Source organism: Anolis carolinensis, chromosome 1 (assembly GCF_035594765.1).
Source record: "Anolis carolinensis isolate JA03-04 chromosome 1, rAnoCar3.1.pri, whole genome shotgun sequence".
In the NCBI taxonomy this organism is placed as follows: Eukaryota; Metazoa; Chordata; class Lepidosauria; order Squamata; family Dactyloidae; genus Anolis; species Anolis carolinensis.
Window position 1 is genome coordinate 225,715,873 of NC_085841.1, and position 234,665 is coordinate 225,950,537.

Consider the following 234,665-nt stretch of genomic DNA (forward strand, 5'->3'; position numbering starts at 1 on the left):
TTCCTATCAGGTTTTTTGTAGGCTACCCATCCGAAGCTCAGTCCCCAGCCTCCCAACTTCCTTTACAAGACTGTACTGTTCGAAGTTGTCTAGGAGATGCCAGAAATCTCCCCAGTTGAAACCATTTGCAAAAGATGGCCCCAAACCTGGCAGTATTTTGAAGAGAATATTTAAATATACAATCCACTCCAGGAATAGCAAGTTCTAATTTCCATTGGGGAAATAATATATAATTATGGATTATTGTTTGACAAATAATGAAAAGGGGCATCAATTAAACTGTTGTGTTTTTAAAGGAAGGGGAATAGCAACTGAACTCTCCCCTGCCATTTCCGTGTTGTTAATTTTACTTTTATCTGCAACTTTTTAAAAAGTCTAAATATCCCATAGCTTCTGCATACACTTATTAAAAAGTCAATCCTTTGCTATAATTATGCTGTTAAAAGCAAAGCTAGAATAACTGTAATAAAATTATACAAATATTTTACCTCTGAATTATTCCTTCCAAAGTAGGGGAAAGAAAGCATCCAGCTCCCTTCACAGTCCATTCCACCCTTCATATCTACGGATTCTGCATTCCTGGCTTCAACCGCCCACTGCTTGAACATACATAATTGTTAAATCCTAAAAACTAATTTTGATTTTGGCATTTTATAAAAGGCACACCATTTTACTACCCAAGTAGTATACAATGGAACTTAAGCATCCAGATTTTGGTATTCATTGAGATCTAAGCTCCAGTGGATACCAAGAGCTCAATGTAATTCCTCAAGCAGCATTTCTAAAACAGAGGAGTATTCAGCTATGAGTACACATTAGATCCGGGACCTATCTCCTGCCTTTTTCTTCTTGAAGTAGAATGATGTGTGAGAGAACTGGAACATTATCTAGAAACCACTTTTTTAGTTTTGTAGGTGCAAATGCTTACTGATCAGAGATGTTTCTACTGCATCATATACTGTTGTTGCCTTGGCACCATCTTGGCCCAGCTTACCTGTCCGAACGTATCTCCCTCTACGAACCATCGCAGAGTTTAAGATCACCCGGGGAGGCCCTGCTCTCAGTCCTGCCACCGAAAAAACACTTCTAAAGCTCTGTTGTTTTTATGCACTGGCAAATCTCTGTTTTCCTAACAGATCAGAGATAACAGGTTATTTAGTCTAACAACTGAAACCATTGCCTTGCATAATTATATCTGTATGTATACCACAAGAGAAGATTCTACTCTAAAGGGTATTTTGGCTCTTTTCTGAAAGGTCATGCTTTCTTAAAGGTTATGATCTCCAAAAGGTGTTTTTCCAAAAGGTTATAAATGCCATTTTCCAAAAAGTCAAGCCTGATGGGAGTTACAATTTAACATTATAGTCTGGAAACATCTGGAGAGCTACACATTGGACATTTATTAAAAAAAACGGTCCTATTCTATCCTCTTTCCCTTCCCTAAAATGTTTGAAAAGGAGTTCAGTATAGAACTCATAGAACTCTACTCCACAGGATGACTTTTATATATTTCTTATATTCCATCCATTATAAATGTCCCATACTCTGGGTTAACTGCAAACCAGTGCACTCCCCAATCTTCAGTTGAAAGGTAATATTATAACAGGATGTGGTTAACAGCAGGAAACAACATTACCAACAAGGCTTATAGCAGGAAACCAAAGTGTTCTTAGAGGACAGCTCCTCCCTGCTGAGGGACTGTTTCTGGTTGACTGAAAAATTCTTTTTTTAAAAAGTGGACAGATTGCACATCAGAGATAATATATTAATAGGTCGATTACCACAGATCTGCATGCAATCATTGGTTAGATCAGTTGACCATAACATTCTGCTAAATGATGCAAGAGAACTGTACTTCTCCCTATTTTTTTCTGGAAAAATACTGATTTAAACACTAAATCAGGAGGCAGAATTACCTCTACTTAAAACACGATAAATTTTACTTATATAAATTAAGTGCTGATCTGGTCTTTCATCTGCTAGAGGTCTCTCAAAACTTCTTCCTTTCAAACAAACACTCACAAAATATGCCATTGGTGATCATTTCAAATTTCAATTTAGTCCATTCACTGTAAAGCCTTGTTTAATTCTTCCCTGCCATGCATTCTAGTTCTTCAATAGAAGAGGTTCTGCTTATTGTCACTACCCCCTCAAATAAAACTACTTTGGGTTAACTATGGTTCTGTATGCCCACCAGATAAACATAGTCATATGTGTTGTTGAAACCTTTCATGGCCAGGATCACTGGATTGCTGTGAGTTTTCCAAGCTTTATGGCCATGTTCCAGAAGCATTCTCTCCTGATGTTTCACCCACATCTATGGCAAGCATCTTCAGAGGTTGTGAGGTCTGTTGGAAATTAGGCAAGTGAGACTTATACATCTCTAGAATGTCCAGGGTGGGAGAAAGAACTATTGTCTGTTTGAGGAAAGTGTGAATGTTGCAATTGACCACTTTAATTAGCACTGGATAACCTTGCAGCTTCAAAGCTTCTCTGCTTCCTGCCTGGGGGAATCCTTTGTTGGGAGGAGCAGTTGAAAGAGCTGAGCGTGTTTAGCCTTCAGAAGAGAAGACTGAGAGGAGACATGATAGCCATGCATAAATATGTGAGGGTCATAGGGAGGAGGGAGCAAGCTTGTTTTCTGCTACTCAGCAGACTAGGATGTGGAACAATGGTTTCAAACTACAGGAAAGGGGATTCCACCTGACATTAAGAAGAACTTCCTCACTGTGCGAGCTGTTTGGCACTGGAACTCTCTGCCTCAGAGTGTGGTGGAGGCTCCATCTTTGGAGGTTTTTAAGCAGAAGCTGGATGGCCATCTGTCGGGGGTGCTCTGAATGCGATTTCCTTCTTCTTGGCAGGGGGTTGGACTGCGTGGTCCATGAGGTCTTTTCCATCTCTATGATTCTATGACTCTGATTCTATGACATGTCAGCTGGCCCTGATTGTTTCCTGTCTGCAATTCCCCTGTTTTCAGAGTGTTGTTCTTTATTTACTGACCTGATTTTAGAGTTTTTTAATACTTGTAGTTAGATTTTGTTCATTTTCATGGTTTTGATGACCGTCACCCCGGCTCTCAAATTAATTTGAACCCGCAGCGGAGAGTTCCGCAGATCCATCACCAAAGGAACGGAGCGGGACCGCAGCAGACTATTATTAAAAGATCTTTTTTTCTTCACTTTCCCCTTCCCTGAACTATGTAACAAATCCCCCAATAAAAGTAGCATTTATTTTAACAGTAACACTCTCTATCTGGTTATTTTGTGTCTTTCTCTGACTCCTTCCTTTGCATGCAATCTCTCTCTCTCTCTCCCTCTCACTAACCCGTCTGATCTTTAAACCCTGGCGGAGGCTTCTCCGCCATAGATTAATACGGCGGACGGTACAAATTGGCTCATATCTTTATCAAAATTACCCCTAGCACACTCATCTTTTAGTCCTAACCCTTTCTAAGGCCCCTGACTCAAGGACCACCAGCGGAACCGAAATCGGTCCGGTTCTCGGCACCTCAACAGCTGACTGTCAAACGGGACCGACTGCTCTTTTCAAGCCGGACTGCTCTCCTCCAGCCTTATCCCGGACTTTCCTCTCCCCGTGACCCGCGGAATGGTTCTAGGAGATCCCTAGCCCCTTTCTGTGAACTGGGGATGGGGGGATCGCTCTCCCGCTGGGGAGACATAGTTCTCCAAGGACCCTCACCCTCCCTACAGCTGCCAGGAGGGTGCCTGGACGGGCGCACTCCACGTTTCATTCATACCTTCATAATTTTATGAAGGAGAAGAACACTCTTCCCCAGACCTATCCCTGAACTTATGAAATCTTATACTTCCAAAGACTGCAACCCACATGTGCCTCTTCCCCATGCCATCTCTACGAATTCTTTCCACCAACAGATGAACTCTTTTCCTCATGTATGTACCTGGACACCCTCATGACCCACTGTTGTATGAATTTCTAATCGTTGGGCTAACTTCATGAATTGTGAAATCATGCTGCTAGAACTCCACTTCTATGACTTTCCATATTGGGTTCCCCAGATGTTGAAAACCTCGTTCTTATCAAATGTTTTCAATTGTTTATATCATCCATGATTCCCCTTTATGCAATGTAACCCACCTCTATGGATTCTCCCTTACTTCCTTGAAATCTATCTATCTGCCTATATGTATTTGTACTCTCTGGGATCCCCGGAAAATATGTGTTTTTCCCAGCTGGGTTTACGCTCCAACTTTATTTTATTTTTCATTTTATTTCATATAATTGTCAAATCATGAAATCAAATGGGAAATATTTTGACCCCAACATGAACCCCAGCTCCTATGACCCAGGTTTACCTTCCCCAAAACAAAAGGTTAATCCGCTGCCGCATAACCTAATCAGAATCAGATTGCATGGACAATATAGGGCTTGAGTCGCCGAATAAAAGGTGATTCGCCCTCAAGGCAAACATTGTCATATCTCCTCCAAAGGGAAAACCAGGACGTCTCAGGAAGACGCCCTGCTGAGCCCATTGCCACCCATCCTTACTTCCCCCCCCTGACACTTCAAGGCATATCTGAAATCAGTGTACATGACAGGAACCCCTGATGGCTGTCATTAATCCCTTTAGAAATCGGCCGGGCAGGAATTAATCCGATCTTTCTTGCTCTGTCACTTCATTGTTTCAATAACTCCCGCCTTCTCCTCTCTGATTGGCCCGAGTGGGGACAAAAAGCAGCTCCCTATTGGGCCAGCAGAGCAAGGCGGGAAACGAAAGCCCGCCTCGTTCAACACTCTAGCCTATCCGCGATCAGATGGGCGGGGGAGCGGGGCGGGAAATTCAAGGGGCTGTCAGACCGAAACATTGTATAAATATGGCTTTATTTTGAATATATGATACGCTAGTAGACTGAATGATCGCTACTAGTGTCCTTTTCAGCTGAATCGCTCAATAAAGACTCCTTGGCGGATTTTCCTTCAACTTTGGCGGACCTTCTTCATTTCGGCTCCAGGTTGTATTGCGGCTCATATTCTCCTATTGGCTCCGCCAAGGTCCGTTCTCTCAGGACCGGATCGGCTCTCTCCTTAAGGGGCCCGATCCCCTAAAAACGCGGTCGACAACAGTTTCCTCCTTTCTACTAAAATTGTCCACATGCTTGTAGATTTCAGTGGCTTTTCTGTGTAGTCTGACATGATGGTTGTTAGAGTAGTCCAGCATTTCTGTGTTCTCCAGTAATATACTGTGACCAGGTTGGTTCATCAAGTGCTCTGCTATGGCTGACTTCTCTGGTTGAGTCAATCCGCAGTACCCTTGATTCGTGTTTGGTCAATGCTGTGTTTGGTGGCCCCTTTGTAGACTTAATGAAAGTGTCATCCACATATCTGAACCATATAGTGTGCTTTTTTGTTGCAAAAAAACAAAACAAAACAACAACAACCCCATCACCCAAGTCAAAAAAGAAACACAATCAAAGCCCTGGCACACTGTGCAAAAAGGATCTGCAAATCCCACCTCCTCCAAGGGGAACTGAGCCACCTAAACTGGGCTCTATAAGCCAATTGAGACATCAGAAGAGCTGCAAGGCCAAGAACAAGCCATAAGAGGAAAGACAAAGATCAACCCAGAGGAAATATGTTTTTATCATACATCAAGGGAACCACTGACCACATTGGGAAGCTGATGAAAAAACAACCTACAATCTACAGACTGACTAAGAAAATCCAAAAAATGCTACATTCAGCAAAGAACAAGAGGTGTCCTCTCACCTCTGCAGGAGACTACCGTATACCATGCAGCTAAGGACAAGTCTACATAGGGACCAGACACAAATCAAGGAACATGAAAGGCACTGCAGACTAACTCAACCAGAGAAGTCAGCCATAGCAGAGCACTTAAGGAACCAACCTGGACACAATAATATTTGAAGCTGCAAGGCTATTCAATGCTAATTAAGGTGGTCAAGTGCAACATTCACACTTCCCTCAACAGACAATAGTTCTTTCTCCCACCCTGGATATTCCACAGATACATAAACCCCACTTGTCTAGTTTCCAACAGACCTCACAACCTCTGAAGATGCCTGTTCTAGATGTGGGTGAAACGTCAGGAGATAATGCTTCTGGAACATGGCCATACAGCCCAGAAAACTCACAGCAACCCAAACATAGTCATAGTTGAGCAGAAATTTGAACTCTGTCTTCAGAGCAGTAGTCCAGCATTCAAACCACTATGCCATGGTACCAGAATAAGAAGGATATTGCAATATTCTATTTCTGTAGGAATTATAATGATACACTATTATTGTTTCCAATCTTGGCTAAAAACCAAACATAAAAGTTTGCGCAAAAACAAACTGATGAAACTAACATCACAAATGCTCAGAAAAGAAGCAAGTGTAAAAATCAAAGTTTTGTGCAGGACAAGGTTGCTCTAGTTTCAACAGTCTGATTACATTTTCTGGAACTTTTAAACAGACACCTCTTAAAATGGGAAGTTCATGCCTTGATGACAGTTCGAGATGCCCTTCAGATGTGAAGTCCATGGGTTGGATCTAGCCTTCATTTCCCCCTGCAGTGTTTTGGTTGGAAAACACTTCAGAAATAATATTTTTCAGCAGAAATTTACATTTCCGTTCTTCCTGTGCTAAAATCAAAAAGCAAAGGTTGATCAAGATTAGGTCTATTTGTCTCCTCTAATAGGTCTTGTGCCCCTGGTGGTGCAGTGGAGCAAACCGTTAAGCTAATGAACTTGTTGACCAAAAGGTCAGCGGTTCGAATCCGGGGAGCGGGGTGAGCTCACGCTGTTAGCCAACCTAGCAGTTCAAAAACATGCAAGTGTGAGTAAATCAATAGGTACCACTCCGGCAGGAAGGTAACAGTGATCCATGTGGTTATGCCGGCAATATGACCTTGGAGGTGCCTACGGATGTCGGCTCTAGACGTAATGTCAAGGAGAAACTTTTACCTTTACTATCTTGGGATAATACATACTTTTGCAAGCTCATATCCAAATTTGCATGCACTTTTTCTATCAAAATATTGTAAACATTTAAGTTCAGCATTAAAGTAATCATTAAGGCTACATATAGAATGGGGTATGGATTGCGTGGCTCCTCCATATATTATTACTACTATTATTATTATTATTATTATTATTATTATTATTATTATTATTATTAAACTTTATTTGTACCCCACTAGCATCTCCCGAAGGACTCGATGCGGCTTACAAAGGCCAAGGCCTCAACACACAATATAACAATACAAACAAAGGCAAATTAAAAGAATTAAAACAGTATAAACCACAAGCAATAACAATACGCTAAAACACAATAGAGCTGGGCCGGGCCAGAGTAATGAGTACAAGATTAAAAGTGCTGATGTGACAGGTGATATATAAGGCTTATAGGGCAAGTGCAGAGCACCAACCCCCAGAGTCAGACACGACTAGACTTAACATCAGGGGAAACCTTTACCTTTACCTACTATATTAGCTAGAGCTACTAGTAGCTGCAATGCAACAGCTCATGCAAAGCTACACAGTTCTCATTGCTGATTTATTTGTGACAATGCCTTTTAATTCAATAATTCGAATACACACAAAATATGTCCACCCCCCCTTCCTGGTCAACAAAGAGACCAGTCTCATATAACATAGAGTAATGGTTTTCTGTGGTTACTTTGGAGGGTTCATTATCTCAGAATGGTTATGATCTTAGGCCAAACAAGGTTAATAACTTTTAGGGTCACCTGGTTAATAGGAAACCCTTCTCCTCAAAGTTAATTCCTCAACATTAAAGATTTATAACTTGAACAGCATAATAGCAGAAGTGATCATGTCGCAGACACTCTCTATTGTTGAGGCAATTTATAATATTTCCCATCCAGAAAAGTCTGAAAGATTCTAAAAGTCAAAGCCCTCGTCAAAAACCTCCCTTATTAAGATTATTTATAGAAGGAGCCTGAGGAGCCATTCACACAATTTTGTGCAGCTCGTAAAAGTGGCAACTATAATTATGCAATACTCCAAATGAGGTAATTGTCACACTAGTTTTGGGTCATTCCATTTGAAAATGGAACTCAGGAATGTAGCAGAATGGCAGCAATGATTGACACATGCATTTGGAATTGCACAATTACTATACTCATGCATAAGTTTAGAAATTTCAGTACACACATCAACCCAAAGATTCTGGGTTGACTCATGCATAGGTCAATGTAATCTAGCTAAAGAAAATGTAATGTCTGTTTGTGGGGACCTCATATTTCCCAAACTACTTCCCTGATTCCTACAAAATTTGGACACAACATAACACTGGCAAGTGTTTTAACTTATTCACATACCTACTATCACAAACCTGACACACCTGAGACAGGGGAAACCATGCCCCTTGTGATGTCTCATGGGCCTTGTAGTCCCGTTCCTAGTGCTATTGTGGCAGACGAGGAGGAAAACGTGGGATTTCCACCGGTTCAGCTTGAATCGGAGCCTCGCCACCTGGAAGATGTTTGTCCTCAGGAAGTTGACCAAACAAGCCTTGGGCAGAATTCTCCCCCGTTTTCCCGAAAGGACAATTATAATAGAGATAGAGGAGTCAGGGAGGCTAATCGCCGGAGCCTCAGAATCGCTGCCAGACAATTAGCTGATTAGGTCTGCTTCCCTTGGGAAATTCTAAGGAGTCATGCATCTGGACACAGTTTGGGTTTCACTTCTTGTTCTCCAGGGAAAGTGTTCTATTGGCGGGAAAACAAGACCCTATATAGGGGTTTTGCCGCAAGGGGAACCTTGCGGAGTCAATTGTTCAGCTTGAGGAGAGAGATCGTGTGTGGACTTCGTACCCCAGTTCCTTGTTTCCCGGATCAAGTTTCCAGCCTTGCCTCGTTTCACGAACCAAGTTTCCAGTCTTGCCTTGTCTCACGTTTGCCACGGACCTTGTTTCATGCTTCAAGTTGTCACGTTTCCAGTCTTGATCCAGCCAAGATTCTAGCTTAAGATCCAGCCTTGTTGTCAAGCTTCAATGGACTAAAGACCTTGTCATCTCCCCACACTATTGCTTGGCAAAGTGTGTGTTTCGGTTAATGGATTATAACTTTGAACTCTAATATCTTATATTGGACATTACTTTCCTGGACTATATTTGGCCTTTCCTGAAAGGTCTGCTTCTGAACTTTATTCTTCACTTGTTTTTATTGACTTTATATATTTATTTAATAAAGATATTAGATAGGTTCTGGTCTCTGCGCATGGTTATTGGTGCTCTGCAGCCTGGGTCCTGACACCCCTTAACTATGGCCAATCAGTCACCTCCTCCCTTAGCAACGGCTAAGCAGTCCCCTCCTCCCTTAGCAAAGGGGAGATAGCTTCTCCATTTATCAATGCTGCTAGCAACGGCTAAGCAGTCTCCTCCCTTTAGCAACCAGTGTGGGTGGGGCCACAAGGGACAGCTAGGCCTGCCTCCTCGCCACTCAGTTCAGCTTTGCAAGTTACGCAAAGCCAAGGCTCTGTGGCCTAGCCATGGAAAGGAGGGATACTGAGAGTGAAAATCCTTATCGTGGGCCCCAGCGAAGTGAACGAGAGATACCACTACTTACTATAGTATTATAATTATATTACATTATTATATTCTATTATTATATTTATAATATTATTATATCATAATATCATGTTATAACTGTATCATAGTATAATTATATAAAATAATTATATAAATATATCTGTGGAAGGTCCAGGGTGGGTGAAAGAACTCTTTTCTGCTTGAGGCAAGTGTGAATGTTGCAATTGGCCAGCTTGATTAGCATTGTATAACCTTGCAGCTTCAAAGCCGAACTTCTTCCTGCCTAGTGGAATCCTTTGTTGGGAGGTGATAGCCGGCCCTGATTGTTTCATATCTGGAATTCCTCTGTTTTCTGAATGGTGTTCTTCATTTGCTGTCTTGATTTTAGAGTTGTTTTTTTTAATACTGGCAGCCAGATTTTCAATAATAGGGAGGAGGAGGCACTGGGGTTGCTCCCTGGGAGGGGCCTACGGCCTCTCCCAGGAGAAAAATAACACGGTTCTCTATACCATGTGTCAGACTAGGCCACAGCAACACATGGCTGGGTACAGCTAGTTCTTATATAAAAAAGGAACCAACCTTTTCTTTGAGTAAAGTGGCAAAAAGCAAGAGCTTAGTCCACACTGGAAGAACCTTAAAGAAGCACAGATCCGCACTCTCTCTGCTGTTTCCAGTCTTTTAAAATGCCTGAGTGGGAAAATGGCAGCAGTGGCTGACCACCTGAGGCAGTGGTAGTGCTTCTGCCTCTCTAAAGAATGGAAGCACATTTCTTCAGCTCATGCATGCCTAGTTGCCTCCTTCACATATTGTACACCGACTATTTACTGCAACTCCCTCCTCATCCATCCAGTTTTTAGGGTGAACACGAACAGTTATGGCTGTTAAGTTCTTTGGCATAGTTTTCCTTTGCTTTGCCCTTGACATCCGTTATTTCATGTCCCTACGTTTTACCCTAGACCAGTAGTTCTCAACCTTCTTAATGCCACAACCCCTAAATACAGTTCCTTGTGTTGTGGTGACCCTCAACCAAAGGATTCTCCCAAACAGAAAGAAACCAGGCCTTGAGGCCATAGGGCCATCAAATGCTAATCAAGGTGATTAATTACAACATCCACACTTGCCTCCAACAGACAAGAGCTCTTTCTCTCACACTGGACCTTACACAGATATATAAACCACACTTGCCTAGTTTTCCAACATATCTCACAACCTCTGAGGATGCCTGCCATAGATTGGGTGAAACGTCAGGAGAGAAAGCTTCTAGAACATGGCCAGACGGTCTGAAAGACTCACAGCAACCCAGTGATTCCAGCCATGAAAGCCTTTGACAACAGTTTCTGAAATAAATAGGGATATTAAAGTATTGAAGACAAACACTTCAATATTTTTATGGAGACTGAATGCATTAACGATTATCACAGTTGTGTTTTTTTTTTCATATCTATTATCCTACAAAGGATTCAGCAGGATTGTTTAACTATTGAGGCTCATCATGACCCCAATAAACAATGAAATAATTTTTATCATAAGCCAACATATGTGTGCTTTAGCATACACCCATGAAACATGATGCAAATTTCCTCTTTTTGAATATAACATTTCCAACATTTTAACATAATCACATGGTCATTCAATTTCTGAAGGGCAGGATGCCATCTGTACAATGATTTATACCAGATTCTCCCATATATTAATAAAAACCAAGCACTGGCATAATTTCTCCATGAATGTTTCTTTATATTCCTGAATTGAAATATTGCAGCACGAATCTCCAGACCACAAAATAGTTGTTTCCTGCCTTGTTTTAACAAACAAAATCATTTAGTTCACTTGGGAAAGAAGTCCTGTACTCAGTTTTTTTTTACAGGGAGTCAGTCCCTTTATATTAGCTACCACAATATGCCTCATTTCCATCATGGACCATACAGTATTTTTGCAGTATTAGTGGCATAATCCTTTCTCTGGAAATAAAATGTGCTTCCTACGTATAGTCTCTATCTTTGTGGGAAAACATTTCCTGTGTTTCTGGTAAGAGTGAATGGCTTCTGTAATATAAGGATGTATCGATATCGCACTGTGATTCCACTTTAATTGTCATTATGCCTACCAACAAAATTCTGGAATTTGTAGTTTGGTAAGATACTTGGAATTCTATAGTCTATTCTCCTAACGCTTTCTAGCTGAAGATAATTTAAGTTACTCATTAAACTACAAATTCCAAGATCCTATTGCACAGTGCTATGACAGTTAGTGCATTATTGTTGTACCTGTGGAAGTTAAAATTGGATCACTATGCTATAAGTTTTTTTCTGTGACAGGAGCGACTTGAGAAACTGCAAGTCGCTTCTGGAGTGAAAGAATTGGCCATCTGCAAGGATGTTGCCAGTGGATGCCTGGATGTTTAATGTTTTACCATCCTTGTGGGAGGCTTCTCTCATGTCCCTGCATAGGGAGCTGGAGCTGACAGAGGGAGCTCACCCGCTCTCCCCAGATTCGAACTGCCAACCTGTTGGTCAGCAGTCCTGCCAGCATAAGGGTTTAACCCACTGCACCGCCAGGGGTTTTTATAGCATGGTTATAACAGAAGGCTAGCAATGAAATATTTGGATTTCAAGATAGCGTTTAAAACACTGATATTGCTATTCTCTTTCCTCTGAATATTCTCTTAATATAACTTTTAAAAGTTTCTGTAGGGGTGTTGATATCAAAACCTAGTCCAATTGATATTACACAGCAATTTTGTGTTCTATTAACAATAATTTAATATATTACAGTAGAGTCTCACTTATCCAACATTTGCTTATCCAACGTTCTGGATTATCCAACGCATTTTTGTAGTCAATGTTTTCAATACATCGTGATATTTTGGTGCTAAATTAGTAAATACAGTAGTTACTACATAGCATTACTGCGTATTGAACTACTTTTTCTGTCAAATTTGTTGTATAACATGATGTTTTGGTGCTTAACTTGTAAAATCATAACTTAATTTGATGTTTAATAGGCTTTTCCTTAATCCCTCCTTATTATCCAACATATTCGGTTATCCAACATTCTGCCGGCCCGTTTATGCTGGATAAGTGAGACTCTACTGTAAATCAGAATAATTTAATGCATTTATTCTGAATTGTGTAACAGTAGGGCAACAGCAAGGAACGTCTACCCCATAATCTAACTTCAACGCTTCTTAAACTGTAGGTTGCGACCCCATTTAGGGTCCCCTAATGCAGTGGTTCTCACCCTATGGGTCCCCAGGTGTTTTGGCCCACAACTCCCAGAAATCCCAGCCAGTTTACTAGCTGTTAGGATTTCTGGGAATTGAAGGCCAAAACATCTGAGGACCCACAGATTGAGAACCACTGGGCTAAACTAAAACTGGTTTAGTGTCTCCAAGGTAAATCTGAGCATGTATCCCCTGCGGAAATTGAGGTCATATTGTATATTTCAAAAATATATGCCAAGGTACGAAGGTGTAGTAGTTGTCCATGTTTTTTTTAGGGTTCTTCTCCCTCTCAGTGGAAGCTTTCACCTGACAGAAGTCCTTCTCAGAAGTCTGTAGAACTGAAGACAAAAAGATACGTAGATGCTGAAGGCTGTCCATTGTATATTTCTCATTCTTCTCTTCAGCTCCTCTCTCTCGGAAACAAATAAAATCCATTTCAACAAAATAAAACAGGTAAATGACAATTATCCAGAGGTATGAAAGTCACTACAGAAGAAATGTGTGCTGTATTTCTTGCATTTTACTTCCCTCTAATCCAGTGGTTCTCAACCTGTAGGTCCCCAGATGTTTTGGCCTTCAACTCCCAGAAATCCTAACAGCTGGTAAATTGGCTGGGATTTCTGGGAGTTGTGGGCCAAAACATTTGGGGACCCACAAGTTGAGATCCACTGCTCCAATCTCTTTACTTTTCTCTCACATCAAAACTTTAAAAAATGCTTTATAAATTCTGGACCGTTGTGTGACTTTCTAGTGCTGCTTTTGTGCTTTGTGTTATGGAGACATGCTTTTAAATATTATGTTCTGCATTTGCCGTGACCTACCTAGAACTTTTTGCAGAAAAGGCAGGATACAGAATTGTAAAATAAATAATAGTAAAATATGGGGTTGTTGTATGTCTTTCGGGCTGTGTGGCCAATAGTAAAATATGTTTTCTTTTTTCCCCCCTCCGGCTTTCTCTTGCTATGTTTATGCCACACATCTGATGAAATACAGTCCACAAAAGCTTACCCCATAAAATTTTTTGTTTGTCTTTAAGGTGTTGCAAAAGACTGTTTCTTGGTTTTGCTGTAGCAGATAGACATCACTAGGCTTTTAAAAAATACAAAGAAAAATGGTTTCTCCCTCATACTCACTGATGGACAGGAAGCCAGCAAAAGCGGGAAGAAAAGTGGCAGACTTTTGGAAAGTGCTTTAAATTGGTAGGGTTGACAAGGGTTGCATTGCCAGGATTTTATGCAATGTTGCTATGGTGACTGTGCTTGTGGAAAGCCGAGTGGCACTATTTTCCTTGTGCTTCCAAATACAGAAACCAATTGGTGCAAATTCTGCTACACCAAATCTACCAGCTGCAGCAGCAGTCCACTTGCTTTATGGCAGAACCCTGTTTTTAGGGCTCTGGATTGCAGTTAGTGTCCAGAGATCACCAAGTTCTAGTGCATGGATTGCTATCTCCCATTTAATTTTCTAATGAACCAAGTTGCCCTCTCAGCAGTTTGCACAAGCATAATGGTTTGTAGCAGAGCTTTCCAACCTATGTGTCACAACACATTCGTGTGTCGCAAACATAATTGGAAACCTCTGAGTCTGTGTGAAGTAAGCAATTAATATCTATTTAAAAATATAAATGAATTTTTTTCATAAGATATGTTGTGTCCCTGTACATTTCGTTATTACAATTTATGTGTGTGTGTGTATCTCTTCTAAGAGGCTGGTTTGACCTCCGCTTTGCTAGTAAAATTGAATTACTGTGTCATGAAATGATGCATATCCAAAAGAGTGTCACATGACATTTTTGGAAAGTCTGGTATATGGGATTGAATCCAAAGGATGTCAAGAACTGACAAAATATTGAGGCATTACTCATACAGTGACTAGACATGTTAACTGCCCTAAGCCTTCTTCCATTATCAAATGACAAATAGCTGAGATATGCAGCCTTCATGGTCTTACATGAGATGTGCCAGTCCCAATCCAAAATGAAACCTGCCTTGAAGTTTGATTTCCAAGTGAAACATACTTTAAAGTATTACTGAACCTAAACTGGAATTGCAGTAGGTTGTTCTATCAATCTACCTGTTCTGGGATCTTTTGAGAACTGTTCTGTCCTCCGATCCTCACAAGATCTTCCCAGTGGCTGCTCCCAGGCTGAGAAATTCCCTTCCTAGGGAGGCTTTCACTGATATCCTCTGTTCTATCTTTTTGCAAGCAGATTATTTTTGTTCTTCCAGATCTTTAAGAATGGAAGCACATGTATTTGTTGTTGGTATTTTAATTTAATTACGCTCCATGCAGTCATGCCGGCCACATAACTCTAGAGGTGTTTACAGATAACATCGGCCACGTGACCTTGCAGACGTCTATGGATAACGCTGGCTCTTTGGCTTAGGAACGGAGAAGAGCACCAACCCCCAGAGTCAGACACAATTAGACTTAATGCCAGGGGAAAACCTTTATCTTTGCCTATTTTAATTTGGTCTCATATTTACGATACCATAGTTTAATTGCGTTTTTACTTTTGTATACCATTATGTTTTAATTAGATCTGTTTTAGCTGTTGTGAGCTGCTGTGAATCTCAAACTGGGGTAAAGGCAGGATAAAAATAAAAATAATTCCAAGAGCTGCCAGAAATGATATTCTTATAAAATTGTGCAAATCAGCAGTAGTTTACATCAGATTGGGCTAGAATCTGGCAGAACTGATTTAAAAAACCTATGGAATCAAATGGTTTCTTTATCCTCCTTAGGGTTGAAAAACAAGCACTTAAGAGTTATTTTATATGGGTGGACACAGCAAGCAGCTGCCTGCATAGTACCACACCCTTTCCTTCTTTCTCCTTATAAACTTGCCTTCTGATCTCCAGCACCCTTTGAAACTGTATCTGTCCCTTCCTATTGAGTTGGGTAATATCCTGTAATCTCGGCTTATTGCAGTCACACTATAAGCTTTAATAGTTTTTACTATATTAAATTCAATATCTCTTAACTTACAGCAACATAATAGACAAAGTTATCTATGGAAAATAAACAAGACAAAAACTTTGGATCCAGAATCCGAGCCACATGAATAGTTCCAGGAGGGCAAAATTGCCAGATAAATTTGAAAACAGCCAATGGTGAGGAATGCTGACAGAATCTAATAACACCTAGAAGTCCACATATCCCCTACCCATATTATTTAATGTCAGATCTTATTGTAACTCACTGGATCTAATGGGAATTAGGATCCACAAGATCCTTGTCACTGGCCTACAATATAAATTCCTTTATATTATCTGAAAAACAAATTTGCAGGATTGCAGTAGGCAGACAATAAGCCTGTTTCATTGACTTTCCCTGTTTAATCTACTTTGCCCTTAGAGAACACTTTCTGTGTTGGCGGTTTGATGCCGCCCAAGGGCTATGCATTTAAACGGGTGAGCTGTTTATTCTTAAAAATTTCACACTGAGTCTAGACTGGGAGTGCTCACAAACTGGAAAGAGGATAATTCTAAAATTCAGAATCAGTTGCTGCTAACAGAAATATATAAATTAGAGGTAATGTACTTGCAACTATAAAATACTGCATATTGTACCGCTTTACAACCTCATGCTCATTCATTAATACCTTCAGATCTAAAGACTAGGAAATCTGCAGGTACTCTTAACAGGAGTTATCTGCAAATATTAGTATGCTTTAAATCAATTCACTGTAGAATAGTGGTTCTTTGTTAGAATCACTGTAAAATCTACTGAAATATGTACAGTGCGGTTTGCCAATGTATTGATAAAATAAAGCTCTGGCTACATTATACTATTAAGACTTTGTTGTATATTCGTTCAGTCGCTTCTGGCTCTTTGTGATCTCATGGACCAGCCCACGGCAGAGCTCCCTGTCGGCTGTTGCCACCCAAGCTCCTTCAAGGTCAAGCCAGTCTCTTCAAGGATACCATCCGTCCATCTTGCCCTTGGTCGGCCCCTCTTCATTTTTCCTTCCATTTTGCCCAGCATCATTGTCTTCTCCAAGCTTTCCTGTCTTCTCATTATGTGGACAAAGTACTTCATCTTTGCCTCCAATATCCTTCCCTCCAGTGAGCAGCCGGGCATTATTTCCTGGAGTATGGATTGGTTTGATCTTCTTGCGGTCAAAGGCACTCTCAGAATTTTCCTTCGACACCATAGTTCAAAAGTGTCTATCTCCCTTTGCTCAGCCTTCCTTAGTCTTAGCTAGCTATTAAGACTAGCAGTCCTATAATAGCAACGCAACCCAACACCTAACCCAACTATCTGAAGCACAGTATTTTGGCAAATTATGAGCTGATCCTGCCGTGATGAAAAGCATAGTACTTGGACCTAAGCCTGATAATATGAGAGAGTTCTGTTTTGGAGGGCCAAGGATCCCTGCTGAGGGATTCAAATCAAACTAGGTCAGTAGAATCTCATGCTAAGTTAGTGGACGTGCTGTATTCAATGGACAACAGCATGGCTGTATTAATTTGGTCAGTACATACTGAATGTCTTCCCAACAACCCTGCTATATGCTTGTGAAATGTAGACGGTCTAGAGACATCACATTCAACTTCTGGAATGATTCCATCAGTGTTGCCTTCGAAAAATCCTCCAAATCTCTTGGGAAGACAGGTGGACAAATGTCAGCATGCTAGAAAGAAGCAAAGACCACCAGCATTAAAGCAATGCTCCTTCGCCATCAACTCCACTGGACTGGCCACATTGTTCGAATGCCCAATCACCATCTCACAAAGCAGTTATACTCCCTACTCAAGAACGGAAAACGGAATGTTGGTGGACAGGAAAAGAGATTTAAAGATGGGATTAAAGCTAACCTTAAAAACTGTGGTATAGACACTGAGAACTGGGAAGCCCTGGCCCTTGAGCGCTCTAACTGGAGGTCAGCTGTGACCAGCAGTGCAGTGGAAATCAAAGAGGCACAAATGGAGGGCGAAAGGGAGAAAAGTGCCAAGAGGAAGGCGTATCAAGCCAACCCTGACCGGGACCACCTCCCATCTGGAATCTGATGTCTTCACTGTGGAAGAACATGTGGGTCAAGAGTAGGACTCCACAGTCACCTATGTACCCACTGCCAAGACACCACACATGGAGGACAATCTTATTCTGATGAGGGATCGCCTAAGTAAGTAACAACAGCAACAGAAACAGTCAAGCATTTGTATACATCTGTTCCTGAGGTGGAAGATGATCTGAGATCTTGGCAACTCGAAAGGCTTAGTCAAGTAGAGTGAGAAAATTGGCCATTTTCAATAAGAATAACAGCTTTCTAGACAAATTACACTTAAGGATGCTGTAATCTACCTGCTGTTTTTGATATTCAACGGTGTTATGCAGCATCAAGATGACCCTGTGAAATATTGTAATAAAGAGACATATCCTCTGTATTTCTGATTCACTCTGATTATAGTATGTTCATACTCAATTTTAATACAAAAAATGAATGCAGTTGTTCCAAAAGTTCTGCAGTTCTTATGATTCTGGATTCTTTTCCAGGAAAACATTCAACCTGGTTTGGATATTTGCGGGAAGTGTATGTGTCATGCACTAGACTCTTCTAAAAATGTGGCTTTCTTAACTCACTTAGTGGTTGGGACAGCTCCAAATTTACATAATGAGACATCCACAACGTTAACATGAATAAGGCATATTATTCTTACTTTGTGGAGGAAACGTGCAGACTTGGAACCTCTGAATTAGGGGCAATCCAATTATTACTATTCCTTAATTTTTAGAATCTCAGTGCCTATTAATGGCTAAATGGTATGATCCTTGAGAGGAATCTTTGGAAATGTTATGCACACCTTGCTGTTCTTTAACTAGTATTTTATCTATTACATCCATCATTAATAGGTTCCTCTTCCCATAAAGGGTAGAAGTACATTAAATTCTCAGGAGTCAAATAAAACTCATTTGATAAAGTATGTCTTTGCTCACAATGATTTAAATCCATTTCATTTTAGAAGAACAATGTAGCTGGACTTCATTCTACTATGTCATCCACTTCCTCAAAGCAATGCCACACATGGTAACAGCAATTTAAAAATGTTTTTGTTTTGTCACTGATAGTCATATTTTTCTGTGGAGTTAATGACAAGTGTAGCATAAGTCATGCTAGCAGTCTGGGGAAAGGATATTGCAAGTATTATGGAGGCAACAGGATGGCAGTTTCTGGTAACTCATTATTTCTGGGGTAATTAACAGAATGGGAAAGGATGGTTGTAGGCTGTAGTTCAGTCATCCCTTTTCAAGACTAAGGTATCTTCAAGTAATGTCCTCCAATTCCAGAAAGTATCTTCCTCTGTGGACAACCCCACTGTTGCAGCAGCTTCACTGACTGCCAGTCTGTTTCTGGACACAATTTTGTTTCTGGACAAAGTGCTGGTTATTACCTTTATAGCTCTAGGTGGCTCAGGTCCAGGCTATTTGGCTGACTGCACCCTCTTGCACGAACCTGTCTGGGCCCTGAGATCTTCAGGAAAGGTTCTTCTCTCAGTCCCATCTCCATCTCAAGTTCTGTTGGTGGGAATGAGAGAGTGGGCCTTCCTTCTCAGTTCCTGCCTCGTGACTCTGGAATTCCCTTCTTCCCAAGGAAGCCAGAATGGCCCCCTCCCTTCTGTCCTTTCATCAGCAGGTTAAGACCTTTGTATTCAGGTAGGCTTTTAAAGATGAAGGTGTTTAAGATCTAGTCAGGGGTGCTGTGGTTTTATATGCTTTTATGATTTTAACTTGAATTGTTTTATTAATTATGTTTAATACTGTTTTAATATTTGTATATTTGAAGTTGTATTGTAATTCTTTTAATTGTGAGCTGCTTTGAGTCTCCGCATGGAGAGAAAAAGTGTGATATAAATAAATGTAATAAGGATCTCAAAATCGAACTGCAAAGACTCTGGCATAAACCAGTACAGGTGGTCTTGGTGGTAATCGGCACAATGGATGCTGTGCCAAAAGATCTCAGCCGGCATTTGGAAACAATAAACATTGACAAAATTATGATCTGTCAACTGCAAAAGGTCACCTTATTGGGATATGAATGCATCATCCTAAATAATAACAGAATGTTGAAACAGTAGAGCATGGGTATTATCCAACAAAATGTAACTGAAGCAAATTACTTCTTTAAGTAATGAATACTTCTTCACCCAAAGATGCTACATCAATCACTAGATTTAAAAAAGGTGGAAACTTTTGTGGAAATGTTTGTCAATGAGAGTTATTGACAATAATAAGGAATAAACCCCTTAAGATCCGTATGCCCCCATTTATAAGATGGTTGGGGACAAATGGGGATGTCTCCAAAGTTTTGAGACTTTTGAGCTTTTCATGGGTATCCTTTTGTTCTCTATTCGATAGGTGCGCCTTTAATCAGGCATGACTTCTTGCGTTACTTGGACACTCCCTCTGTTAACATTACTAGTGCCAATTTCTTAAAGATTTCATGAAGATATGTGGGATGCAATTGATTGAATACACTATTTCATTAATTTCAAATGCTTATTATCTAGACATTTATGATCTTCACAGATGCATGACCCACACAAAACATTAACAATTTGAGGTGTAATTCCCTAATGTGAACTGAGCAGAACATACAATCTATCACGCAAACTGATTTCTAAATGGATGTACTGGATACAGAATTTCATAAGCTGAAAGTAGTATTAAAATTTGGAAAACAGTATGTAAATTGAAGACTGTGTCAATAATTTTCTATCATAACCAAACTCTCCGGTTAATATAGTGAAATCAGTATTAATTTTATGGATATTTAATAGTACCGTATATATTTCACTTTGAGCCTGGGACAAATGACCCCTCCCAGCCTGGTGTTGTGCAAACATGGCCCACTTCCGGAAGAGAACATCACAGTGAGTTTTTTTGTGTGGTTTAATCATAATATTGACAATTTTTATCAAATTTTTACAAAACTGATATTTTTAAAAAATCTAACTCTTAGTAAGACTAGAATGGGGTTCTTTTAAAATAGAAAAGCATTATTATGCTGCTGCTCTTCTGGAATATTCATATTAAAAAACCCTATGTAGCAAAATACAAACTGTAGCTAATAAAAGGTAATTCAGTCCACCATGATACGTTATACCATTAAATTCAGGGAATCCACATAATATTGCATTATTCGCAAGTCGTCTGCACAATGGCACTGGTAAATTTAAATATAAAAACTATAAAACAAATTCCAGACCTAGGCTGTGGTCATAGCTGATATGGGACATTAAATGTTTTCAATCCTTTGGATATGATCTTCAGAGTTAGTGCCAGTAATAATTTTCACTCTAAGTAATTTGTTATAGGAATTAAAACTTTTTCATAAATAGAAATGGTATTCATAAAGCTTCATTATAGAAAGAAGAATAATTCTTTGAATTTTTATATTACTTTATCACAACCTGCCAGGAATAAATAAATAAATAGACACATGAGGATAGTTAGCACTTTATATCCTCAAAACACCACACAAACATCCACTAATTGATCTATGAGAAATTAATGAGAGGCTAATTCATCTTAAGGGGCCCAACTTCATTGTCCCACTTGCAATCTCTGTAATTGTGCCAAGTCTCAGGATTCATCTTATTCCACTTTCCAAAATGTGGGTATTTTCTCACCTTCTAAATATAGGAGTTTTTCATCATAAGATAGAAAGCGGGCAAAAAATATTAAGTGTTAAAATCTTCTGTTAGAAAAATATAGATTTGTTAAACAAAAAAAATCATAGAAAGAAAGATTGAGCCTTTTGTTAAAAGTAATTTATGCACTAATGCAAAGAGAAAGAAATGGCTCTATGGGCAAAATTCAAGTATGAGTGACCAGGTTTTTAATTGTAAAGTAGGTGCAACATTTTTAAAAATGTTACAACACTGCATGACCTGTAATGCTCACAATATTTACATAAACTGCTTACATAAAACCATAAAAACTCTAAAGAGAAGGAAAAAAATCTGTATGGACTGAAACAATCTACTCCTAGCACCCACATCAATGCCAATATTAACCAATGAAATCAAGTGCACAAAAATACTTTACATAGTCTACTAATGTAAAGTATACATCGGTGAGAAAAATACAAACCTAATTAGTTAAAAATGTCAAAAGAAGGGTGGGTCAATACAAATTCCATTTTAGGGAAGAAAAAAAAGGCAAACTTAAAAAAGAACTAAATAGAAGCACACATCCATTCACACACAGACACACACACTCACATGAGTATTCATGAATAGAAACATCTGTTTAGACAAGCGCAGAAAGCAGGCTGGTACGAAAAAAAATGGACAACATTAACTCTTTAAACGTAACAAACACATCAACTTGTAACAAAAAAAGAGAGAGTGCTAACTAAACTACATAAAAGATCATTTCACATGGGTTTTCATGTAGGATTGTGGCAGGCTACGCTGCCAGTACACAAATGACAAAATGAACCTACCCAGCAGAAGGAAGGGTTCCTGTCTCCAGGCCACTGTAGCGTAGTGTAGTGAATTGCATTCCATCAGGTTGGGCTTGGAAAAAGAGAATGAGAGCTGTCCGCATGGGATAAGAGCAGCCCCCGTAGCCCAGGGGTAGTGCTATGTGCATTGGCATGGAAGAACTGGCCGGGGGAATGGACTTCCCCCAGATCTCTTGTCCTCTGGGACTAGTGTTGCTGCTCGTATCCCATGGAAAGTGGAGCTTGGGCCCTGAGAAGGTGAACTGGGCAGGGAATGAGTACTCCTCGTTGAAACATTAGATTTTGGTTATCAATATACTGGTACCGTTATCAGCTGTAGGTGATGGTGGTTACCAGCACTCTTTGCTAGAAGTAGTAACTAGGCCACTAGAAGGAATGACGCTTCGGGATATAACAAAAGGCTGGCTCCCAGATGAAGAGGTAGTAGGTGGCCCTAAAGACTCCATCTTGGGCCCAGGCATGATGAATGGGGGATACGTTGTGCAATGCCTGGAAAAAAGGGGGAGGCCATTGCCACCATATGCAGCACCGACACTGAAAATGACCACTGCACGACCACTTTTTTAAAAGATCTCGGGACTCTGAGAATGGCTCACAGCTTTAGCTTTGTGAATCTGTAGTGTACGATCACCTTTCTAACAAACATGTTTCACATTTCTTTCCAACTCAACAGAACATAAATAATCTGGTTAACAGACTCAACCTGAACATTTCTGCCACATTGATATATATATATATATTCATATATTTATATTTATATATAAGAATCTGTTAATGGCATAAATAATTCTTATTAAATAAAATAAATCTGATATGTTACATAATACTGACAAAATCACTGGCTGGAATCCAAAGAGCTACATTAGATACATCCAAAGATTTTGGTGTGCCCTATAAGTTTTTTAAAAAACAAAAACTTCCTCTCTTGTTATTAAAAAGAACCCCATTCCTGATAAAAAAAATGTTTTTGGAAGTTCTCTCTGGTTCAAAATTGGTTTATCAAACTGAAATAGAGGGAGCCTTCGATGCAAGGAGCACACACAAAACACTAGTTGTGTAGTTCTTGGGATCCTGGCCAGTGCTCCTAATAGTTTAGTAAGCTACCTTTTTCCTCTAGTATATTAAAATGGGCAATGAGATTAATATCAGCAGGTGAGACAATTCAGTGTCCTTTTAGTGCTGATATAGCCCCGGTGAAGTAAATAAAAATATCTGATCATAAAAGGAATAGCCGAAATCTCTTTCTCAGTTCAAAGACTCCTGTTATGCTATGCAGTTGTCCCTCACCTTTGTGGGTTTGACATTTGCTGGACTGATTATTAATGGATTTGTTCTAAGAATCTCTAAATCTTCCACAATGTGATTCTATCACTAGCTTCCTCCAGACCTAGAGATTTCGAGAGATAACACCCCTTGAGGAAGCTCTGGGTCCTCCAGTGCAATTCTATGGCCAGCTTCTAACCAAAGTCAACCACAGAGTTATGATGGCAGACCTAGATATTAGTGAGATATTCCTCAGATAAAAAATAGCAATTTCTTTGTTCATGCTTCCTCTTCACTTTCACAGGGGTCCCCTGCCCCTAATCCCAGCAAATGTGAAGGACAGATTGCACTGCAATCTCTTAGAGCAATGGTTCTCAACCTGTGTGTCCCCAGATGTTTTGGCCTTCAACTCCAAGAAATCCTAACAGCTGGTAAACTGGCTGGGATTTCTGGGAGTTGTAGGCCAAAACATCTGGGAACCCACAGGTTGAGAACCACTGTCTTAGAGCAATGGTGTGCAACTTGTGGCTTTCCAGGTGTTTGGGACTCCCAACTCCTAGACGCCATAGCTAGCTTGTCCAATGGTCAGGTGTTTTGGTAGCTAAAGTCCAAAACATCAAGAAGGCCACAGATTGGACACCACTGTCTTAGAGTTATCAATTAATAGGAACAGTTCTTGAAATGGGCTTATTGCTTTTATGCAATACGTCATTTTGCACCAAGAGATTAAGTCAGTAGCCAATACAGGCTCTGAAGGGTTTCAAAATGAATGACTCTGACTTTAAAGCAGGTGGCTATGAAATTCTGTTTAAAGCAATAGCTGACTAAAATATTCTATCTAAATATTTTTAATTAAAAAAATCTATAGTACTCTACTTTAAAACTCAGGAAAACTTTTAAAAAAATGCAACGAGTAGTTGCAAGTTTTGATTTCCTAATTTGATCTGTGTGATCCCACATCCCTTTAGGAATCTGCAAGGTTGCACTCTCCCTACAGGGACCTGAAATGGAGTACAGTACTTCCAGGCAAGGTTCATTCCAAACAGACACTATAAATGAACACTCAATCGCGAGAAGTGTTATGTCATAATTAAGGTATTACATAATCATGCCTTTTCCACTGCTGTTAAATACAAAAACAGCATCTTTTACATTATTATATAAAAGCATTTAGGCTGTATTTTTATTTATCACTTTACACTGGCAAGTCTCTTGTATGTGTACTCAATAGAAACCAAAGAATTTTGTACACTATTTTTTTTTGTACAATAAAAGATAAAGTGTGCATTAGGTACGCTTGTACATGACAATATTGTACATTATTTACATTCCAGATATCGTCATGAAATTCTGTTTTATCTATATACACAATGAAAACTTTGCAGAAACATTTGGACTCTAATTTTATAATCACAATTTTAGTATTATAGGAAAAAAAAAGAGTTTTATAGACACACTGCAACCTTTTGAAGATCTGGATTGACATTGCCTTCTTTATCAATAAGAATACTGTACCACTGTTTTGTTTAGCACCCTGTGGTGATGAACTCTATCCATCCTGATATTATCAATATATAATATCATATATTTATGTGCATGTTTTATATATATATATATATATGTACTAGGCCAGTAACAAAGACATTCAATGTTATCTAGAGATCTTCCTTCTCTTGGGTTTTGGAGGCTTCAGCTGTCTGTCTCCCTGTGGAATTTGGTGCACCTGAAAAACAATGGGAATTGAATCAGAAGGGATTGAAAAACAATAAAATACTTGATATATTCATATAGCAATTTCTTTACTTATGAAAATCAACTAATATATAATGAACACATGTATCTTAGTCATCTTCACAAACCTTCCACATGAAGCAAAAGAGTACTTTTTGGTAGGATGCAACTAAGGGACTCTATGGAGTTCATCTCATGGAATGAGGTTTTCCTTGAATCTTCCCTCAGGTCCTGGTAAAGGTGTCCCAAAGGCCCAGAGAACTTCCAAAATAATGTCCATAACAACGTGACTTGGACAAAGTTGATAGGAAGTATGTATGTATGTATGTGGAGTGCAATTAGATGCAAGTATCACCCCCATATTAGAGGCTGGGCAACTGAACTTGCTCAAACCTAATTAAGTTAGCTGAAGCATGGTTTGAAAGAGTGACTCATATTCTTAATGATAGCGAAAACCTGAACTCTCCTTGGTCAATGTTTCTTAGATAATCAAAAAGTTTCTATAAAGAGCAGTCTCACATTGAAGTAATGAGAGATCATTAGCTTCAGGGGTCAACAATGTTTGGGTTGTCTTGCTAGCTATGCCAAAACCTGTAACCATGAGACTCAACCACTTCATTTCACTTTCGGTAATTCTCCTCCAGTCTGCAATGAGGAAATGTCATCTTGGGATACTCCTAAAGGTGGCTCTACACAACAATGTTCAAAGTAACTATCTGGGTTTTTCCTCATGGAAAAGCTAGTCCTGGATGGGGTACAACTGGTGGAAGGAACACAAACATGTGTTTGCCTCACTTCTTCTCAACATGGAGTTGGAGAAAGCTCCACCCTGCAACTGATAGCATGCTCTTTACCTAGATGTGCAGCTTCAAAGATGGGCAGATGGTTGCCTACTACTCATGTTTGCCAGTGTGCGCAACTATAGATGTCATGTGAGTAGAACTGTTCAGTTTGGTTCCTTTTGGTTCTGTAGTACAACTGACCTTAAAAGAAGGCCATTGTCTTCTCCGCCAGTGTATGGATACATGTAATGATATTTCATTTTGTGGAAGTAAATTAAAGAGAATGAGATTCTCTTAGCAGCAGAGGATTCATAAGACTTTTGAAATGAATGGATTGTTCTTTGTGCAAAGAGCAATCTCAAGCCTGCTCTAAATAAATGGTCCAGAGGTAATTTTCCTTTAGAACAAACTCAGGATTCTTGTTAGGAGAGCAATAAGCCAATGATTTCAGTTTGAATATAATGCTAAGCAATTTTGTTTAAAAAAATTGTCCCCAAATGCTACTGAATGCAAAACCATCAAGAGCAGTCATAGGGGACTTATGGTAGGAGTCTCAATATGATGATTAGACCCAACTCTTCTTTCTGTTACATCTGTGAATGTGCAAGTTCTGGATCAGTGCCTGAAGTGTTGTAAGGGAGTGGCTCTCAGGTCCAGAATAAGCATTTCCTTCCTTCATTTCTTCCTTCCCAACATGAAAACCCATTCATTTATAAATCTTTCTTCCACAGCCTGCATTCTGAAATCTCAGGATGGTATACAATCAAAACAATACAAACAATTTAAAACAATTCTTGATAAAAAGGGAGTTAGTGTGTGACAACTCTTCTGTTACATTGTTGACCTGCTTCTCCTATTCTTACTTTCTGATGTATGTTAGAAACATATTTATTTAAACATAGCTACTCGGATTACCTCACATCTTTTTTCATAGTTAATCATTGTATTTGTGTCAGATTTGTATTGTTGATGTAAACCTCTTTGAAAGTTTTGGATCAAAGTAGCATATAAACATTTGTACACCCCCCCCCCCCCCCCGGGCAAACAAATAAACCATAGATAAGCCTTCTTGGTTTCTTCCTGTTGGCAGAAGTGATAATTTCCACCAATAGATTTTCTTGATCAGGGTGAGCAATTCTGGCTTGTTTATCCACACTGGATGTCATTCCAGATGATTTCTTGACATCCAGGCAAGGGTTTTTTTTTTCGCGTCAGGAGCAACCTGAGTTGCTCCTGAGGTTTTGTTTTTTTGAGATGGTAACCAGAAGAAGAAATTTGAGAGCTTCAAAAGGTCCACAGAGGTGGTTTCTCACCCCCCTCTCCTTCCCTCTCTCTGTGTATTTATGTGTCTGTCTGTCTGTCTGTAATAATTCTTAGGTAACTGCTCTAATTCTTGGATTTTATTTAAAATTAAATACTGACCATAGTTGTTCTTTGCTTTCAAGTAGTTTCTGATTTAAGGCGACCCTTAAGGCAAAGCTATCACAGGGATTGGTACAGAAGCAGTGTGCCTTTGCCTTCCTCTAAAGCTGAGATTGCACGATTGGCACAAAGATTTAATGGGCCAGAGGGGATTTGAACCCTGGTCTCCACAGTTGTAGTGTAACACTCAAACTCCGATACTATACTGGCCTATTGACGAAAGTTTTGTTGAATAAAATATTAAAAATGCTTTCCAGGCTCTACATTAGATACTTACATTCCCAGACATTTTGTCGAGTTCACTCATGGCCTCATGTATAGCAGCTTCTAAATGGTTAGTTAGCTTCCCACCTCTAAGACAAAAATAGGGAACAAGTGTTACAACAACACCCACAACTGTAGTAAAATACACTATTCAAAGCATACGCTGCAAAGTGAATTCATATTCCACTCCATTAACGTTTTAAACAGGAGTAATACACCATTTGTTATGTATACAAATAAAGCAGACTTTAAGTGGAATTCTGGCCACTGGGACCTGTCCATAAAAAAAAACTCCCAGAAAACAACCAAAAGGGAAACCAAAGTGCAATCCAAAGGCATGAGCCTATTGACGGAACTGTTCCTGTTGGCAGAACTGAAAAGGTGCCACCTCTGCATTACATCAAAATGTGCCCTAGAGACCTGGGAGCATTTTTTGAGCTTGGATGATGTAAATATTTGTAAGGTTGAGAGAAGAGGGGTAATGTAGGAAAGGTCCGATCATGCTAGCAGTAAATATTGCAATGCTAACAATAAGCCTACCACCATAGCAAATTCTAATAAAGACTCCACACCAATGTGAATCCAAATATAAATCATAAACAATAAAAACAGCAGGTTGATGTGACTTTTTCAGGCTGTATAGTGATGCTCCAGTAGCATTCTCTCCTGACATTTCACCTGCATTTATGGCAGGCATCCTCAGAGGTTGTGAAGTCTGTTGGAAATGAGGCAGTGGGGTTTATATAGCTGTGGAATGGGCTCTATAGGCCACTGAATACTCCACCACATACATCAGAAGAGCTGCAAGACCAAGAACAAGCCACGGGAGTAAAGACAAAGATCCACCTAGAGGAAAAGTATTCTTATCATACATCAAGGGAACCACTGACCACATAGGGAAACTAGTGAAGAAACATAACCTACAAACAATCCACAGACCAATCAGGAAAATTCAACAAATGCTGTGTTCAGCAAAGGATAAGAGAGATCCTCTCACTACTGCAGGGCAGTATATACTGTATATCACGCAGCTGTGGACAAGTCTACATAGGGACCACCAAATGCAGCATTGCCCAAACACGAATCAAAGAACATGAAAAGCACTGCAGACTAATTCAACCAGAGTAGTCAGCTATAGCAAAGCACCTGATGACCTACTCTGGACACAGAATATTATTTGAGAACACAGAAATGCTGGACCACTCTGACAACTATCATGTCAGACTACACAGAAAAGCCACTGAAATCCACAGGCATGTGGACAATTTTAACAGAAAGGAAGAAATCATGAAAATGAACAAAACCTGGTTACTAGTACAGTAGAGTCTCACTTATCCACTTAAGGAAAAGCCTATTAAACATCAAATTAGGTCATGATTTTACAAATTAAGAACCAAAACATCATGTTATACAACAAATTTGACAGAAAAAGTAGTTCAATACACAGTAATGCTATGTAGTAATTACTGTATTTACGAATTTAGCACCAAAATATCATGATGTATTGAAAACATTGACTACAAAAATGCGTTGGATAATCCAGAACGTTGGATAAGTGAGACTCTACTGTATTAAAAAACAAATCAAGAGAGCAAATACAGAACACCACTGAAAAATAGGGGAATTCCAGAGTGCCATCAATCAAGTGCCAGTTAACACCTCCCAAATAATGGATCCCCTCAGGCAGCAACAGCCAGGCTTTGAAGCTGCATGGCTTTTCAGTGCTAATCAAGCTGGCCAATTACAACATTCACACTTGCCTCAAACAGACAAGAGTTCTTTCTCTCACCCTGGACTTTCCACAGATATATAAGCCCCACTGCCTCATTTCCAACAGACCTCACAACCTCTGGGGATGCCTGCCATAATGCAGGCGAAACGTCAAGAAAGACTGCTACTGGAACATGGCCATACAGCCCAAAAAACTCACAGCAACCCAGTGATTCTGGCTATGAAAGCCTTTGACAACACAATAAAAACATCTCTCCATTTGATGTTTAAACTGCAAGTTAAGTTCAATGTTCAGTCGGTATTTTAGTCCTATTAATATTCCTACTGAAAAAAATATTACTTTTAACAATGAACTGCACCTACGGGAATAAACTGATCAAAATCAAAGCATGGATAATCACATTTTTTGAATTAAAAGGCTGAGACATATGATTGAAGAAAGCACTGGTTTTCACTGTGGAGAAGAATGAGAAATAGAGACAGATAAGAAAGCATCAGATATTTAGAGGATTATGTACCTTTCCCTTCAATTTAGCTTTGTGCGGCTATGTGCCAAAATATCAGGGCTGGTGAAGAGCATAATAATGGGCTTGGTTTACCTGTGCCTTGCATTGAACAGCACTGCATTTATTATGTTGCTGGAGAATTCAATATGAATAGTTTTGTGTAGCGTGACTACCACCTTCAGTACAATTACAGAATATACACAATCTCTTCAAGCTTTCATGGGGCTTAAGGTATCAGATGATTAACTCCTTTACCGTTGCTTACAAAAGACACGTCTGTTATATGTATATAATTTCTACATTATATATTACATTTACACTGCCAGGTGTGAGAAATATGCATGCATGGAGCAAAATGAACAACAGAAAGCTGTTTAAGTAACTTCCAGAAATCCCAGCCTGTTTAACAGCTGTCAGGATTTCTGGGAGTTCAAGGCCAAAACATCTGGGGACCCATAGGTTGAGAACCACTGGGCTAAACTAAACTAGTAATAAATAATCTATATGTATATCCATATCTATTGCTATATATCAGATAAAATCTTATTGTTTCTGACCTATGGTGACCTTAAGGCAAACCTATCATGGTTTGTTTTTGTTGGCAAGATTTGTTCTGTCAGCGGTTGCCTTTGTCTTCCTGCCAAGCCTAAGGATTTCAATGGCCACATGGGGATTCAAAACAGGGACTCCCAGTATCCTATTTCTTCAAACCGCTATACTGTATATACTCATTATATATATAAATACACACACATTCAAAACCAGTAAAGGCAAATCTGCAAAAATCAAGATTCTCTACTACCACATGATCCAGGTAAAGACACCTGTTTTCAAGTGAGAAAAAAAACAATCCAATTATTAGATTTGAAATAATCTTGGGAGACTTTCACTTTTTGTCTGAAAAAGATAGGATATTCTATTTGAATTCTAGGTAAAGACACCTGTTTTCAAGTGAGATTCTTTCACTGGGACATTTTTTTCTACAGGATCCAATTTTATATATTTATATATTTTGCCAATAACAACAACAATAATCATCAAAATAATCATGAATGTTGATTCTGGTCACCTTTTTTTGGGCAATGCAAAATAGAATGATGATCACCCAGAGTTTGTGCAATTTTCTATTCAGAAGTTATACTTAGAGCAGTGGTTCTCAACCTGTGGTTCCGCAGATGTTTTGGCCTTCAACTCCCAGAAATTCTAACAGCTGGTAAACTGGCTGGGTTTTTTGGGAGATGTAGGCCAAAACACCTGGGGACCCACAGGTTGAGAACCACTGACTTAGAGATACATTGTGATGCCTTTCATTAGTTCAAGAAACAAAACATTTCTTTTTTTTAAGTATAAGAACGTTAAGTATACAGAAATAAAGAATTATTTTAGTTTTAAGTACTTGCTTAATTGAAAGTGCTTTAGTACAATATTTTTGTTTTAAGGGAATCATGCTATGTATGAACTTTCAAGACAGAGCAGCATTTATTGACAACCACAGGGGATTTATTCCGGTATCCATCTCCCAATATGTACACCGAACGCAGAAAATGTTTAATCTGTTATACCTATGACTTTTTATTCATGAGTACACAGCAAATAATCTAAAATGTGAAAAGGACTCTTCAAACAAACAGTGAGAAGTAGTAATATGACTGAATATTAACAGGAACAAAATGTTCTGATTTTGAAATGCAAAAGTGATTTTAAGTGTTGTCTTAAAAAAGATAAGGTGAGTGCTCCTGGTAACAATTTTTTGCTTGATTCCTAAAGGGATGAGTTATAGAAACAGCTCAGGAGCAACATTTATGGACGAATAGTGTTTTTCTTAGCACCTTATAGAACGTAGAGGAGAGATACCCTAAGTGGCAAAACTCAGCGTTTAATTGCATACTTCTACAGCTCCGGTGCAATTAATAAATGTATGTAAATAAGTAATTATTGAATGCCTCATCCACCCCTCCCCCCCACCCTTAGTGATAATCTTGCAAGGTGCCTAGCTGATAATTTTCATCCATCTCCTTTGTCCTCTCTGCAGGTTCCTCACTTAATTGTTCACCTACTCATTGCATTTTAATCTGTGAAGGTGTATCATTGTCCCTTTCTACAAGCCACGTGTTGACTTGAAAGGAGTGGTCTACTTTGTAGTGTGGTAATTACAAATAGGCTACACTAATTGGCTTGTTAGGGCGCATGGTAATTTCATGTCCTCTGACAAATTCTAGCACAGGCTCGTCTTACTTTCAGGCCTTGGCTAATTGCCATATTTGGGATTACAAAGGAATTTCATGAGGAGAGATTAGCTCGTGATGCCGGCAGGTGAATGGGAGAGAAATGGAAAGAAGGAATGGATTTGTTCTATCTTCTAAGCCAATTTCATTGCAGTGTACACACATAAGAGAGAATGAAAGAGGGGAAGGGAAAGAGAAAGAGAAAGAGAAAGAGAGACAGACACAGACACAGACACAGACAGACAAATGTTACATTATCCCTCCCAAATCTGCAGATGCTTTCAGGAGAGACAATTTGCAAGGCATTGATGTCATCAGTGGTTAGGATATTGGAAGTATGGACTTCTTAAGTTGAGAATGTTATTTTATCATGCACACCTACACATGCGTGAGTGGCTGGTATTTATTCCATATCAGGAAAGACTAAAGGCATTCTTTCAAGGAGTCCACTGGGATAGATCCTAAATCTACTTCACATTGTTTTACCTGTCTACATGTGATTCAGATTGTTATGTGTTCATGCTATCCTACACATAAATCTGAACATGAGAGAATGTACTGTAGTGATTAAATATCTATAGCAGTGGTTCTCAACCTGTGGGTCCCCAGATGTTTTGGCCTTCAACTCCCAGAAATCCTAACAGCTGGTAAACGGCTGGGATTTCTGGGAGCTGTAGGCCAAAACACTGACTTATAGGTATAACCTACTATACCAACTAAATGCATTACAGCTGGGTATAAATACCATGAATCATGAAATATTGGTGCCTAGGTTTTCCTGATTTGTTTCACTCTCGCTCTCCTGTTATTCTGAGTCATGTTTTTAAGACTGTAATCCAGATAAAGCCAGGCCTTGTCTTGCTTTCACACTTGGAGAATTCCTGGCTAAATAGTGAGACATAAATGATTTTGCATGAAATGTTTACTGCCTCTCTAAACAGCTCTTAACCAAGCCCTCAATGTATCTGATTAACATTTGATTCAACATCTGTTGTAGAAGAGCCCTATGAACTTACTAAAAGAACGAGCAAGTCTTAAATACTGATGGTATGGATGCCCTGATCTCCCTGGAGCAGAAAAAAAATCTAGAAATGTCGAAGTCACAGAAAAACCGTTTTTTTTTTCATTTTTCTAGAATTTTCAGAAGCATTGAAAAAATATGATAAACACCAATTACTAATTAAAATTCACTTTGCAACATAAATTGTATTATAAATAATCTTGTCATAAAATGTTAATGTTTAGTATATGAAAGGACCTGTTTATCCAGGTAAACACTGCAAATTATATTTTCTTTAATTTTTTTCTTGAATTAACTCAATGCTGATCAGAATATGCCTTACCAACATTTCCAGGAATTATTGTAGATAAAATAAAAAGTGTACTTCTCCAAGGCAGCTCATCCATTGGTTTTATTGTTCTTTTGATTTTGCTTAATGTAGTGTATATTATCTTTTATTGTATTGTTTAATGTGTTATGATTTGTTGTTCTATTTATATTCTGTGATATTGTATTGTTCTGGGCATGGCCCCATTTAAGCTGCCCCGAGTCCCCGTTGGGGAGATGGTGGCGGGGTATAAATAAAGATGATGATGATGATGATGATGATGATTATATCTATGTATGTTTTTGAACAGAGCATGAAAAAGAAGTTGGAGATGTTCATCCTTCTCAAAAGCTGCCAGAAAGAAGTATAAACAGGAGTAGAAATTTACTGTTTTTTGCTCAAATTGTATGCAGTGATTAGTTTTACTATGAAAATTTGTAAGAATTTTCACATTCCACTGGCAAACACACAAAACAGTAAATCTCCTGTTTATACTATGCTATACATATGCTAGCTTTTCTGTTTTACTTCCAACTTAAAAGTCCCAGGCTTTTAAGGAGACTATCCATTTTGGTGAGAGCATGTCATCATGAAACAAACAAACAAACATTATTGTTTATTAAACAAACATTATTAATAAACAAATCTGCATATTGCAGATTTTGCATACTGCTGATTATGCATACTGCTTGGAACATGTGTAAAACCTTGTCATGATTTATACATTCCACACGTTTCTTGGGAGACTATGCATATGAATAAAAACATACAAAACATAGCTAAGATATGCACACCCCTTGAGGCCCGCTGAACCATATGAATATTGAGTGAGAAATGGGCACTATTCCCTTTTAATGGACAGAGATTGCATAATACCTACAAGACACTTAAGAGTATACCAAAAGTTGACTTGTACCAAATGACCCAAAATGGAGAGGTTCACAGGATTGCAGTGGAATTGTAGAGCTAAAAGGAAGTGTGTATACAAGCCTCAGCTACTGGGCATTGTAAGGATAAACATTTTGCCTCCCTCCTGATGCCCCGTGCACTGGAGAATTAATAGAGGGAAGAATGGGTTTTATTTATTTATTGCACTTACATACAGCTTTTTTCACCCCTAGGGGGGGTCAAAGCAGTTCTCAACATAATCAATGGCAAAATTCAATGCTCTATGTCTATAACACAACACACATCAAAACAACAATGACAATAGATTAAAACCATTAAAATTATAAAACTATAAAACAATAGTCACACACATTAAATTAAACATTTAGGCCTTGCAGAATCCTATGATATTTTAACTACTTCCATATTTCCATGTTTCTGTCATTCACCGAATGTCTTCTTAAATAACTAAGTCTTAAGTTGTTTCCTAAAAGCTAGGAGGGAGGGGGTCAATCTAATCTCTCTGGGGAGGGAGTTCCACAGTCGAGGGGCCACCACCGAGAAGCTCCTGTCCCTCATCCCTGTCAATCGCATCTGCGAAGGCTGAAGGACTGAGAGCAGGGCCTCACTGGTAGATCTTAGTGATCTAGCTGGCTCATAGAGGGAGATGTGTTCAGACAGGTAAGCTGGATCGGAGCCGTTTAGGGATTTATAGGGTAAAGCCAGCACTTTGAATTCTGCTCAGTAGCAGACTGGCAGCCAGTGGAGCTGATCCAACAGGGGGGTTATATGCTCCCTGTACGTCGCTCCAGTGAGCAACCTGGCTGCTACCTGTTGGACTACTTGAAGCTTCCAAACAGTCTTCAAAAGCAACCCCATGTAGAGTGCATTGCAGTAGTCTAAACAAGATGTGATGAGAGCATGGACCACTGTGGCCAAGTCTTGCCACTCTTAGAGGCAGTTCAGATTTTAGAAAGGTCATGAGGCCACAAAGCCTAACCCAATATAGGTAGTGGACACCAATTTCTATAGTCACTTCCAATTTCTATACTTTTTTATTTTACTTTCCGGCTCCTGTGAGCAAGGGAGCACAGCTCTTATCAAAGCTGCCAACCCCTTGGAAGTAGCCATAATTGTCTTATATTTCAATTTGTGTATTGTACTTTGAAATTTGCTCAAAAAAGGTCTTGTTTTATCTTAAAGACTAAAATTTTTATTTGTCATAAGATGTTGAGACTGCTGACTACTTCACTGGATGTAGTAATAAGAAACAAAAAAGAATAAATATAGAAGATTGCAAGGATAAAATTTGTGAATCTTTGAGATGCCACAAGAGTGGTTTTTAGAAAAATAATCACTCTCTCAATCCTAAGTATTAATATACCCACAAATTATTTGGATTATGATTAATAATAACTAATATTATTTACAATAAAAATGGGATGGATTCAGAAACATTATTGTTTTTTATGTGTGCCTTCAGGTTTCTGACTAATGGAGACCCTAAGACAATCCTATCACAGGGCTTTCTTGGCAGAATTTATTCAGAGGGAGTCTGCCCTAAACTTCCACAAGAAAATGCTGTTTTTTCAATTGACTACTTCTTCCTCAGCAATGCCTATGCCCTGAAAAATTTGTTCTGGAGCTTTGATGAACCCTCTAGAGCAGTGTACCAGCTGACCTTTGAGGATGCAATGAGAAGAACAATTTGGTGATAACAGAACAAACTAGTGATTGCAGAGATTCAGCGGAGAAGACCATACTATCAAGGAATGTCAAATCTGAGTCCAAAACAATAATGATACTAGTATTTTAGACTCCTCCATTTTATTATGACATTTGTCACAATTCAACAGAGTTTAGTGTTTTCACAGACCTTGCAGATTTCAATCAGACACAACTGAACATGGCAGATCTGGTCTGACGCTTAATTAATGTGTTATTATTCTTTGAAAGCCTGCCGTTATGTATTCACTCAAAGAATTATAGGAAGTTTTGCTAAATATACTTTTTCTGCCAAAAACAGAGTCACACATAAAAATGTTCTGAATATGCATTGCCAATTATACATGTATTTATTATTAGTTATTATAGAAACAAAAGAACACCCTTGCCAGGTAGCCATGAATCATGTACACTGCAGTGGTTTAGTAATATTCAAAACTTTTGTTTTCTTTCTTTCCACTGATTCATATGAGCTGCAACAGATACTCAACACTTTATTTATAAAACTCATTAACAGAAGTTCAAGGTACAGGGGAACAGTTGCATTTTGCTAGTAATGCAACAGGGAAAAAAGACACGAGTGACACGTATTTGACAGCTCTCCAAAGGCAACTCTGGTATCTCAAATTGGAAAGATCCTCTGCCTTTTATGCTAGAGACTAACATCTCTTCCCTAAGTTTGCACTCACACATATATTTTGCAATACTGTTACTTCCTGTTAAGTAAGGTCTTTGAAACAATGCCAAATCAGTAAAATGTGTTAGTAGAATAAAAATATGGTGAGTCTGCACACCAAAAGTAACAACCCTCCTTTCAAACAAAGTAATTTTTTCTGCAAACATTCATCATTCCTCTTAAGTCTGATGCTTGCCCAAGAATAAAGACACCTTACTTTCTATTCCTCTTTTGGACATGGTTGTAGGCTTCCAGACCTTCTGTTAGTGTCTTCAACTTGTCAGGTTCCACCTGAATGAAGGCATGAATAAGAAATCACATTATCCAGACATTCAATACTACTACAAGTAGCGGTTGTTATTGTTATTTAACAGAGAGGCATGCAATCTTCTTTCCTATGGTGCTTAACAGGCATTGCATCTATCAACATCTCTCTACTTTTTCTGCTCAGTTAATGCAAGAGATTCTGAGTCACTGTGACAGAATATACTCACACTTGAGAGTAAAAAAAAATAACTATGTGAAAGACTTAACTCTCTTCTGTGTTTCTTGAAAGTAATATAATCACAGTTAAAATATGCATTACTCAGTTGCCATATATAACACATCACAATTGGCACATATATAAAATGTATAATCACAAATTTTGGAATTTATACATTTATACACTATGCAAACATTTTGTATATTAACACTGAAATATAAAGTTTGCTGATAACATATTAACATTTCAAATCCAGACATCTGTAAACCTTGGTAAATATGCCACTTTTTACATCTGGGTTCTACACATCACAATATCCGCTGATTGGTTCATGTACAAGGGGACATTTTCTTCCTTGCTCTCATAATAGACCCCATATTAAGACAGAATGGAGACTGCACTCAAGAAATCAGGAGAAGACTAGGGATTGGAAGGGCAACTATGAAGGAACTAGACAAGACCCTGATTTGTAGAGATATATCACTGAATACTAAAGCTATGATTGTCCAGTTCATCATAATCCTAATTTCTATGTATGGTTGTGAAATCTGGACAGTGAAGAAAGCTGATAGGAAGAAAATGAAATTCTTTGAACTATGGTACTGGAGAAGTGTACTATGGATGCTGTAGACTACTAAAAAGACTAAAGAAATGGGTCCTAGGGCAAATCAAGCTTGAACTACTCCTAGCAGAAAGGTCATCAACGGGATGTTTAAAAAAAGGATTGAACAAATTCATAGAGGACTGGAGTATTTGTGGTTTAAAGCCACAATGGATATATATGTTGCCATGATTACCAGAGACAAGTGAAGATTATGAACAGGACACATGCCCTTCTTATCAGTTTCTCATAGGCAATTGATTTGCAACTATGCAAAGAGAAGGCTGGACTAGAAAGGTCTTTGGTCTCAATCTCAACTTGTCTTTTCTTATATTCTCAAACCCTAAAATATGGAGTGAATGAAGCATGTTGTCAGACAATATTACGTCATTTTGATACTGTTAATTATTAAAGCAGTGAATAAACAGAAATTTTGTTTTGGCACCAATATCGTAGTATACAATTTAGTCCACTGTAATTAACAACAAAACTACAAATTGGGCAAAACCAGAAACTTCAGTTGCACTGACATAAGCAATAAAAATTATAGATTGCAATACCAGATGGTTCAACTCAATTCTCTTCCTAATTGAACTTTGTGAAAGCACGAATTTTTGCTTTGTGTATAACCAAATGTACATACGACATTGCAATCATTATGTACAGATAACTTTACTTTTCAAATGAGATTAAAGAACTTCACACTTCATTTACCAAAGAATATTAAAATTAACATTTTCAATGTGAAATATACCATTATTTCATCTTTATTATCATCACATCTTATATTGCTTTTGTTACTTTAAATCTTCACAGAGATAAACAACAGATTTTGTTCCAATAATAGCTAATTTGTATATCAAATGACTGCATTAGTCAACTGAAACATTACAAATATTTCTGCTGTGAACTTCACTGAAGGCACCAGTGTGCTGCATGTTAGATGCGTTATTACTTGTAATATTATAGTGGTAGAGCTTTTGGTATTCTGCATATTTAGTAATTGATCTTTGGAAAAATTAACTACAAAAACAATACATGAAGAAATTAGTTATGTCATACCGTAACTATTGCTACTATGCCATACTTTCCTTTTTCAAAAAATATCTTTTTATGATTCTGGGTCTGACCAAAGTATAACCCCCCCCCCCTTTCAGTTGAAATTTAACAGTAGATGTGATCGCTTTTAGATAATTTATTCATTGATACTCAACCTCTCAATCAGTATGATAGTTCAATCAGACAACTAGAAATTAGGATATTCATTTATTTATACTGGCAACGTTTGTGAATACAATCAATCGGTCTTCTACATTTGTGTGTTCAACTTTTGTGGACTGTTCACAGATTTGATTAATATGTTTTCACTAGGAATCTCTACAGTCCCCAGTATGACTCTATGATCAACTTGGGCTGCAAATTGACAGTGCAGTTGCTCTGGGGGATCTAAAGACTCCTAGAGGGAACACTAGTCTAAGCATTTGCAGGTCTTACACTGCAATTCTCTGGTCAACTTCAGGTGGAAGTTGACTACTGAGTCATGCTGGAAGCCCTAAAGATTCTGAGAGGTTTTCCCTCAGGTTAAAAAATTGTTAATTTGCGATTTTTCCACTTTGGTGGGGGTCTTACATCCCCAAGCACATTGAAAGTAAAGGACGTATTTTTGAGCCCCTGCAAACTGGTTCTGCCAGTCATAGTACTTATGTTTTACAAAAGGAAACACAATTCCTTTTTACAGGTTCAGGAAGTACAAGGAATGTGAAACTTTCATTTATTCAAAGTGTAATTGGTCCTCTGTATTGGATACCAGTTTACTAATCATCAACTACAGGGTTAGAAGATAATTTCTATCATGAGAACCTGCATCATATTAAAATTCTGAATTACTCCCTTGAGGATTCACAGTGGGAGCAAATTGGAAGTGGACACATTAATTGACAAGAGGAAAGCAACGAAGATAGAGGAACCTCGTTTATAAACAGCAGAGTGACTGACACACAGAAAAAGGCATTGGGTGTAAAGCGGCAAGTACTCATGGTGCAGAAAAGGCTCTGTAGGGAAAATGGTAATACAGATTGTTATCAATTAAAAGTTTTGTTTCCAATAACGTTGGGCTCAATATTCTAATTATGAACAACATATGAGAACCAACTCACAAATAAATCATTTGGAATCCTAGTTAACAAGTGAATAAATTTGTCTGAATACAACACACGTGTGTGAATTATTCTAGAGTCCCTGGCTATAAAATTCATTTTACTATGTTTGCTTAAAATTTTGGTAATTTTTTTGTTATTTACTGAATTTCTGTTCAAAAGTCTCTCAAAAGCCAATGGGATTTTGGCCTGCATAAATAGGGGTATAGTGTCTAGATCCAGGGAAGACAAGCTACCCCTCTATTCTGCCTTGGTCAGACCACACCTGGAATACTGTGTCCAATTCTGGGCATCGCAATTGAAGCGAGATGTTGACAAGCTGGAAAGCGTCCAGAGGAGGGCGACTAAAATGATTAAGGGTCTGGAGAACAAGCCCTATGAAGAGCTGGGCATGTTTAGCCTGCAGAAGAGAAGGCTGAGAGGAGACATGATAGCCATGTATAAATATGTGAGGGGAAGTCATAGGGAGGGAGCAAGCTTGTTTGCTGCTGCCCTGCAGACTAGGACATGGAATAACGGCTTCAAACTACAGGAAAGGAGATTCCACTTGAACATTAGGAAGAACTTCATCTGTGAGAGCTGTTCGGCAGTGGAACTCTCTCCCCTGGAATGTGGTGGAGGCTCCTTCTTTGGAGGCTTTTAAGCAGAGGCTGGATGGCCATCTGTCGGGAGTGCTTTGAATGAGATTTTCCTGCTTCTTGCAGGGGGTTGGACTGGATGGCCCGTGAGGTCTCTTCCAGCTCTATGATTCTATGAAAACATTTGATAGATCTGATAGATTGTTTTCAACCCCAAGTAACTGGAAATACAGCAAGTGCATATGTTGTCCCTGAAATTATAAATTAATATGCACACAAATTTGTTGCTGTTGAACCCTGGTCCCCATAGTCATAGATCAATGCTCAAACCACTACACTACTCTGGCTCTCTTACACAAATTTAACAGTTAAAAAAACACACATTTCCCATCTGTTTTGATGTGAATATCCAGGACTTTCCAACTTTCAAAGAAAGCTCTTAAATGCATTTGTTTAATGGTTATATTTAAGAGGATCACTACACTGAGCAGAGTGCTATTCAGAAACTTCTAAGAAGATTCAAAATGTTACCTGTGCAGTTAATTATTCACAGCCACAAGTAGATGGACAGGTTGCTCACCTGTAACCATGTTTCTTCGAGTGTACTCTGTGAATTCACACTAATGGAGAAGCTGCGCCTGCGCAGGTTCCGACGGAAACTCTTCCAAGCTGAAGTTCAAATTTTGGCGGTAACCACGCCCCCCTTCCCAAGGGGCATATAAGGCAGCCCCAGGCGCCCGCTCTCCAGTTCCTGCGCCGCCAAGGCAACGAGAAAGGGAGAGGTTTGCCAGAGGGGAAGGAAGGGCGGGTTTGTGTGAATTCACAGAGTACACTCGAAGAAACATGGTTACAGGTGAGCAACCTGTCCTTTTTCTTCGTGTACTCTGTGAATGCACACTAATGGAGACTAACACGCTAAGGTCCCGGATGGTGGGACAAGGCAAACTCGACAATCAGTGAATGTCCAAACACATGTTTATTAGGACATAGAAAAAACAACCGTCCCAAGGGACCAGTGCAATAAATTGTCCGAAAGGACCAGTGCAATGCAACATGAGCATCATAGAAGAAGAACATAACATGGAAGGAATTTTTCAATAAACATGATAGAGAAAAATACACAATTGCGTAGTGCATATAAACGCTCTCCCAGGGGGAGAGGGACAAACACATCTTGGTCTTTGGCATATCCGCCAGGGCCAACGAGGCGGTACAAAGCAACAGAGCAACTGCTCAATACAATCATGGGAAAAAACACATATCCCTAGAGGCAGGTATGGGGAAAAAACCCCGTCCAACTTGAAGGAGAGGTATAGAGAGTCACCTGTGGGTGAATATGAAGAGAAAAAACGTCTGAGAGTCAGGAGAGGCAAGATGAGAGTACTGATCTTGCAAAGGCCGAGTCTTTAAGGGCTTTACTGTCCAGCCTGTAGTGAGAGACAAACGTGAGAGGGTTTGACCAGATAGCCGCTTTACATATGGAGTCAAGCGGAATACCCCTAAGGAAGGCGGTCGACGCCGAGAGGCCCCTAGTCGACCTCGGGCGGATGGAAGGAGGGGGAGGTCGCTTGGCTAGTTCATAGGCCAACTCAATGGCCTGAGCGATCCAGTGGGACAGTCTTTGGGAAGAAATGGGATTACCCAACTTGTCCTGGGCATAGGCGACAAAGAGTCTTTGTGACTTACGAATGTCCTTAGTACGATCCCTGTAGAAAAGAAGTGCTCTCCGAACGTCGAGAAGGTGCAGTTTTTGCTCGAGAGGAGAGGAGGGGTTAGAGAAGAAAGCTGGTAAGACAATGTCCTGGTTGAGGTGGAAGGCTGACACCACCTTAGGAAGAAAGGTAATGTCCGGGCGAAGAACAGCGCGGTCATGGTGGAAACGGAGATAAGGCTCGTCGACTCTGAGGGCAGCGAGCTCGGATGGCCGTCGTGCCGACGTGATCGCCACCAGAAAGGCCAACTTCCAGGAGAGCAGGCGTAGATCGGTCGAGGCAAGCGGTTCGAAGGGAGCAGAAGACAGCTGAGAAAGTACAAGTTCGAGGCTCCAGCCCGGCGTAGGTGGTAGCGACGGCGGGCAGATGTTATTGTAGCCCCGGAGAAAGGTTTTGATCAGGTGGTGAGAAAAAAGAGATGGCTGGCCGTGGCGCTGAAAGGACCAGGAAAGAGCTGCGAGATAAGCTTTTATAGAGGCAAGAGAAAGTTTCTTCTCGACGAGAGTCATGAGGAAGTCGAGGACCACCGATACCGAGGTCGGGAAGGTGTCGACGTTACGGGATCGAAGGAAGGCATGAAAGCGAGAGAGTTTGTAGGAATAAGCCTTGGTAGTAGACGGCTTATGGGCTGCCCGCAGGACGTCTCGCAGATTCTGCGGAAGAGAGGCTAGGTAAGAATCTTCCATGCAGTGAGATGAAGGGAAGAAAGGTCCGGGTGAAGAATTTTGCCGTCCTCCCGTGAGAGAAGGTGCGGCGAGAGAGGCAGAGGGTGAAACGAACCTCTGGAGAGGCGAAGAAGGGCTGGATACCACGGTTGGCGGGGCCAGGCCGGAGCTATGAGAATCGCCGTGACCGAGATCGAGAGAAGTTTTTCGAGAACTTTCGGTATGAGGGGAATCGGTGGAAAAAGATAAAGCATCTCCGCCGACCAGTCCAGAAGAAAGGCATCCCCTAGGCAGCCGGGGAAAGAGTTCGGGGGGAGCCTCGCTCCGTAGCGGGGTAGTTGGGCGTTGTGGGGAGACGCGAAGAGATCCAGAGTAGGGCGCCCCCAGAGGCGGAACAGACCGTCGAGGACCTCGGGATCGAGCTTCCATTCGTGAGAGGAAGAAGTCATCCTGCTGAGGGCATCCGCTAAGCCGTTTTGGGCGCCCGGTAGGTGGATTGCAGAGATCTGTACGCCGTGGGCTATGCACCAAATCCAGAGACGAGAGGAGAGGAGCATTAGTTTCCTCGAACCCGTACCACCCTGTTTGTTGATGTAGAATACTGCTACTAGATTGTCCGATTGAATGAGGATGGACTTGTGGCGGATGAGGGGGGAGAATGCTTTTAGGGCTTTGAGAATGGCAAGAAGTTCGAGGAAGTTTATGTGGTTGGCCCTCTCTGACGGGGACCAAAGATTTTGAACCGTTAGACCGTTCATGTGGGCTCCCCAAGCGTAGGTGGAGGAGTCTGTGGTTATGGTTAGCGATGGCGGGGCTGGATGGAAAGGAAGGCCCTTGCACACGTTTTGGTGAGACATCCACCATGAGAGAGACTGGCGGACGGACGACGGTACCGACAGGTATCTGGAGTTGTGGTGGTGGAACGGTTTGAAAGTGTCTATAAACCACCTTTGCAGGGTCCGAAGGCGCAGCCTGGCAAACGGGGTCGTGAGAACCGTGGAGGCCATGTGGCCTAGAAGGACCTGAATGACACGGGCTCTGACCCTCCGGGCAGATCGACAAAGGGCGATATGGTGGCGGAGAGCCAGGAATCTGTCGAACGGAAGTGACACAGTCTCTGCGACGGAGTCGAAGAGGGCCCCGATGAACCGGATTCGGGTTGACGGGGAGAGATTTGACTTCTCGGAATTGAGTTGGAGGCCGAGAGATTTTAGAAGACGCAGCGTGAAAGAGACGTGATTTTGGAGAAGAACCGGGTCGGGTCCGACGAGAAGCCAGTCGTCCAGATAAGGAAAGACCGTGATGCCATGTAGCCTGAGGTGAGCCGCTACGGCGGCGACAACCTTGGTGAAGACCCTCGGGGCCGTGACGAGACCGAAGGGCAAAACGGTAAACTGGTAGGTTTGGTCGAGAACTTTGAAGCATAGGAACCGTCTGTGCGCCTCTCGTATCGCCACGTGGAAGTAGGCGTCTCGTAAGTCTATGGAGGCAAAGTAGTCTCCCCGCTGCAGCATCGGGAGGATAGAGGCAATAGAGACCATCCTGAATTTGGAGGGGCGAATGAATATATTGAGTGCCCTTAAGTCCAGAATCGGGCGTAGCCCGCCTCCTCTTTTCGGGACTGTAAAGTATCTGGAGAAGAAACTTAGAGGGTCCAGTTCGGGAGGGGAGGGACGGATAGCGCCTTTGGCCAGTAGCGCTTCGACTTCGGCCAGTATCTCTGGGGAAGGGTTTGAGTGGAGAACGTGACCTGTAGGAGGGAGGTCCATGAACTCTAAGGCGTAGCCGTCTTGGACAATGCGGAGAACCCACGCATCTGAAGTAATAGAGTCCCATTGATTGTAGAAAGGGGCTAGTCGGTCTGCAAAGATACCGAAGGGACGAGGCAGCGTGGGCTCTACAACGGTAGCGGGCGAGGAGCTTTGGCAGGAGTTGGCGTCAGGTACGCCGATTAGGCTGCGGAGGAGCAGGGGTGGATCGACCGCGTTGCTTTTGCGGATGAGGTCCCCGGCGAGGTTGGTGATGGGCTTGATTGTTCGAGCCCGAAGGCCGCCTGAAAGAATGGTGTCTGAAAGATTGCGGCGGGAAACGGCGGGAACGGTGCGGGAACCAGCGAGTGCGCTGAGGTTGAGGTTGGTCGCCACATTTAGACGCAAGAATTTTAAAGTCATGATTAGACTTGAGTTTGTCATCGGTACCGGCGTGAAACAGTCCGAGCGCATCAAAGGGAAGGTCCTCAATGACCTGTCTGGAAGATGAGGAGAGACCCGAAGACCTCAGCCAGGCGTGGCGGCGAATGGAAATCGCGTGGGCAATCATTTTACCCGCAGTATCACCTGTATGCTTCGCCATTTGTATTTGGTGGTGAGCGAGCGAGTCTGCCTCCTGTTGGAGGGTAGTGAGGACGGAGCGGTCTTCGTCCGACATCTTAGCGAAGAAGGGCTGCGCCTTCTCCCAGATAATTTGTTGGTAGGCACCCATGCAGGCTCCATAATTCGCCATGCGGCAAAGCAAAAGGGCTCCGGAATAAAGTTTTCGACCCACGGCGTCGAAGCGCTTCCCTTCTCTGTCGGCCGGAGTATTCGACTGACGACCTGAGGATTGAGAGGCCTTAACGACCAGGGAGTTAGGGTCGGGATGGTGTTTGAGCCACTCCAGGGTATCATCGTCGGTACGGTACCAAGTCTCGATCCTCTTCGAGGTCGGAGGAATGGAGGAAGGGTTTTTCCAGGAGGCCTGGATAACGTCCAACAGATAAGGCAGAAAGGGGAGTAGCGTGGCCGGCGGAGCTTGGGCCTGCACCCTCTTGAAGACTGGGTCAGACACTGCTTTGGAGGTTTGCTTGATCTCCAAACCCAGGGCGTCGGCCATCCTGACCATTTGCTCAGCGAAAGCACGAACATTGTCAGTAGGAGAAGGCGGGTCCGCCTCATACGCGTCGTGGGGAGGAGAGAGGTCGAGACCGAGAGAGACCACCGAGGCCGAGAGGACAGAGTCTGGACGGTCGACATCAACATCTTCCTCCTCAGCCCCTTGGGGGGACTGAGGGGGAGAAGACAGCACAGTCTCGGGAGGAGGCAAGGCCTCGCGGGAAGAGAGGGCCGGAGGCCGAATGTCCTTAGAGGCTGAGGCCTGGGCTGCCCGAGCCAGGCGAGCCGTTTGTCTGCCACGCTCCGGTGTCGAGGTGGGAGGGAAGAGCTGTTGGCGCGACGAGCGAGGCGGCGCAAGGGGCTCCGGCACCGGCACCCTAACCACCGTTTGGGTAGAGTGGTGGGGTGAGTCCTGCAGCTCCGCATCAGACAGGGGGTGCAATGGAGACTGAGAAACATCTCTAGGCCTCTGGGCTGGTACAATAGGAGAAGACCTTCTCGAGGAAGTTGTCGAGGAAGATGGCGGGTCTTTCTTTGAGGAGGCCGAGGAGGAGGAGCGCTGAGTTAGCCGTTTCTTCGCCGGCGGCTGCTTGGATGCAACCCTCAAGGACTTGCCAGGTGTGGGAGGAACCACAGCTGAGTCGGATTGCGCTCGACGAGACTCCTCGTGAGCCCTTTTAAAGGCTATTTTGATAGCAGAGGAGGACGGAGGGGAACCGATACGAGAGCGGATCGAGGTCACCGAAGCCAGAGAGCTCGACGTCGAGGAAGGTCCCACCTTTCCGGAGCGGGTCGACACGGTCGCCGTCGTCACAGTACACGGTGGTTTGACCGGTTTAGCGACCCTGGAGGTCTTGGACGCTCTGGACGAGACCGAGGAAGCCTTGGCTGCCGGAGGCTTAGTTGGTGGTGCCGACATAGCTCTCAAAGCTGAGGACGCCGACGTACCCGACGTCGACGGAGTCGGTTCTGGCGCGAGAGATTTTTCGTAGAGCGCCGCTCTAAGCCTAGCGGCTCTGTTCTTTCTGGCCTGAGCCGTGAGAGCTAGGCAAAAACGGCAGGTACTGACCACATGAGCCTCGCCAAGACAGAAGAGGCACTTGGCGTGGCCGTCCGAGTCAGGAATTTTAGCAGCACACTGCGTGCAACGCTTGAAACGAGTAGTAGACATGCGAAGAGTCCGAAGTGAACCTTGCGGCGGAAAAAAAGGAACTGGAGAGCGGGCGCCTGGGGCTGCCTTATATGCCCCTTGGGAAGGGGGGCGTGGTTACCGCCAAAATTTGAACTTCAGCTTGGAAGAGTTTCCGTCGGAACCTGCGCAGGCGCAGCTTCTCCATTAGTGTGAATTCACAGAGTACACGAAGAAAAATAGTGGTTATAATGCTCCACATTTAAAGTGTCAATTGAAAATTTGGACAAGGGAAACTAGTGAGTGGAGTTGGGAAACTTTTAGTGCTATGGACCGGATTTCTTTACTATGAACATGAAATGGGATTTTGTGTAAATTTGGTGAAAGATCGGGTTGGATGTGTTTGTAGGAAATCTGTAGAAGTGAAATGGCGCGAGCAGGTAGGACTTAATTCTGGAAAAAGTAGTAGTAGAAACAGTAGTAGTAGTAGTAGTAGTAGTCATCACAATGAAAGAAGATTGATTATGGATATGAGCGTGTCCTCACCACTGAATAATCACAGCCAGAACCCACTTGTTGAATGAAGGGTTCTCTAGTTGAAGGCTATAATTTCTCATTAGACTAAAGCCCTTACATATTGGATGAAGGTAAAAGGGGTGGCAAAGCAACAGAGATAGTGTATTATTGAGAACTTTATTTCCCTTCTCACTCTCATTCTTATGTTATTCTTAACTCCTTCCCAATAATCTGACTTTTAGGACTGTTGAAATATTGTTAAATTACAGAAAAACAATCTTACAATAAATAATTGAATTCTACATATGTATAGTCACCGCAGGAATACCCACATACTTATGACTGTCCACACAGCAACATGAGTTGACATTGTATTCGCAGAGAATACCTGCAGACATTAGAGCCAACATAATGCTGTATTTTGATGTGTCTCTTTAGTGTCAATGAAATCTGTCCAAGCCGTTAGCTTCCCTCTATTCAAGGGGACAGGTAAATTTCCATTGATCTTCCAATACTAAAATTCTGCCTGGCAACATCAATGCTAAAGTTTTATTTAAATATTAAGTATTTTGCTTTAGACAGGTTCATTCATTTGGCATGGATCTAGAAGTACACAGATATGATTGAATTTCTCTGCCCCCATCCTTCTATCCCCGAAAGCTTCAGGGGACTCTGTAGAATGGTGAGCAAAGGGGGAAGGGTTGTATAGTTGGGGTTGTACCTTTGTGGATAGGGAAGCAGCAAGTCCCACAGACATAGTAAAGTGTTTTCTGTTCACATAGGGGCTCTTTGCGTACTGGTCAAAAATCGTCCTCATATACAATAATAAAGTTAGTATTTTAAGTAACCATCCACTCTAACAGAATTAAAGAAATTCTGTAAATACATTATTAAGTAAACATTCTTGCCTTGCTTTGCCACTTGTGAGCCTTCAATCTAAAATAATTAATACAATAGATGTTCCTCTTCATTTTCTAGGATGAAAGCACCTTATGCTTTTTTGTTCCATTCAAATATGTATTTGTGTATATATTCAGCATTTTCTGGAATTATACTCATATGAATGATAGTTCAATAATCACATAGAAAACTATAACCAACAATATTTTTTCTTTTTTTTTAAATGGACACAAATATTCTTCACTCAGACATACCTTTGTTAATATATAAATATATAACATATGTATGTATATAGATAAATATACCTTCCCATCCGCAGTGCTTTGTTGACATGAGTTGTGAACATCATCTTCTCTTACTAATTTACCAGGCCATGAAGTCAGTCCTTTTATTTGGCCCCAGACCAAGTCCCCAACATTAAACGTCCTTGGCCTATAATGTATCAACTCATGTGAAGAGGGAGAATCGGGATTCCTTAGGTCATCTTCACTACTAATGCTTTTAGCGTCTGAAGGACTAGGCACACACCCATTAATGCTTTTGGCATTAAAGTCTCCATTATAATGGATGTAGTCTTTAACTAGAGAACTTTCAAAGCTATTGGAGGAACTTGGAGACTGCTCTTCCATTGCCAGGTCTTGCTTAGAAACATTCAGCAACTCTCCAAACCCTCTGCTGTGTTGAGGCCTGTTTCCATTTATGTGTGCACATCGTTCCACAGTGTTCTCTAGTCTCTCCTTAAAACTCATCATAGTTCTTTTGTAATTGCTATACCTGAAGTTCTCCTCCAACATCTTATCGTTGTGACAGTTTCGCTGGGGTAACAGGATGGGAAGTTGCTTGCCTTGGGCTAGCGGCAGTGCGGAGACATGGTTGGGCCTTTCATGGCAAGGGCTGCTGTGGATATGGGATGAATGGTCTAAAAACTCCTCACATTTCCATCTGTTCATTTCCCCTCCAGGACTTTGCTCCCCTTCCCACTGTTTTTTGGGTGTGTTACAACCTGTTGGTTTATAATATTCCAAGCCATCCCCCTCACTGGAATTTTTAAGATGTTCTGAATTCTTCAGTATCCGTGCCCCTCTAGTATTCCTTGCCCTGCCATCATGATCAGAAATGCCAATGTTTCTTCCATGGATTACTGCGCTGACAGCACTGGAAAGATTTAATGGGTCACCAATTGAGGCTGTGAAGGCACTCATGGCACTCAGAGCTGGAATGGGGCTCATTTGGGTTGTATTGTTAACTGCAGTGGTGATAACAACTTGCATCCCCTTGCTGGCAGCATCTACCACGGCTTTGTAGATGGCATCGACTGAACCCTCACTCTGGGCTGCTGGGCCGAGGTTGTCCTTTGCCTGCTGCTGCCCTACAGATGTTTCTGTCCTTTGTTGCAAGTTGCACGCTGTATCTTGAAAAGGAGGAAGCGGGGCATTGGAAGTTTCAGGAATTGGTGGCATTCCCATTTGAGATATCATTCTCTTGTTCAGAAAAGCAGCTTCTTCCTGCATTCTCACCTTTAAAATCATAAAGGGAAAATAAAATTGAGTTTTGTTTTTGAAAGCTATTTAAGATAATGTATGTTTCAGTCCTAAAAAAAAATCCCAGCTGTAAAAGGGCACAGAGGTCATCATCATCAACAAACATATTGGCACACAGGTCATTTGTCAAATATACTGACACAATATCATAACCATCACCACCATCAACACCACCTTTAATTATGTTTCCAATCTCAAAGTGACATAACAGTAAACAGTTAAGAGCATTAGCTTTTCATACTGTCACTTCCTTGGGCTATGCTGCATATATTTAATAACCGAACATGCATCAGTCATTAGTCAAAAATTAATTTTATAATGAGCCTAAATCACTTTTATATTTTTCTTGATGATTTCCTTTAATTATTCCCCTGCCTATATAATCTTACTGTCTTTTAGAAAGGAATTTGTACCCAGGGATCAAGACAGAATATAGTCAATAATCCTGAATAGTCCTGTCTGGGGACATGGTTTTTCATAAATGGGTACAGAGTAAATAGTGCTCAAAAACCTGCACACAATATATTGGTGCCACTCCACAGGAACAATCTCTGTTTTTCTTCCTGTCCTTTGGCTATGATTCACTGAACATGAGAACATTTCACTGGAAGCCGGCCTTGAGGACTGCTATGGAATTGGTTCTGGAAATACAGATTACCTGTTCCTGCTGAACCATCCCACACTTTGAGATATTCCTATTCAGTGTTCCCGCTTGCTGTTAACAGTACCTGTATATCCATTGCGACAGGACCTCTTGAGGGTAGCAATAGGAGCATGAAACTCTTCTCATGTGGAAATTCATTCTCACTCAATATTTAGGTGTCTTCCCAAAGATATCTCAGAACCTTAATTCATATTCTGTGTTTTGATGGCCGCAGTCCTTCCCCATTTCATAATAAGTAAAATATTAGTGTTATGGTTGAGCCTTATGGCTCCGATACTGGGAGACGTGGTCGTAAGACTCCTCGGGAGTCAGATACTCTTGAGGAGCGAGAAAGGAAGCGGCTGCGGGACTTATTTGCAGAACCATCTGACGAGGATTCCTTTGAGGGTTTTACTGAGAGAATGGAGGAAGAGATGGTTAGCTCAGAGGAGGATGACATGGAATGGACTCGTGTGAGGGAGGATTTGGGTGCCACTGGCAATGATAGTATGGAAGGCAATTGGGGACCTTCAGGATTAGACCCGTGGACAAGCTGGAGGGATGGGACGGGATCCACAGCTGGGGATGCTGTGGGGCGTAGTCAAAGGTGTTTCAGTTCTGATGAGGAAAGTGATGAGGAAACGCCTGGAATTAGGGTAACAGCTGATAGTGATGAGGAGCTGTAAACTGGCATAAAATGGGGTTTGGAAGCAATGGCTAATTGCGTTGGGCAAGGTAATCTGGACGAACGCTTGGGCTCTGTGTGGGAAATTCCTGAAGACGGGCGTGATTCGTTTGCTGACTACGTAAGTTACCAAGGACACTGGGCATAGACGGCGGGAGGAACTGTGTGAGCTTCTGTTGTGCAACCTGTGCTTAATCTTAATAGCTTGGACCTCCGTCGTCTTCTTGACGGACACCATCTGTTTATTCTGGACTGACTGACTGACTGACTACGGCCTCGGACTCTCCTTCCTGTGATTATCGTTGGACCTGGTGAACTACAAACGTCTGTACCTGCCTTACGACCTTCGGACCGGATTGGAACTTCGCTGACCGCTTCTGCCCTTGAATGCTGCGTTTGTATCTGGAAATTGCTTGCTGTGTGGAGGAGTAACCTCTTAGTTACTCAAACATAGCTTTTGGCAGCAGAGAAGCATCTGCTGCCAGTTTTTTGTATTCCTTTGAACCTTTTGTTCACCAGCTTTTGTTTGTTTTAGTCCCAGGCTGAAGTAAGCTTTTTTGGTTTAACCCGGATTAAACTCCGGTTTAATCCGGTTTATCTTTTGAACGTTTTCCTTGTGTCTTTTTACTTTTAAGGCCAATGTTTGCCTAGCCCTTGTCTTTTACGGGCATTTTTGGTTCTGTAACTCCAATAAACTTTGCTATATCTTATCTTGTGGCGTTCTGTCCTTGACAGATTGCCCAACGCCCATAAAAAAGTTTTTTCTTAGTAGTTAATTGCGTCAAGAAGACAATGGAGGAGCTCAAAGCTCGCTTTGATCAGTTGCAGGCTGCTTTTTACGCTGCACAAGCAGCACAGCCAGCCAAAGGACATGTTATGACTCCCGAACGTTTCGACGGGTCTCGGAACAAACTGCCTACCTTTTTGGCACAAATTGAACTCTATTTTTCCCAGATTAGTGTACAAGCTTTTCCTACGGACACTAGCAAGGTGGCATTTATTTTGAGTTTATTGACTGGTCCCGCAGGACAATGGGCCACTAATTTGATTTTGGGAAATGACCCAGTCAAGGACAATTTAAGTGATTTCAAAAAATTATTAACTGACACTTTTGGGGATCCCCTCCGTACGGAGAATGCTAGCTGGGCTCTTTATCGGTTGAAACAGGGAAAGGGGACTGTTTTGGATTATTTAAATAAGTTTAACTCGTATCGACATCAATTAGACTGGGGGGAGAATGCATTTATGCTTTTGTTTATTGCGGGTTTAAATGACTACCTCCAGGATGAATTGGCACGTTTAGAGCCGGCAGAAAGTTGGGATGCCTTAATAGCTAAAGTGTTGCGTTTGGACGCCCGGTTCGAATCCCGTAAACAGTCTAGAGCTATGTCTGCGCCACCTGTGTTTGAGCCTAAGGCACTTGTGACAAAGGGGGACGAACCTATGGAACTCGGGGTGTTTAAAAAACTATCTATAGCAGAAAAAAACCGTAGGAGACAACTGGGGTTGTGTTTGTATTGTGGGAATGCTGGGCATTTTGCCAGAACTTGTAATGTAAAACCTTCCCAGCTTTCGGGAAAAGGCCAGCCCTAGTGCGACGTGAGTCCAACGCATTAGGGCTTTTAAAGCAGTCAACTGAGGGGAAGAAACATGTCTTTGTACCCATTTCTTTATCTGTTGGGGGAAAAGAACTTGCTTCTACTTTGGCACTGCTGGACTCAGGGGCTACAGTCTCATATGTGGATGTTGGGTTTGCAAGGAAGCATGGACTTCCTGTAGTGCGTAAAGCATGCGATGTATGGGTGGAAGGGGCAGATGGGAGATTATTGGAGACTGGGGTGGTTAATCATGAGACCTCAGAGATAACGTGGGAGGTACAAGGAGTAACGGGAAAGTTTGTTTGGGATATTACACGATTACCAAGGTATGACGTGATCCTGGGAATGGATTGGTTAACCTTAGTAAATCCTCAAGTGGACTGGGTAACGCGTACTATAGCTTTTAAGAGACAGGAATGTTTTGCTCTAAACCCTTCTCAGGTTGATATGGAGGGAATGCCTGGTGGATATGGGGAATTTCAAGACGTATTTTGTAAGAAAGAAGCAGATAAGTTACCGCCTCATAGACCATACGATTGTGCCATTAGACTAGTGGACGGTGCAAAATTGCCAGCAAGAAGGTTGTACGCCTTAACAGTACCAGAAAGGCAAGCCTTGAGAGAATTCCTTGACGAAAACCTAGCTAAGGGGTTTATTCGCCCATCTAGCTCTCCAACTGCTGCACCTGTGTTCTTTGTAGCTAAAAAGACAGGAGAACTCAGGTTGGTTTGTGATTACCGGGTTCTTAACAAGCACACCATTAGAGATAGGTACCCACTACCTCTGATTTCGGAATTACTATCGAGGGTGCAAGGGGCTAAGATCTTTACCAAGCTTGACCTGCGGGGGGCGTATAACTTGATTAGAATACGGGAAGGTGATGAATGGAAGACGGCATTTAACACGTGTTTCGGATGCCACGAGTTCCGTGTAATGCCTTTCGGACTTTGCAATGCGCCTGCGGTCTTCCAAAAGTTCATAAACTATGTATTTAGAGACTTAATTGATCGATTTGTGGTGGTTTATTTGGACGATATATTAATTTTCTCTAAGGATGAAAAAGAACACCGACAGCATGTTAAGCAGGTACTACACCGCCTATGGGCTAATGGGCTTTTCGCTAAGGCTTCTAAATGTGTTTTTCATGTACCTGAAGTTGAGTTCCTGGGACATGTAGTTTCCGGAAAGGAACTCAAAATGGATCCGCATAAAGTTGACGCAATCAACTCATGGCAAGAACTTAAGACTAAGAAAGATGTGCAGCGGTTCTTAGGCTTCGCTAACTACTACCGGGAGTTTATCCCAAACTTTGCCAAACTCACGGTACCTTTAACGCAACTCTTGCGTAAGAAACAACCGTTTGTGTGGGGACGGGAGGCTCACGATGCGTTCTTACAGTTAAAGTCTAGCTTCCAGGCAGACAATATACTAATACATCCGGATGTGGACAAGCCGTTCATAGTAGAAGCAGACGCTTCTAGCTATGCATTGGGGGCTGTATTATCTCAAAGGGATTCATCAGGGACTTTGCGTCCCTGTGGATTTTACTCTCGGCAACTAACACCGTTTGAACAAAATTATACCATATGGGAGAAGGAATTACTGGCTATCAAGGTGGCGTTTGAGGTGTGGCGGCACTGGTTAGAAGGCGCACGGCATCAAATTGTGGTCAGATCTGACCACAAGAATTTGGAACATTTACAAACGGCCAAGAAATTAAATCAACGCCAGATTCGATGGAGTTTGTTTTTCTCTAGGTTTAATTTTAAAGTTCAGTTTGTGGAAGGGAAGGCAAATTTGCGGGCAGATGCATTGTCTCGCAAACCCGAGTTTAAGACCAGTGAGCAGGTAGTGTGCCAGACAATTTTGCCTACTGCCTCTTTATGTGTAGTGGAAAATGAGATGGGATTACATGCTCAAATCCTAGAGGCTCAGAAGGAAGATAACTGGACTCAAGAGCAACTCATGCTATTGTCAGTAGGGAATCGTACAATGTTGCCTCATTTACAAGATCAGGATGGCGTACTGGTACGCAATGGACAGGTTTATGTACCAGTGGGGGCACTCAGGTTGGAGGTCATTAGAGCACATCATGACGAATCCATGGCTGGGCATTTTGGCAGATTTAAGACCGTACAGCTCATTACCAGAAACTACTGGTGGCCAAAGATGCGACAAGACATTCTTCGCTTCTGTGATAGCTGCGCCGTTTGCCAGCAGAGTAAGATGCCTGTTGGGCACCCTAGAGGTTTACTATCTTCCTTGCCTGTCCCTGAGAGACCATGGCAAATTATTTCCATGGATTTCATTTCTGATTTGCCTAAGTCTGGGGGTTATACATGTATTTGGGTGGTGGTGGATTTATTTTCTAAAATGGCTCATTTTATTATGGTTGAGCCTTATGGCTCCGATACTGGGAGACGTGGTCGTAAGACTCCTCGGGAGTCAGATACTCTTGAGGAGCGAGAAAGGAAGCGGCTGCGGGACTTATTTGCAGAACCATCTGACGAGGATTCCTTTGAGGGTTTTACTGAGAGAATGGAGGAAGAGATGGTTAGCTCAGAGGAGGATGACATGGAATGGACTCGTGTGAGGGAGGATTTGGGTGCCACTGGCAATGATAGTATGGAAGGCGATTGGGGACCTTCAGGATTAGACCCGTGGACAAGCTGGAGGGATGGGACGGGATCCACAGCTGGGGATGCTGTGGGGCGTAGTCAAAGGTGTTTCAGTTCTGATGAGGAAAGTGATGAGGAAACGCCTGGAATTAGGGTAACAGCTGATAGTGATGAGGAGCTGTAAACTGGCATAAAATGGGGTTTGGAAGCAATGGCTAATTGCGTTGGGCAAGGTAATCTGGACGAACGCTTGGGCTCTGTGTGGGAAATTCCTGAAGACGGGCGTGATTCGTTTGCTGACTACGTAAGTTACCAAGGACACTGGGCATAGACGGCGGGAGGAACTGTGTGAGCTTTTGTTGTGCAACCTGTGCTTAATCTTAATAGCTTGGACCTCCGTCGTCTTCTTGACGGACGCCATCTGTTTATTCTGGACTGACTGACTGACTGACTACGGCCTCGGACTCTCCCTCCTGTGATTATCGTTGGACCTGGTGAACTACAAACGTCTGTACCTGCCTTACGACCTTCGGACCGGATTGGAACTTCGCTGACCGCTTCTGCCCTTGAATGCTGCGTTTGTATCTGGAAATTGCTTGCTGTGTGGAGGAGTAACCTCTTAGTTACTCAAACATAGCTTTTGGCAGCAGAGAAGCATCTGCTGCCAGTTTTTTGTATTCCTTTGAACCTTTTGTTCACCAGCTTTTGTTTGTTTTAGTCCCAGGCTGAAGTAAGCTTTTTTGGTTTAACCCGGATTAAACTCCGGTTTAATCCGGTTTATCTTTTGAACGTTTTCCTTGTGTCTTTTTACTTTTAAGGCCAATGTTTGCCTAGCCCTTGTCTTTTACGGGCATTTTTGGTTCTGTAACTCCAATAAACTTTGCTATATCTTATCTTGTGGTGTTCTGTCCTTGACAATTAGTTTGTACATCTGTTTTAATAGTACTCTCTCTCTCTCTGTGTCCTTTTAATGTACACCTGAAGTCGCCTTTTTTAGTTCAAAAGATGAGATGATGATGATGCCAATGTTTAGGCTACCAACCATACTGCTCCTGGTTTTGCTGCTAAAATCATTTTAGGTTAGTGAGGCTTAAGCAGCAAAATGGTATACAGGACTGTGACTTCATCACATTTTTGGAACTCCTCTGTCCATGTACTACTAATTCCCATCTACATTCATTTACTGGTAGTTTTTTATCTAAAGAGATCTACTGTCTCATTCACCTAACTGTGGGGTGGTGCTAGTGGAATTTACTTTGATGATCTTTTTAACCTTAATGCCCTGAGCAGCATTCCAATGCATACAGATGAAGTCAAGCATGTATAACCTGTACAGAGTGGCAACCTTTACTCTTATGCTCTTAAACATTTATTTATTCATGCATTTTACTTATTATATATACGTTGCTTTTCAGGACAAGACCATTCTTGTTGTTGCATAGTTCACAAAGAAGAGCCAGCTCACATAACAAACAGTTTAAGAGAGTGGGAAAAAATGAAAAGATAAAAATCATCAAACATCTGACATAAAGGAAAAGTTTTTAGAGTCCACTTAAAATAAGATTCTAAATAAAATTATAGGGGTGTTGGTGGGGAGGTGTTCCAAAGATGTTGGACCACTACTGAAAAACCACCTCAAATTGCCTGCCAACTTAATTGTTTTTAATGTCCACACCAGGGAGCCTGACTTCTGAGGCCATGTTTAGCATCATGATGACTTAGATGATATTTCACACAATCTGGTCCCAAACTGTTAAGGGATTTAAAGGTGAAAAATATGGGCGTGCCATTATAAGCCTTTTCAATGTATTTAGATTATACTTCAGTTCCCTCACCATTAGATATGCAAAAAACATGGAGATGCCCACTCCTTTGCTAAAGCAATGTCTCTGAATTGTGTACTGGGTTGAAATGAAAAAGCAGGTTGATACTCACATCCAATTTGGGGAAAGAAGGTATAAACAAGGCTCTGGCCCCTGGCTTGAGGCAAATAGCAACTGTTGGGAGTCTTCCATGTGTGGAAATTTACCCTCAATACCAGGGGTGGGCAGACTTCTGCCCTCCAGGTGTTTTGGAGTTCAACTCCCACAATTCTAACAGCCGGTAAGCTGGCTGGGATTCCTGGGAGCTGAAGTCCAAAGCACCTGGAGGGCTAAAGTTTGTCTATGCCTGCTCTATATCAATTCCTGGCAGGTGGGGAGCATTAAGGTACAAGAGCACAGCAAAAACCTAGTGGGCTTCATGTTGCTCATGGCCCTGACTCAATGTGCTTTGGCCATAACCTTATCCAATTCAGCACTATTCCTAGCCAATACAGCACAACTCAATAAAATATTTTCCTTGATCCATTCTAAAACATCTGCATCACCAGTAGGCAATACTAAGCGTTATCTATAGTCTATAGTTTATATCTATAGCATAAATCCGTTCTCATTTTACTTTATTGCATATCAAGTTCTTCACAGAAAGCCGATCCAGCAATATTCACTGTGGCTACATTAAAGTCACCATTATTAAATACATGCATAATTCATGTCTAACAAAGCAAATACGAAAAACAAAGCTAAACAGTTCAATATGAAGAGGATAAAAGGCAGGTTGAAAACTGTTTTTGTAAGCATAGGGAAATATTTAATTCACTAACAAAATCATTTATTTTTCTTTATTTTCTCAAATACCCCCTGCACTTGTCTTCCTTTAGCACAGTTTTTTCTTAGCGTAACTTTTGTTCTCAGATCCTTGATCAACATGAGAAGGATAAGGAGGGAGAAATTTTCAGAGATGGTTTTATATGAGAGACTTCAAAACTGAAAACAAATGAACAGATAAAGGATACAACATCTGGTGCCAGACACTGCTCATATTTCTCCTCCATATCCCTTCCAGACAATAATACAGCCACTTTTATTTTTATTGGTTGGCATACAAAAAGTTCACCATGAAATGTTTCAGAGATATTAGTGGATGCAGGATGCGGTTAAGGATGATAAAATGCCATCCAAAATTGTGTGTGTAAAAATCCCTAAGAAAATATTAAAACTGCATAGCCATTTCTTATTAGGCATGGAACACTGAACAATAAATAAATTTCTACCTGAAAATTCTGGAAGAGACAAGCCATAGGGTTTGGGTTGTTAGGTGGTCCAGGAATGGGAGGCTGTCCTTGAAAACCCTGAAGATTCTGGTAGCCTTGGAGAAGTTGCTGTTGCTGCTGCTGATTTGATGGAAACATTTGATTGTTGTTGAACAGGGACTGCAGGTGAGTGAGCTGATGGTTATTAAGCGTAGTGTTTATTGAAGACATGTCACCTGCAATTCCAAACACATTGAGATTAGTCAGCAATTTCCTCAGTTTTCCTTCTTGCACCATGTTTTACCCTCTAGTGACAAAGAATAAAACTACTTTTTACCTATTCTATATGGAACTGGTCCTCCGAGATTTATACCACAAAGGATGGATTACTTTTGCAACTACAGTATTACATTTACTAAAACTTGGTCTTAAAACTGTGGAAGCCATCTCCCAAGGAATTATATATATTATAATATGGCTAATGCTATCTAGTTCTTTGAAATTCATTCTGAAACTTGTTCCTCAAGCTATCAATTGCTTTCACATTTCTTAAAGAAGTGGTATATTCCATTTTACCTTTTAAGAGCTATTAATATACTGTTTGTTAATCATCAGTTTTTGTTCAGTACTATCTTTAAATACTACTGTTATCAAAAAGCAACCATACTAAGAAATCAAATTATACATTTTAAAGAGTAATCACAACAATATTTCTGCTAGGTATTTGTGAATTAACTGAATTTTCCACATGAAACAGTCTATTAAGTTACAGTAGAAGTCGCCATTTCAGACATTCTTAGTTGATACAAACCAAGTTATTTTTGTAACTGGAATTTAAAGAGCCTCGTCCTTCTTTTGTATTTGTACTGGGGACTGTGTAGTTTCATGTTCCGTATGCAATAGTTTGTGCTACACAAATTTGGGCTATATAACAGAAAAAAGCTTTGACAATACTGTATTTGACAACAGAATTACCCCGGAGGACCTACAAATACCTAGGGATCTCCAGGTCCTCCAGCACACCTCTTGACCACAGGAGGATCTAAAGCAGTGGTTCTCAACCTGTGGGTCCCCAGGTGTTTTGGCCTATAACTCCCAGAAATCCCAGCCAGTTTACCAGCTATTAAGATTTCTAGGAGTTGAAGGCCAAAACATCTGGTGACCCACAGGTTGAGAATCACTGATCTAAAGAATCCTAGAGATAATCACAAATTGTGAAGAGAGATTAGGTAAAGAAGGAGAACATCAAGGATACATCCGAAGAAGAGATTGGAAGTCAACAAATACCCTTGTTTGTGTGATTCCTCATGTTTTCTCTATTTTTCTTTTTTTGTCTTCCCTTCCCCCCTTCCCCCTTTTTCTTTTCTTTATGCTTTTATTCCTATTATCCTGAAATCGAATTTTTCCACCAATTTCGATGTAAAAGAAAAACCAGCACATTAATAAGTGCTGGTTTTCCTTTTATTAATATTAATATTTTTGTGTCTTCTTTTCTTCCTTTCTTTTATTTTATTCCCAATAAAAATGACTAAAAAAAGAATCCTAGAGAGAATATATTAATCAAATCAGCAAATAATCAAATCTGCAAAAGTGAAACCCACAAATGTGGAGGGTCACCTGTATTTTTAATCAATGTTTTATTAAGAGCAATTCACTAAGTTCAACACAGACGCAGGTACTTTGTCAAATTCACATAGCAAACACTAGGATATGGCAATCTTGGGCCCATTTTACAACTTAAAACTACTATAGTACATTCATGTTCCCTAACGACAGAATTTCCGATAAGTGTGACAATCGAAGTTCTGGACAAGGACAATGCTACCGTATAGAAATCTTGCACATGCTCTCACTGCAGTTATGGTCCATTGAGTTCAAAGGTGTCTACTGTGAAATACGTGCATACATTTTTGCAATATCTGTAAGTAAATGTTTTTAAAGTTGCTGAGAAACTGGAAATCTACAAGCAAGCAACCCAAGAAGTATGAGGAACATCTATGTAAAGTAGCCGAAATTACCTTCAATCTGTGCTTGAACTCCTTTATGCACTGCTTTATTACAACCTCAGGGAAGGATACACCAGCATATTTTTGATTCTGATGGACTTGGAAGCTTTTCATCTATTGCACAGCTACTCATACTAACCCTGTGATGCCTTGGATATTTTATATAAACTGAGGCATTTCGAAGATGCATCTGTGCATGAGATTTGAAAATTGTAAAAGCCATTCCAAAAGACTGAGTCAATTTAGATGCCCTCAGATGTCCTAAACAATAGGGTTTAAATGTAAATATTCTACCCCCTCAATTTTATTTGTAATCGTTCACTGGAATGGTTAAACAAGTTAGCATAGCATAAACCTTTTAGAAAAAAGTGAAATGAAAACTGAGTTTTTTTTAAATTTTAAAAAAGGTAGAAAATAGAAGTTCCCATCCCACCACCATTTCTTTTTTGTTTTGTTTTAAAATCTGTGAAAAGATTTAACTTACCAAGTAGACCTGTCCCCAGTAGAGGGTTAAGTAGCTGTGGCACCACAGAGTTATTGTTGAGTTTAGCTGGACCAGATGTGCTCCCAGCACTATTAGATATGCTCAGCAATGTTTCTGCCATTGACATCACTGCTGTCCCACCAAGTGTTGAGACAGACAGTGCTGCCACTGTGGATGATGTAGTGGCTGTGGTAGTGGTAGCCTGGGAGGAGGTTGCTACTGAAACCTCTGGATGGTTAGCAGTGCTGCCCGATGTAGAGTTCAAAACACCTCCCAACAGCTGGGGATTCAAGGCCATTAGTCCTGAGGCCCCAGGGATAGCTGGGAGGAACAGGGGGTTTGAAGCCGTGTCTGTGCCTGAAAAGTTTGGGAAAGGGTTTCCCAGGGGGTTGGTTAACAGGGTCTCAGCTCTGTTGGTATCGGACTGACTGCTAAGCAAGTGATCGGATGGTGGGGCGGTCATCTGTGACCCTGTGGGCACAGGGTTGTTTTGCGGTTGCGGTAACAGATCTGAGATGGACAGATTGAAAGGTGCTAAGGGGAACATGGCTGCTGTTTGGGCTTGGTTCTGGAGAAGAGCTGCTAGCAGCTGAACATGAACAGGTTGCAGCACCTGCCCATCCACATCACCGGAGAGCAAAGCTAAAGCAGCATTTACATTTGGGTTGAGAGAACCTAAAGGATTGAGGTTGACCTCAGACTTGCCTTCTCCTGTTGAAGGCTGCAGTATATTTAATAGATTCTGGTTTAGGATGTGCTGCTGATTCACTGGCAAAGAGATAGGTAGCGAACTAAAGAGGTTTGGATTCAAAGAGTGCTGAAGATTGTTGTTTGAAGTGCTGTTCTGTGGAAAATGTAGGGCATGTTCATGACCAACGAAAGAAAAGTCATTCCCAAGAGGGAGCTGACTATGTAGTGGGTTTCCAGCTGCAGTTGTGACTATGACTCCATCTTGCAGAAGAGACGTTGTCTTGGTGATGGCAGGCTGACTGGTGCCAGCTATAGCAGTGGATGATGGTGGTCCTGCCCTTCCTGCAAATAAAAATAGCTGTGTCAATAAGAGTAATACACACTGAACATGCTGTTCATACCATTGGGAAGAAGCCTGATAGAAGAGGCATTACTTGAAAACATATGTTGCCTTTTAAATTACTGTATAGCAATATTACTTACCTTAGAGAAAAGCTACTCAAATCAGTGGTCATCTCCAGGAAAAATTAACAATTGTTTCCAGCAGCCACAAATTTAGTCTGAGAAGTACTTTCCTAGAATGCCCCAAAATGCATGTAGAAACAGAAAATCCATCAAACTCAAACACAATCTTCTTCAAAAGATAACCACTGAATGGGCATTCTGCTTTGCTGTCAAGGGGGCTGATATTTAAGCTACTTATTAATTGCTATAAGAGCAGGAATTGATAATGATTTCAAAGGGAATGATGAGAAATATGAGAAAAGGCGTATAGTTAATATTTTATATCATGACATTATTTAAGAAAGCAACTCCAACAAGTCATTGTATTTCTTCTTGGGCATACAGTATATACAGCGATGGGATATGTGGAATGTGTAAATAGTATGGAAAGATAAGAGAGATTATAAGAGTAAATAAATTCTTTTCTCAAGACTGCCACCAAGTGGCTTGATTTACATGGAAAGTAATGAATTATCAGAGGGCAGAACATGAATGAGTGTGTGAGATTCCATCTTTATCTTCACCTTTTTTGGGAAGGCACACATTACTTCTTTTGCTTAAGGATATCCAGAGGGCTTCACGGATGACCTCAAGCTTGGCTACATTTAAATCAAGCTAGAAATCACCTATGCAAAATTACTCTGCTTCATACACACAGATTTCTGCTGGCAGATAGACACTACTTACATAGTCACTTCTTTCACTTCCTTGACACCTAAAGAATGTTCCTAAACATTTTCTTTTTCAATGTTTTCATATTTGATTTATAAGCCCTGAAGTCTGAAAATATGTGTTTTTCTACATCTCCTTGATTGATAGGTACTTTCATTTGAGGTAATGTAAATAGCATGCAAACTAAGTGTTGTTTGTTGAGCCAGGGGATGCTGCTCCTAAAACAGAGAGCTTTGAAGAGCATTTCTGTGTGTTAACGTAGCAGAACAGGGCAATTTCCGTAGATAAAAATGTAAATATAGAAAGTGGAGGTTAATTTGATGTCAGCAATGCATTATTTTATTTTTCTAATAAGAGCTGGCAAACTGCTGAGCAAAGAAAGCATCAATCACAGTTTTGTGCTTCTTCACAATCAGTGCGAAACTGCACTGGGTAGATGAAGCTGAAGTACACACTAAATTCAGTCCTCTCTATTATTACAACAACTCCAAATCGAACCTAATGCAAAGATGCTTCATCTTCAATTAAGCCTAATATGAGAAATCTGTAAGGTTGATGTAATCCAATGGACAGCTTAGAAACACAGGGCACATACATACATTTTGAGTTGGCATAGGAAAATGTGGGTAGAATACACAGAAGCCTTATATTCATTCTATACCACTCTATTTCTATCCCCTCTTTCTCTTAAAATTAAAACTTAAAGCAGCTAACAGTATCAAAGAGCCACTAAAGTTAAGAGGAAAATGCATAAACTAATTGGATCTTGCTGGCTCAAGTCTACTAGTTGATATTTCTTTAGCCTTTATAAATACCAGAAGAAAGCCACTTTTAGCATCGGACTTTCCTTCTCAACCAAAGCTCAGTGGCCAAGATGTACCTAAGTTATTTATCTCTCCTCTGAAAGCGTGGAAGAAGTTATTGTGCTCAGGTCAAACTAAAATGGAAACGATATTTGGGAAATCTGACTCAAAACACGATAACACAGAACTAAACTCAGTTCTAAGTCTGAATGAACATCACAAAAAGTAAAACATACCTACAAAATTAAACATTCCAGACTGATTGTCTAATTACTGCTTTCCAAAGCAAACAAGACAAAAGATTTGATCAGATGGCAGTGGCAGCAACTACTTACTGAAAGAAGAACGATGTAAATCAAGCTCAATAATATCAGTGACATCAAGCCATTCAACCATTAATATTTATTGATTGGAAATATTTCTATCATGAATATTTTATTCCTACATCCTCAAAGGGACTTATCACAGATTATGACAATTTAATCATACAAGGAAATGTATCGTATGTTGATGGCAAGATGTCCAAAAGATATGTTGGAAAAGATACGTTAGTCGTATTATACATAAGAAAAACATCCAAAGTCCATATTAAGCAACTAAAATGTGTGTAAGCTTTCAGTATCTTAAGATCTTTATCAGGCAAAGTGTTGCAAAAGCAGATGGGGAAAGAAAACAAATCTGTTTCGATGTTGAAGTTTTGCTTGTCTGCATGCCTGAGATGGAATGAGACAGGAGAGGTTTGGAAGAGAATGGGTTTCCAGCAAGTGGTGTGATGGTATTAGGTTTCAGCTATAGTAATCCTTAGGAATGCTGGATAAGGTGTGATATCAATGCTTTATATCAGTTCACTTGCCAATACTCCTGATTTTATAGTGTACACAGGACACAGAATTCCCTGAGGAAATATGCTACACCGCCGTAACTTGATTTCTCATATGATGGTGCAACGTGGCTCCTGGATAGCAGGACACCTTGGACGGCTGGAGAAAACACAATATTAATGTTTGTAGCTACCCTCTTGCATGAATAAGGTTTTCCTCTGTCTTTGCGGCATTCCTACTGGTATCAGTTCTCCTTATTCAGGACATTCTGATTTGGGGGAACAGGCAAGCAAGCTCTAAAATGCTTTTATATAGCTCAGATGAAAAAAAAATGTTTTTCATAAACTTTACACTTGGCTTATTGGTAATTTAAACACTAATATTAGGGTGATGCTATTATTAAGGCAGTGACAAAAAGCTTGGCTAAGAAGGCTAGGAAAATGGTTATGGTCTTTTTAAATGAAGTGCAAAGATATTTACTGAAGAACATTCTTCTGAATCCCACTGTACTTAATAATTTCAAGTTTCAATGGTCTATTTCTGGGAAAGGTGCTTGGATACATGGTGGTGAGTCAGCAGAGATTCTTGGACAGATATAGCTTTTAATAAACCTGGTAGACTATATATCTGTTACTAGTTAGGAACAGATATAAATTGGTTTTGTGGGCCATATCAGTGGCATCTTGGTCATCCCTTGAGACTATCAGGAAACAATAGTTCCCAGAGTTCCTTAGGAAAAAAGAAATATCTGTTAAGCCAATTTAAACATTTCTTTATAAGGGACTCTTTTTACTCTGTTTTTGTGAGGGGCTAGGGATCTTCAACACTATTCTCTTAACCTTCAGCAGATTTGAGTCCATAGGAGACTAAGGAGAAAGTATGACAGTGTGTGTGATATTAATACAGACACTTAAAATTAGTATGTTTATAAAGTTTGCAGAATGTTCCTGTTTCACTAATTTCATCATGGAAACGTAACGTCAGTGTATGACTAGAAGCTAACTAAAGTACTACTTGTCCAATTAGATTGCTATCCTGATTAGTGTCCTGCCAATGGATATACTAAATAACAAAACAAGTCTAAGAGCCCTTCCACACAGCTGTATAATCCAGAATATCAAGGCAGACAATCCACAATATCTGCTTTGAATTGAATTAGAGTTCACACTGTCATCATCCAGTTCAATGTGGATTTTATACAGCTGTGTGGAAGGGGCCTCTGAGTTAATTGGAATACAACAAAGGAAGGGAAACTCTTGGGTTTTACAGGAAAAAACATTGAGCTACTGTCCATCCAAGTTGCTCTCATATCTCATCAAAATGTTGGGAGCAAGGAGCAGCCAGAAGTTTCAGAATCCATGGTTGGAATTAGGCTTGCTTTTCTTAATTCTGGACCTAAAATACGAATAACTACTACAGCTGCACTAATTTGTTTAGAAATTCTACTCTTTAAAGTCCATTAAACAACAAAGAAGAATGAAGAGTTGGCATGTCTGTCCTATCCAGATCAGAAAAGACAACAGCTGGTTCATCACCATAAGCATAAGATAAGATGGGATTCTCAAATAATTTCTTATGGTGCTTGGTCAAACTTGGACTTGAAAGAGCATTTGTGCCAAGGCACACTTGAACCCTGAAGGGCTCTCTTGGGAAAAGGAAGAACATTTTATTGATTAGCCCTTAGGCCGTATCAAAGTCTTGGGGAAAGGATTGTAAGTATCTGATCGTACACTCTTAAGATAGGCCAACAAGGAAGGGATTAGATCTACTAACAGTACTGACATCTTGAAGAAAAATTTAGGAATTTTCCTACCAACAAGAATTGTCCAATCTACCCTTTTCAGGAGAAGTTCACACATACTCACCAAAAATTAGGCATTACTGTGGTAGGAAACAGATTTAGGGAAGTTTCAAACTGTCCCTAAGATTTGTCAAGGGGAGAATAGGACTCTAAATCCAATCTGATCTTGTCAGCGGACTACTACTGCAACAAAATTGTCTTTGTTTTCTCTCTGTTCCACCACAATGCAACTGGAAGGTTTACCAGTCTTCTGGGATAAACTTTTATGGGGCTATACCCTCCAAATTCTGCGGATAGACAATTGCATTATAGGAAACACCTTTTGGGATCATGGCCCTATTATTCAAGCTAGTTCTGACATTCTCTTGCTTTGCTATTCTGGTTAATTTAAATAGCTGAAAAGAACAAGAAGTTTTGTTCAGCAAAAGTCAGTTTTTGATTGGTAATCTTGGAAGAAAATGCTTTTACAGAGTAAATTAAAAATAAAAATCTCATTGAGGCATATTAACGATTATCACCTTCCCTAATAATGTTTTTAAAAGATATTCATAGGAAAGGTAACTTTGTTCATATACAGATATTCTGTACTCATATGTCAAACATATTATGTTTTTGTTGTTGTTGTTGTTGTGTGACTTTAAGTCATTTCTGGCTTAAGGCGGCCCTAAGTGGGTTTTCTTAGTAATATTTGTTGGGAGGTTTGCTACTGCCTTCTTCTGAGGCTGGAAGACTATGACTTGCATAAGGTCACACAATTGGTTTCCATGGCCAAGTGAAAATTCAAGAAATTACATCATGCTGGCTTCCATATTACTATGACTTTTCGAGTGTTTCTATTAAAATGTTAATAGCCGAGTATACTGAATACATGCTGTGGAAAGTTTTGTGATTCTTATAAGTCCATAAATAAAATTATCAGCAAGATAAAAAATAAGTAGTCTAGTTGCAGTGAAATAAATATTTTATGAGTTACTAGCTGTGCCCAGCCACACGTTGCTGTGGTGAAGTATGGTGGTATGGGAAATAAAGTATTGAGGAATTGGTGGTAGTTAAGATAAAGGGTAAAGGTTTTCCCCTGACATTAAGTCCAGTCGTGTCTGACTCTGGGGGTTGGTGCTCATCTCCATTTCTAAGCCGAGGAGCTGGCGTTGTCCGTAGACTCCTCCAAGGTCATGTGGCTGGCATGACTGCATAGAGCACTGTTACCTTCCCGCCGGAGCAGTACTTATTCATCTACTCTCATTTGCATGTTTTTGAACTTTAGGGTTGGCAGAAGCTGGGGCTAACAGTGAGGGCTCTCTCTGCTCCCCCAATTCAAACCTGCGACCTTTCGGTCCAGAAGTTCAGCAGCTCAGCGCTTTAACACACTGCGCCACCAGGGGATATTATTTCGTAAAGGTTGTGAATATACAATATTTCTGCTTGGTTTTTTTTGTTTGTTGGAGGCAAGTATGAATGCTGCAATTAGGCAAAATGAGTAGCATGTAATGGTCTTGTAGCTTTAAAGCCTGGCTGCTTCCTCCCTGAGTGAATTTTTTTGTTGGGAGGTGTTAGCTGGTCCTGATTGTTTCCTGTCTGGAAATCCCTTGTTTTGAGAGTGGTGTTCTTTGTGATATTTTATGTGCTTGTACTGTCTGTGGCCTTCAGAAAACAGAGGATTTGCCAAACTTTGGTGATGGGAATACTTTGTTGGGAGGTGTTAGCGGGCCTTAATTGTTTCTTGTGTGGAACTGCCCTGTTTTCAGAGTGTTGTTCTTTATTTAGTGTTGTGATTTTAGAGATTGTATTGTTCTGTTTATTTTTATATATTCTGATTTTAGTGTTTTTGAATAGTTGGAGCCAGATTGTATTCATTTTCACGGTTCACAGCAACACAATAACAACAACAACAACAACAACAACAACTTTGGTAATACACGCTGCATTGCTCCCTTCTCAGCTTCCTTTCTGGAAGAATCCTTTCTTGGGAGGTGTTAGCTGGCCCTGACTGTTTCCTTTCCGGAATTCCCAATTTCCCTGGTTTCAGAGTGTTGCTCTTTATTTACTGTCCTGGTTTTAGAGATTATATTGTTCTGTATTATTCTACCACAGTAATTATTTGATATTACAGTAGAATCTCACTTATCCAACATTCGCTTATCCAGTGTTCTGGATTATCCAACGCAGTCTGCCTTTAAGTAGTCAATGTTTTTGTAGTCAGTGTTTTAAATTCACTGTGATACTTTGGTGGTAAATTTGTAAATACAGTAATTACTACATAGCATTACTGCGCATGGAACTACTTTTTCTGTCAAATTTGTTGTATAACATGATATTTTGGTGCTTAATTTGTATAATGATTACCTAATTTGATGTTTAATCGGCTTTTCCTGAATCCCTTCTTATTATCCAACATATTCACTTATCCAATGTTCTGCCGGCCTGTTTATGTTGGATAAGTGAGACTACTGTATATTGATAATCTTATATTATCTGCTTAGAACTGGATTATATGAGGCATCTTCTATACAGCTGTATAAAATGCACACTGAAGTGGATTATATGGCAGTGTGGACTCAAGATAATCCAGTTCAAAGCAGATAATATAAGATTATAAATGGGTTATATAGCTGTGTGGAAGGGCCTTGAGTCTACACTGCCATATAATCCAGTTAAAATCAGATAATCTGTATTTTATAGGCAGTGGGGAAGAGTCCTAAGTGAGGCCTAACTCTGCCTGTCCCCTGGGCTGAGTGGGTTGCTAGGAGACCAAGTGGGTAGAGCTTAGCCTTCTAACTGGCAACAATAGGATAAAAACAATTATTCCTCTCCCTCTAATTAGGATTTTATTTTTATTTTATTTTTGTTGTATGAACGTAGAGGTGTGGATGAGGGGTTGTGTTGTCAATTTTCGAGGTGTAGTGTTGTTTTGTCCTAGGCCGAAATTTCATTATCCTTTTATATATATAGATTGCCAATTTAATACAAGTTATTTTCCTATATGTCAAAAAAAAAAAAAAACGTGAATGCTAATATATGAATATGAATTTCCCCATAATATAAAAGTTCATCTACATTTTAAAAGCAATGCTGTAATGTTCAGCATCTTTGGTGCCTTGTATCTTAAAAGTCCTGCCCAAAAGCACTTTCGCATTATTAGAATGCAGCAATCATACTTGCTTCTGTTTGTTCCTATTCCATATTTTCAGTTTCCTATGCTGATGATGGTGAACCTTTCAAGATTTTCTGCGGTATATTACAGATATAATGTATAAATGTGTACACAAATATTTGGTAGGTGCTTCAGAACTGATAATGACTCTAAAAACAATTAGTCTCTGATGCCTTTAAGAAAGCTAAATTTAAGAAAGCTACAGAAGACTTTGTTTGAAGACTAGTGGATACAACACTATGGGATATTTTCAGTATATTTTCCATTATTGTTCATATACATTATTTTGCTACCATCACAGTTCTCAGATCTCCAACTTCCAATCTCTGAATCCTTTCTCTCCTTGACCATTTACCACATAACAGTTCGTTGAGCTCCTACTTCCAAATTTGTTTATAGCAATTATGATAAAATCACCAACGCACTTCCAATTCTACTGTAAGTTTGCTATTTCTAATTGGTTCTCAGTTGTATCAGTCTATCCTCACTAATAAAATATATATAAGGAAAATGATATCGGGGCTTTCTATTGAAAATGCACTGAGAACATACTGCAATTGATATTTTGAATTCTTAGTAAAGCACTTATCTTCTTTTTCAGCATTCTAAAATTACTCGATACAATTCTTTTTCAAATTCATGTTGGTTTGGCCTCTCATATGACAAATGACCCCTTTCTTTATACATCACTTTTCAAGATCAAATAAAATGTCTGTTATCTTCAGAATTCTCTATTTGCTATCAATGGCTTGAGCTCCCTCTTCCCTCCTCTGTCCATCTAGAAATCATGAGATCATTTCGCTATATTGCTTGGGCAAAAAAAGATGCACAAATGGTGTTACCAGAAAGAAAGAGATGGTCCCTAGCTTCTTTTTCTTTGCTTCATGTCCCCAGCCTCTTGTCATTAACTTTTTTCTAGCTTAAATATTTGGATTTCAGAAGAAGAAGAAAAAGAAGACACTCAACTCGGCTTTATTTGTTTTCTCCCAAATTGAACTTTATCCTCAATCTGACAGCTATCCGGCTTTCTTTAATCCTTTTGAAACATTATGGATGTTCCTTTACAATACTGTTTCAAGGGCAAATATGAAATTATTCACACATATTCTGAAAGAACATTCTGTGCATATGGCTGGAAGTAGAAATATCTGATTCGTTACAATGACCACATGGTGTCACATAGATGCTCATAACATTTCAGATTTCTTCTTCTATAATGTAGCATGTAAGTTATCATGCTGCTTTGCGAACTGTACACACATATATTATTACATTATGAGCCCTTATATTATACTGTGACCATATTGAACAGTAGCCATAGCCAAAAACACACACAGCTATTCAGATTACACCACCTCTACTAGGAGCAAAGAAAAATGTTGGATAAAAGAAAAATATTTATCTACAGAAACATATGACCCTGTTGAAGTCAACATTGACAACATCCTTACTTTCAAACAATTCACTGCAGCTGTATTTTATTTTAGCTTTACTTTATTGAAAACAACAGGTTACACCCAATGTTATCTGAACAGACACTTGCTTCCTCCTCTCTCTATTTCATACCCCAATGTCCCCAAATCTGCCCTGGGGAGCTCCTCAATCCTCTGGAGGATATTTGAGGAGCACACAAGATTAAAAGGGATATGTTTCATCAAGAGAGTCCATTCTATGAGTAGACATACCTCCGTGGATATAACACAGTGTGATTTTATGGTGTTAATATTCTCATGGAGCAATTAAAATTAACTCCTACCAGAAGCAAAAACTATTATGAAAGCAAATGGTCATCAGCTAGTGCTGATTCACAAATGACAGCTGATAGTTTTCTTCAATCATGAGTCACTTATATAAGTTCCACAATGAGTGAAATGAGAACCCAGGCTCCATCTATGGTTCATTTTGGAACCTTTAAAACACAACCTCCAGTTTGTAAAAGTGACAAGGTTATAGAATCAGAGTTGGAAGAGACCACAAGAGCCATCCAGAGTCTGCTTAAAGGCCTCCAGAGAAGGAGACTCCACCACATTCCCAGGCAACCTATTCCACTGCTGAACAACTCTTACCATTAGGAAGGTCTTCCTAATGTTGAGGTGGAATTTCTTTTCTGGTCTATGGAGGATGGGTTCAATGAAATACTTTTGATCTACTACCTAGTACAACACTACTTTTTTTACTGGGCAGTGTTTCAATGCCAAAATATAAAAATAGCATTTGTGTTTTATAGCTTGGTGATTTTAGGACTTTATACTGCTGCCTCACAAACCCAAACAGGCCAAAAGCAAACAAAATATATGTAGCATATACAGTATTAGGAAAAGCTTTCTTTTCCTGGACAATGTGATTTTTGTCCCCAGCTATATATCTGAAAGGCAGTAAAATGCATACCCACATCTTTCCGAAGATTAGTCCAGACACAGTTGTCAGAAGCATCTGGCTCAAAAATCCTATTACAAAATCAAAAATAGTATGCAAAGAGGCTAAAAAAAGTGTGTTTACTTATAGATAAGGAAGAGAAGTGCAACCTGCTGTTTTCTCCAAAAACAGAAAATGCATAATTTCTCATAATTGCTTCTCATAATACTCTGCTTCACTGGGCTTTGTTTGGGCACCGGTAAACATTTAAACTTTTCAGAATTTTCAAGGGGAGAATGAAGTTACTGCCTTCCAAATGACAATTTTGCCACCCAATTTCCCTCAAGTCCCCAAATTTCTAGCACTAAAATCATTCACATCTAGAACTTCTGCATTTGCTGTATTTGCATTCCCCAGGTCAATTTGCCGGCTCCTTTTCTTTGGATGTCTAAATTGTATTTCTATAAGCTCAACAGAATTTTTGTTTTTGCAATGCTAGAAATATGGGAAGCAAAGGAAAATTTGTGTTCAATTTAAGATGTTTTAAGCATTTGTTTTGCTATGTTTTAATCTTGTAATTTGTATTGTGCTTGAATTGTACATCAAATTGTACATTATTATAATAAAATTTCACGAGGAGACAAATTCTTATTTAGTGGGAAATATCCTCATTGAGTCCTCCCCTTGTAGCTTTAACACTGAGAATTTTTGAAGACATCATTGAAAAAAACCCATTAAAAATGGTTACGGTTAACTGTACTATTTTGTGAAGAAACATAAATTGAATGATTATATCTATGCCCAGTGTTCTAAATGAAACAGCTCCATCTTGAAGGAATTACATATATATGCTGTCAAGTGGCAAACAGAAAACTTGAAAGTGTAGACTTGAAACAAAATATTCAGTACACCAACCATCTTCAAGCAGAACCCCTATAGTCCTGCCTGGGATTTAGAGAAGGACTGGAGTGAGAGGTTTCAGGAGGCAAAAACATAAATTATATGTCCCTGTCCCCAGAAGCACATCAGTTGGATTTTTAAAAATGGACTGCTTCATGTCTCCTGTCCAGACATGTCCTAACCAAGAAACCTGTTAGGCAACTTGAACAATCACCTCTGTTCCCTCTCCAACTTTTCATCCTCCTGTTTCCATTTAACGCTCAAATGTTCTTTTTCATCACTGAGAAGACTTTGTCTTATCTGATTATCAGAAGTGCTCTATCCCCTTTCTTTTCCTTTTTATGTACCTCGTGAGTCACAGGTATGCAGAAATCACTCTTCTGTTGCCACTGCCTTCACTTCACTGCCAAACTGATAGGCAGAGGGCAATTACATTCAATATTACAAGGAAGGACAATGCAAATGCTGAAAATGATCATTCCAAAATGATGGAAAACTGAAATCAAAATTAATACATTTGTCTTAGAAATTGGATGTAGAACTTTAACAACAGAGGAGAAATAGATGTTTATTTGCATCTGAATAAGGCCAAAAATGAAAACACCTACAAATTGTTTTCTCCACTAATTGTTCCCTTTAACAATTATTAATCCTCCTAGTGTTCCATATTTGACACATGGAAGTAGTGAAATGATTTTTTTTTGTTTTAAACCACAGTGCCCTACTCAAATTCAGGTAGGTAGGGGGGGTGATCATTTTCCATCCTTTGAGTATGTGATTATGAGTAGTGATTCCATGTCAGAAAAAGGCAAGTACAGAATAAGGATTGTAGTTATTAATGAATATTACTGGTTGGACATAGGGTAGGACAGAAATATTTTAAATAAAATAAACTAATAGAAGGAATAAAGATGAAAATTTCTATGTTACTTTCTTACACAGGCAAAAGGAAGTATTTTAATGTTACTACAATCTGGCAACTCATTCTGTAGAACATATCTAGCTCTTCCTTGTTTTAAAACTGTGTATTTGGTGATGCTATCAGATTGCCAAAAACAACATATTCATGTTTCCAAAGAAATATATAGAGAAACACCAGGCATATTATGATTCATATTTTTCAGGGACTAACGTCAGAAAAAATACTTACCTGTTTCAGGACTAGTCTGATTGCAACTGCTCACAATGCTGTTTGGTATCACTGGTGTAGTGGGTGCTTGGATCCGCGACTGGGTGGGGTTCGGATGTAATGAATTTCCTAAAGCCATTCCAGATTGATTGAGTACCCCACAATTTCCACTAGCCTGCATCTGATTTATTAAACCTGCAAGATGGTTGTTTGGGCCAGGGCTAGAACCATGGCCAAAGTTAGTGTTTGAATTCTGGCAGTGCATATTTTCCCCTCGTAAAGGTAAATCATGTGCCAATGGGTTCTGAAGAGAGCCAGTGTTCATGTTAGTTTCTGTAAAATGCAGCTGGTTAGCAGAGCAAGGCAAAACAGTATTTGAGCTCACACAACCAGAAGTACTATTGCTGCTCATATGAGAACTTTGATAGCTCATGGACTGAAGTAACTGGGACATGGATGTAATGGGAAATGAACCTTGGTTCTGCTTTCTTATCAAATCCGGTCCCGATTTAGGCGCTCCAGAACTATCCAACTGAGTATGCCTAAGCAAACTCAACACTGTAGTGGTTGGTGGTTTTCTTTTCCTCAAAGGGTCTTTCTGTTGAGACATCAGTTTATCTCGTAGTGCTGCTCGACCACTTTGCCCTTCACTTGATGGCAAAAGCATGTTGGCAGTAGGAGGAAACATGGTGTTTAAAGTGCTGTGTCCATCATTGCTGCCACTACTAGCAACAGTTCCAGAATTGCTACTGCTGTTGCTATTGTTACCAGCAAGTTTATTTTGATTTGCTAGCTGTGCTTTGGCTGCTGCTGAGAGTAAACTACTAGCTGGAAAGGAGGCAGCATTGTGCTGGTTCAAGATCTGATTTAAAGGCATTCCCAGCAAGCCAGGTTGACTTTTCATGGGCCCACTTCCAGCAGATGCAGATGGGAAAACTGCATTGCTTGGAGGATTTAATACATTACTGATTCCAGCAATCAATGTGTTAGGGATGTCCTTGTATTGATGGAGGCCATCAGTCTTTGTAGATGGACTTGATGGCATAGATGGTCTTGGAGACCCTATTGTTGACCTTGGTGATCGAGGAGGAACTTTAATATTACTACAAGATGACTGTGGTCCTATTGGCGGCATCATGAAATTTCCATGATCAGATGATGTGGAAGATGAGCGTGATCTTTGGGGAGAAGCCTCAATCCTTCCAATTCCAGATGCCATCATATGAACTGGAGATGTTACTGGTGAGGGGGAGAGAGAGGTGGAAGTAGAGTGCTGAACTCTTTGCAGATGACCCCCATGGTTTGTGTGACCAGGTTTTACAGTTGGCAAAGGGAGATTACTTGGTAGAGGAACAACAGCTGGAGGCATGCTTACATTCATCACAGGTACCTGAGAGTGGATATTTGAATGATAAGTACTTGGATTAATGATAACAGGATTCTGGTTCACTGGTTTGCTAGGAATGGGGTCAAGAATGCCAAGTGGATCCTTTTCTGATGTTAATGGCTTTTTCTGAAGAGCACATGATGGAGGTGGCGGTGGAGGGCCTTGAGGTGGTTTGTGGTGAAACATTGCTCGTGGAATTTCCATACTAGTTGAAAAATTACACATGGGCTTTTTCATTACAGGACTTTTTGTGGTCAGGGTTGGGGAAAGAGGTATATTAGTCCTTCCAGCCATTGCACAAGATGACTGCACAGGAGAACCATGTAGCATTACTGAAGGTGGGGACAGAGGGGTTCTGTTCATGTGAACAGGACTAGAGTTGGGTGCTCCATGAAAACTGGAATTACTCCTTGTGAAAATATCTGGACTTCCAAGTGGGTCTGTCCTAGGAGAGATTGAGCCATCTCCATATATTTGTGATCCTGATGAAGCTGGACTAGGCATTCCTCCATGGCTGCCACGATATGGAGATTTCTGTCCAAGTTCATTACTGCCCAATCTCTGCCTTGGATAGACAGAATGAAGTTCTTGTTGCTGGCTTGCAGTCATCTCTTGCACATATAGCCGGCCCATGGCATTCGAGGCCCCCATCATCAACTTGAATGGAGTTTTACATTCTGGCATCACAGAGTTAGTAATTCCTTCATGTGATTTATTCCTTATTGATCTTGGAGTTGCTGCTCGTGAAGGTACTAATGGAGTTGCACCTGAAGTAGAGTAAATGAGAGTTAGTATGTCTTGCAACTAAATGAAACATCAGAATTACATTTTTTTTAGACAAAACTGCACCCAGGTATTATATGTGCATGTGACATACACAATTCTAAAAAGTTTCCAGGTAGAGGAGCTTATATATACTGTACTCACTATGCTGTTGTGGCTAGTGACTAGAACCAATGCACAAATTATATTTTTATCTTAAGAACATGACTTTCTAAGATGAAGGATCTTTAAAAAGGAGCCAAGATGGGTGGGCAAAAATGAACAGGATTTACAATATCAGGACTCATTTTGAATGTAACACAATTAATTTTCAACATTTTAGAAAGTATGGTATGTTTGCACAAAAATAGAGCAGTATACTGTATTAATATCTTTTATAGTTACACACATATGCCCAATCTGAATCTTTAACATAAGAAGCATATTTTGATTTTCTAATTACAGTAGATCTCGCTTATCCAACATAAGCGGGCCGGCAGAACATTGGATACTCAAAAATGTTGGATAATAAGGAGGGATTAAGGAAAGGCCTATTAAATGTCAGATTACATTAAGATTTTACAAATTAAACACCAAAACATCATGTTTTACAACAAATTGATAGAAAAAGCAGTTCAATACACAGTAACATTATGTAGTAATTACTGTATTTCTGAATTTAGCACCAAAATATCACACTCTATTGAAAATATTGACTACAAAAACATGAATTACTAAAAGGCAAACTGTGTTGGATAATACAGAACGTTGGATAAGCGAAGGTTGGATAAGTGAGACTCTACTGTAATAGAACTGCTTTGGTTATTATTAAATGTCAAGGTAGTTAAGGAGGATTAACATACAGTGTTAGGTATTCCAGATTCTGTCCAAATGGGGATTGAAAATACTATACAGTAGTCCCAGTTTAAAAATCACATATGAATGTAGTCATCTACATAATTATTACTATCAGTTATTTTAGTAAACAGAGATGGATATAAAATTTCTGCTTAAGCTAGCATATGACTAGATGATTTTGACTTATACGATTAAAGAAAAGAAATATATGGATTCAAATAGGAAAAAACCCAATTGGCTTAACTATCTTCTTTCAGATCACGTTGCTGCTGTTCTATTAAACATCAAAGAGGTGGAGGGTCCACTATAATTAATTCTTGAGTTAAATAAACGGCTATTCTCCTACGACTAGGAAACAGCTGTAAGCCTTATGAGGGGGGAAGTGAAACACCAGCTAATGAATTGCAATACTTGCTGCAACCCATGGATTATCCTAAAATTTATGTTGCTTTTTCTTTCTCCACTAGGTTTAAAACAGTAATAAGTGGAGAAAGCAAATTCATGGATAGGCTTTTAACCTTCATTCTGGCAAGATTTCTAAATACAGTAGAGTCTCACTAATCCAAGCCTCGCTTATCCAAGCCTCTGGATAATCCAAGCCATTTTTGTAGTCAATGTTTTCAATATATCGTGATATTTTGGTGTTAAATTCGTAAATACAGTAATTACAACATAACATTACTGCTTATTGAACTACTTTTTCTGTCAAATTTGTTGTATAACATGAAGTTTTGGTGCTTAATTTGTAAAATCATAACCTAATTTGATGTTTAATAGGCTTTTCCTTAATCCCTCCTTATTATCCAAGATATTCGCTTATCCAAGCTTCTGCCGGCCCGTTTAGCTTGGATAAGTGAGACTCTACTGTATAACAAAGATAGCCAGTGTGGTATAGCACTTTGTGTGTTGGGCGAAAATTTTGGAAATAAGGGTTTAGATTCCCAGTCGGTTATAGAAACCCACTGGGCAAGTCAGCCTCAAATGGTAACCCCCGTCTGAACACATAGGGTCTGCACAGAAATTACTTCAAGCTATATAACAACAATGTGAGATGCATTTAAATTTCAGTTTAGAATGAACAAATTTGAAATAAGTGTCATCTTTACAATGCAATTATAATTATCATAAGGTGTTTTTAAAAAGGAATTCTAGTACCTTTTCACTAATCATCCTATTTCTGGTTGTGACCACTTCAAAGTGCGGAAATTGCAGGCCCAGTCTCTGCTGCACTACTGTTCTGCCCATGCAGACGACTGCACCTTTTAGCCCTGTGGGGCTTGTCTAATGCTGGCTGCCAGCAGGGTCTATCTACTCCTCAGGCTGATCCATTTGTTGCTCATGTGCAAGCCGAAATTCTCAGACTGGTTCCTGCTTGATTCCTTAATGAACTGCCAGCCTCCAGACCAGCACTAACAAATTCTCTCTTCTGTACATGCTGAATTTTTCATCATTAATCCTCAGAAGTGCAAATTCTTTTTGGCAAGGCAATGTCTTTGGACACAAAATGTGACTCTCTAAGACATGCCTGAATTTACCTTCAAAACAATTGCCAGGAAGAAAGAAATAAGGAGGATAAGCCATGTAGGATGAATTTCACAATGTTAGAACTAGAATACTGATTCTACAGAAGGTTTCAAAATGTTTTAAGCCATAAAATCCTGAAATATTTTGAGTCTGCCCAGTCTAGTGGATATATAATATTTATTTATGAAGGGTTGGAAGGCATGATCATCAAGTTTGCAGATGACAGCAAATTGGGAGGGATAGCTAATATTCCAGAAGAAAAGAGCAGAATTCAAAACAATCTTAATGGATTAGAGAGATGGACCAAAATTAACAAAATGAACTTCAACAGGGACAAATGCAAGATACTCCTCTTAGGCTGAAAAAAATGAAATGCAAAGATACAGAATGGTGGACTCCTGGCTCAACAGCAGAATGTGTGAAAAAGATCTTGGAGTCCTCATGGACAACAAGTTAAGCATGAGCCAATAATGTGATGCAGCGGCTAAAAAAGCCAATGGGATTTTGGCTTGTATAACTAGGAGTATAGTGTCTAGATCCAGAGAAGTCATGTTACCCCTCTATTCTGCCTTGGTCAGACCACACCTGGAATCACATTGTGTCCAATTCTGGACACCGCAATTTAAGGGAGATGTTGACAAGCTGGAATGTGTCCAGAGTAGGGCAACTAAAATGATCAGGTTCTAGAGAACAAACCCTATGAGGAGCGGCTTAAAAAGCTGGGCATGTTTAGCCTGCAGAAGAGAAGGCTGAGAGGAAACATGATGGCCATGTATAAATATGTGAGGGGAAGTCATAGGGAGGAGGGAGCAGGCTTGTTTTCTGCTGCCCTGGAGACTAGGACGCAGAATAATGGCTTCAAATTACAGGAAAGGAGATTCCACCTGAACATCAGGAAGCACTTCCTGAATGTGAGAGCTGTTTGGCAGTGGAACTCCCTCCCCCGGACTGTGGTGGAGGCTCCTTCTTTGGAGGTTTTAAACAGAGGCCGGATGGCCATCTGTCGGGGGTGCTTTGAATGCAAATTTTCTGCTTCTTGGCAGGGGGTTGGACTGGATGGCCCATAAGGTCTCTTCCAACTCTATGATTCTATGATTTGCTTACTGTCTTTTCCCCAGTGTGTGACCAACATATCATACAACATATTGTTTCACAACTGATGACTGCTCTTGACTTCGAGGACTGTTCCAAGCCAAACGTGGACAGATGAAAGTAGTAAGACCATGAATCCTCCAAAGTCCTGAACAAATCAGGACAGAGACCACTTCTCCCATCTCTCTGACACCACCTCTCCTTACACTGACAGTGAACATGCTCTGTCTATAGGAGTGTAAACAGATACTCTGGAGCCCTCCCCCCAAACTACCTGTTCCAGAAGGTTAAAATGATTATTAGGCCATCAGTGGATTCTTATTCAGTGCTGGAATGCACAATTATAGCATTTTCCCAACAGACCTAATACGTGCAATGATCCATCAGTCTAGACAACTTAAAATGCATGGATAAATTTCTCTTACATTCACAATCAGTTACATATCCAAAACAACTATGCAACTGCAAAAGTTAGAGATTAAAGCTGGTTTCTTCTGCATGGAAAGCAAGTGCCCCCCATGGTCAAGCTATGATACAGTCCTTGAAACTTTCCCCTTAAGACCCCAAGAACCCCAGTCCTTCCATAGTTTTAACTGAAGAAAGATGGCTTAGAACAATCAAACTTTGCTTCTGGACAGTAGGGCTCAAATCCCTGCTCATCTGTGGAAATTCACTGGGTGGCCTTGGGCAAATCATACTCTTAGGCTCAGAGGAAGGCAAAGGTAACCACCTCCTCAACAAATCTTGCTAAGAAAGAAATCCTGTGAAACCTTAGAGTTGTCATAAGTCAGAGATGACTTGAAAACACAAACCAAGAAATGCCACCCAGTGTGGCAGCTTCCCTTTTAAAATCCCACAAGCCCCCAAACAGCTAAAAATAAGCCAAATGCTGCCCCCATATATACAAACTGAAAGTAGATTCCAGACCCTTGCTCCCATCCTTCTGCAACTGCCTATTCTGCACTAGGTTAGGTGATTCTTTTCCCAAGAGTTTAGGGTAGGGAGGCGGATTTACAATTGGTGGGATGATTCTACAAGATCTATCGTATAAAGGCATTAAAACCTCCCTGTGCGATTCAATTGTTCATTGTCACTTTTTTGTTTATTTGGCTGTATCTCCTCCATATATTGATACTGTATTTAGCAATATATTTGGACATTAAGTCTATTTCCTTATTACTTCCAAAATGATGCACTTCAACACTGAATTTCCCATAGAGAGCAAAGAAAAGCCCAACTTACTTGTTCCACCACCAGGACTTGTTAGAACCAGTGATGGGTGGGGCACTTCCATACTTTTATGAAGTGTAGCCACAGCAATAATTTTCCGTTTATGAATGCATAGCTTAGTAACATCTTCATCCGCTTTGACATCTTCAGCTGTTCTTTGTGTCACAGCAACTCCAGGATCAAAATTAAACACCTTAAAAATAATGTCAGTGCCACAGTGTTAGGAGCATTTTCATTGTGGTTTTAACACAAAACAGTAGCAATCCTCAGTGGCCCCTTCTCAGGTTGCTCAAATGGACACAAACCCTTCACCATGACACTGTTGTTTTAATATTTTTCTCCCCATTCTATAAGGCTGAAATGCTCTTTTAAGCCATTTTTATAACAAGAAGTAACTAAAAGTCAGTTACAGTTCTGACAAAAGATCTCCCAGGGTGTAGTAGCAGTTTGTGGTGGGTGGGCATGCAACCCTGAGTTGCACTCTCCCTACTCTGGTCGTAGGGGATTATCATGGTTGGTTGAACAGTTCTCCAGAACGATATAGTGCTTCAAATGGTACTTTGCATTTCCTACTACACAACAGAATCCTTCTGGGCCATCACTACATCACTCCTTTATCTACTCTGAATTTATTAAGCATTTCAACAGACATTACTGTTTATTGAAAAGAGGAGAATGTGGGGGGGGGGGGCATCCTAGTAAAACAAAACAGTGAGGCAGCTCCCAAAGTCTTTTGCCATACATTGCATCTTCCAGACCTCCAATTATTGGGGACATCTTTTCCCTAAAAATCACCCAACGTGCACTATATGGCTGCAATTAGTTAAGCTCTCTACACACTTTCCCAATACCACCAACACCTTCAAAATTATCTATAAACTAACCAAAATTACATCAGGAGTGGCATGATGTCACTTCCACAGAGCTGATCATTCATTGGTTTAGACTGTAGACCATGTAGTGGGGGTGGATCTTGCCCACTATACAGTTGTCATTGTAGAATTTTTGCAGTAAAAAACAACCACAAGATTTTAAAAAAGAAATTCCATGAAAAGTACACCTATTTGAAATCCCAGCCAGCCTGCTATGCTTCCTTCTCTTTTTAGGATAACTCATCCTCATCTCCCCAACTTGATCATTTCTCTACATGGAACCATTCACCTTTTCATACCCACAGAACACATTCAGTCCTCATTAAAGTTTTTATTTGTTTCTTTTAGTTTTAGAGATAGTATCACAAAACTGGGTGCTCTTTCAAGCTTATTAATACAGTAATTCCCTATTCTGCACAGATGGTAACATTTTGGCTGCATGAGAACCCATACTTGGGGAATGAGTTCACTAATAGTATATCAGATTTGGAAAAGTTGATGGAAAGTGTTGCCCCCACAGCTGAGACAGAGGGGAGAACAGCTACAGTTCTCTTCCAGTGCAATCCCTGTAAATGAAATTACCATTATTAAAATGAATAAGATGCCAGATGAATATAAGGCTCTGAATTTTTCCCCTATTTTGGCAAAAAAACACTTTTATATGAGTACATATGTCTGCACAGCAATTGCCTTGACTCATTTTTCTCTCTTAAATATAACTGTGTAGAGCTACCAGTTAATGTGAAGCTCTGCTTTGATGCTCAAAAAGACAGAAGAACAGATCGTTTTTCCCTTTAAGTGCCACCACAGAATGTGGAAATAAGCTGTGTCTTGAAATCAAAGAGATAAACTCAGTCTTCATGACCTATTAAACATGCAGTCTTCGTTTTGTTTCAAAAGAATGTCTTTTAAAATTGAATCCACTAAACAAGAGATTAAATTTTTCAAATGTTCTAATCTATGTCATCAGTTTTCAAGAACACATATGTACACATTTTCCAACATCTCATTTTACCTTAGGAAGGATGAGGGGACATTCCAAACCACACTTGCATGTGCCATCAGTCAGCAGGTAAGTTTTAACCTGTTCCAAGCAGGACAATAAAGACCCACTAGGACTGAAAAAAAGGGAAGTAAACGCAAATACATTAATCAGTATTGCTTGAAAACAGTTTCTATGCACAATATACAAGTAGCAATTTATAAAAATAAGATGTTCTTCACCCTGCAGCAGTGCTTATAAAAAGTAAGAAAAATTCAATTTCTGTTTAAAACAATATTTTAGCAGTTTTTCATCTACCCTACATTTTACCATAAGAATTCAAAGCTCAATATTTCAAAGTTGTTATATTGTTCTCTTGGGCATTGCAGGATACCAGCTTTTCTATTAATGTATAATGCACTACATAATTTAAAATGCATGGAAGAAGTGCAGAACTACTATATAGTCAACCAGTGATACATTTCTTATTGTATGGAAAAGCCTACCTATAGCTTGAAAGTAACTAGCCAGAATTTCTTTCTTCAGCAATAAAGCTACATTATGTAATAATATAAATGACAACAAAAAGGAGTGAAATTATCCCTTAATATATTACTGTAATGCAGCCAGAGATAATTTCACTTTTTTTTTGCAAACACAAGTATAACTGCTTTTACTTGCTTTGATAATCCTCAGAGTACAGTTATGTCTAACCTATAGCCCTGTAGATGTTCTGGGTTTTAGGTCCCAGAATTGGACAAGCTGCTCAGGGCTTTTGGGAGTTGGGAGTCCTAAGCACCTGGACACCACTGATGTACCACAGTCCGAAAGAGTCCGAAAAGAAATATATATATAGAACAGTTATATTAAAAAAAGAAAGAAAAAAGATAAAAGGATACAAATTAAAATGTTTCCTTTTGTGAACTTCCAATCCACATCCTTGCCATCCATGATGAAAATAAGTTCTGTTTCTATTGGTATGTTGTACTTTATTGTGAATCTGCTTCCCTATGTGCCTAAAATACTTATTTTATCCCTTCTTTATGTTATTATTGATTTCTTCTCTTTCTTAATATAATCCAAGAAAGGTTGCCAATCTTTGCTTTTCTTCAGTAGCCCTTGTTGTTTTGTTACTAAACGCCACTTTTAAACCACTATGGGTTACAGCATTTTAAAAAGAACTAATGAAAAAAATCCACTCCACTTCTGAACAAGAGGAAAGTCAAGTTAATATTTAAATATTTAAACTATAAGGGAATGTACAACTGATCTTGTTAGGGACTGTGCAACTGAAATGGGAATTTATTAGTTTTGAAAGGTAAAGTTCAAATCTTTGCCTCTATCTCTGATTTCAAGTTGTGATTTTCTTTTTCTTTAAAAAGGAGACAAATTTAAGCTTTTATTCCTGCATGGCAGGGTTTGAACTGGTCTCTTCCAACTCTCTGATCTAGATTATGCTTACTTATGTAAATTCTTATGTGCAACGATACTGTGCTGGTTAGATAGCCTATATAATGTTCTGTGTCCTTACGTAGGAAACATCTAGTAAATAAATTTTGCATTGGGCGAATATGAAGCAGGAGAGTGCTTCTGTCATGCTTTATTTGCTCTCCTCAATCTCTTCAAATATTGGTAGTTTTGATGGGTTTATGAGAAGAACAAGTCCAAAGAAGAGCTGGGAACAGAACAAAGGAAAATTGTGTGTCCTGTACAATGGTCCACCCACTTTGATCTCGGCAGCCTGTGAAAATGTGCAGTTGTCACGACTCATGGATAGAACAGGGTCCTGTTTTTGACAACGCTAAAAATTTAGAACCACAACAATACAACATGTCAGAACAATTCTTCATATCCTTCCCCAAATTCAGTGCCAGGGGCTGGGAAATAGCTCACTTCCTTGTTCTATGTGTAAGAACTAAATAGTTAAAAGACTGTTATACCACTTTTAACTTCCACAACTCTGTTCTATGAAATCCCAGGACATGCAGTTTAGGGGGAGGTACTTAGAATTCCTAGCCAGAGAGTTCCTCTAGTACCTTTGACTAAACTACAACTTCCACAGAATACAAGCACAGCAGTTAAAGCAGAATCATAGCACAGTAAATATGTGGAATGAAAGGGAACTTAGTGGACACTAAACAGAATCTCTGCTCAATAGCACTATTAAAAACACCCTGGTATAATACACACATTACTTGTACATGATATAAACTGACCAAAACTACAGAATTAACGATTCAGTATTTTCAATTAAGTAATCAGTATTTTTAATCATTTTATATGTTATTATTTAGGAATAGGGTGCACATGTCACTTCTCAATAAAAATCCATTTTTTAAAACTTTTATGAGCTTGGTCTTTTTGAGGGTTTTTAAAATTAGAATCTTATAAATCGTAAATATAAATTATTTTCATGAAAAGCAACATTAACATTCTAGTGGCGCAAGCTGTGGTGAGCTGGTGAGCAGCCAGCTGCAGCCAGCTGAGACCAATCACTCTGACCAAGAGGTCATGAGTTCGAGGCCAGCTCGGAGCCTGCGTTTGTCTTTGTCTTTGTTCTATGTCAGGGGTCCCCAAACTAAAGCCCGGGGGCCGGATGCGGCCCTCCAAGGTCCTTTACCTGGCCCCCACCCTCAGTTCTATTTATTTATTTATTTATTTATTTATTTCCAACATTTATATCCCGCCCTTCTCACCCGAAGGGACTCAGGGCGGCATACACAATTGGCAACAATTCGATGCCTACACATAATGAAAACATAGCAATGAAAATACAATTAAAACAATATAAAAATATAAATATAAGTTTTATAATATATTTTATATCAGTTTTAATAATATAATATATTGTATATGCATATAATATTGATAAAAATATTAAAATGTTATACAATATAATACTAATAATACCATATAATAATATTAATTATATGTTATATATTACATATAATGCTAATATTGTGCTTTGCTAATAATATAATATATTGTATGTACATACAGCTGCTCTGAGTCCCCTTCGGGGTGAGAAATGTGGGATATAAATGTAGTAAATAAATTTAGTAAATAAATAAATAATTTTAGACTTAGGCTCGCCCAAAGTCTGAAATGACTTGAAGGAACACAACAACTACAATCCTAATTAACTTGACTATCTCATTGGCCAGTAACAGGCCCACACCTTCCATTGAAATCCTGATAGGTTTATGTTGGTTAGAATTGTTTTCATTTTTAAATATTGCATTGTTCTTTCACTGTTGTTGTTTTCCACTACAAATAAGACATATGCAGTGTGCATAGGAATTTGTTCGTATTTTTTTCAAATGATAATTCGGCCCCTCAACAGTCTAAAGCAGGGGTCCTCAAACTTTTAAAGCAGAGGGCCGGTCCACAATCCTTCAGACTGTTGAGGGGCTGAATGATCATTTGGGGGAAAAAACCAAACAAAATCCTATGCACACTGCACATATCTTATTTGTAGTGCAAAACAACAATAACAATGAAAGAACAATACAATATTTTAAAATGAAAATAATTTTAACCAACATAAACCTATCAGGATTTCAATAAGAAGTGTGGGCCTGCTTCTGGCCAATGAGATAGTCAGGTTAATTAGGATTGTTGTTGTTGTTTTGTGTCTTCAAGTGATTTCAGACTTTGGGCGAGCCTAAGTCCAAAATTATTTATTTATTCATTTACTACATTTATTTACTACATTTATATCCCACCCTTCTCACCCTGAAGGGAACTCAAAGCAGCTGTATGTACATACAATATATTACATTATTAGCATAGCACAATATTAGCATTATACTATATTGAACTATACCACTATACTGTAATATTATATGCAATATATAACATATAATTAATATTATTATATGGTATTATTGTTAGTATTATATTGTATAAAATGATAATGTTCTTATCAATATTATATGTATATACAATATATTATATTATTAAAACGGATATCAAAATATTATATTATAAATGAGGACGAGGGCCAGGTAAATTACCTTGGAGGGCCGCATCCGGCCTCCGGGCCTTAGTTTGGGGACCCCTGGTCTAAAGGATTGTGGACCGGCCCTCTGCTTTAAAAGTTTGAGGACCCCTGTTCTATGTCAAGGCATTGAATGTTTGCCTTATATGTGTAATGTGATCCGCTCTGAGTCCCCTTCGGGGTGAGAAGGGCGGAATATAAATACTGTAAATAAGTACAGTAGAGTCTCACTTATCCAACATAAACGGGCCGGCAGAATGTTGGATAAGCGAATATGTTGGATAATAAGGAGGCATTAAGGAAAAGCCTATTAAACATCAAATTAGGTTATGATTTTACAAATGAAGCACCAAAACATCATGTTAGACAACAAATTTGGCAGAAAAAGTAGTTCAATACACAGTAATGCTATGTAGTAATTACTGTATTTACGAATTTAGCACCAAAATATCACGATGTATTGAAAACATTGACTCCAAAAATGCGTTGGATAATCCAGAACATTGGATAAGCGAGTGTTGGATAAGTGAGACTCTACTGTAAATAAATAAATAGAAGTGTGCAAGTCTAGAGTTTGAAAAAAAACCCTCAGTTTTCCCATGCCACCACTGCCTGAGGTTGCCTCTATTCAAAATTTTACATGATTTTTCTGTACTTCTCTGCAACATACAGCGTGATATTGAATGGTAGCAAGTAATGCATTCAATGGAATTGCAGGAATTTATTTCCACAAGTGCTTAAACAATGGGAGGATCACAGTCACTCTCTTATTAATTCAAGTAAGGGCCATTTTTTGCTACCAAATGGGTAAAACCTGTAAAAAATATAAGCTATATACTGCCCAAATACCCACTCACCTCCAAGTACATTGGCAGTTGTGAATTAACAGGAAACAGCTATTAAAGGTCAAACTACATATTATACCAGGCGGCAGATGAAATGTCACACGTTTGAATGTACTTCATCCTAAACAGACACACACACTTTATTTATTTATTTACTGTACTTATACCCCACCTTTCTCACCCCCAGACATAAACATACTCCTCTCCATTAGTGAAAAGCCAGCATGTCAGGAATCTAGTCTATACATCTTTACTGATGTACGAGCTTTCTTGAAGAAATAATTCTGTTTATAGGAAAAGCATTCAAATCTATAACTTTTCATCTGAGGCTGGAATGCCTCAAAACATAGGGTAGCCTAAACCCAATCTAATGTAAGGCACAATTAATCTAAATGCTGCTGCACAGAACCAAAAGGTGAAGGATCTCAGAGGAAACCATAAACAAGGCAGTCATCAAATGTTTTGTATAATAGATCACTGAGTAGAATGAATGCCTTCTAGGGCTAAACAGGACTTTTAGCTATCAAGTAAACTCACAGAATTACTTATTCTGCATTTAAAAATACTCTAACACATATAATAATAATTTTTTTACCTAATATAGAGAACTCCATGTTGATCCACCCTCCGTTGCCAGCCAACCGGGACCTGTACTGTCGGTAGCCCTCCATCTTTGTCCCCAACGTCACATTCCTTGCTTCCATTCATTTTTAAAATTCTGCTTGTGACTCCTCAAAGATATCAACAATGAGATGATATCATTTTATATGTCTTCATGGCCTTCTGAAGATGGCCATACAGTACAGTAATTCCCAGCGTGTACAAAGTGCATTGGGAAATTTCTGGCTCACTCCATGAAATCTCCCATTTTGCTGACAAGTCAGTTGCCCATACTGATTAATATCAAGTATGAAATGCTTTATTCCTTATATAGTCATACGGACAGCCTAGTTGGGTAAAAATGAATGTTTCCAGCTTGGGAAAATCATAATTCATCAATGCTCTGTTACTGGCCAGGAAGAGAGATTTTTTCTTAGTTCAACAGCATGACTCCAAATTGATCATTGTCTAGGTGAATTTGCATTTTGAGAAAATAAGTATCATTTTTCCAGGTGAAGCACAACCAAGATCTGCAAATATTAAATCCTTTTTAAATGCCACAATCTTTTTGTTTTCTTGTCCTCTTCCATTCGTTGTCCAAGATACTCCTGGACATTCCTTGTGATTCTCTCATGATGATACAGCTTCAATGTTCAAACCTAAAAGGAAGAAAATATAAACTATTAAAATGTTAAACTGATACTATCAGTATCAAAACAATGACACGTCAGTAAGTACTATCAAAATATATGACTTATCTATTATGACTGGTGCACTCAAGAAGTTGGATAACACTAAAATTACACTTCTGCTACATTTTTCAGCTTTCTCCGATGCAAAGTCTAAATGTTTGAATGATTAAGTTTAAACTGTACTTACTACAGGGATTGGCCTAACAAGTTTTGTTGGACAGCTCTAATTAGCCTTGAAAAGCGTGAAACATGATGTCAGTATATCTTGTAAGAACATAATAAGAGCCCAGAGCATATCTAGACCAACATTTTGTTTGGAGGCTGCCTCAATGGGTGCAACTATATCCCTCTTGTTTTCTACAGTAATTGTATGTACCCCCCCCCCCCCAAATGTATACACCCTCAACAGGATTAAAGATTCTAATAGTAGTGTCACATATTTACAAGACAAACATGATGTGAGGTTTGCAACTCTGTGCTTTAACAATACAAGCAGTGAATTGTAGGGATGACAATCTGAACATCTTACATAAAATTGCAATTAAAGATCCAATTTGTAACTCTGATTTAATATTGATAATATTATGTATTCACCATATGTACTATTAACTGTTTTTAAAGTATATACAATTTTATGAAAATCACTATAGCTACAGTTTTTTAAAATAGTATTTTTTTCAATCACCTTTCTCACAGAACCACCAGTGGCTTATCATAGAACTCAAGGATTCTAGAGAATCTTGATTGAAAAATCCTATCCTAGAGGAATGTAAGCAGGTTGCAATGTAATGCAGTTTAACATACCTAGTCCATGTAATGGATCTTTGACTCCATGCACTTGAAAAATGAGACCCATAACTTGATGCAAAACAAAGGTAAAGGTAAAGATTTTCCCCTGACACTAAGTCTAGTTGTTTCCGACTCTGGGGGTCAGTGCTCATCTCCATTTCTAAGCCAAAGAGCCGGTATTGTCCGTAGACACCTCCAAGGACATGTGGCCAGCATGACTGCATGGAGCGCCATTACCTTCCTGCCAGAGCAGTACCTATTGATCTACTTACATTTGCATGTTTTTGAACTGCTAGGTTGGCAGAAGCTGGGGCTAATAGTGGGAGCTCACCCTGCTCCCAGGATTCAAACTACTGACCTTTCGGTCAGCAAGCGGTTTAACTTGCTACGCCACTAGGGGGCTCCATGCAAAACAAATTAAGGGGTAAATCCCTGATGAAATACTGCTCCAGGCAATATATTAGGAAGGAACATAAATCAATCTGCCTAAAACAGGGAACTGCACACTGTCCATAAGGATGACTTCTCATCCCCTCTGAGTGGACACTCTTACTCACTATCAACATATTCCCTCTGTAATGAGTCAGATAAGAAGTAAGTGCCAACCACAAGGGTTAGAAACAGGTGGAAGAAAACATGGTGATGCATTTTCTACTGCTCCCAACCAAAATATTGTGAAAGAATATAGAACATTAGAAAAATGCAGCTCTGAGTCTCCTTGTTTGCTTATGCAAAACTCTGTACAGTCATTTCCTTTTACTATCTTTCACCACCACACCACAAAGCAAGCGGTTCACACACTCTGCCTAGAAAGTCCCAAACTGGGCTGTCTCCACATTTAAACATTTGATTTACGAACTTCACTGACTTTTAATTAAAAGGCTAGGGGTTGGAATTATCTTGCTAATTAATTAGCTAAGTTATTAATTTACTACATTTTCCTAGCAATTTCCCTAAAGTGAGTTCCTAATTAGCATTGGAAAAAATATTTTAGTTACTGCTTTAGTAAAGCACTGGAAAGTTATGCTAGAACAGCCAGTGTGGTATAATGGCTCAAATGTTCAACTGCGACCCAGGAGAACAGGGTTTAAATCCCTGCTTGGTCATAAAAATCTGTGATGTGGCCTGGGGTAAGTCACTCTCTCTCAGCCTCAGAGGAAGGCAAAGGCATAAAACCTCTGAGCAACTCTAGCTAGGAACTTCGTAATAGGTTTGCCTTACAGTTGCCGTAAGTCAGAAATGACTTAAAGGCACACAAAAAAGCAACATCAATTATACCAGTAACCATGCTGTTTTGGGAGTTCTAGGAATGTTGATCTAAATTGTAACTTGTTCAAGCTCAGGTCCTAATGTTACAGGAAGTGGAGAGTAACCAATGACTGAGGAATGGCTGCAGTTTCAGCACAAGTTTTAAATGTGCAAAGGCACTCCTGGCTACTGCAGAAACCTGGGTCTCACTGAGCCTTGTATCTTCAGGGGGAGTGTAACCCCATCCAGCACAGGCTGGATCTGTATTTAATGATCTGCCTTCTGACTGACCAGGAGCACCTCTGGATTACATTACAATTTGTTTGCCATCATTCAGTCAATTACTGATGACAAATACTGGTTTAGGGTCAGGACAGTTTCCTTGGATTCAGGTGGAAAGGAGTAGTAGATGTCGGTGACATCTGCATATAGATGGCACCACACTCCAAAACTCTGGATGACCTCTTTCCCAGTGGTTTTATATAGATGTTAAAAAGCATGTGAGGGACATAAAAGAGAGCTGTGACGTCAGCAGCCAGGGGTTCGAACAGGAGTTCCCCAGCACCACCCTTTGGGTTGACTCCTCCAGAAAGGAATTGATTTACTATAAAACAGATCCTCCAAGTCCCATAATATAGGAGAATGTATCACTTACTTGAAAATTGACTTTCAGGGGAGTGGTATATTGCTCTGTTGTAGCAGAAACAACAAAGACTCTTGTCAAATTTTACCAACTTTTTATTTACACGGACTACAACCCATTTTTTCAGATGTGTGGGGTAGAAAATTAATGTGTGCTTTTTTTAATACTGCTTCAGAACTTTAAAAAAGTACATTTCAAAGAAATAAATATTAACCATAAATTCCACATTACAAAGATCAAACATGTACAAAAGCCAAATCGCCATATTCTTATCATGCTAAGAAACTGTGAGGCTGTGCAGATAAGGCTGGGTCAGTTCTCAGTTGTTCTTATTTAGGCTTACAGGGCAAAGGAGTTTGAAATATGAAATATTACTAAAAAAATGAAAACCCTTCCACAAACCATAGGCACTAGAGTAACTAGGAAAAGATCTGGCACCCGTTGTCATTCAGTGGTAAAATACTGATAATTCATTGGACTGAGTAGAGTGCACAAACTCGCACATCACCATTTCAGAAGTTTTTACTAATGTCTGTCCTCAGTATTTAATAATATTGAGTAGAGACAACATTCAAGATCTTCCTATTATGGTATCTGTGACTTGTGAAGTATGATAAACAGCAGAAGTAATGCCCATAATTGTCTGTGGGGAATGTGCTTATATATGTGCTTATATACATATTTTGCCAGTACCGTAAGTTGGCACAAAATGCTGACTTCTTCAGCTAAGACTGTCATCTTTAGACCAAGTCTATTTTTTGTCAAGCCTTTTAACCTTGAGAAGCGTTTGAAGTTGGACTGCAGACAGCACCAGGGTTTTAGCAATGTAAAAATAGGAACATGTGTGTGCTTTTAAGCATAAGCCACTTAGCATTAAAATTTCAATTTCCCCCTTCCTACCTTCAGGAATAAATGCTGCAAAGAACACAGGAAGACCCACAAAATACACATACTGAATAATGCCAGCAATGGTATCATAGAAAGTATTCATAGTGCTCCCACAACCTTCCAAATGGTAGTTTTCTGTTCAAGGATGACAATACTACCCTTTACACACACACACACACACACACACACACACACACACACACACACAGTCTATTTTCAGTGGGTGCTGAGGAGGAGTGGGGGAAAGACAGCTTATTACTTTAATGTAATTACTTTAATATAATATAATGCAGTGTAATTGGGTAGGGTGCATTATGGCATATGAACAGAAATCACGAAGGCTTTCCAACAGAGCTTTCTTGCCTATACCATTTTCAGTGTATATATAATTCAAATAATCATGCATTTCCCAATTAAGTTGTTCTTTCATAGCAAGTAGGGCTGGCCTGTATTTATTTTCCACAAATCTTCTTAAGATAGAAAGATAGACCAGAAAATTATTATTTTTTCCATTTTTCTTCGGGGCCTAATGACTGATTCTTTCATAGCAAGTAGGGCTGGCCTGTATTTATTTTCCACAAATCTTCTTAAGATAGAAAGATAGACCAGAAAATTATTATTCTTTCATGTTTCTTCGGGGCCTATTGACTGATTCTTTGAAAGTAGATGATATATTTCCAAGCTTTATGCCACATTGTTGCCAGCAACCAGTGACCAGCTAGTACCCCCCCCCCCTTCAAGGGTTTTTTAAACTGTATTTTATTAAATACACAGGTAATATATCTTAGCCGATGTACCATGATATTAACCATGCTATTAGGTAAAGGTAAGATATGGCCTTTTTATTAAGGCACTCACTTTTTAAAATGTAACTTGGTCTCATCAAAATCATTGAGGATTTCTTGCTATCCAAAACAAACAGCTTGTTCTGTTCCAAAGGTTCAAATAATATTAAATGGTAGCTATGTGCTGGGTACATAGCTTCTGTCTCTATTGTTTGAGAAAGATTTATGGAATTAAGCTCCCATCCGTGAAGATTCCCTTCTGAGTATGGAAAAGAAAATATTCTCCATCTGACTGGTGTTTATTTAAAGCTGCAAAAGCCTATTTTGTTTGCATGCGCACACACGCACTTGCAAGCATACAAACACAGTATGAGCGAATGCCTAATGTAAAACCATGCAACTGCAAGAATAGAAACCTGAAAAGAATAGGATCTGAAAAGAAAGACTCCTATCCTATAAATTTAGCTAATAAAACAAGGTCTCAACCGCCACCAGGTTAAATGGTTCTCTCTTGTTAATTTAGGTTAGTTCAACTGACTCAGCAAAATATTGGAGAATGAAGTAATGAAAATCGTAGATATATTGAGGCCATGTTTTGATTATAAATATATACTGAATTCATCTGCAATTTAAAAAGCAAGTCTGAAATGCAATCTAATAACTTGAAGGCATTGCTAGGCATATAAAGGTTTACTTGAAAATACATACACTTTTGTGGCAAAGCTATTCACAGAACATACATATAGTAAATTCAGTTGCTAGGAGTGAGTATAACCACATGAAAGATAGATGTGTCTAAGACTGCAAATTTAAATAGATGTATTAGGTCATGAAGTCTAAGTAAGCATGCTGAGGACCAGGTTATCCTTCTGTTCCTAGATAGATAAATTGTAGATTTCAAAACTGTTCAAAAAACATAAGCTTCTTATGTGGAAATTTTCTTCATGTATGGTGATTCTTAGTATTCACTCTGAGATTAAGTCAATATATTCTGCAGAGGCTCAGAAATAGGAAGTCCTTTTTGAAGATTTTAGGCTGAACCTGGCTTTCAGGCCCAGGGCGAGAGCCCTAATGCCAATTAAGCACTGCATAAAAGGATCTGTTTACAACAAATTTTGATGTATTTCACAACAAATAATAGTTATGTGTTAACAAGAATCATGAGAAATTACTATATTACTGGTGTAGCAAGGGCAAAAGACACAACCAAATAGTCACAGAATAGTGCAATAAAGTATCAGCCACATATTAACAAAATCTATCACATTCTATATTTTTATAGAAGTTTGGGTTAGAGTATTTTTAAGGCAGAAAAAGAGGTTAAATAAATAGTAATAACTATATATTCTCAAATAGAGTTGAGGGCAGGGTTTGGGGCCAAAATTATGAATTTTGAGATGACCCACGGTTTACTTGTGGGTGACTTTGTGTAGACAGGAATGCCCAATGCTGCCCCAGGGGGTCAGTCCTGGCATTCAAAAAGTCCAGAGGTTGTGTCACAGTTGAGAAAGTAAATGGGATTGATACTTCTTTGGGGTATTCCCAGAATGGACTACGCTCTTGCTTTTTGCCACACTAGGTGGAGAAGGGGGTGGTGACTTTTTCATTATTTTTTAAAGAATTAAGTACAGTACTACCTTAACCCGTGGATAAGTCACCTAAGGTTTTGGGATTGACTTATTGACTAAATTTTTAAACTTGTACACCAGTATATACGGTACATCAATTTTAGTTATTATCGCACTTTAATATACTGTTTTCTTTACAGGTCATTAAACTAAATATGTAGATTCCTGTCTCATTGAAGTACTCAACCCAGTATAGAGCTAGAATACAAAGAAACTCATTTTGTCTACATACCTAACAAAATCAACTGTCAGTTTGATCCAAAAACCACTGAATCAGATCTGCTATTGGAACATCAATGCTTTTTTTCTTACAATATTCATGACCATTTTCCAGTTTTCAACTATATAATATAAAAACCAATTTGAAAAAAAATGCAGTCATGCAGAAAGAACACAAAGAATTAAAGAGTATAAAATTATATCAAATTGCCTTGCTTTGCACAAGGAGCACTAATAGTGCAGGGAAATAATAAGTCATTCAGATCGAGCCACTGTGCAAGAATACGATATATCAAAAAAATATAGAGGGATAGTAAATTAAACTTGTAAATTATGCTTTTGTGCTAAAGTACTAGGGCATGTGACCAAGCTATATTTAGAAACATAGGATATTTTCCTGGAGTGCTGTTCTTAAAGTTGTTTACTGAAACATTCAGGAAATAATCAACAATTTCATGAAAATTCTGCCATTAAAGAGTACTCTTTGCATAATTGGTAACCTATTAATGCAAAATTAACTATTGAGAACCTTCTTGAAACTCTGTATTAGTGTAAATGAGTTCATTTTATCTAACTATCATGAAGTTGTTTACAAAAAGATTCCAGTGGAGCTTTACCTATTGAATGCCTAATGCTGCAGTCATACAACTTATCCCTCAGAAGCTCCCAATGAATTAGACTGAAAAAAATAAGCAAAGTCCAAAACTCTTCCCTGTACCAATAAGCAGTGCAGAAAAGTCCATCTGATTTTGTCTTTAATAACTGAAGTATCCAGGAGCAGAAGTCAAGGGCAGTAATGGCCACAGAATCATTACAACTATTTACATGTATTTGCATTTCATAAATAAATATGAATAATTGTGAATTTTTGGGAAAGATCTCCATATATGATGCTAATTCTGGTTCTATCTTATATGAATTTAAGAATTCACTCCTAAATCGATACAAATACTGCACAATACTTAAGTTAAGTTAAATTAAGGAGGCAAAAGACAGTAAGCATTGCAAATGGAACTCTGTAGTACATTTAGTCCTGAAAAATAAAGGGTGAAAGGAATTTGTGTGGAAGAACTGAGTATCCAGAAATAAAAATGCACAATCATTTGCAATGCTCTCAATGTCAAAACCAGGAACATTACTTATTCCAATTACCTCCATTATCAAACAAATTAAGGACATTATCACACATGTCCTAAAATGGGTTCTTCCATGGTAAGCCCATCTTGGCTAAGACAGGAACATGCCTGTCTAGCACCTTTTCTTATTGAACAAATCCTTTTTGCAGGCGCTTTGAGCTTGTTTACCGCATGTGCAGGAGGGTGGCTCCTCCTCATCTGTGCTGTCTCCATCTTCATACACCGTTGTCGTCTCACTCATTCAGTCGTTTTCAACTCTTTATGACCTCATGGACCAGTCCACGCAGAGCTCCCTGTCGGCCGTCACTGCCCCCAGTTCCTTCAAGGTCGAGCCAGTTACTTCAAGGATACCGTCCATCCATCTCGCCCTTGGTCGGCCTCTCTTCCTTTTTCCTTCCATTTTCCCCAGCATCATGATCTTCTCCAAGCTTTCCTGTCTCCTCATGATGTGGCCAAAATACTTCAACTTTGCCTCTAATATCCTTCCCTCCAGTGAGCAGTCGAGCATTATTTCCTGGAGGATGGACTGGTTGGATCTTATTGCGGTCCAAGGCACTCTCAGGATTTTCCTCCAGCACCAAAGTTCAAAAGCGTCTATCTTCCTTCACTCAGCCTTCCTTATGGTCCAGCTCTCGCATCCATAGGTCACTATGGGGAATACCATTGCTTTCACTATGCGGACCTTCGTTGCCAGTGTGATGTCTCTGCTTTTCAGTATTTTATCGAGGTTGGCCATTGCTCTCCTCCCAAGAAGTAGACGTCTTCTGATTTCCTGGCTGCAGTCTGCATCTGCAGTGATCTTCGCGCCTAGAAATTATTATTATTATTTGTTATTTACAGCATTTATATTCCGCCCTTCTCACCCCGAAAGGGACTCAGGGCGGATCACACTACACATATAGGCAAACATTAAATGCCTTTTAACATAGAACAAAGACAAACAAACATAGGCTCCGAGCGGGGCTCAAACTCATGACCTCCTGGTCAGAGTGATTCATTGCAGTTAATTGCACTGGCTTGCTCTCCCGCCTGCGCCACAGCCCGGGCTGTCACGGCCTCCTCGTTTTCTCCCTCTATTTGCCAGTTGTCAATTGGTCTGATTGCCATGATCTTGGTTTTCTTGATGTTTAACTGCAACCCAGCTTTTGCACTTTCTTCTTTCACCTTGGTGATAAGGCTCCTCAGCTCTTCCTCGCTTTCGGCCATCGGAGTGGTATCATCTGCATACCTAAGGTGGTATCATCTTCATACATGCCCCCCCCCCTAATTTTTTAAAGGATAAGATAAGAACAGTTGAACTTTTAGAGTCTGTGCACCACTGAGCTGTCCTCTTTTCAGTTTCAAAGCTTCAGTGATATGCATATTAACTTTTTTTTTAATGAGCACATTGCAATGTTTTGGTATTGTGTTTATTTGGCAACTGGGAGGTGTATTTGAAGGGTTTTTTTTTTTTGGCTTTCATAAGAGTCAAAAGCATGCACAAGTGGAGAGTTCTGAAAAATAGTCTGGCCTTGAAAGAAAAGAAAACTGGGAGTGATCAGGGGAAGAGAAAGGATTGTTCTTCCTTTGCAGCTGAGAAGGAGAGTATTTGGACTATCTGGGGGAAGGAGGAGAAAGGGTTACTTTTTGTTTTTTGCAGGTGGGAAGGATAGAGATTGAACGATCAAAGCAGAAAAGGTTGTTTTTTTTCCTTTGCAGCTATGAAAAAGCAGGCACAAACTGGGGGGGGGGGGGAGGCAGCATAGGGAATATTTTTCATTAAATACAACTTCGACATGACGTGAAACTTGGTTTGGGATGAGGTTAAAATGTGGTAAATGTGCATCTCTTATCTGGAATACCACAATCCAAATTCCAAAGTACAAAACATTTCTGGTCTCAAGCAGTTTGGATAAGGGATACTCAATCTGTGTTGATAAATCTTGTGAAAGCATAAAGAACAAAATTTGTTGTTAACTGATGTCATGTAAGCTTTGACTTATGGTGATCTGACAAATAAAAGACCTCCAAGTCACCCTGTTAAAACCCTGCTCAAGTCCTGCACACCCAGTACTATGGTCTGCATCTGTAATGTCTTCTACCTTACCAAGTGCTATTGTCTTTTCTAGTGAGACATGTCTTCTCATGATATATCCAAAGTACAATAATCTCAGGTTAGTTACATATCTTGGCTTCTTGGAAGCATTCAGGCTTGATTTTCTCCAAACCCCACTAATTTGTCTTTTAGAAGTCCACACAGTTCCTATGTAAAGTACAAGGCAAGGAAGACTGAGGTGAATGTCATATATGAGCCCTCAAACATACTCTTCACTTCCCATCCAATCGACAATTTTACTTACAGTCTATCTCTGCCTTTGTTTCCAGAGAAACTCAAGGAATATTCAAATCAAAGTGCTTCCAGGGGAAGACATGACAGGGGTTCTTAATACAAGCTAAATATTCTTGGATAAAGAATTATCATAATGCTTAAATTTGTTTTGCTTTCAGAAAAGGCATAGCTGCTACTCAGGCATTCTTGAAGCCATATCCGCAACCTGGAACCTCACATTCCCTCAACTCCCAAACACTTTTTTGACCCTGACATTTTCCAAGTTTTTTTTTTTTGCCTTACTTTTATTTGGTCAAACCTCATTCCTTGTTCAGAAATTTGCATCCTGTCCAGAGCAGGATGCTATAACGGGGACTTGGTGTCAGGTCTGCTGAAACAAATGTGCAGCAGCAATACTTAGCCAACTGAATCTATAAATTCAAACTATAGGTGCATTTTAAATAAGCCAAATGTTTGCTACAAATCCATTCTTATCTTCAAATAACTCTGCCCTTTTAAATCTTCTATATATATAATAAAAGTGAAATCGGAGTATGTATCAGCGTTTTGACTGGCCTGGCGGAATATGCGCTCGCGTTTTGATTGGCCTCGCAGAATATGGATCAGCTTTCTAATTGGCCAGCCGGAATATGGGCCAGCTCTGATTGGCTGCCACTTTCACAGGCCACTGGGATCGCTGAGGGAAAAACTACTACCAACTGGCTTCGTTCGGCCTACTTCTCTCCTCAGAACGATGCTAGCTCTGGGAGAGTTAACAGCCTCGGCCTACACTTTGGTAGCCTCGGCTTACACTTTGGTAATCCAAAACACCACTGCCACCACCAGAAAGGCCGGACCTGGACCAAACCTGACACACATCACCCCATGAACCCACTGACAACGGATGGCCCCCTTTGGCCCCTCTGCTGACATGTTTAAGGCCTTCCAGGCTGGCCCCTCGCTGCTAGGCCGAAAAGGAAGATGCCATCTTGCCTCAGCTTTCAACTTCTTTGTAAGGCCCTACTTGCCTCAAAAGACAGCAGAGAACATTGTTATTATCTTTTTAACGATATGCTTATGAACACTTCTAGCCCCCAAAGCCCCAATCCAAGCCTCCTTTGATCATTTTGCTAACACATTTCAGGCCTTGCAGCCTGGCTCCATTGTGCTAGGCCGCAAAAGAGGCAGCCATCTTCCCTGTTCCACATGGTTCCAAACAGCAGCTTTTGCCTGTGTCTTTTGGATACAGCACTCTCCTTCAACAAGGTAAGGCGGCAGTACGTAAATACTATTCACAGCAGACTAAAGAGAAAATAATGACTATCTTTTTATTCTTTCCTTTTAAGGATCGTTTACTCCCCCCCCCCCCCCCAGTTTTTACTGAGGCAAAAAACTACCACAGAGCAGGCTTTGGCCTACTCACTCTAACAGGCCTGACACATACAGTCCCCATGGCCTACTACACATCCGGGCCCTGTTTGGAGTGGGATGGACCATGGATGATGGACTTGCATATGGGAGTTGTAGTTCACCTGCCCCACTGAACCCTGCTATTATGTTTTATTTATATGGTGGATGTTAGCACGTGGCTTAATGACCTTGCAAGCCACTTTGGGTCCATTGCAGAAAGGCGGGGGAGAAATATCAGAATTAAATAAATACATAAATAAATAAATGTCTCAATGGTATGTATGGTTGGAATGACCTTCTGTCGGGAGGGCTTGAATGGTCTCTTCCTTTGTGGCAGAAGGGGCTGGACTGGATGACCTTCAAAGACCCCTTTCAAATCTAGGACTCTATCTATCTCCCAATCGTATGTATGACTGGATGGCCATCTGTCAGGAGGGCTTGGATGGTGTCTTCCTTTACAGCAGAAGGGGCTGGACTGGATGACCTTCAGAGACCCCTTTCAAATCTAGGACTCTCTCTAGCTCCCAATCGTATTTATGACTAGATGGCCATCTGTCGGGAAGGCTTGGATGGTATCTTCCTCCATGGCAGAAAGGGGTTCGACTAGATGGCCTTTGGGGCCTTTAAACCAGGCATGGGCCAACTTGGGCAGGTGTTGTGGACTCCAACTCCCACAATTCCAGAGAGCCTACCCCATGATGCGCTTTATGTCCTGGTGCCGTTTGCAGGATGATGGACCATGGGTGATGGGATATGTAGTACTTTCAATCGCTACGATTCCCACAGACCACTGCGATGCCCACCAGTGATGGAACTGGACCAAATTTGGCACACAGATGGGACATGCAGTACCTTCACTCGCTTCTTGAGACCACAGCAACTGCTACATATGACAGAACTGAACCAAATCTGGTATATATATCCCAAATGACACACTTTATATGTTGCAGCAGTTTGGGGGAGGATGGACCAAGGACGATGGGATTTGCAGTACCTTCATCCAATTCACCTCCCACAGGCCACTGTGATTCCCATGAATGATGAAACTGTACCATACTTGACACACAGGTGCAATGTGGCCCCCTTTACGCCCTGGTCCAGTTTGGCGCAGGGTGGGCCATGGATGATGGGATTTGCAGTACCCTCACCCAATTCACCTCCCATGGACCACTGTGATACCCATGAAAGATGAAACAGTACCATACTTGACACACAGGTGCAATGTGACACAATTTATGTCCTGGTGTGGTTTGCAGGAGAATGCACCAAGGATGATGGGATTTCCAGTACCTTCATCCAATTCACCTCCCACAGACCACTGTGATGCCCATGAATGATGAAACTGTACCAAACTTGACACACAAGTGCAATGTGGCCAGCTTTAAGTCCTCCTGCCGTTTGAGGAAACAACTGACCAGGGAAGATGGGATTTACAGTACCTTCACTCACTTCCTCAGACCACTGCAACCCACACCAATGACTGATCAAGATCAAACTTGACACATTGCGTCCCCATGACCTACTTTACATCCTGGCGCTATTTGGAGGGGGATGGACCATGGACTTACATATGGGAGTTGTAGTTCACCCATACCAATTGAAGACAACTGACACTGGATCGAGACTAAACTTGGAACAAAGGCAAACAATTCCATTCTCAAATAACCCGGGCACCGCCGGGCCCCCAAGCTAGTAATGTATAAAGTTAATAGAAGAGGTACATATACATGACCGACTCAGTTCACTACTCAAATCTTAGAAACTCTCACCTACAGGACAACTAATAAACAAACTTTTCTTTATATTGACCATAGAGTTGTACTAGAAAACTAGGAGAATATTTTTTAATCAAATCTGCAAAGTCAAACCTGCCAGTGTGGAGAGATGGCAGTATACTACCCTTGGGGATAGCAAGTAAACATACCTTTTAAGACCTTTTAAAATATATATTTGAAATGAAGTGCAAGTAATTTGAATTTTTGTAACAGACAGCAAAGATACAGGTTTGTTTTGTTTTTTTTCCAAACGGTTACCATTACATACCTGCTTCATTTATTCCAGTAACCACTCTATATGGCAAGGGATACTAAATGGTTAGTGTCAATTTTTCAAAATGTATGGTTACACTGGGATCTGAAACTGGGCCTTCCTGAATTTCTGTCCAGTATTTAAAATGTTTCTTTATGCTGGCTCTCAGTTTAAAGCAGAGTTTCATTGTATATAAGACTGCTGTTTACTTGCTTTTTCTTGCTGTTCAGTCAATTTAAAAAATGTATCACTTGTAATTTATTTTTTTTAATATCAATGCACGGTACTTTGTTTTACATCGTGAGGACAAAATATTTCTGTTTGGAAGGATAATGTTAAAATGTTTCAGTGGATTGCTGGCTGAAAACAGGTCCTTAAAAATATCAAAATGATATTATGGGCCAGAAACATAGATAGACCCATTCAAATGTATGAATGGGAATCAATTTGGAACAAAAAAATTAAATATACGTATTCAGTAGACATGAAAGAAAATTGGCTTAAACTTATACATAGGTGGTACTTAACACCTAAAAAAATAGGTCATATATATAAGAACGTAAACAATAAATGCTGGAGGTGCAAAGCCCAAACAGGATCTTACTTCCATATGTGGTGGAAGTGTAAGAAATTGGACAGATTTTGGACTACAATTTTGGAGGAGAGCAATGACATATTAAAGACAAAATTCGTAAAAAAAAACCCCGAATTACTCCTGTTGGGCCTCTATGACCCCAAGGACAGAATTGACTCTAATACCGACAAACTTTTCAACTTTTTTATTACCGCAGCAAGGCTCCTAATAGCAAGACTCTGGAAATAGACGCAAGCACCGACGAAAGAACAATGGTTGGACAAATTGATGGAAATTAAGAACATGGACCAATTATCTTTTTTGATCAGGAGAAGTAACGGCAATACACTGAAAGCTACTGACTGGTCTAATTTTGAGGACTACTTAAGGAATAAATATATAAAGGAAAAATGATTGACTTAACGAACTGAGAAGAACAAAATCGGAAGTCAAACCACCTACCTCCCCAACCCCACCTCCCCTCCCCTATAGTGTTCACCCCCTCACCTTTAAACCCTAAACCCATTCTCTCCCCCTACCCTATTCATGTGTATTCTCCAACTCATCCCCATCCCTAAAAGTGTTACTGTTTGTTTTCCTTGTTTGTCTCTTTTTTTGAGGAAAATCACAATAAAAATTATTTCAAAAAAAAAAAAGACTGCAGTTTACTTGCTTTTTCTTGCTGTTCAGTCAATTTAAAAAATGTATCACTTGTAATTTATTTTTTTTAATATCAATGCACGGTACTTTGTTTTACATCGTGAGGACAAAATATTTCTGTTTGGAAGGATAATGTTAAAATGTTTCAGTGGATTGCTGGCTGAAAACAGGTCTTTAAAAATATCAAAATGTCTGCCAACTTAACTGGAATAGACATGGAAGCATACTTTTTTCTCTTTTATGCGTGTAGTTCTGTCTGTAATGTAAAATTGGTAGAGAAAATAAAAAAATTGAATGATACAACTTAATATCTTGCATGCTTAAATTGTTAAACTACCTTGCTTCATCAATAGTATTGTCATTTTATTTGTCAAATACAGTATGTATTTGCAAGATGAAATTGAGTGCTCCCCTTCAATTTTACATTTCAAAGGTACTCCATGACTGAAAGTTGAGAATCTTTGGTTTATAGCTATGCATATATTGAGAACCAGTCTAGTGTTATGATCAGCATTGGTCTGGCCTTAAGAGTTCAAGTCCCCATCAAATCATGAAAATCACTGAGCAAACTTGGGTTAATCATTATCACTTAGCAGGAGGAGGAGGAGGAGGAGGAGGAGGAGGAGGAGGAGGAGGAGGAGTTGTAGAAGAAGGAGGTGGAGGGGGAGGAGAAAAAGAAGAAGGAGATGGAGAAGGAGAAGAAAAAGACTTTATTTATATTTCGCCCTATCTCCCCGAGGGGACTCAGGGCGGATTCCAACAAACAAAAAAGGCAAACATTCAGTGCCTGAGTACAACAACAAATACGAATATAATAGCCCAAAATAACCCCACTTATGAAAACGACATCATACAGATTTCATGAGAATCAAATCAGAAGAAAGAGAAATGTCCACTACCTTGAGCACACTGTTGAAGTGAATGTATATACCTATATAACCCACTACTTAATCCAAAATACAACAAAAGATTTTTGTTAAAAAGTTACAGAGTACACTTCATATAGGTAGCAGGATTCACACAAGAACCTCTGCAATTATATCATGAAAAATGTCTAGACATCAACTATGATATACACATAGATCATAGTTCACATGTAAGCTTAGTAAGCAACAAATTGTATGAAGCCACATACTGGTCCAAAAAGTTTAGGAAACATACAAGACATATAATATTATAATTTCTTCCCTTTAATGCCTTGAACTTTAACATGAAAACATTTTCAGAATTTAGAGTACAGATGAAAAGAGATTCATTTTCAACAAGAAAAAGAACTCTGTTCTGTTCAGCTTATAATAGTAGCATTAGCATACTTTAAAAAGACTAGCATGTGTTCAGATCCTCTTTGGTATTTTGACATTAAAAAAGAAATACAATGATGGACTCCATCTGGATTCCATTACTTTTCTCCATATCAGTGAACCTACCCTGCAGCATGCTGTGTACCCTAAAAACCTGCCCCAGATGGCTCAGAAACACCCAGGTACAAAGTTCTGGCATTTCAGCAAGCTGCATTGAGCAGAAAGAGAAGAAAAACCCAGATTCATTGTTGTTATATATCAAAGTACATTGTTGAATCATCACCCAAATTTACACTATGGTTGAAGTCCTATGAAATATATTAATATTATTTATCTGAAAGAAGACATGTACACAGGAAAAATGTAACACACTTCAAAAAATATTAAATAATTAGAAAACCACCTATATACACCCAGTGGCCAACTGGGAGTATATAGGAAGTGACCTGGCAAGCTATTTAGGATTTTGTACTGATTAAAAGACGAGAATGAAGTTTAGTATTTCAAAGACAGCCAGCACAGTGCTTTCAAGATACAAATAATAAATACATACATGAATGATCCACCAAGTACTCAAGCTGCTGAATTTTCCACTAGTTGCAGCTTACTAACTAGGCACAAGGGCAATCTTATAAATAGCTCATTGCAACACTGTAATGATGAGGTTGCTTACTTGGGATGATACCCCACTGAGCACAGATTCAATCCACACAATGGTACTCATTTTGTATTTTTAAGTCACCTGTCGACTTAATGTCAACCCTATGAATTTCATAGGGTTTTCTCAGACAAGGAATATTCAGATCTAGTTTTGCCAGTTCCTTCCTCGGAATATAGCCTACAGCACTTTGTATTCTTTGGTGGTGTCCCATCCAATTATTAACAAAGGTAAGTTGGGATTTGGTGCCTTTAAGATATTTAAGCCCCTCACTCCCAAGTTTTTTTTGTTTGTTTTTTCATGTCAGGAGCAACCGTAGTTGCTTCTGGAGTGAACAATGCTAAAATTGAGCTGTTAGAAAAGACAGGTGCTGTCATATTAGTAGGTCAAATTATTTCAGTTGAAAAGAAATTCTCCAAAATTACAATATTTGAAAATCCCCTTAACTGCAAGATTTTGATCAGTATCTGACTCATAAAATCAAAAGCAATATAATTTATCCCTTATCTCAAATTAACTACTGGGCTTTGACAAGACTACTAGTAAAATACATGTAGCATGTAAGTAAAAGTAAGTAAAGTAAAAGTTTATTTGTATACCGCCCTCTCTCCCAAGAGGGACTCAGGGCGGTTTCCAATATAAAATCAGCATAAAACATTGTACAATAAAACACTGAAACGCTATAAAACGCTATAAGAATACAAAGAAAAAAAACATAACAATTGACTAAAACAATCACATAAACAGAAACAATATAATCCAGGGGTCCCCAAACTTTTTATGCAGAGGGCCAGTCCACAATCCTTCAAACTGTTGAGGGGCCAAATTATCATTTGAAAAAAAATACAAACAAATTCCGATGTACACTACACATATCTTATTTGTAGTGCAAAAATAACAACAAGAACAATGAAATAACAGTGAAAGAGCAATACAATATTTAAAAATAAAAACAATTTTAACCAACATACATTTATCAGGATTTCAATGGGAAGTGTGGGCCTGCTTATGGCCAATGAGATAGTCAAGTTAATTAGGATTGTTGTTCTTGTTGTTGTTGTGTGCCATCAAGTCATTTCAGACTTTGGGCGAGCCTAAGCATAAAATTTATTTATTTATTTATTTACTATATTTATTTACTACATTTGTATCACACCCTTCTCACCCCAAAGGGGACTCAGAGTGGCTTACAAATTATATGTACGTACAGTATGTTATATTATTAGCATAGCACACTATTAGCATTATATATTACTATATTGAACTATACCACTATACTGTAATATTATTAGTAATAAATAATATATAATTAATACTATTTTATGGTATTATTATTATTAGTGTTATTTTGTATTCCATTATAATATTATTATCAATATTATATGTATATACAATATATTATATTATAAAACTGAGAGCGGGGCCAGGTAAATGACCTTGGAGGGCCGCATCCGGCCCCCGGGCCTTAGTTTGGGGACCCCAGATATAATCACTCAAATAACATATGAATCACAGAAAAAAGGCTGCATGCACAAGATCTGCATTTTGTAATCTTTTTTTAAATGTATATGTTCTTCTGAACTTTTAAGACCCCTTTCTTAAGAAAAAAAAATCACCCTTTGACTTTTTTCTTAAGACAAGTCTCAGTCAAGTTGCATGAATAAGGAGTGATGGATACTAACCTGGGGTAGATCAGACAACAGGGCACAGAACCAATATTCACTGAACATTTGAACCTTTTTGTGTATTATGAAAACAGCAAAGCAGAAGTGACCTGGCAAAGGCAGTACATGAAAGTGTCCAGCTGAGTCCTGTTACTTCTCTAGCATGGAGATTCATAAGCAACATTTTTGCAGGTCCACTTGTTGCAATAACACAGCAACATTATATTTCTGACCACACTATGATTCTCCTTTTAATGTCACACTCGACCAGCTAGATGTTTCTACAGACATACACAAATAGCTGCTTGTTATGATCTAGCAATCACATAGTTCTGGACAAATATATTCACTGAAATGCATATAATTTTTCTTCCTGGGGATATGAAATTGTCTGCCATGAAAAGTGCTGTCAACTGTAACCTGAAGAATTAAACCACTCAATTTGGGTTTATAATACACTAGCTGTGCCCAGCCACGCGTTGCTGTGGCATTGTCTGGTGGTGTTGGTGAGAACTTGTTGAGATGGTGGTGGTATTGAATGTCTGTTGTATGGCTGTCTTTATGTTTAGTATGCATTTGGTTGTTTGTGTACTGTGAAAGTGGTGAGGGTAGAGGGGGTCTATGTCCCTGTGTAGTATTGTGTAGTATTTATACGTTGTCCATGTGTTGTGAATGCTTATTATCCAACACATTCACTTATCCAAAGTTCTGCCGGCCTGTTTATGTTGGATAAGTGAGACTCCACTGTATATTTATAATCTTATATTATCTGCTTAGAACTGGATTATATGAGGCTCCTTCTACACAGCTGTATAAAATGCACACTGAAGTGAATGATATGGCAGTGTGGACTCAAGAAAATCCAGTTCAAAGCAGATTATAAATGGGTAATATAGCTGTGTGGAAGGGCCTTGAGTCTACACTGCCATATAATCCAGTCCAAAGTAAATAATATAAGATTATAAATGGGTTATATAGCTGTGTGGACGGGCCTTGAGTGTACACTGCCATATAATCCAGTTCAAATCAGATAATCTGTATCTTATAGGCAGTGTGGAAGAGGCCTGAGGCCTAACTGCCTGTCCCCTGGGCTCAGTAGGTTGCTAGGAGACCAAGTGGGCAGAGCTTAGCCCTCTAACTGGCATAAAAACAATTATTCCTTTCCCTCTAATTAGGACTTTATTTTTCTTTTCTTTTTGTTGTATCAACCTAGAGCCGTGGATGATGGGTTGTGTTGTCAAATTTCGAGGTTGGGGGGCCTGTAGTTTTGTTGTTTTGTCCGCTGCCCTGATGCCATCACTCTTTTATATATATATAGATTGAAAAAGCAACTTGTTTTTCCACTCATCATTTTGTTTGACAATAACAAACTTCCAGAAAATGCTATTTGGATATATTCCTTATAGAGTATCTGGATATAGAGTATGTAAAATGCTGAACAGTAACCTATATAAAGGTTTATTACTACAATGTTAAATATAATCGAAGAAATAAAATGGTCATAACAAAAACATTGATGGAACACTGAAATTCCCTATCAGTAAAAGACTACACAGCATAGCATGAACTATTTGCTATGGATACAACAGATTGTTACTGTTTTCTTAAAAGTGGTTTTTGTACACAGTTTGAATAAAAGGAATGCTTATGCATAGCTTGGAGATTGCAAGATTTTTTTTAGTTATGCCACACTTAGCTGTGCTGCAGAATTAATTTAGTAGTAACAAAAAAATCTATGGTTTCAAAGAAAAACATCAGCAATGCAGCACACTCCCACCTAGGTTTTCAAAAACTAGGTCATATAGACAAAAATGAAAATATTCAATGGAAACTGTTCCTAATAAATGTATTCTGTTTTACTAGATCCTGATTCCCATACAGAACATGAATTTTACCATCAATAATAAAAATTCAAATTGCATCTGACAATAAATTGACATTTAATACACAGAAATAGAAATGTACATTGAAGCATTTGCTTTTGGAAAACAATGAGGAAAACATTTGGTTTTCATATTTACTAAACATCATAATATTTGCATGTCTACATTAGCCCTATCTCGCTCAGCTCAGATCTTGAGAACTGGGGATAGAGTAGTCATTGATAAACCACATCCCTGTAGAAGTACTGAATGCCTCTCACAAACTTCTCTGGAGAATGAGCAACCTCACAGAACGGCATCAGAAGTACAGCATGAGAAATAGAGATTGTGTGATGGTGGTCAAAACTGAGGGAAGTGATAGACCACTACAATATACAAATGGAAGTGAAAGTGCCTACCAATGTGTCAAGAGTAAGCCATCCAGTCTAGAGACAGTTTGCAAGGTTTTACGTAGTCTACCAGAGTGAGGGAGAGAGGTCATTCAATATATTAATGGCCTCCTTATCCATAGGCTTGTTATCTATAGTTTCACTTGCGCTCTAAAAAATATTCTCTCCCAGAAGTGTTTGTAGGCATCTCTAGGTCTTCAAATGTAATTCTACGTTTTGCTTCTAATCCAAATATAGTGAAAGGGTGGGGTCTACTATTAGCCACTCTTTCCGGTATCCACAGAGAGTCCTAGAATATATCCCTTAAAATACAGCGATTAACTATACAGTAGAGTCTCACTTATCCAACACTCGCTTATCCAACGTTCTGGATTATCCAACACATTTTTGTAGTCAATGTTTTCAATACATCGTGATATTTTGGTGCTAAATTCGTAAATACAGTAATTACTACATACCATTACTGCGTATTGGACTACTTTTTCTGTCAAATTTGTTGTATAACATGATGTTTTGGTGCTTAATTTGTAAAATCATAACCTATTTTGATGTTCAATAGGCTTTTACTTAATCTCTCCTTATTATCCAATATATTCACTTATCCAACATTCTGCCGGCCCGTTTATGTTGGATAAGTGAGACTCTACTGTATATGCATTTCCCTTCCTCTATTATCCTGGTTCTATACTACAGGATCTGAATTTGTAATCTATCTGTAAGGTTCAGGCTTCTACAGAAATGTTTTCCCCCCATTCCTAAAAGTTTAATAAGCTAAATTAGGTTAACTGGCCTAATACAATCTTATAAACTCTTAAAAGTTTTTTTGATGAAAACATAATGAGTTACATGTATCCTAACTCTTATTTATGGTATATGTACTTCTAATAACTGTAATGCAGATATTGGGGACTCATTCACATGTGCTAATGTTTTGTGTGTAAGACACAATTCTCAAAGGAAAACACCACAACCAACTATTGGCAATTTAAAGCAGAGCACATGGGATAAAACACACCATTGCTCCTTCCAGCATAGCTGAAAAATAGAGAGCCTTGGGAAAATATTGTTTAAATATACTGCCAAGCTACTTACTAACCTGATACAGAAGTCTACTGTTATATTTTTAATTATAATTCTCAGATGGATACCATTTGGACTTAAAAGTGTGTTTGTCTTCAATTTGTCAGAATTTTTAGTCTGTACTTTTTGGCACAGTCCCTTTCTGAAAATGCGAGAGAATTCATTTGAGTGTTTTGCAATCTCTTTAACTTCTTTTATTTCCCATGTCACCCAACTGCTTCTCTATCTAGTTCACACCTTATAATATTCTTATGGCAATGCTTACACTTCTATTGCCAAATGTTTTGTCCCTCTCACATTGGAAATACTTCTTGTTTCTACCAGCTGAAAGTATAAATGATATAATTTTAAAATATTGATGGTTTCCGTAAACATCAGCCACTTGAAAAGACATGACTTCTTCTTTCAAATTTTTTTTACCAGACCTTTCATTTTTGAAAGATCTCTTTTGAAATAAAATGTTACCATGCTGAACATTTTTGGAAATTGTCTATTAACTTAAAATAACAGTATTATTGTTACTCAATTAAAAATGCCAGTTCACTGAAATAGGAAGAATAAGACAGATGAATTAAAGACAGTCCTTGATTTACAAACATCCAATTTACAAATGACTCATGGTTAAGAACAGGGGTAAGACAAGAGGAAGTGAGAGAAACCTACTCCAAGGGAGGGAAATTCAAACCTGGAAGAGTTATCATAGGAAAAAAAGTGTCTCCACTGAAGCTTTCTCACCCATCCTTATTTCCACAAGCCAATTCTTTCAATATCCAATTATCACACGGACTGAAAGTGAGATGAAATCTTATGAACAGGGGAACAGACAGCAAATCCAAAGCTAATATATACAATTATTTGGCTAGTGTTACACTTAAAAATCTACCTTACATACAAATTCCGACTTACATACAAATTCATCTTAAGAACAAACCTACAGAACCTGTCTTGTTCCTAACCTGGGGATTGCCTTGCCTATACATATATTCATGCCATCCATATTTGGTATTTATAATGTGAAGCTGAAGAAAACTACTTGTTTAAATTAGATTATGCTAGGTTCTCTTTAAAATAATACATTTCCTCAGATATCATTTCTCTTTCTATTGTGTCTGAATATAAATTAGTCAATTTAGTTATCACTACCAGGTTCTGTATTTTATCGCACATATCATGTATCACACGGAAAAAATTTCTGGGAAATTGTGAGATATTAGATATTCTTGAATCAGCAAATATATAGGGCACTAATTTTTTCTCATCCCCTAAAGAAAGAAGAAGAAGAAATAAATAGTATAAAGAAATTTCTATAGTTTTATATATATTTCATTCTCTTAGAGTATTTCTAATCAAATGGATGTTTCCATCATAAATCTGGTATACTATTACATGCAAACCGGGGCAGTAGACCCTCAGTGTCTGCCAGGTTTTGGTTCCAGGACACACACATATAATAATAATAATAATAATAATAATAATAACAACAACAACAACAACTTTATTTTTATACCCCGCCCCATCTCCCCGAAGGGACTCGGGGCGGCTTACATGGGGCCTTGCCCGATACAACAATATAATAACAACAACAAAACAATAAAACAAATATCCCAACAATAAAAACATCAGCATCAATAAAACAGTCATTAAAATCAACATACAGCATAAAATGTTAAAAACAGGAGACTAATACACAGATCTAGGCCAAAGTGCAGAATATTCCAAAATGGGGAGAGGTAGTTTCACAGCTAAAATGGACAATAAAGTGCAATGTAATAATGGCAAAGCATCAACGATGGAGCTATTGTAGAATGGGCAGATAAATCAAACCCACAACGATTAATCATCAAAAACCTTGGATACCAAAATCTATACATGATTAAATACCATTTTATACAATAGTCTACTAAAATAGCATACCTTCTCTAAGGTGACAAAATAAAATGTGGGGTTTTTTTTGGAATTTTGTTTAGAATACAGTATTTTCAAGTCGTGGTTGGTTGACTCTCTAGGTACAGGGGACCAATTGTATCAAGTTCAGAGAGAAGTTACTACTTTTCCTCAGAATATTTTTCTAGATTTCCCATTATGCTGCTTTAAAAATCCATCTGACATACACAATTTCCTCTAGAGCTCTTTGGACGCTCAGTCCCACTGTTTGCTCTTTGCCCAATGCTGGGGGAAATTCTTTTCGTATCTTCCCCATCATCACCGCTATAGCGACTTCTGCTCTGCAGTGCTCAATTTATCAGCAAACTACAGATTAGCAGTGAAGAAAGTTGTGCTAGGATTCAGATAAAGTTAATCCCACCCACCCCACTTAGTTTAATGGGGAGACTCTGCAGTTGCCAAATTTCTCCCGACTGTTTAAGGACACTAAAAATTCCACTGATAACTATATAACTTGATAGTAATCTAGTCTAAGAACAACAAGACAGAGCAAAAAGAAAATGGTTTTTAAAGATACAAAATGAATCAAATTGAAAAAATCCAAGAAGCACTGAAGGTTTGTTGAACTTTGGATAGGTTCAGAATTATAGTCCTCTGAAAGACTGTTCTTTCCTTATCTGGTAAACCAAGAGCATGCACTTTTTAAACATGAAGGAAAACCAACACACCACACCGAGAACATTAACTTATAATCAAATCAGGTTGTTCCAGCAGATAGATTATTTTGTCACATATTTTTCATGCAATCATAAACCAATAATACTTTGGATAAAGAAAAAGAAAAAGAGTAACACGAAATATTTCCAAAATGTAACACAGCTACAACATAGCTAATGTATGCCTTTTAGTTATTTACAACTTACAGTGACCGTCAGATGAACCTACCCAGTGTTTTCTTGGCAAGATTTGTTTAGAGGAATTTGCCATTGCCTTTTTTCTAAGGATGAGACAGTGACTTGCCTAAGGTCATTCAATGGAATTCAATGGCCAAAGCAGTGAGTTGAAAACCACTGGTCCTGGGGCACTTTAGAAATGAGTTAGCTAAGTGGTTGTGAATGCCTGCAGGAAATGTATCCATGAGATACATAAAAATCATGGATGGACATATAATATACACCAGGAGCACAGTAGAAAAATTGCCAAGGTAATATGATGATTATTTATAGTTAAAAAAAAGGCTAGAAACATATTCTAGCGCCAGAAATGCAATATTCAGGTGGGATACTGCAACACAAAGTTTTCACTTCAGAGTGCTTCTGTGTGGTTTCCACACTATTGCCCATGCACCACTCCAGTCTGCCACCAGTCAGCACCTCATGCCTGCTGAATATGCTTTATCCTCACTGGTTCATTCTGGGCTTTATCTGTTTTTATTTGGGGACATACATGTTCAGTTGTTGCTACATTCACCTATTTCAGCTCTTCATTGATGTTTATTATGAGCTCTCACATGTTGACTTAAAAGTGAGGTGAAAACAGAAACAGATATATGGAGATATACAGTAGTCACTCATATTTGTGGGGTAAGCATTCACAGATTTGCCTATTTGTGGATTACTGTATTTGCTACCTCCTTTGCCTTTGCCCTCTGTGAGACTGAAAAAAAAGTTTTCTCCAGGCATTTGTAGGTCCTCTAACACATAGGTCCACTAGTATTTGTAGGTCCTCTGGTGGAGGTTGACCACAGAATCAGACTGGGATGATGATGATGATGATGATAATATTTATTTATACAGTACCCTGCTTTTTCTCTCAACAAAGGTGACACTGCAAGGCCCAGATAAGTATTTTTTTCATGTTAAAAAGTGTTTGCAATTTTTAGTCATATTCATTGTTTTTCTACATTCATTAGGATCCTGCATTGCTAACCTTCACAAATGTGGAGGGACCAATACTTTTCAATGGTGGTGGGATTGTGTGCTCCAGTGAGGCAAAAAGTTATGTTTAAAAAGTGTTTGCAAGTTTTATTTATATTTATTGTTTTTCTGCTTTCATGGTGACTCTGCATTCCTAACCATCACAAATGTGGGGGAGGAATATTTTTCAATGGCGGTGGGATTGTGTGCTTCTGTGAGGCAAGAGGTTATGTAGGTAACAGCAATGCAGCTAGTAGAGCTTCTCAACTCAGACAGGATTTGTGTGAGAAGCCATATTAAATGTGTCGAACAAGTTACTGTGCAACAGCAATAGTAAATGATAGGGTGGTGGTGACACTGATGGAAGATCCCTGAGAGACAACAGCAGTGGTACACAGCTAACACTTATCAGTACTACACAGAAAGAAGCTCAGTAAACTTATTTTCATTTTTTTACAAGGAAAACCCTATGAAGAGATAATCCACAATGAAACAAAGGATAGTGCCAGAAGATGAGATGGGTTGGAAGGCATCCAAAAAGGTACTTGGGGGTACAGCAGAAAGCAACTATGCATAGTGCTGTGGCTAATGATGCATCTGGACTCAAGCTGAAAAGATATTCAGCTGTTGATGTGCTTAGAAGTGAAAGGAAAGTGTGAAGGAGCAAAACACATATTATGGAAACATGAAATATGAAGATCATGAATCACGAAAAGTTAGACATAAAACAAGAAATGCAATTAATCACATTCAATACCTGAGCTAAATTGGACAGGAAAATGGCATTTTGAGTTAGATAATTAAGTGCTTTACTCAGGAAATGAAAAGTCAAGAGAAAATGGGGTGGCTTTAATAGGGAGGCGAGATGTAGCAAAAGCAGTGAATTAAAATGGCAGTGTCTGGCTGAATAATATTAGTAAGACTTCAGGGAAAGCCTATTAATAAAATCATAGTTCAGGTTCATGCTCCAGAGGCAGAAATTAAAAGATTGTATGTTGGAGACCGGGGAAAAATTGACTACACACAAACATAGGATTTTTTGCTAACTGGAATGAAAAAGTAGGCAGGAGAGCAGAATCAAGACTGTAGAAAAATTTGGCCTAGGATCAAGAAATATTTATTATTTATTATTTATTTATAGCATTTATATTCCGCCCTTCTCACCCCGAAGGGGACAGGGCGGATCACATTACACATATAGGCAAACATTCAATGCTTTTTAACATAGAACAAAGACAAACAACATAGGCTCCGAGCGGGGCTCGAACTCATGACCTCCTGGTCAGAGTGATTAATTGCAGTTAATTGCACTGGCTTGCTCTCCTGCCTGCGCCACAGCCCGGGCCTAATAGAGGGAGAAAACGTGGAAGCAGTGACAGACTTTATATTTCTAGGCACAAAGATCACTGCAGATGCAGACTGCAGCCAGGAAATCAGAAAACGTTTACTTCTTGGGAGGAGAGCAATGGCCAACCTTGACAAAATAGTGAAGAGTAGAGACATCACACTGGCAACGAAGGCCTGCATAGTTAAAGCAATGGTATTCCCCGTAGTAACCTATGGATGCGAGAGCTGGACCATAAGGAAGGCTGAGCGAAGAAAGACAGACACTTTTAAACTTTGGTGCTGGAGGAAAATCCTGAGAGTGCCTTGGACCGCAAGAAGATCCAACCAGTCCATCATCCAGGAAATAATGCCCGGCTGCTCACTGGAGGGAAGGATATTAGAGGCAAAGATGAAGTATTTTGAGCACATCATGAGAGGACAGGAAAGCTTGTAAAAGAACATGATGCTGGGGAAAATGGAAGGGAAAAGGAAGAGAGGCCGACCAAGGGCAAGATGGATGGATGGTATCCTTGAAGTGACTGGCTTGACCTTGAGGGAACTGGGGGTGGCGACAGCCGACAGGGAGCTCTTGCGTGGACTGGTCCATGAGGTCACGAAGAGTCGGAAACGACTGTGTGATTGAAGAAGTGTATGAAGCAATATGCAGACACTACCTATATTGCTTTATGCACATTATACTATAGTCATCTAGCATTTTTTTTCATTATAGGGATAGATGTGGAAGATAGTACCACTCTTTTACACTGATACAAAGTTAATGAGTATTTATTAATGATAATTAATGTGATTGTGGGCCATTTTACACATGCAGTAAAACCTGGAAGTAACTGAGATAAAAGGGGGGTGGCTAAATGATGTTTGGGGAAAGTGTAGGCAGGGTTAACAGCTGAAGACCATGTGTTTAAAAAATGTGCTTAAAACTCAATTCCACCCTTAAATGCATGCCTTCACATGACTGTATATTTTTGTAGTCATGCAAAACACTTGACTTCCTTTCCATCCCTCTGTGTGGACTGCTTCAGTGTATGTGTTTTAAAAGCCTAAAACAGCTGATCAGGCTGTCAAAAATGGAGCCATGTACACACAGGTGGCTAAAGGAAAGCATAATTGGAAAGCAATTAGAACTCTCTCCAACCAATTTTTTCTTATAATATTAAACTGAGCTTGAATTAACAGTTGGGTGAAGAGAGAGGGAAGAAATCTACTTGTATGTACATTGGGATCTCTGCATGTGTGCATACAAGGTCCAGCGTATCTCAGAGATTTTTTAAAAATGAAATGAAATGTAATGAAACTTTATTTATAGCCCGCCCTATCTCCCAAAGAGACTCAGGGCAGCTTACAACAAAATAAACAATTGCAAACATTCAATTTCTACTGCAGTACATAAAACAAAAAAAAAACTCAATAAATTATAAAACAACTGAAATAAGCAAGACAATGCATAGCACAAACCACATCATTATAAACATATTAAATCCTTAAAACTTATTAAAAGCCTCTAAAATTTGGCTAAAATAGTTGTAAGAGACATGGTGAACAGTGAATTAACAGTTGTTAGCAGCTAGGTGAGGATGCATATAGATGTACGTAATCCTCCTCCTCTCCATAAGCTAAATTGCATAGATGTTTTTTCAAAAGATTTTTGAAGGAGAGGAGAGAGGAGGCCATTTTTAATTCTTTAAACAAATAAACAATGAAAAACTATATATAGGCAGTCCTCGAGTTACAGACATCTGACTTACAAATGACTCATAGTTAAGAAGCAGGAAAATCACATTCAAAGCACCCCCAACAGATGGCCATTCAGTCTCTGTTTAAAAGCCTCCAAAGAAGAAGCCTCCACCACAGTCCGGGGCAGAGAGTTCCACTGCTAAACAGCTCTCACAGTTAAGAAGGTCTTCCTAATGTTCAGATGAAATGTCCTTTCCTGTAGTTTGAAGCCATTGTTCCACGTCCTAGTCTCCAGGGCAGCAGAAAACAAGCCTGCTCCCTCTCCCTATGACTTCCCCTCACATATTTATACATGGCCATCATGTCTCCTCTCAGCCTTCTCTTCTGTAGGCTAAACATGCCCAGCTCTTTAAGCCGCTCTTCATAGGGCTTGTTCTCCAGACTTTGACCTTTTTAGTCGCTCTCCTCTGGACATATTCCAGCTTGTCAACATCTCCCTTAAATTGTGGTGCCCAGAATCGGACACAGTGTGATTCCAGGTGCGGTCTGACCAAGGGGGGAGCATGACCTTCCTGGATCTAGACACTATATTTCTATTCATGCAGGCCAAAATCCCATTGGCTTTTTATCTTCCACATCACGTTGTTGGCTCATGTTGTCCACGAGGACTCCAAAATCTTTTTCACACATACTGCTGTTGAGCCAGGCATCCCCCATCATGTATCTTTGCATTTCATTTTTTTCTGCCTGAGTGGAGTATCTTACATTTGTCCCTGTTGAACTTCATTTTGTTAGTTTCAGCCCATCTCTCTAATCTGTTAAGATCGTTTTGAATTTTGTTCCTATCCTCTGGAGTATTGGCTATCTCTCCCAATTTGGTGTCGTCTGCAAACTTGATGATCATGCCTTCTAACCCTTCATCTAAGTCATTAATAAAGGTGTTAAAACAGAACTGGGCCCATGGTGGATGTCCGTGCCACTTCACTCGTCACTTCTTTCCAGGATGAAGAGGAAGAATAGAAAGCAGTGATGAGTGCAGTGCTGCAGGATTCTGTTCTGGGTGTTTCTATTCTCAAGCAGAGATTTGAACCCTGGTCTTGAGAGTATAACACTCATATTCATACACAATGCTAGATCTGAATATTATTGGACTAAAAATAGCTGTGCATATCTGCATACTATTGGTCTGAAAATAGCTGTGCAAAAAGAAAATAAACATGGCCTCTGAGTATATTCTGAACCACAGTATCATATAGTCATTGCTTCTCTGAGTACCTATCCTGAGTCATTTTCAAGCTTTTGGAAAGAGACTCTTCTATTAATGGTATTAATGTCTAGGTATTAATTACTAGACATTATTGTATGAAAAAAATTGTGCACATATACTGAATAACTATGTCCAGGTGTGATCACTCTTAGTGAGGATATATATATATTGTCTCATTTAAACACCAAGACAATTTATAATTCCAACTGATAACTCCAACTGATGCATCTGTGAATGAAAGACCACAGAAGAACACATTTGTAAAAATGGGTTAAATTAAAATTATGGTTTGTGAAGAGGAAAGTGCACAAAAAAATTGCCAGCACATTGCTTTAAATTTAGGAGAGGCAATCTTCAGGGAACACTACTTGCCTTTTGCTTCAACATTATAATACAGAGCAGGGAGAAAGGAAATGATTTTTTAAAAATGTGCATGTATAACGAAGCAGAGACGTCAATTTAGTCAATAAAGTGAATACCATTAAAACAGCTCATAAAGAAGTGACAAGCTTTAATAATACGTTATATGACTGAAAGCAGACATTTGTTTTCTCAATGAATCCCTCCTATTGACAAGGAAGAAATATTTTAGTTTTCGTAGCAATGGCATAGATGCAATCCTTACTTAGTTTTAAAACAGAATTAAAATAAGCTATTAGCTTGTTTGTTGAAACAACAACACAAAACAGTGGAGAATTATTCATATATGCCACCTTTGCTGGTAAAAAAGAAAGCTCTTGTAAACTCCCTATGACTTTGCACTCACCCCTACGAACTGTTGGTTGCCATGGTAAGCATTTGTCTGTATACTGCATATTAACGCTATAATACCATTCCCATTTCTCTTGCGGAATTAGTAACTGATGTTTGGACTCCCTATTTAAGAAAATTAAAAGGTTTTTAAATTATGAGTCTCACAGAAGTATATTACAGCTGAAAAGGACATAAACCATACCTGAAACCTACTATTTTATTTTTAGAAGCTCCCCCCCCCTCCCTGCATCCCTTGAGCTCTCGCTTTTGCTCTCTCCATACTACTTCCCAAGCCAAAATAAAACAGTGTAATTTACTTACACACAGAGAAGGAGAGAAGCAGTGCTATCTCCTGCAGTAAATCATAGAACTGTCATTCTGATTTCAATTCTATTTTGCATGTTGATGCCAAGAAATTCTATTATCTATCGACAATGCTTTTATTGCTAAAAAGAACTACACCAAGCCAATTCCTTACCTGAACTTCCACTCTTGCTTACATATGCAGCACAGAAAATATCACCTCTCCATATAGTTGCATTCCCCCCACCCCCCGAGACATGCCAGTTACATATTATTTCCCAATTACTGTGCCAAGCTCAGTATTGTCCAAAATTTAGTTTTGGTTTACACTCAGTTTTGCCTAGACTAGCTTTTGCCTCATATATACAATATATCAGAAAAATAAATTTATCTGCTTCAACAAGGAAACTGCCATTCCAGTGCAACAAGCAACACTTTTAAAAATGCAGGAAACTGGATCAATGAATGTCATTTTTTTAAAATAAAAAAGGAGCCAAGAGTATTCAAAACAATGTATGAGATACTGAAAAAACAGAATGAAGATATCTTTTTTTACTTTTTTTGGTTATTGCTTTTATTTTATTTGTTATTATTTTAAAATACCAGTAGTTTGCATTTGTCATTACGAGCACACCTAAAAAAGGATCCCTGACTGTAATGTTATTATTATTATTACTAATTTTATTTTATCCAGTCTTTTTTTCAATAGGGACTCAAGGAGGCTAACAGTGACATGACACAATACAATAAAATTTAAAAATAAGGCTAATGCATGTACATATGAAGGCAAAAATATAAAATTAAATATTTGTGTCATGAGTATAAAAGTTAAAATATAATTACTTTTAATAAAATACAATTAAAATGATACAATTAAAATGACATTTAAAAACTAGCCAGCTCCTGCAAATCCCACTCACGGCATCTCCAGAAGCCTGCTCCTCATTATTTCCTAAATGCTTTGCTTGATAGCAAAGATTTATATTTCACTTTCCTTCAAAATGCAAGCAGGCCATCCTGGTCTCTTTTGAAGGGAGGGAGTTCCAGAGTCTAGGAGCAGCCACCAAAAAGTCCCTTTTCCTTGTTCCCACCAAGCACACTTGAGATCAAAACGTACAGCCACCAAATGTATGACTTCTTTTTGCTCCTCCAGTCAGGCCCTGTCTTTACTCATGATTGGTTGCTTTCTTCTGTGTTCAGCAGTGGTTCTTAGCCGATGGGTCCCCAGATGTTTTGGCCTTCAACTCCCAGAAATCCTCACACCTGGGAAACTGGCTGGGATTTCTGGGAGTTGTAGGCCAACAGACCTGGGGACCCACAGGTTGAGAACCACTGGTGTACAGCATATATAACTTAGGGCTAAATTCAATGTTAGTCATACCCAGATTTCTAGTTACAGTTAAAATGTACCATTGATGTCAATGTAATTTTTCTAAGTAGGACTAACATTGGATTTAGTTCTAATACTACAAACTGATAAATGATAGATGGATACATAGATGATCTGACAGGTATCTTGGTAATGCATAGCAATTATACCAGATGAATAGGTCTGATGTAAATAAAATTAATAATAATGTTGCACAAGAACAGACATTTAATAGAATGCCTTACTATTTAACTATACTTTTAGACATTTTAGTAGTATTTTTTATCATGAAATTGTTATCAATGCTTTTGTTTAGTTCCGTTTTGGTAGCTTAATTCTGTTCTGATATTGATCCTTGAATGTTTTAACAACATTGAATTTCTTTTCATTTGTCAGCCTTCTTCAATCCCAGTTTTAGGAGGAAGGAAGGGTAGAAAGTAAATCAACAATAATAAATATTTTCAAAAGTAGCACTGTCTCTTTTCTCTACTGGCACATAAATTGTCTGGTATGCCTAAATCCCAGATTGTACAGGACCTTAACTTGTTTATTTATCTTGTTAGCCTCTTTCCAATTTTTGCCAATCATTTGTTTTAACTGCCAGAAAAAGGAAAGAGCTTGAGTCCTTCTGTATACTAGAGTCTGGGTCAAATATAAGTATGAATAAGTCCCATGAGCCATACTTTCCCTTTCTTTTCTATGCATAATAAAAGAGGGGATGCTTAACCTTTTGAACTAACACTAATATGCAAATTTTCTTAAACTAACCACAGTTACCTAAACTTAGATGCAACAGGGAAAAATGGTTTAAAAAATTGAAGCACCTAACAGGGGAAGATTCCCGTGTGCCCCACTGGCCTTCCCAACTAGCATAAGTGAAAGGAAAATGAAGGAATTCCACAGTAACCTTAAAATGGGATTCTCCATAACATGCCACCTGTACAAAGAAGGCGGCAATCAGTAAAGGCGCACATTATTGCTGCTAGTTTCAACCAGCGCTAAAAGTTACAGCAGCTAAGTGTTTTCTCTTTTGTGCCCCTTATCCAATGGGAGAAAATAAAGTATGGAAAAAAACAATCCTGATCATGCTATCAGCAACATGAGCACTCTGGCAAAGCAGGTCAAGACCTTTGTTATATTGCAATGGATGGTGTGTACAAAAAAAAGAAAAATAAATTAATAATACTCTTTCTGCAAGGCCATTAAATGCTAATCAAGGTGATTAATTGCAACATTCACACTTTCCTCCAGCAGACAAGAGTTCTTTCTCCCATCCTGGGTCTTCCACAGATATATACACCTCACTAGCCTAGTTTCCAATATACCTCATAACTTCAGAGGATGCTTTTTTCTGTATGGAAACAGAATGCTTCAGCCATGAAGGTTATTACAATTAGCCAAAACCCTTCCCCATCTTAGTAAGAAAATCAGTGCGTCTGTCTGGAGAGGATAGGTTCCTCTTACTTCTGAGGCAAAAGTAAGAGTTTGGGCTTTTATGGCTGTTTTTGGCAGAACAACTGAAAGCAGTTCTGAGAACAACCAACAACCATCTTCACCTTGTGTATATCAGAATGATGTCAAGATGCTTTCAACCTATCAGAATTGTGTAAATTAGTATTTCTTTCATGCTAACAGAATCAATGTATCAGAAATAATCACAGGTTCACTGTAATTGGGGTGTGGTAGCTGAGTGCTAAGACTGCTGCCAATAAGTTTGTAGTAACCCTGTGTTGAGTTGATGAGGGTTGGAGGATGAAGATAGGGGACAGAGAATTTGTACATACTGTGTTAGTATTTGTACTATTACTGCAATTTAAAAAATAAAAGCCTTCCAGTTGGAATGAACTGCTTTGTGTCTGCATGTTGTTTTTGTTACTGAAGAGACCATTTCTCTGCGATAAGGTATTTGGCTCTCTAATAGGAGTGAAAAGTTCCTTCGGCTATACAACAGGGAATTTCATGCTGATTTGAACCCCTGACACAACCAGCATATGTGTGTGTGTGTGTGTGTGTGTGTGTGTGTGTGTGTGTGTGTCCTAGAGTAAGTAAAGCCTGGACTCTTTCTGGGAGCCATGGCTGCCATATTTTAGTCAGATCGTGAGAATATATGACTCATTAGAAATTTCCAATAATGCTTGGAAAACAGGGAGACCATGTTCCAGATGGATAGATTCAATAGTCAAGCCACAATCCTGATGGTGCAAGACCTGAACAGGGCTGTTGAGGATAGGGGACTTGAAGATCTCTCAACTTGAAGGCAGCTACCAACCACAACATATCTCTCTGGATATAGGACATAGATGGCATTAGTAGATGTAATAAATTATCTTCTCCTGAAGTGTGAAAATTTACTTGTTGATTTTTTTCTGAGCTCTTTGACATGCCGATGTTATGAATCACACTATTCTGCTGAATGGACTGCGACTTCTGGTGTAGATGAGTGGACTAGTGCTTTTGGAATTCTATTTTCTTGGTCATACGTTATATCAGTTATCTGAAGGTGATGGGTGGGGGCACACTTTGGATCTTCCACTACAGGCTACACTTTACCCTCCCCTGCTTTCTTTGAATCTCTAGTGTGGCGTTTCTCAAACTGTGTTCCTCCTGATGTTTTGGACTTCAGTTCCCAACACCTGGTAAACTGGCTGGGATTTCTGGTAACTTAAGTCCAAAACATCTGAAGGAGCAGTTTGAGAAACTCTGCTCTAGGATATTGATCTGTATTAGTTAGATTCAACTGAAAGTGAGGGTCAGGAATATTTCTAAAAATTGCTCTGAGGTGTGGAATAACCTCTCAATGATACATGCGTGCGATCTTTCCATTAATGTTTTTCACAAGAACTATAAAATATGTTTGAAAGGATATGACAAGAGGACATTCTTTTCTTTTTTTAAAAAGAGAGTTGCTGTATATAATTTACTGTTGTCTGTTTTTAATTCCCCTTTATCTTCCATTATTTGTTACTTAAAACATTTGAAAGGTGACATGTTTTAAATTAAATAAAATTAAAACATAACTGTTGCAGATCAATCTGTATGAATGTTAATAGATTACATCTTCTGCCAAACAAAAAAAAATGATAAGATTGTTTTGTAAATTAGATCGGAACCAGGTATTTTTTCAAGACTGCATAAGGGCAATGACCCACTTTTTAAACATGACAGGATTTTAAAGCTTCTGATTCAAGAAAGAATTTTTAAACAAGGTCACACATACCTCTTGTAAAAATTCCACTTGCATCTTTGCACAGTATTGCTTCCTAATGCTGGCATAATCATACACACAATACATACATATAAATTAAAATCAGCAAGATCATAAACTGCATGACTTTAACACCTTTTGAATTACAGGATAAAAATGTATTAGGCTACTATCCTATGGAAAGCAGTATAAATGTAAGACATGAGCTAACAACAATGTGAAAAACAAACTCATAATGTTTGTGGAACTGAATGCAACAGTGGGAATTGAACTAACAATATGAATATTAATTGATTACCATATATACTCAAGTATAAGCCGACCCGAATATAAGCCGAGGCACCTAATTTTATCACAAAAAACTGGGATAACTTATTGACTCGAGTATAAACCGAGGGTGGGAAATGCAGCAGTTACAGGTAAATTTCAAAATAAAAATAGATACCAATAAAATTTCATTAATCAAGGCATCAGTAGGTTAAATGTTTTTGAATATTTACCGTATTTCAAAGAAAAGAAATAAACTAGCTCTGTAAGTGGAAAAGTAGGGGCAACAAAAACAATATGGTATTAACAATAACCTAATAATAATAATAATAATAATAATAATAATAATAATAATAATAAAAACTTCATTTGGATCCCACCCTATCTCCCCATGGGGATTCAGGCCGGCTTCCAACATAGTAACAGGCAAACATTCAATGCTTATATAAACAATGCAGAGCTAGATATAGATCTATAATTATAGATACTAATTTCACATATGCATTTCCCCCTGAAACGTTTACAAATCCCTCTGTGTGCGTGTGTGCATTTCCCCTACAATATTTGCAAGCCCTATATATATATATATATATATATATATATATATATATATATATATTTGTGTGTTGATTTCCCCCCTGTAATATTTCCAAGCTCTATATATAGGTAGGTAAGAATATATTCATATCTATCCAGACATCTCTTTTTATATAGATATTTGCAGAGACTTGCAAACATATGAGGGGAAATTCATATATAAAATTAATGTATATAGATAGATACACATATAAAGGTACATAGAGATTGCAAAAGCTTGCAAAGGGTTAATGCCTATATATCTGTAGGAGAGTTAACAAATATTTCAGGGGGAAATGCTTTCATAAGATTAATGAATATATATATTTTTCTTCTTCCTGACTTGCAAGGGTGTCTCTCTCTTCAAAACATTCCCTTGATTAAGAGCAAGGGAGGCTTTGCAAAAGTAAACACACTGATAAGGGAGGAGAAGAGAGAAATAGATCGCATATTGCAAGCAACAGCCCGCAGGCTCCATTGCCAGCCTTGACCTTAACCGATTATAAGCCGGGGGAGGCTTTTTCAGCTCATAAATAAGGGCTGAAAAACTCGGCTTATCTTCGAGTATATACGATAAATAAAAAAACTGTAAAATCACCTCAATTTTTATATTTACCAGTGAACACTCTAAGAAAACATTTCCTACTTATTTTTCCTAATGCTTCTGAATTACACCCCTGAGAACCCATTGCCACAGTTCGCTATAGACAGGGCTTTGGGGGCTTGGAAGTCCACTAACATCTGCACAACAAACTTTAGAAGCCACTGCTCTGAGCAGTAGAATCCTTAAGACATTCAGATTGTTTGGATTAAGAGCTATAATATCTTATTGGTGTTATCAAAAGAATGGTATCCTGCACTATGTACATGTATCCTGCAGTGTACATAAATTCAACTGCTAGGATTGAAAAGACTAGATAGTCTGAATCAAACACTGGGTAGGAGAACAACACCAATGTAAATCTATTGATTAACTAAATCTAGTCTAGTTGGGACTCGTTATTATTTGAAAGAGAGATTGCTAGGGAATACCAGATGCTACAGGCTGTATTCAGAGGAAGGCGACAGTTAACCTTCTCTGAGTAAATCTTTCCAAGAAAACCTTACGATAGGGTCACCATAAGTGAGATTCAACGAGAAGCCACATAACAAACAACAACGCCTCTGGACATAATCCATCCTTGAACAAGCATGCATGCCTATATTAGGAATCAGGAGAGGACACAATAAAGCTCTCCTCTGCTCATTCCCCAACTACTGGAATATTACCAGGAATGTGACCATTAGACTCAAGTAACTTGTACTCAACCTCTTAACTCATACTCGAGCAGCTATGGTCACCCAGAGATCAGTAATGACCAGTATGCTCTTTAAAGAAAGCCACAGAGAAACAAAATTGGAGACAAGGAGGGCTAGGAGAGATATCTGGTGTGATTTCACATTCTAAACAATATAAAGTGGAAACGCAGTTAGATGACATCAAACAAAATAATTTCACTGATCAGAAACCATCTCTCATTAGTAGCAGTCACTTATATTTCATTCACTCCCTTCGAAGCCATGTTTTATCCTTCAGAGCTTTTAATTCTGAAAGAAAACTTTTTGTTGAAAATGCTCCTCATATAGAACTGCCATGTGTGTTTTTTTCTGCACACTCTTACAAAATTTTGAATAAAAGGGCTTGAGCACAGCTGAACATTTGGAGTGAAAATGCGTATTTCTCTGTATGATAATCTGGTAAATGCAAAAGCTACCTTGCAGCAGAATGAAAAGTAATGAGAATTTTCTTAATCCCGTCAAGAAAATGTTGACATTACAGTTTATACAGTGTCAGCTTGGAGGAAGGAAAGATACCCAATTCACCTATTTTTTCTCACCTTGAAATCATTGTCACTTTATGAAACAGAAATTAATACATCTTCTGAATTTTCAGAATTTTGAAGATATTATTCTGAAAACAGAGCTTTATTAATGTCAATATTTTAGCATGTTTTCAGTATTGTGTTTGTGTAATCTTTTATTATATTTCTCAATATAATGCATGTTTTACTGATGCATGAATATAGGAAGCCACTATACACCCACATCCCATTCACAGATTGCACAAAAACGTGATCTTGTCTAGCACTACTATCATTCTAGCAATCTTGTATGGTTAGCCCAAAGTGATCTAACAACAACAACAACAATTAGTCTGTTTAAGCAAAGTTTGTAATTAGCAATATTCAAATAAAGTGGGAAATAATACTTTCGGACATTATAATCTGATTCACTGGATAACTATACAAAAGAATGAACTAAAATAAAGCAGAGTATTACAGTAGGGTGAAGAATCTCTGGTTATCCAAATGTTTGTGAATGTCATCAGCTTGAACCAGCATGGCTGATGATCAGGAATTATGGAAATTTAGCCTCACAAAATATAGAGGAGCATTTCTAGACCAGGGATTCTCAAACCTTTTCAGCTACGAAGCCCCTTTTTGAAGCAAATGTTTCTTGTGGAGCCCCAAGAAATGTTTACATATTATATTATATATAATGTATATATATCAGGCTTAGGCTGACCAATGGCAGATGGATGCAGAGTGTTTGTGGGAGCTAATTCAAACAGTGTAAAAAAAGGAAAGAAAGAACAATACAATTTTTTAAATGAAGAACAATTTTAACCATCATAACAGGATTTCAGTGGAAGACTGTGAGAGGGTCCAACGTTATCCATTCCATCAGTTGTTTGTGACAAACAAAACTCAGATGGCTGTTTGTAATACTCCCAGGAACTCCTTTATTTTAGACACACTGACAACTCAAATCCAACGGAGCTCCCTGTTCTTCTCCCACTTTCCCTCTTATCTCCCTTCCTTCACTCCCCCCTCCCTCCTTCTAATTACTCCACATCTGTCTCGGTGCTTGCATTGATTCAGCATCCTTGGATCTTGCTGATGTTTTAAAGAAACAGCTTCTTTCTAACTCCAGTGCGGGACCTTCCATTGTCTCCCCCTTACAAAGACCAACCCCCTTCTGCCATGCAGGAAAAGCACACTCCCAACAGATGGCCATCCAACCTTTGCAATAATAACAATAACAACAACAGAAACCCCAGAGGCCATGTATTCCAACTCTCTTCTGCCATGCAAGAAAAATGAAATCAAAGTACCCCCTGGGAGGAAAATAGGGTTTTGGAAAAAATGAGGGGAGTCTGGGTGGGGAGAAAAAGAGCCTGGGCAGCAAGGGAGGTGGGGGAGAAAGGATCTCAAAACTTTAATTTCCTTGAATTTCGTAGGACGAGGAAAGAGGAGGCGGCGAAAAGCAGCACGGTGCTACGGAGCCCCTTACTATCACCCACAGAGCCCCAAGGGCTCTGGCAGAACACAGTTTGAGTTCCCTGTTCTAGACTTTTTAGATATAGTGATGAGATTTTAGGTTGTAGTAAAGCTGCACATATTGCTTCCAATTATAGAAAGAGTTTGCATAGAATGCTAAGTCATGCAATGAACAATGCTTTTTTCATATACAATGACTTCTAGTCGTAAGGATATTATGATGTAATATAACTTTGAACAATCTGTTTTCAAAGTAATCTGGACGTGAGATGCCAAAAATCCTTATCTTGCTGCTAATACATTTGGGGATTTTCAGATACCATTTGTGACCCAACAACACATTTTCACTTGCAGTTTGGACAATCTGATTAGGATCTACCAAAAATTTAAAGTAGGCAGTCAACCTGGACAAAACTACTTTAATAAAAGAACAACAGGAATAGCCAGAATTGATAATGATCTAGTTCACAACTTTCGTTCTTTTCCTGTTCTTAGCTATGGGCTTAGCTTGTTCCTTGAACAACAAATATTATTCATTTTGGACAACTAAAACACATTAACATCTACAGGTCAGAAATGATCTTAAAACAACTTATGTAGATTCTGTATTTCTTTAAGAATAAAGACTTGTATTTTAAAACAATATCGTTGAATTTACAACCCTGATGGAGTCAAAAGAACATTAGACAAATTATTGGACCAGACCAACCATAGAATGATAAAGTTGAAAGTGGACTCATGGGCCATTGAGTCCAAGCCCTGCTCACTGCAGGATCTCCATCAAAACCAGGCATGGGCAAACTTCGACCCTCCAGGTGTTTTGGACTTCAACTCCCACAATTCCTAATAGCCAATAGGCTGTTAGGAATTGTGGAAGCTGAAGTCCAAAACACCTGAAGGACTGAAATTTGCTCATGTCTAATCTAAACCATTCTCAGCAGAGCACAGAGTACAGCCTCTTTTTGAAAATGTCCAGAAGATGTCCCGCCATCTCTCTAAGCCAAGCATGGGCAAACTCTGGCCTTCCAGGTGTTTTGGACTTCAACTCTCAGTAATCTCAGCCAGGTTACTGGCTGTTAGAAATTGTGGGAGTTGAAGTTCAAAACACCTGGAGGGCTGAAGTTTGACCATGCCTGCTCTAAGCAATTGATTCCACTGCTGAACCACCCTTACGATCAAGATGCTCCTTCTATTGTTAAATTAAAATTTACCCTCCTTGTAACTTAAAACCGTCAGACCTGGTCAAATCTGTGATAGTCCTTTAGGTATTTAAAAAGCATAAACATGTCACCACACAATCTTCTCTTCACCAAAATGAACATGCCCAGGTCCTTCAATATTTCCTTATGTGTGCTCCATACCTCTTATCATACTTATTGGCCTACTTTATTATTGTTTCATTTGTCTTGGAAACCATGACTGCACTAGGTAAAGGTAAATGTTTTCCCCTGACATTAAGTCTAGTTAACTCTAGGGGTTGGTGCTCATCTCAGTTTCTAAGCCGAAGAGCTGGCGTTGTCTGTAGACACCTCCTAGATCATGTGGCTGGCATGACTTCATGGAGCGCTGTTACCTATTGATCTATACACATTTGCAAGTTTTCGAACTGCTAGGTTGGCAGAAGCTGGGGCGAACAGCGGGAGCTTACCCTGCATTCGGAAAAGCTGCTTCTTTCCTGCTCCTTGAACAGAGAGCTCTGGTTTCACAATTGCTCATCCTTCAGCGAATAATTATTACATTTGACAACTGCTGGCTGGTCAGCACTTAAAAAAAACAGCCAGTCATTATAAAATTACAAAAGCAGTATTAATTTTTTTTCAATTACAAGTTTACCATCTTCTTACAAACCTGAAAAATGTGAAAACTGCACAATACTCTGGTGTAGTATAATTATACTATGGATGGTATTTGTTTCCAAGTAAAGCAGAGCAACTCATTAGGACAACTTAGCAGCCAGACTACTCATTGATTTTAGTTTACTTTATTGCTTACTGAAACAAAACTAAAACTCCTGTCATCAGATTCAAATTATTCAAACAAAACCTTTCAATAATGGAAAAGGGCTTGTAGAGAAAAGACTACACACCAAATAGATATAATTCCAAAATTTCTTGATAAAATGCACTTGCTCCTTCACATTTTAGACAATATTGGTTTGTTCCTGCTTAGTGTTTTCAAACTAAGTAAAGAAAATGTGCAGACATTTTTATTCTTATGGGATCCTATGCTGATGTGGGATTTTTGTATGGCTGTCTATGCCCGCTTTTCTCCCAGCTGAGGTTGAAAACTGGTTACACTAGACACTCTAACACTAAATCTAGTGTGATTTTCTACTAGCCTGAACAGTCCTAAGCAAAACAAATAAATAAATAAATACATAAACTGCATAGATTGATACCATTTAATGGTATGCACATTTGTGAGACTGGTGCCTTTATCAGCCTGTGTTTATTAAGCAAGTCATCAGGTAGGACTTACACACTGACTGACAACATATGCATACTTTCCTATTTATAGCCATGTCAAAAAACAAGCTCTGCATGTTAAAATATTTTTACAATTCCACTTTATATGAATCAAGAAGATTTCTAGTATAACTTGCTCTAAAATATGTTTGCTAAATACAAATGAAATGAATACTGATTTACAAAGAGAAAATTATACACAAACACTTAAATGCTTTCCCAAGATGATCAGAATATACGGATACAACCACATCTTCATTCTACCTGGAATTTTAATATATCACTTTTCAAAAATTATTTTTTAAAAGTAAAGACTCTTTAAAAACCATTGCTATTATTACTTGTTGCATTACTTAATACATCATAATGCTATCTATTATTGCTATAACTCAGTCTTCTCTATGCAGCACTTTTTTACTTTCACCAGAAAAGGTTTAACACTGGCATTTCCCACATGTTGCAAAACAAATCACACTAAAGAATCAGGCACCTGAGGTTGCAGCTGTATGCACATAAGCAAAGCACTACTTTACAGCCAGACCATTCAAACTTACTATGCTGTTTATGTTTTTAGCTGAGCTCAAATATTGTAATATTAAACACTTGTAATCCATGAAAATGTGACTTTGAATACGCAATTTGTAAGTTAACAAAAATAACATTTCCTTACCTTTACAGTGTAAAAAGCCCAGACTTCAAAAGCCTTGACAACAAAAAGGATCATCTTCAGGAATTGTTGAACATATCCAATTGTATATGGTATCCATGATAATCTGAAAAATAAATAGTTTTCAATTAGTCTAGTTATAAGATATTTCACAGAATAATAGAGTTGGAAGAGACCACAAGAGCCATCCAGCCTAACTTCCTTCTGCTATGCAGGAACACATAATTAAAGCACCCCCAACAGATGGCCATTTGGCCTCTGCAATATACATAGCTTATATTAATGCATATGCCTAGCTAGCATTCATATCTCATTTACTCCCCCTTCCCTTTTCTTTTTCCTCCTTCTTTTCTCCATAATTGTATTTTGAAAATTCTATAAAATATAAGGGAAGAAAAAAAGATAATAATCACAGGGTCCAGGAGCAATGAACCAGCTCTTAATTTTACCACCATTTCTGCTGCAACTTTTCCTCTGGCCCAGGACTGGGAAGGTCCCATTAAACATGGAACAGTTCAGAAAAAAAGTTGGTAAAATCATTTGTTGCCTTGACAGAATTGGAGGAAGACATTTAGGGATTCACCAACGGACCCCTACAGAATGACTGAAATTCAGACTCAAAGTATCTCCAGATAGTGGTTGCCTTAATCAGAAATTCTCCATTGAGGGAGTGATCTTATCCTTATGGAAATGGACACAAGGTTGTGATGCCCTTATCATTATCAGTTTTCAAGGTAAAAAACAGGCAGCCTAACCTCTCAGACAGCAAGGTATTTTAGAGCTGGGGTCCACTAAAAAGATCATGTCTCCTTTGATCACTTTCCCAGTGATCCAAGGTGATTGCATAGCAAGGAGTATGTATTATTCAAAATGCAATGGAAAAAATACAATCATGTCTTTAATTTAAAGCAGGGTTTCTCGACCATATTCCATAAGAGATTTTTAAGCATTCCATCAAAGAGTGTGCTTGGAAAAAAATGAACACATTTTTGAGAAATATTTACTTAACACTGTTAATGGCTGTGCCAAGAAATGAATAGATAACCTGGAATTAATACTGGGTTGGAGTTATGTGCCCCAAAAGCAGGCAGTAAACAGAATTGTGGGTACTATATTTTGGGCCAGTGGAAATTTGTGAATTGCTTCCAAACAAAAGCTACAAATGCAAAGTACTGCAATAATCAAGTCTGGATACAACCAAGTCGTGAGCAATTAACACCTAGTTCATACACTCTGAAATGGGTGGGCAGCAACTCGCTAATCAGCCACAACTAAACAGACACTTTAGGTAAGTAATCCTTATCTGAGTATTTCACCTAACAATAACCACAAACTATTTTATCAAAAAAATAATGTTAAAACATTCAGTATCCAGTAATACTCTCTTGTTCCTAAGTATTCATCCATTCCAACTAACAAGAAATACTAATTTATCATTTCCACTGCATCAAAGACTGGCTTATGGAAACAAGATGTAAATTTGTGAATTGTCGATATATTGGTGAACTCATTCCCAAAAACTGTATTCATACAGATGGAGAAAAATATGAGACAAGATGAAACCTCATGGTACCCTGATGTTCACAAGGAAGAACCAATAAGGCAGTTATGTCACACCTTCCGGGCAGAACTCGTTTGTATTAGCCATTGCTGAAATTTCACTTCCAAAACAAGACTAGAACCCAGACCAGAATATACCCAAACCACCGACACAAGAGCCTTTCAACTGAGATAAACGGAATCCAAAGCCTTGGGTCCAAATAACAAATATTGGAGAGTGGGGAATCTTTGTTGACATTAGCCGTGTCTAGCTTTGGATTCTTTAAAATAAATATCTTTACAGCCTCTTATAGATCCTCCCTCTCATGGAGGTTAATGAATTTCTAAGACTCAAAAGTCAGACCTGTTTTGGAAGATTTCACTAGCGATAATTTGCAATGGCAAAGCATGAACAAGGTTAGTCTGTTATCTTCAAGTGAACAAACAAGAAGATATCCATTAAAAATTGACCAGATGGTGCTGCAGCTGTTGATTTGTGATCAGTTAGCTAGAACTATAATACTGAAATCTTTCTTCAAAATGTTGCTACATAGCAATCTTTTTCCATCTTATTCTTCTGCATATGGGTCTTTCCCTGTATATCTTGTTTCTCCCTGTTGAGCTTTCCCTATGATTACTCTATATACCTCTAGAAATTTTAATTAAAAAATTAATACAAACAAAATTGAGATGACTTATCTATGGGTCAATGAAAGTATGTTTAATAAAAAAGGAACCTGAAGAATAAGAATAATAATCATCACCACCACCACATACTCTGTCTAAATGCAGCTATATTTCAGGTGAAGACCAATATAACAAAATGCATAGTAGTGTTTATATTGCAATATGTTCAAAGGTTGTTTTCCCCTGTATTTTCAGAACTGCTGTAATATCTTCCACAAAGAACTAATTTTACGAGAAAATAAATGCATTATTTTGCTTTGCAACACAAAAGTGAGTACTGAGACTAGAAAAATTCATTACAGTGGTATCTGATTTTACACTGTTTTAAGACTTTTTGAAAGCCTTCTGAAAGAAGATGCCACAAGTGCCTCTGGCAAGAACAATCTGAAGATCATTTTATTTAACACATTTGTGCCATCGCACAAAAATGTCCTCTTATTGAAGGACAAAGAATTATGAATTAATGAGCTAAGGACTAAGGACTTGATCTTTAACAGATTGACTCTTACAATTAAAAATATATATGAATAGTGAAGTACAACCAGAACTGCTTCCATGTGTGCTAGTATATTTTAAACAGAAATAATTAAAAACAATATTATCATATTAAAGATATACCATATACACTAGACTAAAAGACACAAATCGACAACAGGTTTCAGGCCCAAAATTATAGAATTCCTACAATGTATAGACAAGTCAAGGGTAAAACCTAGGGGAATATAACAAAAGATAGAAATGTAGCTTTTGAGTCCAATTATGTCATTCAGTTGTGTATATATACATTATTTTGTTTTGCTTTAGTTTTTTAGCTAAGTTACAGTCTAAAATAGGCACAGACAAACTTCAAGTGTTTTGGCCCTCCAAGTGTTTTGGACTTCAAGTTACCAGCTGTTAGGAATTGTAGGAGTTGACGTCCAAAACACCTGGAGGGCCAAAGTTTGCCCATGCCTTTCTCCTATACAATCCACCCCTGATGACTGACTGATGACCATCCCCAGAGGTCCTTTTCAACAGCTACCCCCAAGACTGTAGAACGACCTGCTGGAAGAGATTCAACAGCTAAATGTGCTGTCAGAACTGAAAACACATCTGAAGACCTATCTCTTCTGGCAGGCCTACTCAGTCAATTTTAAGTTATGAATTTTAATCTGGATTTTAGCATTTATTTTAACTCTGTGTATTTTGTTGTTTTTATAAGGTTGTACCCCACTTCGAGGCACAGGGAGAGGCAAGTAATACATTTATCATCATCATCATCATCATCATCATCAGCTTAGTCGATAACAGGAAAATCTTTAAAAAGCACCTATTCTCTCTCTACGCCACAGCACTGCTTATCACTTTTTTTGAATGCCTAGGAGGGGAAATAGCGGTGTTGGCCAGGGGCAGCTAGTCCCCTGCAGTGGCACTGGTGCTTTCCACTATCTGTGGAATAACCTGCGGAATAATCTGTGGAATAATCATATCAAAATCAATAATTTTAGCTCAATGTATACATGAGATCAAACTATACATGAAAATATACGGTAAACTGACATGTATTAATTTTTAAATTAAAATATATAAATCTTGCCCTATATCACAAGATCTCTGAGTCTGACAATAAGATCAGTTTAAGCATTTATCTGTGGTGAATGAGACAATGAATGACATCTGAACATTCAGCACATCAGCTCATCAAATGTATGTGGCCTACTGACCTTAGTCATTCACATCAACCCCTGAATATGCACATGCCTTCTACAAAGTTGAATGCCATACTACAGGAACACACCAAGACAGCTGCATATTCTGGTATTTGAAGAATACTTGCAAATGCAAGATTTTGTAGGCTGGTGGACCTGGAACCATGTTGAGCCAGCCGTACAATCAGTGCATCTGAAGACAAACTTACTTGGAATTCAATGTCATAATAATGTGTAGAATGTAAAGAGGAATGGTAGATAAAAGGTTTAAGTTTAAGGTATATCAAGTCACTATGTTTGAAAACAGCTAGCTATTGTTTCACCTTCTGTCCTCAAGATAGGATGTTGTCAGTAATAAATTATTGGTCCAATAGGCACAGAGAATAGGGAGTGGTTCAGAGACATGGTGTATGCAAAAGCTTAGTCAGTTTAATCCTTGCTCAGCTGCACAAAAGTTATCACTGATTACACCATTTGAGAGAAAAGGAAAATTCTCCCCTGAAGGCAAATTAGTCAACTCTTATGACTACATTTTTATATGCCCTTTTCCTTTTGTGTAGCATGGCATATATCATTCAGTTGCACACACCAGATGGAGAAATGACAGGCCCTGAGGCTGAAGAGGTACAACTGAAAGTTATGCTGTGTAGTTGCTTTCTGGCATGAATGGTGGCAAATACACCTTCCTTTGCCCGAAGAAACAGCAGACCCTCAAGAGTAGAATAGCCACCACATTTGTGCATTTATTTTTCAAAATACCTTTAAAAGAAAAAAAAAGGTTAAGAGCTAAATGAACGCTCGTTTGCAGCTAGTAGAACATAAGCAACTACCAGAACTGTTTTCTGAGAATTTATTTTTGTATTCATTCAGTTTATTCCTCATCTTTCTCTCAGCATGAAATAAGGTGAATCAGTTTCAGACTACTTAACATAAACTGAAAAACTTGAGAATATATTTTCTAAAAATTCTTGATTTCTTTAAGGCTATATTAACAGTTGGGTTTTAGTAACAACTATTTTCTTGCTTATTTGAGGTTTCTTTTTGTACTAGATGCTTAAAAAAAAACATTAAATGTTTGGGTTGGCTCCAACACTTGACTGTAGCAAACAATCTTACCCCCAGTAGAATCTAGGAGATGGTTGAATGTTTTGAACATTGCGAATTACTGTCTCATATCCCTACAAGATTAGAAAATACATGAATCACAAAAACTGGAACACTATATACAATTTTACATGCATTCCGATAGGTGCTAGCAAGATTAACAAATTATCTTCAAAGAAAAATGTGCTTATTGTAGACTTTTTCACCCACATGGAACCTTGTATTTCACAAAATAAGCACTAATGCAACTTAGACATAAAATGGTCTCCTATTTTTAGAAACTAAACGACTCTCTGCTTTAGAGAAATGACAAAAAGAGACAATAGTCTATTACATTAATAGTACAATAAATGTATCTAAGTTATTTCTCTAGGTTTCCAGTTAATTTTTGCATAGGTCAGTACATTTTGTAGCTTCATCTTCCATCTGAGGGCAGTTCTAAAAACCAGTCTTAATTAAACATTACCAGAATGTTAGAGCAGTTTTGTGTTCTTATACTTCTTTTTCACAGGGATAAATTTGAAGTTCCTCATTGGGCAAAACTTAGGTGAATATATCTTGCTACTAATGGCTTAAATTCAGATGCGAGTAGAAACTAGAATTTATAATTTCAGTTGAATAGACTTCCCATCTTCCATGGATCTGTCCCCACCCCCCACCTCGCATCCCCCATCGTCCCTGGAGGTGGGGAAGCTCCAGAGCAGCTCTGGAAGGACTTAAACAAATAGGAAAGAGGAAATCACATGTGACTTGATGTTTGTTCACATAATTTTGGATATATTCACTGTGTGAATAAAAACGTGGTTCTAAGTTTCCTAAAATTCATAAGTCAAAAATTGTTGATTCGCCAGTAACCTATTGGTCAAAATTTAGTTTAAACAAAATGAAAATGTTGAGAGTAAGCATAGCATAGTACCATTACAGAGATTTGTCTCTATGCAGTTATAACTTCCAAATGGAATAACTGGAATTTTGTAAATTAACATTATTCCAGCACCCAGATTAGTAGAACAATACATGCTTATAACATTTGCCATAAGGGAAATTTCAGATTTTACCTTATAAAAATGCTACACCAATGTAAAAGAGTTCTAGCATGCTAGTTATATTTATTTTTAGCTACTGTATATACTTGAGTATAAGCCTAGTTTTTCAGCCCTTTTTTTAAGACTGAAAAAGCCCCCCTTGGCTTATGCTCGAGTGAGGGTCCTGGTTGGCTTATATTTGGGTTAGCTTATACTCGAGAATATATGATACATTTATTATTTTTCTCTATTATTGTTGCTACTATTACATTTATTTTACTCTATTTTTTATTATTATTAATAATACATTATTATTTCACTCTGATATTATTATTATTATTATTATGTTTATTATTTTACTCTATTACTACATGTATTATTTTCCTGTATTATTTATTATTATTATTATTATTTATATGACACAGCAAACAAGATAGATATGCTGGATTTCGTATCACAAAATCACAAGTCGAACACTTCCCAAGTGTCTAGGATTATTATTATTATTATTATTATTATTATTATTATTATTATTATTACATGTATTGTTTTACTCTATTATTATTAAAAGGATACATAAGCACATTTACATTGAAGAAGATGAGAATAATGATTTAATCAGAGTTGGACAATGTTATCTTAAATTAGAGCTTTATGGAAATATTCAAAAACATTTAACCTATGGATGCCTCAATTAATGTAATTTTATGGGTATCTGTTTTTATTTCTGAAATTTATCACTCTCGGCTTATACTGGAGTCAAAGTTTTCCCAGTTTTTTGTGGTAAAATTAGGTGCCTTGGCTTATATTCGGGTCGGCTTATACTAGAGTATATACAGTATTTCAAAGACAGTCACAAATCATTGGCCTATAGTAGAAAAAACAACTAAGTAGTATGTAGTGAGGACAAAACATCATCCAAGTATAAAAGTAACTAAAAACCAATTAGTTATACCATTGATTAAATTACAATTACTATACATGTAATTGAGTTATGCCCCAGTTATTGTAAAAAGAGATTATGATTATCATTGTTATTTGTAAGTACAGTAGAGTCTCACTTATCCAAGCTAAACAGGCCAGAGAAGCTTGGATAAGCGAATATCTTGGATAATAAGGAGGGATTAAGGAAAAGCCTATTAAACATCAAATTAGGTTATGATTTTACAAATTAAGCACCAAAAATTCATGTCATACAACAAATTTGACAGAAAAAGTAGTTCAATACGCAGTAATGTCATGTTGTTATTACTGTATTTACGAATTTAGCACCAAAATATCATGATATATTGAAAACATTGACTACAAAAATGGCTTGGATTATCCAGAGGCTTGGATAAGCAAGGCTTGGATAAATGAGACTCTACTGTAGTTAGTTCTGTGCTGTGGTGAAAGAATACTGGGTACACATGAAATGTACTTTCATATCTACTTGGGACTGGAGCTTCATTCACTTAGATATGGTGCAGATGGAATAAGAGAGTGAACAAGTCCTTCCTTGAAATCAAACAATATCTGAAGGTCTATGAGATTCCCACTGCTGCTCTGTAACAGTCATAAGGGATGCGACAATTTGGACTGAAGAAACATCAATGCTGCAACACAGAATATCATTTTCTCAGACTGTGGTACTGACTGGCATTCCTTCATTATGCTTCTGGGGTTGTATATGTATATATAGATACAGATATTGTCATCCCCAGCTCTGTGGGTCTGTAACAGCCACAGAGTCAGAGTAGATAGTGCCAGAATAAATGGCCAAGTTGATCAGTTATGTATATGATATTGCTGTTATAACTACTCACCCAGTTCTAAAAAGGTAGCTGTGATGACTAGCCAAACATGATGCATGCATTGCTGGTTGGTTGGATAGATGAAGACATGTGTGAGAGAGTATAGATGTACTGTGTACCAAATGGTTAGAGCCTGGATATCTTTTGGGAAATACCTCTTGATAATTGTGATTCATTTCTACAACACCATGACATCAAGACAGATTGCTATGTATTTAACTTTTCCTAATAAAACAACAATACGAACAACTGGACCTTGTTTTTGGCCTTTACCATTTGGTCTGAAAAGACTAAAGCTATGCTGATTATTGTTCTCTAACTGCAATCCACAACTTCCATGTAGGTTTTAGGAACAGCAAAAACAAACAAACTAGGCAGTCTAATTTGCAAGGTATAAATAATTTTGATTTCACTTGAATTTATCACATCATATCATTCTACACCCTGAGTTAAATTTTCACTTTACCTGGAGAATCAGTAACACATCTAGATTCTACTTATATGAATGTCGTTGATGCTGGGAGATTTTAATGCACCTTTCTAACTCTTCTCTAATGACATTGTGCCATTTACAGCAAAAGAGTAGATGTGGCATCTCCTAAAGGACAATTCACAGATTATCATCTTAATGAGGAGCGCACATGAGCCAGCTCCAAAGTATTATATGGATCCTAGTGACCAACAGAGGCAGAAGTAGGCAGAGAGTGGGGTCTAATTATATTCTTTGCCCACTTGATAATGCTAGGTGCTCCTGGCAAGGGCAGACCACATCCATGGCTTCTGTTACTCACTCATCCACCAGCACCAGCTCTGCTAATATATATGAAATATTAGGCTCTTTGCTACTATAGTCTGAATACATCACAGCCATTTCATAGAGCAACATGTCAAACCCCCAACAGGAGAGTGGACAGAGAATTACAGCTAATCAAGATCCTCTGATGGACCTATGTGGCTGAAATTCACCCACATGTATACTTCCTGGTGTATTTTGGATTACAACTCTCAATGCCCTACTCGCATGGCCATAATGGATAGGAATAATTGTAGGAGGGTCTGAGTAACAGTTAATGACTGGAGATCTTGGAAGTCTCCCATTTCTGTGGTTGCATTAAGTCAAAGATGACTAGGTAGTAAATATTAATAATAAAATAAACTGACAGGATCCAGGTTGGAGAAGTCTATGTACTTTTTTGAATCTACAGTTAACACATATCAATCAGTCAAACTTTATTTATATCCTGCCTCATCTCTCCATGTGGACTCAGGGCGGCTTACAACATAAAAGGCAAACACTCAATGCCAGAAAAATAAACAATAAATTAAACAATAAAGATAAATAGTATAAAACATTCAACTGTAAAAAACAAATCGTAATAAAAGACCAACAAAACATATTTCACAACATCAATAAAACAGAATTAAAAGCCATAGTCCATTCCTTATTTGGTAAGGCCAGATCTTCAAACATTCAGCTTTCCATATTCTTGGGAGCATAGGAAGGTTTCTAGTTGCTTCCTGAAGGAGGGCAGCATGGAGGCCATTCTGATCTCCTTCAGGAGAGAGTTTCAGAGGCAGGGGGCAATTTGCAAAGACTCTCTCCCCCCCCCTCTCTCTCTTGTTCCCACCAGTCGGATTTGAGACAGGGATGGGACTGAGAGGAGGGCCTCTCCTGATGAATACAGTGATGACCACACTGAGTGTTCATGCACAAAAAAGAGTAAGGTGATGCTAACTAATTAATAAAATAATCGCATAAATTCTGGAGCAACAGTCAGTGTGGACTAATAAGTAATAATAAATAAATAACCTCGTCTTGTAAAATGAAGGTTCAAGTACCAATTTAGTCATGAAACTCACATTGCGACTTTCAGATAGTCCCTCTTTCAAACCAACCTACTGTGTGGAGTTGTTATAAAATCAAGAAAAGAACAGTTCCATATGTGGTTCTCTGGGCTCTTTGGAGGCAGAATGGGGCGCACAATGCAAAAAATAAACACATTTTAAAGACATTTGGCTAATCTAGTTTCCTCCCCTGAAGCCTGCTACTATTGAACAGCTGAATGGCTGAAATCACAGGTGCTATTCTTTGTATCATTACAAGAATAATTATCTTATTTTTAAAAATAAAGGCATGCCTCATTGCCTTCACAAATATTGGAAACCAGCCTCAGTAAAAGACAAAGATGGTGAGATACATCACAATCAACATACACACAAGAGTCTGTCTTTCCCTCCTATCTTTCTCATTCTCATCTGCTTGGAAGAATTCATCAATCCGCCAAAAGTGAGGCCTTTTTTGGCATGTTTAATTCCACACATTTCAGGGCTATTCGTGGCTTAATTACCATAGATGAATGGATTGTGTTCTGTTTTCATTAGAAAAATGTAAATTTCTTCACAAATGGCTAATTAACTGACTGAGTTTGTTCAAAAACCTCTGTACTCTGAATGGCTATGAGGATATGATATTGTACTCCCAGTATCAGAATATTGGTATTTACCATGAACTTTCCTTTTCGGCAATTGTAGGCAGGGCATTATTATGATGAGTATGGCTTCTCTTATACCCTACTGAGGCAGAGCTTTACTTCAGTCAATCATTTCTTCCTCCTTAAATAGGAGAGCTTCTCTTCTGAGTTAAGGAATAACAAATCCCAAACAAAAAACCCACACAAACATAAAGAAGCCAAGTTAACCAATGGACTATAACCATGTTACATGGAGCTCAACAAACCAGCAAACACCCACTCCCCTCAAATGGGGAAAGAAAACTTCATGGTAAGTACCAATGCTGTATTTCCTGCCTCCTTATGATGGGGCCTAACCATCATAAGGCTCCTGGGTAGGCAAAACATCATCAACACACCTTTTGGGACAATATGTTCTGCAAGACACATCTACCAAAAGTCATATCTGCAGAGGCAAATGCTATTTCTGTGTGCAGAGAGATTCAAAATCCCAGAGGACAAGAAATATCTGATAGTCTTCCTCCTCAACATTCTCCAGTATTAAATGTGCACAAAAGTATCGAAATATTGTATAAAATTATCTTCAAACTGTGTGTACTAGGTGCAGAGGAAATATAAATGAATCCTATGTTTAAATTTGGGTCTCAGTCTGAAAAATCTCATTACGTACATACCAAAATGTGAAAACAATCCAAAGACAAAACACTTCTGGTGCTAAGCATTTCAGTTAAGAGATACTCAACCTGTACTGCAAAACAGTATGTAGCACCAAAGCTACTTGTCATATAAATAATATTTTCTAATCAATAAAACATTTCAGAACTGTGAGAATGAAACAATACTGGCTCTAGGTTTTTATGAGTTCTCTGCTCTTATAACCACTATAAATACACAGGACAGTAGGCCCTCAGTATCCATGGGATCATCACATGTGGGCCATTATTTCCGCTCGAATGCTTCCTCAGTGTCTTTCTTTCCACTTCCCCTCCTCTCCCTTCACCTGGTTGCCAGTGAGACTGCTTTCCTGGGACTTCCTCTATTGCTTCCTTTCATGGGCAAAAACAGGCATTGCATAGGAGAAGGGGAAGTAGATAATATGACAGCTACTAAGACGTAAGAGAGGAGGGAATTATTCTCTTTCCCTTTTCTTATCCAGGGTTCCTGCTCTGCTGAAAAAAGGAATCTCTCAATGAGTGCTGCACTCTAGCTTGGAATACTAAGATGAGAGCAGTGCCACAGTAGGAATAGCTGCATCCAAGAGTCTTCTGAGACCGGAGAAGTCATTATTGCCAAATGCATAGCTCCTACTAGTGTCATGATGTGCCCAGTTATTTACCTAACAACATCTGGCTGGCTCAGGTCATCTCCATTGTGTCGATGGTATGCTCATTGTTGGGGCAAAGGAATCACAATGAGTAGCTTAGTTGGACCAAAGCCTACAGTGGCTGCACAAGGGCTTTCAGATTTTGACATATTAAACAGTGGCACGTCATATAAGACTAAAGTAGAGCTGGGATAATTTGACCATTAAATGTAGTGAACTGACTCTCTGCCATTAGACAGCTGGGTCTGAGAATTCGTGTTAGCACCATGGCCAAATGTTTACTGCTGCCCAGTGTAAAGAAATATGAAATCTGTATTAATGACCTTGTTTGGTACTTTTTGCAAAGCTTGACAATCTGAGGCCAAGAAAAGATGTGAAGGCTAAGAATGAACTGGGGAAATGAGTTTTGTCTCACTGCTAACTGGTTTGCACAATTATCATGGCTGCTGCATGTCAGATGGGCTATTCTTATGCACTGGGATTTCCTTATTTGCTTCTGAACTATATATAACACTAGCTTGGGAACCCGACGATGCCTGGGTTGTTTGAAAAAGGCATTATTTGTCTTTGATTGTTAGGTATTCTCAGTTTGGTGTGGGTGAACTACAATTCCCAGAATCGTGGGTCAATCCTCCCCAAATCTTGCAGTATTCAAAGTTGGCCATTTTGGGTCTGTGTACCAAGTGTGGTCCAGATCTGTCACTGGCTAGTCATCGCCTGGCTGCAGTGCTCTCTGGATGGGGGTGAACTGCTACAACTCCCAGATTCCAGGAGCAATTGTCCCAAAACATTTGTCAGTATCCACAGCAGGCTATGTTGAGTCTGTGTGCCAAGTGTGGTTCAGATCCGTCGTTGGCTGGGTTCAGTGCTCTTTGGATGCATATGAACGACAACTCCAAAAAATCAAGGCCAATTCCCACAAACCCATGCAGTATGTTCAGTTGGTCATGAGGCTTTTCTGTGCAAAGTTTGGTCCCATCCATTGTCAGTGGGGGCCACTGTTTCTCTGGATGCAGGTGAACTATAACTCCCTTTCCCCCAAACTTGTCCAATATGTTTTTTTGGTTATGGGAGCTCTGTGTGCCAAGTTGGTCCTGGTCCATCATTGGAGTGCTCATTCATTGCAGGTGAACTATAAATCTCAGTACCTACTACTCCCAAATGTCCAGGCCAATTCCCCTCAAAACCCACCAGTATTCAAATCTGGGCAAATTGGGTCTGCATGGCAAGTTTGGTCCAGACCCATCATTGTTTGGGTTCATGGCTTTCTGGGTGTATGTGAACTACAACTCCTCTAAATTCCCCAGTAGGAGTCACAGTGCTCTGACTTGATGCAGGGTGAACTACAACTTCCACCATGTGGAATAAATCCCCCAAAATCCTCCAGTAAGTTTAGTTGCAGCTCAGTTCTGCAGACAGATTTGAAAGGGAAGGGCAGTAGGCGGGGTCATGCAAATTCCATACCAATGGAGAACCCTGGGATGCCTGCCTGTGGTGGAGGAAAATGCACAATCTAGGATGAAATGGTCCCCAAATGAAAGCATTCCTTGGGTGGTGGGCCGTAGTGTTTGGGAAGGATATTGGCAGGGTTTGGGCTACATGTTCATGGAGCTCGCTGTAACCGCAATGTCAGTGGACTGGAGTGACTTGATGGCTGTTAGTGGAGGCTGTAGGCTGTCTGTGTGAGCAGACACCCGTGCCACATACACACATACAGGTTTTCACTTTTATTATGGATATAGATAATAGATATAGATGTGGGAATTCACCCTTCTTCACCTTGCCCTGGGGATGGCAAGGGAATGTATACCAGATTAGGAGTCCTATTTAACCAGCAAATGAGTGTCACACACTGTCCATAGGCTCCGTTTCAAGGTTGCTGCAGAACGGAAAATTGTGTGCTCCTAGGTTTGGTAACCACATACTGGTGCCTTTAGGGTGAATAGGAGTAAATATCTCTATGAGGAATTGTGAGCTTTCAGTTGTAATATATAATTCTTATTGCACAATTTCCGTTCCATGCTTGCATTCAATTTATTTCAGTGTTCTAGAAGGAGAAATCTAATATAGACCCAACAAAAATAAGATTGGCCAACCTCTTCTGTAGATGATGACTACATGACAGGCTGAATATGAGGAACAAAAGTAGATAAAAGAATGAAAGTTCAGCCTTATGACTGTCTATAGGAAATATGAATAAAATGGAAGAAATCCAGGTTCAGATTTTTCCCCCAAAAAATGCATTCAAAGATAGAGAAACACAGATAGTGAAGCAGTACTGGACATGCATGAGAAGTTACTACTTTAAGAATGAATGAAGTAGTCTGCTATCAGCAGAACAAGCTGTTTCTTTTCTCCCTATCCAACCCAGCTCAACTATTCTGATTTGATGTGTTGTCGAAGGCTTTCATGGCCAGAATCACAGGGTTGTTGTATGTCTTTCGGGCTGTGTGGCCATGTTCCAGAAGCATTCTCTCCTGACGTTTCGCCCACATCTATGGCAGGCATCCTCAGAGGTTGTGAGGTATGGATAAACTAAGTCAGGAAAGGAAAGAATATATATCTGTGTAGAGTCCAAGGTGTGGCAAGAGTTCTTTGTCACTGGGAGCCAGCATTAATGTTTCAGTTAATCACCCTAATTGGCACTGGAAATGTTTTGTCCCTTGCCTGGGGGCATCCTTTGTTCAGTCAAGTCCTCATTGTGTTGGTTCCCATCTACTGTTTTGATTTTGGAGTTTTGTAATACTGGTAGCCAGATTTTGTTCATTTTCATGGTTTCTTCCTTTCTGTTGAAGTTGTCCACATGCTTGTGGATTTCAATGGCTTCTCTGTGTAGTCTGACATGATAGTTGTTAGAATGGTCCAGCATTTTTGTGTTCTCAAATAGTATTCTGTGTCCAGGCTGGTTCATCAAATGCTCTGCTATGGCTGATTTCTCTGGTTGAATTAGTCTGCAGTGCCTTTCATGTTCTTTGACTCTTGTTTGGGCGCTGCGTTTGGTGGTCCCTATGTAGACTTGTCCACAGCTGCATGGTATCCGGTAGACTCCTGCAGAAGAGAGAGGATCCCTCTTGTCCTTCGCTGACCGTAGCATTTGTTGGATTTTCTTCGTGGGTCTGTAGATAGTTTGTAGGTTGTGCTTCTTCATCAGCTTCCCTATGCGGTCAGTAGTTCCCTTGATGTATGGTAAGAACACCTTTCCTCTGGGTGGATCTTTGTCTTGACTCTCATGGCTTGTTCTTGGCCTTGCAGCTCTTCTGATGTCTGTGGTGGAGTATCCATTGGCCTGTAGAGCCCAGTTTAGGTGGTTGAGTTCACCTTGGAGGAGGTGAGGTTCGCAGATTCTTTGTGCACGGTCTGTCAGGGCTTTGATTGTGCTCCTTTTTTGACTTGGGTGATGGTTGGAGTTTTTATGAAGGTATCTATCTGTATGTGTAGGTTTTCTGTAAACTGTGTGGCCCAATTGTTGATTGGGTTTGCGGATGACCAGAACATCTAGAAATGGCAGTTTTCCTTCCTTTTCTTTTTCCATGGTGAATTGGATGTTTGGGTGGATGCTGTTAAGATGGTCCAGGAACTTGCTGAGTTCTTCCTCTCCATGGCTCCAAATTGTGAAGGTGTCATCTACGTATCTGAACCAAACAGTTGGCTTTTTTGGTGCTGTTTCTAGGGCCTGTTTTTCAAAGTATTCCATATAGAAATTTGCTACTACTGGGCTGAGAGGGCTCCCCATGGCCACTCCATCCTTCTGTTCATAGAATCCAGTGTCCCACTGAAAGTAGCTAGTGGTGAGGCAATGGTGAAACAGGGCTGTGATGTCTTCTGGGAAGTTTTGTTTGATTAGTGTGAGGGTGTCAGCTACTGGGACTTTGGTAAAAAGGGACACCACATCAAAGCTGATCAGGATGTCCTTGGTGCTTAGATTGAGGTTGCTGATCTTTTCTATAAAGTGTGTAGAGTCCTTGATATAATGTGCAGTGAGCCCAATGTGGGTTTGTAGCTGTGTAGCCAGAAATTTTGCCAGGTTGTAAGTCGGCGATCCAATGGCACTTACAATGGGTCTGAGTGGGATGGAGTCCTTGTGGATTTTGGGGAGTCCGTAAAGCCTGGGTGGGAGGGCTTCTGATTTGCACAGCTGTTGGCGTATGTCAAAGTTAATGGAGGAGTTCTTGATTAGAGTGTTAGTTTTTCTGGTGATTTTGTTAGTGGGGTCTTGTTTCAGTTTCTTGTAAATTGTGGGATCTAGAAGTTGTCTGATTTTTTCTTTGTATTGTTTTGTTTCCATGATTACTGTGGCATTCCCCTTGTCAGCTGGAAGAATGATGATTTCAGGATCTGAGTTGAGATCTTTGATGGCCTGTCTTTCTTTTCTCGTTATGTTGCTGGGGGGGAGTTTTGCATTTCTCAGGATCCTTGCTGTTTCCATTCTTACCTCCTCTGCTTCTTCCTCAGGGAGCTGGTAAATTGCTGATTCAACATTGGCAATGATGTTTTCTACTGGGATCCTGGTGGTGGTGACTGCAAAATTTCCTCCTTTTTCTAGAATGGATACTTGGTCTTCAGTGAGTTGTCTGTCTGTCAGGTTGATGATGGTCCGTGATTTATCCAGTTCTGGCTTTGGCTGTTGCTTACGGCATTTGTCAAATTTTTGTTTTTGTCTCTTGGTGTGGAGAACCATGTCTTTCTCCATTTTCTTGTAGGTAAGGCTGTCTATTTTATCCCAGTCCTGGGTATTCATCTTTTGGCTGATGTTGATGTGGAGGTGCAGCAGTTCTTTGTCTGTGTTTGCGAGTTCTTTACGGATGGTGTGGATTCTCTCTCTCAAGAGGTTGCGTTCCAGGCGGTTGTAAATGCGATTAGCCTGTGGTGTTTTGAAGGTCCTTTTGGCTGCAAGAAATTGTGGGATGGTATCTGTGTCTCTGCAGCGTAGAAGGAAGGTCAGGGAGCACAGTAGATGTGCTTTCCTGGTCCTTAGTTTTTCCAATCTCCGTGTGTCTTGGAACAATTTCTCCCCGTAGAGATGTTCAATGTGTTGTCGAAGGCTTTCATGGCCAGAATCACAGGGTTGTTGTATGTCTTTCGGGCTGTGTGGCCATGTTCCAGAAGCATTCTCTCCTGACGTTTCACCCACATCTATGGCAGGCATCCTCAGAGGTTGTGAGGTATGGATAAACTAAGTCAGGAAAGGAAAGAATATATATCTGTGTAGAGTCCAAGGTGTGGCAAGAGTTCTTTGTCACTGGGAGCCAGCATTAATGTTTCAGTTAATCACCCTAATTGGCACTGGAAATGTTTTGTCCCTTGCCTGGGGGCATCCTTTGTTCAGTCAAGTCCTCATTGTGTTGGTTCCCATCTACTGTTTTGATTTTGGAGTTTTGTAATACTGGTAGCCAGATTTTGTTCATTTTCATGGTTTCTTCCTTTCTGTTGAAGTTGTCCACATGCTTGTGGATTTCAATGGCTTCTCTGTGTAGTCTGACATGATAGTTGTTAGAATGGTCCAGCATTTTTGTGTTCTCAAATAGTATTCTGTGTCCAGGCTGGTTCATCAAATGCTCTGCTATGGCTGATTTCTCTGGTTGAATTAGTCTGCAGTGCCTTTCATGTTCTTTGACTCTTGTTTGGGCGCTGCGTTTGGTGGTCCCTATGTAGACTTGTCCACAGCTGCATGGTATCCGGTAGACTCCTGCAGAAGAGAGAGGATCCCTCTTGTCCTTCGCTGACCGTAGCATTTGTTGGATTTTCTTCGTGGGTCTGTAGATAGTTTGTAGGTTGTGCTTCTTCATCAGCTTCCCTATGCGGTCAGTAGTTCCCTTGATGTATGGTAAGAACACCTTTCCTCTGGGTGGATCTTTGTCTTGACTCTCATGGCTTGTTCTTGGCCTTGCAGCTCTTCTGATGTCTGTGGTGGAGTATCCATTGGCCTGTAGAGCCCAGTTTAGGTGGTTGAGTTCACCTTGGAGGAGGTGAGGTTCGCAGATTCTTTGTGCACGGTCTGTCAGGGCTTTGATTGTGCTCCTTTTTTGACTTGGGTGATGGTTGGAGTTTTTATGAAGGTATCTATCTGTATGTGTAGGTTTTCTGTAAACTGTGTGGCCCAATTGTTGATTGGGTTTGCGGATGACCAGAACATCTAGAAATGGCAGTTTTCCTTCCTTTTCTTTTTCCATGGTGAATTGGATGTTTGGGTGGATGCTGTTAAGATGGTCCAGGAACTTGCTGAGTTCTTCCTCTCCATGGCTCCAAATTGTGAAGGTGTCATCTACGTATCTGAACCAAACAGTTGGCTTTTTTGGTGCTGTTTCTAGGGCCTGTTTTTCAAAGTATTCCATATAGAAATTTGCTACTACTGGGCTGAGAGGGCTCCCCATGGCCACTCCATCCTTCTGTTCATAGAATCCAGTGTCCCACTGAAAGTAGCTAGTGGTGAGGCAATGGTGAAACAGGGCTGTGATGTCTTCTGGGAAGTTTTGTTTGATTAGTGTGAGGGTGTCAGCTACTGGGACTTTGGTAAAAAGGGACACCACATCAAAGCTGATCAGGATGTCCTTGGTGCTTAGATTGAGGTTGCTGATCTTTTCTATAAAGTGTGTAGAGTCCTTGATATAATGTGCAGTGAGCCCAATGTGGGTTTGTAGCTGTGTAGCCAGAAATTTTGCCAGGTTGTAAGTCGGCGATCCAATGGCACTTACAATGGGTCTGAGTGGGATGGAGTCCTTGTGGATTTTGGGGAGTCCGTAAAGCCTGGGTGGGAGGGCTTCTGATTTGCACAGCTGTTGGCGTATGTCAAAGTTAATGGAGGAGTTCTTGATTAGAGTGTTAGTTTTTCTGGTGATTTTGTTAGTGGGGTCTTGTTTCAGTTTCTTGTAAATTGTGGGATCTAGAAGTTGTCTGATTTTTTCTTTGTATTGTTTTGTTTCCATGATTACTGTGGCATTCCCCTTGTCAGCTGGAAGAATGATGATTTCAGGATCTGAGTTGAGATCTTTGATGGCCTGTCTTTCTTTTCTCGTTATGTTGCTGGGGGGGAGTTTTGCATTTCTCAGGATCCTTGCTGTTTCCATTCTTACCTCCTCTGCTTCTTCCTCAGGGAGCTGGTAAATTGCTGATTCAACATTGGCAATGATGTTTTCTACTGGGATCCTGGTGGTGGTGACTGCAAAATTTCCTCCTTTTTCTAGAATGGATACTTGGTCTTCAGTGAGTTGTCTGTCTGTCAGGTTGATGATGGTCCGTGATTTATCCAGTTCTGGATAAATCCTACAAACCCACATTGGGCTCACTGCACATTATATCAAGGACTCTACACACTTTATAGAAAAGATCAGCAACCTCAATCTAAGCACCAAGGACATCCTGATCAGCTTTGATGTGGTGTCCCTTTTTACCAAAGTCCCAGTAGCTGACACCCTCACACTAATCAAACAAAACTTCCCAGAAGACATCACAGCCCTGTTTCACCATTGCCTCACCACTAGCTACTTTCAGTGGGACACTGGATTCTATGAACAGAAGGATGGAGTGGCCATGGGGAGCCCTCTCAGCCCAGTAGTAGCAAATTTCTATATGGAATACTTTGAAAAACAGGCCCTAGAAACAGCACCAAAAAAGCCAACTGTTTGGTTCAGATACGTAGATGACACCTTCACAATTTGGAGCCATGGAGAGGAAGAACTCAGCAAGTTCCTGGACCATCTTAACAGCATCCACCCAAACATCCAATTCACCATGGAAAAAGAAAAGGAAGGAAAACTGCCATTTCTAGATGTTCTGGTCATCCGCAAACCCAATCAACAATTGGGCCACACAGTTTACAGAAAACCTACACATACAGATAGATACCTTCATAAAAACTCCAACCATCACCCAAGTCAAAAAAGGAGCACAATCAAAGCCCTGACAGACCGTGCACAAAGAATCTGCGAACCTCACCTCCTCCAAGGTGAACTCAACCACCTAAACTGGGCTCTACAGGCCAATGGATACTCCACCACAGACATCAGAAGAGCTGCAAGGCCAAGAACAAGCCATGAGAGTCAAGACAAAGATCCACCCAGAGGAAAGGTGTTCTTACCATACATCAAGGGAACTACTGACCGCATAGGGAAGCTGATGAAGAAGCACAACCTACAAACTATCTACAGACCCACGAAGAAAATCCAACAAATGCTACGGTCAGCGAAGGACAAGAGGGATCCTCTCTCTTCTGCAGGAGTCTACCGGATACCATGCAGCTGTGGACAAGTCTACATAGGGACCACCAAACGCAGCGCCCAAACAAGAGTCAAAGAACATGAAAGGCACTGCAGACTAATTCAACCAGAGAAATCAGCCATAGCAGAGCATTTGATGAACCAGCCTGGACACAGAATACTATTTGAGAACACAAAAATGCTGGACCATTCTAACAACTATCATGTCAGACTACACAGAGAAGCCATTGAAATCCACAAGCATGTGGACAACTTCAACAGAAAGGAAGAAACCATGAAAATGAACAAAATCTGGCTACCAGTATTACAAAACTCCAAAATCAAAACAGTAGATGGGAACCAACACAATGAGGACTTGACTGAACAAAGGATGCCCCCAGGCAAGGGACAAAACATTTCCAGTGCCAATTAGGGTGATTAACTGAAACATTAATGCTGGCTCCCAGTGACAAAGAACTCTTGCCACACCTTGGACTCTACACAGATATATATTCTTTCCTTTCCTGACTTAGTTTATCCATACCTCACAACCTCTGAGGATGCCTGCCATAGATGTGGGCGAAACGTCAGGAGAGAATGCTTCTGGAACATGGCCACACAGCCCGAAAGACATACAACAACCCTATTCTGATTTGTTTACACATTCTTTGGGTCTTCGAATCTGAAGGAAGCTAAAAGTAAGAGTGGATAAGATTTAGAGGATCTGAATTTGTGAATAATTCTTAGGTTTGTGGTCACCAAAACCTAGGAGAACACCATTTTCAATTCTGCATCAATCTAGAAATTGAGCCCATGGGCAATGTATGACTACTTATTTGCTGGCAAGTTATTGTTCTTTAAATTGGACTGATGCACAACTAATAGGTGTAAAGGCATCAACCCCATAATATATCAAGAAAAAAATGACATGATTTCCCACTCTGCACATTATGTTGACATTTCTTCAAATTCGGAGGGCCATAGGTTTACTAAACAGGCACATTTCTGAGAAAAGTCTGCTCTTATAAATGGCTAAAATGCTAAATATTTTGAAATATTAGCACTTGCATTCTAATTAATGCTCCACTGATGAGTAGGTATCCTCAGCAGAGTGCAACTCAAAGAACACACTTGCTAACAAAGGGCAAGGAGGTTATTTTGGTCAATTCAGCCTCAAAAAATCTCACCCTGAGTGTGCGATTATTCTCTGGAATAGCACACAACTAGAGTTTAGAGAAGGAAAGCAGAAAATGATCTCCATTCCTTTTTTAAAAGGCATCAACATAAAGCATTATCTATGATCCAAGCCGCTTTGTGTTTCAGTTTTATCAATTTCTGAATTTCTATATGAAAACATGACTATTAAATTTCTCCATATCTGACCACAGTAACTCTAAATGGAAGCTAGTACAGATATAAATATAATGCATAGAAATATATTAATAGTATCAATATAATTGTTGCTCCCTTTCCTTTTCAAATTCCCCACACCTGTTCCAATATCTGGAAAAAGAGACAAATCACTCTGAAAACCATTGCACTTTACTGAATGGTTTTCCTTGGATGACAGAAAAAATACTACTGTCAAGCTAGGTTCCAGGGGAAGGAAAGAATATCCATGTAAAAAGAATCTCATTTGCAGTGGAATTTTGTCTGCTACTTTCATTCTGCCTTGCTATACTTTTACACAGAAATATCATTTGCCAAAGAGATGAATTGCACTTTTCAAGAGAACTACTACCTTAGCTGAAGTAATTGCTACAGCAAAACCAAGAGGAAAAGTTCCAGCTATACCAGCAGTTCTATTTATCCTACTTCTTTCCTTTGATTTCAGTTTAATGTTTGGCAGGTTCATATTCAGCCCAACTGTACAGTAATCCAAAACCTTAAACATGTAACTGTAAATGGCCAGTACATCCTTCCATTCCCTACCTTTAAATACAGCTTGCTGTCTTCTGGTTAACAAGGCTGAATAATAAGGTCCTCAGAACACCGACTGGCATCTTAGATTATGTAAACAAGTCCCATGTGTGCAATGATCTGTTCCATGTCTCTAACAGGCTGACATGTGGAACTAAGTCTAACTATTTCTGTGTTGAACAGGTTTTTAAATAGTTGATACAGTCTCAGATTTAAATAGGAGATGTTTGCAAAGTGAAAAAAATGTGGACTACTTTAGAAAGTCACTACCAATCCCATCTATACTCTGAGATAAGCAAAGCAACAGACACCTTTCGATAAGCAAAAAGGACTACCATATTTTTGAGTGTACAGCTAAGCTCTACTAATATCGAATTAACTTGAGTCTAAAGAACATCTTTTTTGGCTAAATTATGTTGCCAAAATTAGGATGCACATTAGATTAGAGAAGGAAAGAAAAAAAATTGTTTAATTTGAACCCCTGGCCTTTCTTGAATGTTTCACTGCCTACCCCTCCCTCTGCCTAGGCAGGAGCGGCAGTGTTGGCCCCTTCTTCCCTTACTGAGGCTTGAAGCTGCCACCGCTAGTGCCCTCTTTGTAGGCAGGGCTCCCCTCTCCTTCTTCTCAAAGCTCCATCCTCTTCACCGCCCAGTCCCCCCATCTCCATGAAGGAGCTATCCTCCCGGCCCCCACAGACCCCCTGGCTTCGGCAGTCTCCACCTGGCAGCCAGCTCCAACTGGGCGCTTGCTTGTGAGGAGGTGGTGGCTGCTGAAGCCAGTTGAAAGGAGAAAGGAGGAGGCAGCCATCCTAACTTGATGGCTGCGGCAGCCACCGCCTCCTGGCAGCCCTATTCCTATCAGGGGCTCGTTGCAATGAGAAGGCCATGAAGCCAGCAGGAAGGAGGGGGAACGCCACCCACCTTACACCAACTCGCTTGTTTAAGTGGCCTTCTGGATTTGGTAGCCTCCTCTTCTTTGCAACCAAGCCCCTGGTAGGAATTGGGTAGCAAGGAGAAGGATTCTGCTGAGGCCAGGAGTGGACCGAGGCAAAGCAAAGGCTTCCTCTCCTCCTTTCTCCTTTCAGCTTCAGCAGCCTCCTCCTCCACCCAGCTCATTCTGACCATAGCCTTGGTTGCGAGGTGGAAGAGACCACTGAAGCCAGCTGGAAGGAGGAAGCCTCCTGGCTTTGGAGGCATCCTCTTTGTAACCCAGTCTTCTGCTGCCTGGACGTAAAAATGGGACTGTGAGGAGGAGGTTCTTGGATGAGGCTGATAATCTCGATCCATTTCAGTCTAGTTTCAAGCCTACTTATGGGACAGAGACTGTGTTGGTCTCCTTGATAGATAAACTATGCAGGGAACTGGACAAGGGGATTCTTTTGCTGGATCTTTCAGCAATTTTTGATACCATCAACCATGGTATTCTTTTGAGTTGCCTCTCTGGGACAGGGTTGGAAGTACTGCTCTTCAGTGGCTCTGTTCTTTCCTGGAGGGGTGGTCTAAGAAGATGATGCTGGGAGGTTCCTGTTTGACTCCTTGGCTATTGGTCTGTGGAGTCTCTCAGGGTTCAATTTTGTCCTCCATGCTATTTAACATCTAAATGAAATCACTGGTAAAGGTCAGCTGGAGTTCGGGGTTAGATGTCACCAGTATTTTATTGAAACCGAACTCTATCACGCCTTTCCTCCTAATTCTAAGGAAGCTGTTCCTGTGCTAAACTACTGCTTGGATGAAACTAAAATTGAAACTTAATCCAGACAAATCAGAGGTGTTCTTAGTCAGTCGAAAGACAGATCTGAGAATTGGGATTCAACTTATGTTGGATGGGGATGCACTCCCCCTGAAAAGACAGGTTCACAGCTCGGGGATACTCCTGGATTTGGATCTGAAGCTAGAGATTCACGTTTCTGTAGTTATCAGGAGTGGTTTTCCACAGTTAAAGCTAGTGCACCAACTGTGCTCTTTCCTGGAGAACCTGAATCTGAGCCAGCTTTGTTACATCTTGTTTGGATTACTGCAATGAGTTTGATGTGGGGCTACTTTTTAAAAATGCTTAGAAACTTCAGTTAGTCCAAAGAGTGGCAGTTAAGTTATTAACTGGGGCTAGCCTACAGAGAGCACTGAAATCCCCCTGTTGCAATCCCTCTATTGGCTGGCAATCCATTTCTGGGTACAATTCAAAGTGCTGGTTTTGACCTATGAAGTCCTGCACAGTTTGAGTCCAGATTATTGGAAGGACTGTATCTCTCTTTATGAACCTGCTAGGACACTAAGATCATCCAGATAGGGCCTTCCCTTTGTCTCAGTACTCTCTCAAGATTATTAGGTGGGACAAGGGAGGGGACCCTTGAACTCTGGAACTCCTTCCCCAGAGATCAGAATTTTGCAAGCAGGTAAAATGTACTTTTCCCATTGGATATTTATGGAATAATGGGAGGCAGGCTGTGGGGGTGGAGAGATTGGGAATTTAATGTATTTTAATATGTCTATATTTAATGGTTTTATGGCACAAATGGTTTAATTGGGTTTTTTTATTTTTATACTCATTTTAACACATTTACCTTAATTTAATTTGAATTGTGTCATATTTTTTGTTGGCTGCCTTGACTGCCTTTATCAGGAGAAAAGTGGGATAAAAATAAAGTATATAAATAAAAACAATCTGAATTACACTAAAAACAGGGTTTTAATTTATTCCTGAATGGATTGCCGTTACCTGAAACTATGGATATGACTTCACACCATTAAATTAACCTACTTTTGAGCCTCAGCATATCATAGAGGTGTATTGGTGCCCTCTTTAGAAATTTGCTAGGTCCTTCCAACACAAAGCTATGGTAACTCCCAAGAGAAGTATACCATAGACATATTCCTAAAGATACTGTTTTCCCCCAGGTACAGGTAAATGAAATTGTGGATATGGATTCTTCAGTTACAGAGGTCAAACTGTACAACAATATTTGTAGATAATAACATAGGAAGATGAAACAAGGATGAATGTGCACAAGTACAGAATTATGGGTACTTTCCCTTTATTTAAGTTGAGGACAAGGGCTAAGACAGTGGTTCTCAACTTGTGGGTCCCCAGGTGTTTTGGCCTACAACTCCCAGAAATCCCAGCCAATTTACCAGCTGTTAGGATTTCTGGGAGTTGAAGGCCAAAACATCTGGGAACCCACAGATTGGGAACCACTGGGCTAAGAGAGTAAACTAAATACTTGATGGAAAGTATATCCTTTGAAGAATTTATTAGTGAAAGGGTAGATGGGATCATACATCTGCTCTGAGAGAGAATAGCGGAATAAGAGTGCTAGTTCAAAGAAAATGCAAAAATGCAGAATCTGCAGCGAAGTCATAGAAGGCACAATCAACAGCAATTGTGGAGACCACAAGTTATAAATGGTGATGGTGACAAGGGACAGGGAAAAGGCAGAACTACTTAATGCCTTCTTTGCCTCGGTCTTCTCACAAAAAGAAAGCCATCTTCAACCTCAGCAACATGGAATAGACGAAGGATTGGGGGAAATCCAACCCCAAATAGGGAAACAAGTTGTCCAGTAACACCTGGCCTCTTTAAATGAATTCAAGTCCCCAGGGCCAGATCAGCTACATCCAAGAGTATTGAAGGAACTAGCGGAAGTTATTTCAGAACCACTGGCAATTATCTTCGAGAGTTCTTGGAGAACGGGAGAAGTCCCAGAAGATTGGAGGAGGGCGGATGTGGTCCCTATCTTCAAGAAGGGAAAAAAGAACAACCCAAACAATTACCGTCCGGTTAGCCTCACGTCGATACCAGGCAAGATTCTGGAAAAGATCATTAAGGAAGTGGTCTGCGAACACTTAGAAACAAATGCGGTCTCTCCAGCACTGATTTGTCACAGCCTCTCCAGCACTGGAGAGGCTGTCAGGAAATAGGATCATATCTTCATATGTGGTGGTCATGTAAAATTATACAAAAATTTTGGGAAATGATATTTAAAGAAATAAGAGAAATATTAAAAATAGAGATAATGAATACACCTAAATCAGCATTATTACTTATGCATGATAGTATCCTCTCACAAGAGGAGAAAGAATTGGTTTCTAATTTGATAACTGCAGCAAAACTGCTGATAGCAAAAAACTGGAAAAAAAGGAAATCCAATTAGAAGAATGGTACAGGGAAATTTGGAACATAGCAATCAATGATAAGCTGACTTGCAGTATTAAAATTAAAAAGGGAATATCGAAACAAACAGATTTTTGGAAAATAAGGAGAAAATTTATTGAGTATATTTTTAATGAGGGAAAAGAGTATAAGCCAGCAACAGAGAATGAAATTTTGGACTTGTGAAACAGTATGAGTTGGTTGGTCCTGGTGAAGGTGGAACAAAATAAGGGGAAGGGAAGAGGGGGAAAAGGTATAACAATAATAACGATAATAATAATAATAATAATAATAAATAAAACATGTATAAGTAGATAAAAAGGTGTAGTAGAGAGATATGTAGTAAAGTTGTAATGGAAAAGTCTAAAACTGATAAGAAATATGCATAAAGATGCTTTGATTCTGATTTTTCTTTATTGTTGGATTGCATACAATGTGATATGTCTGGGATACTGTAAAATGAGGAAAGAATGTATACTTATAAATTTTGAATTATAAATTAATAATAATAATATTGAAAATAAAACATGCATAGGTAGATGAAGGGTGTGTAGAAGAGAGATGTATAGTGAAGTTGTAATGGAAAAGTTAAAAGAAATATGCTTGGGGATGTTCTTGATTTTTTTTTTTTTTGCTGTCGGATTGTATGCAACATGATTTGTTTGAGATATTGTAGAATGAGGAAAATGTGAGCTTGTACATTTGGATTAATAAATTAATAAAAAAAAATTAAAAAAGAAAAAAGAAACAAATGCGGTCATTGCTAATAGTCAACATGGATTTACCAAAAACAAGTCATGCCAGACTAATCTGATCTCTTTTCTCGATAGAGTTACGAGTTAAGGGTCGATACAGGGAATGCTGTGGATGTAGCGTACCTGGATTTCAGTAAGGCCTTCAACAAAGTCCCCCACGACCTTCTGGCAAACAAATTAGTAAAATGTGGGCTAGACAAAACTATGGTTAGATGGATCTGTAATTGGCTAAGCGAAAGAACCCAAAGGGTGCTCACCAATGTGTCGTCTTCATCATGGAAAGAAGTGACAAGTGGAGTGCCGCAGGGCTCCATCCTGGGCCCGGTTCTGTTCAACATTTTTATTAAGGACTTAGACAAAGGGTTAGAAGGCACGATCATCAAGTTTGCAGACGACACCAAACTGGGAGGGATAGCTAACACTCCAGAAGACAGGAGCAGAATTCAAAACGATCTTGACAGACTAGAAAGATGGGCCGAAACTTACAAAATGAAGTTCAACAGGGACAAATGGAAGATACTTCACTTCGGCAGAAAAGATGGAATGCAAAGATACAGAATGGGGGGGGGGGGGGCTGGCTTGACAGCAGTGTGTGCGAAAAAGACCTTGGAGTCCTCGTGGACAACAAGTTAAACATGAGCCAACAATGTGATGCGGCAGCTAAAAAAGCCAACGGGATTCTGGCCTGCATAAATAGGGGTATAGCGTCTAGATCCAGAGAAGTCATGCTCCCCCTCTATTCTGTCTTGGTCAGACCACACCTGGAATACTGTGTCCAATTTTGGGCACTGCAGTTGAAGGGAGATGTTGACAAGCTGGAAAGCGTCCGAAGAAGGGCAACTAAAATGATTAAGGGTCTGGAGAACAAGCCCTATGAGGAGCGACTTAAAGAGCTGGGCATGTTTAGCCTGCAGAAGAGAAGGCTGAGAGGAGACATGATAGCCATGTACAAATATGTGAGGGGAAGTCATAGGGAGGAGGGAGCAAGCTTGTTTTCTGCTGCCCTGCAGACTAGGACGCGGAACAATGGCTTCAAACTACAGGAAAGGAGATTCCACCTGAACATCAGGAAGAACTTCCTCACTGTGAGAGCTGTTCGGCAGTGGAACTCTCTCCCCCGGGCTGTGGTGGAGGCTCCTTCTTTGGAAGCTTTTAAGCAGAAGCTGGATGGCCATATGTCGGGGGTGCTTTGAATGCAATTTCCTACTTCTTAGCGGGGGGTTGGACTGGATGGCCCATGAGGTCTCTTCCAACTCTACTATTGTATGATTCTATGATTCTATGACTGTAATGAAAAGTCAAGTAATCAGAATTATTCTACCATTAAAGATCCAAATAAATAATCCTACTAAAATTACTAATAACCATAATCCCAGATGACTACCATCATTAGATTTCTTACTGCTAAAAAAGTTTTCATTTTGTTTATTCTTTTGAACAGATGTCCATTTGGCCAATTCAGCAACTTTAACAATCCATTCTTATATCATTGGTTCTTCGGTCCATTTCTAAGTTTGAGCGAACAATCTTCTTGCTGTTGTTATCATATATTGACATTTATGTACCCTGCAGTTCATTATCCTTAATACCCTGCAAAATCATTTCTGGTAATGTAACAAAATCTACCTTAAAAGTGTTTTGGATTAGCATATACATTTTAGATCAGTAACATTTTTCCTTCTAACAAGTCCACCACATATGAAAAAGGGAGTCCTCCTTATCTTGACATTTCCAATATTAGTTTGAAACATTATGGAACATTTTCAATTTCTTATTTGGGTTACATACTAACTATACATCATTTTATATAGGTTTTATTTTAAATTATTTATATCTTTGAACCAATTTTCCCATCTATATGGATATTACACCAAACGTTTAGGCTCAGCTTATGTATTCTTCTACCAGCTCATCCTCTGTAAAAAGCATACATATACTTTTAAAATTATCTGGTCATTGTCTTTATTCAACTATAAATAAAACTGATTTTCTCTAACCTCTATGGCTGCATATCTCTTAACTAGATAAAGGTAAAGGTTTCCCCTGATGTTAAGTCCAGTCATGTCTGACTCTGGGGGTTGGTGCTCATCTCCATTTCTAAGCTGAAGAGCCGGCGTTGTCTGTAGACACCTCCAAGGTCATGTGGCCAGCATGACAGCATGGAGTGCCATTACCTTCCCACCGGAGCGGTACCTATTGATCTACTCACATTGGCATGTTTTCGAACTGCTAGGTTGGCAGAAGCTGGAGCTAACAGCGGCCGCTCCCGCCGCTCCTGGGGTTTGAACCTGGGACCTTTCGGTCTGCAAGTTCAGCAGCTCAGTGTTTTAACACACTTCGCCACTAGGGCTCCAGATAAAATATGACCTGAAGTTCCACAGTGGCCCTTTGATACTCGAAGTTTGGTTCCAGGACCCCCTCTGGTTACCAAAAAATCCATGAACACTATACCAATTACATGCAGTGGCATAGTAAAGTGGTGTCCTTTATATAAAATGGCAAATTAAGGCTTGTTTTTTGAATTGTCTTTTGGGGGGTATATTTTCATTCTGTGGATGGTTGAATCTGTGGATACAGAATCCATGGATCAGGAGCTCTGACTTTATAAGCAAAGAAATCAAAGCCTCCTGAAGAATCATCCCTCTCATTTAAATTTCCAGCTGTCTTATTCAAAATATAATAGATCTTCATAAAGCAAACATCTCCTATTTTAAACCCATTCTTTCCTTCAGTGAGGTGACTAGTAAGGGAAAAGTTTGTTTATACTTTTATCAAGCCTTTCTAATGAATATTTTAGTGTAAACAACTAAAAAATGGCAGCAGTAGCCAGAAGAGGCAACGGAGAGTGAGAGGGAGTATACCTGTGACCTCACAATTCTGATGACATATATCTCTATATGTTGCAAAATATGCAGTGTGCAAGTTGCTTATTCCTAGGTTAACTGCTAGCTAGTGACAGACATTTGGTTGGAAACAGAAAGGAAATGGCCCAAAGAGAATTCAGTCTAAAACATGTATGAACCTTTGGTGTGTTACTTCCACACTGCTTTCAACTATAATATCACCCTTATACCTATGTCAGTTTACTACAGAAGACTAAAGATTCATGGGATAAAACTTTCTTGAAAACGTTGGTGAATAATTAAAGCTCCTCCCCCCCCCCCCCCCCCCGGGACCATAATTCAGGGGTAGCATTGTTTCTCCTTAACGCCCAGATAGGGAAATGATTTCCACCTAAAGGCTGGCACAACTAGCTGCAACTGTGATCACAACTCAGTATTTTGTTTGGCTACTAGTTAATCAGAACTACAGAGGGGGATAACAAACCCAAAGTATTGAAAAATACATGGAAAGCAAGAGGTGTGTAGAACTATTGCTACAGAAAAATACCCTACAGCAGGCAACCCAAGGAGAGAAATTCTAGCTGCATGTAATATTGTACTTTAGGCCCAATTTCAAACATATTTTTCCTCAGGAATGCTGTAACATAACACTATACTCTGTATTTTTCAAAAACACTTTTCTGCAGTGATTGATTCTCCACTGAATCAGACAGTCAGATATGGTGTGAAAAGTTCAAACACTCCATTGCTGCATGCCTGAAAGCATCTTCCCTAATAGCCATTTGCCCTCCCAAAACAGGGCTTCCAGGAGACACTTTGAGAACATTTACGCAGGTCAGGTCTCAACTGTCACTTGGCTAAAAAAACAAGTGTTGAATACTCAATTCTACAAAGAAAGTTGCATGTAGAGGATGTAAAAAAAATTATGTCAGCATTGCAGAGAACATTGAAAAAAGGAGGAATGAAATATTTGAATTGCTCTAAAGGCCAGAGGCCAAAGCAGCAGAAATATGTTGTGTGCTTGTAAATCCAAAAGCTGACAAAGTATCCCTTCTTTGATAGAAACTGTACCATGATCATATTAAGGCACATGTGTCATTTTGCCAATGATTCAGGATAGCATCTGACAGCACTACTAATCTGTGGACAAACATATTGATAACTTGGTGCAAAGTACTTTGAACAGCAAGGGAAAGAACAGTTTGCTATACATATGGAAAATTATGGTTTGGTTTGTCAGCAGAAATGTCAAAATGATGGTTGAACCGAACCACTGCAAAAGATTGTTTAACAACAGCAAGGGGAATTGAAACTAGGGTCAGAGTTTCTCTCCAATTAAGTAAGAGTATTGGATGTTTATGAAATAATGCTCACGTTGGAATCCACAACTGGAAGTTATTCTGATGTAGGTCTATCATAGTGCATGCCAGCTATCCCAATGTGGAACAGTAGATAATTAGATTTGTCTAACTGAGCCAGCCCCAGCCCCAAGTCACAGAACTGTACCTGGGCAAGTTGATGGGCCTCATTTTTATACAAAGTTCATCCAACATGCTTGAAATCCATGCGTTTCACTCTGAATCTCTAGGGCAGTGGTTTCCAACCTTTTTTTGACCAGGAACTACTTTAACCAGGGACCACTTTGACCAGGGATTACTCATCAAAATTAGTACACTAAAAGGGTTACAAATCAGTTTTTGGTCAACTTTAGATTCGGTTTAATTATCTGGTGTGCCAATTCAGAAAATTGCATTGGGTAGACCACATCAGCTCTAGTTTCTGATACAAAGCATACGCCACCCAGTAGTCGCCATCTGCTCACCCACAGAAAAAACATATTTAATATGCTGATGTGGTCTATCCAATGCAATTTTCTGAATCAGCACCTCAACCCAGGAACAGACCTAAAAATGAAGACACCAAGGCGCCAGGGCTTCCAGGCGCCACGTGCAACGACTCTACTAAGGGGGAGGGAGGAGGAGAAGCAGCAGTCAGGAGGCTTGTTGTTGCCCCTTTCGTAGATAGTCAGCCTCTCCCCTCCCGACATCCCCATTGTCTTGGCACTACACGAGAGATTCACAAGACCAGTTGCTCTTGTTGCAATGGTGTAGCAACAATGAGGCTGTGGACTATACTTTAGTTCTTGTGGACCGCTGCTGGTGCGCGGACCACAGGCTGGGAAACACTGCTCTTAGGGGACAACAGTATAATCAACAAATAGAAGTTAACCAGTGACATAGCAGTATTTAAATAAAATGGATTGATATAAGCAAAAGGAAAAAATCAGTTCAAACGGATTGTCCATGTGTACTTCAAATATTTCTTAAATGAAAGCACATGATTATTTCATATAACACTTCAAGTATTACAAACAACGATGCAGCGTTTTAATGTCGCATACAATGATATATTCCACAGTGGTACATTATTAAATTAGATTAACTATTCTTCTCCTATAGTCTGCCTTAATTTGGTTTTGCATGTTAATTAGAAATGGATTCTACAAACCAAACAAAAACTATACAGTATTTTTATTTCAATATATAGATTTTTGTTTCTCTGTACATGCCAGAGAGTATCAAACATAAGAACAGGTACATCTTACATTCCAGAACGATAGTTGTCATTATGAAATGGTCACTTCTATGCAGGAGAAATGTCAGATATCACTTGCATCTACCCTCAGAAAATGAAATAGCTAGGAACACCAGACTAACTAAAGGGTTTCTATCTAGGATGTTTTTGATCTCTGGATTGAACATTAATTTGGTATGTCTAAAAGGAATTGAGGGTCAGAATGAGAATCAAGATCACAACATCCCCATACAGTGAGCCCATGGAGTCAACTGGGGGTTGGTTCTAGGATACCCACCCATCCCCTTATATGAAATGGCAAAATTCAGGTTTGCTTTTGGATTTAAAAAAATATTTTAAAGTTATGGAGGAGTGAGTCCATGGGTACAGAGACCTGACTGTACTCACTGTTAAACAGCACTGCCTGGGGACTGAAATATGACAAAGTTACCTTACTTAACATTACTTTTAAAATTCCTTAACTTAGCTGCACTGGTAGAAACAGACTAATCAGTAAGTTAATATTTCAGTACCTCGACTTATATTGCTAGTAGGATGCTTGTTTCCTTTCAGCCTTAAGCACTAGCAGTCACTGGTGATGGAAGTGAGTGAATGCATTAATGGAAGAAAGACAGATCACTCTGGCCCTCCTCTGTGTCTAGAATAGCAATCAAGGTTGGCATTTACACTGCTAGCTGTATATATTCCCTGTTTCCAAATGCACCACTCAGGCTTGTCTACAATGCGTGGGGGACAATCCAGAGCAGATTTTGATGTGTTTAGAGAAGTTTGGGGATTGTAGAGAAGGAGAAGTTCCACTGTGTCAGTAGATACCAGGTAGAAGTTCTATAAGCCTCCTGTAGAGAGGTCAGCGGAGAAACACAGCAGCTCACTGCATGGGGGATGAAGCTGAGTATCTCCAAGCTCCCCAGCAGCTTGAGAATCATAGAATCATGGTTGGAAATGATCCAAGGGCCATCCAGTCCAACCCTCCGCCCTGCAGGAAAAGCACAAAGTACCCGTGACAGATGATCATCCAGCCTCTGCTTAAAGAGGAGGAGACTAAACCAAAACTATATGGCATTTTTTAAACAAACTTGCCCCCGCCTCAGTGTCCCATGCTTTAAAAAAAAATTAAACATGGGTATCATGTCCCATCTCAGCCTTCTTTTTTCCAAGCTAAACATACACAGCTGCCTCATCTGCTCCTCATAGGGCTTGGTTTCCAAATGATCATAGGGTGATCATTTTGGTCACCCTTCTTTGGATACATGCCAACTTGTCCATTTCAGCTTATGGTGCCCAGAACTGGACACAGTATTTCAGGTAAGGTCTGATGAAAGCAGAATAGATTGACTTTCTTCAATCTTGACACAATATTCCTATTGATGTAGCCTAGAATCGCATTGGCTTTATTAGCTGCCGCATCATACTGTTCATTAATGTTCAGCTTGTGATCTACTAAAATTCCTAGATCCCTTTCAAATTGACTATTTTCAAGCTAGGTGTTACTCATCTGATACATGTGCATTTCATTTTTATTGTCAAAGTGTAGAACAGTACACTTCTCAGAGTGGAAATTCATTTGTTATTTGCAGACATTCTTGCTAACTACCCTATATACTCATCTATAAGTCTGAAAATATTATCTCAAAAAGTCAATCCCAAAACCTAAATAGACTTATTCATGTGTTAATGCAACCTTCATACCTTAATTCTTATTTTAAAAGGAGCAATCTCTTTATTGAGTGAAGTAGTGAAAGGTAAGCACTTAGTCCATCCTGGGAAAAATTAAAAGAACTGACATTCTCCCCCCCCCCCCCCTCTCCCATCATGGTGCTTTTTCTGGAATGGATGGGAAACTGCAGTAGCAAGCCAGGGGAAGTAGCCCTCCACCTCCAGGTGGCATTGCCACTTTCCCTTCTCCATAAATAAGCCTCAATTTATCCAATGGTCATATCAAAATCCATAATTTTGGCCTCAAAACATGCACCCAATTTACACATGAACTTATTACATGGTAATAAGTTTTGTCATCTTAATTACAAAGTGATTTAGAAGCTAAATTTATATTCTGTCTTTTCAACATGGAGTGCTCAGGAATATTAAATGCAATTAAATATGAAGTAAAATCCAAAACAATAACATAAAACATAAAAACAACTCAGGTAAGAACTCTTATTTTTCAACCATATGGCTCTTAGATTTTAAATTGCCAATTGCCATGACCTACAACAAAATCCACAGGGAATATTGACCATTGTAGTTCCCCAAACCTCCTAAGGTTGGAGATAGTTGTCCCAGTTTCAGACATTGTTCATACTTAAGATAAACAGAATGAGTTACTGCACTATACAAAACAATAATCCATGGAGAACTTCAAAAGATATGTATAGAGTATTCAGCTTCCCTTCCACAAACTACCATCATAATACTTTGGTGGGGAATCAATAAACACTAAATGGCAATTTGGGAAATTCAGGCATTTTCCTCATAGTATAATATTTGTCTAAAACAAGACTCCAGCAGGTGCCTTGGAGATAATTTAGATTATAATTCCAAGCTTTCTTGTTCATTGGTCATTGACTAGGGCTAATGAGGAATCAAGTCTGAAACATACAGGGGGCACCAGATGATGATGATGATTATTAATATTTATATCCTGCTTTTTCTCTCCCTAAGGAGAATCAATGCCGATACAAACTGGTAACCAAATGTTATTACATCATATGAAGAGCCATACTGTTCTTCAAAAATTCAAAGCACACATATGTTAGGATATTTATTATGCCAGTCACTAGCAGGAAAAATGTGATATGGATAAACATCAGTTAGTGAAGTAGATGTGTTCTTAGGTCTTATGCTTTTATAACAGAACATTTTGTATCAGAGGCAGAAATAAAATCGAAAGGATAGGGATGGGTATACACCACAAAGAAGAACCATTCATGTTTCTGCAAAATATTTTTCTCTCTCCCTCCCTCCCTCCCTCCCTCCCTCTGTGTGTGTGTGTGTGTGTGTGTGTGTATACATACATACACACACACACACATATATATATATATAATGTAATGTACATTTGTAGGACCGCGTAAAGAACAAAACCACTTAACCAAATCATACCAAATTTGGCCACAAAAGACATAGTCATCCAATCTATGTCTTCCAAACAAAAAAAAACCTAGAAGAAAAGTCCAAATTAGAGGTCGAGGAAGAGCCATTTTTAACCCTGGCTGCTGGTCAGAAGGGTAGGCCCTGCCCCTTTAGGCCCTGCACACTTCGTCTCCTAGCAACCCCCTCGGCCATAACAGTGCCGAGGGACAGCCAGGGTTCAGTTAGGCCTCTTCCACACAGCCTATAAAATACAGATTATCTGATTTGAACTGGATTATATGGCAGTGAAGACTCAAGGCCCTTCCACACAGCTATATAACCCAGAATGCCAAGGCAGATAATCCACAGTATCTGCTTTGAACTGGATTATCTTGAGTCCACACTGCCATATAATCCAGTTAAGTGTGGATTTTAAACAGCTGTATAGGTCCCCCTATGAACCTGCACAGTCTCTCCGCTCGTCGGGGGAGGCCCTCCTCTCGCTCCCACCACCCTTGCAGTCACAGTTGGTGGGGACGAGGGAGAGGGCCTTCTCCATCATGGCCCCCCGGCTCTGGAACTCTCTCCCCTGGGAGATCAGGCAGGCCCCTACTCTCCTTACTTTTCAAGAACAGCCTTAAGACACTGTGGTAAGTAAATGAAAACTGCTTTACTTCAGCAAAATATAAAGTACAGCACAGTCAGTGGAATAACGCAAAAGGAAGCCAGGAAGTCTTAGGGCAAATGCAGTTCTTAGTCTCTGATACAGTTCCAAATCAAATAGCAGTCTTACTTCAGACAAAGAAACAGCAATAAATCCAGATGCAAACTCGGAGCAGGCACATGGAGAGTGAAGGCATTAGAGTCAGTTTGTTACCATCAAGAGCAGGCTACATCTGCTTCTGCTTTATAGCCCGAGTCCCCTCACAGCTGCTAGGGCAGTTCCTAATTACTCAGTTGCATTTCTGGCAGCTAATCTAGCTGAATGACATCTCTGCTCTGTTTCTTTTCGCCTCTCCTGGAATGGGGGTACTTACAAAATCTCATTCTCAGATTCCAACTCACCCTCAGATTCAAGAACACTTTCCTGCTCCCCTTCCTCTTCTGAAGAAGAGGAATCCCTAACACCAACCAAGATTTTCCCTAGATAGAAAACCCCCAGGTTTTGAAGCCATGAGGCTACTCCGTCCCATTCAACCTGGCCAACAAAGGATGACCCTATGTAGAAAGTGGCCAGGCTTTTAAGCTGCAAGACTGTTAAGTGCAATTCAAGCTGGTCAAACAATGATTCCCCTACAAAGCAAGTAGCTAGGCTTCAAAGCGGCTCTTTGATTGAAGGTGCTACTCCAGCTCCCCAAACAAGGATTCCCCTAGGTATATCACAGATAGGCATTGAAGCTGCAAGGCTATTCCGTGCAATTCAACCAGACCAATGAAGAATTAACCTTGGTAGAAGGTGGCCAGGCTTTCAAGCAGCAATACTACTCTGTACTATTGAAGCTGACCAACCAAAAATTCCCCTAGGTAGCAAGCAGCCAGGCTTTGAAGCAGCAAGGCTATTCATTGCAATTCTAGCTGGCCAAAAAAACATTCCCCAAGAACACAAGTACCCAGCCTTCCTAGCAGCAGACCTATTCCATTGTATTCCAGCTCACCAAACAAGGATTCCCATAAGAAGAAAACGGCCAGGCTTTGAGGCTGCAAGGCTATTCACTGCCATTCCACATGGCCAACAAATGATTCCCATAAGCCACAGCAACGCGTGGCCGGGCACAGCTAGTTTTAAAATAAATATGAATATGTGGACTGAAACAAGGTAAGCCCTTTATAAGTAAATACAAACACTTTGATCGTTCTAGGTATCACCTGAAAGCGTCTTCTAAAATTCATTCAAGTGGAGGCTTTTAGTTTCACCAGCATTCTTATGATTTCAATTTTGGTGACCAAGTTTATAGATCTATACAGGAAACAGGCTTTCTATTCCCCCCCCCCCCTTCTCTCTATTTTACTGTTCACCAATGCCCAGATTAGAGAGGAAACTTCAGTTCACCTTGCCTTTTGTAAGGCAGACACATAAGTTACAGATGAACCATCTTAAGTTTTGTTTATATTATATTATTTACTGTATATTCTGCCATAATCTGACACTGAAACCAGTGTCTAAACCAGTGGTTCTCAACCTGGGGTTCCCAGATGTTTTGCCTTCAACTTCCAGAAATGCTATCAGCTGGTAAACGGTAGACCAAAACATCTGGGGACCATAGGTTGAGAATCACTGGTCTAAACTGATAGAGGAAAGGGGGGCTTGGAAAGTTGGACAATCTTCCCTATATAAAAATAACTTTCAGAACTTTGTATTGTGGGTTAGTCTTTTCCTACACACATGGCCTATACATGCAGTACAATTCATGAACTCCGCATTATTGCTCACTCAATTCCAAGACAACTCCGCATCTGCTGAATTCAACTAACTGTGTTTCTTTTGCTTTTTAATACAGTAGAGTCTCACTTATCCAACATTCACTTATCCAACGTTCTGGATTATCCAACACAGTCTGCCTTTTAGTAGTCAATGTTTTTGTAGTCAATCTTTTTAATACATTGTGATGTTTTAGTGCTAAATTCATAAATACAGTAATTACTACATAACATTGCTGTGTATTGAACTGCTTTTTCTGTCAAATTAGTTGTAAAACATGATGTTTTGGTGCTTAATTTGTAAAACCATAATGTAGTTTGATGTTTAATAGGCTTTTCCTTAATCCCACCTTATTATCCAACATATTCACTTATCCAATGCTCTGCCGGCCCGTTTATTATGGGTAAGTTAGACTCTACTGTGTGTGTGTGTGTATCTCATCTCAAAGGACAGTACAAAAACCAGCGGATGCAACAACATTATGCAAGAATACTGTGGTCTCAAAAATAATACTTTATCAAATGTTTTCAAAAGTTTGCCATGAGATGAATATTAAAATAGAAAGAAATGACAATTAAGAAAGGGGAGAAAAATACAAAGAAACTTTACATCTAGATTGGGGTTAAGTGTTATGGTTGAGCCTTATGGCTCCAATACTGGGAGACGTGGTCGTAAGACTCCTCGAGAGTCAGACTCTCTTGAGGAGCGAGAGAGGAAACGGCTGCGGGACATATTTGCGGAATCAACTGATGAAGACTCCTTTGAGGGTTTTACCGAGAGAATGGAGGAAGAGGTGGTTAGCTCAGAGGAGGATGACATGGAATGGACTCGTGTGAGGGAGGATTTGGGTGTTCCTGGTAATGATAGCATGGGAAGCGACTGGCGGGTTGCAGGATCGGACCCGTGGACGAGTTGGAGGGATGGAACGGGATCCACAGCTGTGGGGCGTAGTCAAAGATGTTTTAGCTCTGATGAGGATGATGATGATGAGGCACCTGGAATTAGGGTAACAGCTGATAGCGATGAGGAGTTGTAACTGGCATAAAATGGGGTCTTGAATCCAGGGCTAATTGCGTTGGGCAAGGTAATCTGGACGAACGCTTGGGCTCTTGTTGGGAATTTCCTGGAGACGGGTGTGTTTCGTTTGCTGAATACGTAAGTTACCAAGGACTCTGGGCATAGACGGCGGGAGGAACTGTGTGGGCTTTTGTTGTGCAACCTGTGTTTAATCTTATTAGCTTGGACCTCCGTCGTCTTCTTGACGGACATTATTTACCTACTCGGAATTGACGCTGGACTGACTGACTGACTGACTGACTACGACCTTGGACTACCCTTTCTTTGGCTATTGGTGGAATTCGTGGAACCTAAGACGCCTACACCTGGCTATCGACCTCGGACCGGATTAGGACCCCGCTGACCGCTGCAACCCTGATTGATGTATTTGGACCCGGAGTTCGCCCGCTGCACAGAGGAGTAACAACTTAAGTTACTCAACCACAGCTGTTGAGTAGCAGAGAGGAATCTGCTGCCAGTATTTATGTTTTATTGAATCTTTGTTTACCAGCTTTTGTTTGTTTAAGGTGCCAGGCTGAAGTAAGCATTTTTGGTTTAACCCGGATTAAACTCCTGTTTAATCCGGTTTATCTTTTGAACCGTTTTGAGTGACTTTTCATATTGAAGGCGAGTGTTTGCCTAGCTCTTTGTTTTTTATGAGCATTTTTGGTTCTGTATCTTTAATAAACTGTGTTGAATCTTATCTGGTGGCGTTCTGTCTGTGACATTAAGGATGTTTAATTTGTTTTAAGAGGAGGTATTCCAAAATACTCCAGCATTAACCATCTCTGAACAATATTAATATGTGTTGTCGAAGGCTTTCATGGCCAGGATCACAGGGTTGTTGTATGTCTTTTGGGCTGTGTGGCTATGTTCCAGAAGTATTCTCTCCTGACGTTTCGCCCACATCTATGAATCATAGAATCATAGAATAGTAGAGTTGGAAGAGACCTCATGGGCCATCCAGTCCAACCCCCTGCTAAGAAGGGGGACAACCTCACAACCTCTGAGGATGCCTGCCATAGATACATACAACAACCCAATATTAATATGCTAAACAAAAAATAACAAATATAGTTTTGTGATAAATTGTTAGAATTTTCCTTACTCGGACTTAATTACAGTTTATTTTCTTTCTGAACTGAAAATGTGATGCTACATATTAACTGAAGGCGTAAGTGATTTTCCTTGGAATAGCAAAGTCAAGCTATATTTTATTGTACTAGATGAGTCTAAGAGTTACAAAATTGGATCTTTAAATGGGTTGCATTTCACGCTAGCCAAACAATAAACAATTAACACAGAATAGGCCAAACTTATATGTGTTTTCGGCAATCTGAATATACTGAAGAGAAAAAGCAAAATTGTGCTAGTTCTATTGCTCTGTCTAAATGGAATATAATATCCCAATACATACAGAGAGACTCAGTATGCACAACCTCTCCTAAGCTACTTCATTTGAAGGGTAAGAATTATTCCTTATAAATAAATAAAGATGATGATGATGATCTGATTATTATATATTATTATCAAAACACTAAGTAACTACAGTATGACCCCTGTATCCACTTGATCAGTGGTGGCTAACTTTTAGAGACTGAGGGAGCAGGCTTGTTTTTGCTGCCCTGGAAACTAGGACTCAGATCAATGAGTTCAAATTACAGGAAAGGAGATTCCACCTGGACATTAGGAAGAACTTCCTGACTGTAAGAAGCAGTGAAACTCTCTACCTTGGAGTGTAGTGCAAGCACCTTCCTTGGAAACTTTTAAACAGAGGCTGGACTGGCCATCTGTCAAGGGTGTTTTGACTGTGCTTTTCTTGTATGTCAGAGGGTTGCACTAGATGGCCCATGCGGTCTCTCAACTCTCTCTATGATTCTATGAAATGTTGGCTGAGGTTTTGGAATTCAACCATTCCTGAAAAACTCCAGAGCTGAAGCCTTGGCCTTGTGCTGTCCCTGGTTTTTCAGTTTTATTTATTTATTTACCCTTTTTATACCCCACCTTTCTCTACCCTAAAGGGGACTCAAGGCAGGTTACATATGGCAATTATTCAATGTTTTAAACAAATACAAAATACTGAACAAAGTAAGTTGGATTAAAATTAATACATATTACAGTATCATTTAAAAATATTACATTCAATATTAAAATCACACAATCCAGAAATTGTAGTCTAAGGCAGTTCCTTAATTGGTAAAGTGATGCATTTATAAACACATGAGGAGTTACCCTGGTGTGTATATATATATATGCCATGTTTCATTTACATTTGCCTATCAGTTATCCAAGGACACACTGAGATTGATTTATGTCTAGTTAAAATTGATCAGAGGAGCAGGAAAGACACATATGCATACTTTAGAACTAAGCTTCTAAGCTGTTTATAGCAGTGCTATTGGTTTTAATGTTTTCAATGGCTTTGTTTTTGACGCTCTGTTTGTGATTTTATAAAACGGTGGTAAATAAGTCCATTCAAACAAAACTAGTCTAGATTTGATATTAAAATACCAAACCTGATATATAATCTATGCCAAGAAAAATATAGGTGACCATGGTTAGCACATTTTTATGCATTACCAACTTTTTATGCAAGAGTACATAAGGTGGCTGTTCGAATCTGGGGAGGGTAGTGAAATGTAGGTACTGCTTCTGCGGGAAGATAACGGTGCTCCATGCAGTCATGATGGCCACATGGCCTAGGAGGTGTCTACGGACAACGCCAGCTCTTCGGCTTAGAAATGAATATGAGCACCAATCCCCAGAATCTGACACGACTAGACTTCATATCTGGGGAAAACCTTTACCTCACATAAGGTCACTATGGCTAGCTGAAACTGGAATCAAAAGATGTAATTTCACACCTGATAATGGAGGAGATATTAAGCATTATATACTAATGGGAGAAAATGAAAATATATTTTAGAACAGATAACATGAATTGTGTAACAACACCTGAAATTGAAAGATGGCTCAACAACATACAATGAGGAATGACACAGGCTTAGAAATCAAACAAAAGTTCACTGATAATGAACAAAGACATCAAGAAGTATACAACAATGAGAAAAAGGAGATAAGAAAAATGTATAACAAATTGTTAGAATGGTGAATGGAAACAGAAGAGATTAAAATGCATGATAAAATGGGCAAAAAATATTGGACACGCAATAAATTTGTAAGAATGGGAAAAATTTGAAAGAAAAAATTAAAATACACATATGCAATGGACCTGAAGGAAAATTGGATGAAAATGTCCCACAGGTGGTATATTACACCAAAAAAAATTAGGAATCATGTATAAAAATACACAAAACACTTGTTGGAAATGTAAAAATCATGTTGGATCGTACTTCCACACATGGTGAACATGTAATGAAACTACAAAGTTTTGGAAAACAATACACAGAGAATCTCAAAAAATACTTAAAAAATCTTTCCCAATGAAACCAGAATATTATTTATTAGGATTAACGGACATGGAAATAAACTTTAACCTTAATGAAGACATTCTATTCACATGAATACAGCAGCAAGAATAATTTTTGCTAGTCAATGGAAAACACAAGAGATACCAACAAAGGAACAATGGCAAGAAAAAATGGAGGAAATCTACGACATGAACAGACTAACCTTTTTGCTGAAGGAGCAAAGAAGACAACCTATAAAGACAGACTGGACAGTTTAAAGAATACATGAAAAAATGTAAGGAATAAGTATAAGAGAAAGAGACCAGGAATGGGAACTAATGGAATCAACCAGGATAAAAAGAATAAAAGACCACAAATGACAGAAACCCTGCAACGATAAGGATGGAAGACCAAACAATTCCCTACCCCCTTCCCTGCCCCTTCACTACCCTCCGTGTCACTCCCCCCATTCCCCTCCTCACTTTCTTCCTTAAACACCTCCCCTTCACCTCCCCCCCCCTTTATATTCATTTAATGTGTTTTTTTGAAAATCTTAATAATTTTTTTTAAAAGAAGTATACAACAATTACATACCAATTTTAAATTGATAGTTTGGGGTGATTTGTCTCCTGTCTCCATTATTTCCCCCCTGTTGTTCATGTTTTCTTATTTATTTATAGACCTTTTAGGATGGAAAGAATAGTTATCATTGTAACTTATTTTTATTACTGAGATTATTATTTATTTGAAAACCTAATAATTTTTTGACTAAAGATGTCCAAATGTTTGGAACTAACAAAATAAATGTTTAGAAAGTGGTTGCATGGGCACTGCAATATAGTATAACTTTAATATACATGGAAGATACGTTTTCTGAATTTACCATGGAAACAGGAAATCTTTATTGAAATGAATGATTTCTGCTGAAAGTTGTTATACTTTCATTTTGGAGGGCCCTAGAAAATTCATGGAGAGGTCCTCCAGTATTATTCTATGTCAACTTCCTTCAGCAACATACTATAGAATTGCCTGGAAGCTCTAAAAATCCTAGAGTGGACATATTCTGACAGATGTGGGTAGATGAATCTGTAAGTACCACTCCCGTAAATACAGGGGTCATTACTGTGTAACCTTTTAACATTTAATTTACAAGCAATATATTCTGGTAACCCCATGCTCATTCTGTTTCCATAAATTCCTTTCTTCAGTAAATGACAGATCTGCTAAGATGACATATTTCCTATACATAGAACACCATTACAGTCTTTATCCAAAATATATTCCTCTTTCACAAAATAGATTGCAAGAAATGATAAAAACCATCTTGGTGCAGTGGTCCAAGCAGCAATGAGCAAGTTTCAGCAATGCTTTACTTTCCTATGTAAGATTACTGAACCAGTATGATTCAACTGTTTGAGCGTTGGACTATAACTCTGGGGACCTTGTGGAAACCTATTGGATGACCCTGGGAAAATCCACTTTACAAGCCTTAGAGAAAGGCAATGGCAACCTCCCTTTGATCTCTTGGTAGCTCTGAACATAAACTGAGAAGAACATCCATGATAAGTCTGTCTTTGTGTTTTCATAATGCAAAAAAAACAAACAACAACAAATACAACTGCAAAGAAGTAATATACAAACCATTGGACTGACATATGAAGAGTCTCATATATGCACGGAGGAGGGTACTCCCATAACTCTTGTACAATCGTTAAATTGCATAAATAACTAGCAAGAATTATGGTCCCCACCCCCATTTTACTGGCTGATAAAAGTTGGCAACTTTAATTGAAGTTTGAATGCTATAAATATTTGGATGTCTGACTTGAGTAGAAAAAGGGAGATGGAAGTATGTATAAACTATTTAGGTAGATTATAACATCTAGGATGACCAAAGAAAATTTGAACCAGAACTGAAATACATTGAAGCACAATGAAATAAAACTGACTCATCTTTTATGATACAGTAGAGTCTCACTTATCCAAGGTTCTGGATTATCCAATGCATTTTTGTAGTCAATATTTTCAATACATCATGATATTTTGGTGCTAAATTCATAAATACAGTAATTACAACATAACATTACTGTGCATTGAACTACATTTTCTGTCAAATTTGTTGTATAACATGATGTTTTGGTGCTTAATTTGTAAAATCATAACTGAATTTGATGTTTAATAGGCTTTTCCTTAATCCCTCCTTATTATCCAAGATATTCGCTTATCCAAGGTTCTGCTGGCCTGTTTAGCTTGGATAAGTGAGACTCTACTGTACTTTTTAATCCAGTTTTATGTTTCTCAAAAATTTTAAACCAAAACCTATTTCCATCAAATTACACAAAAAAATCTGAGACTGAATACCAAATGGTAATGTACTCGCATTGGGCCATGAATAAATAGATTAAGTTTTTTGGGGTTTCTACACTTATACATGAGTATACAGGCTGTTATCAACTTGCGAACATCCGACTTTCAAACTACTCATAGTTACGAACAGGCCTCTTCTCTCCCTTCCTGCCATGATATCTTAACATTGAGCCAAAATGTGTCTACATCTTTCCACCCTACTGTCCCTTTTCTTCCTATCGATATCTCCTTAATCCTCCTTGTATTTCTCCACCTCTTTCCTTCATGCTTGACACCACTTTTAATTACCCTGGCTCAATGCTATGCAATGCTGGGATTTGTAGTTTGGTATGGCAGCAGCATTCTTTGGCACAGAAGGCTAAAGACCTTGTAAAACCATAGCCCCCAGGATGCCGCAGCAATGAACTGTGGCAGTAAAAGTAGCGTAAAATTGTATTCATTCCACAGCATAAGTAGACCCCAAGGAAGCTGAGGCAGCATAAACAGAAGAGGCTATTGGAGAGAAGGGTTATCTATTTCTATGGTTTTCCTTTCCATTGCTTGGAAGCTTTTGTACTTTAAAAATGGGATTCTAATCACACAGGAACTAAAATGTGCACCCTTGTTTTGGCTAAATTACAAAGAGGGCACTTTTTACTTGACCTGTTCCAACTTACAAACAAATTCAACATATGAACGAAGCTACAAAACCTATCTTGTTTGTAACTTGGGGTCTGCCTGTATAGGACAACTGAAATGGTTCTTTGGAGTCTGAACCATACATTGATATAAAAGCATTAAGTGATAGATTGCTTTGTGAATCAACAATTTGGCTATTCAGCTATGATTATGAGTTCAAAATTACCCTTTGATTACTAATGTAATCTCTATGATATTAAACAGGTATATAACAGGTCCTGGAACCATCAAATCCTCCAGAGGTTAGACTGAAACTCCCAGCATTTCTCGCCACTGAATGCTAGAAATTGCTGCTCCATGTTTCTGACACTTAGCCTACAGGAAAATATGTTTTCAGGTGTGGAGACTTTCTGGTCATATACAAGTTTTTTTTTTTAATTTCAGAGACTAAAAGTTAACCTCACCTTCTTACACTGAAGACCAAACATACACAATCAGGTTACTGAGAAAACAACAGCTGACATACAAATTAAGTATATTGAGATAATTACAAGAGAATCTTCTGGTATGATCTTTTATACTTGTTTGAATTGAATTTGAAATGCCAGAGATTTATGTTATTTATTTCTTTATCTTCTTCTCTTTTCTCTCTAAATAATCAAATACATTATTATTAACACTCAGATTCTATGAATATGTTCATTCAATCCAGCAAGAATTGTACATATTGTTGACAGCAGCTCTGCTTTTGCCACATGGGGATTATTTCTCACTACTTAAAATAAATGAAAATTCTAAATTTGAAGTTGCAACTTCACTCAAAATAAATGATATCTTTAAATAGCCGATTCATTTTTAAATCATTCATTTAAAATGTGGAGCTCTGGATTTAAAAGAAACCTTGTAATGACTTTTTCCAAGAATCCCAAATGAAGAACAATTTCATCATACCAATATCAGGACAATTTTTTAAAATTCTACTCAGAAGCTCCAGGATCATATACATTGTCATTTTGTGAATTAAAAGCACTTCTATTCAAGGAATAAGATAACTGCAAGGAAGGGAACCTTTTATGAATGGAAGTACTTACTGTTCACAGAGCAACAACATTGGAAACAATGTATATTCTATAAGAAAAACTCCTTCCTTCCCCACAGAGTCAGACTGGCAAGGAATTAAGTTCTGATATCTTCCAACCACCTAACCATGTAAGGCAGGATAACCCAATTTGTCAAGCTATTTACTTTGAGATGATCTTCTCATGACAAAAATAGTGCAATGGCAAGCAGCATATTTGGACTCAACCAAGTAAGACATTTCTTATGCTGCTATGGAAGACAGGTCTTAAACCAAAGGATCTGAATTACAAGATAAAGTATTACAATTAAACATCACAATTTCCTGAATATATGTGCAATTTAGCCATGTTACATACTTCAGTCCTTCATGACATTGCTATACAACTGCAACAAAGAAAGAAATAATAAATATAGGTCAATTGTGCCAAAGGGGGGATTTTTCTGCTTACACAAGACATCGGGATCCAATCCATTACCTACATACATAACTATTCTGCACATTTGTAGGTAGAAAATATATTTGCATAATGCTTGCTATTTCATGACCAAGGTATCTGCACATGAAACACAAAAGCTTTATGCTTTGGGTCACAGTCATGCTGCATATAAATTTCATTAAGACCATTTTTGCTACTTAGATGCAAGCTCTCATTTTATACTGTAGAGTCTAACAACAAAAGCACCCTTTGGGAAACCATAGTTATACATGTGACAAAAAAATTCTGTTTTCACTTCTGTGAAAATGCGATATCCCTGCAGCATCTGTACAACAGAAGTGCTACACTGAGGGAATACTTATTAATTCAATGCATGAAATCCACAACTACTGCACATCTATGATTTGAAAAAGAAGTGTCAAATTATGTGTTCCCTGTTGCTTTGGGCTGAGTTTAAACCAGAGGTATGATTGCACTGTGGGACCAATATCTGCCCGTGAAGGATGCTGATAGGACATGGACCCCTCTTTTATTATTACTCATTATTATTAAAAATATATTTTTGGATCACCTTTCGCTACCCAAGAGCCCTCAAGCAGGTATCTATTTTAAACATTATAATATGCAAACCAAGGTAGCAGTTGAAAACAAAACAGAACAATCTGAAGACTGAATCAGAGTATAGCATTTATAAACCATGGAAAAGCAAGCAAAACAAAAAAAAAACTGCATACCTCCTAAAACTAAGCAGAGATACTGCCGATGTAGCTATCGCAGGGAGGGAATTCTACAGTTAAAGGGCCATTATGGGAGGAAACCTTATCCTATAATTCCCAACAGTCTAGCGCCTCTTGCTGCTTTGGTATATGGCAGATCATCAGATGAACCCTCCCTGTATATGATACTGGAATGTACAGGTTAGAAAGACTGTTCTTCTGTCTCTGCCTATCCAGCCCTCTGTAAGGGTAAATCATAGAGCAGAAATAGGACAAATGAATGAGAATATCATGGACCTTGGAAAAGTTACCTTCTGAGACTACATCTTCCAGAATCCATCATCCAGTATGGCTTATTTGTCAGAATACTGATTAAGCTGTCACCCCAAGAAAGGAACTTTCCCAAGTTCTGAAAAGCTTTCAGAGACTTCCAATTCCCTCTAATGTTCCCCTGGAATAATGCAGATAGCTAGAGATGTTAAATAGATCTCCCTGATTCTATCAGGATCTGTCAAACACAAGTGATGTGTTCATACTGTGAGCAAATTGTGTCACAGGTATATATGAAATAAAAATGATTCTTAACAAGGGAAGGGGAAAAAGAAACTAGCAGCAACCTTAAGATGAATTTGTATTTTAGCATGAGGTTTCATGATTATCAATCCACTTTCTCAATGCGCAGATGAAGTGAGAGAAGTAGCAGAGTTGTGCTGAAGGACTACAGATTCCTAGAGAGGCCATATCAATTAAATCTGTGAATAATCAAATCTGCAAAAATATGGAGTATTTGCCTATTATTTCTTGTAGGACAAGGCAAGCACCCTAGGCTATTTTTATAGACTTCAATATCTCTGGATTCCTCTAACTGCCCTTCTTCTAGCCAACAAAGATAGCAAGCTGTTGCCCCCGAAAGTCTACAAGAGCAGCAATTGAATTGATTCCATGCACTATTTCATATCAAAGAGTCGACTCCTGGTCATTTGCAGTTTAAGGGTTTCCCTCCATAATTGGGGGTCATTTTGGCAGTCTGTGCAGCTCCCAGTGGTGCCCAGGCAACAAACTGGTCCCTCAACCTGCTGCAGTTGCCTGTCCCTAAATGTAAACTGTTTATTTTATTAGGGTTAAAAGCCTAAGAATACCAGCCATCCCTATGAGTAACAGTCAAATAAATTAAGGTCTCATAACTTTGGATGTGTCTATATAGGACAAGTGAGAAAAGCAGCCAACAAACATAAAAACTTGGATCTCTTACTAATAGTTGTTTAATTTAAAAGTGACTGTAGTTTATATTTTGTATGTTCTAATATTTTCAAGATGATAGGTATGAATCACTGTTTGGAGATAGATCTTGCAGTTAATCAAAATCTTGCAAATATTTGTTATCTTCATTAATTCCTACCACTCCAATTCCAAACCTTCATATGTAGTAAGTAGACATCAACCACCTATTTAAAAATACTGATGTCATGCTTCTTTAAATAAATCCCACTATTCCAACTACCACTGTAAATGAGAATAATCTTTTGGTATTGATTAATGGAAATAAAATTGTTCCTTATTTAATAACATGCTTACATACATATTGCATGTTGCATATAGCTCTTAATGTTTTCTCTAAAATGGATATAACGGGAAAACATTAAAAATAGAGACTGCTAGAAGTAGCTGGAAAACATACAAGAAAAGGTTAAAATGTTTGGGTTTTTTAGGTTTTAAAAAAGCATTGGAAAGGACATCACAGTGCATTTATTGTTTGGACAGAGATTTATGTAATTACAATTTGCATAAAGAGGATGGATAGATTTTTTATCCTTTTCCCTAACACTAGACATAGGCATTATGAAATGAAATGTATTGGTGGTAAGCTAAGGAATACCCAAATGAAGTTCCCATTTGCACAATGTATAATTAACTTATGGAATTCACTATAATAAAAGTCTTCCCAAATTAGGGTTCAAAGATGTTCACAGAGAACATCTTATTTTAAAATATCATCACCCCTCCACATTTGCAGATTTAATTATTTATAGATTTCATTAAAATATTCTCTCCAGAATGTCTAAGTTCAACTATATGACTATGGTCAACTTCCTTCAGTCATGCTGGCAGACCTCAAGATTTCTAGAGAGAAAACCTCTCAAGGAACCTCTAGGTCCTCCAACGTGATTCTGTGGTCAGCTTCCAGTAGCCATTGACCATAAAGTCATGCTGGAAGGCCTAGAGATTCTTGGAGAAATATTTACTCAAGGACATTTTTTCCAGTTGTTCATTTTCACAGGGGTCCTGTACCTCTAACTCCAGTGAATGTGGAAGGACAACTGTGTAGGTAAAGGTAAGAAAATATGGAGAACTTATATTAACTATGGTGAGAAGCGTTCATACAGTGTTCCCTCGCTACTTCACGGTTCACTTTTCGCACCTCGCTGTTTTGCGGGTTTTTAATAAACACTAAAATAATAGTATAAATCATAAAATATTATAAATCCCTTATAAATCTCTCTTTCAACTTCCTTCCTAAGGAGAAGCCTAAGGAAGGGAGGGAAAAGGAGGCTGAAGCAGCTTTGTTTTAGCCTCATAAGGCAGCGGCAGTGGTGGGAGTGCGCATGCGCATGCTTGAGAGGCAAGGAGACAGACAGACACACTATTGTACTTGCAAACAACACAAATATAGCGTCCCTACTTTGCGGATTTTCACTTATCACGGGTGGTCCTGGAACGTTACCCCCATGATAAGTGAGGGAACATGGTACTGCTTTTCGGCCATGAAACCAACTTAGAGATTTTGAGAAAGTCACATTCTCTCAGCCTCTGGGAAAGGCAAAGTCATCTCCTTGCCCCAAACCCTGTGGTATGGTCACAATAGTTTGGAAATGACTTGAAGGCATACAACAACATACAGAATCCTCAGTCAGAGAGCTTTAGTGACTCATCAAAATATAACGTCCAGAATTCCATAGGAATTCTTCCCTTATGAATCACTTTGGAGATTAAGATCATCTGGGGAGGCCCTGCTCTCAGTTCCACCTTCTTCACAAGCACAACTGGCAGGGATGAGAGACAGAGCCTTCTCAGTGGTGGCTCCCTAGTGACATTGGATCAGTCCCCTCCCTCCTAGCCTTCAGAAGGAAAGTAAAAACCTGGCTCTGGAATCAGGCTTCCAGAGAATAGCGAAGTACAATAATATATTTGAAATATGAGCAATGCCTACGGAACTGTGGGATGGCGTGATTTTAGTATTGAATGTAATGTTTTCAAATGTTTAATACTGTATGTATTAATTTTAATTCAATTTATTTCAAGCTTAATGTTTGTATGTGTTTAAGACATTGAATAATTGCCATATGTAAGCTACCTTGAGTCCCCTTCGGGGTAGAGAAAGGCAGGGTATATATAGGGTAAATAAATAAATTTTGCCATGACAATTAAAGTGGCATATAGTGCTGTAACTATATAGTGTGAAAGAGCATCTTTGGTCTCTAGAATGGCTGCATACACCCTCATGGCATAATACTGTAAAATAACCATTATATCTATACAGGGCAAAGAGTCTCTAGAGGACATGCAACTCTGAAGTCTCCTTGCTGGGCATCTTGGGTAAAAAATGAGAATTAATTCAATATTCAATAGTGCAATTCTTCTGAAGAAAATGGAATGGTAGGCATCCATTATTCTTCCCAAACCATCTCTATCTACTATAAAATCTGCTCCAGAGAATTGGGAAAGCAAGTGGCCTAAAATCCCAAATCTGCAATACATACCACATTGAACACTGGCCACACAGCGCACTAAACAGACATACCCTTTCCCATCTCTTCCATTTCTTCAACAGTCAGCCTGCATTCTGTAGCTACTAAATGTCACTACAGAATGCTATTCTGAATTCTGCCCATAACTTTTTGGACACCTGCTAACCTTTTATATACCACTCAGTATGATTATATTAATCTTTTTATCTTTGTTGTATTGAATTCTTATATTTTAGAAAAAAATATTCTTTCTGGCTTTGAAATTTCTTCATTCTCTTTCCTTGATAAAGAATGTAACCGTGCAAAATGTATTGAAGGAAAACAACATCAAGAGGAGAGTAATTGTATCTTCAAGAACAAAAACAGATTGAACTAGGCAGTGATAGAAAGCAGAGTTGAGAAAGTTACTGAGGTTTATAGAGTCCAAGTATGCCAGAGAACATGAGGAGAGAACATAATACACAGTTGGTAGAGCAGTGGTTCTCAACCTGGGGTCCCCAGATGTTTTTGGCTTTCAATTCCCAGAAATCCTAACAGCTGGTAAACTGGCTGGGATTTCTGGGAGTTGTAGGCCAAAAACATCTGGGGACCCCTCAGGTTGAGAACCACTGCTCTACCAACTGTGTATTATGTTCTCTCCTCATGTTCTATGGCATACTTGGACTCTATAAACCTCAGTAACTTTCTCAACTCTGCTTTCTATCACTGCCTAGTTCAATCTGTTTTTGTTCTTGAAGATACAATTACTCTCCTCTTGATGTTGTTTTCCTTCAATACATTTTGCACGGTTACATTCTTTATCAAGGCAACAAGCTTGGCTCATGTGAAAAAATGTTCACCAATCTAAGAGTGAAGGAGGCCAACTATACTACTATGGAACTCCAGTCCCAAATACTAAAATATTAAAGAACTAGTGTGATCAGTAGAAATCCACCAGTATTACTTGCAACTTTTTTGCACATAAACTTATATGGGATTGGAGAGAAGACATAAAATAATTATAGGCCACAGAATCTTGAGCCCCTGATTCTTTTCCCAAATAATTTGTGAAAACCCTGGCAGTTGAATGAAAGGTCTATTCTTGCTAGCTCTAGTCACTGAATAATCTGATAATAGGTGTAAAAAGTATACTCATTCTGCTTTGTCAGATTCTTTCTACTATTAAGTTTAGGTTTTAGACTCTGGTTTTAATGTAGGAATCATTTAACTTGCACAAATAGGTAGAACTTTTTTAAGAGTGAGTGCAACGCCATTGAGAACTCTGGTGATCAAAACAAGTATCATGGACCTCATCTTAAAATTAGTGTGGAAATGAGTTGAAGAAAGCACACAGGTTGAATGAAGAATTACTCCAAGAGCAACACCACAGTGCCAAAGTTGAGCTAGGCTCAGCACTTGCACACTGAATCAAATCTTGGCTGAATTCTTTTGAAGCTCACCAGGAACCCATTACACCTTGAAAATAACTGATCATAATGTCTATATCCTCAGAGCAAGTAGTAGAAAAGAATGGAAGTCAAATGCCCTGAAATCATGCAAACTCCTAATATCACTAGGAAAATAGAGAAGACTTGAGAAGATGAGAAAAATACAACAATACACTACATAAATTGTTATCTGTTGTAATCAAATAAAGGGAATTGCCTATGGGAGCATCAAAAGAAATTAGGATTTGGAGGGGGCAATTCCTGGCCCTGAAAACTTGCCTGAAGAAGTGGATACTGTGTCAGAGCAAATTAAACAATGGCTTGATAGACCAACACTGCTTGCATTTGTTTTCTGTCTTAGGCAGGACAGACTATGGATACAGCCACTTTTTCTCAGATAAAGGTTATCGCTTTAGATCTTCTCTCAGGGGAAGGGTATCCTACTTCCATGGATAAGGTTATCACCATGCTTTGGCATTTTATTCAACAGAAAATGTATGTCTGTGCTAACCACCCTCCCCTCCACACAAGTGATAGAGTAGAAATGGCACAATGAAAACGGTTAAGAAAAAAAAATCAAGCATGAACAAATTAATCAACACAACTGATTTAGGAAGAAAACAGTGACTATGATCAAGGAGGAACCAGAAACAGTAGAATGGCAGGGCTTGCTCCGAAAAGTAGGCAAGTGCAATTCTTTTTTTCATTGTTTTCACCCTTGAAGTTGTTCTACAATATAACAACACTCTGCTCTATTGACACATATATGCCTGTTATGGCCATAGTATGGTCTTAATTACAATTACAATTCCCTAAGAGCTTTGTAAGTATGCCAGCCTTTCTCAACCTGCTTATCCCTAAAGGAACCCTTGAAACAATTTTCAAGTCTCAGGGAACCCCAGAATAAAAATTAATATGTCAACAACTCAAAATAAGGGTTTTTTTCCAATCACAATCTCTTGCTGTGCTTCTGGATACCTCTCACAGGACCCTAGGTTTTCTTAAACCTCTCTCGAGAAATTCTGCATTATGCTATTTGGTAGAACAACCTGTTAGATCCTCTTAACTAGAACACATAAAGCCAGCCAAGTGACTGTCATAAACAACTCAAGCAGAATATAACCAGTGAACATCTTCTTGACTTGTTGTCATTAGATTGCCCAGCCAAAAGTATTCCCGAGAGACTAAGTTTAGGTATCAAAGATATAATAACTCGTAAAGTGTTATTGCATCGATAGTGGCCTCAAATTTACCTATTCAAACATTGCAGTACTGCAAAGATCGAGAACAATGCCATTGACTGAAACAATGCAACTTTTCAGGTTATTAGAAAAACTGTATTTTATGGAAAGAATCAATATCCTATGAAACCAAAAACTGCAAGAAAACTGCAGTATTAAAGAAAGATTTGAAGTTCCATTTAAAAGGTTCATGTGGGGAAGACCAGTCAAGACAGTCCATTCTTTAAGAATTGGCCCAACAACACTTTCTTTCTTTCTCTACTCACACCTATGTATAATATACATATGTTGGCCTATTCACAATGTTTGCCACAGCTGCATACAACAAGTGAACTACTAGCAAAACTAGAACAGCATTACGAACAACAGTGTTAGAGAAACAATGTACTGACATATTGACAGCTCAGCTTGAGTTGGTTCTATGGTTCACACAGAAAAAAGAAACTAGGATGCTTGCATAACCAAAAAACAAAACAAAAAGCTATGTTTGTTTACTTGAAATAAAGCTTCACCAATGTCAATGGCTCTCACTCTTGAGTGAACCTGATAAGAATAAACTGGCTTTTCTTTGACTTGCCAGAATCAGATGTTGGATCAATTTGAGGGAGTGATTTCAATTCTGCTCTCAACTGAAAGCAGGCTTATAACACAAATGGCATCACTGTAATTCTCAATACATTTATTACACAGTTCTATTTATGAGAAAATAACCCATATGGCTTAAGTACTTGCAATCACATAAGTAATTTCTAAGAAAGCATTTCAAAGGATATGAAACATGGCTTACACCATTTTAGCATTAAAACTAGTCATTTTCTTGTACATATGAAACCTTCATGCCTTCCTAACATATGTAGGTTTCTTAAGAAAGTAGGCTACTTTCTCAATCAAAATATTACACAAACATACTATGGACCAGTAATTCTCCATCTTTAATCTCCAGATATTTTGAACTAACTTCCAGAGTCCATGAATACTGGCTATACGTATTGTGGCTTCTTGAAGTTGAAACCCAAATGATTTAGAAAACTAAGGACTGTTAACTACCATAATAAGCTATCTGTTTCTGTATACCTAGAAATGCAGACACTAAGCAGAAACATCATTACAAGAGCATGCCATAACACCTGGCTACAGCTCTTAAAGAGCTTGCATGTGCATTGTAGTTCCAATAATCAATTTACAGAAATATCCACATGTATATACTGCATTGTTGAAAAGGAAGCTACAATTAAACCTTAAAATTAACAATGTTGTGGGTTTCAAAAGTCCTCACTGTATTCTACTATTTTGTTTTATATCAAACCTGGTTAGCAGCAAGTCAGCTATCACACATTACTGAAATCCATTTTACAGATCTTTCTGTGCATATGATTTTAAACATATTGTGTCTAAAGCCATTAGATATTTTAATATGTTAATAGGTATACAAGTACTATAAACAAATAAATAGTAAACATAATTATTGTAGGACACATTCTGTGTAGTTCATGGAGTCTTCCTTTGAAGAATGCATTTGTAGCACTTAAGTCAGGCATGTAGCGGGGGGGGGGGGGGTTTGAGGGGCTTCAGTTCCCCCCCCCCCCCCCCCCCATTTTCAGGGTGGTATGCGAGAAGGCCTTACTGGTATGTGTCCTTGTCTGGGCCTGGGACCTCGGCGCACTCTCTTTCCTTTTCAGTGCCCCTAGTTTCAGCCTTCGGTGCTGGGAGAGGAAGGGGAGTGCTCCGACAGCCCAGGCACCAAAGAGGATGCCGCTACACCACAGACCAAAAAAGTATTCTAAACATTTTGTTAATGAAAGTAAATAAATAACACTTATTATTTAAACTATTATGTTTATTCATATCATGATCTGATCACCCTGTTCAATATATCCCATATGCATGGGGGCATTGGGATAACAATACAAAAGGTTTCATTTTATTTTTTTTTTATTTTTTTTCGTGTCAGGAGCAACCGGAGTTGCTTCTGGAGTGAGAGAATTGGCCGTCTGCAAGGACGTTGCCCAGGGGACGCCCGGATGTTTTGACGTTTTTACCATCCTTGTGGGAGGCTTCTCTCATGTCCCCGCATGGAGCTGGAGCTGATAGAGGTTTGCTAGGGTAGATCCTCTTTCACTCAGACTCAGCCCCCCCCCCCCCCAAATCAAAATCCTGGCTATGGGCCTGACTTATTAAACCCTGATCATATACCTATCCACTTGAAATGAAATCAGCTAAAGTATTTTCTACTGAACTTGAAGTGAACATGGTTAACACTAGAAATTAATTCCCTTCAAGTGTAAAATATAAATAAAAATGCTGATTTCTGTATTCAAAAGATAAACTTCAGGTCTATAACAAGTTTGCTGAATATATTATATTTCTATCCTTTGAACTATTCAGGCAGTTAAAAATCAAAATAATTCCCTCTGTATGTCAATGAGTCCTATTTGGGTCAAGAACAGACCGTAAGTCAGATTAATATTTGAATGCATACATGCAAACTGAACTTGCATTTCTCTCTGTGTGATAACCCTCATAAGAAAAAAAACAACAACCCATGAAACGTTATTTTAAAACTTGATCTCAGAACTAGTCTTACCTGAAAGCATTAAGCTTTTCTTAAGACTGAAAAATGAATAGGCATCCATATAAAATAAGTATTCCTTCATATGCTATTCTTCTCTGTTAACCAGAGAGCATCAAATCTTGATTTCCTACTCTGAATGTTGAAGGCAAACAGATCTTCAAAGATACAGCTCAAGCTTTACTATAAAGTTTGCATCCACATTCTCTTCCACATTCGCTGATAAAAAAACAATTTTTGATTTGACCAAAATATCTTATTTTATTTTGCCATACGGATTTGAATAATCTGCCTATAAATTATGTTATCAGGGAGTATTTTCAGAATGAAGCAACTGTATGCTGAGATCAATTCAGACATTATAGAAAGGAAGGAGCACATCTCTAGTCGCACGCTTCTGATTCTCTGGGCCTATTGAAATGCATAGGCCATCTGTGCACATATCACAGTACAAACACATCTTACAGGCTTTAGTAAATGGACAGCACAATATCCTTTCACTTTAAATAAATTATTTCAGAATAAAAATAGATAGGTCCACAACTGAAACCACCCAAGCTGTTCCAAAGGTGCTTTGTAACCAACAACATATTTCCAAGCTCCTTTTTCTACTTTAATAACTCAGAACCAAACATGTACTTTTAAAGTGGTCAAGTGAAAGAAAACGATGCAAATTAAATGGGGGTTATACATGTGGGACTGAAGATTTTAATTCTTAGCATCATATAAGCAAATGTGATGTTTAACTAAAGGGAAATTAAACTATTTATGTGACATTATAATATTGAGACCATTTCAACCATTATTGTTTAGACCCTGTTTCTTAATAAATTTCAAAATAAACACACAAATAATAATAAATTTTCTTGTGAAGGTTTTGTAGGTGAAGTGACAACAATATGAAAATTTTAAATAGACACAGAAATAGAAGCATTAAAAAGAAAGTGTTTCCATTTCAACAACTAATATTCATAACAAAATATTCCAATAGCACTTCGGGAACCAAGAAAAATACAATTTTCATGCCATATTTTGATTTGTTTGTTCACACAGTATATCATCTAGATATCAGTAACTGAATAATAGGTAATTCTTTTAAAAAGAAAACCACACATGTATCATTTAATAATATAAACTTCCTGATATCACCAAAACTGATATAATATTATTATTGAAGAAAAAACCATGCACACACCAGTCAACACCATAAATGTCCTGCTTTTACTATAAAGATCAAATTATAGTTTTAAAAATACTCATACCAGTGAAATGTTTAAACTTCCTGATATCACCAAAAATGACAAAAGCACTTCTATTAATGCACACCAGTTAATAGGCTAAACTTCCTGATAAAATCAAAACAGATAAAATTATTCATTTAAAATCTATACTTAATACAAGTAAACCACATACACATCCTGATATCACCAAAACTGATCACATAACCATTTTTATAATTTTTTAAAAGCAACAAATATATCAGTCAACAGTATAGACACTCTATCACCAAAACTGATAAAATTCTTATTTTTAACGAACACCCATACACCACTCAATAGAGATCTGTGGGATGTTGATGTATACCAGAAAGACGACATGAAGACCAATAAAAGAAAAGAAACCAACCCCCTCCCCAAAAAAAACAACAACAAAAAACAAAAAAACAAAAAACACCACAGTCTTCTGACACCAGACTAGGGCCCCTTCCACACACCTGAAAAAAAAATCCCACATTATCTGCTTTGAACTGGAATATATGACAGTGTGGACTCAGATAACACAGTTCAAAGCAGATATTGTGTGATTTTCTTCCTTGATATTTTGGGTTATATGGCTGTGTGGAAGGGCCCTATATCTGATAAGGAATAAACAAATTCGAGAGAATGAGATTTCCTTATATTCATGTATCATCAAAACTGATACAATTATTCTATTTTCAAAGAAAACCATGCACGCACCAGTCAATCTGTGAGGCATTTGTGTATATCAGAAACAAGACACCACACAAACAACAACCTCTGGCACCAAATAATATATAACAGGAAATAAATAAAACCAAGAGAGAACATGAGATCTCTCACTCTTTCCAGGTAGTCAGCAAACACTGTCAACTTACCAATCAGACCTAACTTTGGCACCTCTCAATTTGCCAATAGCACCAAATAATATATAACAAGAAACAAATAAAACCAAGAGACAACATGAGATCGCCCCCTCTATCCAAGTAGACAGCAAACACTGTCATCTTATCAATCAGACCTAACTTTGGCACCTCTCAATCTGACACTGGCACTAAATAATATATATAATAAGAAATCAATAAAATCAAGAGAGAACATGAGATCTCCCCCTCTATCCAAGTAGTCAGTAAACACTATCATCTTACCAGACCTAACACTGGTACCTCTCAATCTACTACATGGCACCAAATAATATGTATAATAAATAAATAAATAAGAAGAAGAAATAAAACCAAGAGAGAACATGAGACCTCCTCCTCTATTCAAGTTGTCAGCAAACACTGTCATCTTACCAATTAGACTTAACATTGGCACCTCTCAATCTGATACTGGCACTAAATAATATATATAATAAGAAATTAATAAAATCAAGAGAGAACATGAGATCTCCCCCTCTATCCAAGTACAGTAGTCAGAAAACATTGTCATCTTACCAATCAGACCTAACAGTGGTACCTCTAACTCTACTACCTGGCACCAAATTATATATATATATATATATATATATATATATATATATATATATATGAAATAAATAATAATAAGAAATAAATTAAACCAAGAGAAAACATGAGATCACCCCCTCTATCCAAGTAGACAGCAAACACTGTTATCTTACCAATCAGTCCTAACATTGGCACCTCTCAATCTGACACTGGCACTAAATAATATATATAATAAGAAATCAATAAAATCAAGAGAGAGCATGAGATCTCCCTCTCTATCCAAGTAGTCAGGAAACACTGTCAACTTATCAATCACACATAACACTGGCACTTCTCAATCTGCCACTCTTTAAGAAAAAGAAACCCCAGTAAAAATAGCCAAGAGAGAATAATAATAATAATAATGTTTCCAGTTTGGGTAATATCAGGGGAAGAGGCAGGCAATGTATGAGGCTGCCCTGCTTTGAGAGGGGGCTGCAATGGTGAGGTGGCCTGACCTCCCTTTCCCCCCCAGAGGGATAGACAGGCTTACCTTGGCTGCACCCCACTTTTATTTCCTTTCCTGGAGCAGTGGAGGGAGAGAGACACACAAAGGGTAATAAAGGGGGAGGAGGGGAGAGCAGAGGGGTGGGAGAGAGAGGGGGAAGAGGAGAGAGAGGCAGGCAGGCTGGTGCTGCTCCTGTCTGTGTCTCCAGCCAGGGCCAGAAGCAGTGGCAGCAGTAGCAGCAGCCTCAGAGAAGGAAGGAGCCCTTGCTGTGTTGCTAAGAGGCTTTTGGGTCCCTTTCCTCCCTGCTCTGACGGCCAAAGCGGGGGAAGAAACTCTCCTTTTCCCTCTCTCTCTCTCTCTCTCTCTCTCTCTCTGGGGCTGAGGGAGAAACTCAATCCCCTCACAGCCCAAGCCCTCCCCTCAGACCAACCCAAGGCGGAATGAGTGCTCTGGCCCTTTAACAATATAAATAAAAGGTCCCCCCCAGTCTCCCCCTTCTCCTATTCCTCCTCTCTCTCTTCTTCATCATCAGCTGCTGCTGAGGCTCTCTCTCTGGCTGGGAGGAAGATGGGAGGCTGCCACTGCGCATGCGCATCCAGGAGAGCTTGCTGGGTCGGAGGGAGGGGAAAAGGAGGGGAGAACTCCCACCATGCAACGCGAAGAGGCGAGAACCCGGAAAAGGATTCCCGAGAAGTCGGGGGGAGAGGAGGAGGAGCGGAAGTTGTGGCGGGCAAAGGCCGGAAGTGGGTGAATGGGAGAAGGCGTAGGTAAGAGGAGGGGAGTGGGAGGGATCGGCGCTTCGCCTGCGCACGCACCACGCATGCGCGCGCCTCGCCTCGCTTCACGCGACAGCAAGAGAGAGAGAGAGAGAGAGAGAGAGCGCGAGCTGGCGTGCGGGCAGAGGCGGGTAAAAGGTTCAGGGGAAGAAGGACGTTGCTTGGATACAGAGTGAAGGTGAGAGCAGCGCTTGGAAGGCCTCGAGGGCGACCTGGCGGCGCTTTTCCTGTGGCGGGCTTCTCTGGCGACGGCGGTGGGCCTGGCACGCTGCCTTTAGGGAATAACACTCCCCACCCATCCCGTTTCCACAGTCTTTGTGCCCGTTAATTGGACTGCCTTCCTTGAGGTGCCCTTTCCTGGAAGACGAAGAAGAAGGGCTCCTGAGTGGGCTCTCTTTGTTTGGGAACGGCAGCCCAATTATCAGGGATGCCGTAGGCCCGGTGCGAAGGTTTGCAGTCCAGGTTGTTGTTGTTTATTCGCTCAGGCGCTTTCGACGTCTCGGGACCTCATGGACCAGCCCACCCCAGAGCTCCCTGTCGGCCGTCGCCACCCTCGGCTCCTTCAAGGTCAAGCCAGTCACCAGATTTCTCACCCGAACGGCGTACAGGGAGCATACCACCCTTCTGTTGGCGTCAGCTCCATTGGCTGCCAGTCTGCAACCGAATGCTGGCTTTAGCCTATAAAGCTCTAAACCAGTGGTTCCCAAACTTATTTGGCCTACCGCCCCCTTTCCAGAAAAAAACATTACTCAGCGCCCCCTGGAAATTATTTTTTTTTAAATTTTAATAGTAATTAAACAGAAAGATGTATGTATTAATGTTTCTACCTTTTTCGTAAAATATAGTAAAGAAAGGTGTAAATTAGAAGCATTGAAGTTTGAAATTATGAAACTATTTTTTTAAAATCATTTTTATTGAGAAGTTTCTTTTAAAATAATGATACAATGATATATATATATATATATAATGATATAGTACAATATAGTACTTTAATGCTTATATTGTGCTATGCTAATAATATATTGTATTTTCATTTGAACTGTAACCCTTCGGGGTGAGAAGAGCGGGATATAAATGTAGTAAATAAATAATAATAATAAATAAAACATCAAACATAAAACATAACACGACATATGGCAGGGAAACAGGGAAGGAAGGGCAGGGGTAGGGAAAGTGTGTCTGGATTAGGAATTGTGAGAGGGGATATACACTAGGAATGGGGGGTGGGGTTTGACTTCCGATCTTTGTCACTAATCATTTATGTTCCAATTAGATAGTTCTTATCATCTTTTCTTAAGGTTGTCTTCAAAGTTTGACCAGTCCGTGGCTCTTATAGCTCTTCCGTTGCTCTTTCTCATTAAGAAGGTAAGTTTGTCCATATCCTTTATTTCAGTCAATTTGGTCAGCCAGGCATCTTTCGATGGGGCTTTCTCACTTTTCCATTGTTTTGCGATTACCATCCTTGCTGCAGTAATAAAAAATGTAAATAGTTTATCTGTATTTAAATCTACATTATCTAATTCATCATATAACCCTAGCAGGAGGAGCTCAGGCGTCTTCGCAAAGTTTGTGTTTAGAATTTTATTACTTTCGTCTAACATCATCGTCCAAAATTTTGCCATCTTTCTGCAACTCCACCACATATGGTGGTACGAGCCCACTTGAGATTTACATTTCCAGCATTTATTATTAGTATTTTTATACATAAATCCTATCTTTTTGGGGGTTAGGTACCATCTATGCATTACTTTCAGCCAGTTTTCTTTCATGTCCATGGAGTACATGTATTTAATTTTTTTCCTCCAAATCGATTCCCACTCATGTAGGTAAATCGGACGGCCGATATTCTTTGCCCATTGGAGCATTGCATTGGTTATTCCCTCTGCTTCTAATTCCCACTCTAATAATTTTTTATACATTATAGATATAGTATTCTTATTCAACTGGCAAACTCTTTCCCAGAAGCCCTGTTCTGTTTCAAAACCTTCAGATTTATCATTTCTGTACATATCTTTGATTTGGAGATATTGGTACCAGGATACATTTTTATTTATTAATTGGATTTCTTGCATTTCTTTTAGCTGTGGGGGGTTTCTTGTGTTCGAAGTTATATTCAATATTTCTTTATACGTTGGCCATTTAAGCCATCCTAAAAGTCTACGGTGATTGGCTTCTAGAGGGGAAAGCCATAGGGGGGTTCTAGTGTGGAATCATCTTTTATATTTATCCCAAATTTTGATTAGTGCCGATCTAATAAAATGATTGCTTTTAGAAAAATTGTTTTTCTATTTTGAATTTATTATACCATAGATAGCCATGCCACCCTCTCCGCAATTCATGACCTTCCAAATTTAAAATTTTTATCTTTTCTAATTTGATCCAATCTTTTATCCAATTAAGGGCACATGCTTCGTGGTATATCTTTAAATCTGGAACTCCGAATCCTCCTTGTATTTTTGGTGAGATCATTGTACTATATTTAATTCTGGCTTTCTGTTTTTTCCATATAAATTTCATCAATGCCTTTTGCCAGTTTTTCAAAATGCTAGCTTTCCTAATAATAGGGATGTTTTGGAATAGATAAAGCAGCTTTGGAAGCACATTCATCTTGATAAAAGCAATTCTGCCCAATAATGACACATTTAAGTTACTCCATTTGTCCAGATCTCTTTGAATTTCTTTCCATTTAACTGAATAGTTTAAGTCTAGCAACTGATTATTTTTAGCTGAGATCCAAATCCCTAAATATTTTATTTTCGTCGGGGTTTCAAATCCAGAGGTTTCACCAAGTTCCTTCTGCTTTACTTTAGATATATTTTTCGTTAAAATTTTAGTTTTGTTCATATTAATTTTGAAACCAGCCACATTACCAATTTCCTCAATTTTCATTATCCATTTCTGTATATTCTGTCTTGGGTTTTCAATAATACAAATTAAATCATCTGCAAAGGCTTGCAGTTTATAATTTTGCTTATCGAGCCTAATACCTTGTAAATTCTCATCTTTATTAATTGCTTTTAGTAGCACTTCCAGTGCAAAGATAAATAAAAGGGGTGACAAAGGACACCCCTGTCTGGTTCCTTTATTAATTTTGATCTTTCCTGTTTCTTGACCGTTGATTTGGATTTTTGCCCATTGTTCCTCATAAATACTGTTAATTCCATTTTGAATTTGTAGGCCCAAATCTAATTCCTGTGATAAAAATTTGAAGAAGTTCCAATTTAAGTTATCAAAGGCTTTCTCAGCGTCTAAAGCTAGGAAACCTACTTCTTTTTGATTATTCTGTTCGAAATATTCAATTGCGTCTACTATTATTCTCACATTATCTTTAATATTTCTAGATGGTAGGAACCCCGTTTGATCTTCCCCAATCCAATACACCAAAAAGTTTTTCATTCTATCTGCCAAAATTTTTGTAAAGATTTTATAATCTGAATTCAATAAGGAGATAGGTCTATAATTTCTGACATCCAATAAATCCAAATTTTCCTTAGGGATCATGATTATCGTAGCTTCCTTCCATGAGTCTGGTATTATTTTCTCCTGCAAGGCCTGATTACATATTTTCTTTAGGAAATGAATCATTTCATTTTGGTCTATCTTATAGAAGGCAGCTGTAAAGCCATCAGGGCCCGGGGCCTTATTACTTTCTAGACTCTTAATTGCTGTACAGATTTCTTTATAAGTAATTTCTTTATTTAAATTTAGTCTTTGCTCTTCTGTAATTTTGCCCAATTTTTGTTTCACCAGGTAATCCATGATCGACTCCGGTTTTATTGGATCTTTTGAATAAAGTTTTTCGTAGAATATTTTAAATTCTTCTCTAATATCCTCATTTCTAGTAACTATTCCATCTTTTTTTTTAATTGAAATTATTTGTTGATTTTGTCTTTTCTTCCTTATTAACCTTGCGAGCCATTTGCCTGGCTTATTTGCGTTTTCAAAAGCATTCTGTTTGACCCACTTTAATTGATTAGCTATTTTTTCCAGGTCCCAATTTGCCTTCTGCTTCAGTAGGTTATCTAGAATTCTCTTTGTTGATTGGTTCTTTGGGTTTGCTTTTAGCTCTTTTTCTTTGACCTCTATCTCTATTCTAAGTTTTGATATTTCTAATTCTCTTTGCTTTCTTTTATTCGCATTTAGCTTTATCAAGGAACCCCTTAGCACCGCTTTAAATGCATCCCAAATAATTTGTGGTTTTGTTTCCGTAATATCATTAAAACCAAAATATTCCTTAATCATACCTTTGATCTTTTCTAAATCCTCCTCCTTCTTAAGTAAATTATCATTAAGTCTCCACTTTTTAGGAGTCATCTTTTTGTTGATTTCTAAAAACAGTGGGCAGTGATCAGATAGGTCTCTATTGAGAATCTTTATATTATCTATTATCGTCACTAAGGATTTCGACACCCACACCATGTCGATTCTCGACCAGGTACTGTGTTTATTTGAGAAATAAGTATAGTCTTTTCCTTCAGGGTTTTGTTCACACATCAACTAAATCATATTCTTCTTTAAGGGAAATAAAAATTTTTGGTAAGAGGCTGGTATTTTTATCTTTCGATATTTTTTTAGTTTTATCTCTTTTTGTATCTAAGACACCATTAAAGTCACCTAATATTATCATGTGGTCAAAATCTATTTTACTGATGTTATCCCGCAAAAACTTAATAAATTTTGTTTTAGCTCCATTGGGTGCATATATATTGCATATTAGAATTTTTTCCTTTTCAACTTCTATTCTAATAGCTATTACCCTGCCTTCCTTATCTTTAAATTGTTCCTCTGCAGGTATCGAATTGTCTATGTACACTACCACCCCTCTTTTCTTTACCACATCTGCTGCAATGAATTATTTCCCAAGGTAGCTATTTCTTAAATAATTGGTGTGTTTTACATCGATGTGAGTCTCCTGGAGGGCTATTATGTTGTATCTTCCTTTCCTTAATGTATTAAATAACCTTTGACGTTTCCTGGGTGAGTTCAACCCGTTAATATTATGGGAAAAACATTTCAGTGAAAGACTGACTTTACTCATCTTTAAGTATGGTGCCGTTGTCCTCGATGGGTTCGTCCACATTCGCTTTTTCTTCTTCTAGCTGGTCCATGTTTGTGAGCGATTGGGTCCTTACTAACTCGCCTTTTTGGGGTGAGAAAAATCTTCTTTTTTTCTTATTATTTCATAATAATAATAATATGAAACTATTTTTTGAACTCAGAATAGAAATGCAATATACAGTAGAGTCTCACTTATCCAACACTCGGTTATCCAACATTCTGGATTATCCGATGCATTTTTGTAGTCAATGTTTTCAATACATCGTGATATTTTGGTGCTAAATTCGTAAATACAGTAATTACTACATAACATTACAGCATATTGAACTACTTTTCTGTCAAATTTGTTTTGGTGCTTAATTTGTAAAATCATAATTTAATGTTTAATAGGCTTTTCCTTAATCTCTCCTTATTATCCAACATATTCACTTATCCAACGTTCTGTCGGCCCGTTTACGTTGGATAAGTGAGACTACTGTAGTTATTAATGCACCTGTGGCCATCACCGCCCCCCTGGATTGCTGCAACGCCCACCAGGGGGCGGTAGTGCCCACTTTGGGAATCACTGCTCTAAACGGTTCCAGCCCAGCTTACTTGTTCGAACGTATCTCCTGTTCTGATCCACCTCGCAGTTTAAAATTGTTGGGGGAGGCCCTGCTGTCGATCCCACCTCCTTCGCAAGTGTGATTGGTGGGGATGAGAGACAGAGCCTTCTCAGTGGTGGCCCCCTGTCTGTGGAACCCCTCCCTAATGAAATCAGGTTGGCTCCCTCATTTCCTTTCCTAAAAAACTTGAAACTTGGTTGTGGGAACAGGCTTTTGAACATCAGGTGCCGCATCAATAGTAAAAATAATTTTATGACTGATAATGGACAGACTTGGATCATGACTTGAATTGCGCTTTTAAATTGATGTGTTTAATTAATGTTTAATTTGTTTTTAATTGTAATTGTTTCAAATATTATGTTTCTAGCATCTAATGATTGCATATTGTGAAGCCGCCCAGAGTCCCCCCTCGGGTGAGAAGGACAGGATATAAATGTATGAAATATATAAATAAATAGATTCAAGGATGCCATCCATCCATCTTGTCCTTGGTTGGCCCCTCTTCCTTTTTCCTCCCATTTCCCCCAGCATCTTTATCCAGGCTTTCCTTTTTTGCCTTTCATTTTTGCCTCTAATGTCCTTCCCTCCAGTGAGCAGCCGGGCATTATTTCCTGAAGTATGGACTACTTGGCTCTTCTTGCGATCTAAGGCACTCTCAGAATTTTCTTCCAACACCACAGTTCAAAAGTGTCTCTCTTCCTTAGCTCAACCTTCCTTATGGTCCATCTCTTGCATCCATAGGTTACTATGGGGAATACCATTGCTTTCGCTACGCAGATGGTCATTGCCAGTGTGATGTCTCTACTCTTTTATCGAGATTGGTCATAGCTCTTCTCCCAAGAAGTAAATGTCTTCTGATTTCCTAGCTGCAGTCTGCGTCTGCAGTAATCTTTGTGCCTAGAAATACAAAGTCTGTCACTGCTTCGATGTTTTCTCCTTTTATTTACCAATTATCAAGCAGTCTGGTTGCCATAATCTAGGTTATCTTGAGGTTTAACTGCAACCCAGCTTTTGCACTTTCTTCTTTTACCTTGATTATAAGACTCCTCGGCTCCTCCTTGCTTTCAGCTATCAGGGTAGTATCATCTGCATATCTAAGTCCAATGCAGGTTGAGCATCCTTTATCCCTGGCATAAGCAAACTTCATCCCCCCAGGCGTTTTGGACTTCAATTTCCATAATTCCTAATAGCCAATAGGCTCTCCACATACAGGTTGAGTATCTCTTATTCATAAGTCCAAAATATTCCAAAATACAACATTGTTTAAATGGGTGGGCTAAGATACTGACAGCTTTCTTTCTGTATTGTCGAAAGCTTTCATGGCCAGAATCACTGCTGTATGGCAACCCAGCTTTCTTTCTTCTGATAGTTCAGTGTAACATAAATGTTGTACCATGTTCAAAATTAAAAACATTGTGTATAAAACTACTTTAAGTGTATGTGCATAAAGCATATGTGAAATAAAAATGATTTTCATGTTTATACTTAGGTAACATTTCCAAGTAGTATTTAAATATTCCAGAATTGGGAATGGGGGGGGGGGATACAAAATCCCAAACACTTCTGGTCCCAAGCATTTTGAAAAAGAGATAAAGCAAATTATAGGGAGCGGTCAATCCTCCTGCTTAAGGAGCTCCACTGGCTGCCGTTCACCTTCCGGACCCAATTCAAGGTGCACGTGATCACCTACAAAGCCCTGAACGGTTTGGGACCCTCCTACCTTAGTGATCGCCTCTCCCCCTACGAACCTGCGCGATCTCTTCGTTCGTCGGGGGAGGCCCTCCTCTCGCTCCCACCTCCGTCACAAGCACGGTTGGTGGGGACGAGAGAGAGAGCCTTCTCCGTGGTGGCCCCCCGGCTCTGGAACTCGCTCCCCAGGGAAATCAGGCAAGCCCCCACCCTGGTAGCATTCAGAAAGAGCTTGAAAACCTGGCTCTTTACTCAAGCCTTTAGATAAAGATTGCTAATCCAGAAGCAATCTGTATCTGTGACCATTCTTGTACCGATTTGCACCTTTTACCTTTGTCAACTCGATATAGACACAGGGTCTATTCCCATCCCAATTTGCACTTCCAGAATTTGCAGCACTTTATCAGTCACCTTGTGTTTACAATATTTATATGGTGCACCTTACCCAGTCTACTTTTACAATCTCTCAGTTTTAATCCATGTTTTTATTAGTTCTTGTTTTTTATTGGCTAATGTTTAATTTTTTTTATTGTGCAAGTTGTTGTCTATTGCTGTGTTTTATACTGCTACTGTTTTTATTCGGGCTTGGCCCCATGTAAGCCGCCCTGAGTCCCCTCCGGGGAGATAGAGGCGGGGTATAAAAATAAAGTTGTTATTATTAAGTTATTAAAGGTTGAATGTCCCTTATCCAGAATCCTGAAATACTCCAAAATCAGAAATTGTCCACTTAAATAGTGACATCTTTGATGCTGATGGCTTAGTGTCCACAAACATTGTTTCATACAAAAAATATATAAAATATATAAGAACCTCCCATCAGGCCATGTGTATGCATATGCAAATACAGAAGCTGTATGCCAAAATCAATTTTTCCTAATCTGAAGTCCAAAGCACTTCTGGTCTCAAGCATTTTAGATAAAGGACATTCAATCTATATTGTGACAGCAAAAAGAACAAAATATGTTGTTAATTACTGTCAAGACAATTGCAATTTCTGGTGATCCCCATGAATGAGAGGCCTCCAAATAACTCAATATCAGTGGCCTTGTAGGCTCAATTATAATTGTAATGCCATCTCTTAGAAATCTGTAGGCTGTTAGGAATTGGGAGTTGAAGTCCAAAGTCCTGGAGGGCCAAAGTTTGCTCATGCCTGCCTTATCCTCATACATTGTCTTGATTTCTGGATTCTGAATAAGGGATGCTCAACCTGTATCCCATTTCCAAGCTGCGTGGAGCCAGCTGCACCCCTTCCTGGGTATGGAGGACCTGAAGATGGTAGTGCACGCACTGGTCACCTCAAGGTTGGACTTCTGCAATGCACTTTACATTGGGATATTTTTGTACCAAGTTCGGAAACTCCAATTGGTTCGAAATACTGCAGCCAGATTGGTTATGGGAACATCTAGGAGTGAGAGTATTGTTGTTTATTTTTTCAGTCGTTTCTGACGTTTCGTGACCTCATGGACCAGCCCACACCAAAGCTCCCTGACGGCCATCACCACCCCCAGCTCCTTCAAAGTCAAGCCAGTCACTTCAAGGATTGCATCTATCCATCTTGCCCTTGGTCGGCCCCTCTTTCCTTTTCCTTCAATTTTCCCCGGCATCATTATCTTCTCCAAGCTTTAGTGTCTTCTCATTATGTGGCCAAAGTACTTCATCTTTGCTTCTAATATCCTTCCCTCCAGTGAGCAGCTGGGCATTATTTCCTGGAGTATGGTCTGGTTTGGTCTTGCAGTCCAAGGCACTCACAGAATTTGTCTCCCAATACCACAGTTCAGAAGCGTCTATCTTCCTTCACTCAGCCTGCCTTATGGTTCAGCTCGCGTATCCATAGGTTACTATGGAAAATGCCATTGCTTCAACTATATGGACCTTCACTGTCAGTGTGATGCCTCTACTCTTCACTATTATATGGAGATTGGTCATTGCTCTCCTCCTAAGAAGGAAACGTTTTCTGATTTCCTGGCTGCACACTGCATCTGTGTCTGCAGTAATGTTCATGACGTTTTACACCCATATTAAAGTCACTTCACTAGCTGCCAAATTAGTTTATGGGCAAAGTACAAGATGTTGATTTTGACCTTTAAAACCTCTAATGGTTTGGGTATAGGTTACCTAAAGGATCGCCTTCTCCCACACAATCCACCCAGAACACTTAGGTCCCCTGTGGGGCAGTCACTCCAGTGGGGCAGCCAGAACCCGACAGTCAACCATCACCCAGAGGACGTTTTCATCGGCTGGCCCACAACTGTAGAACAAGCTGCTGGAAAAATTCTGACAGCTAAATGAATATAAAAACCATGAAAACTGCTATCTCCTCCAACAGGGCTTCCCAGACAGTTTTAAACATGAATTTTAAGTGTCCTTTGTTTTATCTCTGTTTTGTATGTTTTAGTATGTATTTTGTAGAGATACGTTTTGGTGTGTAACTTTTATGGAGATACGTTTTAGTGTGTGTATTTCTAGTGTTTTTGCTGTGCTTCTGTATTTTAATTGTTTTGTAACCCGCCTTCAGCCATGAGGAGAGGCGAGTAAGAAATAAAATTATTATGATTATTACGTGATTTCTAAGAGCTGGGACTTAAGTCCACATACAAAATAATTTTAATTTTCATAATTATGTGCATGATCCAATGTTTGTGGATACTGAACTATCAAAAAGCAAAGATTGTCACAGTGTCGGTGGAAATTTTCAGGTTTTGCAGCATTATGGAATTCTAGATACGAGATGCTCAACCCAAATTCATTATCTGAAATGCTTGGGACCAGAGTGTATGGGACTTTGGAGTATTTCAGGATTCTGGATAAGGGACACTCAAATTTGTATCCCTTTTCCAAAATGCTTAGAACCAGAAGCTGTCCGTATCTTAGCCCATCCATGTAAACAATGTTGTATTTTGAAATATTTTTGACTTAAGGATAAGAGATACTCAACCTGTACGTGGAGAGACAAGAAGCAGGACTTGTGGACATTTGCAGGATTTGGAACTGGTCTTATCTTATTGTTGAGTGTTTGAAGTTGTATTTGATTTATTTGTTGATGTTTCTAGCATATGTGTTGAGTTGCCCTGGCATGGTTTGTTGCAGCAAAGACACCAAAAAGATTTGTTGCCTCTTTAAATCCAAGAAATTGCATAAGCTTTTGTGGAGTCCAGGCCATTTCATTGGATTTATGGAATATAGCTTCAACAGGTGGATGTTTATATGCATGCTAAGCTTTAAGTTGGGACTGGAAATGAAAAAGGTATCAGCAACTCATAAATTTAACGGTGGTTACTTAACAGTTGTTGAGAGATAGTATGGGTCCTGTAGTATCGATACATACCTTTATTTGGCAGCAGTACCCCCCGGATTCTATATTTACCAACAGACCAAATATCTGTGCAGAAGAGTAAATGGACACAAGCCAGCGGTCAAAAACCAAAATATTTTTTTAAACCAGTGGGGGAACACTTCAGTTCCCAGGACAATCTCTAGTTTGAAGTAACCATCTTTCCACAGAAGAATTTCTAAGGCAGATTCCATAAGAAACTGTTGAACAAGGTTTAATTCTTACCTCCTGTGGAAACAAGGTTGCTTCACTTTACTGTGTGCACCAATGAGTTTATTTGTTAGGTTTGTCTATATTGTGACACACATACTGTTAATTTTTATGGCCACTGTTTAAGCGTTTTCCCAGGTGTGTAGTGGTTTTATTTCTGTTTTCTCTGGCTTCTAATGTATATATTCTCAAGCCACTAGCATTTACATAGGATTTGAGAAAGACTTTTCATCACTATAAATATGTAAATCTATTCATTCATGTTAGGGTGTCTGTATCATCTTTCAACAACTACTGTTGAAAACATCACTTGCTAGGTACATCTTTTGCCTTCCCACATATACCTTAGGCCAGTGGTGTTAAAGTTGTGGCCCTCCAGGTGTTTTGGATTTCAACGCCCCAAATTCCTGACCATGCCTGCTAGGGCTTCTGGAAGCTAGAGGCCAAAAACCTGGAGGGCCACAAGTTTGATACCTCTGTCTTAGAACAACTCTATTGTATATATAAATATTTCTCAGCTAAAGCCATTGAAGCATCTGCCAAATTGACTGGAGTTCATGAAAGCTTATGTCAAATAAAACTTTACTGGGCTTTGGGGATTTTTTTTGGGAATGAAAGATGTCGAGAGAACCAAACATATGCCTGATTACTGCACATGTTATATAAGAAGGATGGGTCATCTAGACTACATTCCTTTTCTCATTTTTTTGTTCATCTCTGTCAAAATGCTCTGACATGTCAACAAAAGAAATCGCATACTAGCACTGCTTATTGGCTGTTTACATATAAGCAAGGTTCCCTAAATAAGCACTGAAAACATGGGATGGTTACAGAGGATTGATGTGCTATAAATTATATGCAAGTGACATTACTTTTGAGAAGCTTACAGCATCTCATTGAGAACTGCATTTGAGGGTTGTGGGGTGGAGGTATAATTTGTAGTCACCCATGTGTTTAGAATGAGCACAGAATATACCTTTCAAATGTAAAGTCTTATTTTGCATCTCTGCATAGAACAATAGTTCTCAACCTGTGGGTCCCCAGGTATTTAGTCCTACAATTCCCAGACATCCCAGCCAGTTTACCAGCTGTTAAGATTTCTGGAAGTTGAAGGCCAAAACATCTGGGGACCCACAGAATTAGAACCACTGGCATAGAATAAGAAGGAAGGAAGTGGGAGTTAGTTTCAGTCTTGACTATTTGAGGAACTCTTGCTAATATATTTATATATATATCTTCCTTTTTGTACATTAGGAATTACAATGAGTAAACGTAAATTGAAGGAGGATAACTTCACAAATGGTGAATGTATTTCAAAGGTCAGTGATATTTCTCTTTCATTTATTGAACATGAGGAGATGATAATTTAGTGTCTTGTTTTGACCTACTTTGCAATTGCAAGCTTTGATCAATAGGGATTTTTGAGGCATATAAGTCCAGCAGCAGTTCAATATGTGGCATAAATCCAGTGATAGGAATAGGCTATTTGATTGAATTATTAATAGGTTATCTGTTTTGTTAATCTCATTAGTAAAATAAGATTTAGGCCTAATTATCCATTCACACCTATCTGCATCTTATTCTTACATGCATTGTCATGTGATTTCATAAGTCTGTCAAAACTAATACTGCTCACCCTCTGATTTATATCCACTGTGGTTTGGTTCCAAGACCCTCTGTGGATTACAAAATCTATGGATGCATTCTATACAATCTATATATATAAAAGAGTGATGGAATCAGGGCACCGGACAAAACAGCAAAACTACAGCCCCCCCCCCCAACCTTGAAATTTGACAACACAACCCATCATCCACGCCTCTAGGTTGATACAACAAAAAGAAAAGAAAAATAAAGTCCTAATTAGAGGGCGAGCAATAATTGTTTTTATCCAATTGCTGCCAGTTTAGAGTGCTAATCTCTGCTCACTTGGTCTCCTAGCAACCGACTCAGCCGAGGGACAGCCAGGGTTCAGTCAGGGGACAGGCAGACTTGGGCCTCACTTAGGCTTCTTCCACAGATTATCTAATTTGCACTGGATTATATGGCAGTGTAGACTCAAGGCCCTTCCACACAGCTATATAACCCATTTATAATCTTATATTATCTGCTTTGCACTGGATTATCTTGACTCCACACTACCATATAATCCACTTCAGTGTGCATTTTATACAGCTGTGAAGAAGGGACCTCATATAATCCAGTTCTAAGCAGATAATGTAAGATTATCAATATACAGCAGAGTCTCACTTATCCAACATAAACAGGCCGGCAGGATAAGTGAATATGTTGGATAATAAGAAGGGATTCAGGAAAAGCCGATTAAACATCAAATTAGGTTATGATTATACAAATTAAGCACCAAAACATCATATTATACAACAAATTTGACAGAAAAAGTAGTTCCATGTGCAGTAATGCTATGTAGTAATTGCAGTAGAGTCTCAGTTATCCAGCACTCGCTTATCCAACGTTCTGGATTATCCAACACATTTTTGTAGTCAATGTTTTCAATATATCATGATATTTTGGTGCTAAATTCATAAATACAGTAATTACTACATAGCATTACTGCGTATTGAACTACTTTTTCTGCCAAATTTGTTGTCTAACATGATGTTTTGGTGCTTCATTTGTAAAATCATAACCTAATTTGATGTTTAATAGGCTTTTCCTTAATGCCTCCTTATTATCTAACATATTCGCTTATCCAACATTCTGTTTATGTTGGATAAGTGAGACTCCACTGTACAGTATTTACAAATTTATCACTAAAATATCACAATGAATTTAAAACACTGACTACAAAAACATTGATTATGAAAAGGCAGACTGCATTGGAAAATCCAGAACATTGTATAAGCGAATGTTGGATAAGTGAGATTCTACTTTAATATGAAATAATTACTGGGATAGAATAATGCAGAACAATATAATCTCTAAAACCAGGACAGTACATAAAGACCAACAGTCTGAAAGCAGGGAAATTGGAAATTCCACAAAGGAAACAATCAGAGCCAGCTAACACCTCCCAAGAAAGGATTCTTCCAGAAAGGAAGCTGAGAAGGGAGTGAAGCACTGTATTACCAAAGTCATTATTATTACTATCATTATTATTATTATTATTGTGTTGCGGTCAACCGTGAAAATGAATACAATCTGGCTCCAAGTATTCAAAAACACTAAAATCAGAATATATAACATTTTATGTGGTATAATAAAACAGAACAATACAATCTCTAAAATCAGAACACTAAATAAAGAACAACACTCTGAAAACAGGGGAATTCCACACAGGAAACATCAGGGCCAGCAAACAACTCCCAACAAAGTATTCCCATCATCAAAGTCTGGCAAATCCTCTGTTTTCTCAGGGCCACAGACAGTAGAAACACATAAAATATCGCAAACAACACCACTCTGAAAACAAGGGAATTCCAGACAGGAAACAATCAGGGCCAGCTAACACCTCCCAACAAAAAATTCACTCAGGGAGGAAACGGCCAGACTTTAAAGCTGCAAGGCCATTACATCCTAATCATTTTTCTTAATTGCAGCATTCATACTTGCCTCCAACAGACAAAAAAACAAAACAATCAGAAATATTGTATATTCACAACCTTTACGAAATAATATCCCCTGATGGCGCAGCGTGTTAAAGCGCTGAGCTGCTGAACTTCTGGACTAAAAGGCCGCAGGTTTGAATTGGGGGAGCGGAGAGAGCCCCCACTGTTAGCCCCAGCTTCTACCAACCCAGAAGTTCAAAAACATGCAACTGTGAGTGCATCAATAGGTACTGCTCCGGTGGGAAGGTAACGCGCTCCATGCAGTCATCCCACATGACCTTGGAGGAGTCTACGGACAACACCGGCTCTTCGGCTTAGAAATGGAGATGAGCACCAACCCCCAGAGTCAGGGGAAAATGTTTACCCTTTATCTTAACTACCACCAATTCCTCAATACTTTATTTCCCATACCACCATACTTCGCCACAGCAACGCGTGGCCGGGCACAGCTAGTGACATAGTAAAGTGGTGTTTCTTATTTAAAATTGCATAATTAAGGTTTGTCTTTTGGATTTAAAAAATATTTTAAAGCCATGGATGGTTGTTTTTCTGGATGAAGAATGTGTAGAAACTGAGGACTGACTGTAGTCAGCAAAAGTCCTGCATATGATGCTGCCTGTATCCATGCATTATAACTGATAATCTAGACCAAATAGTGTACGCCTTTTTGCACAGCTCTTTTTGTGATAATTGAGTCTACTTGGTTTCCTTTATATCTGTAGTCAGACTACTGAGCATCGCACACTATTTTCATAAATGCATCATTGTAGCAAAACAGGTTTACATTCTATCTTCTGCTTTGGTCTCTTTTTGCAAAGAGCTTTTTATTTAAACAGACCTTTGGTCTTTAAATAGGATGTGACAGTGGCTCTTTCAATTTAGTGGTGTACTTTTAATGTACAGGGTGTGTATTATAAATATTTAAACTATTTTAATTGTTTACTATGATTTTCCATTGACTATTTTCAAAATATGTGTGCATCATACTAGTTTAACTGTAAGTTCTACGTTAGTAGCCACAATTGTTCCCATTTTGGAAGAAAGGTAAAATTCAAAATAAATTAGTAATAAGAAGAAAGACAAGCCACAGAGCTCCTTTTGGCATTCCACATAATGCTTTTTTTTTCCTCCTCTTTGTAGCAGAATCAATCAGTCACATGCTGACAACTTTTAGCTGTTTTGTTGTGACATCTGAGTTTGAGCAATCTCTGAACCATAATGAAACATACTTGCACATTTCGTTATGTCCTGTGATAGGATATTGGCAAAACATTCATTGATAAAACATGACACATCCTAGGTATGGAAGATTTCACTGACTATTTTTGATAAAGTGTCATATATATCACTTCCCCGGCAAACAAACCTTAGAGATTTAACATACTTTTTAAATAATTGGTAGTATATAGTATTATAAATGATAATTATATAATTATAAATTATAAATGATTGCTAGTATATAGTATTGGGCGCTCCTGGTGGAACAGTGTGTTAAAGTGCTGAGCTGCGGACCAAAAGGTCCCAGGTTCAAATCCAGGGAGTGGAATGAGCGCCCGCTGTTAGCCCGAGCTCCTGCCAATCTAGCAGTTCGAATACATGCAAATGTGAGTAGATTAATAGATACCGCTCTGGCAGGAAGGTAAAGGTGCTCCATGCAGTCATGCTGGCCACATGACCTTGGAGGTGTCTACGGACAACGCCGGCTCTTCGACTTAGAAATGGAGATGAGCACCAACCCCCAGAGTTGGTCACGACTGGACTTAACGTCAGGGGAAACCTTTATCTTTTACCTATATTGTATTATTTATATATTATTTGTATATATTATATTTTAATGCTGCCTTTCATATAAAGAATTAGGGACTACATAGATAGCTGTCACATAAATTAAGTGGTGATCCAGTACTTAACCATTTAGTAAAACCCATGTATCTGTGGGAGACACATTACCAGCCTGAATGTAATTACCTGAAATTGTGGATATGACCAAACACCATTACATTATCATAGTTTTGGTCACAGCATATTATAGAGCTGCATTGGAAGATAACAAGATTCCTAGAGAGATGTCCACTCCAGAAATTAGCTAGGTTCTCTGGCACAATTCTGTGGCAACCTCTTGGGAAGTATACTATTGACACCTAGATGAACTAGTAAATTTTTAGAGAAACTATTTCCCCCTGGGTTTGGATAAGTAAAGCTGTAGATATGCATTCCCAGTTACAGGAGTCTCACTGTATTTGAAACCAAACTATGCAAAAGTCGACAGTTATCTTATTGGATGATACCTTAGATACTCAAAAAGCAGTCTCTTTTGAGTTGTAATGGTAAGTGTGTGCAAAATAAAAGCTAATTTAAAAGTGTATAGTAGATTCTCAGTCACTCAGTGTTATGAATAACTTTTCAATAACTTTAAAGCATAGGTTCTTTTTATTGCAGTTTCAGTCTGAGAGGTATAGCAGAACTTTTACAGAACAACAAAGAACAACATTTAGACATACAGACATACAGATTCTATGCAACTACATTGGATTCACAAACAACCTACAGTCACATTGGCTAAGAAACAAACAAGGGGGGTTACATTTTCATTCTTCATTCACACACAACATGCATCCATCTTCATGCACACAAATATTACCATATTCTTTCTCCCTTCTTGGAGAAGCACCTGCTTAGGCCAGACCCAGCTTCCACTGCTGCCTGCCAAGACATTGTTCCAAAATGCCAAAACTTCAAAATGCCAAAACTTCAAAAAGACCATGACTTCAAAACGCACTCTTTTCTCTTCCCATGAGAAAAAGAGGCCCCAAAAAGTGAACAGAATCCTGCTTTCCCATAGCAGATCTGCCACTCCCGAGTACACCATCTCCACTGAGCATGGCGGGTGAACAGCGTCGCTGTCTGTCATACCAGTTGAAGGGAGATGTTGACAAGCTGGAAAGCGTCCAGAGGAGGGCGACTAAAATGACTAAGGGTCTGGAGAACAAGCCCTATGAGGAGCGGCTTAAAGAGCTGGGCATGTTTAGCCTGCAGAAGAGAAGGCTGAGAGGAGACATGATAGCCATGTACAAATATGTGAAGGGAAGTCATAGGGAGGAGGGAGCAAGCTTGTTTTCTGCTGCCCTGCAGACTAGGACACGGAACAATGGCTTCAAACTACAGGAAAGGAGATTCCACCTGAACATCAGGAAGAACTTCCTCACTGTGAGAGCTGTTCGACAGTGGAACTCTCTCCCCCGGGCCGTGGTGGAGGCTCCTTCTTTGGAGGCTTTTAAGCAGAGGCTGGATGGCCATCTGTCGGGGGTGCTTTGAATGCGATTTCCTGCTTCTTAGCCGGGGGTGGGACTGGATGGCCCATGAGGTCTCTTCCAACTCTACTATTCTATGATTCTATGACCTTCTGGACTGTCATAAGGTCACTTATATAGCAATATTTTGCTGATGATGTTGTCCCAAAGTTGTAAATGAGTGATAGACGTCTTCCATCCTGGAATATCCTCAGTTTCCTGGACCAGATGTTGATTCCTCTTGATTGGTGTTAGCAAACACAAGCAGTTCTGTCCCAAAAGTTCGTCAAGTTAGCAAATGTTGACATGTTAACAGATGTAAACATTTCTCTTATCAGTTGCAGTTCTTATCACAGTTTGCCAGGCAGGTCAACTGTTTCAGATCTCGTTAGCAGGTTTTAATTACAATTCCTGAGCAGGTAGTTAATGCTTTGCAAGTATTAGTCTACAGACTGGTGTCTTCAAATGTACTAACTCACTCATTCTTCCATTCATACCACATATCATATATGCATATTTTGGTCACATCAGCACACATGGGGATTGATAGGTGCCGGATTACAGTCATAAAAACAACACAAACATTACATAACAATATAATAACACATTATTAAACAAAGTAAAATAATACAATTATAACAATAAATAACACTTACATGACCAGATCAAGGGGACGGGAACCATAAACCCAATATATTAAAATGTATCATTTTAGGCTAGGGAAATCTTGTGCAATATATTCAGGCCCAGAATTCGGCGGTATTCCAATGTAATTACTCAAAAACCTGCTGACACCACCATGTCTTCAGTTCCTTACGGAAATTGGATAATGTAGGGGATTGCCTGATCTCTTTTGGCATTATTTTTAGAAACTACATGTCAAAGAATTTAGATAATGAGTGCAAATTCAGGTGTAGACATTTCTTCAAATAGCCTGGCTCCAGCTCCTGTACCAAAATAGTCATCTAAAATTTCATATATTTTCCTGAAAAGTAGCTCTTGCAAAATGGCCTGGCATATTTGTGTAATTTCTGTCTCATCAGCCTTCATAAGCTAGGTGAAAATTGCCAGAATAATTGAGAGCTGACTATGTTGTTTTTGAACGACTCATTTATTTGCAGGTACAAAGAATATTGCGTGAAAGATTTTGTCATCCGAGTCCAAATGAAAAATTGTTTGGAATTGAGTCTCAGTACAAGTAAGCAAGAATTTTTTTTTACTTGTATTATTAAGAGTTCCCCCTACTGATCCCTTGCATTTGACCTCTGTGTTTCAGACCTCTTCCCCCAATTGTTTTTGATTTGTATGGAATAGAACTGCACAAACTAGGCATTCTTATGGATGGAAAGAAGGGGATGGTTTTTGTTAGTTTCATCGCCCTTTGGACCACAGTGGCCCTAAAAAATGTGTTCTAGAGCACACATATCAAACACAAGCTTTTTGGGCTGAATTAGGCCCACCATTTTATATGACCCTTGCCAGGTTACATTTATACATTCTTACAATTACAAACCATCTGAAGGCAAGCATAAGGCTGATGTGGCCCTTGGTGAAAATGAGTTTGAGATCTTCTCTAGAGGATTAGGGGGAGCTGACTGACATCAGAGGTGGAAGTGTTGTTATGAGGAGCATAAAAATCCAGCAAAATCATCATCTGCCTGTTGGAGCATATAATCAGGAGATCCTCCTCTTCATCAATGTCTAAAAATAAAGGATGTTATGGTATGATTGAAATCTAGTCCACTCTTTTCATTTGAAGTGTCAGAAGAGAGACTATTCCATCTAACAAAACCAATTAAAGCACTATTCAAGACAGAGTGAAAATTCTGCTTTCCATATGTCATAGCAGCTACCAAAGTCTAGCATGCTGTTATGTTTTTTAAATAAAGCCATACCTGATATTTCCATGAATCCTATACTTCCCCAACACATGGCTGCTGCAGTAGCATGGTCTTCAAAAAGTACTACTTCACCAGTTATCAGCTGTTGGGTAAGACCATATGTGGCATGAAAAATAAAAAAACATGGCCCATGAATTTCTGTAAACCTTGAGAACATCTCTTAAATGCTATTTGAACTAAATTGATCCTAGATCCTTCATGGAAGCCTATTGACTCAATGGGAACTTAATTAAGTTAGCAGTTCTGAAATTTCCATTGCATTAGGCCATATTTTTAACATATATAAAATGAACTTCAGGTTAATATTTGTTAGCATGTGGTCTTCTGATTATCAAGCCATTGTATTTTTCAGAGAACAAGAATATAATATAATACAATGTATACAAACCTCTGCACTCTCCCTTCTAAATGGCTGTGGGTTTCAATTCATAAGGGTTTTTTTTAACAGTATCCTTTCCTTCTATGGAGTTGAAAGTGGCATACATTGCATCTTCAAAATAGCAAATAACTTGACAGAGAAACAGGCTGCCCCAAGATCATCTATGAAGCTCCATGTTTGACTAGAAGTTGGATCAGTCCTAATCTGAAGATCAAATCAGTTTGTCAGAATCGTTAGTAATATTAATACTCCACCAGTCTAACATTTGTTGCTTTGTTATAATAAAAGTACCTCAACTAACAAAATGGATGTTTCTGGGTATGACTCTTTAACAGAAAATTTGGTACCAGAGACAGAAATAATATGGAAAGAATGGAGATAAGGGCTGCTTAAAAATAAAATTTCAATGTGTTTCAGCAACATTTTTATCCAAAACTAATAATATGTAATTTGGAAATAAAACAATCAGGTTGTGTAAACCTTGTATTCTGAGCCTTCTAGAGATGCCTAGAATTGTCTCCGCAAAATGTATCCATTGTTAATTTTTATTTCTTTCACCAGCCTAGTCTGTCCTGTGATTGCCATTTTAATGGCTGAACATACAGGCGTTTTTTTAGTTTGTGAGGTGGGTTTATCTGCTTTTCCCTTTTCTAACTGTTTAGCTGCTCACACGTAATAAGGGATTCTGTGGCAGCTGTTGCTTACCTTGCATATAGTAGGGAGGGACAAGCCATAAAATAGTCTAGAATAGAATATTATTCTTTTAAATCTCAGAAGTCTCATCTTTTATTGCATTGTTTATCCCATACACTACAAAGCAACCTGAAGACGAAAGTCTGTGCCAGGCACTCCTCTACCATCCTCCCTGTCCTGATGCTGTATTAAAAAACAAGCTTCCATCGGACAGACAGCAAGGAGGAAACTATGAGGACAGGGTAGTCATAAAAAGACTTTGTAAAAAGGGAGCTATTTCACCAAGGGATTTGTTACCTGAGGAATAATTTAGAATGTTCATGAGATGGTAGTCAAAATGTCATATTTCCCTTCATAGTGCTGTACTTATAGTTGTATGTTATTAGGCAAAGTCTCTTAAATCTTTGATATCCAAATTTAGAATAACTACTGATTCTTCCACTATAAGAGAACATTATGCAACATTTTTCAGATGCATTAGTAGTTTCTTAAAAAACTCCTCTAAGATATTTGTAGTAGAGTACTTTCCTTGCTGAGATATATTCTATATACTCTTGTATACATCTAGAAATTTTAATTAAAAAATCAGCCCTGAAAACTGAGTTGACTTATCCTCGGGTCAATATCTCTTGACTTATCAAAAAAGGAACCATTCCCTTATCTGTGTAGGGTGTCAAAAGGCAAGAGTTTAGTCCACCTGGGAGAACCAAAAGGAATCACCAACCCACTCTAATCTCTGCCGTGGCACTTCTTCAGGCTGTTTTGAATGCCTGGGTAGAAAAATAGCAACTGTCACAGGTGGCTGGCTTCCTGTTGTGGTGCTGGTTCTTTCCTTTCCGTGCAGAATAAACTCTGGACTTATCAGTGGGTCATATAAAAATTCATAATCTTGGCCCCCAAACCTGCTCTCGACTAAAAAACGAGGTTGACTTATACATTAGTATATAAGGTAGTTATTATCAGCTTTAAAGCTGCAAAGTGCTTTTTACTGGGTTTTTTTTTTCCTTTTTCTGAATTGTTGTTAAATATGGGATTTTTCCAGGTACTTTCCTGTCTGAACCTTAGTTATATGCATTTTCCCCACAGGCAATTACTTGAGTTGTTAAAACGAACAGCTATTCATGGTGAAAGCAACTCTGTGCTCATCATTGGACCCCGAGGCTCAGGAAAGACTCTGGTATTAATTTTCATTCCATTAAGATGTTACATGTTGAACCTTATGTGAATCTTTGTGATTCTGTTGTTGTTGTTTTTAAAAAATATATTGCAATTCAATCAGTTGGCTTTCTGAGATACATTTTAGTTTCAAAATACTGCTGAAAAATTTATTATGCGTTTTACTCTATATCTTCATTATGGAGGGTCTTTGGAATAAAGAACATGTTTATATGTTTTCTGCATAAAAGTACTGCTTTATTATTTGCTTTATCTCACTGTTCCTGTAGTTTTTCAATCTGGTATAGTTAGTGACAAGTCTATTATAAGAAGATAAATTTTTGAAAAACTTGGTTAAGAATGCTTAACATCCCATGGTTATAAGTAATAAAAATACAGTATATGCAAACTTCATTAGCCTTTCCACAATTCAGTTTGTGATAGTGGTCCTGTGATGATCTAGGCCTAGCATCCCTTATCCAAACTTCTGAAATCTAAAATATTCCAAAGTCATCTGCTTGGTTGGCTAAGATAGTGACACCTTTGTTTTCTGATAGTTCAGTATAGACTTGGTTCCATACAAAAACTAATATTTAGCATATTTCTGTATAAAATTATCTTTAGCCTATGTATGTAAGGTATATGTGAAACATAAATAAATTTTGTGTTTAGACTTGAGTCACATCTACCTCATTATGGTATTCCAATGATGAGTGAGTGAGTGAGGATGGGTGAGAAAGTGAAGGCCAGCGGCAACAGCAAAAGCCTGGAAGAGGCAGCCAGGTCCGACTTCTGCCTCCGCTCCGCCCCCTCTTCCGAGTCCTCCATGTTTCGTCGTGGCCCGGCTGGAGGGGAGGCAGAAGCTGGACCTGGCTGCCTCTTCCAGGCTTTTCCTGCTGCCGCCGGCCTTCACTATGTCACCCACCCTCCCTCGCTCACTCATCCGGCTGGAGCAGCATTTCTTTTTCCCTGGCTGCAGGGAAGCAGCCAGAACAACATGACGGGTCTGGAGCAAGGGCCCAGCCGGTGCTGGTAGGGAAGGGCTCAATAGCTTCCCGGGGCTTGCAAGGGGGAGAAAGGCCACACAACAGTTAAAATAATGTATAAATATTAAAATTAAAATAGTGTCCCTACTTCGCGGATTTCCACTTATCGAGGTAGGTCCTGGAACGGAACCCCCCGATAAGTGAGGGAACACAGTAACACAGTAAGAGATGTGTTGCATTACTTTTTCAAAATCTCTTTTTAAAACTGTTTTCTTTGGCAAAAGTGTTCAGTATAAAACCAAAAGAAGATTCCATAAATTTATGCAAAAGTATTTTTGCAACAACAAGAAAGGTTTTGCAGGTTCCTGTTCCTTTTCTTACCAGATTTTGCATGGTAGGTGATGTGGCACTACAGTGAGAGGACAGTCGAGACCTTTGTTTGCAGAATGCCGCTTTTGTGGGAGTAGGGAGTGACCCTTTACCAGTTCCCTGTTCCCACTGCCAGCCCGTAGAAAATAGGTGTGGATGATGGCAAAATCAAAATTGCACCCCTCCTTTCTTCCGCTAGGAACCTCCATTAGATTACAGTCCCTTTTGCAGTTGGATGGTGTCTTTTTTAAGGATAAGGACAAACTGGGATTCATTCTCATCTGAATAATATGAATAATAATATTATTCTCATGTGAATAATAATAATAATGTTGATTACTAAGCAGCAATAAAATACCTATTTTAATTTCAAATCCTGAACTTAAGTGATAAGAATGGTGTAAGATTTATTACGTCCTGTGCTTTACTGTAACCACTGAATTGCATTCCTCTTTACAGTTAACATGCCATGTCTTAAACAAACTCATGGAAATAAAACAAGTCAAGGACAACACTTTGTATGTTCATTTAAATGGTAAGTAGTAAGTAATTTTAGTTATTAATTGAATGGTCTTTAAGATGGTTCTATTGCACTTTGCCATTTAAATATGTGTGACATAATAATGGCATATCAGATGCCATAAAATCCTTTGGTGGCAGAGATTGAATTATACACAAAACTTCCATATTGCCACCTTAATATACGATAGCTTTATAAAAATATCCTGGTTTTCTCCATTAGTTGTTTCTGTCAGAGCGCGCGGTTTGGATAAACACACATGCAGCAGTCACTGCGCCTGCTGGGTAACACCTTTGTGACGCTCTCTGACCTGCGCTGCAACCTCTCCTGCAATGCCCCCCGCCACCTTCTGTGCGGCCCACTCACCCAGGGTCACCCCAGGCACCGGGACAAGGGCCTCCCAGCCTGGGTGGAAATGCTTCATTGGCCCAGATGATCAGTGGCCTAGTGGGACAACTCCTCATGCAGCCGGTCATTGTGGCTCAGGGCAGTGGAAGCGTGCTGGGCCCATAACCACTGTCAGAGCGCACGGTTTGGATAAACACACATGCAGCGGAAGATCAACAAAGAATCACTGGCACCAATAAATAGGCTGAAGCCTGTTTGGCTTTCTACAAAAGATTTACTGACAAACGGAAAACTCAAGACGACATATACATACAGAGTGCAAATAGGCAGAGAGCAGAAGGCAGAGGGAAGAACAGATAACACAGCAAGCTATTTATAACCACCTCTGCTGTCTGATGCAGTACACAGTTAACTCTTTACACACTCGCATAGTGGACAGCAGACAGTGCATGATGCAATCTCCAGCTCACATTGCACCACTATAACCCAATTATATTTAAACAACTCTATATACAATCATTCCCACTTCAACAGTTTCACAGATAAAATTCCTGTTCTTCAAACATTAATGTAAAAGATTATTAGGTGAAGTTTAGCACAACCTACCCCCTTGAATGTACAAGCCGACCTTTGGACTTTTCTTTTGAGAACTGCAAACCATGGTTCACTATTCATATTCAGAGAATTTGTACAAACCATTGTTTTGGATTGCAAATATAATGGCTGTATTTACTTCTCTAATTGTTAGTTCTCTAACCATATTGTAAACAGGATCTGCGAGGGGAACAAGAAAGTAAAGGAAGCTCATAGAACAGAACAAGAGTTTCAGAATCAATTGTTATTATGTTTCTTTTTAAAAGTATGTAAAGTATTTACTTTCCTCCTGTTGCAATACAATTGCATTGAACTCTTTGAGTTTATAGAAAAGATAAGCACATCTTAGAATATTATAGTGTACTTGCTGTTATCTTGTAGGTTTATTACAGACCAATGATAAAATTGCTCTTAAGGAGATTACAAGACAGCTGAATCTGGAAAATGTGGTTGGAGATAAAGTTTTTGTAAGTAAAAAAACCAAACTCATGCATAATGGTATATTAGCTCATGTTTCGGCAGACCTCTGGAATCAGTTTGATGTATTTGTAAAATATAACTCATTTATATATATTTTCTCTCTTAAAAGGTAGCCGTGTGATGTAAGTATGCAGTCAGTCCCCCACATTCACTTTAGTCATGAGCACAAGACCCCCGTGAAAGTGAAAAACCAGAAATAAATGTTGTTTTTACCTGAACAAATACTTCTCTAGGAATTTATAGGTTCTCCAGCATAACTCTGGGATCAATTTTCAGTGAAAGATGGCCATTAAATCACACTGAATGACAGAGATTCCAGGGGTGTTATTCTCCCTAGGACTCTCTAGGTCCTCCAGCATAACCTATAGGAAAGTTCCTACAGAGATCATTTTAATCAAATGAATAATCAGATCCACTAAAGTTAAATCTGCACATGTGGGGAGAAGACTGTATTTACAAATCAAGACAATGTCATGTCTAAACCAGCTAAGGTTATTTTTTATCAGATATAACAACTAAGAATAAACAGGGTGTCCAATATATATATGGGAAATGATGCCATTTAAGTAAACTTCAGCTGCCTCCAGTTGTATCTTAAAGGAAATCTGACTGTTTAATCATACAGTAATATAAAAGATAAAAGTGCCATATATTATAAAGGCTTACACTGAAAATTAAGCCTGTCAGGATTCTAGAAAGCTGATGATGTAAATGAGGCCGGAATAAAGACTTCATGGCTTCAGGATCATAATGTTCTCTAAATGTGACTGTGTTTGTGTTCGATGAAAGATAATGCTCTCATGTATTATGTGGAAGGTTGAAAAGCTATGACTCATCATTGTTTTCTCTTGGTGAAAGTCAATTGTTAGATTTTACTAGGAAAAATCCAGGAAGCAGTGATGTGGAAAACTCAACCCTCCCTCTTTTTTCTTTTTTTTCAAATGTGCTTCTAACATATTCCTCGACAACCACCAAAGAGTGGAGGCAATTTCTCCTTATTCTCAAGATCCTTGGGCTGTTTTATATTCCAAGAAATCCCTTTTCCAAGAGTTTTCATGCTGTCATCCTCAGAGGAGAGCAAAGGCAATTCCACTCTGAACAAATCTTCCAAGGAAATAACATAAATAGGAATGAACTTGAAGTCAAACAACTGCAACAAGTATTTTCTGTCAGGTCATTTGTTAACTTTGGGAACAAAAATATATATTATCTATTATTATGCTTGGCATATTAAAACATTCATAAAATTATAAATTGAATTTGCTTCTTTAGATTTTTATTTTATCTTTAATTTTTGGAAATATGTGCCTCAGATTCTTCCATTCCCCTTTCTCTGCCAGGTACAAAATCCTGAACAGTAAGGTTTCATATTCTGGCTTTGCCTATGTATTATATGGAGGCAAATAAGAGGAGAAACAGAAGTATCCACTAGTAAAACAGGAAATTGTTGTGTCTTTACCTGCTCTTTGCTGTTTGAGAAGATCAGGAGTTGCAATGTTCAGATAGTATACATTGTCTTACAAGAACAGCTTCCTGTTATTTAGTGATAGAAATAAATTTTAGAAATTATATATATGAACACCTTATCTTCAGTGATTTTTTCATCAGTCGCACAGAAAGTATTTCACAATCCAATTGTTTCTTGTATTTTCCCATTTTTAAAAGGGAAGAAGAAACGCTGAGTTTTTCCCAATACTTTCTTCAGTTTTTTCTCCCCTAGGGTTTTGCATCTTCACATGTGTCAGCTCCACACTGCTGCATTTTTCCATGTCAGGAGCGACTTGAGAAGTTACAAGTCACTTCTGGTGTGAAAGAATTGGCCATCTACAAGGATGTTGCCCAGGGACACCCAGATGTTTTGATGTTTTACCATCCTGTGGGAGGCTTCTCTCATGTCACCGCATGGGGAGCTGGAGCTGAAAGGGTGAGCTCATCTGCTCTCCGCGGATTCGAACTGCTGACCTGTTGGTCAGCAGTCCTGCCAACACAAGGGTTTAACCCATTGTGCCACCAGGGGCTCCACTGCTGGTTTAAATCAGTGGAACTGATCATAAATGTTGATTTACCAAGTTCAGTTATTCGGTGAATCTCCAAATGATTTTAGACCGGGGTTGGAATTAAATTGCATTCTCATGCTTTTCTTAACATGTTTCTCACGATTTCTGTTGTTGACTGAGTCTGCTGAAAATTGCAGTTGGAAGGCTAATTCCTTTCCTGTTTTTGGCTTTAATTTGGGACAATATGTGAAGTAGGAGTATCTGAATGTTCACCATGACTAGTGAACTTGACTATTGAATGCTTGGCCTTGGAATCTTCATTTAGTTATCACAAAAGAAATGAAAATGAATGAGTGAGGGGCGGAAATAGCATTTTTCTCTGCTTGGTTGTAATATCTAGAACTGACATAATTCTTTGAGTGGGGATAGACTTGGGTTTTCCACACCATCCATCCATTCATTCACACACCCATTTGTTGTTTTAATTACACATTGTAGATGGATCTGCAATAGTCATAAGAAAAATGCATTTGGAGTTCAAAAATTCTGAAATAAAGCCAGTTTGATTCAATATAGTAATCATTCATGTTTTGTTCTTTTTAGGGTAGTTTTGCAGAAAATCTCACATTTCTTCTAGAAGCATTAAAAAGAGGTAAACATAGTTTCTTGGGGAAAAATAAGACATAAGTTTTGCTGACTCCATCTTAGAGATATCACAGCTTATTGAGGGGAAGAAACATTAGAGTTTAAAGGGCAAAGCTTGGGGAAGAATCTTTTACATGAAGTAAAATTATGGCATTTGGGGGTTCATTTTAGAAACTGGATTTATTGAGACTTCCTCATAAGGCAGCTTATAAGAGTGCAAAATGCACAGTAGAATTATACAAAACTGAAGTAGGTGCTGTGCTGCAAAATGTTAAGAACCTAATGCTGATTGTATAAATGCGTCTTCAGCATCTTTAATAGACAGAGATTATTAGTTAAGGAGTGGTGGCTGTTGTTTTTGTGTGACTTCGAGCTGTTCCTGTTTTATGGCAACCCCAAGGTGACCCTATCACAGGCATTCTTGGTAAGATTTGTTCCGCGGGATTTGTCCTTGCCTTCTGTGGAGGCTGTGACTTATCCAATGTTACCCACTGGGTTTCCATGTGTAGGGATTCGAACTCAGTTTTCCAGAGTTATAGTTAAACCATTATATCATCTGGATTTAATTTAAAGGTAGAGGATATACATTTCTGCAGGACTGGATGTGGCTCCCTGCCACCTCTCAGATCCTCCATTGACTAGTGCCCATAAACTTCATGATATTCACTTGATATTCCTAATCATAATAATTAGAAATATGTTAATTTGGCAGTTGTTTCATATATTGGGCATTTAGGGGTAGAAAGCATAGAGCTGTGTATCGAATGCCAGTTAGGTCTGCTTAGCTGATTAAATGTAAAAGCTAATTGTAACAGATTGAGGCTGAAGGGTAGGATTATGTAGTAAATTACATCAGTGTTTCTGAGTAAGTTGCAGTAATAAAAGGAAAATGGAGATGCTTTATAGCTTTTTCTCTTGTCAGTAACAGGTAACTTTTGTTAAAATGTAAGTTTTGTATATATATGTATGTATGTACAGTATTTGTTTGATTACTTGTGAGTTTAAGAAGTTGAAATGCAGGTAGAAGTATCTAAACTGCTAACAGTTGTAATATTTGTCAGTTTGATCTATGTTCTAGGTGACCGTGCCCACAGTTGTCCAGTGCTGTTTGTCTTAGATGAATTTGATCTATTCGTTCATCATAGAAACCAAACCCTGCTTTATAATCTTTTTGATGTATCGCAGTCAGCACAGACTCCTATAGCTGTCATTGGTCTTACTTGTAGATTGGTAAGTTTTATGTTTGCTAACATATGTTACCATGAAAATGTAATTTCACATATTGAACAGAGACTTTTGTTAAGGGAAAATAGAATTGCTTGTGTAGGGATTGGGAATTGGTTTTGTAGTTGAAGCATAGCACTTTAGCCACATCTTACAGCACTTCCATTTGTATGTTTCTACAATTAAAATTACTGGAAATTATGCAAACTGAATTCTTTTCTTGGAAGAAAGAGGTCTGAACAGCTTTAAGCAAAAAATCAGTTCAACTTAATAGAGTAATGGATTTTGTATTTGTTCTTGGCTGTGGAATGCTCTCTTCAAATGTGTGGTCAGTTTGTCCCAGTTTTTGGTGTCAAGTTAAAATATGACTCTTGAGTTGTGGATTCCGTTTTATTGGGTTGAATAGTTTTATATTGTTTTATTTTTTGACTGGACAATGCAGTTTCTAGACACAGACATAAAAATACTATAATTAAGTGACATTTTTCTCCATGATAAACTGAAAACTAACCAAGAGATTTGATATTTATCAACATTTTGACTGCACATACAAGAGCATTCAAACGTATTTTAAATCCTGGTTGGTTTGACTAGTGAATTGTTCTTAACCATGTCCTTTGATCTTAGATCTAGATATGAGCATTTTGCAACTTTAGAGAACACAAGCTTGGATACATATGTTAAAATATTTTATTTGTTTTATGTACTTACATTAGATGATGAAACTGAAAATGGTATTTCTGATTTTTTTTAAACTAGGATATTCTAGAACTCTTGGAGAAGAGAGTAAAGTCAAGATTTTCTCACAGGCAAATACACTTAGTGAATTCTTTTGATTTCAAAAAATATCTGAATATTTGTAAAGAACAGCTATCCCTTCCTTCAGAGTTTCCAGAAAAACAATTTTATCAAAAATGGAACAAGAATATAGAGGTAATTGAAATAAAAGCAAAATTTAAAAAGGATTTGGGTGGGTTGAGATTTCCCTGTTGTATTTTTCAGATAATCTTCAAATAAACTACAGGATAGCAGTGCTTTATATGCTCCCAGAAAGAAACAACAAGACTGCACATTTTGACTTTTAAATTAATATCTGAGTGGTTTGAAACAGATTGCCCTGGATCCAGCGTGCAAGCAGAAAGTTACCATATGCTCATGTGTATATTGACCTCATGAATAAGTCAAGGGAAGGTTGTGGTGTGAAAATTATGGATTTTGATATGAGCCATGGATAAATTGGCGGTTATTCTGTGGAGAGGAGAAAAGCATCAGTGCCTCCTGGGGGCGGGGGGGGGGGGGGGGGCAGCTGCCCTGGTCACCTCCACCATTACCCCTCCTAGGCCCTCCTAGCGATTGTGCTTCGGTGAAGAGAATAGAAGGGGTTGGAGTTTCTTTTAGTTTCTTTTCCCAGGACAGACTAAATTCTTGCCTTTCATCAGCTTGCTCAGAGAAAGGGATTATTCATTTTTGATAAGAGTAAAGGTATTGTATTTACATTGACCTGCAAATAAGTCAACCCAGGTAATTTGCGTTGATTTTTACTACAATTTCTAGACTTACAGATGAGTTTAGAGGGTGCTTCATTTACACAGAGGCCTCAGACTTTTTCCATTTACCTCCTTCCTGTTGTGACTTAATCCAGTGGGGAGAAAGTTCTACAATCCTCAGAAAGATTTGCCAGGGCTCTAGCAAGATTACTGGGGAGAGTTTAACTTCATGGTATGGATCCAAATGTAGGCAATGTGCAGTACTCCCCAATTGCCCCATCAACACCTAATGGTAAGAGATGCTGTTAAATGGGATATAATGTGAAATGCTTGCTCCTCCATCCCTCCCTCTATTGTAATCTGTAGCACATTCTAAACACCAATCTGGCCTAGTTCAAGTTTGCCATTCAGCCATAGGGTCATCCACTTCATAGTTCATGCAACTCTCAATTAAACAGTTATTTTCACCTTAAAAGGGGGTTCTAAGTTTGCATATTAGCATAAGAGCATTTTGCTACTTCACTTTCCCACGACCACTTTTTAAATCGGCAGCCACCATAAGCAATATCTACAGCCTTGTAGCTGTGACTGCAGCTACAACTGAAAACTGTACAATACTGTATTGTTCAACACTGTTTAAAGAAGAGCTTGCTGTATTATTTGCATGAATAATCAATTTGTATGCTCATAAATGAAACTTTTCAAAGACTTAATTTTTTACCAGGTTAGTTTAAAATGAAATGGTTGTCTATTCACACTTTGAGACACTGTAATTTTGCCTAAAGCTCTGACTTCTGTACCTGGGTGGAAAATACCAAGAAGGACATTAGCTTATTCTGTAACAAGAAGAATTAGGAAAAGAAATGATTACACAATAATCAGTTGAACAGTTAATGGCTAAATAACAGATGAGGTCTAACACAGAAGCCATGGCTTTGCTTCATTTGCAAACTTTTTTTTTTCATTTTCTTATCTGTAGAGAAAATGTCTTAGAAGTATTTCTATATAATTCCTTAGAGATGCAGTCGGTTTAAGCATGGTTGGTGTTATTAACATGGGTATATCTATTCCCTAGACTGTATTTTATCATATTTTTAATGGTGCTGCTTTCTGCTTCACTCTGCCTTTCTCCAGCATCACTTTTACAAAACAAGCTAGAAAACAATTAAATATATTGTAACTGAGATAATGAAGTAAGGTGTCATAATGTAGCTGTTAAGAAGGTAAAATGTGAAGATTTCTATTTATGGAATGATCTTACTGATTTCTTTTTGTGTTACAAACACCTTATTTAATTCAGATTTCTTGATAGAGGTAGTGGTTCTATAGAAAAAGACAGGTTTCAATTCTTTGTTTAAAAGAAACCCTGTAACTCCACTTTCTGTCCTTTTAGTGTACCCTGGTAGGGTACTGGAATATACTATTCAGGTTATTTAATACTGACATACTTATTTATATTATTTAATGATAATTAATTCAGGAGTAAATGTTAGTTTCTAAAATCATTCATGTCAGTTTTAGAAACCCTAATATATTTTTAAAAGGTTGTTTTCTAAGCTGACAACATGCAAATTTTGCACAAAGCCTAAAATACTATTTTAAAAAAGCAAATTATGTGAATTTGTGTTTCTTATATACAGTTGTGATCTCACCCTAAATCTTGTTTGTTACTGTGTTAGCAGCTCATGATATGAAGATTTTTTTATATTGATGAAGGCAATTTTACAAAATACTTTTTTTCTGTTATCTCTTTGCAGTCTGCCCTAGAAGACCCAACTGTACAAAATGTACTGCAAAATCAGTTCCATTACAGTAAAGATCTGCGGAGTCTCTCCATATTGTTGGTAAGATTATCTGAGTACTATACCTATGTTCTCAAATTGGCCTCAAGTTTGTTGGGCTGACAAATCAGTTGGTGATTGTAGGAAAGAAATTCGGCTATTGCAAAAACAGGTTTTAAATTGAATTAAATGTCTTCTGATTTGTTATGACAAAAACACTTTTCTTAGTAATATTGTAATTGTTATTCTTGTTTTATAATTCATCTTCAAAGTATTGTTTGGCATGAAAAAATGAAGAGAGTAGTTTTTAGGAATAATGTGAATTCTGACTTTTGTTAAATTTAATATATGCAGTGTTGCCATTCTAGATTTGTTCTAGAGTGAAAATGAATTTGATTTTATGTGGTGATGTCTTTGGACAGGACCATTTTAATAGAATGCTAATTTCTCACAAATGACAGTTATTGATGTAGGTTCTGTATTCCCATAGGAACTGATGCTGACAATATGCATAGTTAATGAATTACATTTCTCCATCTAAGCTTATAGCCAAAAGTACTCTGTATTACTGATCTGAACACCAAATGATGCATAAACTGTCCCTAGCACTACCTTATAGGCTTGTATATAAGATGGCCTAATATATAAGTTGAGAGCAGGTTTTGGAGCCAAAATTGTGGATTTTGATGTGATCCATGGATACGTCAAGGGTCATTGTGTTGAGAGGGGAAATTGCTTGCACTGCTGCTTAAGGGAATAAACTGGCCAGCACTAGCATTTTCTTAAAGGCCAGAAGTGGTGCCATGATGAATACAATAGAGATATCAGTTCTTCTTGAGGCTCTCACTTTTCACTACTCTATCAGAAAAGGGAATAGATACTTTTATGATAAGGTACAGTACTCACACTGACCCGTGGGTTATCGACTTGGGTTTTTTATGTTGATACTTTGACTACAATTTCTAAACTTTTATACAATAATATGTATAATAGTTTTGGTGTTGTTCAATGCTGAATTTGCCTGCAACTTTCAAACAGAGGTGTTCGCAGAAATCAGTGATAGTTAATCATCTAATTTAGTATCCAATAAATATATTACTAGGTTCTTCAGATCTCCTAATGCCCATAGCCATTATTTTGTAGCCATAGTAACTACACCTGTAATTCATGACTATTGACTTTTTCATATCATTTATTATCATAATTTCAGTTTGAAATCTAAAAGTTTCAGATGAAACCCTAAGTTTTACTCTTGCATAAGAAACTACATGTATCTATGAGTAGGTTTGTAGCCTTTCCTTATATGTTGTTTGCATAGACCTTGTTGGATAGAAAAGCTAGTTTATTAGGCTAACAGCAAAAACACTCTGAATAAGGGATATGCGTCAGCTTTGCATTCTTTGATTCACTCTTCCTTATTCATTATGAACATGAACATCCTGTTTTGTCCAAGACCATAAAACATTTTGTGTCTGAAACAGAATGATGGTTTAAAACCAGAATCTCCATATTAACTATATATTAACTCTCTATATATTAACTCTCTATATATTAACTCTCTATATTAATTTTATCAATATTTGTATGTATGTATTTTTATCCTTTACTATTTTATCTTGTAAATCGCCTAGAGCATCTTGGATGGAGGGCGATTAATAAGTAATTAAATGATGATGATGATGATGATGATGATCTCTATATTAACAAAAGTTTGGCGGAAAAAAGTGTACTGTCTCAACTTCATAAATCATGTTTTGAAGGCCTATTGTTTAAATACTGCATTCTTAGTGTCAGGCATCTAGATGCAGTCAGTCAAACTGAACTGTATTAATTTGAGCTCTATTTAATCTGATGAATGTTGCATTTATATTCCATTTTTACTGCTGGGATTTGTTTCATTTTCAGGATTGCTTAATAGATAAATTTTTAAAACATAACTTTACTTTGAGTAACTGTGGTTCCTAAAGCTGGAAATTGCACCTAGTACACAATGTTGTAGAAGGGAACTTGCAGTCGTGCTCTTGGTTGATTACTGTTGCAAATTTTCTATTATGGATAACGAGTTCCATAACTGGAGTTCATATTAGTAAAAGCAGCTCAATATGATATGTGTGGGATTTTTTCCAGATGCTCACTTTAAATAATATAACCGTATCTCATCCATATATGAATGCATCAGACTTTCTGGAGGCAAGCAGACTTTGTAGAATGAACTCCAAGGCAAACATTGTACATGGTAAGAAGACATAATTTCCCATCTTAATTAAAATGTATAGATTATCTTTAAGCTCAAAAAAGCACAGGACAAATAATTGATGCAATACAATTTCTTTAACTCATATTATACTCCATGGTCACACTCTGTTTGTCTGTTTGATAAATGTTCCCCACTGCTGTACATTCTCCTTGATTTTCATATCGATTCTATTCTGCACCTCCCAAGTTTGCAGTGATGTCTAAATCAGTCTAACCATGATTCCTACTGAGCATAGTTTATTTTTAAAGCAGAGTGAACAAGCCCTTTTTTAATGATGGAAGTGCAAGAGAGCATTGTAACATGGTAATTGTAAAGGGGAAAATCTAACACGAGGTATATTGCTGTCTGACCCAGGAATAAAGAGATCAGACAAGTATTGGAGGAAATAAGAGCAATGTTGTTGTTGTCTATTTAGTTTTGATTTTTTGTGCTTTTTATCATGTCAGAAGCGAACATACTGCAAGCCGCTTCTGGTGTGAGAGAATCAGCCGTCTGCAAGGACGTTGCCCAGGGAGTGCCCAGATGTGTTACCATCCTGCTGGGAGGCTTCGCTCATGTCCCCACAAGGGAAGCCAGGGCTGACAGACCGAAGCTCACCCCATCTCGCAGATTCAAACCACTGACCTTCAGATCAGCAGTTCAGCCGGCACAACTCATTGCACCACTGTGGCTCCTCTTTTTTTTGGTGCTGAACAAACTGAGAAGTCGGGGGAGTAGTGTTGGGATCGCCTGGACAGTAGGTCAAAGCAATACCACACATCCCCAGCCTCCCCAGGCGGAAAACACCATAGCCCCTGAGAACAATCCTTGAGTCTAGAGTTACTTCGAGATCAGCATCAAAGGCGAACCAGACAGAGGGAATAAGCCCTCAAGACACACAGCCCCTTCTAAGACCCTGAGTCCTGCTGCTTTGCAGTAAAAGGGTTTTATGTTGACATAAGTTCTGCTTTATGGATAGGGGAGAGTAGCAGAAGAGGATCAGAAAAACTCCTGTTTGTGTCCCAATCAGTACAGGATAAATTACCTTTCATGGCACAGTTCTGTTGTGGCAGAAGACATTTTTAATGCGTTGCTCAAGTGTTTTATTCTGCCACAGATAATTTCCAAAACTTTTGTGAAGGAACCAGTTGTGCATTTGTGCAACCTCTGAGACCACCAGAAACAGCATGTTTTAAATATTCTGGAAATTTGATGCTAATAGAATCTACAAATATTAAAAGGGTGTGACTTTCTACTAATTAAGGAATATTACCAATACATTGTGCTTGAAAAAGCTTTCAATACATGCTTCCTCTTAGGCCCTTATGCATTGTAGAGTCTTGAGCATTGTGGTGATCTTCTTGTATGTTACAGTTTTGCTACCAAAAATTATTGCTTTCTTGCAGCAATAACTTAAATCTTTTCCCTGTTCTCTCTTGTACTTTAACTGTCAGCAAACATACAGTTTAATAAATTGTCCATTTCTCTCATGCTCTGTATTACAGCACAGTGGTCTTTTTGTCCAGTTGTGTTTACTTTCTGTGTGTCTTAGTGTTCTTGTGAAATAAATCTGGTGCATTTGACTATAATATGCAGGGGAGATTGTTTAGAGGGAGGTAAATTGGAGCGAGTAGAGCTTTCTCCCATTAAGTATACTTTTACTGCATTTACTTTTGAACTTTGGATGTTTTTAGCCTTCATTGTGAAATATTAAAAGAAAGAAAAATATAATGCAGAATATAAAAACATAGAATACAAATTTATGGTTACTTCAAGTTATTAAAACTGCACTGCTTTAAAAAAATATCATTTCTCTCGCAGGTCTTTCTGTGCTGGAATTCTGTCTCATAATAGCTATGAAACATTTGAATGACACTTATGATGGTGAACCATTTAATTTTCAAATGGTTTATAACGGTGAGTTGATGCATTATTATTTTTTATTAAAAGGTGGCAAAATAATTATTTACAACTTAACATCTAAACACTGAATTCATTAAAAAATATCCTGTGTGTACTTTGGGAATTTCTAAATACAAGTAGATATTTTTTATCGCAAAAGTAATTCACTACGTATTTGTTAATGCAGAGTATCAGATGTTTGTTCAGAGGAAGGCCCATACTGTGTACAGTTTTGAGAAGCCGGTTGTTATGAAGGTATGTTTGTAAGTTATTTTTCTTCTTTGGATATTTAATTGCTGTTCTACTGTCATGAGGTACTAAATAACTTAAAATCATGTATAATAACAGTAAATGAAGGTGTTGTTTAGAAATCTTGCTAAAAACATCACAACTGTGGTTGTTGGGAATCTATCAGTGGTTTATTTTAACATTCTTTGTACTGTGCTGCCCTCTGGTGTAAATTATGGATATTTGTGGAGTTTTCTCTCCTGACTATAAAAGATCTTGGTAGATAATACTGCAGCATCTGAGAAAATTTACGGCCTAAAGCAAGCATTTGGAATATGGAGAACTGCAGATAATATTGGTTTCAAATTCTATTATCCAACACCATCAACTGTTCTTCCTAAAGTAGAAACAATAGAAAGGTCATCCACGGGTTAAAATAAAGGATGACGTTTATATGTATTTAAATTTTATATGTTGCTACCCAATTATTTTATACATGTAGAATGCAGTTTGTTAACATTGTATTTTCTACTTTTCCCATTTTTAAGGAATTGCAGGTAATCATATTTATAACCTATTTCAATTCTTCTGTTTTTAGGCTTTTGAACACTTACAGCATCTTGAGTTGATAAAACCTGTGGAAGGGACATCCAATTGTGCACAGCGAGAATACTTGCTAATGAAGTTGCTTTTGGACAACAGCCAAATTATGGATGCGTTGCAGTTCTATCCAAATTGCCCAACAGATGTTAAACAGTGGGCTATGTCTTCAGTAAATTGAGGAGCTGCTACACACCTTGAATAGCCATTCTCCAATGTGCAAAACAGATCAGAGAGTAAATCATGTCTTAAATTGCTTGAGGATTTTGGAGATTTGGACCTCAGAAAAGTGACACTTATTATAAGTTTAACAGACCAGGACTCAATATTGTTCATGGAAAGCCACCCTAGAAATTATGCATTTTTTCTTTAGTTGTTTACTGTATACAATGAAAACATTATATGACCTTTTTTTACTTTAATAAATAATTTTAATCTAAACAAGAAAACGAGACTATCAGTTTTTTTCTTTGTTCTATATAAAATGAAATAAAGTTACATCTATGCATATGTTCCTCTATATATGTATATAATGCCCCCACTATAATGAAGAGCAGGCGTGGGCAAACTTTGGCCTGCCAGTAGTTTCGGATTTCAACTCCAACAATTTCTAAGAGCTGATAAGCTGGTTGGGATTTCTGGGAGTTGAAGTCCAAAACACCTGGAGGGCTGAAGTTTGTCTATGCCTGATGTAGAGGAACTAAAAAGGAATATTCTCTAGTTAGTGGCAGTTTCCATTAAACCAGTGGTTTCCAACCTTTGGGCCTCTAGGTGTTTGAACTTCAGCTCCCACAGTTCCTAACAACTGGTAAAATGGCTGGGATTTCTGGGAATTGAAGTCCAAAACACTTGGAGGCCAAAAGGTTGGGAACCACTGCATTAAACTCACTGTCACCTGATGGTTATCCTTCAAAAGCATTTACAGATTCCTTGACTGTAATCTTGAGAAGGCTGATAATGGCAGGAGTAATTTTCTTACACAGCAAAGAGTCCCTTATCCATCTGGGATATGTTCAATGACCCCACATGGATAGTGCCAAAATCTATATTTTTGGACAGTAGTTGACAATTTAAAGGTAACCCACTCAGTTTAAATAGTCAACTGCGATGCCAAAATAGAGGGTTCAGTACAGAGTTAAAGTGGCTTTGGAAACAAATGTTTCCTGAGGCTGGGAGGAAACCATACAGAACACCTGCTGCTGATCTGCTCCCAACTTTCCTCTTGGCACTTGCTCAGTCATTTCTTCAGATATTTGAAAGTGGAAGGTCAACTTCCAGGCCCAGTGTACTATATAGTTGCACTGGAGGACCAAGAGGTGTTTGCTAACATTTCCAAGAGCAGTGATAAGTGAAACCATGGTAAAGGAACCTATGGGTAAGGTGGTCTTACAATTCTAAAAAGATAATGGCATTATTCAGTAGTACAGTAGAGTCTCACTTATCCAACATAAATAGGCCGGCAGAACGTTGGATAAGCAAAAATGTTGGATAATAAGGAAGGATTAAGGAAAAGCCTATTAAACATCAAATTACATTGTGATTTTACAAATTAGGCACCAAACATGTTTTACAACAATTCGACAGAAAAAGCAGTTCAATACACAATAACATTATGTAGTAATTACTATATTTACGAATTTAGCACTAAAATATCGCAATGTATTGAAAACATTGACTACAAAAACATTGACTACTAACAAACTGACTACAAATAAAGATAGAATTGCATAACATGAACTTAAATTAACAACATTGTTGGAAGTTAAATCCATAAAAAGTTCAGTCCTTGCTGCCTAGAGAAACAGCTGTGGATCCGAGGGGGAGGCAGATTACGTTGGATAATCCAGAACATTGGATAAGTGAATGTTGGATAAGTGAGACTCTACTGTAGCAGTTACAGCATTGCTGTAATAGAACCTCACACTCTGGGTCGGTAGACAGGAGTACCCCATGTTTTCATTTATTTCTTGAGTGGCTGTATTCACTTTTCTAGGCCTTACATTACAGTTACTAAGTGTATGGTTATCCCATATATAGGGATATGCATGGGAGAAAGCATACAGACTTCTGTGGTGGTTAAAATTTGTTATTCAAAGTGCAGCAGCATTACACTGCAGTATCTAAGTCTTCATTGTAAAAATAACTTGTAAGGAGAAATCTGCTTTAACAATACTATTGAGTACTTCAGTAAATGGGTATCTAAATTAATTGAAAACAGTTTAATGTAGTTTTGGACTTTGGAAAGCGACTTTAAAAAAATCAATAGTTTTGTGTTTTAACTAAATAGCAGCTACAAGGTACAAATTGTCAATCTGGAACTGGCATTGTTTTGAAAATCTTTATTAGGGCCATCAAATGCTAATCAAGGTGATTAATTACAACATCCACGCCTGTCTCCAACAGACTAGAGTTCTTTCTCCCACCCTGGACCTTACACAGATATAGAAACCTCCCTTGCCTGGTTTCCAACATACTTCATAACCTTTGAGGATGCCTGCTACAAATGTAGGCGAAACATCAGGAGAGGAAGCTTCTGGAACATGGCCATACAACCCGAAAAACTCAACCCAATTTTTATTTCTGTTTGGTATTTCACATAGCTGCTTCTGTAGATTTTCCTTAGACTGTGAGATTGCAGCCCTCCCAGATGATATTAGACCACAATGACCATAGGAATTGTGGGCATTGTAAACCAACAACATTTAGCAGCTTCATGATTGCCACTACATTTATAAAATGCACTTTTAAAATATGAAAAACAGCAGCAAATATTTAAAGTGGCAGGAAGTGTGGAAAGTGCAATCATCCCAATAGTCTTCAAGGTCTGTTTATTGTCAGAAAGACCACATGTAGCTTCATGATAGGGTGATTCACAAGGATTGGCAATCTAGACTCAATGAGTTTATATGAAGGGTACTAACTACATCCTCGTCTGTATAAGTGCAAGTGACTGAATAATCAAAAGACATTTGGGTCTAATGAGAGGGTTTTCAGCATTTTAAATCGAGACTGGAAAGATAGATGCAGTGCGAGTAGTATAGATGTATGATAGCAACACTGATTATCTGGTTCCTGCAGATAATTGACAGCTACCTTCTTTATAGATTGAAATTTCAAAAATGTCTTTAAAGGTAGGTCATTACAGTTTAGTTTATATTAAACTAATTAATTAAAAGGTATTGAAAACTGCTTTTCCAAATTGGGGGGGGGGGGTATAGTAGATAAAGACCAGTGGCCTGGATTTGCATTGAAGAAATTGGCAAAATCCCAAATTGCATACTGAGCCTTTGCCGGGGGGGGGGGGGGGGGAATGTAACACTAGTTAAACACCCTCCAAATGTATAGGTTTTCCTTGCATGGTATTCAACACATTCTTCCCTTTCCATGTAAATAATTTTACTGCACAGTAGTTCAAGGAGGCAACAAGGAGGTCAGTTGTGTTGGATTTGATCTTACACATTGGGCACGAGCATGGAAGTAATGGGAAACTGATGGCTGTAACCACGTTCTCCTTGAACAAGTTGTGGCTTAATCCCAGAGTTGAAAGGGACTGCACTTTTATCTATTATCTTGAATTCATAACTTATAAGGTGCACTTTAGCTTATCTACTGTAACCTCGCTGGTTTTAATTCTACGATTAATTAAGCGTGTTTTTATATCATAGGTTAATGTTTAGATTTTTAACTGGTGCATGTTTTGGTCTATTGATGTACCGTATACTGTTATTGTTTTTATTTGATTTATTGTGAGCTACCCCGAGTCCCCTTCGGGGGAGATGGAGGCGGGATATAAATAAACTAAATTAAATAAATAAATAAGGCAGAGATGCACAACTAGAGCATTTAAGAGAGATGGCCATCCAATCACTTACAGACCCTATGGAGTGTAAAACGTTTGTTGGTAGTCAATTCTACTAACAAAATTTTTACCATCAAAAGCTCTCCCAAATGTCCAGGTGGAATATTTCTTGTAATTTCAATTGGTTTGCAATCTAGTCTCTAGAGCAGTATAAAATAACTTTGCTCCACCTTCTACTGCATTACTTCCCTTCAGATCCCTTAAATATTGCTATTGTGTCACTTCTCACCCTACTCCTTGCCAAGCAAAGCGTACCCAGCTCCCTAAACTGTTCCTCATAGTGCTGCATCAGTTGTGTCTAGATACCTTCCATCTTGTCAATATCCTTGAACCAGGCTGTCAAGAACTGGACACAGTATTCCAGGTGAAGTCTAAACAATGTGGAGTCATACTATTGATTTTCTTCACACTATACTCCTGTTGGGAGCCGCGGTGACAAAGTGCGTTAAAGCACTGAGCTGCAGACCGAAAGGTCCCAGGTTCAAGCCCCGGGAGCGGCGTGAACGGCTGCTGTTAGCTCCAGCTCCTGCCAACCTAGCAGTTCGAAAACATGCCAATGTAAGTAGATCAATAGGTACCGCTCCGGCGGGAAGTAGATCAATAGGTACCGCTCCGGCGGGAAGGTAACGGTGCTCCATGCAGTCATGCCAGCCACATGACCTTGGAGGTGTCTACGGACAACGCCGGCTCTTCGGCTTAGAAATGGAGATGAGCACCAACCCCCAGTCAGACATGGCTCGACTTAACGTCAGGGGAAACCTTTACCTTATACTCCTGTTGAGGCAGCCTAGAATTGTATTAGCTTCTTTTGGCCACTGCATCCTACTGCTTTGTATTTAAAGTCATAACAATTTACTTAAATAAACCACATTATGTTTGCAAAAATAATGTATGTTGGTCACAGTCATGGTTTCCTTCTCACAGTTATGTAGAGATCAGGCAGAATGGGCTCCACTACCTTTGAAAACCAAACTTTGAGAGGTAGAGGGAATTCTAAGGGGAAATGGTGGATCTTTAAATGTTGGATTGCAGATCCCATCAGTCATAGTCACTAATGAAGGATGGCAAGAACTGTTGTCAATATTCATATAACTTTCCCATTCCTCATGTGGACACAGAGTCATACTTTGAAGCACAATTGTTAGATAAGAAATATTCAAAGCTGGCTAGCTAACAAAGAATATCAGAGCAGAGGTTCAATCCTTCATAGGCTGGGCTGTAGAACAGCTGGTAAATTACCAGCAGTAATAAGATCTACCAACCGAAAGGTGGCCAGTTCAAAGCCCAGTTGGGATGAGCGCTCGACCATCAAGCCCAGCTCAGTTAACCTAAGTTTGAAAACAGCTTAGAGTTGTAAGTAAAGAAATTAGGTACCACAAATTGTGGTGCAGGTATTTTATGACACCATAAAAAGCAAGACCAGAAATGCGGTGACCAAGAGGAAAGTGGAAGGAAGAAGTCCTGATAGCTCTTCGTCATAGAGAATGGAGCAACAGCGCCCCCCCCCCCGTGACTGAATCCAAGTTCAACCTCAACCTCCAAGACACCAATGGAAAAAAAAACAACTCGAATTCAAGACAACATACCTCCTTCTGTCTGTCCTGTTCCGTTTGTCCAAATGACATTGAATGTTTGCCGTGTATGTGTACTGTGATCCACCCTGAGTCCCCTTGGGGAGATAGGGTGGAATATAAATAAAGTCTTATTATTCTAGGCCAAGGGTAGGAATCATTATGACCTCCATGTCATGGTTGGACTGCAACTTCATGCACTCCTTCTAGGACTTGCCATTCCAACATTGTGAGGGCTTGCCTGATTCCCCCTCCCACACTCAACTGAGGTTGGTTATTATTAAATCTAGACATATTAACTGGTTTTACCCTCAGATTTACCAGTGTTAAAGCAACCCGTTTTGCTGCAATGTATGTTTAGTCATCTCATTCTCTGTCTTTAGGTGTTTTCATATTCTGAAGTGTAAATGCATCTCTCGAAGCTCATTTGAAAAGGAGGGTTACATTATTCAGAACTCCTAAGCTGTAATCATAAATTAGGCCACTAGTCAGGCCACTTTGCAAATAGAATGAAAAGCATGTCATGGGAATAAAGTGGCTGTGTGCTGAATTTAAAACCAAGTATTTCAAGGCTGATTACTTCAAAAGTTTCAATTGTTAAATCTCCGCATTTGTTACAGAAATTGTAGACTGGGAATTGTTCAGTGGATAGTTGGAGCTGTCAAGGTTCTTCATGAGCTGTCTGCATTAAATATAAAATATGTTGCTCTTTCAAAGGGGCAACCAACCCCCAGCAGCTGCTTCCCAGTAAGTGGTTGTTGGGGTTGGGC

The 234,665-nt window shown here is 38.9% G+C and overlaps 2 protein-coding genes and 1 long non-coding RNA gene across 14 annotated transcripts; 2 read left to right on the forward strand and 1 right to left on the reverse strand.

Annotated features, from left to right (window-relative positions):
• Positions 1–21,575: 21,575 nt before the first annotated feature.
• mbd5 (methyl-CpG binding domain protein 5) lies at positions 21,576–191,013 on the reverse strand. 3 transcript variants are annotated; one of them, XM_062966342.1, is made up of 13 exons: positions 190,461–191,013; positions 131,006–131,108; positions 129,519–129,633; positions 88,002–88,665; positions 82,595–82,697; positions 80,720–80,900; positions 73,876–76,008; positions 61,029–62,060; positions 58,560–58,774; positions 48,686–49,897; positions 36,987–37,060; positions 27,704–27,779; positions 21,576–25,214 (listed from the first exon to the last, which is right to left on the reverse strand). In XM_062966342.1, the coding sequence occupies exons 4-13, from the start codon at positions 88,112–88,114 to the stop codon at positions 25,143–25,145; spliced, it is 5,211 nt and encodes a 1,736-aa protein (XP_062822412.1). In that variant the 5' UTR covers positions 88,115–88,665; positions 129,519–129,633; positions 131,006–131,108; positions 190,461–191,013; the 3' UTR covers positions 21,576–25,142. The 3 variants fall into 3 exon arrangements, with proteins under 3 accessions (XP_062822412.1, XP_062822405.1, XP_062822418.1); XM_062966335.1 differs by lacking the exon at positions 129,519–129,633; XM_062966348.1 differs by lacking the exon at positions 129,519–129,633 and having other exon boundaries at positions 61,734–62,060; positions 190,461–191,011.
• On the forward strand, positions 98,942–103,010 carry LOC134294763 (uncharacterized). The gene is made up of 2 exons (XR_010001456.1): positions 98,942–99,608; positions 102,572–103,010. It is a non-coding gene; the product is annotated as an uncharacterized LOC134294763 (long non-coding RNA).
• Positions 191,014–191,164: 151 nt separating the features above from the next.
• Positions 191,165–228,914, forward strand: orc4 (origin recognition complex subunit 4). Of its 10 annotated transcripts, XM_062966385.1 has the most exons (15): positions 191,202–191,369; positions 192,490–192,556; positions 193,592–193,650; positions 195,983–196,055; positions 203,339–203,403; positions 210,062–210,138; positions 213,000–213,090; positions 214,883–214,958; positions 216,267–216,352; positions 218,966–219,014; positions 220,086–220,237; positions 220,991–221,164; positions 223,476–223,562; positions 225,627–225,735; positions 226,203–227,295. In XM_062966385.1, the coding sequence occupies exons 5-15, from the start codon at positions 203,347–203,349 to the stop codon at positions 226,565–226,567; spliced, it is 1,323 nt and encodes a 440-aa protein (XP_062822455.1). In that variant the 5' UTR covers positions 191,202–191,369; positions 192,490–192,556; positions 193,592–193,650; positions 195,983–196,055; positions 203,339–203,346; the 3' UTR covers positions 226,568–227,295. The 10 variants fall into 10 exon arrangements, with proteins under 10 accessions (XP_062822478.1, XP_062822455.1, XP_062822441.1 ...); XM_062966371.1 differs by lacking the exon at positions 193,592–193,650; XM_062966408.1 differs by lacking the exons at positions 191,202–191,369; positions 193,592–193,650; positions 195,983–196,055 and adding an exon at positions 191,165–191,182.
• Positions 228,915–234,665: the final 5,751 nt, after the last annotated feature.

Excerpts from the sequence above, each read along its gene's own strand:
- mbd5 (XM_062966335.1), bottom strand. The coding sequence starts at position 88,114 with ATGAATGGAAGCAAGGAATGTGACGTTGGGGACAAAGATGGAGGGCTA. Across the intron at positions 58,775-61,028 it reads ACTGGGGACAGGTCTACTTG|GTGACATGTCTTCAATAAAC; the intron begins GTAAGTTAAATC and ends TTGGAATTGCAG. Across the intron at positions 25,215-27,703 it reads TCGACAAAATGTCTGGGAAT|GTGCACCAAATTCCACAGGG; the intron begins GTAAGTATCTAA and ends ATTGTTTTTCAG.
- orc4 (XM_062966354.1), top strand. The coding sequence starts at position 196,238 with ATGGTGCCGTTGTCCTCGATGGGTTCGTCCACATTCGCTTTTTCTTCT. Across the intron at positions 196,341-203,338 it reads TACTAACTCGCCTTTTTGGG|GAATTACAATGAGTAAACGT; the intron begins GTGAGAAAAATC and ends TTTGTACATTAG. Across the intron at positions 219,015-220,085 it reads TCTAGAAGCATTAAAAAGAG|GTGACCGTGCCCACAGTTGT; the intron begins GTAAACATAGTT and ends TCTATGTTCTAG.